At 54.8% G+C, this 276,111-nt stretch overlaps 10 protein-coding genes across 15 annotated transcripts in view; 5 read left to right on the top strand and 5 right to left on the bottom strand.

Annotated features, from left to right (window-relative positions):
- PFKFB2 (6-phosphofructo-2-kinase/fructose-2,6-biphosphatase 2) overlaps positions 1–15,437 on the bottom strand; it is a 23,604-nt gene extending 8,167 nt beyond the window's left edge. For 2 of the 4 annotated variants that reach the window (XM_064173883.1, XM_064173884.1), the window contains exons 1-14: positions 15,325–15,437; positions 12,746–12,871; positions 12,543–12,639; positions 10,784–10,850; positions 10,580–10,654; positions 10,395–10,451; positions 9,833–9,957; positions 8,878–9,085; positions 8,511–8,657; positions 7,468–7,572; positions 6,035–6,164; positions 4,702–4,764; positions 3,759–3,832; positions 1,807–1,998 (exon numbers count right to left, since the gene is read on the bottom strand). In XM_064173883.1, the coding sequence (XP_064029953.1) occupies positions 1,807–1,998; positions 3,759–3,832; positions 4,702–4,764; positions 6,035–6,164; positions 7,468–7,572; positions 8,511–8,657; positions 8,878–9,085; positions 9,833–9,957; positions 10,395–10,451; positions 10,580–10,654; positions 10,784–10,850; positions 12,543–12,639; positions 12,746–12,871; positions 15,325–15,400 (1,542 nt within the window). In that variant the 5' untranslated portion in view covers positions 15,401–15,437. The remainder of the gene's footprint in view (positions 1–1,806; positions 1,999–3,758; positions 3,833–4,701; positions 4,765–6,034; positions 6,165–7,467; positions 7,573–8,510; positions 8,658–8,877; positions 9,086–9,832; positions 9,958–10,394; positions 10,452–10,579; positions 10,655–10,783; positions 10,851–12,542; positions 12,640–12,745; positions 12,872–15,324) is intronic. The other 2 variants (XM_064173885.1, XM_064173886.1) reach the window with 1 other exon arrangement.
- Positions 15,438–15,613: 176 nt separating this feature from the next.
- On the top strand, positions 15,614–18,293 carry YOD1 (YOD1 deubiquitinase). The gene is made up of 2 exons (XM_064173891.1): positions 15,614–15,851; positions 16,915–18,293. Exons 1-2 carry the CDS (start codon positions 15,644–15,646, stop codon positions 17,619–17,621), a joined length of 915 nt encoding a protein of 304 aa, XP_064029961.1. The 5' UTR covers positions 15,614–15,643; the 3' UTR covers positions 17,622–18,293.
- A 14,369-nt stretch (positions 18,294–32,662) lies between these two features.
- Positions 32,663–39,432, top strand: C39H1orf116 (chromosome 39 C1orf116 homolog). Its single transcript, XM_064173897.1, has 3 exons — positions 32,663–32,758; positions 35,304–35,481; positions 36,151–39,432. The coding sequence occupies exons 1-3, from the start codon at positions 32,672–32,674 to the stop codon at positions 37,374–37,376; spliced, it is 1,491 nt and encodes a 496-aa protein (XP_064029967.1). The 5' UTR covers positions 32,663–32,671; the 3' UTR covers positions 37,377–39,432.
- Positions 39,433–63,144: 23,712 nt separating this feature from the next.
- On the top strand, positions 63,145–82,911 carry LOC135191347 (polymeric immunoglobulin receptor-like). Its single transcript, XM_064173569.1, has 11 exons — positions 63,145–63,252; positions 72,914–73,009; positions 73,259–73,591; positions 75,496–75,825; positions 76,534–76,857; positions 78,195–78,509; positions 79,184–79,316; positions 80,143–80,261; positions 80,852–80,977; positions 81,091–81,149; positions 82,063–82,911. The coding sequence occupies exons 2-11, from the start codon at positions 72,928–72,930 to the stop codon at positions 82,192–82,194; spliced, it is 1,953 nt and encodes a 650-aa protein (XP_064029639.1). The 5' UTR covers positions 63,145–63,252; positions 72,914–72,927; the 3' UTR covers positions 82,195–82,911.
- A 4,676-nt stretch (positions 82,912–87,587) lies between these two features.
- LOC135191346 (interleukin-20-like) lies at positions 87,588–90,499 on the bottom strand. Its single transcript, XM_064173568.1, has 5 exons — positions 90,341–90,499; positions 90,141–90,206; positions 89,193–89,345; positions 87,764–87,838; positions 87,588–87,674 (listed from the first exon to the last, which is right to left on the bottom strand). Exons 1-5 carry the CDS (start codon positions 90,497–90,499, stop codon positions 87,588–87,590), a joined length of 540 nt encoding a protein of 179 aa, XP_064029638.1.
- Positions 90,500–117,434: 26,935 nt separating this feature from the next.
- On the top strand, positions 117,435–121,563 carry IL10 (interleukin 10). Its single transcript, XM_064173896.1, has 5 exons — positions 117,435–117,593; positions 118,920–118,982; positions 119,304–119,456; positions 120,383–120,448; positions 121,394–121,563. Exons 1-5 carry the CDS (start codon positions 117,435–117,437, stop codon positions 121,484–121,486), a joined length of 534 nt encoding a protein of 177 aa, XP_064029966.1. The 3' UTR covers positions 121,487–121,563.
- A 15,385-nt stretch (positions 121,564–136,948) lies between these two features.
- On the bottom strand, positions 136,949–179,173 carry MAPKAPK2 (MAPK activated protein kinase 2). Its single transcript, XM_064173890.1, has 10 exons — positions 178,681–179,173; positions 146,681–146,820; positions 143,352–143,416; positions 142,464–142,543; positions 142,226–142,352; positions 140,668–140,743; positions 140,329–140,453; positions 139,658–139,743; positions 138,783–138,863; positions 136,949–137,414 (listed from the first exon to the last, which is right to left on the bottom strand). The coding sequence occupies exons 1-10, from the start codon at positions 178,936–178,938 to the stop codon at positions 137,271–137,273; spliced, it is 1,182 nt and encodes a 393-aa protein (XP_064029960.1). The 5' UTR covers positions 178,939–179,173; the 3' UTR covers positions 136,949–137,270.
- Positions 179,174–202,016: 22,843 nt separating this feature from the next.
- DYRK3 (dual specificity tyrosine phosphorylation regulated kinase 3) lies at positions 202,017–212,421 on the bottom strand. 2 transcript variants are annotated; one of them, XM_064173882.1, is made up of 3 exons: positions 212,258–212,421; positions 210,829–210,940; positions 202,017–204,299 (listed from the first exon to the last, which is right to left on the bottom strand). In XM_064173882.1, the coding sequence occupies exons 1-3, from the start codon at positions 212,320–212,322 to the stop codon at positions 202,731–202,733; spliced, it is 1,746 nt and encodes a 581-aa protein (XP_064029952.1). In that variant the 5' UTR covers positions 212,323–212,421; the 3' UTR covers positions 202,017–202,730. The 2 variants fall into 2 exon arrangements, with proteins under 2 accessions (XP_064029952.1, XP_064029951.1); XM_064173881.1 differs by having other exon boundaries at positions 210,829–210,944; positions 212,258–212,406.
- Positions 212,422–212,903: 482 nt separating this feature from the next.
- EIF2D (eukaryotic translation initiation factor 2D) lies at positions 212,904–229,664 on the top strand. Its single transcript, XM_064173879.1, has 15 exons — positions 212,904–213,059; positions 216,288–216,478; positions 217,083–217,166; positions 220,197–220,287; positions 221,198–221,305; positions 222,410–222,681; positions 222,864–222,981; positions 223,743–223,788; positions 224,875–224,978; positions 227,175–227,333; positions 228,014–228,103; positions 228,219–228,314; positions 228,868–228,988; positions 229,134–229,308; positions 229,410–229,664. The coding sequence occupies exons 1-15, from the start codon at positions 213,004–213,006 to the stop codon at positions 229,478–229,480; spliced, it is 1,782 nt and encodes a 593-aa protein (XP_064029949.1). The 5' UTR covers positions 212,904–213,003; the 3' UTR covers positions 229,481–229,664.
- Positions 229,665–230,797: 1,133 nt separating this feature from the next.
- Positions 230,798–271,612, bottom strand: RASSF5 (Ras association domain family member 5). Of its 2 annotated transcripts, XM_064173893.1 has the most exons (6): positions 271,249–271,612; positions 255,256–255,374; positions 239,071–239,184; positions 237,123–237,420; positions 235,621–235,736; positions 230,798–234,747 (listed from the first exon to the last, which is right to left on the bottom strand). In XM_064173893.1, the coding sequence occupies exons 1-6, from the start codon at positions 271,574–271,576 to the stop codon at positions 234,595–234,597; spliced, it is 1,128 nt and encodes a 375-aa protein (XP_064029963.1). In that variant the 5' UTR covers positions 271,577–271,612; the 3' UTR covers positions 230,798–234,594. The 2 variants fall into 2 exon arrangements, with proteins under 2 accessions (XP_064029963.1, XP_064029962.1); XM_064173892.1 differs by lacking the exons at positions 255,256–255,374; positions 271,249–271,612 and adding an exon at positions 248,262–248,565.
- Positions 271,613–276,111: the final 4,499 nt, after the last annotated feature.

Below are 276,111 nucleotides of genomic sequence, written 5' to 3'. Positions count from 1 at the left end.
CCAGAAGCCAGGCAGGTTGTGGCTTCTCCCTTCCTGGAGGTGTTCAAGGCCAGGTTGGATGAGGCCTTGAGCAACCTGTGCTAGCAGGAGGTGTCCTTGCCCATGGCAGGGGGTTGGAACTGGATGGTCTTTAGGGTCCCTTCCAACCCAACCCATTCTGTGACTCTATGAAGTGCTCCTTCCCCCCAGAGCTGCCAGCACTTCACCAGCACAATCACAGAGGGTACAACTGTAAAGAGGGAGCAGTCAGAGTGGGGATCCCCACCCTGAGGCTGCCCAGCTCAAGACCCTCCACCACAAACCAAGCTGTTGGGCAGGCAGAGTCCTCTCCAACTTCACACAGAACTGCCATGGGCCAAAGCCATCACACATTGCAAAGCTTTGTCTGGGCCAGATCCCACTGGAGCCCTGGGATTCTGGGGCTGCCCAAGCCTCCTGCTTACATCTAGGATGGAAAACACCAGCACTGTTCACCTGCATCACCTCTGCCCTCTGGCCACTTGGCTGAGAGGGAGGGAGGAGAACAAGAAACCAGGCTCACTGAAGAGCTTGGGAAGCATCAACCTCTACTGCACCTAAATCAATTTTTAAACCACTGTGGTAGTTTTTTCTGCATGAAGGGCCCAGCCAAAACCTCTTCAAAGCCTCCTTCACCTTCTCTCTGCTCCATGTGATGGGCAGCAGCATGCAGCCTGGCACAAAAGGCTCCAAATGGAGCAGGGAAACCACTTCAAATGAGGAAAGCAACAAGCAGGGCTTTGCATCCACCACTGACGAGGACCTACAGTGCTTTTAAAGCCACAAGAAACCCCAAGTTGCTTTGAGCACCCAAAGAACCCAAACTTCATTCAAGAAGCTGCTGATGTTGGGATCTGGAGGGAAATGGGCACCAAGGGGAAGGTGGACACAAAGCTTTCACTCTGGGGCTAGAGCAACACTTGGCTGGAGCACGAAATGAGGACCAAGAGGGTATTTGTGAGGCTTTCTGATCAGGTTGTTTTGCCACAAAGCAAGACACTGCCCAGAATTAACCACCCTGCCAAGGCTCTTCTGCACTGATGGGAGCTGACTGGGTGGAGCCTGGTTTTGAAAGCCTCTGACACCACAGTTCCAAGTCTCACAGGCTGACTTCTGAAGCTTTTGGTGGGGATTTTTGTGTTGGCTTTAAGGGATCCAGAAAGGACCCAGAATGATTTTCATGCAGCATCAGAGCTGGTGGTCAACTCTCTGAGAGGGGCTTTCATATTTCAGAGAGGACCAACTGACAGCCATGAGGGATCACAGGAGGTCAGGGGTTGGAAAGGACCCAAAGAGATCATTGAGTCCAACCTTCCTGCCAGAGCAGGACCACACAATCTAGCTCAGGGCACACAGCAACACATCCAGACAGGCCTGGAAAGGCTCCACACAAGGAGACTCCACAACCTCTCTGGGCAGCCTGTGCCAGGCTCTGGGACCCTTCCAGGCAAGAAGTTCCCCCTTGTGCTGAGCTGGAACCTCCTGTGCTGCATCCACTGCTCTTTGTGCTATCCCAGGGAGCAGTGAGCAGAGCCTGTCCCCCCCTTCCTGATCCACAGCCCTCAGAGAGTTATAAACATTAAATCCCCTCTCAGTCCTCTCTTCTCCAGACTGAGCAGCCCCAGGGCCCTCAGCCTCTCCTCACCAGGCAGTGCTCCAGTCCCCTCCTCACCCTCATAGCCCTCCCTTGGACTCTCTCCAGCAGATCCCTGTCCCTCATCAACTGGGGAGCCCAAACCTCAATACGATACAGATGACGAGGATGGGGAGCAAAAGGGAAGGTACCACCTGGACACCAACTTGCAGCTGTGGCTGGTCAGCTCCATCTTGAGCTTCCAGGGATGGGAAAGATCCCAGCAGGTCAAGAGGTTTGCTCCCCAGGCTGTAATGCCGTGGGCGCTTAACCACGTCCACGCTGGCCCGCGGCGTGAAGCTGTTCCTCCTCATCCTTACAGGGCTTTGGCTGGTGGCAAGCTTGCTCTAATCCCAGGCAGAGAGTTATCACAAGGAATGAAAAGGGGAACCACAGCTGAAAACACCATGGCACAGCAGCAGAGACCTCTGGCATCCCCACCCACAGCACCCCCACACACGCACAAAGCTCCTGGCAGCCAGAGTTTGGCAAAGCCAGCATCACTCTGTGCCACCAGCATCACTCTGTGCCACCAGCATCACTCTGTGCCACCAAGACCTGCACCAATGGTGGGAAATGAGCAGCTCTGCTGGCAAATCTGGCTCAGAGGCCACTGAAAAGTAGTCAATTTTAGCACTCTGACTTCCCATGGGGATTCTTCTGCTTTTTTCTGGTTGGTTTTTGTTTTGTTCCTTCTTTCATTATTTTCTTCCCCCCCCTCCCCCATATCTAATGAGGGGGAAAACAAATAGGCAGATAGAAAACTTTTCCCCTTCTTTGTGTTTCTTCTCCTCCAAAGCAGCTGCACTGCCCAAGTAAACCAAAGAACAACAGCAACATCCTCTGACTTCTCCTGAGTGGGCAGCAAGGATTTCATCACAGAGCTGCAAAGCAACAAATGCTCAGACTGGAAACCACCAGCATGGCACAGGTGCCCCCCAAAATCTTGCCAGATAGGCTCAGTTTAAGCATTTAGCAGCCAGATGGAGTTAGCTCCACAAACCTCCCAGACACTGATGCAGGTTTCTGGTTTCTCCAGCCCTTGTTTCTAATCCCTCAGCATGGGGATGCCTCTGTGCTGGGACAAAATAAACATCCATAGCCCACCCAATCTGCTCTGGTGAAAGGCAGCCAAGAAGAGGCAGCTAAATGTACCAAAAGGACTTCAAAACAGGATGCATTTGATTTCCTGTGAGCTGGCACAGCAGAGCTGGTTTGTGACCTTTAATTGGGACAGCTAATTATAGGCAAGGGGCATGAAGCATTTGACAGAGCAGTCCCTCTGCAAAGCAGTGATGCAATAAGGTGAGCAGCATCTTCCACAGCTCCAGCCCATGGCTCTGTGCTTTGCTGAGCAAGCCCAGAGGGCCCTGCTGTAAGTGAAGTAATAAGAGAGGCAGGATTCTCATCAATGAAGCCAACACAGAGCCTGAAGTGCTTCCACTGCTGTTATAAGAGGATTCCCCATGCAAGGGAGGTAAAAGCTGGAGCCATCCCCTCCTTGCTCTGCTGTGCACTCAAATTCAGGACCCACCACAGTTTTGCTTTGCACCAAATGCTCCTCAAACACAGGAGAAATGTAGAGAGGTGAGGGGGAAATGAATTTCCCACTCCTCACAGCCCTCCCCCCACGAGAAGCCACCTGAAGCTCCCAGCCCAACACAATTTGCAGCTTCAGCAAGAGGAAACCTCCTCAAAAGAGGATGAGAAGTTTCACTTTAAACCTCTTGGCCACTCCTTGAAACAATCACAACGAATGCAAACAACAAAATGCTTCACTGAGAGCTGAGCAGGAGACCTGGGATTGAATCATTCCCCTCCCAAATTTGGCCACTTCTCCTTCCTACAGGCTCTGAAAGTATCTCCCCCACAGCCAGCCTGGGAAACACACTAATAAAGTTCAATCTGTTCTTAATTCTGCTTTGGGAGACTCTTTCTGCAGGAAGTTTTTTTGTGGTGGTTAAAAGAAGCAGCTTTTTATGGCAGGAATTTAGAAGTTTTTTTCCCCTTTTAGTTTCTTTTTTTGTTCTTTTGAGCAAGGGGAGGGGGAAAAAAAAACCAACACCAAACCCAAACAACAAACTCAGAGCTGAGCAGCAAAACTTACAGAGTTGAGAGAGGGTTTGTCCCTGTGGGTGTTCACTGCTTCCACATTCAGGGTTATTGTCTCCACTTTACAACCTTTAGCCAAAACACAGAGAGGAGTTTGGATGAGAGAAGGCAATTTGTGAAATCAAACTACCTGAAAAGCTAATAAAAGATTGAAAGCAGCATGGAAAGAGGAGGAGGGAGGGGGAAATATGTGGTGGTGGTTTTACTTGGTGAAAAGAGCTTCTGTAAAGTAATTAAGGACATAATAAAGGAGCTGGAGCTAAGAGGGGGAGCTGCTCACTCCCATTTACAGCACTTTCAGCTCACAGGCTTTGACCTTCAGTGTCAAGCTCTGTGTTAGGCCTAATACAAACCACTGATTGCATCTCAAACCTAAACCCAAAGTTGGAGGCAAAACAGGAGAAAACAGGACAGAAAAGCTTCAGCAAGGGAAAAAAACAACCCCCACTTGATTACAAGAGAGGCCATGAGGTAACCACCCTACCACCACCACCTACCCATCTTTCCTCCCACTGTCCCCCCAGAAACTCTCCAGAATCTTTTTCATGTTAAAAGCAGCCACTTTTGGCACCATGGTAAGGTTAAAAGGCCACCTTCTATTTAGCATGGGGCAGAAAAAGCCACTTTTGGCACCATGGTAAGGTTAAAAGGCCACCTTCTATTTAGCATGGGGCAGAAAAAGCCACTTTTGGCACCATGGTAAGGTTAAAAGGCCACCTTCTATTTAGCATGGTGCAGAAAAAGCCACTTTTGGCACCATGGTAAGCTTAAAAAGCCACCTTCTATTCAGCATGGGGCAGAAAAAGCCACTTTTGGCACCAGGGTGAGTTAAAAAAGGCCACCAGAAGCTTTCCCAGCACATTTGGTTGCTGCCACACACAGACACAAATTTACCCATCAGGTTTCCACAGAAACCAGGAAACTAATCCAGTCCTTACCATAGGCAACAGGTGTGAGCTTCAGAATGGTGTGGAGGGGACAGCGCAGGTAGGGCAGCTCATCTAGGGCAGAAGCAGGAGTTACTGTGGGAGGGACTGAGAGCTCCATCACCTACCCCCACCCTGTCCCCTAGGCACTGGGTGGGAAGTTCCCACAGCAGCAAATATTGGACACCAACAGCCCAGGTGCTTTGTGCCCATCTGTGTGGTGCTGCAGCACCTCCCTCCAGTCCTCAGGCACCCTCCTCAGCACTGCAGCAGCAGGACAGGGCTGAGCCAAACATCTGGGACAGACTTTGTAAGGAGAAAGAAAAGAAGGGAGAGAGCAAAGAGAAGGAGGGGGAAGGAAGGGAGGGAGAGAGCAAAGAGAAGGAGGGGGAAGGAAGGGAGGGAGAGAGCAAAGAGAAGGAGGGGGAAGGAAGGGAGGGAGAGAGCAAAGAGAAGGAGGGGGAAGGAAGAGAGGGAGAGAGGAAAGAGAAGAAGAGGGGAAAGGAAGGGAGGGAGAGATTAAAAAGAAGAGGGGAAAGGAAGAGAGAAAAAAGGGAGTGGGAGGGGAAGAAAGAAAAAGGAACGGGGAAAAGAAAAAAGGGCTCAAGAAGGGACCCTAGAGCAGCCTCCCAACTAAAAGGGTCTCTAAGAAAAGTGGTGACAGACTTTTGAGCAGGGCCTGTTGTGACAAGGGGTGCTGGATTTAAACCAGAGAGATGCAGACTGCATAGAAGAAAGAATTTTATGCTGCTGAGGGTGCTGAGAACCTGTCCCAGGCTGCCCAGGAAGGAAGGAGATGCCCCATCCCTGCCACCATTGCAGGTGAGGTTGTCTGGGGCCCTCAGCAAGCTGCTCTGGTTGCACATGTCCCTGCTGACTGCAGGGGGTTGCACTGGGTGGGCTTTAAAGATCCCTTCCCACCCAAAGCAGTCTCATATTCAGTGGTTTCCAACACAGGGCCAGCAGGAGAACCCCCTGCAGCAGCACACAGGTGGGAAAGCATCACAGTGAGAGCTTCCCTCAGCTGCTCCTCACCACACCTGTGCTGTAGCCTCACTGCCAACCCTTCCCCTTCATCAGAAAACATTTTGCTCTCTACTAAAAACCAATCCCCTAGAGATGATCTAAATATCAGCGCTGGAAACTGCTCCAGAAGTCACCTCCATGGTTCTCTGAGAGCTTCCTGCACAGCTCCAGGTACCATTGGCATGCAACAGTTAAAGGCTTAACTTTCAGGGTGAAACCAAAAGCAGCATTTAGAAGCCAACCCTCCCAAAAAAAAAAAGCTCTGTGAAGGAAGCAGTGAGGTGAACCCAGCCCCCAGCATCATGCATTTGCTATGTACCTGCATTCTTGTCAAGAAAATAAGCCAACAGGCACCTCATAACTGCCTGGTGGGAGATAACCAGGACGTTGCCTTGCCTCTCCAGCTCCATAATTACTGGCTCCAAGCGTTGGACCAAGTCCTGGTAGGACTGGAGACAAGAAAACAGGATTGTTATATTTCTATAGATATATATATTGTGAGCAGAAAAGCTGAAAGCAGAAGTAGTGATGAATGCAACTTCACAGGCAGGAAACCATCAGTCCTAAAAACATCAAACTGCAGGAGTTTGGGATGAGCCAGGAAAGACAGAAAAAGCAGCAAGCAGCAGCAGGTGAAATTTGAGGTCAGGAAGCCTCAGAGGAGAGGAGGATTCAGGTGGCTGGAGGCTCTTAAGGGTTGCAGTTAAGAACAACAAATAAAGCAGGCAATTATGCAGCTGAATGAGGCTGTGAAGTAAAAGCAGAGATGACTCCATACCCCACCCACACTCCTTTTCCTTCCAGGATGGTTTTTCACAGGGATAAATCAAGCCTGGGACAAACAAATGGGATGCAGAAGTCCTTGGTGTGGGAGGGGAGCATCAAGGGGCTCAAGTAACTGAACTCAAGGTAGCATCTACACACCACAAGGAAGGAATGGATCATAGGATGGGTTGGGTTGGATCTGCAAGATCATCCAATTCCAACCCCCTGCCATAGGCAAGGACACCTCCCACTAGAACAGGTTGCTCAAGGCCTCATCTAACATAGCCTTGAACACCTCCAGGGAGTGGACATCCACAACCTCCCTGGGCAACCTGTGCCAGTGTCTCCCCAGCCTCACTGTGAAGAATTTCCTCATCTCCAGTCTAAATCTCCCCTCCTGAAGCTTCAAATCTTAAGAGGTCTTTTACAGCCTTCATGATTTTATGATTCTAAACATGGAAAGAAGTTCTTCCTACTCTCCAGTCTCCCTTCTTCCAGCTCAAATCCACTTCTCTTTGTTCTGTCACTCCTGGCCTCTGGAAAAAGTCCCTCCTCAGCTTTCCTGTAGCCTCCTTCAGGTACTGGAAACCAATAAAACCTTTCCTCTAAATGACTGCTGGGGATGCTACTGCTTCCAGTTCCTCAATCTAAGCTGGAATGGCTTAGCTTGGAAGGGAGCTCAAGAGACCTGCTAGTTCCAACCCCCCACCATGGGCAGGGACACCTTCCACTAGACTCAGCTAGTCAAGGCCTCATCCAACATGGCCTTGAACACCTCCAGGGAGGAGGCATCCACAACCTGTTCCAGAGTCTCACCACCCTCATACTGAAGAGCTTCCTAAGATCCAGTCTAAACCTTCCCTCCCTCAGCTTAAAACCAGAGAGAGCAGGCAAAGGGAGTGAAACTAAGTCAGTGCCTCAATTCTGCCCAGATGTCTTTGGCTTATCCATGTTCCATCTTCTTGTTATCCCCTCAAGAGTCCTCACCTCCCCTCCAGGATAGCGGTAAAGGTACTTCTCCTGATCCCTCAAGGCAAACTCATCTGGGAACTTGGCTTCAATCTCTGCATAGGTCATTTCTTCACAGACCCCCTGAGGAAAGAAGACCTGGTTACACCACACGTGGCTTCCACACAGCCACAACAGGGCAAGGAGGAGAAAAGAACCAAGAGGTTGAGATCTGCAACTCCTTTAGGGGGTGAAGACTGTAGGGAGCCCAACCTAGCACCCAGTCCTGCCCAGCCAACCACACCATGGCACTAAGTGCCCCAGCCAGGCTTGGCTTCAACACCTCCAGCCACAGCCACTCCACCACCTCCCTGGGCAGCCCATCCCAGTGCCAATCACTCTCTCTGCCAACAACTTCCTCCTCACATCCAGCCTAGACCTGCCCTGGCACAGCTTGAGGCTGTGTCCCCTTCTTCTGTTGCTGGCTGCCTGGCAGCAGAGCCCAACCCCACCTGGCTACAGCCTCCCTGCAGGCAGCTGCAGGCAGCAATCAGCTCTGCCCTGAGCCTCCTCTGCTGCAGGCTGCACCCCCCCAGCTCCCTCAGCCTCTCCTCACAGGGCTCTGCTCCAGGCCCCTCCCCAGCCTTGCTGCCCTTCTCCAAACATCTCTCTGCAATTCAGGAGCCCAGAACTGGACACAGCACTCCAGGGGTGGCCTGAGCAGTGCTGAGCACAGGGGCAGGAGAACCTCCCTTGTCCTGCTGCCCACACTGCTCCTGAGCCAGCCCAGGATGCCATTGGCTCTGCTGCCCACCTGGGCACACTACTGCCTCCTCTTCAGCTCCTCTCTACCATCTGTTCCTGATCACCATTCTAAGACTCCCCTCCTGAACCTTCACAATCTTAAAAGATCTTTTCCAACCTTGATGATTTCATGATTCTAAACATGGCTGCAACTCCTGGGGTCAGGGGTTTGTAACAGGAGCACAGGAAAGCAGTCAGCTTTTACAGTGATGAATTTGACTTTAAACCATCATCATCTACGTAGGCAAGCTGAAGGCTTCAAGCAGCATTTCACTCACAGCATCAATCTCATTGAGAATCTTCCACTGCTCATAGGTGACCCCCAGGGACTCAGCTGTCTGGATTGTCCTCTTCAGCTGACTCGTCCACACCTTCAGATCAACAATGTCCTGCTCCTCAATGAACTTCTTCAGTGCCTGAGCAAACTGGGGAGGAGGGCAAAACCAACAAACACCAAACAAAACCAGGGGAGGCTTAGGAGGAAGCAGGAGCTCCTTTTAAAAGCATCATTTAGAAGGGCTGTGGCTGTCAGGGCAAGGTCCAGCTGCCAGCCCTGGCAGGAGCCGGGATGCAGAGCCCGGTTTTAACCCTGGGCACACCAAGACTTCACTGACAGCAGCCCAGGCAGTGCTGGCAGACACATACCTGCTTCCCACGTGGTGACAGGCCAGAGTCCCCACCAATCTTGCCAACAAGGTTATAGTCACTCTCACCATGTCGGCAAAGGTAGATGGTACGTGGCTGGACATGAATGTTCATTAGGTAATAGACGATTTTACTCTGGATGTAATCCTGGACTCTGTTTACTAGGAACCGTTGTCCCACATTGATCACTTTAATGAAGGAAAGATCTCTGGAGTCAACATAAGATAAGAAGACCCAGAGGGCTGGTTTTTAGCAGTGAAGCACGGGCAGCCGTGGGGGTCACCTAGCAACCTAGCCTCTAGCACAGGCGGCAGCACTACCGCTGGGATGCTCCAGGGGGATAATCGGTGGATAGGTTTAAAGGAGGAGCTGCCGCGTTACAGACTCACGGATGGGGGCTGGAAGGGAACACTCAAAGGTCATCTTGTCAGCCCTTGAGAGCAGGCTGCCCAGGGTCACATCAAGTTTGGTCTTGAATGTCTCCTCCACCGCATCCCTGGGCAACCTGATGCAGTGTTTCACAGCTCTCACTGTGCAGAACTTCCTCCTGCTGTCCAGTCTAAATCTCCTCTGCTCTGGGTTCAAACCCTAACCCTAACCCTATCCCCACAGGCCCTTCCAAACAGTCTCTCCCCTGACATCCTGTAGGTCCCCTTCACCTATTGAAATGAAGCTCTAAGGTCTCTCCCTTAAGCTTTCTCCTTTCCAGACTGCACAGCCCCAATTCTTTCAGCCTGTCTTCACAGGAGAGGTGCTTCAGCCCTCTGATCATCTTCATTCATTACACTGCAGTACACTAGAGAAAAATCCTTTCCAATCACTTGGGATCCGAGGACACCACCTTCCAACAAGCCTCTGTGCTCTGGGAGAGCAGAGGCTTGTTACAGCATCCTGAGCCCCAGAACAGCACAGCTCACACAGGCAGAGGTGGAATGCACCCCAGAGCTTTGCTTACTTGTCATACACATCGGGATCAAGAGGCTGGTAAGTGACCTTGTAGCACTCTATCCTCTTCAGGAAATCATCCATCACGTTCTCCCTGTTTCTCTCTGGGTAGTCAGGGCTGGAAACCTTCACCTCCTGCACAACAGACAACGTTGCTTTGTGAGAGTTAAGCAAACTCACCAGGGAGCAAAAAGCCCAAGGCTGAATGAGGCTATTCTTCTCCTTTCAAAGAAACAGACAGTCTTTAAAGCTGCCCTGTGGAAAAAGCTGCTCCTGGAGAGGAAACAAAGGGCGGCTCCGAAGTGCTTGGCCCTGTGACAGACACAGCTGGCTCACCCTGAGCTCTCCCCCCCATGTCTTCCCCTCCACTTCAAGGTCACACAGTTCTCAGCTTCACTTCCACCACCTCCTCACATCACTGACTGCAGCCTGAGCTTTTATAAACCTGCAAATCTCAGCTGCTTCTACTCGAGAGGAAACCTAAGAGCACTGTAAGCTATTGCAGCTGATGACCTTGCAGCAAGCACTTGAGCTCCCAGCGAGCAGCTGAGCCTGGCAAAGGCAGCACGCACCAGGATATTGGCAGCAATGACCTCTGGATCGTCACACACAGACTCCACGAAGAACACCTGGGGGAGAAGGCAGCACAGGGTCAAAACTCCAGAGCTGCCACCCCACAGAGCAGCAGTGTCCCCTCTTGGGATGTCACCCTTGAGGGGCAGCAAGTCCAGCTACAAACTGAATGCAGGAGCACTACCTTGAATGCATTCTCTTTAGCAAAGCTCAAGATCAGGTCCCGTCTTTCTCGAGTGGTGTTGGTCGCATCAAACACCTGCCAGAGAATTAACAAGCAGCCAGGAGAGAATTTAAGGACTGAGACTGCAATCAGGTCCCCAAACAACCCCAGGCAGCTTGCAGCTATTCAGATGTAAAACCGTGTGTAAGGCCAGGGATGTCTTACAGCTATTTGCCCACACTCCTCCAGCAGGTAAGACTTCACATCCTGTAGAGCCACCAAGGCACAGCGCCTGCAGGAGAGAAAAGGCTGTTGTCAGGGGTGATGTAAGCAGACAACAAGGGCTTGTGAGCCACCAGAGAGAGCTTTAAACACCTTCTGTCTCTGCTCATGGAGCACCCACGCCTGCATCTTTCCAAGAAGCTCTGCAGGGCATCTGTACTCTTCCCACTTCTGGAGTGGAGTGGCCTGGGCTCCCAGTTCAAGAGAGACTGTGAGGACTGGAGAGAGTCCAGTAAGGGCTATGAAAATGCTGAGGGGCTTGGAGGATCCTCTCTGTGAGGAGGAAAGGCTGAGAGCTCTGGGGCTGTTCATAGGATCACAGGATGTTAGGGGTTGGAAGGGACCCAAAGAGATCACCGAGTCCAACCCCCCTGCCAGAGCAGGACAATACAATCTAACACAGATCACACAGGAACACATCCAGACAGGCCTGGAAAGGCTCCAGAGAAGGAGACTGCACAACCTCTCTGGGGAGCCTGTGGGAAGAGCAGCCTGAGAGAGTATCTGACTGATGCACAAAAAGAGGGTACAAAAAAGGTAATGAGGATGGGGCTGGGCTCTCCTCAGTGGTGCCCAGCAACAGGCACAAACTGGATCCCAGGAGATTACCCATCAATGCAAGGAGAAAACTCTTTGCTGTGAGGGTGCCCTGAAGTAGGCTGCCCAGGGAGGTTGTGGAGTCTCCTCTGGAGACTTTCCAAACCCCCCTGGCTGTTGTGATCCTGGGCAAGCTGTTGTGGGTGCCCCTGCTTCGGCAGGGAGGTTGGAGTGGATGCTCTGCAGAGCTCTATTCCACCCCCATGCTGTGATTCTGTGTACATCTATAAGCTGCTTCATCACTGGATGCTCACAGCCCCTGCACTTCATCACCCTGAAGACAAGTGCCAGATCTCCCAGGCACAGCCCCTCAGGCAGGATCCCTGCAGGGCTTCCTTACCACCTCCCTGGTTTCTTGGGTCTTAAAACATCCTTTTAGAACGACAGAATCAGTCAGGCTTGGAAGGGACCCCAAGGATCATAGAATCATAAAATCATAGAATCAGCCAGGTTGGAAGAGACCTCCAAGATCACCCTGTCCAACCTAGCACCCAGCCCTAACCAATCAGCCAGACCATGGCACTAAGTGCCTCATCCAGTCTTTTCTTGAAGACCCCCAGGGACAGTGCCTCCACCACCTCCCAGGGCAGCCCATTCCAATGCCAATCACTCTCTCTGTGAAGAACTTCTTCCTAACATCCAGCCTAGACCTACCCTGGCACAACTTGAGACTGTGTCCCCTTGTTCTATTGCTGGTTACCTGGGAGAAGAGGCCACCCCCTACCTGACTACAATGCCCCTTCAGGTAGTTGTAGACAGTAATAAGATCACCCCTGAGCCTCCTCTTCTCCAGGCTAAACAGGCCCAGCTCCCTCAACCTCTCCTCATAGGATTTGTGCTCCAGGCCCCTCACCAGCTTTGTTGCCCTTCTCTGGACACGTTCCAGCACCTCAACATCTTTCTTGAATTGAGGGGCCCAGAACTGGACACAGTACTCAAGATCATCTAGTTCCAACCTCCTGCCATGGGCAGGGACACCCTACCCTAGATCAGGCTGGCCAGAGGCAGCGTTCTGTGCTCCTCAAAACCAGAGCTTGCCAAGACTCAGGTCTTGGCAAGACCAGACCACCCTGGATCAGTTCATCCCCCCTCAGCAGCAACTCACTTGCGGATTTCCATGGCTTCTTTGTTGTCATGCCTGAAGAACTCATAGGACTTGTAAGACTTGACAGCTTCCCGGCGATACACTCCTAAATTAAACACTTGGCAGACAAAAAGAGGGGCACATGAGACAGATGACATCTCCCAGCCACATCTGGCTGCACTCTGAGCAGCCTGGGGCCAGCCAGTGCCTGCACACACACACACCTTTGGTGGGTACCCCAATCCAGTTGAGGTAGCGGGTGAGCTTCTTGGACACATAGGTCTTGCCCCGGGCAGGGAGCCCAATCATCACAATCAGCGTTGGGGAGTTGGTCATGTAGGAGGCCCATGCTGCAAAAGAAGAAACACAGCCCCAGAGGCATCAGCAGCACCAAAGGGCAGCTGGCAGCAAAGAGCGAGCCCCAAGCCAAAGCCACGCCGACAGGACAAGGGGCAATGGGTGGAAGTTGAGGCACAGGAGGTTCCCTGGGAACCTGAAGCACTTTTTTGGCCCCTGGGAACTTGAGGCACTTTTTTGCCTCTGGGAACCTGAGGCAGCTTTTTGCCCCCCTGGGAACCCGAGGCAGCTTTTTGCCCCCCTGGGAACCCGAGGCAGCTTTTTTGCCCCCCTGGGAACCCGAGGCAGCTTTTTGCCCCCCTGGGAACCCGAGGCAGCTTTTTGCCCCCCTGGGAACCCGAGGCAGCTTTTTGCCCCCCTGGGAGCCCGAGGCAGCTTTTTGCCCCCCTGGGAGCCCGAGGCAGCTTTTTGCCCCCACTGGGAGCCCGAGGCAGCTTTTTGCCCCCACTGGGAGCCCGAGGCAGCTTTTTGCCCCCCTGGGAACCCGAGGCAGCTTTTTGCCCCCCTGGGAGCCCGAGGCAGCTTTTTGCCCCCCTGGGAGCCCGAGGCAGCTTTTTGCCCCCCTGGGAACCCGAGGCAGCTTTTTGCCCCCCTGGGAGCCCGAGGCAGCTTTTTGCCCCCCTGGGAACCCGAGGCAGCTTTTTGCCCCCCTGGGAACCCGAGGCAGCTTTTTGCCCCCCGGGAACCCGAGGCAGCTTTTTTGCCCCCCTGGGAGCCCGAGGCAGCTTTTTTGCCCCTGTGAACCTGAGGGAGATTTTTGCCCCTGTGAGGGTGACAGAGCACTGGCACAGGCTGCCCAAGGGAGCTGTGGAGTCTCCATCTCTGGAGATACTCAAGACCTGTCTGCATGTGTTCTTGTGTTATCTGCTCTGGCAGGGGGATGGACCAGGTGAGCCTTCCAGGTCCCTTCCAGCCCCTGACATTCTAGGATCCTATGCTCCATGCCTCCTTTTCCTAAATGGGGAGATGGACAGCAGGCATCCCATAAAAAGGTGTCTAGGGAGAGCTTACTGCAGCCTTTCAGGACTTAAAGGAGGTCTCTAAGAAAGGTAGGGACAAATCTTTTAGCAAAGGTCTGATGGGACAAGGCAAAGGGTGATGGTTTTAAGCTATAAGAGGGAGATTCAGACTAAATTGGTTAGTCTGGAGAAAAGGAGGCTGAGGAGAGACTTTCTAGGCTCTCTTTAACTCCCTTGAAAGGAGGGTGGAGTGAAGTGGGGGTTGGGGTGTTCCTAGTATCAAGTGAGAAATGGAGAGAAAGTGGCCTCAAGTTGCACCAGGGGAGGTTTGGATATTAAGAACCACTTCTTTGCTGCAAGAGTGGTCAGGCATAGGAACAGACTGCCCAGGCACCTGGCAGGGTCACTCTCCCTAGAGGTGTTTACAATAAACCTGTGGACATGGCACTTGGGGATGTGGTTTAGTGGCCATGGTGGTGTTGGGTTGATGTCTGGACTTGATCTTAAGGATCTTTTCCAGCCCAGATGTTTCTACATTTCTAGACAGAAGTAATGCTTTATGCTGAGGGTCATAAGACCCTGCCCCATGTTGCCCACAGAGGTTGGGGATGCCCCATCCCTGGCACCACTGAAGGTCAGGACAGTGGGTGGTGAATTTCAACTAAGAGAGGAGCATTTAGACTGGATACAAGAAAAGAACTCTTTATGCTGATAGTGGTGAGACCCTGCCCGAGGTTGCCCAGAGAGATGGAAGATGCCCATCCCGGGCACCGTTGCAGGTCAGGCTGGAGCTCTGAGCAACCTGCCCTAGCTGCTAGATGTCTCTATGACTGCAGAGGGGATGGACTGGGGGAGCTTTGAAGGTGCCTTCCCACCCAAGGCAGGCTGTGACCCATGCTAACGGGCTCGTTGCCGTGTCCTCGCAACCGTCAGCCTGGGGCCGGGCGCTCCGCGGTCTCCCGGGCGCTAGTTAATGGTGCGGAGCAGCTCCGCTGTGCCTAATGGGGCTGGCACTCAGCTGTCAGCCTGGGCAACATTTGCCGCCCGGGCCCGAGCTGCCAAGGGCATCGGAAAGATGCTTTTAACAAAACGGTCACGTTCTCCCCGCCAGCTGCCAGAGCACCGCGGGAACCGGGAGGGGAGCGGCAGGCTTGGGGGTGGAAAGATCCCGGTTTGGGAACAACCAGCGCGCCCCGGAGTTCGAAATAGGAGACGGGTAAGGGATGCAGGGCGCCGGGCAGCCGGAAAAAGCGGCGGGAAGGGCTCGTCGGGGCCGGTCCCGGTCGTCAAGGGCATAGAGGCGGATACAGAGACGGGGGAACAGCAGCAGGGCGGTCCCGCACGGGATGAACGCGTTCAACGGTTCACGCCTGTTCCAAGCGGCACAAGCAGCAACCCCCCCCCCCCCCGACAACAGGCATACGTTAAATACAGCAGACACCCATCTCCCACCTCTCCCCTCCTCCTCCCAGGTCGGGGTTACTCACAGCACTGCTTGTCGCCGCCGCGCAGGGCCCCGGCCCTACCCCGCGGGGGGCCGCCGTGCCGGGGCTGCGCCGCCATGGCCGCGGACTGCCGCGCCACATGCAAATCATATGCAGATCACACGGGGAGGGGCCGCATGCAAATGAACGCCGGGCGCCATGACGTCAGCCACTCTCCTCTACCCCCCCTCGCCGCTGCCGGCGCGCTGATTGGCTGCAACCCAGCCAATGGCGGAGGGCAGCGGGCGTCTCGCGAGAGTGGGCGGGAGCGGCAGCGGCTCCCGGTCGGTGGCGGCGGCGGCGCGGGGCGGCCCCGCCGAGGATGCTGCGGCTGCGCTGCAAGGCCCGGAGCGGCACCCAGCCGCTGCCCGGCCTCACCGCCCACTCTCGCCTCCGCGACATGCAGGCCACCCTGGCTGCCCTCACTGGCGTCCCCGCCGCGGCTCAGCGCCTCCTCTTGGGTTTCCCGCCGCGGAGCCTGGACCTTAGCGACGGTGAAAGGAGGCTCGGTGACCTCGGGATCCACTCGGGTGAGGGCCGGGCGGGAGCCGTGAGTCTGCGCCTTTTGGGGGTGGGGACTGGCGCCGGCGCTTTATGGCTTCTGCCGGTGCGCCGGCTGCAATTAAGTTAATTAGAAGAGGCTGCGGCCCAGCACGCCCCTCGGTGGCGGCGGCCGGGCCGGTTCTTCCTGCTGCGGGCAGCTGTCAACACCCGGCTCGGGAGCACTGCCTGCTCGCCAGGAGCGCCGGTGGTGGTTTTGCTGCGTCCCGGGGGGTCCGGAGACTAAAGGCCGGGGCTGACGGGAGGCAGGGACTGGTGACACTCGAGGTGAGTACACGGGAACCCAGCGCTCGGCCAGCGAGGTGCCACCGGCGGCTGTGGCTCTTTGCCGCCAGGATATTCATAGAGTCAGGCAGGTTGGCAGAGAGCTCCAAGCTCAGCCAGCCCAACCTAGCACCCAGCCCTAGCCAGTCAACCAGACCATGGCACCGAGTGCCTCATCCAGGCTTTTCTTGAGGACCTCCAGGGACGGTGCCTCCACCACCTCCCTGGGCAGCCCATTCCAGTGCCAATCACTCTCTCTGCCAACAACTTCCTCCTAACATCCAGCCTAGACCTGCCCTGGCACAACTTGAGACTGTGTCCCCTTGTTCTATTGCTGGTTGCCTGGGAGAAGAGCCCACCCCCACCTGGCTACAGCCTCCCTGCAGGTAGTTGTAGACCGCAATGAGGTCACCCCTGAGCCTCCTCTGCTGCAGGCTGCACCCCCCCAGCTCCCTCAGCCTCTCCTCATAGGGTTTGTATTCCAGGCCCCTCACCAGCTTTGTTGCCCTTCTCTGGACAGCTTCCAGCACCTCAGCATCTCTCTTGAATTGAGTGGCCCAGAACTGGACACAGCACTCCAGGTGTGGCCTGAGCAGTGCTGCTGGGGGCTGGGCGAGATGACCTTTGAAGGTCCCTTCCACCCTAGGGCGTTCTGTGGTTGTAGGGAAGCAGGCAGCACATCCACGTGGCTCTGTGCTGGGGGCAGCAGCATCTCTATAGGCCCATCTGCGCCTTCCCCTCACTGCTCCCTCCTCCTGTGTTTGACAGGCGACACTCTCATCGTTGAAGAGGACACTTCCAACCCCAAGCCTGACTCGCCTGTAGTTGCCAAGAGAACCATGTCTCACTCGCTGAGGGAAGCTGTGCCTGTGCTGGCCAGGAGGGTTGTTCCAGCAGACAACTCCTGCCTCTTCACCAGCATCTACTACGTGGTGGAGGGAGGCGTGTACGACCCGGGCTGCCCTCCGGAGATGCGCAGCCTCATCGCCCAGATCGTGGCCAGCGATCCCGAGGCTTACTGCGAGGCGGTCCTAGGGAAAACAAACAGGGAATACTGTGACTGGATCCGAAAGGAGGAGACTTGGGGAGGAGCCATCGAGGTGTCCATCTTATCCAAGTTTTACCAGTGTGAGATCTGTGTGGTGGACACGCAGACGGTCCGCATCGACCGCTTCGGGGAGGACGCTGGCTACAGCAAGAGAGTCCTCTTGATTTACGATGGGATTCATTATGATCCACTCGAGAGGAAGATCCCTGGCACGGACGTTCCTCCCCAGACCATTTTCTCTACCGCTGATGACGTTGTTCTTGCACAAGCCCTGGAGCTGGCTGATGAAGCCAGGAGGAAGAGGCAGTTCACCGACGTGAATCACTTCACGCTGAGGTGCATGGTGTGCCAGAAGGGATTGACTGGACAAGTGGAAGCCAGAGAACATGCCAAGGAGACTGGACACACCAACTTTGGAGAGGTGTGACGCCTGCATGAGGATGGTTGCATCGACTACCTCACCAATCCAGGATGAAATCCTGGGTTTCCTGATAAAGCTCTATGTAATCCTCTGAAATTCCATTCACAAAGCTTGAAAAGCAAATGGAAAGGGTGGCCCAGGCACACACAGGTTTGGTATGGTTAAGCACTCTGCTGATGGATCTGGAATAGGAATCTTCTGGCATGGTGATCTCTAGGTACTCGGGGCAGGTGGTTTGTGCTGGCAGCTAAAAGCTGATTGCTGAAAGAACCTTCTCTTTGTGTGCATCATCTGAGCAGACTCACAGCCCTCGGCTTGTTCAACACTAGCTTCGAATCCAGCCTCTGTAACCTGCTGAATTATTCCCTCCGTGTTCTGCTTTCAGGGTGATTAAGACAAGCTAAGGGTTTGGGAAACTCAGCATTACTTATCCTGCAAGTTAGACTCTGCTCATTTGATGGCACAGGAAGAGTGTCTCCAAAGCTGCCCTGTTAGCATCAGGAGTAGACTTTTGTGTTGTTTGTGTGAAGTCCTGGCTTTAGAGAAAGAAATGGCCTCTAAGCTTTAAGGTTAGCCTTCAAATAACTAAGTAGGTGGTTAAGTGTTGAATAAAGTCATTAATCCTCTGTAGGTAGTTTTTTTTTAGTTGCTTGAAAGAATAACTTATCAACCCCCCCCCACCCCAGGTGTGTTTACACTGCATCAGCACATTGGCATGTGTCTTGAAATACTTCGGGTTCTTCTTCATCGTGGTGTCTGAAATTCTGAGCGAGGGAGGGAGGAAGAAGAGTAAGCCTGCAAATGACTTCGTTTGCATGTTTGAAATGCCTTTAAGCAGATTTGGGTAGAGCTGCTCTCTGGGGCAGCTCTCTCGGAGTGACTAAGCTCAACCAGATTCCAGACACCGTCAATTAGCACTTTAATAGGTGTAGTTCTCAACTCTTTCCTGATAACAAAAGGGTCGACCTGTTTGAAGAGGGACACCCAGAAGGGAAGGCTTCGAAGTTTTCTTCATCTGCTTTCTGCCTTAACGCGTTTTGATTTGTCACCAGTGACTGTTCAGTGGCAAGGCTCTTAATTCTGATAATGAAAGGTGCTGTTGAAGTTTCAAGACAAAAGAAGCTGCCTGAGCTGCTCTGCTTCTCCTGCTGTTTGCTATCAGGGAAGTTGAAACCGGTTTATAGTATCTCTTACCTCACGGTGGGGTTGTGAGGCTTGAGGAGAAGTGCTTTTGAGGTGCTGAAAAGGTGCATATTACTGAAGGGGATTTGTCTTCGTTTTGTTCTCTTTGAAATGCCTGCAACACACACTTCTTTTAGTGCATTTTAGACTAGTTTTTAGCCTACCACGTTGCTGTTACACTTTTGAGTCACCTTCCTCACACTCTGCTAGGGAGCAAAACAAAAAAGCTGAGTCTGAGGCAGAAAGAAATCCACTTCCCAAGTGGAACCTTTAAAGGATTTCCTCTGTTCTGGCTTAAAGAAAACCAAAATACCCACAGCAAACCCACTTCTTTCACTGAAGTTCTCAGCAGAGGCTCCCTGAAGAAATACAGGAGGGATCTTCTCAAGGAAGGAACATCATTACCTAAGTGCTTTGCTGAATCGAGACTTGAAGTATAAGGAACAGAATCACTGAGAGCACTGTGGACCAGGTTTCTTTGGAATTCAGTATTAAACCAGACATGAGCACTGTTGGGAGTTTCCTCTAGAGCCACTTAGCTCCCAAAGTCTTAAAACCTGCTTTGCTTTTAGCCTGTCATTAAAAGGGGGCAAAAAAAGAAGCCCTCACCAAACCCCAACATTAAAAGCAACCCTCTAGAAGCTGATGCTTAGAAGCCTAAGGAAACAGCTCAAAGGAACTTGAAGATTACACTGTGCTGGAACTACTTGAGATGAAACAGTGGCTGGGAGTGAAATCAAGACAACTGTGGTGCTCTCAGCTTTCACCACTGAAGAGGTTATAAAGCACCTCAAGACAGGGGAGTTGATCCTCACCCTTTGCCAGCTGTAAAATGGACATAAAAACCTACCTCAGGAGAAGGGGTATGAAGTGACTGAGTTTGGGGGGGGGTGGGGGATGGCTTTGAGAGAACTATTTATTGTCTGCCATGTTTTGCAAATGCCTTGGTTTTGGGGAGCAACACTTAGCTTTTAGCTTTGGATCCTGGATGGAGTTCTGGAAGTGTTTAAAAGGAAAGAGAAAGCATTTTTTAGGAGGGATTTCTCCATTGCAGTGTTGTTCAAATGAGGTTTTTTGAGCCCCAGAGTGTTTAGCTTTGCTGTGTCAGGTTTGCATAGGAAATGGACTAACAGAGAATGGGTTCTGTTGGAGGGAGATTGTGGCTGTAATCACTGCTTGGTGTTTTCTTTTGTTGCCTAGGAACAATAAAAAACTCTTTGGTTAAAAACTCTCGACTGAACTGCTCTGGTAGCCCCTCCTGGGAAGGGGCTGCTGCTGGAAATGCCCCCCCTGGAAAGGGGCTGCTGCTGTGGTGTCCCCATGGGAAGAGGCTGCTGCTGGAAATGCTCCCCCTGGGAAGGGGCTGCTGCTGTGGTGTCCCCATGGGAAGAGGCTGCTGCTGGAAATGCCCACCCCTGGGAAGGGGCTGCTGCAGTGGTGCCCCCTTGGGAGAGGGGCTGCTGCTCTGGGGACCCCCCCTGACCAACTACCAAAGGACAAAGAACTTTTGATGCTGACCTTGAGTCAAAAAGACCCAACAATGTGATTCTCCTAACATCTGCCAACCAAACCTGCTCAGATTAAGAGATGGAGACATTTCAAGTACAACTCCCTTATTTTAAAGGTTGGGAGGAGGTTAATGCCTCTTGGCAGGGGGTTGTGATTTATTACCAACCCTTAACTATCCACCAAAACAGCCTCTTGCTACCAGTCCATTGGCTTGGGGTGTTGTGGGCCAGGCTGAGGCACTGGTAAGGAAGTGTCACCTGTCCAAACCAGTCCCAAAGGCCCTTAAGATATAGATTATGCCCTTGGCATTAGTTTTATTCCTATCTGAATGTAAAGTAAGCATTAAATTCCTTGCTGAATGAGTGACCTGTGGGCTGGAGGTGCTAAATGGCCTCTGGAAAAGAAAATTGCTGCCTTGGGGATGTGCTTGATGGGAAGAGCTGGTTACTGGGGTGGGAAAAGCTGGCTACTGGGGATTGTTTGACCAACCTCTGCAGTTCAGTGCCAAACTCTGGTTTCCTGGTGCCACTCTGCCCCTTTCACCAGCACTAAATTCCTTCTTTCCCAAAAGAAAAGCCAAGAGCTCTGCAGACACAGAATGGCTCAAGTTGGAAAGGACCTCAGAGATCATCTGCTCCAACCTCCCTGCCATGGGAGGGAGCTGCTCAAGGCCTCATCCAACCTGGCCAATATTCCAACCTAAGCCATGCTGGGTTAAGAACTGGCTGGTGAATGGTGCCACATTCAGTTGGCAGCTGGCACTAGTGGTGTGCCCCAGGGATCAGTGCTGGGCCCAGGCCTGTTTTATATCTTCACTGATGATGTGGTTGAGGGGATTGAGTGCTCCAGCAGTGAGTTTGCAGAGAACACCAAGTTGGGAGAGCATGAGTGGGTCTGTTAGAGGGCAGGAGGGGTCTGCAGAGGGACCTGGACAGGCTGAACAGATGGGTGCAGTCCTGTGCCATGAGTGTCAACAAGTCTAATTGCCAGGTTCTGCACTTTGGCCACAACAACCCCAAGCAGTGCCACAGGCTGGGGACAGAGTGGCTGAGAGCAGCCAGGCAGAGAGGGAGCTGGGAGTGCTGGCAGAGAGGAGCTGCAGAGGAGGCAGCAGTGCCCAGGTGGGCAGCAGAGCCAATGGCATCCTGGGCTGGCTCAGGAGCAGTGTGGGCAGCAGGACAAGGGAGGTTCTTGTGCCCCTGTGCTCAGCACTGCTCAGGCCACCCCTGGAGTGCTGTGTCCAGTTCTGGGCTCCTGAATTGCAGAGAGCTGTTGAGGTGCTGGAAGGTGTTTGGAGAAAGGCAGCAAGGCTGGGGAGGGGCCTGGAGCAGAGCCCTGTGAGGAGAGGCTGAGGGAGCTGGGGGGGTGCAGCCTACAGCAGAGGAGGCTCAGGGCAGAGCTCATTGCTGCCTGCAGCTGCCTGCAGGGAGGCTGTAGCCAGGTGGGGTTGGGCTCTGCTGCCAGGCAGGCAGGGACAGAAGAAGGGGACGCAGCCTCAAGCTGTGCCAGGGCAGGTCTAGGCTGGATGTTGTTAGGAAGTTGTTGTCAGAGAGAGTGATTGGCACTGGAATGGGCTGCCCAGGGAGGTGGTGGAGTGGCTGTGGCTGGAGGTGTTGCAGCCAAGCCTGGCTGGGGCACTTAGTGCCATGGTGTGGTTGGTTGGGCAGGGCTGGGTGCTAGGTTGGGCTGGCTGAGCTTGGAGCTCTCTTCCAACCTGCTTGATTCTATGATTTCCATACCTATTTTGCTCCCAAGCAGCATCATCTATTTTCCCTTCTTGACTTCTGAGCAGGAGAAAGGGGCAGGTACAAATGAAGAAAGCACAGAATTTCCTCTCCTGATAGCTTCAAACACAGAACTCCAACTCCAGATGGAGGTCTGGAGACCTCAGACTGACACACAAACTGCTGAAGCATCTGCACCAGGCAGATTTTGCTGCCCACAGCACAAAGAGCATCAGAGAATGATTCTGGCTCCTCTTTTGCACAAACCCACCCCGGGGTAAGCCTTAGAAACCTCTCCCTGGCAAGGAAACTCCTTAATAAGAGGAGCAAAAACAGTTTTCACCTTGCCATTTGGAAAATTACAGCTCCTTAATGGTACAAATTAACTGTCTGGCTGTGGTTGAACTGGAGCTGTGCACCCAGCTGCAAACCTGCCAGGGGGTTCTGCTCTGCTCAGGGCTGGGCAGAAGAGAAGGACTTGAAACTGGTTGAAATCAATGCTGTTTGCTTTGGGGTTTTTTGCCTCCACTGCTCTGAGTCTGCTTTCTGGAGCAGAGAATACAATAGGAGAAGAAATAAAATTGGGTTGTTCAAGATTGGATTGTCCTTGTCCAGTGTTTTTAGTTCAAGCCTTTGGGGGAAGTGAGAGAGGCCCAGAGCAGGGCCAGGAGGATGCTCAGAGGCTGCAGCAGCTCTGCTGTGAGCACAGCCTGAAAGAGTTGGGGCTGTGCAGGCTGGAGCAGAGGAGGCTCCCAGGGGACCTTCTTGTGGCCTGCCAGGATCTGAAGTGGGCTACAAAAAAAGCTGGGGAGGGACTTCTGGGGCTGTGAGGGAGTGTCAGGAGTGGGGGGGATGGAGCAAAGCTGGAGGTGGGGAGAGTGAGGCTGGAGGTGAGGAGGAAGTTGTTGAGCAGGAGAGTGGTGAGAGGCTGGAATGGGTTGCCCAGGGAGGGGGTTGAGGCCCCATGGCTGGAGGTGTTTGAGGCCAGGCTGGCTGAGGCTGTGTGCAGCCTGCTCTAGGGTAGGGTGTCCCTGGGCATGGCAGGGGGGTTGGGACTGGCTGCTCCTTGTGCTCCCTTCCAACCCTGATTCTGTGATTCTATCACTGTCAAAAGCCTCTCCTCAGCTCTCCTGTAGCCTGTTCAGGTACTGGAGGGCTGTCCTGAGGTCTCCCTGGAGGCTTCTCCAGGCTGAATGGACCCAACTCCCTGTCTGTCCTCACAGCAGCCGTGCTTCATTCCTCTGATCATCTTCACATCCTCCTCTGGACCCTCTCCAGGAGTTCCATGATATTTTTGTGTGGCAGAGCTCCAGCTCTGGACACAGTCCTGCAGGTGGGGTCTCACTAGAGCAGAGCAGAGGGACAGAATCCCCTCCTTTAACCTGCTGGCCACTCTGCTTTTGCTGCAGCCCAGTGAGTAACTGTGCCTCCAGCCCCCACATCTGCACTTCACTCAGTGAAGATCATTGGCTTAGCCACAGAGGACTTCTTCCTAATCATAGAATGGTTTAGGCTGGAAGAGACCTCAGAGATCATCTAACTCCAACCTCCCTGCTCTTAGATCCCCTCTATTCTGCAAAGCAGAGACAACAGATGGAGTTCCCTCCCCAGTTCCCAGGCAGACAAAGAGTTAATCATGTCTCTCAGTCTGTAATGGCAGCTCCCCACCACCCAGCCTTTGGCATCATCCACCTGCACACACAATTTGGCCAAAGGAAAGTGCTCAACAGTCCCACAGAGGCAAACAAACATCCCTGCATGAGCAGGCACCTTATCAGCAGTGCCTTTTGGATGAGTTTCCTCCGGGGCCAGGGCTGAATCATTTGTCTCCTTCTGTTTATGGACAGGGTGAGGCATGGCAGGTCTGTGAGAGATGCCAAAGTCCTTTCACAGCTTTCTGTAGTTTTCTCTGCAGCATTTGGCTGCTGGCATATGCTTCATGCCACAGATATGAAGTCACACTTCGTGTTGGGTTGGAGCTATTTCTATTTGATGGAGGAAGAGGAACAAAGAAAGAAGAGGTTGTTCCCAGGCAGCTGATTCAGAGAGGCTCAAAACTTCTCCTAATGGATCATGACATCTACCTGACCTAGGCAGAGCCCTGCAGGCAGCAAGCTCTTTGAGAGGGGAAGCAAGAGCAGGCTGAGAGGGGAGCTCAGTGGTGTTTATGACTATCTGAAGGGTGGAGGGCAACAGGAAGGGGTCAGGCTCTTGTCAGTGGTGTCCTCTGACAGGATGAGAAGCAATGCACAGAGTCATAGAAGCAACAAGATTGGAAGAGACCTCCAAGCTCATTCAGTTTGAGTAAGAGGTGGCTTTGGAAGAGCAATAGCCTTGATTCTTTGTGTTTGGATAGCTCTAGAGTCCTAGAATCAAGCAGGTTGGCAGAGAGCTCCAAGCTCAGCCAGCCCAACCTAGCACCCAGCCCTGCCCAACCAACCACACCATGGCACTAAGTGCCCCAGCCAGGCTTGGCTGCAACACCTCCAGCCACAGCCACTCCACCACCTCCCTGGGCAGCCCATTCCAATGCCAATCACTCTCTCTGACAACAACTTCCTCCTCACATCCAGCCTAGACCTGCCCTGGCACAGCTTGAGGCTGTGTCCCCTTCTTCTGTTGCTGGCTGCCTGGCAGCAGAGCCCAACCCCACCTGGCTACAGCCTCCCTGCAGGCAGCTGCAGGCAGCAATGAGCTCTGCCCTGAGCCTCCTCTGCTGCAGGCTGCACCCCCCCAGCTCCCTCAGCCTCTCCTCACAGGGCTGTGCTCCAGGCCCCTCCCCAGCCTTGCTGCCCTTCTCTCAACACCTTCCAGCACCTCAACATCTCTCTACAATGAAGGAGCCCAGAACTGGACACAGCACTGCAGGGGTGGCCTGAGCAGTGCTGAGCACAGGGGCAGAAGAACCTCCCTTGTCCTGCTGCCCACACTGCTCCTGAGCCAGCCCAGGATGCCATTGGCTCTGCTGCCCACCTGGGCACTGCTGCCTCCTCTGCAGCTCCTCTCTCCCAGCACCCCCAGCTCCCTCTCTGCCTGGCTGCTCTCAGCCACTCTGGCCCCAGCCTGTGGCACTGCTTGGGGTTGTTGTGGCCAAAGTGTAGAACCCTGCACTTGGCTTCTTCAATCTCATCCCATTGGCCTCTGCCCATACACTGGAACCCAGGAAGCTCCACCTCAACCTTAGGACAAGCTTTTGCTGTGAGGGTACTGGAGCCCTGGAGCAGACTGCCCAAAGAAGTTGTGGAGTCTCCTCTGCAGGCTTTCAAGACCCACCTGGATGTGTTCCTGTGTGACCTGCCCTAGGTCATCCTGCTTTGACAGGAGGATTGGACTCCACAGGTCCCTTCCAACCCCTGCCTGGATGATTTTATTCTGTTTAAGTCCTTGTGCTGCTGTCACAAAGCTCTCATTTGCCCTCTCCTGGAGGACATCCCTGTCCTGTCCTCATTCTCACTGCCTTTGAACATGCAATAAAATAATACCTCTGGGTGTAACTCCCTCCCTCTCTTAATGCCAGCTCAGCTCTAAAGCACAGCTTGACTTAAACCAGCATGAACCTGACCCTGTTTGCTGCACCAGCCAGCACAACCCCAGCCAACCCTTCCACAAGCACCCAAAGCCTCACTCACCAGCTGCCACAAAGCTTGGGCAGCATCTTGGGCTGCTGCTGCAATGCTCCCAACGTGCCACATTCCCATCTCTTCACTTCTGCTGCAGGCCAGCAGAGCTGGCTGGGAGCTCCCAGGAGCTGCTGCTTCTGCTGATTTGCTCTTCAGGCCACATGTTCCCTTTTGTAACAGCTCCCAGCTGGGGCTCAACAACCTCTCCACTTCCTGGCTCATCTGCTTGCTCTCCATCCTAGCATGGCTTTAAATAACTGGTGTTTCCACTTCCCTGTTCTGGGTGACAAGGAACATGTTGCAACACAGCCTTTTGCTTCATAATCATCATCATCATCATCAAAATAATCCTTGAAGCATGCAAATGTGAATGGCTCTGGTGGCTGCTGCAAGTCTGCTGCAGGATTTCTACAGGGAGAGGGGGAGGGGGGGAGGAGGAGCACCTTGCCCAGCAGATTAAAGTCTTTGGTGGAGGGCAGCAGTGTTTGCCAGAGAGAAAACTCTGCTTTTGACAGGAAAAAGCCAAAGTTTGGGCAATTAGAGGTTCACAGATTGCACCAGGTTGGAGGGCACCCTCAAAGGTCATCTTGTCCAACCCCCCCTGCTCTCAGCAGGGCCACCCACAACTAGTAACAGGTCACTGCAGCTCTTCCAGCTGCTTCTGCAGCATCACCTGGGCAGATTTGGGTGCTGGGGGTGTGTGCTGGTGTCACCCTGTGCTGGAGATGGCACAATGAGGCTTTTCTTTCCATTTCTCCTGCAGAAAGGCAGCAGAGGAGGAGGTCCCCTCCTCAGAGGGGGGATGCTGCTGATGGAAATGCCCCAGCAGCAGTTTTGGAGGTGGTGGTGTCAGGGAGGAGGGTGGTGAGGTGGAGTGTGAGGGGTGTCTAGGGGACTTTTAGCTTTAGCCAGGCTCTGGGACTCAACCTCCTTCATGCCCAGCATTAGAGAGGTCAGGACTGACCCTGCAGAGGGGCTCGATGCCTGCAGGGACTGAAGGCAGGACTGACCCTGCAGAGGGGCTCGATGCCTGCAGGGACTGAGGGCAGGACTGACCCTGCAGAGGGGCTCGATGCCTGCAGGGACTGAGGGCAGGACTGACCCTGCAGAGGGGCTCGATGCCTGCAGGGACTGAGGGCAGGACTGACCCTGCAGAGGGGCTCGATGCCTGCAGGGACTGAGGGCAGGACTGGCCCTGCAGAGGGGCTCGATGCCTGCAGGGACTGAGGGCAGGACTGACCCTGCAGAGGGGCTCGATGCCTGCAGGGACTGAGGGCAGGACTGGCCCTGCAGAGGGGCTCGATGCCTGCAGGGACTGAGGGCAGGACTGACCCTGCAGAGGGGCTCGATGCCTGCAGGGACTGAGGGCAGGACTGGCCCTGCAGAGGGGCTCGATGCCTGCAGGGACTGAGGGCAGGACTGACCCTGCAGAGGGGCTCGATGCCTGCAGGGACTGAGGGCAGGACTGACCCTGCAGAGGGGCTCGATGCCTGCAGGGACTGAGGGCAGGACTGGCCCTGCAGAGGGGCTCGATGCCTGCAGGGACTGAGGGCAGGACTGACCCTGCAGAGGGGCTCGATGCCTGCAGGGACTGAGGGCAGGACTGGCCCTGCAGAGGGGCTCGATGCCTGCAGGGACTGAGGGCAGGACTGACCCTGCAGAGGGGCTCGACGCCTGCAGGGACCGATGGCATGAGGGCTGAAGGGGAGCTGCAGCTGGGCAGGAGGCACAGAACAAGCCCCAGAGCTGCACACAACCCCCTCCTCCAGCACATAAATAAGCTTAGAGATGAAGCTTCCCTTTCCAAACGGCTTTGCCCCTCTCTCATCTTCCCAAGCATCTCCTCACAGCACAGAGCAGCAGGTGGCAAACTTGTGGTGTCTGGGAAAGCTTCGGTGAGCTGCAAGCATCTACCTGCTCCAGCACCTACCTGTCTTTAGAGCCTGTGTGGAGGGCCCTCACCCCTCCAACCGCCTGGTAAAGCTCTCGTGGGGGAATGCCTTCAGCAGCACAGGCTGCAAACACCCAGCCAAGGGTTTAATTAGTGTGTAGGAAGGTGCTTGGGTCAGGGCTGCGCGCTGGGCTGCTGCGGCTGTCAGCGAGCAGCTATGTGGCAGAACAGGATGTTGGATTAAGGAGTCTCCAGCGAAACCCGTGCTGAGGACATCAAGAGAACACCAGCAGCCAAGCAGGGAAGTGAGTGAGCTGGGTGGTACCGGGCAGAGCCACCCGCAGCCTCCCCGGGCATAGAGCGCTCGGTGCCCGCCTCTGCCCGCACCTCTGCCTGCGCCGCGCTGCCTCGGAGCAAAGCTGCTCTGGCATGAAGGGACCTGGCTGATTGGGCTCAGAACACGAAGGCGTTTTTAAGGGCTTTGGCTGTGCTGTGCCCCCCCCAGCCTGGAGCAAAGGTGCCTGGCATGGGGGCGAGATGAATTTCTTCGCCCCCGGTGCTGCAGGCGAAGGGCTGGGGGCTCTGCTGTGAGCAGTGCCCATCTGCCAGCCAGCCCTGCAGCCTTATCTCTGCTGGGGGAGGTGAGTTAATGTGTAACTCAGCTCTGTTTGGTTAGCCCAGGAAGGCAAAGAAGTCCTGGGATAGGCACGGCCAGGACGAGGATCTGGGCAGCGCAGAAGGACAGACAGCCTGGTAAAAAAACAATCGGGGGGGGGGGGGGAAAGGACGAACCTCTGAGCCTGCTGCTGCTCTGCTGCTGGGGCTGAGGGGCTCTGCTCGGGTGGCACCTGGGGCTGTGGGTTACCTGTGGGCTTATGGAGGTGCTTTGCTTGGGGGGGGTCGGTTGAAGCGTGGTGGAGGTGGCAGCGGGGGCCAGGCGGTGGGAGGAAAGCTGGGGAGAGCTCAGCAGCTGCTGGCAGGGAAAGAGCTGAAGAAGTTTCCTTCTCTGGAGACTTTCATAACCTGCCTGGATGTGCTTTTGTGGGGCCTGCCCTAGGTGATCCTGCTCTGGCAGGGCAGGGAGGTGGGGGGGGGGGTTGGACTGGATGATCTCCAGAGGTCCCTTCCAACCCTACCATTCTGTGATCGTGTGCAGGGCTGTAGCTGTGCTGAGGGCAGCAAACAGCCCAGGCAGCTGCTGAGTGCACTTGCTTGACTTGTTTGAACAGGAGGAATGATAGATCTGCCACCACCACCATCTCCTCTCACCCCGAGGTGGGATCCCTCCTGCTGCAGAGCAGGAGCTGCTGGGGTGGTGCCTGTAGATTCACAGCTGCTGTTGAAAGCGACCTTTAAAGATCACCTCCTTATGCTTTGCTTTGTGTTTTGAGCTGGTCAGGATTGAAACCCTTGGCTGGGCAGCTGTAAAGCAGAGGAGGTTTGGCTGCTCTGCTTCAGCCAGCAGAAAACGCTGAGGTGCTTCACCAGTGCTGCGGGGACAGAGCCCTGGTGGTAGGACCTGGCTTAAAGGAAAGCAGCCTCTTGATATAAAGCAATTAGTATTAATTGCTACTCAGCAGCTCTTTGATGTTTGAGGGCTTGGTGAGCTTCGTGAAGGACAGTTAGAGCAGCTGGCAGGAGAGCTGTGTCCACTGGGCTGTTCTTTGGGATAAAACTCAGGGTGGCTTATTTAGGTGACTCTGCTTTAGCCTGGATGGGACTCGATCTCCTTTCAACCCCTACCATTCAGTGAGGCTGTGAGAAAACTGCCTTCTGCTAAATGCACTTTTAGGAGGGGGAGGAAGACAAATAGCAGTGACTAAAACCCCACACAACAGCTTTTCAAGTGCTGCAGCTCTTCATTTCCTTGCTCAACCCTGGCCGAGCTGCTGTGGTTATCACCCAGCAAAAGGAAGGAGCTGTAGAATCTCCCTGAATCATGCAACCCAAGGGTGGGGGTGTTCAGCACTCATTTTTACCCCTTTCCTGGTTTGGATGAGTGTGTTAGGGCCTTAATAGCATCAGAGGACTGGTGGGTAGGAAAAATGAACTTCTTGTTTCTGTGCAGATCCTTTCCAGAGCCTGACAAGGTCTGGGCTGAACTTTGCCTCCCCCTGAGCTGGTGCTTGAAGAGTGCCAAAGCCTTGGCAGCTGCTTTCTTTCTGCTGTCTGAACGATAGTAAATGGGGTTTTGGGTGACCCCAACACATGAAGGGCAGGGAACTATTGGAGAGGGTCCAGAGGAGGCCACAAAGATGATCAGAGGACTGGAGAACCTCCCTGATGGGGACAGGGTGAGGGAGTTGGGACTGTTCAGCCTGGAGAAGAGAAGGCTCCAGGGAGACCTTAGAGTAGCCTGCCAGTACCCAAAGGGGGCTACAGGAGAGCTGGGGAGGGACTTTTGACAAGGACTTGGAGTGACAGGATGAGGGACAATGGCTTTGAGCTGGAAGAGACTGCAGATGAGGAAGAAATTCTTTCCAGTGAGGATGGGGAGACACTGGCACAGGTTGCCCAGGCAGGTTGTGGATGCCTCTTCCCAGGAGGTCTTCAAAGCCAGTTTGGGTGGGACCTTGAGCAACCTGGGCTGGTGGAAGGTGTCCCTGTCCAGGGCAGGGGGGTGGAACTGGAGGATCTTCAAGGTCCCTTCCAACCCACTCCATGATTCTATGATTTCTTCCTCCTCCAGAAACCAGCTCTGCTCACCCAGGGTCTGCCTGACACATCAGACACCAGCTGCAGGCATCAAGTTTGAGCCAAGCCAGACTTATGCTCCCTCGGGAGGGTTTTGCTCTCAGATGCATGCAGCAGAGTGGGAGGCAGTGAGGAGCATTGCAGCAGTCCACAGCAGCCACTTGCTGCTTGTAAACAGATTCAGACTGCAACTATTTGGGTGCTGCAATAAAACTGCACAGCTTGCAGAAGCCTAAAACCCTCAAACTCAGATCCTGTCCCTGCTTCCCAACAGCTCTGCTTCTAAGTGCTATCAACAACTACCTGCAGGGAGGCTGTAGCCAGGTGGGGTTGGGCTCTGCTGCCAGGCAAGCAGCACCAGAAGAAGGGGACACAGCCTCAAGCTGTGCCAGGGCAGGTCTAGGCTGGATGTGAGGAGGAAGTTGTTGTCAGAGAGAGTGATTGGCACTGGAATGGGCTACCCAGGGAGGTGGTGGAGTGTCTGTGGCTGGAGGTGTTGCAGCCAAGCCTGGCTGGGGCACTTAGTGCCATGGGCTGGTTGGTTGGGCAGGGCTGGGTGCTAGGTTGGGCTGGCTGAGCTTGGAGCTCTCTTCCAACCTGCTTGATTCTATGCTTCTGAAGCTATCCAAACACAAAGAATCAAGGCTATTGCTCTTCCAAAGCCACCTCTTACTCCAACCTCATTTCAGCAGCAAATAGTGGAAAGCTGAGACCAAAACATTCAAGTCCACCTGCATGGAAGGATTGGATCTGGCAGGCTGTGGGTGTGGAAATCTGATGGTTTTGGGTTTGGTGCCATATTCCAAAGACAAAGGAATTCTTTCAGGCTCTAACCCTCTGAACAAGCAGCCAGTTCTGCTCACTTATCACCAGATCTAATTCCCTGAGCCTGCTACAAGAGGGGAAAAAAAGCAGCAGCAGTGTATTGCTGTGCCATGGGCAGGTTACAGCACAAAGAGCTCCTCTGTCTTCAGAGGAGCAAATCCTCTTGTGTGGCTCCGTGTGGTGTGGGAGGGGGTGGTTGTTTTGCTGCTCTCCCCAGCCCAGCTCTCTGCTGCAGAATGGGTGCTGAGCAGGGAGGAAACACCTAATTGGTGGTGTCAGTGAATTTTGGAAGCTTAATGCTTTGCATCCAGAAGTAATTAAGTTTGGAGGCTGCTCAGCCTCTCCCTGCAGGCAGCAGAGAGCTCTCCCCAGCCATACACTTTGTGGCTGTACCTGGTCCCTGGTGGCAGGTTCTTTGCCACCCAACCACCCTCATGTTTGTAGAATCCCAGCATGGTGGGGTTGGAAGGCACCTCTGGAGATCATCCAGACCAGGGGTCACCCACAGCAGGTTGCCCAGGATCACCATGGCCAGGTGGGGATGGAATCCCTGCAGAGAAGGAGACTCCACGACCTCTCTGGGCAGCCTGCTGCAGGGCAAAGGATTTTCTCCTCCTGTTCAGGTGGAACCTCCTGGGTTGCAATTTGTGGCCACTGTACATTGTCCTTGCACTGGGCACCGCTGAGAAGAGCCCAGCTCCATCCTCATGCCCTGCACCCTTTAGATCTTCACATGCATTGATCAGATCCCCCCTGGGGCTGCTCTTCTCCAGGCTCAACAGCCTCAAGGCTCTCAGCCTTTCCTCCTTAGTGAGGCCCCTCAGGCTCTTTGCTGACGTTAGGGGTGCAGGATGCATCCAGATGAGCACCTCGGGGTGCATTGCCAGGAGCAGAAGGCAATGCTGGGGTGGCAGCAGACACAGCAAATCGCTGCAGCCCATGCACAGCCCCCAGCACTGCCCTGCTCTGTTCCAGCTCTGCCAGGCGTGTGCCCAAGCACACCCAGGCGTGCCCCAAAGCTACAGGGGCACCTCCCCATGGCCATGAAACCTCTGTGGCCCCCGAGGAAGGGTGGCAGAGGAAGCTGGTTGCCAGGAGGAAGCTCCTGGCAGAGCAAGGCTGTGACTAAACAGCAGCATTTCGGGTTCAGCAGTTCGAGAGCACTCGAGCTGCATAGCTGGCAGGGGTGGGGGCGGCAGAGAGGAGAGGTCCTGTGACTCGGTGCTGGGCTGGGGCTCGCATTTCTGGGACGAGGTTATTGGTGCTGAGCTCTGAGGCTTGAGCTTGGCTCACAGCTTTAACCCTTTTGCTGAGGAACCAACCTCTGAGCTGCTTAGATAACCTCCAACATGAGCTGGCCATGGCTGGGCAGCCCAGAGAGCTATTTCCAGTTCTTCTAGAGCAGACTTCAGTTCCAAGGATGCTTTAAAAAACTCCAGCAAGCCTGCAGACAGCAGCCTAAGGTGGAGCAAGTTTGCATCCATCCAGCAGCTTCCCAGGGTGCCTGACCCAGCATCATCTGGGGAAGGGTCTCTCAGCTTCACACCTCTTCTGTCTTCTCCTTCAGCTGGGATATTGCCCCCCACGCAGGACCCCGTGGCAGGCTGTGATATGCCCAAGAAGGAGCTGGGGATGGCTGGCTGCAACTCTGGCAGCTGTGACAGCATGGTCAGCACAGCTTCCAACCACTCACAGCGTGTAAGTAACCCTGGGGTACCTGGGCTGGGCAGGGCAGGGGCTCCACTCAACCCTCTTGGCAGGTGAGGGAGGAGTTGGGGGAGACCTCTGCTTGAATCTGCTTCTCACCAGTGCTGTGGAAGCACCTGGAGGCCTTCAGACATCACCATGCAGTGCAAGCACAAGGGGCTTGGAGCATCCTGAGCTAGTGGGAGGTGTCCCTGGGCATGGCAGGGGGTTGGAATTGGCTGATCTTTAAGGCTATTCTATGAGTTTCTGCTCCAGAGCACTCCCAGACTTTCCATCCTGCCACATTTGTGGCACCAACCAGGAGCCTTTGCTCCTGCAAGTTAGAGCCATAGAATGAGGCAGGGCTGGAAGGGACCACAAGGAGCAGCCAGTTCCAACCCCCCTGCCATGCCCAGGGACACCCTACCCTAGAGCAGGCTGCACACAGCCTCAGCCAGCCTGGCCTCAAACACCTCCAGCCATGGGGCCTCAACCACCTCCCTGGGCAACCCATTCCAGCCTCTCACCACTCTCCTGCTCAGCAACTTCCTCTTCTCATCCAGTCTGAATCTAATGAAAGCTTCTGTCTCTGTCTGAAAGCTGCTGGGGTGGGAGAGGGGAGAGATCAGCACAGTGAGGTGAAAAGCCATAGGTGGACTTCACATCTCTGCCCCAGGTGGCAGATCTGACTCTCCCCACCTCCAGCTTTGCTCCATTCCCCCCACTCCTGCCACTCCCTCACAGCCTCAAAAGTCCCTCCCCAGCTTTTCTGGAGCCCCCTTCAGATCCTGGCAGGCCACAAGAAGGTCACCTGGGAGCCTCCTCTGCTCCAGCCTGCACAGCCCCAATTCTTTCAGGCTGTGCTCACAGCAGAGCTGCTGCAGCCTCTGAGCATCCTCCTGGCCCTGCTCTGGACACTCTCCAGCATCTCCACAGCCCTCTTGTCCCAGGGGCTCCAGAGCTGGATGCAGTACTCCAGGTGGGGTCTCAGCAAAGCAGAGCAGAGCAGAGGGGGAGAATCCCCTCCCTGGCCCTGCTGGTCACACTTCTGCTGCTGCAGTTCTCTGGGAATCGACACCAAAAGCCCAGGGGCTGCTGAGTTGCCTGAAGATGCAGAAGCAGATAGTGAAGGCACTGGGCAGGAGCAGCCCAGGCAGTTCCTCAGTGAGAGAGGTGAGACCAGTTAGATAACTGGGGTCAGACAGGCTCCAGCAAGGGTGACTACATCTGGAGTAGACAACAGCCATGCTCCTCCTGGCTGGCAGGAGATTGATTCCCTAGTTAAGGCAGAGGTGAGCTGGGAGCATGGGTGCAGGGCTGTCATTTTTCACTCTCTGCCCATTAGAGCTTGTTTGTGTCCCAACACTGATGCCAAGATTGATGGACTAATTACATCCTGTCTGCCTTGGGAACATAATTGATGTGTTTGAGTGCCACACTCAATCCTGAATGGATTTTCCATTTCCAAACCCTCTGAGGTTTCTTAGGGGTGGAAAACTGGTTGCACTGTCTCATGGTATAAGATCTGGCTAGATGCCTTCCTGCAAAACAACTCCACCTTGGGACAGCTTCTCCTCCATGCTTGTTGATCTGATGCACATTCCATGTGTGCTCCATGTTCTGTCACACATCACCCTGCAAATGGGCACCTCCACAGCAACCACAGCCCACGAGACTTGGAAACACAACCAAAAGTGGGAGGTGTTCCTGCCCATGGCAGGGGAGTTGGAACTGGATGATCTTCGAGGTCCCTTCCAACCCAAATCATAAGAAGCTCAACAGGAGCCAGAAATGTGCTCTTGCAGCCCAGAAAGCCAAGCAGAGCCTGGGCTGCAGCAAGAGCAGTGTGGGCAGCAGGGCAAGGGAAGTGATCCTGCCCCTCTGCTGCACACTGGTGAGGCCCCACCTGGAGTACTGCATCCAGCTCTGGAGCCCCTGGGACAAGAGGGCTGTGGAGATACTGGAGAGTGTCCAGAGCAGGGCCAGGAGGATGCTGAGAGGGCTGCAGCAGCTCTGCTGTGAGCACAGACTGAAAGAGTTGGGGCTGTGCAGGCTGGAGCAGAGGAGGCTCCCAGGGGACCTTCTTGTGGCCTGCCAGGATCTTAAGAGGGCTACAAGAAAGCTGGGGAGGGACTTTCAGGGCTGTCAGGTAGTGACAGGATTGAGGGGAATGGAACAAAGCTGGAAATGGGGAGACTCAGACTGGATGTTAGGAACAAGTTCTTCACTATGAGAGTGGTGAGAGCCTGGAATGGGTTGCCCAGGGAGGAAGTGGAAGCCTCATCCCTGGAGGTGTTTAAGGCCAGGCTGGCTGAGGCTGTGGACAGCCTGCTCTAGGGTAGGGTGTCCCTGCCTGTAGCAGGGGGGTTGGAACTGGCTGATCCCTGTGGTCCCTACCAACCCTGACTGATTCTGTAAGTCTATGATTCTAAGTACCAGTTTTTGAGGAGCCACTGCCCAAGTCTCATGGCCAGGAGCTGTCCTGGACTTTCTTTCAACAGCCAAGACCATGCAGAAGAATAACACCCCTCTGTCTCCTTCCTGTGCTGCCTTTCAGAGTGATAACAGCTATGACTACTTGTCTGTGGAAGAGAAAGAGTGTTTGATGTTCCTAGAAGAAACCATTGGCTCACTGGATGCAGAAGCAGACAGTGGAGTCTCCACTGATGAGACTGACTACGTGGAGCCCTCCGAGCTGCCTGGGATGTGGCGTAAGAGAGATTCCAGTGCCCAGGGTAAGCTGGCAAGATGTGCTCCAGCCCTTGGTGGCAAAGGGACTTTCCTGGGGGGATTCATTGGCTTGGCAGCATTGATGAAGAGCTCAACAGGAGCCTGCAGTGTGAGTGCAGCTCAGACAGCAACCCTGTGCTGGGCTGCAGCAAGAGCAAGGTGGGCACAGGGCAAGGGAGGGGATTGTGCCCCTTGGCTCTGCTCTCCTCACACCCCACCTGCAGTCCTGGATGCAGTTCTGGAGCCCCCAGCACAAGCAGGACATGGAACTGGTGGAGCCAGTCCAGAGGAGGCCACCAAGATGCTCAGAGAGCTGCAGCAGCTCTGCTCTGAGGACAGGCTGAGAGACTTGGGGCTCTGCAGGCTGGAGAAGAGAAAAGGCTTGGAGGAGACCTTGGAGTGGCCTTGCAGGATCTGAAGGGGGGGCTGGGGAAGGACTATTGACAAGATCTTGTGATGACAGGAGCTCAAGTCCAACCTAACACCTAATTAACTAACCCATGGCACTAAGTGCCTCATCCAGACTCCATTTAAAGCCCTCCAGGGATTGTGACTCCACCACCTCCCCAGGCAGCCCATTCCAATGCCAACCACTCTTGGTTTGCAAACAGGAAGGTGTCCTGTGCCCACCTGCAGAGCAATCCATGGCTTCTCCTCTCTCTCTTTTTGCCTAGATTTGGAAAACGGGGCCCCTCTTCCCCCTGTAGGTCACAAACACGCAGCTGATCAGAGAAGCAGTAAGAACATCTCTGCCTCCTCCAGCCCAGCTGCAGCAGCAGCTCCAAGCCCAGCTCACCGCAGCCTTCCAAGGAGCATCGCTGTAGCAAACGGAGCTTCTGACAGCCAAGCGACTGTGCACACGGTGGAGGAGGAGGCAGTGCCAGGGGAGAAAGCTTCCCAGGTGGCCAAGGAGGACAGGCTCGACCAAGCCAACACAAGGAGCCAGCTGAAGTCCCTGGGGACTTTGATTATCCAACCCCCAGCTCCCTTCCAGGATGAGCTGGTGAGCCACGAGTGGTCCCGGACCAGTCGCTCGGGTGCCAAGAGGGAAACAGCCACAGAGACCAAGAGCTGGACTGCCTGGGGCCAGGCAGAGAAAGCCACATCAGAAGCAGCTCCTCAGGACCACGATGCCAAGCGTGGGCCTCCAACTGCCCCCAAGCCACGCAAACTGCCACCTAACATCGTCCTGAAGACCAGCAGACCCAGCTCAGTGCCGCTGGCTGCAGAGCCCAGCCAGAGGACCAAAGCAGCTCCTCCACCCGCGGCCACCTCTCAGCCCAGCCCTGCTGCTGATGCTGCTGCTGCTGACAAGCTGAACTCGGGGCACCTGGACCCCAAGGACAGGGAGAAAGCCCATCGGGAGGCACTGCAGAAGCTTGGGCTGTCACAGGACGGGAGGGAGCCCAGCAGCCACCTCCAGCCTAACCCCCAGCCCCCCACCCATCCCCATCCCAGGGAGATGCCCTTCCCCAGCGCTGGGGAGCCAGAGGCAGGCTGTGGGGCAGCAGAGAGGTCGGTGCCAGGCGTCCGACAGATGACCTTCAAATCCAACACCCTGGAGCGCTCCGGCGTGGGGCTGAGCAGCTACATGGCCAGCACCAAGGAGCAGAACGCCAAGACCAGCAGCTCCTTGGGCAAGATGTCCTTCATCGAGCGGCTCGCCCCCAGCTTCCTCCGCAGCAGCCGGCCCCGGCCGGTGTCGCTGGGAGCGGGGAAGGACTTCGCGGCTCTGAAGGAGCAGGCGGAGCAGGAGAAGAGCAGCAAGCGGCGATCCCATCCTCTGCAGAGCTTCCCCAGGCCGCCTCGCTCCTGCGTCAGCGTCAAGATCTCCCCCAAGGGCTCGACCGACGAGAACCGGCGAGAGGCGCTGAAGAAGCTCGGTCTGCTGAAGGAGTAGCTCGGGAGGCCGGGGAGGGGGCTGCTGCCAAAGGACCTGCTCCTACCCCACCGCCTTCGCTGGCCGCCCCTGGACAGCGCAGCCCTCGGCGGCTTCTGCAGCCACCTCCCGCCCCAGCGCCTCGGGAAGGCATCTCCGAGAGGCAGTCGGAGCTCGGAGCAGGCTGGGTACCACCGGGAGCAGGTACTCTGCAGGCAGCGAGCGGGGAGGAGCTGTTCGGCACTCAGCTGGCGGCTGGGGGACGTTCTCCTGCGAGGTCCTTCATGCATCTGGGGGTTCATCTCAAGAGGGAAGCTGCGGGCTTGGGGCTTGGGCTTACTTTAAAAGGGTTCTCCTTGCGGGTGAAGCCTCTCCGGGGAGGACTGCAGGACTCTGCTGCTCCTTTACTGTTTGATGGTTTGGTTTTGTTAATTTCATCAATGCTTCTGAGGCCTCAGCACTCTGCAAACGCCTCCTAAAGAGCCACCACTGCCACAAACTCTCAGCCCAGGGGGCTCAGCAATGCTCTCTCACGCATGGATGTGGGTCCAGGAGCCATGCAAGGCCTGGGTGGCTGCACAGACATCCCACTGCCTCCTCACCAAGACTGCTCTCTCACCCAGCCCCAACAACTTGGATATTCCACTTGGAAGGTGCACAACCATCCACGGTCACCCTGGTGGGACAGTTCAGCATCCACAAACCAAGTGCTGGTGGCAGAAGCAGAAGTGCTGCCCGAAACAAGAGAGGTGGGGGTTGGAGTCATCATTTCATTCCCTCTCAAAGTCTTCCTGCAGCTTTTTAGCCTCAGGTGATGCTGCCAAGGTTTGTGCTGCACCTTCCCTGGCAAAGGTGGTTTGGGTCTGTCTCTAATCAACTTGTCTGTGAGCAGAAAATGCTGGTGAGGACAGATCTGGGTTGGAGTCAAAGCTCTGGTAGAGCTAATTAATGAATCTGAATCTTCAGCACGTCTTGACTGCAACCCAGTGTGGCTCAGACAGCAGCCAAACATTGCAAATGACAGAAGGGTTTGGCTTGGAAGGGACTTTAAAGATCATCCAGCTCCAGCCCCCCTGCTGTGGGGGCATCTAAATGATGAGGTTTGAACCAGAGGCTTGGGCTTCCTGCCACCCAGGGTCCACACAAGGTGGGATGAGGTAAAATCCAGTAGGATTGGGGTCATGGGGGCAGGTACCCCTGGAGAATTAGACAAACACTGGATGAGGTGGTTGAATCCCTGTCCCTAGAGGTGTCTAGAAGCCATTTAGGTGTGGTGCTGAGGGACATGGTTTGGTCCCAGCCTTGGTGGAGTTAAGAGAATGATTGGACTTGAGGATAAGCTGAGGGAAGCTGGGACTGTTCAGCCTGGAGAAGAGAAGGCTCCAGGGAGACCTTAGAGCTGCTTTGCAGTAGCTGAAGGGATCCTACAGGAAGGCTGCAGAGGGACTTTTCCTATGGGTGTCTAGAGACAGGATGAGAGGTTTGAAGCTGAGACAGAGCAGGGTCAGACTGGAGCTGAGGAAGAAGTTCTTCCATGGAGGGTGGTGAGGCTCTGGAACAGGTTACCCTGGGAGGTTGTGGCTGCCTCCTCCCTAGGGGTATTCAAAGCCAGGTTGGATGAGACCTTGAGCAGCTGAGTCCAGTTGAGAGGTGTCCCTGCCCTCAGTGGGGAGGTTGGAGCAGATGATCTCTGAGGTCCCTTCCAACCTGAGCCATTCTGTGATCTTAAAGGTCTTTTCCAATCCAACCAACCACACAGATGCAAAAGCCTTCCACTGCGCTGCCAAACTGGGATGGCTGAGATGGGACCTGCCACTGCTCCAGTCAATTCCTTCCACCCTGCACCATCTCCTGGGGCTGTGGGACACCTCCCACAGCAGCAAGTTAGCTGGGAAGCTGCACTGACAGCTTAGCTTGAAAGGATCCTTTTATTCCTTTCACCAAATAAACATAGAGATAAATAAACTGTTCCTGCAGTTCTGGCTTTCAGTGCTGGACATCCAGAGAGCCTCTGCCCTTGCCCCTTCAGTGTTTGACATCCAGAGAGCCTCTGCCCTTGCTCCTTCAGTGCTGGACATCCAGAGAGCCTCTGCCCTTGCCCCTTCAGTGTTTGACATCCAGAGAGCCTCTGCCCTTGCTCCTTCAGTGTTTGGCATCCAGAGAGCCTCTGCCCTTGCTCCTTCAGTGTTTGGCATCCAGAGAGCCTCTGCCCTTGCTCCTTCAGTGCTGGACATCCAGAGAGCCTCTGCCCTTGCCCTTTCAGTGCTGGACATCCAGAGAGCCTCTGCCCTTGCTCCTTCAGTGCTGGACATCCAGAGAGCCTCTGCCCTTGCCCTTTCAGTGCTGCACACCCAGAGAGCCTCTGCCCTTGCCCCTTCAGTGTTTGACATCCAGAGAGCCTCTGCCCTTGCTCCTTCAGTGTTTGGCATCCAGAGAGCCTCTGCCCTTGCTCCTTCAGTGTTGGACATCCAGAGAGCCTCTGCCCTTGCCCCTTCAGTGTTTGGCATCCAGAGAGCCTCTGCCCTTGCCCTTTCAGTGCTGGACATCCAGAGAGCCTCTGCCCTTGCCCCTTCAGTGTTTGGCATCCAGAGAGCCTCTGCCCTTGCCCTTTCAGTGCTGGACATCCAGAGAGCCTCTGCCCTTGCTCCTTCAGTGCTGCACATCCAGAGAGCCTCTGCCCTTGCTCCTTCAGTGTTTGGCATCCAGAGAGCCTCTGCCCTTGCTCCTAACAGGCAATTTAATTTCAGAGCTTTCTTTAGCAAGAGGAGCTGACCCAGGGAGTTAATTGCATTAAACAATTTACTGCTGTTAATTAACTGCTTGCAGCATTAAGTCACACTCAACAGCTCTCATCGCTGACCTTGCAGCACAATCAGCTTCTCAGGGCAGTGCTGGGAATACTGAATAGGTTCATACTCACCAAACCCAGGCCTGAGCTTCTTGTTCCTCTCCCAACAAGCAGCAGCAGAGCTTTGGGTTTGCAAGAAAGGAGGAGAGGGCATCCTGCTGCAAAAGCTGCATCACATCAGGTGACATAATGAGAAGAAATAGCCTCAGGCTGCACCAGGAGAGGTTCAGGCTGGATATGAGGAAAAAAAAAATCATCTTAGCTGCAAGAGTGGTCAGGGATTGGAAGAGGCTGCCCAGGGAGGTGGTGGAGTCCCCATCCCTGGAGGGGTTCAAGCAACCTGTGGCCAAGGCATTTGAGGACATGGTTTAGTGGTCATGAAGGCGTTGGGTTGTTGGTTGGACTTAAGAGGGCTTTTCCCACCTTGATACTCTGAGTTTTCACAACCCCCCACGTAACCAAGGTGTGCACAAGGGGAGGGGATCCTGCTGCCCACAGGAAGAATCCCAGGAATGCCAGAAAATGATGCCTGATTAGCTACACTTCATGAAAGCAGCTTGTTTGGAGTTAAGCAATTAACTAATTTAGGCTGGGGCTGGCCAGCAGTAACACAAAGCTGAACACCAAGGAGGAAACTAGAAGCAGCCACATGGGACCAACAGCTCAGCAGACTCCACAGGTACCTTGGATCCAGCAGGGAAAAGGAGACTGGGAAGTTATGAACTTCCCCAGCCCGAGCCCAGCTCCTCCTCCTGCACTGCTGCAGCCATGCAAGGGATGTGCAGTGAGACAGAGCAGGCAGCAGCATGGTGCTGGAATCAGCAGTGGGTAAAAAGGGGTGGTTGGAGGAGAGGAACATAGGGATGCAGACACATCATTAAGCCACTGCAAGAGCTGACCCCTGCACTCAGAGCCTCACCTTTCATCTTCCTCTCCCCTGTCGTTTATCCTGGGCTTCTGCTGCCTTTAAACTCAAGCATTTGCACTTGAAGGTCCACAGCCTGGGGAGCTCAGCGCTGGGTGGGAACCTCTCCTGCTGCCTGCCTGCACATCAGGCTGGTTGGATGCCAGGTCCCAGGGGCAGCCCCAGGTCTTCCTCTTTCTGTTTGCAGGAGGGAGCAGGGAAGCAGCCTCAGCAGCCGTTCTGAACAGCAGACTTTGTCACCGTGAAGCAGCTCTGTTGCAGGCATCAGCAGGCACCTTGGGGCTGGTGTCCCACAGCAGGTCAGGGGGGTGGCTTGGCTGCTGCTGGCCCAACATGTCTGCAGCTGGAGAACAAACCCAGGCTGTGAGACCCAAAATCCTGCTGGAGTCACTGTGGGAGAGCACTGGGGGATACCTGAGGGGGTTTAAACCAGATCCCAGCAGAGTCTGGGCCATGACTGGTAGCTGAGGCTCTGACCTCTCCCTGCTCATGTGCAGATGGAGTGATGGACCCTCTCCAACACCAACTGCCCTGGTCTGAAAGAGGAATAAGTTACCCCTATTTAGAGGAGCATTGGATCCCTCTCTGCTGCCCAGAGAGCTGGTGAAGTCCTCATCCCTGGAGGGGTTCAAGAACCCCTGTCCATGGCACTTGAGGACATGGTTTAGTGGCCGTGGTGGTTTGGGTTGATGGTTGGACCTGATGATCCCCCTTAGATTCAGCTCTGCCAAAGACAATCTGCCTCCACCCAAGATATTTTGCCACCTCACTGCTCTTCAGATCATCTCGGGCTGTGCCTGGCCTGACTGGCTCCTCTCAGAGCTCATCCCCCAGCAGTGGCTGCCTTTGATCTCTGCCTGCTGAGGCAGCAGGTTCCCTGCTAAAGCACAGCCTGCCTGGTGTGGGTGGCCTGACCACTCTTTCAGTAGAGAAATTCTTCCCAACATCCAACCTAAACCACTCCTGGTGCAGCTTGAGACCATTTCTTCCTGCCCTAGCCCTTGTCACCTCCGAGAAGAGCCCAGCACCCTCCCTGGCTCCAACCTCCTTTCAGGGAGCTGTAGAGAGCAATGAGGTCTCCCCTCAAGCCTCCTTTTCTCCAGACTAAACAACCCCAGGTCCCTCAGCTGAGCTGCTCCTCACCAGCCCTGCTCTCCACACCCTTCACCAGGTTCCTTACCCTTCTCTGGACGTGCTCCAGAGCAATTTTCCAGCTGTGGCCTGGGGGCTGCTGAGTGTCCTCCTGCTCATGGATGCAGCACAAGCAAACCTCAGGCTGCTGCTTTCACTCTTGAGCTACAAGGCAGGAGGTCCAACCTGCTGCAGGGGCAAACTCAGCATCTCTGAAGAGGAGAGCAGCTTTATGAGTCGGGTTTGGGGGCAGATGTGAGGAGCAGAGGTGGTGGATGGAGCTGGGAAGATGCCTGCGGCTCCCTGTGGATAGGCAGAGGGCTCCTCGCTGGCTCCATTCCCTTCTCAGAACCTTCGTCCTTCCTTCGGCACCCTCCTCTCTGTGGGTCCTTCAAGAGAGCAGCAGATCAGAGTCACCACCTCCAGGATGCGCTGCCGACAAGAGGCTGCGACATCGACACGGGGTGGCAGTGCGGCTCTGGGGACAGAGAGCTGGCAGCGGGGACGCTGGGCACGGGAAGGGGAAGAGTCATGGAATCAAGCAGGTTGGAAGAGAGCTCCAAGCTCAGCCAGCCCAACCTAGCACCCAGCCCTGCCCAACCAACCAGACCATGGCACTAAGTGCCCCAGCCAGGCTTGGCTGCAACACCTCCAGCCACAGCCACTCCACCACCTCCCTGGGCAGCCCATTCCAGTGCCAATCACTCTGGGAAGAAGGATGGGGAGGGTGATGCTGAGGGGGTAGAAAGGCTGCAAGGGTGATGCTGAGGAGCCACTACCACCCTGGGAGCCCGGAGCTGCACAGGAGGTGCTACTGGGAGCATGAGGAGGTTGCTCACCTCGAATTCAGTGGGGTCAGACATTCCACACACACACCCCCCCCCCCCCCCGCCCCCAACCACAAGGCAGAGAATGGATAATGCCCAGGGATGGTCTTGCCCCTCCGAGCACGGCTCCAGCTCAGAACTGCACGCAGGGGCAAGGCACATCTGGCAGTGCTTGCCTATGGGAGGGGGCTGCAGCTGTCCCACTGCCGAGGTCAGGAGAAGATCTGGGGGGCGGCGGGGGGGGGGGGGGGAGGAGAGCAGAGAGGGCAGGGGAAGAGCAGAGAAGGGAAGGGACGAGGAGAGAAGAGGGAGAGAGCAAGGGAGGGGAAAGTGCTGGAGGGGGAGAAGAGTGGAGGGGGGAAGAGCTGGGAGGGAAAGAGGCAGGGGGGTTGGTAAGAGCTGAGGAGATGAAAGAGCTGGGGAGAGGAAAGAGCTGGGGAGAGGAAAGAGCTGGGGAGAGGAAAGAGCTGGGGAGAGGAAAGAGATGGGGAGAGGAAAGAGATGGGGAGAGGAAAGAGATGGGGAGAGGAAAGAGATGGGGAGAGGAAAGAGATGGGGAGAGGAAAGAGATGGGGAGAGGAAAGAGATGGGGAGAGGAAAGAGATGGGGAGAGGAAAGAGATGGGGAGAGGAAAGAGATGGGGAGAGGAAAGAGATGGGGAGAGGAAAGAGATGGGGAGAGGAAAGAGATGGGGGGGGGGAAGCTGAGAGGGGAAAGAGCTGGGGAGGGGAGAGAGGCAGGGGGAGAGCAGAGGAGATGGGGCAAGAGCTGGGCCGGGGGGGGGGGGGGGGGGGGGGGGGGAAGAGCAGAGGAGGGGGTAAAGCCAACTGTGCCTTGCAGAAGTGGCACCAGGTCTGGTTCTCCTTTGGGACCTTGCCTGCAACTCTGCACCTCCGAGTGCTGAGGGAAGGAGCTGCACCCTGCCCCATCAGCTTCCTCCACGCCATCAGCTTCCTCCTTCCCATCAGCTTCTCCTTCAACACCTCCCAGAGGAAGGTTTGTCAGGGGTTCCAGACTGACCATTTCTAGCCACACCTGCAGCACAGAGAAGTGGCACTGAGCAGTCCCAGGGGCTTCCCCACCATCATTTCTAATGCTAATACAAGAGCAATTCTACTGCTTTGCTACTGGCAATAAATGTGCTCAGAGGGATTAATTCTGCTGAAGCCTGATCAATATTGGGTAGTTTATTGCACAGATCCGATGCAAATCAGCAACAATTGCTGCCATATAAGTGATGGTTTGATGCTAAAAGCAAACAGAACTGCTCTACAGAGGGTTATCTGCATCCAAAGAGATTCCAAAGTGCTTCAGTGGTTGGCTTACACAAACATAACCTCCCTTGGAAGTCTGCCTGCACACAAGGAGGGCACAAGCAGGACCTTTGGACCATCACACCCTAAGGTCAGAACTAAGTCATTTCTGTCACCTCTCCTATGAGCACTCTAAACCAAAAGCCACTTCTCACATGGTGACTGTGAGCCTGCAACCCCTGGGGATATGCAGAAGGTTGGGACCAGCCCAGGCCAGTGTCAGAAGCAGTTTTTGTCCAATCAATCCTTTTTTTGGAGGGGGGAAGGAAAACTCAAACCAAAGTCCTTCACACTAACACAACTGCTACTGCTCTGCCATGGGACTAGAAGCTGCATTTGTTGGGCAAGCAGCACTTGGACCAGTCTGGCATCACCACCTGCTTCATCCTTTTACAACACAATTGGAAGCAGAAGCCATCTTCTTGTGTCTTCCTTGCAGTGAGGGTGAGGAGACACTGGCACAGGTTGCCCAGAGGATGTCCCCTCCCTGAAGGTGTTCAAAGCCAGGTTGGATGAGGCCTTGGAGCAACCTGGGTTAATGGGAGGTGTCTCTGCCCATGGCATGGATGAGCTTGAAGGTCCCTTCCAACCCAACCCATTCTGTGAGCCTATGAATCCATGCAGCATATGGGGAGGGGACCAAAGAGAGGTGTGAGCTACCCTCAGACCACAAAAGTTTGAGGGAACAGAGCCAAAGTTCTCCCTTGATGTGCAGTTCTGCCTGGAAGTGGCTCACAGCAGAGAGCATTTTACTGCTCACCTCCCAAAACAGTCACTTTGTGCCCAGCTCTGCTGCTTGGCTGTAGGGCAGGGGAATTCCTCTCAGCCTCCTGCAATTTCTGCTCCTGGCCTCTTCACCTTTTCTTCTTCCCCTTTCCATGATGTCACTCACATCACTGAGTGGCTAAAAATGCTCAATTTGGGGGTTCCATGCTCAGTACCTTGGTGGCTCCTCTGCTGTTCCTGGCAGGGTTTTGACCACCTCCAATTTGCTCTGACTTCAGAACATTTTTAGTGCCTCCACTTCTCCACTCTGGCCACCCATATACTCAGAAAGCATTAAGCATGGAGAGCTGAGCAAAGACCAACTGAACTGCAAGCTGCAAACAAAAGCCCAACTCAGTTTAATAAGCCAAATCCCACCTGGAAGCAGGAGAAAATTCCCAGCAAGAGAAGCATCACAACCTGAGGTAAGTGACCCTCACTTTGGCCTCAAATTACTCCTGGGACTATAAAGGCCAATGGCATCCTGGGGTGTATCAATAAGAGTGTGGCCACCAGGTTGGAGGTTCCCTTTCCTCTCTACTCTGTCCTGGGGAAGCCACAACTGGAGGACTGGGTCAGGTTTTGGGGTCTCCAGTTCAAGGACAGGGAGTTACTGGACAGCAAGGGGCTACAAAGATGCTGAGGGGACTGCAACATCTCTGTGGTGAGGAAAGGCTGAGAAAATTTGGGCTGGTTAGGCTGGAGGAGAGAAGACTGAGGAAGAGTCTGATCAGTGCTGATCAATACTTACAGGGTGGTTGGCAGGAGGATGAGGCCAGGCTTTGTTCAGTGGTGCCCAGGGACAGGACGAGGGCTAACAAGCACAAACTTGAACACACCTGGAGTGCTGTGTCCAGTGCTGAGCTCCTGAATTGCAGAGAGCTGTTGAGGTGCTGGAAGGTGTTTGGAGAAGGGCAGCAAGGCTGGGGAGGGGCCTGGAGCACAGCCCTGTGAGGAGAGGCTGAGGGAGCTGGGGGGGTGCAGCCTGCAGCAGAGGAGGCTCAGGGCAGAGCTCATTGCTGCCTGCAGCTGCCTGCAGGGAGGCTGTAGCCAGGTGGGGTTGGGCTCTGCTGCCAGGCAGCCAGGGACAGAAGAAGGGGACACAGCCTCAAGCTGTGCCAGGGCAGGTCTAGGCTGGATGTTGTTAGGAAGTTGTTGTCAGAGAGAGTGATTGGCACTGGAATGGGCTGCCCAGGGAGGTAGTGGAGTGGCTGTGGCTGGAGGTGTTGCAGCCAAGCCTGGCTGGGGCACTTAGTGCCATGGTCTGGTTGGTTGGGCAGGGCTGGGTGCTAGGTTGGGCTGGCTGAGCTTGGAGCTCTCTTCCTACCTGCTTGGTTCTATGATAGGAACTTCCATCTAAACATGAGGAGGAACTTCTTGAATTTAAGGGGGATGGAGCCTTGGAGCAGGTTGCCCAGAGAAGTTGTGGAGTCTCCTCTGGACATATTCAAACCCACCTGGATGTTTCCTGTGTGACCTTCTCTGGGTGTCCCTGCCAAGGCAGGGGGGTTGGACTCTATCTGCAGAGGAGATGTTTGAAAGACCTCTGGGTGTGGTGCTGAGGGACATGGTGGCTCAGCAGCAGTTGTGAGTTGTGAACTTTAGGTGAGCATTTGGACTGGATGATCTCAAAGGTCTCTTCCAACCTCAACACTTCTCTGCTGTTGTACATGGGTTAAAAAAGGAGAGGAACCTTTCTGCAGAGGATGCTGTGCCAGCTGCACCACCACAGCACTGAAACAGGAACAGATCATTTCTGCTGTCCCACCCCACATTTCTGACCAGAGAAGACCTGGATGGGTGCTGAGTTGGCATTTCAGAGCTGGGGCAGATGCATATTGTCCTCCCCCTCACAGGACATAGAAGGCACAGCAAGGGGTGGGTGCAAGCCTGAGCCCATCTCCCACTCCTCTGCAGGAGGGTGGGCAAGAAGTGGGCTCCTGTGAGCATCCAGCTCACAATGCTCCTGGCAGGACTCAGACCTGCACCCTGGCAAGCAGGAATAGACAATATAGGTGACTCTAGTTGGGGGGGGGGAAGTGTGAACTAGATGACCTAAATGATGCCAATACCTGAAGGGGGCTACAGGAGAGCTGGGGAGGGGCTTTTGACAAGGGCTTGGAGTGATAGAATGAAGAGCAATGGCTTTGAGCTGGAAGAGGAGAGATTGAGACTGCAGACCAGCAAGGAAATTCTTTCCAGTGAGGGTGGGGAGACACTGGAACAGGTCACCCAGGGGGTGCCTCCTCCCTGGAGGCATTCAGGGCCAGGCTGGAAGAGGCTTTGAGCAACCTGGGCTAGTGGGAAGTGTCCCTGCCCATGGCAGGGGGGTTGGAATTGGCTGCTCTTGCCAATCCCTTCTAAACCAGACCATTCTAGGATTTCATGACCTTCAGAGGTCCTTTCCAACCCCCACCACGCTGGGGTTGTGTGACAAAGGCTCCCTAAGGCATCAAGCCTCTGTCACTTCCTTGTTCAGATTTCCTGCTTACCTTGAAGTCATTCCAAATAGCCACCAAGCATTCCAATAAACCATGTGATTTCCCCCAGCTCTGGAGGGCAGTGGGGGTGAGCCCAACCTCAGACAAAGAGCTTCAGTAGGAGACCCTTCAGGATAAAGCCTTACAGGGATCAACTGCCAAGGTTTAACTGGCACAGGGAAAGGATTCCTACCTGAAAAGCAGTCAGAGCCAGGTGGGAGTCAGTCTCTTCCCCAAGGAACAAGTGGCAGAGTGAGAGGAAATGGCCTCAAGTTGCACCAGAGAAGGTTCAGGTTGGAACCTCCCAAGGAGGTGGTGGAGTTACCATCCCTGGAGGTCTTCAGGAAGAGACTGGATGAGGCACTTGGTGCCATGGTCTGGTTGACTGGATAGGACTGGGGGATAGGTTGGACTGGATGATCTTGGAGGTCTCTTCCAACCTGGTTGATTCTATGATTCTAAATGGACATCAGAAGAAACTTCTTCCCTTGAAAGGGTTCTCAAACACTGGAGCAGGCTGCCCAGGCAGGTGGTTGAATCTCCATCCCTGGAGGTGTTTCAAAGCTATAGAGATGTGGTGCTGAGCACATCAGAGCAGTCTGGGTGGCAGGCTGGATGTTAGGAGAAGTTCTTGCCAGGGAGAGTGACTGTCACTGCCCAGGGAGGTGGTGGAGTCATCATCCCTGGAGGTGTTGAAGCCAAGCCTGGCTGGGACACTTAGTGCCATGGTGTGGTTGGTTGGGCAGGGCTGGGTGCTAGGTTGGGCTGGCTGAGCTTGGAGCTCTCTTCCAACCTGCCTGATTCTATGATTCTATCCCAACCACAACCCTTCTCTTCTGTTTCATAGAGACCAGCAAAGCTCAGTGTCCAAGGTGAGACCTGTGGAGTTGCTGACTTCAGGCTGGCCATGGTGCTCCTCCTTCTCTTAGCAGCTTTGCTGCAAGGTGAGTCACCAAGAAACCAACTCTGCAGCCTCTTAGTGCTGCTGAGAGCAGGCAAAGATCCCACTGGGACCACTGCCTCAACCTTAAATCCTCACTGGGGACACTGGGCCCCACCAGCTGAAAAATGGAACTGATCAAAGCTCCCTGCCCACTCCAAGTCTGCAGAGAGCTGGCAAGGGCATGGGCAAGCTGGGAAGGAGCTGGTGATGTCCAGAGGTCCCTTCAACACCTACCATTCTGTGACTCTCTCTCTCTCCCCACTGCTTGGTGCTGCAGACACACTTCTGCTGGAGCAATCTGCAGGGGGAAGAAAGTGGTCAGCAGATGCAGAGCTTGCAAATGCCAAAGGCTGCTCTTAGATGTTGGTTGCAAATTGCTGCCCTGGACAGGGCTGCCAGGGTTGATTTGTGTTGCCAAGGGGCTCCTTATCTGTGCTGTAGCTGTGCCCTGTTTGTTGACTACTGCTCTAGACAGGGCTGTCAGGGTTGATTTGAGGTGTCAAAGGGCTCCCTGCCTGTGCTGTGGCACAGGGAAATGGCTGTGCCCTGTTTGTTAACTGCTGTCCTGAACAGGGCTGCCAGGATTGATTTGAGGTGCCAAAGGGCTCCCTGCTGTGCTGTGGCACAGGGCAGTGGCTCTGCAGCACCAGCTACCCTCAGGTGGAGAATGTGGCACTCAAGGAAGGGGACACATCCTATCCAAAGCCAACTCTGAATTTCCTCAGGCAGATGTCCCACAAGTGGATGGGGCACTTAGTGCCATGGTCTGGTTGATTGGCCAGGGCTGGGTGCCAGATTGGGCTGGATGAGCTTGGAGCTCTCTTCTAACCTGCTTGATTCTCTAAGTGCCACTCCTAATCACATCCCTGACTCAAAGGAGCTGTGCAGGTGCTTCCCAGGTGCTTGTCTCTGAGTAACCAGCAGTGTCTGTTTCTTCCTTCCTCCCCCAAAAGGACCAGTTTCCAGCACCTTGTATGGGCCCAGCTCTTTGGCAGGTGAGGTTGGAGGGTCTGTCACCCACCAGTGCTTCTACTCTACCACCCCAGCCAACAGGCACGACAGAAAGTACTGGTGTAAGGTAGGCAGAGGTGGAGTTTGCTCCACCATCATTTCCACCACTGGCTACACCTCCAAAGACCACCAGGGCCGAGTGTCCCTGCAGGACATCCCCCAGAATGGGACCTTCATGGTGACCATGGCAAAGCTGGCACAGAGTGACGCAGGGATCTACAGATGTGGCATTGGCAGCACCAACAGAGACCTGTTTGCCTACCTGAACCTCACTGTTTCAGCAGGTAAGGTGGTGGCAGGGGACAAGGGAGGCTGCTGGCTCACAAGGGGTGGCATCAGCACACAGCAGGCACAGCAGCTTTTCCTACCCTACCAGGATGGTTAAGGGACATGAGGAGGAATTTTTCCCCCTGTGAGGGTGACAGAGCCCTGGCACAGGCTGCCCAGGAGGGCTGTGGAGTCTCCCTCTCTGGAGAGATTCAAAACTCACCTGGATGTGTTCCTGTGTGATCTGCTCTGGATGCTCCTGCTCTGGCAGGGAGGTTGAGTTGGATGAGCTTTGGAGGTCACTTCCAGTTCCTGACACTGTGATGTGGACATCCCTCCTGTGAGGAAAGACTGAGAGCCCTGGGGCTGTTTAGTCTGGAGAAGAGAAGGCTGGGAGGGGATCTCTAAGCATCTGAGGGGTGGGGGTGAAGGTGCCAGATCCTTTCTCGGGGGTTGCCCAGTAACAGGACAAGGAACAACAGGTCCAAGCGGGAACTCAAGAAGTTCCACCTCAACAGGAGGAAAAACTTCTTTGGTGTGAGGGTGCTGCAGCCCTGCAGCAGGCTGCCCAGAGAGGTTGTGGAGTCTCCTTCTCTGCAGAGATTCTAGTCCCACCTGGACATATTCCTGTGTGACCTGCCCTAGGTGGAGCCAGCAGGCAGGGGGATTGGAGTCAATGATCTCCAGAGGTCCCTTCCAACCTCTACCCTGTGCTATTAACCAGACATTTACAACCCTGGGGTGTAGAAGTGCCCTGATTTTGGTCCAGTGAAGTGTTCCTGGCCCTAACTGGGAGTTGCATGCTGGATAACCACAGAACCATAGGGGTTGGAAGGGACCTCTGAAGATCATGCAAGCAGCAACAGAAGAAGGGGACACAGTCTGAAGCTGTGCCAGGGCAGGTCTAGGCTGGATGTTGTTAGGAAGTTGTTGGCAGAGAGAGTGATTGACACTAGAATGGGCTGCCCAGGGAGGTGGTGGAGTGGCTGTGGCTGGAGGTGTTGAAGCCAAGCCTGGCTGGGGCACTTAGTGCCATGGTGTGGTTGGTTGGGCAGGGCTGGGTGCTAGGTTGGGCTGGCTGAGCTTGGAGGTCCCTTCCAACCTGCTTGACTCTATCATCTCTCCATGCTGTCTCCCTACAGATGCTGTCACAGTGGGGACAACCCAGCTTGTACAGGGAGAGCTCCATGGCTCTGTCATGGTCCTGTGCTCACCTGGGGACACCCAAATCAGCCAGAAGAGGTTCTGGTGCAAAGTGGTCAGGGCCAGCTGCCTCCTCTTAGCCGACTCCGATGGCTACGTGGCAAAGAGTCACCAAGGACGAGTCTCCATCACCCCTCAGGACAGCTCTGGAGCTTCCAAAATCCTGATGAATGACTTAAAAAAGGATGACTCTGGGCTGTACAGGTGTGGGACAGGAAGACTGGGCAGCTGGGGCAGCCCACAGTTGGTGGCTCTGCAGGTGACCACAGGTAGGCTGGGGAGCTGAGTGTGCTGCAAGGGTTCCTCACAGAGCTGGGTAAGGATCATGGAATGCTAACCCTGCCCTCTCCAAACTGCAGCCTCCACCCTTCCCAGGAGACCAAAGTTCCTCACTGGCACAGTGGGAGGCTCAGTGCCCATCAAGTGCCACCATGATCTCAAGGGGAGCTACGAGAAGAAGTATTTGTGCAGGTGGAAAGCAGGGAGATGCTCTCTGCTCCTGGACCTGGATGGGTTTGTGGAGGAGTCCTACAGAGGCAGAGCACAAATAGGCAGCAGTGACCAGGAACCTGGGACCTACACGGTGGTGCTGAGCCAGCTGAGAGAGGAGGATGCAGGATGGTACTGGTGTGGGGCTAGAAACAGGCACACAGAGCACACAGCCCCACTGAAGCTGTTCATCCAGAAGGGTAGGTGATGGAGTGGCTGAGATCAATCTTCCCTCCCTCTTCCCCCTTTCCTCCTCCCTCCCACTCCCCCCTTCCTCCTGTCTCTCTCACTCCTCCCTTCCTCCCCCCTCTCTCTCTCACACCCTTTCCCTCTCTCCCTCACTCCCTTTCCCTCCCCCCTCCTCCTCTCTCCCCCTCTCTTTCTCTCTCCCCCCCCTTCTCTCTCTCTCTCTCCCCCCTTCCTTCACTCTCCATCTCCCTCCCTCCTTCACTTTTTCATTCCCTCCTCCTCCCTCTCTCCCTTTCTCCCCCTTCCCTCCCACTCCCCTCCCCACTCTCTCTCCCCCCATGTCACTCTTCCCTCTATACCTTCAGAGAATCCTTAAGGTTGAAAAAGACCTCTAAGGTCATCAGCCCAACCACCAACCCAGCACTGCCATGGGCACTCAGCCATGCCCTGAAGCACCACAGTCATGGGCACAAAGAGAGTAGTTCCCTCTGTGCAGAAGCACAGAGTCAGAGATGCAGAGAAGGGCTTTGTTTGGAAGAGACCTTAGAGATCATCTCCTCCAACCTTCCCACCTAGCCCAGGTTGCTTAAGGCCTCATCCAACCTGACCTTGAGCACCTCCAGGGAGGAGACATCCACAGCCTGCCTGGGCAACCTATTCCAGAGTCTCACCACCCTCTTGCTGAAGAACTTCTTCCTCCCATCCAGTCTATCTCTGCTCTGCCTCAGCTGCTCTCTGTAAGACAAAAGAAAATAGAATTGCCTGGCTTTGGCTCATGTCCTGCTGATTTTTGCTGCCAAGGTGATGCCAGAATCACAGAATTAACCAGGTTAGAAAAGACCTCCAGGATCATCGAGTCCAACCTAGCACCTAACCCTCCTAACTAACTAACCCATGGCATTAAGTGTCTCATGCAGCCTCCTTTTAAACACCTCCAGGGATGGGGACTCCACCACCTCCCTGGGCAGCCCATTCCAATGCCAATCACTCTCTCTGACAACAACTTCTTCCTCACATCCAGCCTGAACCTGCCCTGCCACAGCTCCAGGCTGTGTCCCCTTCTTCTGTCCCTGGCTGCCTGGCAGCAGAGCCCAACCCCACCTGGCTACAATGTCCCTTCAGGTAGTTGTAGAGAGCAATGAGCTCTGCCCTGAGCCTCCTCTGCTGCAGGCTGCACCCCCCCAGCTCCCTCAGCCTCTCCTCCCAGGGCTGTGCTCCAGGCCCCTCCCCAGCTTTGTTGTACCTCTCCCAGTTTGCCTCCACACGTGGATGGTTATTGAAGCCTCCAAATCATTCTCTCCCTAGAAACCTCCTCACAACATCCAGCAACATCCACTCTTGGGAAAGCCACTTCAGCAAGTCCTGCCACCTCCAGCACAGCCACAGAGAGGAGCACCACAAGCCTGACCCACACAGCAGGCACCACCACTGGCAGCACCAGCACCCTGCTGCCCACTGCCTCCTCCAGCAGCTACGGAACCTTCCCAGGAGAGAGCTATGACAAGAGGTCAGTTCATGGCCATGCTGCTTCTTGGCACTCAGAGCCATGTGTGATGGTTTGGGTGTTACCTGCCCTCCCCCCCCCCACTTTGGAAATCACCCAGACTAGACTCAGCTGCCTCTGGAAATTGAATGGAGCTCATATTTACAGCTTAGCTCAATACATAAGCAGATAGTTACAGCATGTACAGTTATAGACAGCAATAGACAAGGTAAAAGGCAATCCAGAAGCACAACAGCCCTCCCAGAAACCTGAGTCCCCAGGAGGGGCTCCCAACTGCCCTTCCACTCTCTCCCACCCCTCTCAACCTTACCCCAGTCCCAAGGAAGAGTGGAGACTCAGCCAGGGGGTTAGGGAGCAAAGTGGATTAGCCAGAGAGAGGCAGAGAGGCTGGAGAGAGAAGTGCAGCTCAGAGCTCCCAGGCAGAAGACAACTCCCTTATCTATGATTGGATTCTTGTTCTTACACTTCTCAGCAAGCCTATGAGTGAAGTAGACATCAGCACTGTTATCTAATCCCTCTCACCAAAACATTCTAGCTAGCTTCAAACTAGCACACCATGGAATGAGGCACTGGGCTGGAAGGGACCTCTAGAGCTCATCTTGTCCAACCCTCTGCAGTCAGCAGGGACATCCCTAATAGCTCAGGGTGCTCAGAGCCACATCAAGCCTGACCTCAGATGTCTCCAGGGATGAGGTCTCCACCACCTCCCTGCAGAACCCTCACTGTAGAGAACTTCTTCCTAATGTCCAACCTAAATCTGTCCTGCTCTAGTCTAATGCCATTGTCTCTCATCCTGGCACTCCCAGCCCTTATCAGAAGTCCCTCTCCAGCTCTCCTGTAGCCCACTTCAGGTCCTGGAGGGCTGCTCTGAGGTCTCCCTGGAGCCTTCTCCACTCCTGGTTGAACAGCTCCAATTCTTGTCCACAACCCTCAACCCTCTGATCATCCTTGTGGCCTCATCTGGACTCACTCCAACAGGTCCTCATCCAGAGGGTTGAGGGCTCCAGAGCTGGCCACAGCACTCCAGGTGAAGTCTCACCAGTGCAGAGTGGCAGAATCACCTCTCTCTATCTGCTGCCTTCTGACCTCTCTTCCTCATCTCCCAGGACCCTGCAGAGGCTCTGCAGAGTTAAAACACCAACAAGAGACCTCAGAGAGGCAGAAGACAAGGTTAGCTCCTGTCTAGTTGTGGCATGGATCTTTGAACTTGCCTTTAAACCTCTCCTGCAGCTCAGCTGCCAGAGTCAATAGCTGTGCTCCTGTCTGTTTTCCTTGCCCCAGCATGGAGACAGGACGTTAGGAAACATCAGGCTTGAGCAACGATGCTGGTGAATCAGTAGCTGCCACACACTGCCCTGCACACAGCAGCCCAGCCCCTGCAGGCAGCCAGTGCCCAGGGTGGGGTTTGGCTGCTCTTAGGTTAAATCAAAGCCACAGGATCATAATAAAGTGGTAGGGGTCAGAAGGGATCTTTGGAGATCATCTAGTTCACCTCCACCCCTGCCAAAGCAGGTCCACCCAGGACAGGCCACAGGAATGCATCCAGGTGGGTTTTGAAAGTCTCCAGAGGAGGAGACTCCACAACCTCTCTGGGCAGCCCCAGGGCCCTCAGCCTCACCTCATCAGCCATGCCCTCCAGTCCCCTCATCATCCTCATAGCCTTCTGCTGGACCCTCTCCAGCAGATCCCTATCCTCCTTAAACTGGGGAGCCCAAAACTGAACACAGCATTCAGTATGAAGTCTCAGCAGGGCAGAGGGGGAGGAGAACCTCCCTTGATCTGCTGGACACTCTGCCTAATACAGCCCAGGACCCCATTGGCCTTCTTGGCCACCAGGGCACATTGCTGTGCCATGAATTAGCCACCAGCACCCCCAGCTCCCTCTCCTTGGGGCTGCTCTCCAGCAGTCACCTCCCAGCCTGTCCTGGTGGAGTTTATTATCCCTTCCCAGATGCAGGACTCTGCACTTGTCCTTGTTGAACTCCACCTGGCTGCTCTGTGCCCAGCTCTCCAGTCTGTCCTTCTTGGGCACCAGGGCACACTGCCAGAATGCTGTGGGCTGTTCTGGCCAGCAACTGCTCCCCAGTACTACTGCTGGAGGTGTTCAAGAAAAGAGTGGATGAGACATTTAGTGCCAGGGTCCAGTTGATTGGTTAGGGGAGGATAGGTTGGGCTGGATGAGCTTGGAGGTCTCTTCCCACCTGCTTGATCCTATGAGCCCACAGCAAGCCCTGAGGCTGACCCCAGTTCAAGTTGTTCTCCCACTGAATTTACCTTCAGTGCTTCCTGCTACACAGGATCCAAGCAGCTCCTACACCTCCCACCCAGCCATGGCCACCATCCAGCACCCAATGAAGTGATTTGCATAGCTGGTGCAGACACATCAGATACTGCTGCTGATAAACCACCAGGTCAGCTGAGCCACTTCAACCTCCTGAGCTCTCCCCTGCTGTGCACCTCGGAGCCCACATCTACCCCAGGCACTCCCAATTCCCCATCCTGGCCATCCTCAGCCTCTCTCAGGCTGTGCCTTCCTCTCACCCTACCAAAAAGAGGAGGGCAGAGCATGCCACCAGTCACAGACCCTTACACTTGAATAAGGGCTCAGATTTTGCACCATTCCTGGGTGGAATTGGGGTAGCCAAGGAGCCAGCACATAGAGTCAGAGAATGGTTTAGGTTGGAAGGGAGCTCAAAGCTCAGCCAGTTCCAACCCCCTGCCATAGGCAGGGACACCTCCCACTAGAACAGGTTGCTCAAGGCCTCATCCAACCTGGTCCTGAACACCTTCAGGGAGGTTGTGGAGCACAGAAGCACAGAATGTGATCTTTGATCACCTTGGGTGCTTCTGTGCTCCACAACCTCCCTGGGCAACCTGTGCCAGGGTCTCACCACCCTCAACCTGTGCCAGGGTCTCACCACCCTCAACCTGTGCCAGGGTCTCACCACCCTCACTGCAAACAACTTCTTCCTAACATCCACTTTCAATCTCCTCTCTGCCACCTCAAACCCATTCCTCCTCCTCCTGTCATTACAAGCCCTTGTCAATAGTCCCTCCCCAGCCCTCCTCTAGCTCTCTTCAGATCCTGCAAGGCCACTCCAAGGTCTCCTCCAAGCCTTCTCTTCTCCAGGCTGCAAAGCCTCAACTCTTTCAGCCTGTCCTCAGAGCAGAGCTGCTGCAGCCCTCTGAGAATCTTGGTGGCCTCCTCTGCACTGGCTCCAACACTTCCATGTCTTGCTTGTGCTGGGGGCTCCAGAACTGTTCACAGTGGCATTGAGCAAGAAGGCAGAACACAGGCAGCCTCTAGCAGCATGAGAGCTATGAGAAGGTGCAAGGAGAGAGCATGAACCTTGTCAATTTGTGTGGTGAAAACAGGTCCTGCTCCTTCTGTGGAGGGAGTCACTCTGCCAGCAGCATGAACCCCAGAAGGTAGAGCAGAGGGAGCTATAGAACTGCTTCATGAACCAAGCTCCAGATGAAATGATTGCATCTCTGTTGACTCCTTGGATTCTAGTCAGAGGTCATAACTCCTTTAACACTCTTGAGTGTAAAACAACCTGCAGGAACTTCAGCCACCCCCTAGCTGAATCAAACCCCTACCTAATTCTGATGGTTCATCTTTGCAGGTCCTCAGATGAGGCCCATCTGCTCCCAGTGGTGTTACTAGCCTTCATGTTACTGATTCTCATCACTGTCCCTTTCCTTATCCTAGTCAAACTAAAGCTGCAGAAGAAGACAGGTGAGTTGGGCAGACAACACCTTTTGGCTTGTTGGTTCTGTTTTGCAATGGCTTTGCCTGTTCTCTTCCAAGAGCTGCAGCCTGTGCCCTGCAGACCTCCATCTCTGCAATGGAACCTCTGCAACCACTCTGCAATGGCTTTGCCTGTTCACTCCCAAGAGCTGTAACCCAACCCCTGCAGATGTCCATCTCTGGGGACTCTGCAATGGCTTTGCCTGTTCACTCCCAAGAGCTGTAACCCAACCCCTGCAGATGTCCATCTCTGGGGACTCTGCAATGGCTTTGCCTGTTCACTCCCAAGAGCTGGAGCCTGTTCCCTGCAGACCTCCATCTCTGGGGACTCTGCAACCACTCTGCAATGGCTTTGCCTGTTCACTCCCAAGAGCTGCAACCCAACCCCTGCAGACCTCCATCTCTGGGGACTTTGCAACCACTCTGCAGTAGCTTTGCCTGTTCAGCTCCAAGAGCTGCAGCCTGTTTGGGAAGAGCTGCATCAATGTTTGTAAAGATGTGCAGGTGAGTGGCAGAGGCTGGGGCCAGGCTCTGCTGGGTGATGCCCAATGCCAGCACAAGGGGCAGTGGTGGAAGCTGAGGCAGAGGAAGCTCCATGGAAACATGAGGAGGAATTTTTACCCTGTGAGGGTGACAGAGCCTGGCACAGGCTGCCCAGGGGGGCTGTGGTTTCTTCCTCTTTGGAGATATTCAAACCCCACCTGGCTGTGTTCCTGTGTGATCTGCTCTGGGTGCTCCTGCTCTGGCAGGGAGCTTGGAGTGGCTGAGCTTTGGAGGTCACTTCCAGACCCTGCCATTCTATGGTTATCCACCACTACTTCAAAGTCCTTCTCCACCGAGCTGCTTCCCAGCAGATCAATCCCTAACCAGAATTGCTGGGGTTGCTCTTCTGCTGCCAAACCACTGCCTTTAGCCCTTACCAAGAAATCTTGAGCTGTGGAACTCAAAAAGAGTCTTGGCTAAAATGTATTAAGTACATAGAGGATTTATGATAGGGTTGCTTACTCATCCAGACCACCTTATTGCTCTTCCTGCTTGCCACAAAGCCTGATTGCTCCTGGCCTCTTGCAACGTTCAACAGTAGTCCTCCTTGCTCACTCTGTTGTAATCATCATTTTTTGTCTGTGTGTCCTCTCCTACTTGTGCAGGATAATCTCTGCTACCCTTGGAAGACTCAAAATGACCAACTTCTGCCTAAGAGTCTTTGTCTTCTGGCAAAGCATAAGCTCAAAGGGTCTGTCTTGGAGTAAATAGTCTTTGGAGAAGCTCTTCTAGAGAAGAGAAGTTTTCCCCTCTCATCCTATCACAAAAAACACCACCCACACCAAAACCAAACCCAAAACCCAAAAGAACTTTTCCAGGTGACTGATGAAGAGCTCAAGGAGATCCTCCCTTTGCATCAAAGCTAGGTTTGACCTGCAGAAGCATTTATTCCATCAAAGCTAGGTTTGGCCTGAAGAAGCATCTGTTCTATCAAAGCTAGAAGGTCTGGCCTGAAGAAGCATCTATCCATCAAAGCAAGGTTTGGCCTGCAGAAGCATCTGTTCTATCAAAGCTAGGTTTGGCCTGCAGAAGCATTTATTCCATCAAAGCTAGGTTTGGCCTGCAGAAGCATTTATTCCATCAAAGCTAGGTTTGGCCTGCAGAAGCATCTGTTCCATCAAAGCTAGAAGGTTTGTCCTGCAGAAGCATCTGTTCTATCACAGCTAGAAGGTTTGTCCTGCAGAAGCATCTGTTCTATCAAAGCTAGAAGGTTTGTCCTGCAGAAGCATCTGTTCCATCAAAGCTAGAAGGTTTTCCTTGCAGAAGTAGCTATTCCATCAAAGCTAGAAGGTTTTCCTTGCAGAAGTAGCTATTCCATCAAAGCTAGAAGGTTTTCCTTGCAGAAGTAGCTATTCCATCAAAGCTAGAAGGTTTGCCCTGCAGAAGCATCTGTTCCATCAAAGCTAGAAGGTTTGCCCTGCAGAAGTATCTATTCCATCAAAGCTAGAAGGTTTGCCCTGCAGAAGCATCTGTTCCATCAAAGCTAGAAGGTTTGCCCTGCAGAAGCATTTGTTCTATCAAAGCTAGAAGGTTTGGCCTGCAGAAGCATCTATTCCATCAAAGCTAGAAGGTTTGCCCTGCAGAAGTATCTATTCCATCAAAGCTAGAAGGTTTGGCCTGCAGAAGCATCTGTTCCATCACAGCTAGAAGGTTTGTCCTGCAGAAGCATCTATTTCATTTATATATAACCACAGAACTGGATTTCAGTTGGAAGAGACTTCTAAGATCATCAGGTCCAACCATCAACCCATGGCTACTAAGCCATATCCCCAGGTGCCACAGCAAAACACTTCTTGAGCACCTCCAGGGATGCTGACTCCACCACCTCCTTGGGCAGCCTGTTCCAATCCCTGGCTACTCTTGCAGTCAAGATTTCCCCCCTCTCCTCATCTCCAGCCTCAGCCTCCCCTTGGCACAATTTCAGGCCATTTCCACCTCTTTCTATCACTTGATACTAGGGAGAAGAAGCCAACCCCCCCACATTTAACTGCAGAGTGCTCAGCACCTCCTGCTGCTCACTGCCCCCTGCCCAGCACTCAAGTGTCCTGCATCAAGAGCTCAATCCCCACAGGCTGCACAAGTGCCACTTGCTAGGAGAGAGACTAAAATGATGCATCTGCAACCAAGCTGTTGGTGTGCAACTGAGTGGCTGTGGCAGGGGCTGAGCATCCCAAGGGGAAGGCAAAGCTAGGGAGGAGATGTGGGAAGGAAGGACCTGGAAAGATGAGCTTATAAATCCTTAAAGGGTGGGTGTCAGGAGGGTAGAAGCACAGAATGGTTTAAGTTGGAAAGGAGCTCAAATCTCTGCCACTTCCAACCCCCTGCCATAGGCAGGGACACCTCCCACTAGAACAGGTTGCTCAAAGCCTCATCCAACCTGGTCCTGAACACCTCCCTGGGTGACCTGTGCCAGTGTCTCACCACCCTCAACCTGTGCCAGTCTCTCACCACCCTCACTGCAAACAACTTCTTCCTAACATCCACTCTGCTACTTCAAACCCATTCCTCCTCCTCCTCTCATCACAAGCCCTTGTCAATAGTCCCTCCCCAGCCCTCCTGGAGCCCTCTTCAGATCCTGCAAGGCCACCCCAAGGTCTCCTCCAAGCCTTCTCTTCTCCAGGCTGCAAAGCCCCAACTCTCTCAGCCTGTCCTCAGAGCAGAGCTGCTGCAGCTCTCTGAGCATCTTTGTAGGGTCAGGATTTTCCCAGTGCTGCCCAGTGACAGGAGCAGTGGTAATGGGCACAGACTTGGACACCTAAACATGAGGAACTGATTCACTTGGAGAGTGGTGGAGCACTGGAGGAGGCTGCCCAGAGGATTAGTGGAGTCTCCACTACTGGAATCATTCCAAACTCACCTGGATGCTATCCTGTGCAACCTGCTCCAAGTGACCCTGCTCTGAGATTGGGCTTGGACTGGATGATCTTCAGGGGGCACCTCCTAACTCCTTCCATTCTGTGATTCTGACCCCCATGGCTGCAGGTTTACTGCATGCAAGGCAAAAAGAAAACCAAACCCACCAAACCCAAGAGGATTTTCATCTCCATTAGGTCTCTTTGCACAAACCACACCTGCCTTCAGGCTATTAAAGACACCAAGCACTCAAGTGCAGCTTTTCCCCTCACACCTCATCCTCAGAACTATCCCCACCTTCAAAGATCAAACTATTTCAGCCCAAAGCCAAGCCACAGTTAGCTCTGGTTTGTGTGGTTATCAAATGCAACCTAGATTAGATGCTTGCTTCTGCTGCAAAGTGAGCTTTGGGCTGAGGGAATCAGAAAGTAAATCAAGCAGACAAGCTCAAGGTTGGTTGTTTGCTGGAGGTGCCAAAGTGCTTTGGAACCTGAGAGTTGGCAGGAAGATGCTTCCTCCTCTGATAAGTAAATATATATATGGGAGAGTAGATTTCACCTTTATGGCTTCTGGTAAAAGCAGACAGTGCTTTGGGCAAAGAAACTCTTCATCCACCCTGGGCTGTTCTTCCTCAGGACCCCAGAGTTGGGTTCTGCCAGGGCTTCCTCTGCCCACAGCCATGACACCTTCCTCCTGGCTCACCCCTTGTGAGCCCAGGGCTGCTCAGAACACATCTCCATGCACACTGTGGGGTTGAGACAAAGCAAGAGGGAAACCAAGGTGCTGGCATGCAAAGGAGAGGTGCTTGGGGAAGTGGGAGATGTAGGAAAGCCAACACACCTCTGCCCACCGTGCCTAAGCAGCTGCAGTCAGACTCATAGAAGCAGTCAGGGTTGGAAGGGAGCACAAGGAGCAGCCAGTTCCAACCCCCTGCCATGCCCAGGGACACCCTACCCTAGAGCAGGCTGCACACAGCCTCAGCCAGCCTGGCCTCAAACACCTCCAGCCATGGGGCCTCAACCCCCTCCCTGGGCAACCCATTCCAGCCTCTCACCACTCTCCTGCTCAACAACTTCCTCCTCACCTCCAGCTTCACTCTCCCCACCTCCACCTTTGCTCCATTCCCCCCACTCCTGCCACTCCCTCACAGCCTCAAAAGTCCCTCCCCAGCTTTTTTGGAGCCCCCTTCAGATCCTGGCAGGCCACAAGAAGGTCACCTGGGAGCCTCCTCTGCTCCAGCCTGCACAGCCCCAACTCTTTCAGGCTGTGCTCACAGCAGAGCTGCTGCAGCCTCTCAGCATCCTCCTGGCCCTGCTCTGGACACTCTCCAGCATCTCCACAGCCCTCTTGTCCCAGGGGCTCCAGAGCTGGATGCAGGACTCCAGGTGGGGTCTCAGCAGAGCACCACAGAGGGGCAGAATCCCCTCCCTGGCCCTGCTGGCCACACTGCTGCTGCTGCAGCCCAGGCTCTGCTTGGCTTTCTGGGCTGCAAGTGCACACTGCTGGCTCCTGCTGAGCTTCTCCTCCAGCAGCACCCCCAGGTCCCTCTGCTCAGGGCTGCTCTCCAGCCTGGCACTGCCCAGCCTAGATTTGTGCTTGGCATTGCCTCGACCCAGCTGCAGGACCTTGCCCTTGGTCTTGAACCTCCTGAGGTTGGCTTGTGCCCACCTCTGCAGCCTCTCCAGGTCCCTCTGGCTGGCATCTCTGCCCTCCAGCCTGGCTGCTGCACCACACAGCTTGGTGTGGGCAGCAAACTTGCTGAGAGTTCACTCAGTGCCACTGTCCATGGCACCATGTCACACTCCAGGAATAAAAGGCTCCACACAAGGAGACTCCACAACCTCTCTGGGCAGCCTGTGCCAGGGCTCTGGGACCCTTACAGCAAAGAAGTTCCCCCTTGTGTTGAACTGCAACCTCCTGTGCTGCAGCTTCCATCCACTGCTGCTTGTCCTATCCCAGGGAGCAGTGAGCAGAGCCTGTCCCCCCCTCCTGACCCCCAGCCCTCAGAGAGTTATAAACAATGATCAAATCCCCTCTCAGTCTTCTCCTCTCCAGACCAAGCAGCCTCAGGTCCCTCAGCCTCTCCTCCTCAGGCAGTGCACCAGTCCCCTCATCATCCTCATAGCCCTCCCTTGGACCCTCTCCAGCAGATCCCTGTCCCTCTGCAACTGGGGAGCCCAAACCTGAAGGCAGTAGTCAAGATGAGGTCTCAGCAGGTCAGAGTAGAGGCGGAGGAGAACCTCCCTGGATCTGCTGGGCACACAAAAGTGATGTTGCCAACAAAGAGGAGGGGCCTGGCTGGACCTTTACCTACTCAGACCCCCCTGAAGTTCAGCAGTGTCTTTGGCATCTTCAAGCCACTGTCCCCCTGCTGCCCTCTTTCTCTGGGTGCAAGCAGAAAGCTGTCCCCAGGATCTCCTGCTCCCAGCAAAGCAGAAGCCCTCCCATGGATCTGGCCTCACAGATGTGCCCTGGAGCCTGTCCTGTTGCCCACTCTTGAGGTGGCAGTTGTGCAATGTGTAACCAGCAGGTAAATAACAGCAGGCTGCTCCAAGTGCCAGCAGAGCTGGGCATTGGCTGCCCTGCTCTCACGTGGGGCTGTGCTCACCTGCCAGGACTTCTGGATGCTATTCCTTTAAGGCACAACAGGTGGAAATCCAGGGCTAGAGGTACCAGGAGTATTTAACACAGCCTGGCACTGCCACAGCCCGTGTCCAGCTGCAGCAGGAGGCAGGACACCCACAGCAGGTCCCACCTGCTTGGATCACTGGCCACCAAGACACCAAACAGAGGAGAGGTGAAGGCTCCAGGAGAAAGCAAGAAGTCCAAGAGAGCCTGCAGAAGCAACGTGGGGTGTAAGTAGAGCTTCTTCCTTGTCTCTCTGAACTGCAACAGCTTCTCTGCTGCCTCTTGGAGATGGGGAAGGAGAAGGATACAAGCACTGAGACACTGCTAAGGATTCTTCCTCACCTTCCTCCTGAAGGCCACCAGCAGGGAGTGATTGTGCAGCTCTGGCTGGTGGGAGAAGCTGATTGCTTCTGGACGGTGGTCAGGAGCCTAGGATCAGGTTGATGAGGTTTATGTTTTCTTCTCTGCTGTCAGTTTTTAGCCTTCCCTTTATGGAAAGAAGAAAAGAAAAGTTAATTATCATCACATTTGCATTGAGTTTTAATAGAGGAAGTTACTGCCCAAGGTAAGGGTTGGTCATCTGCAGTGGTGCAGTTCAACCTGTGGTCACTACAGTCTTGAGACACAGCTTGGAGGTAGCTGCTGGGAAGCAGATTTTGAGACTTGAGAAGAGAGTTGGTTTGGTGATGTCCTAAGGGAGCTCTGAAGAATCATCCCCACCTTGGTGCATTCAGAAGAGCTCCTGAGGCAGCAGTGAAGGAGGTGTGCTGATGTGCATGAAGTGTGGGCAGCAGGACAGGGGAGGTTCTTCTGCCCCTGTGCTCAGCACTGCTCAGGCAACACCTTCAGTGCTGTGTCCAGTTCTGGGCTCCTCCATTCGAGAGAGATGTTGAGGTGCTGGAAGGTGTTTGGAGAAGGGCAGCAAGGCTGGGGAGGGGCCTGGAGCACAGCCCTGTGAGGAGAGGCTGAGGGAGCTGGGGGGGTGCAGCCTGCAGCAGAGGAGGCTCAGGGCAGAGCTCATTGCTGCCTGCAGCTGCCTGCAGGGAGGCTGTAGCCAGGTGGGGTTGGGCTCTGCTGCCAGGCAGCCAGGGACAGAAGAAGGGGACACAGCCTCAAGCTGTGCCAGGGCAGGTTCATGCTGGGCGTTAGGAAGCTGTCGATGATGCGGCTGCAGCCTTTCTCCCTCCACTTGCACCAGTACTTCAGTGAGGAGCTTCTGAGGGGTGCATAGTGGCACTCAAAGGTGGCTGAGCTTCCTTTGACACCAATTATCGTGGGCTTGCCTTGAGGGACATTGGTTCCTGCAGACAGAAGTGAAAGGAGAGTGATTGGCATTGGAATGGGCTGCCCAGGGAGGTGGTGGAGTGGCTGTGGCTGGAGGTGTTGCAGCCAAGCCTGGCTGGGGCACTTAGTGCCATGGTGTGGTTGGTTGGGCAGGGCTGGGTGCTAGGTTGGGCTGGCTGAGCTTGGAGCTCTCTTCCAACCTGCTTCATTCTATGATGCCCTACAAGTGGAGGGAGAGAGCTGACAGACTCCTGTCACATCAGACCAGCAGTGAGGGCATGAGGTGCACAGAAAGGTGCTGGAGTCTCCATCCCTGGAGACATTCAAAGCCCACATGGATGCATTCCTCTGTAACCTTCTCTAGGTGAACCTGCTTTGGCAAGGGGGTTGGACTCAATCTCCAGAGGTTCTTTCCAACCTCTACCATTCTGTGATTCTCCACACCCAAATTGTCACCCTGCACACGAGTTAGCAGCAGTCATGGCAGCATTGGCTAATGGTTGGACTCAGTGAACTTAAGATTCGTGGAATGGTTTGGGGTGGGAGGGACATTGAAGATCAGCCAGTTCCAACTCCCCTTGCCATGGGCAGGGACACCTCCCACTAGAGCAGGTTGCTCAAGGCCTCCTCCAACCTGGTCCTGAGCACCTCCAGGGAGGTTGTGGAGCACAGAAGCACCCAATGTGATCTTTGATCCCATTCTGTGCTTCTGTGCTCCACAACCTCCCTGGGTAACCTGTGCCAGTGTCTCACCACCCTCACTGCAAACAACTTCTTCCTAACATCCACTCTGCTGCTTCAAACCCATTCCTCCTCCTCCTCTCATTACAAGCCATTGTCAATAGTCCCTCCCCAGCCCTCCTGGAGCCCTCTTCAGATCCTGCAAGGCCACTCCAAGGTCTCCTCCAAGCCTTCTCTTCTCCAGGCTGCAAAACTCAAATTCTCTCAGCCTGTCCTCAGAGCAGAGCTGCTGCAGCTCTCTGAGCATCTTTGTAGGGTCAGGATTTTCCCAGTGCTGTCCAGTGACAGGAGCAGTGGTAATGGGCACAGACTTGGACACCTAAACATGAGGAACTGTGTTGCTCAGTCTGACTTTGAACACCTCCAGGGAAGGAGCATCCACAACTTCCTTGGGTTACCTGTGCCAGTTTCTCACCACCTTCAGGCTAAGGAGTTTCTCCTTAATCTCCAGTCCAAATCTGCCCTCCTCAGGCTCAAATCCATTCCCTCTCATCCCATCACTATCTTAAAGATCTTTTGCAGCCTAAACAACTCTGTCATTCTCTATGGGACTCTTAACACCTTCCAGTGATGCCACCCCTGAAGAGCCATCATGCTGCTGTTAGCAGTACACACCCTGATGCTACCTGCCCATGCAGCAGCTAACACTGGACAGGTTGTGCAGTGCTCTTGGGTGGTTGGAAGTTCCTGCTCCTTGCAGGATGAAGAGCATTAAGGCAGAACAGTTTGGTAGTGGTGAAGTTGGTTTCACTTTCCAGCCCAAGACAGGAGAAACAAAAAGAAAGGAACCAGTGAGCCATGACACTGGGAGCTGAAAGGCAGCAAATCAGGTCACAAGGCAGTTATGGGATAGATGACAGCTTAAAGGAAGAGAAAAGGACAACCTCAGCAGGGATTTCAGTCACTGCCATCAGGGACAGCTGATTCTTCTTTTTTCATCTGCCTTCCAGAATCAAAGAGTGGTCTGGGTAGGAAAGGACCTCCAAAGCTCAGCCAGTCCAACCCCTTGCACTCAGCAGGGACATCCTCCACTAGAGCAGCTTGCTCACAGCCTTGTCCAGCTCAGGCTGGGATGGGGTCTCAACCCTGGGCAACCTGTTGCAGTGTTCCAGCACCCTCACAGTGCAGAACTTGTTCCTCACACCCAGTCTCAATCTGCTCTGTTCTCGTTTCAAACCATTGCTTTTATCCTGTCCCTGCAGGCCTTTGCAAACAGTCATAGAATCATAGAATCAGCCAGAGCTGGATGGGACCCCAAGCATCATCTAGTTCCAACCCCCTGCCATGGGCAGGGACACTCTACCCTAGAACAGGATGCCCACAGTCCCTCTGCTGCCTTCTTGTAGCCCCCTTCAGGTACTGGAAGAACTTCCTCCTTGTGTCCACAGGCTCAGAGGATGTCAGGGGTTGGAAGGGACCCAAAGAGCTCATCAAGTCCAACCCCCCTGCCACAGCAGGACCACACAATCTAGCTCAGGGCACACAGGAACACATCCAGACAGGCCTGGAGAGGCTGCAGAGGAGACTCCACAACCTCTCTGGGCAGCCTGTGATAGTGCTCTGGGACCCTTACAACCTAATTCTACCCTGCACTAGTTTAAAGCCATTGCCTCTCATCCTGTCCCTCCCAACCCTTATCAAAAGTCCCTCCCCAGCTCTCCTGTAGCCCACTTCAGGTCCTGGCAGACTTCTCTAAGGTCTCCTCCTGCAGCCTTCTCTTCTCCAGGCTGAAGAATAACTGCTGGGACAGGGTTCAGCTGGTGTTTGATGAATATCCTTAGCTGGGAGGGTCACAAATGCTGCAGAAATTCCAGCTTTTAGGAAACTGAGAAGCTCCAATCAGATCTTCCCACCAGTTTCTGCTCACTGCATCACCCAACCAGCACCTCCTGGTTAATCTCTTGCCACATTGTAAAGGAGGCTTTGTTTTGGAACAGGAAAGGTTTTCTTTCTGGCTGTTTAGGTCAGTTTGGTCATTTATCTTTCAGTTGATTGCTCCTTCCTAACTTCATGAAAATGAAGTGGATTGGTGGTTTTTCCCCTTCCCACTACAGCAATCCAAGCTCACAGTGAGGCCATGGTCTTGATGGGTAGGGTAAAGATGTAGACAGTCCCAGTCTTGTGCACAAAGTCACAGAAGCACAGAAACATCCAAGTTGGCAAAGTTCCTCAGGATCACCAAGGCCAACCTAGAACCCTACTCTACAACCTTCACCTTAAACCATAGCCCTGGAGTCCTTCTTCTAGGCACAGATCTTCAGCACATCCATAAATCACAAAGCATTGTGGATACCTTCTCCCTGGAGGTGTTCCAGGCCAGGCTGGATGAAGCCTTGAGCAACCTGGGCTGGTGGGAGATGTCCCTGGCTATGGCAGGGGGTGGGAATTGGACGAGCTTTAAGGTCCCTTCCAACCCAAGCCACTGTATGAAGCAAATGTGCCCCTCCTCCTCCTCCCAGTGCAACCCCTGCTGCTGCTGCTCAGCCTGACTCTACACTTCCCATCTCTAGAGCTTCCATATGGGGCCAAGGGAGGTTGTTTTAAAAGGATTTAAAGGAGGGGAGGTGGTGAAAAGAATCATAGAATCAAGCAGGTTGGAAGAGACCTCCAAGCTCATCCAGCCCAACCTAGCACCCAGCCCTGTCCAGTCATCTAGACAATGGCTCCAGGGAATCCTGCCTCGTTCTACCTGTTGTTATTTCCATAACAGGAAATGTTCTACAGGACAAAAAGTGCTCCTGAGCTGCAGTTACAAACACAGCAGCTCAATCTCTGTGTCTCTTTGATCCCACGGCATGGCCTTGACACTGGTCATTGTTAAGAGCACTGGTTAATAGCTAATGGGTTGCACTGGGCTGATCCCTGCTGGCAAGCAGCAGCAGGAGTGTAGGTAGCTACCCCAGGGCTCAGCCTTTGCAGCTGAGTCAGCAGAATTTGAGAACTGATCTCTGGGATCTCAGACCCAACAAGAGCAGCTGCTTGCTTAGGTTTGTATAACTCAGGGAAGACAGGTTCTGAGCTCATAGGATCAAGTAGGTTGGAAGAGAGCTCCAAGCTCAGCCAGCCCAGCACCCAGCCCTGCCCAACCAACCACACCATGGCACTAAGTGCCCCAGCCAGGCTTGGCAAGAACACCTCCATCCACAGCCACTCCACCACCTCCCTGGGCAGCCCATTCCAATGCCAATCACTCTCTCTGACAACAATTTCCTCCTCACATCCAGCCTAGACCTGCCCTGGCACAACTTGAGACTGTCCCTTCTTCAAATCATCTTAAATGTGAAGATCACAGGATCATGGAACAGGTTGGGTTGGAATGGACCTCAACAATCATCCAGTTCCAGCCACTGCCATGGGCAGGTTCACCTCTCACCAGCTCAGCTTGTTCAAGGCCTCATCCATCCAACTTGGCCTTGAAGACCTCCAGGGAGGGAATATCCACAACCTCCCTGGGCAGCCCATTCCACTGTCTCCCCACCCTCCCTGTAAAGAATTTCTTCCTCATCTCCAGTCTACATCTCCCTTCCTCGAGCTCCAACCCATCCCCTCTCATCCTATCACTACAAGCTCCAACCCATCCCCTCTCATCCTATCACTACAAGCTCCAACCCACCCCCTCTCATCCTATCACTACAAGCTCCAACCCACCCCCTCTCATCCTATCACTACAAGCTCCAACCCATCCCCTCTCATCCTATCACTACAAGCTCCAACCCACCCCCTCTCATCCTATCACTACAAGCTCCAACCCATCCCCTCTCATCCTATCACTACAAACTCCAACCCATCCCCTCTCATCCTATCACTACAAGCCCTTGCAAAAAAAGGTTCTTCACAGACTCACCCAGCTTCACAGCCACCCTTGGTGGGGTTTCAGCAGCTCTTTCCAAGCTCATGATCACAAACATGACAACTCAAGGTGAGCATAGGAGTGAGGGGCCAGGAGAAAACCAGTTCCATTTCCTTGGCAGTGCCTGGATTGCAGCATGCACCAGGCTGAAAGGGACCTCAGCTCATCCATTTTAAGGCAGATCACAACTAAGCATCTGGGTTTATTAGTGTTAATCTCACTAATGATTAGCCCACCCTGGGCTGGTTTGGGGGCAGATAACTCTTTGAAATCCCACTTGCTTTGTACACATAACCCAGCAGCAACTGCAAAAAGCCAGAGGGCACCAAGCCACCCAGCCTGGCAGAGCCTCCCTGCCAGGACAATGCCATTGCCTTGATCTTGGTGGCATTGGTGTCCTGAGCTTGAGCCATGAGTGAAGAGCTCATAGACTCATAGAATCACCCAGGTTGGAAGAGACCTCCAAGATCATCCACTCCATGCAACCTCTTTCCTCCCCAGGTTAGCTGACATGCTGGGTTTGTGCTCTAAATGCTCCAAACCCTGTTGCACTGGGAGAGGGAAGAGAGAGAAGCTGACAGCTTGGAGGATGCAAAATCAAAGCCAAACACCACACTCACTCCCTCCTCCCCCCAAAAAGCCCCAAACCCAGCAAAGCCTAAAATATCCCAAACAGCTCCAGCTCACCCCTGGGCACCATCCAGGGGACCACTGTTGCAACAGGGACTTTGCAAACACCAACCACACATAGCTGTGCAGCTAGGAGGTCTCCCCCTCAGCAAGAGGAGCAGAGAACACCACAAGGGTTTAACCTCTGCCCCCCTTCACCTGTCAAAGCTTCCTTAACTAAGCACACACAAAAAAAAAAGACCCCAACAAGTCCACAAGAGCTTCCTGGGGGGGATAGCTGTGTTCTCTCCTTGCCTGCCACCCAGAGCAGTCCATTGCCCTGCCTTGCAGGCAGTTTTCCCCTGGGTGTTTAATCCATCAGGTCTTAGACAGCAGCTTGCACAGACACAGCAGGGACCAGGGTAAAAGCACTGCAGACCAACAGAACTTTTCCTTCCCAGCTACTCTGGAGGCACCACTCATGACATTCCCCTCTGGTTTCACACCTGTTTGACTCTAGCCTAGCCCCCTGCAAACCTCTGCTGTTCCATCTCCCTGCTCCTCTTGGCTCCCCTTCCACCTGCAGAACCCTGAACACGGATCACATCTCCAGCCACTTACTTGCACTCCCTTTCAGCTCAGCAGCTTTGCTCTTCCCTGGAGGTCTAGACCTTGTGCTCTGCCTAGGGACAGCAAATCCAGCAGCAAATGTCCTTCAGAAGCAAGAAGCAACCAGAGCTCCTCCACCAATGCCCTGATGAAGCTCTCCTCCAGCAGCTCCAACAGCTGTTGCTCGTTGCAGAGTGGTCAGCAAAGCTCATCTGAAGCATTTCTGTGGGTGAGGAAGTGTCACTGCCTGGGTGGCAGGAGCAGAGAGGGGGTTTCCAGCCATCCAGCTGCCTGGATCAGCATGGAAACACAGCACAGGAGTTTATGTAACTGGTGGCTGTGCTTGCTCAGACTTGCTCTGCACAGGACTTTTCTCCATTCATTGAGTGGGGGAAGGTTTTAACAGCATCTGAAAGGCATCTGGCCTCAAGCTGCACCAGAGGAGGTTGAGATGGGATAGTAGAAGAAAGTCATTCAGTGAAAGGGTTCTCCAAGGCTGGAACAGGCTGCCCAAGGAGGTGATTGAATCCCCTTCTCTGGAGGGGTTTAAAAGCCACAGAGATGTGGTGCTGAGCACCATGGGTTAGCAACAGCCTTGGTAGAGTTAGAGAATGGTTGGACTGGATGATCTGAAGGGACTTTTCGAACCAAAATGATTCTGTGGTTCTCCAAGAGGATTAGAGACAACTCAGACTGCAGATGTTGGTCCTGCAAGCAGGCAGGAATCATTGGCCTTGTGTGGAAGCAAAGTGTCCTCAGAGAGAGATGCAAACATTCTCCCCTGCTCCAGCAGGCACATAAGGACCCTGATGCCACCACTCTCACACATCTCTCTGGACACAGCTTTCTCTTTGTATCAAAAGAGAGGCCTTGGAAGGTCCTCCCAACCTGCCAAAGTGATGATCACAGAGTCACAGAATTAACCAGGTTGGAAAAGACCTCTTAAGATTATTGAGTCCAACCTATCACCTAAGCCTCCTAACTGGGGGAATGGAGCAAAGCTGGAGGTGAGGAGGAAGTTGTTGAGCAGGAGAGTGGTGAGAGGCTGGAATGAGTTGCCCAGGGAGGGGGTTGAGGCCCCATGGCTGGAGGTGTTTGAGGCCAGGCTGGCTGAGGCTGTGTGCAGCCTGCTCTAGGGTAGGGTGTCCCTGGGCATGGCAGGAGGGTTGGAACTGCCTGCTCCTTGTGCTCCCTTCCAACCCTGACTGATTCTATGGTTCTATAATTCACTAACCCCTGGCACCAAGTGCCTCATGCAGCCTCCTTTTAATCACCTCCAGGGATGGGCACTCCACCACATCCCCAGGCAGCCCATTCCCATGCCAATCACTCTTTCCACGAAGAACCTCTCCTCACATCTAACTCTGAAGCAGCCAATTGCTGTGAGGAGGAATCAGACCAAGAGAAGACTCTACTTTTGCCAAGGAAGGCAAAGCTGAGCTGGGATCCTGCTTGCTTGGCAGACTTATGGGTGGAAGGTAGCAAAGTGACCCTAGGTCAGAGGACCTACTACAAGCAAGGGGCAAACCTCAAGGCCCTTTTTGTGCCTTATTGTTTGCTCTCTGCAGAATGTGAGATGTTTGTCTTGCTGGCTCCTTCTGGGATGTGTATGAAAGAGCATTTTATTCATGCTCAGTCAGTTAATGATTAGCCCTGGACAAGTGGCCAGTGAGCAATCAGAAGCCACAATAGAAGGAAGGAAGCACAACAGAGCCTCTTTTCATCTCCACAAGGAAATAAATCCTTTTGTTCTCTCCACTGGGAATTACCCATCATGAATTTGTCACTTGGCACCCTGAAATCAAGTCCCTCTGAGTGGTTCTAAAGGCATTTCTTGGCACCTATCAACTCTGGAACTTGGAATAGGCAGGTGGGTCAACAACCACCTTTGGGAAACTCACACTGCCACCCCCATCCCTCCCCTGCAGTGGCCAACAACAGCCTGCAGGTCAGGCCAAAGACAATAGTTGAGTGAATAAAGAGCTTTGGCTTCCTCCAAGCCATCACTCAGCTCAAAGGTCAGAAATATTCATCCTGAAGTCTTTGGTACACATCCCAAGAGATTCAAAGTTTGGTTTGGTGTTCTGGAGCCCATTCCAATGCCAATCACTCTCTCTGACAACAACTTCCTAACAACATCCAGCCTAGACCTGCCCTGCCACAGCTTCAGGCTGTGTCCTCTTCTTTTGCTGGGTGCCTGGCAGCAGAGCCCAACCCCACCTGGCTACAGCCTCCCTGCAGGCAGCTGCAGGCAGCAATGAGCTCTGCCCTGAGCCTCCTCTGCTGCAGGCTGCACCCCCCCAGCTCCCTCAGCCTCTCCTCCCAGGGCTCTGCTCCAGGCCCCTCCCCAGCCTTGCTGCCCTTCTCCAAACAGCTTCCAGCACCTCAATAGCTCTCTTGAACTGAGGAGCCCAGAACTGGACACAGTACTCAAGGTGCACAGCACCACTCTTGTGCACAGCACCACTCTTGCCTGCCCAAGGGACACTCTGCTCTGATGGACACGTTGGTGGCTTGCAAGCATTGCACCAGCTGAGGTTGTCAGAGCAACAACTCCTCTCATATCCTGGAGGGGAAGGTTGGGATGAGGCCCATGGGTAGCCATGATGCTGTGGAGCAGCACAGGCAAGAATAGTTACCTCTTTCCCATGCAGTCCCTGACAGAAGTGATGAAATCCTGCCTTTCTCTCTAGCTCAGTTAACCCACAGCCCTCATTTCCTGCAGGCACGAGGATGATGAGCTGGTCATCACCATTTTGCAAGTGATTATCCTCCAACTTGTGTGTCTCTTTCAGGGAATGCATGAAAAATGACCCTAGTGGTGTCCATCCTCCTCCTCATCCTCCTCCCAGCCCAGGCTGCAAGCAGCAGACACCTCCCCAAGTCAGCAAGTAAGTGGAACCTCTCTGGGGCACAGCTGCTGTGGGTAGCCCAAGACCAGAGATGGCATTTTTAGGGGGGAAGCAGGGTTCAGGGAGTGTCTCTCCTTCATCAGTGCCCCTCACTGTCACAGGGGACCTTGTGGGGCTGCACAGGGCTGGGGCCACACATGCTCTGCTGCACCCCAACCTTCTTCTGCAGCCCCTTCAGGCCCTGTAGCACAACTGACACTTAACAGCCAACCTGTTTTCCTCTTGCAGTCTCAAGCCCTGTGTTTGGACCATGGCAGGTCTATGGTCTGCTCAATGGCTCAGTCACCATCACCTGCTTCTACCCCCCCACCAGTGTCAACAGGCACGACAGAAAGTACTGGTGCAGGGAGGCAGCCAGCAGCTGCAGGACTGTTGTCTCCACCAGCGGCTATGTTGCTGCAAGCTACCAAGGCAGAGCCTCCATCACTGACTACCCTGAGTCCAAACACTTCCAGATCACCATCTCTGGGCTCACAGAGGCAGATGCAGGCACCTACCTGTGTGGTATTGGCATCAACGGCCGAGGCTTGTCCCACAAAGTCAGCCTGGATGTTTCTGAAGGTAACTACACACTCAAGGCTCCTTGCAGTGCCATCAGCTCCCTGGAGCTTCCTTGCTTCAAGGCTGCACAGGGAGTCTGCCCAATGTCACAGAGTCACAGCCACAGGCAGGCTGGCAAAGCCCCTCAGGAGCACCAAGGCCAACCTAAAACCCTCCTCTACAACATTCACCTTAAACCACAGCCCCAAGCACCACATCCAAACCACCCTGAAGCACAGCCAAGCTGCCTGACTCCACCACCTCCTTGGGCAGCTCATTCCACTCCCTCACCACTCTTCTTCATGAAAAACTTCTTCCTAATGTCTAATCTAAACCTCCCCAGCCTCAGCTTGAGGCCATTCCCCCTTCTTCTGTCTCCAATTCCCTGTGAGTAGAACCCAGCAGCAGCCTCTCCACAACATCCCTTCAGGTAGCTGTAGACAGAGCTGAAGATGCCTACGAGCTCAAGATGCTCTCACCAGAACAATTCCATGCTTTTAAAACCCAGAGTTCATTTCCCCATGTGCTCTCACTGGATGAATTTTTGGACCCAAACCCTGGCATAATAAAACCCAATTTAATGAACCTCAGCTCACAAACCTTGCTTAGGAGCCTCAGACTTTTCTCAGCCATCAAACTTAGGCAGATGCAATCGCATCACTCCCATGTACCCTCCAACTCATGGCTGAGGACAAGCCAAGCCATGTAATTAAGTAAGCAAGCCAAGCCTGGGGACAATTTCACGTGGACATGGCATGAGGGACAAGGTCCAGGGTGCAGATCATGATGCAAACTCACAGCATGAGCCCTGGAAGAAGGTTGTGGCACAAAGTCTGCTCTAGAGTGGGTGATGATACAACACAGAGACATGAGTGAGCTGGGGAGGTCATGGAACACAATCACAGAATCATTAAGGTTGAAAAGACCCAAATCAGGCAGGCTGTGCTTTAGCAGGGAACCTCCTGCCTCAGCAGGCAGAGATCAAAGGCAGCCACTGCTGGGGGATGAGCTCTGAGAGGAGCCAGTCAGGCCAGACACAGCCTGAGATGATCTGAAGAGCAATGAGGTGGCAAAATATCTTGGGTGGAGGCAGATTGTCTTTGGCAGAGCTGAATCTAAGGGGCAATGGACAAGCCCTCTAAAGCCATCCAGTCCAACTAGCAACCCACCACCACAGCCACTAAATCGTATCCCCAAGTGCCATGGCCACAGGTTTCTTGAGCACCTCCAAGGATGGGGACTCCACCACCTCCCCGGGCAGCCTGCTCCCATTCTCCTCTGCTCATAAGGTTCATAGAATCCTAGAATGGCTTCAGCTGGAAGGGACTTTGAAGATCATCTAGATCCAATCCCCCTACCAGAGGAAGGACACCTCCCAATCCCTGACCACTCTCACAGCAAAGAAACTTTTCCTCATCTCCAACCCTCCCCTGGCACAGTTTCAGACCATTTCTTCTCCTTATAATCCCAACTCTCACAGGTGGTTAACCACCACCGAACCTCCCTGGCTTCTTTTTGACTGGTTTCAGCTGATTTACTGTTTCATTAGGATTGAATCATAGAATCAACCAGGTTGGAAGAGACCTCCAAGACCACTTGATACTAAAGAGAAGAGTCCAACCCTGACCTCACTCCAGTCTCCTTTCAGGCAGCTGTAGAGAGCAATGAGGTCTCCCCTAAGCCTCCTCTTCCCTAGACTAAACACCCCCAGCTCCCTCTGCTGCTCCTCCCCAGCCCTGTTCTCCAGACCCTTCCCCAGCTTTGTTACTCTTCTCTGGACCTGCTCCAACCCCTCAGTGTCTTTCTTGGAGTGAGTTGCCCCAAACTGAACCCAGTCCTCAAGCTCCAAGAAGCACCAGATCCTTGCACCCTCTCCGTTGTGGACGGAGCAGGCAGCAGACTCTGACAGCTCTCTCTATGCACAGGACCACATGTACCTGAGGGTGCTGAGCTCTTCTATGTGGAGCTGCACAGCACTGTGTCCATGACCTGTAGCTTTGGGAAGGAGTCTGCAAACGAGAGGAAGTTCTTGTGCAAGCTGGACAAAAGTGGCTGCCACAACATCATCGACACCTACGGGAACGTCCATGAGGACTACACAGGCAGGATCCTGCTGAGCAACGAGGAGACCCCAGGCTCATTCAGCATCATGATCACCCAGATGGGCTGGCAGGATGCTGGCTTCTACCTCTGTGGGTATGGAGCCTATGGGACAAGTGGAGAAACGAAGGAGCTGGATGTGCATGTCTATGAGAGTGAGTAAGCTTTTCCCAGTGGGCTTGGTCCTTCACACAATCACAGAGCTGCCCAGGTTGGAAAGGCTCTCCAAGATCATGGAGTCCTGTTCACAGAATGGCAGGGGCTGGAAGGGACCTCCAAAGCTCAGCCAGTCCAACCCCCCTGCCAGAGCAGGATCACCCAGGAACACATCCAGGTGGGTTTTGGATCTCTCCAGAGAGGGAGACTCCACAACTGCCCTGGGCAGCCTGTGCCATGCTCTGTCACCCTCACAGTTGTTGACCCAACACTGCCAAGTTCTTGACTAAACCACAGTTCCCAGCACAACATCTCCAAAACCCTCAGATAGCTCCAGGGATGGTGACTCCACCACTTCCCTGGGCAGCCTGTTCCAGTTCCTTACCACTCTTGCTCCAGGGATGGTGACTCCACCACCTCCCTGGTCAGCCTGTTCCAGTCGCTGACCACTCTCTCCATGAACAACTTTTCCTAATGTCCAATCTAAACCTCCCCAGACTCAGCTTGCTCATAGAATCAGCCAGGTTGGAAGAGAGCTTCAAGCTCAGCCAGCCCAACCTAGCACCCAGCCCTGCCCAACCAACCACACCATGGCACTAAGTGCCCCAGCCAGGCTTGGCTGCAACACCTCCAGCCACAGCCACTCCACCACCTCCCTGGGCAGCCCATTCCAATGCCAATCACTCTCCTTTCACTTCTGTCTGCAGGAACCAATGTCCCTCAAGGCAAGCCCACGATAATTGGTGTCAAAGGAAGCTCAGCCACCTTTGAGTGCCACTATGCACCCCTCAGAAGCTCCTCACTGAAGTACTGGTGCAAGTGGAGGGAGAAGGGCTGCAGCCGCATCATCGACAGCTCTGGGTTTGTGTCACCCCTCTATGAAGGAAGAGTCACCATGGTCAACAACCCAGAGAACAAGACCTTCACTGTCATCCTCAACCAGCTGAAGGACAGTGACAAAGGCTACTACTGGTGCATGACAGAGGAGGAGAAGGAGCAGCAATCATCAACCGAGCTGAAGGTCATAGAGGGTACGAGCTCATCTGTTGGCACTTCTCTGCCACCCCCTGGGAGCAGATCTGCCACTTGGGCAAGAGATGTGAAGTCCACCTGTGACTTTTTAACCTCACTGTGCTGATCTCTCCCCCCTCCCATCCCAGTAGCTTTCAGCCAGAGGTGGAAGGTTTCAGTAGATGCAGAGTGGAGGCGAGGAGGAAGTTGTTGAGCAGGAGAGTGGTGAGAGGCTGGAATGGGTTGCCCAGGGAGGTGGTTGAGGCCCCATGGCTGGAGGTGTTTGAGGCCAGGCTGGCTGAGGCTGTGTACAGCCTGCTCTAGGGTAGGGTGTCCCTGGGCATGGCAGGGGGGTTGGAACTGGCTCATCTTTGTGGTCCCTTCCAACCCTGACTGATTCTATGATTCTAAGGCTTCAGTTTTACAGGGAAGCCTTCACGACAGCTTCACACTCAAGTGGTTCTTAAGCCTTGCTAAACCTCTCCCCAGCTTCCACCCAAAGATGCACAGAGAATTGTTTTGGTTGGAAAAGTCCTCTAAGATCATCCAGTCCAACCATCAACCCAACACCTCCATGCCCACCAAACCACATCCCCAGGTGCCACTTCCACACATCTCTTGAACATCTCTAGGATGGTGACTGTGCCACCTACCTGGACAAACTCTTCCAATGCCAGACAATAGACTGGGTTGGAAGTGATCTAAAAGATCATCTAGTTCCAGCCTTCCTACTAGCCCAGGGACCTTAAAGTTCATCTAGTTCCAGCCTTCCTACTAGCCCAGGGACCTTAAAGATCATCTAGTTCCAGACTCCCTACTAGCCCAGGGACCTTAAAGATCATCTAGTTCCAGCCTCCCTACTAGCCCAGGGACCTTAAAGATCATCTAGTTCCAGACTCCCTACTAGCCCAGGGACCTTAAAGATCATCTAGTTCCAGCCTTCCTACTAGCCCAGGGACCTTAAAGATCATCTAGTTCCAGACACTTCCCACCAGCCCAGGTTGCTCAAGGCTTCATCCAACCTGCCCTTGAACACCTCCAAGGAGGGTGCATCCACAACCTCCCTGGGCAACCTCCACCCTCACTGAAAAGGATTTCTCTCTAATCTCCAGTCTAACTCTGCCCTCATCAAGCTTCAGTCCATTCCCTCTCATCCTATCACTAAAGCCCTTCTAAAGAGCCCCTCCCCAGCTCTCCTGCAGCCCCTCTAAGTACTGGAAGGCTGACCTAAGGTCTCCCCAAAGCCCCAGCCTCAACAGCCCCAACTCTCCCAGCCTTTCCCCATGATGAAGGTGCTCCAACCTGCTGCTCATCTTCATGGCCTTCCTCAGCCTTGACCTTCTGCATACCCTTGCAGGAGAGCCTGGATTGCAGGGCCAGAAGGACGTGGAGGCACGAGTGGGCTCCCCAGTGGATCTGACCTGCTCCTACCCCTGCAAGTACTACTCCTACCAGAAGTACTGGTGCAAGTGGAGCAGCACCAACTGCACCCCTGTGCCTGCTTCTGACCAGAGGCAGCCGGGGCCAGACGTGAGCTGCGACGCCGACAACAGGACCCTCACCCTGAGCTTCGAGTCGGTGACAAAGGCAGACCAGGGCTGGTACTGGTGTGGAGTGACACACAACGGCCTCCTGGGGGAGACCATGGCCGTGTACCTGGCTGTGGCTGAAGGTGAGCCCCAGGGCAGCTGCACACAGGCACTTCTCCTGCTCCCCAGGGCTGCGCATCCTGCTGGGAGCAAAGCCCTCTGCCTTGCCACTAGGCTGCAGCACCTCGAAGGAGAAGAGCTCTCAGCTTCCCAGGTCTCCCCGATGGTGCCTGCCTTACAGACTGGTTTGGTTGGCAATGCCCTCTAAGATCAGTGAGTCCACCCAACACCTCCATGCCCACCAAACCGTGTCCCCAGGTGCCACTTCCACACGTTTATTGAATGCCTCCAGGGATGGTGACTGTGTCACCTCTCTGGACAACCTCTTCCAATGCCTAATCATAGACTGGTTAGGGTTGGAAGGGACCTTAAAGATTATCCAGTTCCAGACCCCCTGCCATGGGCAGGGACACCTTCCACTAGCCCAAGTTGCTCAAGGCTTCATCCAACGTGGCCTTGAAGACCTCCAAGGAAAGGGCATCCACAGCCTCCCTGGGCAACCTCCACCCTCACTGGAAAGAACTTCTTTCTAGTCTCCAGTCTAAGCCTGCCCTCACCAAGCCATCATCTTGAACATCTCCAGGGATGGTGCCCAGCCAGAACCCACCACAGTTCCTCAAACACCCAACCACTTTCTGGGGCCCTATCTCCACGCTGCTGCTCACACAACTAACCAACCACTCTTCTTCTCTGGGAGGTACAGGGCAGAGTGATGGCCACAACCAGGACATTGAGAAGGCTGATGCCCCCAGCCCTGCTGAGACTGGTGGCAGTCCCCAGGGAAGAGCCTTCAGTGATGCTGGGGAGCAAAGTGCAGCTGGCTCAGAAAGGTTTGTTCTCTCCAATCCTCTGTCCTGTCTCATTTTCCTGGGGCTGTGACCCCCCCACCCCCTCCTTGTCAGCACTGTGTTTGCAGCCTGCCTGTGGGGCTTAGCAGCAGGAAGATTCTTGTCCCTAAAGAGCTTAAAAACATCAGAAGAGGAAAATGTTACAGGAAAAGGCAAAATGGTTTGGAATTCCTCTAGCTCAAGGATAAACCAGTCCCAGAAGGGGATGGCTAACAGTGTGGGCAGCAGGACAAGGGAGGCTCTTCTGGCCCTGTGCTCAGCACTGCTCAGGCAACACCTTCAGTGCTGTGTCCAGTTGTGGGCTCCTCCATTGCAGAGAGATGTTGAGGTGCTGGAAGCTGTTTGGAGAAGGGCAGCAAGGCTGGGGAGGGGCCTGGAGCACAGCCCTGTGAGGAGAGGCTGAGGGAGCTGGGGGGGTGCAGCCTGCAGCAGCAGAGGAGGCTCAGGGCAGAGCTCATTGCTGTCTGCAGCTGCCTGCAGGGAGGCTGTAGCCAGGTGGGGTTGGGCTCTGCTGCCAGGCAGCCAGGGACAGAAGAAGGGGACACAGCCTGAAGCTGTGTCAGGGCAGGTTCAGGCTGGATGTTGTTAGGAAGTTGTTGTCAGAGAGAGTGATTGGCACTGGAATGGGCTGCCCAGGGAGGTGGTGGAGTGGCTGGAGGTATTTCAGGGTGGTTTGGATGTGGTATTTGGGGCTATGGTTTAAGGTGAATGTTGTAGAGTAGGGCTCTAGGTTGGCCTTGGTTATCCTGAGGGGCTTTGCCAACCTGCATGTTGCTGGGTGATTCTGTGATCCTCCTCTCCATTCTAGCCCTGACCAAAGCCAAGGTTCCAGCACTCTTGTGTTAAGCCTGAGCCTTACTGGTGCAGTGCTCCTGGTCCTGGTGACAGCTTTTGCTGTCTTCAAATACAGGCAGCTGAAGAGATCTGGTGAGTCCTTTCCCAGTCCCTCCAGCGAGGTCAGCAACCAAGCCTAGCTGAGAGGCATTCCTGCCCATGGCAGGGAGGTTGGAGTAGATGATCTCTAAGGTCCCTTCCCACCTAAGCCATTCTATGAAGAGAATCCCAGAATGATTATCACAGTCATTCAGGTTGGGAAAGACCTTTAAGATCATCAAGTCCAACCACAACCCAGCTACCATGGCAACCTGCTGAAGATACCCTCTCATGCATGCCACAGTCTCTGCTGCTCCCCTAGTGCCCACCAAGGGACCCTTTTTTCTCCCATTGCCTCTGTCCATGTGGCTCCAATGCTCAGTGTAGAGGGCATCTGGGTCAAGGCAGAGGCCACCCCCTCCATGGCTCAGGCAGAGGCCATTCCTCCATCCCTCCCTGGCCTCAGGCAGAGGCCATTCCTTCCTCCCTCCCTGGCCTCAGGCAGAGGCCATTCCTCCCTCCCTCCCTGGGCTTTGCATGTGACATGACAGAAGAGGCTCAGATGTGCTTGCACCAGCTCCAACCAATTGTGTGGAGCCTTTATCCCAGAAGCTGTTTCCCATATTTCTCCTCCCTCTTCCCAGAGCTGGTGTCTGTTGGAAGCTACAGGACCAACATCAGCATGTCAGACTTTGAGAGTGTGAAGGGCTATGGAGCAAGCAACAATGCCTGTGTGAAGGAGAACGAGGAGACCCAGATGGGAGGGGATGGTGAGTTGCTGCCACCTGGGCTGGGGAGAGGTTTGCAGAAGGACCCTGCAAAAACCCACACCTTGCCCACCAGTGGTGCCCACACCCTGAGGCTTCCCCTTCTCTCCCTGCAGAGTTCATCACCACTGAGGCCACCCCAGAAAGTGCTGCTGAAACAAAGAAGGCAAAAAGGGTAAGAAGGCAGGAGACAGCTCACTGACCTGGGAGGTAGCACCACAGCTCTCCAGCTTCTGCCAAAGCAGCTACCTTCTCCCAGGGGGCTTATTTATACCCAGGTGATCTCCATCCATGGGACCTTGTTTGTACCCAGGTGTTTGCCATCCATGGGGCTTTGATTGTACCCAGGTGTTTGCCATCCATGGGGCTTTATGCTCTCCATCCATGGGGCTTTGATTGTACCCAGGTGCTCCCCATCCATGGGGCTTTATGCTCCCCATCCATGGGGCTTTGTTTGTCCCCAGATGCTCCCCATCCATGGGGCTTTATGCTCCCCATCCATGGGGCTTTGTTTGTCCCCAGATGCTCCCCATCCATGGGGCTTTATTTGCACTCAAATGTTCTGACACAAAGTCAGTCCCAGGTGGTGTCAGGAGGGGTAGGTTGTTACTATAGATATGAAATAGTGAGACAAGCACACAGCCAGAAGGCAGAGTGCATCTCACCTCCCATCCTTACCCCTGTATGGGTACTGGTTCAGGGAGCTAGAGGTGTGTGAGGAGGTCTCTGTCATTCCAAGGGCTGTGGACCTGTCTTCTCCTTGCTTTCATCTGTCTTCCTCCACCCCTTGTTTTGGCTGGAGAAGACCTCTGAGACCATCGGGTCCAACCACCAGCCCAGCACTCCCATGGCCACCAAACCATGTGCCCCAGGCCCACAGGTTTCTTGAACTCCTCCAGGGATAGTGACTGCAGCACACTCCTGGGCAGCTAATGCCCTCTCATCAGCACCAGCATGACCTCCTGGACTGTCCCACTTGACCAGTCTGTCCCTACCACCCCAGCAAGCTCACAAAACCCTACCCTTTCCCCTCCACATGCTACTGTCCACCCCAGACTACCTAACAGTGTCCTTCTGTCCTTCCCTAGAGCTCCAAGGAGGATGCTGACCTCGCCTACTCCACCTACCTCCTCACCTCTGGCACCATCACTCAAGTTGACCCCATGGGGCACAGCACTACCCCAGAGGTGCCCCCTCCAACTTGGCAGGGTCAGATCTGAAGGCAGAGGAGCAAGAAGGATGACAACAGCTGGGACTGGGCTCTGTCTGGAGGGTCAGAGCAAACCCTCAGCAAGCAGCACTCTTTATTGCTACCACAATTTGCTATAGCTTGACCTTGATCATTTTTTTCTTGCTTCCATTCAGCTTTGAGCAGTGATTTAGGAGGAATTGGCTGATGCCAAACGGGGCAGCTGGGCTGAGTGAGCAGGTTGGACTGGGAAATGGCAGGAGCTTGAGGGGCTGAAGCCACCCACCAGTGCCCTTCCAACTGGGGTTGCTCTCAGAGGCCAGGAGGCACATTGCAGAAAGGTAATTTTCCTTTGAAGGCAACTGCAAACCCTCTAGGACAGCCTCTTGCTTTTGATTCCTCTAAGTTTCCCCCTCCAGAAGACCATACCTATGGACCAGGCATGGCCTGGAGGAGTTCTGTGCACAAGCAATAAAGACCATCACTGGCTTCAGCAGAGCAGGGGACTCACAGGCCATGGGAGGGCATGGGGAAGAGGCCACCTAAAGAGGGACCCTCAGGGTGTATTTGTAGGGGAAGGGGGGGGGGGTGTTTCTCCCCCTTTTCACTGCAGCAGTGGAACATCAGGTCTGGTCTTGCAAACAGCAGAGGATGGGAGGAGAAACCTCTGAGTGATGGGGAGAAACAGGCAAAGGTTTGAGTGATGTTAGACATCTGCATCCCAGCGTGGCATTAATTAGTCTGACAACCTCTTAGCAACCCCTGTAGCTTATTAGGCAACAGGCCCCAGTGCTGGCTGGCACTGGGTCATTTTGCATAGCACAGACCAGATTGCCCAGAGCAGCTGCACCACCACCCTCCCCTTTCTGACCTGGAGATGGAACAACTGAGCCCAATTCCTGCTCCTCTGCCACAAGCCACCCTGCTGAGGGTGGCCTTGGAACCCCACCCTGAGCTTAATAAACCTGAGCACACATCACTCTCATCATTTTCCCTGGCTGACTTCACATTCTTCCAAGTGGAAATGAGGATGGCTGTAATTAAATGTTGTCCCTGGGGCTCGTTTTGCAGAGTGGGGGAAACAGTTTACTGCTGGGTGCATTTCCAAGCAGCAGCTCTCAGGCAGGCAGAGACTCATCAGAGAATCATCACAGAATCAAGCAGGTTGGAAGAGAGCTCCAAGCTCAGCCAGCCCAACCTAGCACCCAGCCCCAACCAACCAACCACACCATGGCACTAAGTGCCCCAGCCAGGCTTGGCTTCAACACCTCCAGCCACAGCCACTCCATCACCTCCCTGGGCAGCCCATTCCAGTGCCAATCACTCTCTCTGCCAACAACTTCCTAACAACATCCAGCCTAGACCTGCCCTGGCACAGCTTGAGCCTCTGTCCCCTTCTTCTGTCCCTGGCTGCCTGGCAGCAGAGCCCAACCCCACCTGGCTACAGCCTCCCTGCAGGCAGCTGCAGACAGCAATGAGCTCTGCTCTGAGCCTCCTCTGCTGCAGGCTGCACCTCCCCAGCTCCCTCAGCCTCTCCTCACAGGGCTGTGCTCCAGGCCCCTCCCCAGCCTTGCTGCCCTTCTCCAAATACCTTCCAGCACCTCAGCATCTCTCTTGCATTGAGGAGCCCACAATTGGACACAACACTCAAGGTGGGGACAGAAAGCTGAGGACTCTGCTGGCAAAGTGATGCAGGAAGCAGTAGGGATGAAGAATGAGGGAGGAATCAGAGAAGCAATGCTCCGTGAATGCCAGGAAGGGGATAAGCTGATGCCACACCAGGAGGGGGATGAGCTGCTGCCAGCCTGGCAAAGAGAGGGGCTGTGCAGGTGCCTACCAGGACCAGAGCTGGCCAGGAGGGAAGAGGTAGAAGCTGCACAGAGAAACCCAAATTCCTGAGCCTGTGTTGGTTAGGTGCAGCCCTGAGAGCAAATCATCAAATGCAGAGGATGAGGAGCATCCCCTTGACAACAGGGTGGGAAGGGGGTTGGATACCAGGAAGGGTGTGGAGGGGCCAGGGCAGGTTTGTGCCTGCCTCAAGTTGCTGGAAGTGAATGAATGATTCTGGTGCAATAGGAAAGGCGTGAGCTTGGGAAGTGTCCCTGGGAGGGAGCAGTCACAAAGCTGCAGGAGAACTCGAAGGTTTGGCAATTTCTGAGAGGAGAAAACCCCTTCTGCTCTCCCTTTGCAAATGCTCTTCCTCTCCAGCTGCCTGCTGGCAGCCTTCCCTCAGCTCAGCTCCTCCTGCCGCTGCTCTGGGAGCAGCAGGAATCAGCCTGGATCCCGAGAGAGGTGCAGGGGCCAAGAAACGTGGTGGGCTGAGCACCCTGCCAGCTGCCCTGCTCTGCAGTGGGTGGGAAGGTGTAAACCTGGTTTGACACGAGAGCCATAAAACATGCACGGGCTGAGGCATGCAACCCTCCCACCAGGCTCTGAGATCAAGGACAGACAGCAGAGGAGATTCATGGAACCATAGAATCAAGCAGGGTGGAAGAGAGCTCCAAGCTCAAAGAGCCCAACCTAGCACCCAGCCCTGCCCAACCAACCACACCATGGCACTAAGTGCCCCAGCCAGGCTTGGCTGCAACACCTCCAGCCACAGCCACTCCACCACCTCCCTGGGCAGCCCATTCCAGTGCCAATCACTCTCTCTGACAACAACTTCCTCCTCACATCCAGCCTCAAAATGGTCTCAGGGACAAGCTGGGGGCTTGAGCAGCTTGGGTTAGGGGGAGGTGTCCCTGCCCATGGCAGGGGGGTTGGAACTGGAGGTTCAACATGGATAAGTGCAGAGTCCTGCACCTGGAGAGGAATAATAAACTGCACCAGAACAGGTTGGGAGGTGACTGCTGGAGAGCAGCCCTGGAAGTGCTGGGGGAGAATATCCATGGTGCAGCAATGTGCCCTGGTGGCCAAGAGGGCCAATGGGATCCTGTGGGGGTGGGGGGGGTTCAGAAGAATGTGTCCAGCTGATCAAGGGAGGTTCTCCTCTGCTCTGCTGAGACCTCATCTTGAGTACTGCCTTCAGGTTTGGGCTCCTCACTTTAAGAGGAACAGGGATCTGCTGGAGAGGGTCCAAGAGAGGGCTATAAGGATGATGAGGGGACTGGAGCACTGCCTGAGGGGGAGAGGCTGAGGGACCTGGGGCTGCTCAGTCTGTAAAGAGAAGACTTAGAGGGGATTGAATCAATGTCTATCAATATCTGGGGGCTGGGGGTTAGGAGGGGGAGACAGACTCTGCTCACTGCTCCCTGGGATAGGACAAGCAGCAGTGGATGGAAGCTGCAGCACAGGAGGTTGCAGCTCAACACAAGGGGGAACTTCTTGCCTGGAAGGGTCCCAGAGCCCTGGCACAGGCTGCCCAGAGAGGTTGTGGAGTCTCCTTGTGTGGAGCCTTTCCAGGCCTGTCTGGATGTGTTCCTGTGTGCCCTGAGCTAGATTGTGTGGTCCTGCTCTGGCAGGGGGCTTGAACTGGATGATCTCTTTGGGTCCTTTCCAACCCCTAACATCCTGTGAGCTTTAAAGATCCCTTCCAACCCAAAGCATTCTTGGACTCTGTGATTTAGTATCAGCCAGGTAAAAGCTTCATTCTCCCAGGCACTGGGATGAGCACATCACCAGGAGGGCCAGCAGCTGCTACCAAAGGGCAGGCTGGTGAGTTTGGCCACTTTCACCATCAAGAAACACCAAACCCTTCAGAAGGTTGACACATGGAGCCAAGACACTTTTCAGTGGGGTTTATTTACAGTCATTGCAGCAGATTTCCAGCAGCCTCACTACTGTCAGTAGATTGCACAACACACAGAGGAACCTTTTCTCTCTTCACCAAGCACACATCCTGCACAGACCTTTTTTGGCTTTGGGTTTTGGTCTTTATTCTTTTACTGATAAGGCAGAAAATGTCATCCAGAAAGGAAACACAGACCTCTAAGTTCTGACACACCTGCTGGGACCTAATCTTGGAAGCTGTTCCCAGGCCCTGCACCTTGGCTCAGCCAGGACAATCATCATCAGCAGCCTCATGAGCCCCAGTCCAGCCTTTGGAGCACTGATCTGCAGCATTGACTACAGCAGAGTCTTCCATGGACACTCAGGGAGATAGAGGTGATGGTACCAAACTAGGAGAAGTGGCATCCAGATCAAGCTGTGCTACCACTCAATGAGAGCTGGGCAGGTTGAAGAGTTGAGCCTCATGAAGCTCAACAAGGGCAAGTGGAGGGTCCTGCACCTGGGGGGGAAGAAACCCCTGCACCAGGATGGGTTAGGGGGGACCAGCTGGGAATCAGCTCTGCAGAGGAGGACCTGGGAGTGCTGGGAGAAAAGTTCATCATGAGCCAGCAAAGTGTCCTCATGGGCAAGAAGACCACTGGTGGTTTAGCCTGGAGAAGAGGAGGCTCAGGGCAGAGCTCATTGCTGCCTGCAGCTGCCTGCAGGGAGGCTGTAGCCAGGTGGGGTTGGGCTCTGCTGCCAGGCACCCAGCAACAGAAGAAGGGGACACAGCCTGAAGCTGTGCCAGGGCAGGTCTAGGCTGGATGTGAGGAGGAAGTTGTTGTCAGAGAGAGTGATTGGCATTGGAATGGGCTGCCCAGGGAGGTGGTGGAGTGGCTGTGGCTGGAGGTGTTGAAGCCAAGCCTGGCTGGGGCACTTAGTGCCATGGTGTGGTTGGTTGGGCAGGGCTGGGTGCTAGGTTGGGCTGGCTGAGCTTGGAGCTCTCTGCCAACCTGCTTGGTTCTATGATTCTATGACAAGTTGGACTCCATGATCTTAGAGATCTTTTCCAACCTGCTTAGTTCTGTGTGATTCTGTGGCCCCTTAGAGAGCAACCTGTGACAGAAGCTAGCAAAGCAAGTGCAGAAGTGACCTAGCTCCATAGTAGAATCACAGAATGGGTTAGGTTGGAAGGGACCTCAAGGATCAGCCACTTTCAACCCCCTGCCATAGGCAGGGACACCTCCCACTAGAACAGGTTGCTCAAGGCCTCATCCAAACTGGTCCTGAACATCTCCAGGGAGGTTGTGGAGCACAGAAGCACCCAATGTCCCTGGACAACCTGTGCCAATCTCTCACCACCCTCACTGCAAACAACTTCTTCCTAACATCCACTTTCAATCTCCCCTCTGCCACTTCAAACCCATTCCTCTTCCTCCTGTTATTACAAGCCCTTGCCACTACTCCCTCCCCAGCCCTCCTGGAGCCCCCTTCAGATCCTGCAAGGCCACTCCAAGGTCTCTTCAAATCCTTCTCTTCTCCAGGCTAGTGCAAGAGTCACCAATGTACCTGGCTAGCAGAGCCACTCCTGGCTAGCAGAGCCTCTCCATGCCTGGCTGACCACAGCTGCAGTGTGTGAGGGACTGCAGAGGGTGAGGCCATCCTTGCACTGCAGTGGTCCCAGCAGCTCCCTCAGCCCTGTCCATTGGTGGTTCCTTAACGCCTTCTGCTCTCTTTCTCCATCCAGTCCAGCAGGATGTCCAACTCACCCAGGGATTTCATGGCTGCTGCTGTGACATTCAGCTGAAATGAAATGAAGGGGACAAGTTGTGAGCAAAAAGCAGTGAGCACAACCCCAAGGAAAGAGGAGCTGAAGTCCAGTCCCAACTTACCTCCTCGTAGTTCCCAAGGACCTGCTTCAGTTTCTCTGTGGATTCCTGGCCACACACACACTTGTTCTGCTCCTGCTGGAAAGGTAAGAGAGGACTCATTGGAGAGAAGAAGGCTTCAGGGAGACCTCAGAGTAGCCTTTCAGTGCCTGAAGGGGCTCCAGCAGAGCAGGGGAGGGACTTTTGACAAGGGCTTGTGGTGACAGGATGAGAGGGAATGGCTTTGAGCTGGAAGAGGGCAGATTGAGGCTGGAGATTAGGAAGAAATTCTTGAGAGTGAGGGTGGGGAGACACTGGCACAGGTTGCCCAAGGAGGTTGTGGATGCTTCCTCCCTGGAGGTGTTCAAGAACAGGTTGGATGAAGTCCTGAGCAGCCTGGGCTGGTGGAAAGTGTCTCTGCCCATGGCAGGAAGGTTGGAATTGGATGATCTTGAAGGTCTCTTCCCCCCCTAAACCACTCTATGAATCCTGAACTCATTGAGTCCAACCATTGGCCAACACTACCATGACTGCTGCTCCCCAGAGGTGTTCAAGACCAGGTTGGGTGAAGTCCTGAGCAGCCTGGGCTGGTGGGAGATGTCCCTGCCCGTGGCAATAAGGTTGGAATTGGATGATCTTGAAGGTCTCTTCCAACCCCAATCATTCCATGGTTCTAGGACTAGTTTGGGAGGTTCCTGTGTGAAAAGGAATGGTCTCTTTCCAGTGGTGCTGGAAGTTGCTGTCTAGGCTGAGACCCTCTTAAAGTGTGGGAAAGGCTGCAGGTCCTGCAAGTAGACTGGGGCCAAGAACAGCTCAGCTTGACAGAATCAGGGAGCTTTCAGGGCTAGAAGGGACCTGAAGGATCATCCAGCTCCAACCTCCTGCCATGGGCAGGGCCACCTCACACTAGGGTAGGTTGCTTTGATCACATTGGGTGCTTCTGTGCTCCACAACCTCCCTGGGCAACCTGTGCCAGTGTCTCCCCACCCTCAACCTGTGCCAGTGTCCCACTACCTTCAACCTGTGCCAGTGTCTCACCACTCTCAACCTGTGCCATTGTCCCACTACCTTCAACCTGTGCCAGTGTCTCCCCACCCTCAACCTGTGCCAGTGTCTCACTACCTTCAACCTGTGCCAGTGCCTCACCACCCTCAACCTGTGCCAGTGTCTCCCCACCCTCAACCTGTGCCAGTGTCCCACTACCTTCAACCTGTGCCAGTGTCTCCCCACCCTCAACCTGTGCCAGTCTCTCACCATCCTCACTGCAAACAACTTCTTCCTAACATCCACTGTCAAGTTCCCCTCTGCCCCATCAAACCCATTCCTCCTCCTCCTCTCATTATAAGCCCTTGTCAGTAGTCCCTCCCCAGCCCTTCAGATCCTGGTCGAGGAGACCTTGTAGTAAGCCAATATTCAACCCAGAAAGTGAAGTGCAGCCACAGTCCAGACTTACACACTGCTGGAGGCTCCTCCTCAGGCTGAGGAAGGAGTTGGCTATGCTGCTGATCTTGCGGTTGACGTAGGAATCCTCTGTCCTGCAGTGCCTGAAGACCTTGTCCACATAGAAGTTGAAGAGCTGGTGGCTGACACAGCATCTGTCTGAAGACTGAAGGAATGCTTGTCTGAAAAGAGCTTCCAAAGGGCTTGAAAGCTGGAGCCATCAACCAACCCTTCTAGGGTGGTCATTGCAAGCTCTCCTTCAAGGTCAGGCTTGGTCATAGAAGCAGAGAATGGTTTAAGTTGGAAGGGAGCTCAAAGCTCAGCCACTGCCAACCTCCTGCCATAGGCAGGGACACCTCCCACTAGAACAGGTTGCTCAAGGCCTCCTCCAACCTGGTCCTGAACATCTCCAGGGATCTGCTGGAGAGGGCTATGGGGGTGATGAGGGGACTGGAGCACTGCCTGAGGAGGAGAGGCTGAGGGACCTGGAGCTGCTTAGTCTGGAGAAGAGAAGACTGAGAGGGGATTGAATTAATGTTTATAACTCTCTGAGGGCTGGGGGTCAGGAGGGGGGGACAGGCTCTGCTCACTGCTCCCTGGCACAGGACAAGCAGCAGTGGGTGGAAGCTGCAGCACAGGAGGTTGCAGCTCAACATAAGAGGCAACTTCTTGCCTGGAAGGGTCCCAGAGCCCTGGCTCAGGCTGCCCAGAGAGGCTGTGGAGTCTCCTTGTGTGGAGCCTTTCCAGGCCTGTCTGGATGTGTTGCTGTGTGCCCTGAGCTGGATTATGTGGTCCTGCTCTGTCAGGAAGGTTGGACTCAATGTCCTATGAAGGTCCCTTCCAACCCCTGGCATCCTGTGGTCTTGTGATCTGTGCCCCTGTGAAATGCTAAGGGTGGGAAGGGACCTCTGGAGGTTCTCTAGTCCAGGATGCTGGCTGGAGGCATGATAAGCACACCTACCTTAACCTTGTGAAGAGAATGGGGGTAAGACAAGATGCTGAGGGTTCTGATGGGGTCTCTGGCTTGCTGCACAGGGGAAAACAAAGAGAAAGATGATGTTGGACTTGCTGGCTCCAGATGAGCTGCAGGAGCAGCCAGCTAAAGCCAGCAGCCAGCTAAAGAGCTTGTTCAGGTCCACAGGAGCCCAGAGCCATACTTACAATGTTGGCTTTAATTGTGTTGAACCCAGACCTGATCTCACTTATGCTCATGGAAACTCTGCAGGGCCCAAAGTGGAAGATTTTGTTCCCAACTGTTGCCATCAAATTCAAGCAGCAAACCATGGAGAGGAGGCAGAGGAACAAATGGGATCCCTTCATGCTGCCTCGAGGTGCAAATGCAGCCAGATCCCTGCCCCAGAAAGACAACACTGCCTTGAAATGCTTCCTCAGGAGCTGATCTTGGATGCTTCTGGAAATGGTCAGATTGATTTATTCAGCACTTGTAGATGTACACATGCAGTTAAAATGCCTACTCTGAGCAGCAGCTCTGCCCCAGCTCTATTTTCACTCCCCTTGTGCAAGAGAATAAACCCAAATGTTTAACCAAATATTTAGCAGAAGATAAATCAAACCCAACCCAAACCCAAATCAAACCCAACCCAAGCCCAAATCAAACCCAACCCAAGCCCAAATCAAACCTTCATGGAATAATAGAAGCAAGCAGATGGGAAGAGACCTCCAGGCTCATCCAGCTCAACCCAGCACCCAGCCCTGGCCAATCAACCAGACCAAATCTAATCCCACATCAAACTGAACCCCAATTCAAACTAAACACCAAATCAAATTGAACCCCAAACCTAAATTGAATCCCAAATCGAATCCCACATCAAACTGAATCCCAATTCAAACTGAAGCCCCAATCAAATTGAACCCCAAACCCAAATGAAACTGAAGCCTGAATCAAACTGAACCCCAAATCAAACTGAATCCCACATCAAATTGAACCCCAAATCAAACTGAAGCCTGAATCAAACTGAGCCCCAAACCAAATTGAACCCCAAATCCAATTAAACCCCAAATCAAACTAAACCCCAAATCAAATGGAACCCCAAACCCAAATTGAATCCCAAATCAAATCCCAATTCAAACTGAACCCCAAATCAAATTGAATCCTAAACCCAAATTGAATCCCAAATCAAACTGAATCCCAACCCCAATTGAACCCCAAATCAAATTGAAGCCCAAATCAAACTGAACCCCAAATCCAAATTGAATCCCAAATCAGATCCCAAATCAAACTGAAACCCAAATCAAACTAAACCCCAAATCAAATTGAATCCCAAACCCAAATTGAATCCCAAATCAAACTGAAGCCCAAATCAAATTGAACCCCAAACCCAAATTGAATCCCAAATCAGATCCCAAATCAAACTGAAGCCCAAATCAAACTAAACCCCAAATCAAATTGAACCCCAAACCCAAACTGAATCCCAAATCAAACTGAAGCCCAAATCAAACTGAAGCCCAAATCATATTGAACCCCAAATCATATTGAACCCCAAATCATATTGAACCCCAAACCCAAACTGAATCCCAAATCAAACTGAAGCCCAAATCAAATTGAACCCCAAACCCAAACTGAAGCCCAAATCATATTGAACCCCAAATCAAATTGAATCCCAAACCCAAACTGAATCCCAAATCAAACTGAAGCCCAAACCAAAGTGAACCCCAAACCCTCCCCAAATGAAGCCAAGTAGATGCCAAAAGCTCCCAAAAGAAGTGAGAAAGAAAGAGCAAGGCAGTAAAATGCCCCTAAAAGGCTGCATGGAAATGAAGACATTTTTCACCAGCAAAAATGATTAGAGGCAAACTGAAGCCCCCAGAGCTGAAGCAGCAGGAGATAACTGCAGCTGAAAGAGGCAGATCCCAACATTTGACCCTTCAGATCTATCCAGCTTCAAGTGCAAGTGCTGAAAATGAAAGTTATTAATGAAACACATAAATAAATCACAAGAGGAGAAGGAAATAACAGCACCAAGCTGACCTCAGTGGTTTACCTGCTGCTTTGAGATGGGTTCCCCTTGCGCCGCCGCCGTCTGACCTGCAGAGCTCCCAGGAGCGTGGTTTTTATCCAGGTATTGGGAGGAAATAACTCCTGGCTTCACTTTTGGGATTTTTCTTGCTTTTCCCAGCACCTATTTCCCTCTCTAATTGATTGAATTAATGAGGGAGTGAAAGGGACCAGCTCCTTCACTCCCAGGTGTTTCCCAAACCCACGGAGGCGGGAAGGAGTCTTGGCATCGCTGCAGCATTTTGCATCCGGGAAGAAGGACACGACCCAAAGGAGGGACCATTGTGGGGGTTCCATCCTCCAAAGGCCAAGCTCAAGGGCTTCCCCAGCATGAAGTCACACTGTCAAAGCCTTCTGGAAAAGGGCTGGTCCCAGCTCATCAGGAAGGTGTTGGGATATGGGAAGCTGTGTGGCATCGCCCCGCTGAGACGCCGGCGGTCCGAAGAGCCCAGGGCTTGGGGCAGTAGGATGGGATGGGTTAGCAGGAGTAGAGGGACTGAGGAGCTTAGCAAGACTGGCCTGGTACATGGGACCTTCACCTGTGGGTTATGAAGAGCTCTGCACACAGGCTTGCTCCTCAGGCAGGTGGACAGTTGTCTCCAGCAGCACCTCCCTGGTGTTTGGAGCCTGGAAATGGAGTGGCACAGGAGGGCAGGGCTTTGGGATGCCATCTGTCAGGAGGAGTCACTGAGTTCTCAGGAGCACAAATGACTTGGGTGATCAGTAGGGGACAGTCCAGGAGGACAGAAGCACCACTCAAACCTTTAAACCCCACCAGCCCAGTGGCAGCAGGGATGTTTTGCCCTCACCCAGCAAAGGCTGTGCAAAGTCTGTGGTTATCCTGCCACAAGCAACAGCTGCTGAGCAACACTGATGCAGCCAAAGTCCTCCAGCAGCCCAGACGTGTTCTCATACTGATGTTCCTGATCCAGACTGTCTCCAGGGAGCCAGAGTTTGCCATCTGGGCTATGCTGTCATGTGGATGTGCAAAGCCCAGGCTGGCTCACCGTGCTCTGAGGCTGCTTGGGTTGTTTCTGTGGCCCCTATGGAAGGGTCTACAAACAGACAGAAAAAGAGCAGGTGAAAAGACTTTTTGGACTGTTTATACCCAGGGTGGGGAAGGTCAAATAGACTCAGAGGGTATGGATGTGGCAAAGAGACTTTTCTGATCCCATAGGCAAGCTGTGGAGCAGCCAGGGTGCCCTGGTGGGAGCAGCAAGCTGAGTGATGTGGGTACAGCTTGTGTGCCACTGCCTGTGGGCCAGGGCTGTGCTCACAGCTTTGATGGGTGAGTAATTTATTGATAACCAAGCTGCAACTTGAGCAGCTCTCCGTTATCAGGGGAGGGCTAGGCAAATGCATCTTATGCCCAGGCTAGTCAGAGGATTGCACACCCAACATTGCTGAAACCACCCCAAATGCACCCAACCTGCCTCCTTCATCCCACAGGGAAACAGCCAAAAGGCAGGTCCAAAGCTGCAGCAGGTCACAGTGACCTTCAGGGAGGCATTGGAGGGCTTCTCAGCAGCATCAAGTTGTCTTTCTCTGTCTTCCTCTCCCACTTGCCAGCTGCTGCTGCTGCTAGCTCCAAGTTTTTGCTTGGAGCAGAGGAAGTGGCCCCAGCAGCATTCCCAGGAGGCTGGTGCACACCCAGGCTGGGGGAGGAAAGGAGGGAAGAGGCAAGGAGCTGTTACTTAACTATGTAAATTGCAGCTGAGAAGAAGGGATTTCTTTTTGGGGGCTGCTTTGGGTTTGTTTTCTTCCCTTTTGGTAACTGCTGCCCAAGACAGGTCAGTCAGATGCCAAGAGGCATGAAGCACTCAAGGGCTGCAACTTACCAACCAGGCTGATGGAGGAAAGGTGCTGGAGTGATGCAGGAATGGGAGTGCAATGTTGTATTGTGAGGATGTTCCACTCCAGACCTCTTCATAGTCCTGGGTGAGCATCCCTTGACCTGCTTCCATACTGCCAATGGCCATCTGCAAAGCAGAGGCAACAGAGTAACCCTCATCCAAGGGCAAGGAGGAGAATAATGGCATCAGAGCAGGCAGACAACCCAGACATCTTCTTATCTAAGGGTTCTAAGTGTGTGTGCAGTGGTGGCCACTGCTGGCCCTGGGGGAGGGCTGAAACCATCTCATCAGAACAGATGTGATGGCATCAGCAGGGATCCTGGACCAGCTCCTGATAGAAGCCAATCACTCAGGCTTGGCTTTCCCCTGGCAGCCTGCCCGAGGGAGGCTCTCACCTACCTGCCAGCTACAGCAACATGAAAATATCCTCCACAAAACAAGAGTGCTCTGGGAAGGAAGAGGAAAAGGAGAAGCAGGGATTTCTGAGCTGCAGCAGCGTGCAGATGACCTCAGAGAGTGAAATGGGAACTGACTGCCCCAGGCACTCTCACAACAGTTAAACCTTTCCTGTTCTGCAGCACTTGGGAGCCTGCTGGATGCAAGGAAAGGGTCCTCTCTCCGGGAAGCCTTCCAGACAACTCCCAGCTCCCAGAGGAAGACTCCTCCCTTGGGGTTTTATGGGAGATGTGTTGTGAAAGGGCACAGCAAGAGGGCTGACAAGCCAACAGCTCCTGAGCAGAGGCAGCAGGGAAAGCTGTTAGCCAGATGCCACCAGGCAGAGGAACTCCAAACCAAGGTCTGTGGATCACTTGTAGTTGAGAAATCGTTTGCACAGCCTCCCTGGTGAGCAGCACAGCTCCTGCACCTCTCACGCCTGCAGTGCCACAACTCACAGAGGCACAAAAGGGGCTGGGCAAAGAGAAGGTCCCTGCTGAGACCTCATCTTCAATACTGTGTTCAGTTTTGGGCTCCCCAGTTGAAGAGGGACAGGGATCTGCTGGAGAGAGTCCCACAGAGGGCTATGAGGATGATGAGGGGATTGGAGGGCATGGCTGATGAGGAGAGGCTGAGGGCCCCGGAGCTGCTCAGTCTGGAGAAATGAAGACTGAGAGGGGCTTGGATCAATGTTTATAAGTGTCTGAAGGCTGCCAGGAGGGGGGGGACAGGCTCTGCTCACTGCTCCCTGGGATAGAGCAAGCAGCAGTGGATGGAAGCTGCAGCACAGGAGGTTGCAGCTCAACACAAGGGGGAACTTCTTTGCTGGAAGGGTCCCAGAGCCCTGGCACAGGCTGCCCAGAGAGGTTGAGGAGTCTCCTTGTGTGGAGCCTTTCCAGGCCTGTCTGGATGTGTTCCTCTGTGATCTGTGTTAGATAGGATTGTCCTGCTCTGTCAGGGGGCTTGGACTGGATGATCTCCTTGGGTTCCTTCCAACCCCTAACATCCTGTGATCATCTGATCCTGGGTAAGCAACCCTTGGAACAGCCTCCTGAATCACTCCAGCTCTCATGAAGCTCTGACCACAGTCAGGACTGATGCATAGAAGGTTAGGGCTTGGGAGGGACTTTCTCTTGCCAGGGAAGTGGCCACATCCCCAGCAGCGGCAGCAGCAGCACGCAAAGCTGGCATCAGTGCCATGGCAACAGAAACATCTCAACAACAGCAGAAAGCACCAGGCTGCAGCAGACACAGGGCTTGTTGAAATGACTAACAGAGCAGACGTTCCTGGAGAGCCCAGGACCATGACAGGAGATGAGACACCCACTCACCAACAGCCTCTTGCATCAAGGAAAGTCAGCAGCAGCTCCCAGCCCTGTTCCATCACTGGGGCTGAAGAGTCATGACCTGTGCATGCCACTTACATGCAACCTCACTAAGTTTGCTGACCACACCAAGCTGGGTGGTGCAGCAGTCAGGCTGGAGGGCAGGGATGCCAGCCAGAGGGACCTGACAGGCTGGAGAGGTGGGCACAAGCCAACCTCATCAGGTTCAACAAGACCAAGGACAAGGTCCTGAGGCTGGGTCGAGGCAATGCCAAGCACAAATCCAGGCTGGGCAGTGCCAGGCTGGAGAGCAGCCCTGAGGAGAGGGACTTGGGGGTGCTGCTGGAGGAGAAGCTCAACAGGAGCCAGCAGTGTGCACTTGCAGCCCAGAAAGCCAAGCAGAGCCTGGGCTGCAGCAGCACAAGTGCGGCCAGCAGGGCCAGGGAGGGGATTCTCCCCCTCTGCTCTGCTCTGCTGAGACCCCACCTGGAGTCCTGCATCCAGCTCTGGAGCCCCTGGGACAGGAGGGCTGTGGAGATACTGGAGAGTGTCCAGAGCAGGGCCAGGAGGATGCTGAGAGGGCTGCAGCAGCTCTGCTGTGAGCACAGCCTGAAAGAGTTGGGGCTGTGCAGGCTGGAGCAGAGGAGGCTCCCAGGGGACCTTCTTGTGGCCTGCCAGGATCTGAAAGGGGCTCAAAAACAGCTGGGGAGGGACTTCTGAGGCTGTGAGGGAGTGTCAGGAGTGGGGGGAAGGGAGCAAAGCTGGAGGTGAGGAGAGTGAGGCTGGAGGTGAGGAGGAAGTTGTTGAGCAGGAGAGTGGTGAGAGGCTGGAATGGGTTGCCCAGGGAGGTGGTTGAGGCCCCATGGCTGGAGGTGTTTGAGGCCAGGCTGGCTGAGGCTGTGTGCAGCCTGCTCTAGGGTAGGGTGTCCCTGGGCATGGCAGGGGGGTTGGAGCTGGCTGCTCCTTGTGCTCCCTTCCAACCCTGACTGCTTCTATGATTCTACATACCAGGAGTCATCAGTGTCCTGCTCTCTGTGACCCACTGCTGACCCAGCTGGAGGCACTTCAAACATCCCAAAGCTTCTTTGCTTTATCCTAAAACACAATGAAATCCCTTTCCAGAATAAAAAACCCCAACAAAACCAAACCCAGGCCAAATGAAATCAATCAAATGTGGTCTAAAGGAGCCAGACTGTCAAAAACTGACCACAGGCAGTAGATTTCCAGTAAAGGGTTTCAGAGTGATAAGGAACCAGTTTCAATAGCACATTTCAAAGTAGTTTCGTGTGATAAGGAGAGCTGCTGATACTTCACAGCCCATTTCTGGTTTGCCATTCTTTGTCATCACTCCCAGTTCACAGCAGCTTTTAGGTGAACCAGAGCTGCAGATGTGAGGCTGATAATGGCTTGGAGGTAGATGCCCAGCGTGGGAAACCATGAGTGACAGAAATGCCTCCAGTAATTGTGATCAAAGAAAGCTAATCAAGGCTTACTAATGAAGTGCACTATCTGCCATATGCAGATGAGCAATACCTGAGCTTAGGAACTCTTCCTGATATCATAGAATGGCCTGGTTGAATGATCCCAGGCTCACAGGATGTCAGAGGTTGGAAGGGATGCAAAGAGATCATCGAGTCCAACCCCCCCTGCCTGAGCAGGGCCATCCACCCAGATCACCCTACCCTAGAGCAGGCTGCACACAGCCTCAGCCAGCCTGGCCTCAAACACCTCCAGCCATGGGGCCTCAACCCCCTCTCTGGGCAACCCATTCCAGCCTCTCACCACTCTCTTGATCAACAACTTCCTCCTCATGTCCCCTTCTTGGGGCTTTTAGCCTGGAGACGAAAAGGCTGAGAGGGGATCCAAACAATGCTGATCAGTACTGAAAGGGTGACTGGCAGGAGGATGGAGCCAGGCTTTGTTCAGTGGTATCCAGTGATAGAACAAGAAACAACGAGCACAGACTGGAAGATTCCTGGCTCAGAGGATGTCAGGGATTGGAAGGGACCCAAAGAGATCATCCAGTCCAATACCCCTGCCAGAGCAGGACCACACAATCCAGCTCAGGGCACACAGCAACACATCACATGATGAGGGGACTGGAGCACTGCCTGAGGAGGAGAGGCTGAGGGACCTGAGGATGCTTAGGTTGGAGAAGAGAAGCCTGAGAGGGGATTTAATCAATATCTGTAACTATCTGAGGGCTGGGGGTCAGGAGGGGGGCACAGGCTCTGCTCACTGCTCCCTGGCATAGGACAAGCAGCAGTGGATGGAAGCTGCAGCACAGGAGGTTGCAGCTCAGCACAAGGGGGAACTTCTTGCCTGGAAGGGTCCCAGAGCCCTGGCACAGGCTGCCCAGAGAGGTTGTGGAGTCTCCTTGTGTGGAGCCTTTCCAGGCCTGTCTGGATGTGTTGCTGTGTGCCCTGAGCTGCATTGTGTGGTCCTGCTGTGGCAGGGGGGTTGGACTGGATGATCTCTCTGAGTCCCTTCCAACCCCTAATATCCTGTGAGCCTGTGGTAGCTGGATGCTGATGGGAGAATTGACCACAGCAGTGGAGCTGCAGCTCTGAGCTGCTCTTAGCACCTAAACCAAATCAGAGGTTTAATTGCCAAGCAATCTCCTGGAGTTCCAACCCAGAGCCCACTTCAAACCTCATTTGAAGGAGAAGCTTGAAGTCCCGGGAGGTGTCCCCCACCTCATCATCACAGAGTGACAGGGGTTGGAAGGGACCTCTGGAGATGATCCACTCCAACCTTCCTGCTCAAGCAAGGGCACCCACAGCAGCTTGCCCAGGATCACAATGCCCAGGAAGGGTTTGGAATCCCTGCAGAGGAGACAACTCCACAACCTCTCTGGGCAGCCTGCTGCAGGGCTCCAGCACCCTCACACCAAACAAACTTCTCCTTACATCAAATGTGGAGCTTCCTAGGTTCAAATTTTCACTCTTTCCATTGCCTTCTGCACCAAAGTGCTTTGCTTTTTAATGTGATTGTGGCTTCCAGCCACCCCAAACCTGGCTGCTCCTCTCCTTCCTAGCGAGCCCAGCTCATCACCAGCAGGCTCCGAGCTGCAGCTCTTCAGCCCAGTGGCTCCCTCAGCCCCAGCTCTGCACTGCTGCTGCTGACAAAAGTGAAAAAAGAACTGTTTTTCTCAGTAAACTCCAGCAATGAGTCAGAAAAGGCTGCGTGAGGAGCTCTGGTGATAGGTGTGGTACATCTTGTGCCCTCTTCTTGGTCACGTTTCTAACCATAACCACTTGAAGAGCTTTGCAAATCAAACCCTGGGGACTGCCTTTTAGAGAGCAAGCAGCTGAAGCAGGGCTCAGCTTCAAGGAAGGCAACTCTCACTCAGCCAAGCTCAAGAGGTTCTTCAAAGCCAAGGGAATTAAACTCAGGTTGCTCACCAGGATCTCTTCCCAAGCAGTTCATGTTGCATAGGGAATCTCAACTTGTTGGCAGGCAGCAAAGGGGAAGGGATCTGGGGGTTGTAGTTGGTGGGAAGTTGAGTGTGAGCCAGCAATGTGCTCTGGTGGCCAGGAGGGGCAATGCCATTCTGGGGTGGATTAGAAGGGCTGTGGTTAGGAGGTCGAGAGAGGTTCTCCTGCCCCTCTGCTCTTCAGGTAGTTGCAAACAGCAATGAGGGCACTCCTGAGCCTCCTCTTCTCCAGGCTAAATAACCCCCAGCTCCCTCAGCCTCTCCTCAAAGGTGAGGTCACATTTGGACTACTGTGTCCAGTTCTGTTTCCTTCCCCCAGTTCAAGAGACTGCTCGAGAGAGTCCAGCACAGAGCCACAAAGATGCTGCAGGGAATAGAACAGCTCTGTTAGGAGAAGAGCCTGAGGGAGCTGGGGCTGGGAGCTTGGAGCAGAGGAGCTGAGAGGTGACCTCAGCAATGGCTATAAAGATGTGCAGGTGAGTGGCAGAGGCTGGGGCCAGGCTCTGCTGGGGGATGCCCAATGCCAGCACCAGGGGCAGTGGTGGAAGCTGAGGCAGAGGAGGCTCCATGGAAACATGAGGAGGAATTTCTTCCCTGTGAGGGTGACAGAGCCTGGCACAGGCTGCCCAGGGGGGCTGTGGAGTCTCCCTCTCTGGACATATTCAAAACCCACCTGGATGTGTTTCTGTGTGATCTGCTCTGGGTGCTCCTTCTCTGGCAGGACAGTTGGACTGGATGAGCTTTGGAGTTATGACCTGTCCTTGTATGCAGCTCCTTTCCTAGTGCTGGGTGGCTTTGGCAGAGCATCTCCTAACCTGAGATACCATCTGAAGCATCCTGACTTGGGGCATCACCCATCACTGCCCCCTGGGGCTATTCCTGCTGTCTCCTCTGCCTGCAACTCACTTCAGGAAGTCCCCAGGTGCAGAGTGAGGGACAGAGCCAGCTACCCAAGGGAGCATCACCAGCTTGGTGTGGGCAGCCTCAGGCTCATGCCATCCTCACTGAATCATAGAATCATAGAATCAACCAGGTTGGAAGAGACCTCCAAGCTCAGCCAGTCCAACCTAGCACCCAGCCCTATCCAGTCAACCAGTCCATGGCACTAAATGCCTTATCCATTCTTTTCTTGAACACCTCCAGGGATGGTGCCTCCACCACCTCCCTGGGCCGCCCATTCCAATGCCAATCACTCTCTCTGACAACAACTTCCTCCTCACATCCAGCCTAGACCTGCCCTGGCACAACTTGAGACTGTGTCCCCTTCTTCTGTTGCTGGTTACCTGGGAGAAGAGGCCACCCCCACCTGGCTACAGCCTCCCTGCAGGTAGTTGTAGACAGTAATAAGATCACCCCTGAGCCTCCTCTGCTGCAGGCTGCACCCCCCCAGCTCCCTCAGCCTCTCCTCATAGGGTTTGTGCTCCAGGCCATTCCCCAGCTTTGTTGCCCTTCTCTGGACACCTTCCAGCACCTCAACAGCTCTCTGCAATTCAGGAGCCCAGAACTGGACACAGCATTCAAGGTGTGGCCTGAGCAGTGCTGAGCACAGGGGCAGAAGAACCTCCCTTGTCCTGCTGCCCACACTGCTCCTGAGCCAGCCCAGGATGCCATTGGCTCTGCTGCCCACCTGGGCACTGCTGCCTCCTCTTCAGCTACTCTCTATCAGTACCCCCATGTCCCTTTCCTCCTGGCTGCTCTCAGCCACTCAGTCCCCAGCCTATCCTCACTGGTGGTCCTCATTTGCATCATGGCTGGCTCCTGGGTGTGGAGGGCTGCATGGCACAGGATAATGCCACCACTTCAGCTACCCCTTTCACAGAGCAGCTGTGGCACTCATCTCCCTGAGTCACCCACGGCAGCGCCAGGGCCAGGCCAAGATTGCACCCAAAGAAGGTAAAATGCACAATTTTGAAGTGTCCTTTTTTGGGTTTTGGTTTGTTTTGTTTTTTTCTTTCTTCTTTGCCTTTTTGGCCTCTTTTTCTTTTTCATTTCCTCTCTCAAAATCACCTTTGTGGAAGAGGAAAAACGTGGGGGAGGATCTCCCCCACCAACCTCTCTCTTCTGCAGAAACCCATTCATTTAGTCACCAGGTCTGAGGTGGGGGTGTTGAAGGTTAGATGATGGCTTGCCCTGCTTGGAGAGACTCTGAACTCATATTTTTGGCTATCACCAATGAAATCTCCCCCAAGGGGAAGTGAATCTATTTTTTTTTTGGATGGGGGGGGGCTTTTTTTGTTTGTCACACTTTAAAGAGCAGCTCCTGCAAGCTTCTCTCCAGCACTTGGGTCTCAGTAGGCACAGCTGTGGCCAAAGTTCTTCTGCAAAGTGGATCTCTAGAAAGTCACAAGTCCAGCCAGAGTGCCCAAAACTGAGCAAGGACACAAGCTCTGTGTGAAGCTTCTTCTCTCAAAGGCAGCAGTGGATTCCCCTACACTGGTCTGCTTTAAGACTCAGCTTGCCAGGATGTGGGGACCAGCTCCTTTCAACTCCAAATCCCCTAGAATCACACAAACATCCAGGTTGGAAATGTCTCTCAGAGTCACCAAGGCCAACCCAGAGCCCTACTCTGCACCATTCACCTTAAACCACAGCCCCAAGCACCACATCCAAACCACCCTGAAACACAGCCAGGCTGGGGGACTCCAGCACCTCCCTGGGCAGCTCATTCCACTCCCTCACCACTCTTCTCCATTAAAAACTTCTTCCTAATGTGCAATCTAAACCTGCCCAGCCTCAGCTTGAGGCCATTCCCCCTTCTCCTGTCTCCAATTCCCTGTGAGCAGAGCCCAGCAGCAGCCTCTCCACGGTAGCTGTAGACAGAGCTGAAGATGCCTACGAGCTCAAGATGCTCTCACCAAAACAATTCCATGCTTTTAAACCCCAGATTTCATTTCCCCAGCATTGAGGCCTCCCCTCAGCCAAGATGTTCCTTGGAGGTCCCTTCTAACCTGGCATTGACTCTGTGATGCCAAGGAGGGTGTCCCTGCCCACGACAGGGAGGTTGGAACTGGAAGCTCCTTGCGGTCCCTTCCAACCCTGACTGATTCTATGCCTCTAAGGAGCATCCCAAAGCTGTTCAACACATTCCTGCTACATTCAGGAACTGGCTGGAGAATCAAATTGCTTCTGGGACATTTTCACACCCCTCCCCCCCAAAAAAAAACCCCCAACCAACCTGCAGGAGGAGTTACCTGAGAGGTTTAGCAGCTGCTGCTTGGGGACATTTCAGTGATCACCTGAGGTTTCCCAGTCAGTGGATTTCAATGGCTTAGTTTTCCCTTCATTATTTTTCCCCTCCAGCATGGAAAGAAAATTGCCTATCTCAGCAAAAAGAACAACAACCCAAATGAGGTAGAGTTGCCTGAATGCTCTGTCCTGGGTTGAAGATGAAGAGCAGCACCCATGGGAGGAGGATGTAAAGAGAAACACCCACGCTGAGGTTTGCACCCATCTCCAAACGTGCTTGCAGCTGAAAAGGTCTCCAAGCTAACAAGGAGGTCAACCATGGGCTTCATGAATGAGGCTTTGACAGTTTCCAGGAGGTTTCAGAAGGGTTTGGTTTCTCTCTTTGATGTGGGCACCTGACACATGAGCAATTTGGGCTTCTCTAAGCAAGCACCAAGCCGACGTACAGAAAACGCTGAGGCAGGGTAGAGGTCGAAGCTGCTGTGGTGGCCTGGGAGGTTGTAGAGTGCTGGGAGGACAAAGAGTTCACAGAGAAATGAAACCTTCTTGGAAGGGCTTTCTGAAGAAGAGGGCTTTGATCAGCAAATGTGAGAGGAGGGGGGAAAAAAAAAAAGGCTCTGGGCCACTCAAACTTCCACTTTCAGAAGCCACAAGAAGCCCCTGTGAACATCTGCCCTGCTGCACTCAGGTTTGTTTACTATGGGTTGTATTTACTATGGGTTGTATTTACTATGGGTTGCAGCTTTCCCTGCCCTCCTCTCCCCACACATACAACTTGCATTCAACACAACCAGAATTTGCATCCCCAGACACACCTTGGTGCTTCATCTCTCCCTGGAGCCCTGGGCAGCTCCTGTGGGCACTGGGAACAGGATGCACAGAGAGGTTGTGGAGCCTCCTTCTCTGGAGGCTCTCAAAAGCTGCCTGGATGACTGCTTCAGGTGATCCTATTCTAGCAGGGAGGCTGCACTCAGTCTTTTGAGGTCCCCTGGCATTGATTCTGAGGGTTGTAGAATCACAGAATGTATCAGTGCTGTGCTCAGCACTGCTCAGGCCACCCCTTCAGTGCTGTGTCCAGTTCTGGGCTCCTCCATTCAAGAGAGATGCTGAGGTGCTGGAAGGTGTTTGGAGAAGGGCAACAAGGCTGGGGAGGGGCCTGGAGCACAGCCCTGTGAGGAGAGGCTGAGGGAGCTGGGGGGGGTGCAGCCTGCAGCAGAGGAGGCTCAGGACAGAGCTCATTGCTGTCTGCAGCTGCCTGCAGGGAAGCTGTAGCCAGGTGGGGTTGGGCTCTGCTGCCAGGCAGCCAGGGACAGAAGAAGGGGACACAGCCTGAAGCTGTGCCAGGGCAGGTCTAGGCTGGATGTTGTTAGGAAGTTGTTGTCAGAGAGAGTGATTGGCACTGGAATGGGCTGCCCAGGGAGGTGGTTGAGTAGCCATCACTGGAGGTGTTGCAGCCAAGCCTGGCTGGGGCACTTAGTGCCATGGTGTGGTTGGTTGGGCAGGGCTGGGTGCTAGGTTGGGCTGGCTGAGCTTGGAGGTCCCTTCCAACCTGCTTGATTCTATGATTCTAGGGTGGAAGGGACCCTCAAAGGACATCTTGTCCAATGCCCTGCAGTGAGCAATTGCATCTTCAACTAGGTCAGTTTGACCTTGATTGTCTCTAGGGATGGGGTTTCCACCATCAATCTGGGCAACTTGTTCCAGTGCTCCACCTTACCACAAAGAACTTCCTCCTGATGTTATTATGCTGTTGACCAACCCAGTTTGCAGCTTGGAGTTTGGGCAAGCTAAGAGAGACATGAGGCAGGGAACCAAAAAAGAGACAAAAGATAAATTGGCCAAAACTGAAGAAAATAACCCACTTGTTGTCTTTCAGTGGTGCCCAACGACAGGAAAAGAGGTACAGGGCACAAACAACAACCCAGGAGGTGCCATCTGAACGAGTTGGGTGTGAGGGTGCTGGAGCCCTGCAGTAGGCTGCTCAGAGAGGTTGTAGAGTCTCCTTCTCTGCAGAGCTTCCAACCCTCCCTGGCCATTGTGATCCTGGGCAAGCTGCTGTGGGTGCTCCTGCTTGAGCAGGGGGGGTTTGATTCCAGAGGTCCCCTCCAACCCCTAGCACTCTGTGATTCTATGCTGCAGAGCTGGCTGTGCCACCAGCACCTAGGCTTGCCCAGGAGAGTGAAATGTGGTGGTGATGAGCACGAAAAGACACCTAATAGAGGAGAAACCGAGGGCTGGCTGCTATCAGTTCCCCTTCTTAATGATCTGGGGAGCAAATGAATCACTCCAGGAGGCAGGCAGAGCTGTCATCGATTCAGCTTTCACCCAAACTGAAAGCCAAGTGTCAGTAAATGAGCTGAGGCTGCTGCACACAGCCCAGCGCCCCAGCACGGGTTTCGGTTTTGGCTGCCTTGGCTCCCTGTTGACTCCAGCCTCGAACCAGTCTTGATTTCACAACCATTAGGGGCCAAAGCTGGTCCCATTGGGCTCCCTACTTCAAGTAGGACAGGGAACTGCTAGAGAGGGTACAGCAAAGGGCTGGGAAGATCACAGAATCACAGCACCATGCAGGCTGGCAAAGCCCCTCAGGAGCACCAAGGCCAACCCAGAGCCCTACTCTGCACCATTCACCTTAAACCACAGCCCCAAGCACCACATCCAAACCACCCTGAAACACAGCCAGGCTGGGGCACTCCAGCACCTCCCTGGGCAGCTCATTCCACTCCCTCACCACTCTTCTCCATGAAAAACTTCTTCCTAATGTCCAATCTAAACCTGCCCAGCCTCAGCTTGAGGCCATTCCCCCTTCTTCTGCCTCCAATTCCCTGTGAGCAGAGCCCAGCAGCAGCCTCTCCACACTGTCCCTTCAGGTAGCTGTAGACAGCAATGAGCTCTGCCCTCAGCCTCCTCTTCCTCACACTACCCATCCTCAGATCCCTCAGTCAGTCCTCATAAGATTTATTCTCCAGGCCCTTCCCCAGCTTCATTGCCCTCCTCTGAACCTGCTCCAGCACCTCCACATCTCTCTTGTATAGAATCACAGAATCAGTCAGGGTTGGAAGGGAGCACAAGGAGCAGACAGTTCCAACCCCCCTGCTACAGGCAGGGACACCCTACCCTAGAGCAGGCTGCACACAGCCTCAGCCAGCCTGGCCTCAAACACCTCCAGCCATGGGGCCTCAACCCCCTCCCTGGGCAACCCATTCCAGCCTCTCACCACTCTCCTGCTCAACAACTTCCTCCTCACCTCCAGACATTGTGATGATCAGGGGACCACAGCATCTCTCTTGTGAGGAAAGGCTGAAGGACTTGGGGCTTTTGGCCTGCAGAAGAGAAGGCTGAGGGAGATCCAAACAATGCTGATCAATACCTGAAAGGGTGACTGGCAGGAGGGAGAAGAAAGGCTTTGTTCAGTGGTGTCCAGTGATAGAACAAGAAGTTATGGGCACAGACTGGAAGATCCCAGGCTCAGAGGATGTCAGAGGTTGGAAGGGACCCAAAGAGATCATCCAGTCCAACCCCCTGCCACAGCAGGACCACACAATCCAGCTCAGGGCACACAGCAACACATCCAGACAGGCCTGGAAAGGCTCCACACAAGAAGACTCCACAACCTCTCTGGGCAGCCTGTGCCAGGGCTCTGGGACCCTTCCAGGCAAGAAGTTCCCCCTTGTGCTGAGCTGCAACCTCCTGTGCTGCAGCTTCCATCCACTGCTGCTTGTCCTATCCCAGGGAGCAGTGAGCAGAGCCTGTGCCCCCCTCCTGACCCCCAGCCCTCAGAGTTACAGACATTTATTAGATCCCCTCTGAGGGGATCCCTTCTCCAGACTGAGCAGCCCCAGGGCCCTCAGCCTCTCCTCATCAGCCATGCCCTCCACTCCCTTCATCATCCTCCTAGCCCTCCTCTGGACCCTCTCCAGCAGATCCCTGTCCCTCTTCACCTGGGGAGCCCAAAGCTGCAAGCAGCACCCCAGATTGGGTCTCACCAGGATAGGAAGTCCCATCTGAACACACACACACTTCTTTCGTCTGAGGGAGGCAGAGCACTGGAGCAGGCTGCCCAGGGAGGTGATGGAGTCTCCATCTCTGGAGTCATTCAAAGGCACCACCAGGGCTGTGGCATCTACAGCTGACATCTGGTGCCAGCCTCTCCTAGGGAACTGCCCTTCTCTCCTTTCCTAACAGGCAGGAAGTAGCCAGCAGAGGAAGTTCTCTTCAGATCTTTTTTTCCCCCTTCTCCTTCTTCCTTCTTTTGCTGAACACCATGTTCAGGGAAAGGGGCTTTCCACCATCCACAGTCTTCTCCCACTTCCTAGTTCCAGCCCTTAAAAGCTACATGGACCAACCCATGTCTCAGAGAGCCTCCAGGCATGGGGACTGCCACCTCCTCCCTGGGCAGCCTGTTCCAGTCCCTGACCACTCTTGCAGCAAAGAAATTGTTCCTAATCTCCAACCTAATCCTCCCCTGGTGCAATCTGAGGCCATTTCCTCTGGTTCTGTCACCTGATACTAAAATGAGCCCAACCCCCACCTCACTCTAACCTCCTGTCAGGGATCTGTAGAGAGCAATGAGGTCTCCCTTCAGTCTCCTTTTGTCTACACTAAACAACTCCCCCAGGTCTTTCAGCTGCTCCTTCCCAGCCCTGTTCTCCAGACCCTTGCCCAGCTTTGTTGTGCTTCTCTGGACACACTCCAGCAGCTCAATATTTGCTGACCTATGCTGCTTTCATGAACCAAGTTCATGCTTTTCCTTGGGTCTCTGCCATTAAGACATAGAATCAAGCAGGTTGGAAGAGAGCTCCAAGCTCAGCCAGCCCAGCCTAGCACCCAGCCCTGCCCAACCAACCACACCATGGCACTAAGTGCCCCAGCCAGGCTTGGCTGCAACACCTCCAGCCACAGCCACTCCACCACCTCCCTGGGCAGCCCATTCCAGTGCCAATCACTCTCTCTGACAACAACTTCCTCCTCACATCCAGCCTGGACCTGCCCTGGCACAACTTGAGGCTGTGTCCCCTTCTTCTGTTGCTGGTTGCCTGGCAGCAGAGCCCAACCCCAGCTGCTCTCCTAGGAGAAGCAGCCAAGCTCTCTTTCTCTACAAGAAGATAACACAGCAGTGGGGAGGGAGGGATCTGCACACAAGTTGCTGGGAAGCAATAACAAAACATTTAAAGCCCTCTGACAGATCTGAAGAGCAGTTCTGAAGGATCAGCTGTTAATCAAAGGGAATCTCTGCTGATGGAGGTGAACTCAAGCTAGGATTATTCATCCTCCCCCAGCTTGTGGCACAGAAATTCCTCGAGCTCAGGCCAATTCAACAGAAGGTTTCTCTGAATGGGCAGCAGAGTCAGCAGCAGCCTCTGGGTTGCTTGTTCTGGGAATTCACATTTCACAGAATCCCAGCATGATAAGGGTTTGAAGTGACCTCTGGAGATCATCCATCCCACTGCTCGAGTAGGGGCACCCACAGCAGCTTGCCCAAAACGACCATGGCCAGGTGGGGTTGGAATCTCTACAGAGAGGGAGACTCCACATCCTCTCTGGGCAGCCTGCTGCAGGGCTCCAGCACCCTCACACTCAACAAGTTTCTCCTTGTATTGAGGTGGAGCTTCCTGAGTTCCAGTTTGTGCCCTTTGTCCCTTGTCCTGTCACTGGGCACCACTGGCAAGACTTTGGACTCATCCTTTCACCCCCAACCTTTGTCTCTTGCTGAGCATTGTTCAGATCCCCTCTGGGGCTGCTCTTCTGCAGGCTCTCAGCCTTTGCTCCTCACAGGGATGCTCCAGGCCCCCTCAGCATCCTCATAGCATCTGTCAGACTCAATCCATGTCTCACTTGGACTGAGGACCCTAGAACTGGACACAATACTTCAGATGTGACCTCTCCAGGACAGAGTGAAGGGAAATAAGAACCTCCCTTGAGCTGCTGGCCACACTCTTCATACAACCCAGGACACCATTGACCACAAGGCCACATCAGTCTCTCTTTGTGGTAGATTAACACACCAGTGCAGGGATCCTGCTCTTCAGAGCAGCTCAACAAGGGCCAGAGTGTTAGCAGAGAAAAGATCTGGGAGCAGAAAGCAACAATGGAGTCAAGTGGGAAACCCCCCAGCAGCGGCAGCAGCGGCAGCAGGGAGCTGCAGCATCCCTCGGGGCGGCAGGGCTGAGCCAGGGTCACGCTGGGCAGGGCTGGTGCATGGCACATGCTGTGCTGGGGGGGTGGAAGAGAAAACCCAGGATTTCTCAAACCAAGACAACTGGTTTCTGTCTTATGACCACTCCTAACCACAGGCAGGTTGTATTGGTGCTGTCAGCCAAGGGGCTGGGTGCCAAATCGTGGTCATGTTCTCCAGTCAAGACCCATCTGGATGTGTTCCTGGGTGAGTTGCTCTAAGGGATCCTGCTTAGGCAAGGGGTGGGGGGGGGTTGGACTGGATGAGCTTTGGAGGTCCCTTCCACCCCCTGGCATTCTGTGATGGTAGGCAGTGGTGGAAGCTGAGGCATTGGAAGTTCCATGGAAACATGAAGAGGATTTTTTACCCTGTGAGGGTGACAGAGCCCTGGTACAGGCTGCCCAGGGGAGCTTTGGAGTGAAGACTCTTGAATATCTTTGAATATCTCTCTGGAGATATTCAAAACCCACCTGGATGTGTTCCTGTGTGATCTGCTCTGGGTGCTCCTGCTCTGGCATGGGGGGGCTGGACTGGATGAGCTTTCAAGGTCCCTTCCAGCCCCTGCAATTCTGTGATCACAGAATCAAGCAGGCTGGAAGAGAGCTCCAAGCTCATCCAACCCAACCTAGCACCCAGCCCTGCCCAACCAACCAGACCATGGCACTAAGTGCCCCAGCCAGGCTTGGCTTCAACACCTCTAGGCACAGCCACTCCACCACCTCCCTGGGCAGCCCATTCCAGTGCCAATCACTCTCTCTGACAACAACTTCCTCCTAACATCCAGCCTAGACCTGCCCTGGCACAGCTATCATAAAACTGGTTTGGCTGGAAAACACCTCCAGGATCATCCAGTCCAACCAGCAAACCCAACACCACTGTGGCCACTACACCATGTCCCCAGGGGCTTGACCCCATGCTGATTCCAGCCTGTCCCAATGCCTGCCCACTCTTGCAGGAAAGAATTTATCTGGTTTATTGCTAATATTCAGTCCAGTATTGCCAATATTCCATCCAGAACTCCCTCCCAATCCTTCCCATTCCAGGATGCTATCCACACACCTCAGTCACACCATAGCCAGGATCCTTGGGACAAACCCTTCCACATAGCACACCATGAATCATAGAAACAAGTAGGTTGGAAGAGACCTCCAAGACCATCCAGGCCAATCTATCACCAAAGAGACCTCCAAGACCATCCAGGCCAACCTATTACCAAGGAGACCTCCAAGACCATCCAGGCCAACCTATCACTGAAGAGACCTCCAAGATCATCCAGGCCAACCTATCACCTAACCCTGCCCAATCAACCAGACCATGGCTCAGTTTTCCAGATTGCATGAGGTTGGAAGGGATCCTTAAAGGTTTCTTATCCAACCCCCTGCAGAAACAGCACCTTCACAGAATCACAAAGTCAAGCAGGTTGGAAAGGACTTTGAGATGATTAAGTCCAACCTAGTACCAAATGTTATCTTACCAGCTAAACCATAGCACCAAGTGCCACATCCAGGCTCTTTTTAAACACCTCCAGGAGCAGGGACTCCACCACCTCCCTGGGCAGCCCATTCCAATGCCAATCACTCTTTCTGCCAACAACTTCTTCCTAATACTCAGCCTAAACCTCCCCTGGCACAGCTCAAGACTGTGTCACCTCGTTCTGGCACCGATTGCTGAGCACTGCTGCCAAAGGTGTTGCTCTTAGCAGCTTGGGGAGGAAAAGTGCTTTTGGGCAACAATTTCTTTCCTGGAATGACCTTCCTGGAATGATCTAGGAAAGCTGTTTCCTAAAGGTTCAGCAAAGCAAAGATTTCATGAGATTGGAAGGGATCCTCAAAGGTTATCTTCTTCAACTGCCTGCAGGAACATCACCTTGCTGAGCACTGCAGCTGAGGGTGCTGCTCTTAGCAGCTTGTGGGGGGAAAGTGGCTTTGGGGTAGCAGGATTTCCTCCCTGGAATGACCTTCTTGGCATCTATAAAAGGTTGGAAAAGACCCTCCAAGGTCATCTTGTCCAACTGTCTTCAGGAGCATCACCTTGCTGAGCACTGCAGCTGAAGGTGCATCACTTAGCAGCTTGGGTAGGGGGGAAAGTGGCTTTTAGGTACCACACTTTCCTTCCTGGAATGACCTTCCTGACATCTAGGAAAGCTCTTTCCTAAAGGTTCAGCAAAGCAAAGATTTCATGGGGTTGGAAGGGACCCTCCAAGGTCATCTTGTCCAACTATCTGCAGGAACATCACCTTGCTGAGCACTGCAGCTGAAGGTGCTGCTCTTAGCAAGCAGACTGGGGGGGGGGGGAAGTGTTGGGTAACAGGAATTCCTTCCTGGAATGACCTTCCTGGCATCTAGAAAAGATTGGAAAAGACCCTCCAAGGTCATCTTGTCCAACTCCCTATCACCTTGCTGAGCACTGCAGCTGAAGGTGTTGCTCTTAGCAGCTTGGGTAGGGGAAAGTCGGGTAACAGGAGTTCCTTCCTGGAATGACCTTCTTGGCATCTAGGAAAGCTGTTTCCTAAAGGTTGAGCAAAACCTCCCACGTTGGCCTGGACACTCTTTAGGAAAAGGTGTTTTATTCATTCATGTACCAGCTTGGCAGCCCTGCAGACTCAGCTGCTGTGCACAGCAAGAGTGAGTCAGAGCGAAACTGCACCGTCAAGATCTCTGACGCGGGGAAGGAAACGCAGGTAAACATTGGGGAGGGACATCCGTGAGCAGGCCCAGAGTTTCCTTTGTGGAATGGACACTTTATGCTTATAGCAACAAGCAAAAGAAAGGAAAAAACCCCACCCCCAGCCCCCAGAGCAGCCAGGTTCCAAAACAGGGAGGAGGGAATTACACAAGACCGAGAACCACCTGACGTGCGCTGCCTGCCGCTGCTGAAATGACTTCATGGAGAGCCACAGCTTGCTCAAAATAAGACTGGGCTGGAAATGAGGGCTCAGCTCCTCAGCTGCAAGGAAGAAGGGCTCCCAGTGGCCTGATGATGATGGAGGATGTTACAGTGTGGCCAGAAACCCTTTCACAGAGTCACAGCAAGATGCAGGTTGGCAAAGCCCTTCAGGAGCGCCAAAGCCAACCTAGAGCCCTGCTCTGCAACATTCACCTTCAACCATCTTCCTAAACACCACATCCAAACCACCCCTAAACACAGCCAGGCTGGGTTTCTCCACCATCTCCCTGGGCAGCTCACCACTCTCTCCACAAAAAGCCTTTTCCTAAAGTCCAATCTAAACCTCCCCAGCCTCAGCTTGAGGCCATTCCCCCTTCTTCTGTCTCCAATTCCCTTTGAGCAGAGCCCAGCAGCAGCCTCTCCACAAAGAGGCTTTGCTTTGCATCCCAACAAAATAGAATCATAGAATGGTTTCAGCTGGAAAAGACCTCTAAGGTGATCAAGACCTGCCTCTAGCCTAAGATTACCATGAGAACAGGGCTGGTGAGGAGTATCTGAGGGACCAGGGGTTATTTAATCTGGAGTAGATGAGGCTGAGGGGAGACCTAATTGGTCTCCACAAATCTCTTAAAGGAGGCTGAAATCAGGTGGAGCTGAACCTCTTCTCCCTAGTATCAAATGATAGAATATGAGGAAATGGCCTCAGGTTGCACCAGAGGAGGTTTAGGTTGGACAGGAGGAATCATTTCTTCCCCAGCAGCCTTGGAAGAGGCTTCCCAGGAAAGAAACTGATTCACTATCCCTAGAGGGACTGAAAAGCTGTGAAGCTGTGGTGCTGAGGAATATGATTTAGTAGTGACCTGGCAGTGCTGAGCTAATGGTTGGACTTGAGGTCATTAAAAGGTCTTTTCCTTCCAAGTACAGAGAAGCTGTTGGGATCCTACCAGTGAAAATGGGTTGAGCTTAAAACTCTTGAGTTCTGAACCCTCCTGCTAACTCTTCTCCTTTCTCACAGCTTCTGCCTTAGAGCAGGGGATCACCAAAGAGATGACAAAAGGCTGTGATTCAGTTGGAGCAGTGATTCACCAGGAGGAGGCTTCCTCATCTCCTCTGGAAGGGGCAACACCACCAAGAAAAGGACAACAAATCAGGTCACAAAACCCCACAGTGCCTCCGCCTCAGACCCATCAGTTACTAATGGTCCATCCCCTTTACTCACACAGACAAGCACCAAACATTCCCCTCCTGGGCTCCTAAACACAAAATTCCCAAACTCTGAACATGTGGCAACGACAACAGAGAACCACAGAATCACTGAGGTTGGGAAAGAGAGGAGTCACCATAGAGTCATAGAATCAGGCAGGTTGGCAGAGAGCTCCAAGCTCAGCCAGCCCAACCTAGCACCCAGCCCTGCCCAACCAACCACACCATGGCACTAAGTGCCCCAGCCAGGCTTGGCTGCAACACCTCCAGCCACAGCCACTCCACCACCTCCCTGGGCAGCCCATTCCAGTGCCAATCACTCTCTCTGCCAACAACTTCCTCCTCACATCCAGCCTCGACCTGCCCTGGCACAGCTTGAGGCTGTGTCCCCTTCTTCTGTTGCTGGCTGCCTGGCAGCAGAGCCCAACCCCACCTGGCTACAGCCTCCCTGCAGGCAGCTGCAGGCAGCAATGAGCTCTGCCCTGAGCCTCCTCTGCTGCAGGCTGCACCCCCCCAGCTCCCTCAACCTCTCCTCACAGGGCTGTGCTCCAGGCCCCTCCCCAGCCTTGCTGCCCTTCTCCAAACACCTTCCAGCACCTCAACAGCTCTCTGCAATTCAGGAGCTCAGAACTGGACACAGCACTCCAGGGGTGGCCTGAGCAGTGCTGAGCACAGGGGCCAGAAGAACCTCCCTTGTCCTGCTGCCCACACTGCTCCTGAGCCAGCCCAGGATGCCATTGGCTCTGCTGCTCACCTGGGCACTGCTGCCTGTTCTTCAGCTCCTCTCTGCCAGCACTCCCAGCTCCCTCTCTGCCTGGCTACTCTCAGCCACTCTGTCCCCAGCCTGTAGCTTAGGACTGGCAATTAAAAAGAAGCAATGGATTGAAACCAGCAGAGAGAAGATTGAAAGTGGATGTTGGGAAGAAGCTCTTTGCAGTGAGGGTGGTGAGACACTGGCACAGGTTCCCCAGGGAGGTTGTGGAGCACAGAAGCACCCAATGTGACCTCCCTGGAGGTGTTCAGGACCAGGTTGGATGAGACCTTGAGCAACCTGTTCTAGTGGGAGGTGTCTCTGCCTATGGCAGGGGGTTGGAACTGGCTGAGCTTTGAGCTCCCTTCCAACCCAAACCACTCTATGAATCTATGCAGAATAACATGGAAGCTCTGAAAGCAAACCCTCTGCTAGCAGGCACTCCAGGTTCATCTCCACTTCCTCTTTCTTGGAGAACAGGCTCCTAGATTTGTCAGTGAAACCTTTATCCCAAGGAAGCAGGGTGGGGGCTGTGCTCATGTAGAGAGCAACCATGAAAGGGAGGGCAGCGGAAGGTGAGAGACGTCAGAGGGATTATCTCCAGCTCTGAGGAGGTCATTTTATCAGGGCTGGGACAAGAACTCTCTGTCACTACAGCTACACCCTGCTCATAGAACCAGCACTGGGCTCCTCTTCATTTCCAGGAAACAAAATAGGATGAAAAAAGCCAGAAATGGGAATGCTCCTTAATGCTTCCACAGTTGAACGCCACACACTGATGTTCACTTGTCCAGTTCTGGGCCTCCTCCCCTCCCCAGTTCAAGAGGGACATAGAACTGCTGGAGAGAGTCCAACACAGAGCCACAAAGATGATAAAGGGAATGGAACAGCTCTGTTAGGAGGAGAGCCTGAGGGAGCTGGGGCTGGGAGCTTGGAGCAGAGGAGCTGAGAGGTGACCTCAGCAATGGTTATGAATGCAGATGAGTGGCAGAGGCTGGAGCCAGGCTCTGCTGGGGGATGCCCAATGCCAGCACAAGGGGCAGTGGTGGAAGCTGAGGCAGAGGAAGCTCCATGCAAACATGAGGAGGAATTTCTTCCCTGTGAGGGTGCCAGAGCCTGGCACAGGCTGCCCAGGGGGGCTGTGGAGTCTCCTCCTCTGGAGATATTCAAAACCCACCTGGATGTGTTCCTGTGTGATCTGCTCTGGGTGCTCCTTCTCTGGCAGGACAGTTGGACTGGATGAGCTTTGGAGCTGTGACCTGTCCTTGTATGCAGCTCCTTTCCAAGTGCTGGGTGGCTTTGGGAGAGCATCTCCTACCTTGAGATGACATCTGAAGCATCCTGACTTAGGGCATCATCCATCATTGCCCTTTCAGATAGTGGCTTCCGTGGCACAGACCTTGATAAGCAGCCAGGCATCATGCAGCAGCCTGCAAGGAGCAGAACAAAGCATCCCAACCAGCCTGGGCTCTGCCACCTCATCCCATCCTACCTGAAGAGAGGTTGGAGCAAAATGAGTGTTAATTTCTTCTCCCTAGTTTCAAGTGATAGGATAAAAGGCCTCAGGTTGCACCAGGGGAGGTCTAGACTGGATGTTAAGATAAATTTCCTGACTGCAAGAGTGGTCAGGGATTGGAACAGGCTGCCCAGGGAGGTGGTGAAGCATATTTGCAGGCCAGCATTATAGAATCATAGAACTGTCAGAGTTGGAAGGGATCTCAAGGACCAGCTAGCTTCAACCCCTCTGCCATGGGCAGGCACACCTCACACTAGAACAGGTTGCTTAGAGCTACATCCAGCCTGGCCTTAAAAACTTCCAGGGATGAGGCTTCCACCACCTCCCTGGGCAACCTGTGCCAGTCTCTTACTACCCTCATGGTGAAGAGCTTCTTCCTAACGTTCAATCTGAATCCAATCTGGGCAGCCTGTGCCAGTGCTCTGGGACCCTTCCAGGAAAGAAGCCCCCCTTTGTGTTGAGCTGGAACCTCCTGTGCTGCAGCTTCCATCCAGTGCTCCTTCTCCTGTCCCAGGAAGCAAGTGGTGAAGGAATTCTTCCTAACATCCAATCTGAACCTCTCCACTTCTAGAACTGCTCCATTCCCTCCAATCCTATCCCTACCTGACAGCCTAAAAACTCCCTCCCCAGCTTTCTTGTAGCCCCCTTCAGATTCTGGAAGCCCACAACAAGATCTCATCAGAGCCTCCTCCTCTCTGGAAGAGCTGTGGAGGGGCCACTGGATTTGTGCAGGCTCATTAAAAGTGATGCTGCTAAATCATGCATCCTAAGGGCAGGTTTGATAGGAGCTTTGTGATGGTTTGGGTGTTCCCTGCCTCCCCCTACACTTAAGAAAAGCACCCAGACTAGACTCAGCTACTGGGAGTTTGAATGAAGCTTTATACTTTCAGCTTAGCACAAGATACAAGCAGGTGTTTTCAGTCTCTGGTGTACTGGTGGATAGTAGCAGGACATGAGCCAGCAGTGTGCCCAGGTGGGCAGCAGAGCCAATGGCATCCTGGGCTGGCTCAGGAGCAGTGTGGGCAGCAGGACAAGGGAGGTTCTTGTGCCCCTGTGCTCAGCACTGCTCAGGCCACCCCTGCAGTGCTGTGTCCAGTTCTGGGCTCCTCAGTTCAAGAGAGATGTTGAGGTGCTGGAAGGTGTTTGGAGAAGGGCATCAAGGCTGGGGAGGGGCCTGGAGCACAGCCCTGTGAGGAGAGGCTGAGGGAGCTGGGGGGGTGCAGCCTGCAGCAGAGGAGGCTCAGGGCAGAGCTCATTGCTGTCTGCAGGGAGGCTGTAGCCAGGTGGGGTTGGGCTCTGCTGCCAGGCAGCCAGCAACAGAAGAAGGGGACACAGCCTCAAGCTGTGCCAGGGCAGGTCTAGGCTGGATGTTGTTAGGAAGTTGTTGGCAGAGAGAGTGATTGGCACTGGAATGGGCTGCCCAGGGAGGTGGTGGAGTGGCTGTGGCTGGAGGTGTTGCAGCCAAGCCTGGCTGGGGCACTTAGTGCCATGGTGTGGTTGGTTGGGCAGGGCTGGGTGCTAGGTTGGGCTGGCTGAGCTTGGAGCTCTCTTCCAACCTGCCTGATTCTATGGTTCTGCAGCTATAGACAGCAATATACAAGTTCAAGGTAACACAGAAACACAACAGCCCCCCCAGAAACCTGACTCCCCAGGAGGGGCTCTCAACCACCCTTCCACCTTCTCCCACCCCTCTACCTTACCCCAGACTTTGCCTTACACCCAAGGTGAGTTTGGAGGGTTGGCCAGGGGGGTTAGGAAGCAGAAGGATTAGTCACACAAACAGCAGGTTATGTTAGAGAGAGAAGTTCATCCCAAAGCCCAGAGAGAGACTCCCTCATCTATATCTATGTTCTTATCCATCTCAGCAAGCCTAGGAGTGCAGCAACCATCCCCACTGCTTCCTTTTCACAGCCTAGCATCTCATTCTCCTCACCAAAACATTGTAGCTAGCTTCAAACTAGCACAAGATCTACAAACAGAAGCCCCCCTCCCCCAATTTTATGCCTCCCCCTCTCACAAGGCATTCACCTCCAGCTAAAAAGCAGCTGTAAGAATGCAGAAGCAACCTGACACAGCACCTTGGCTTCTTTGCACTCTCGTTTGGAGCTTTCCTCTCCAGCCACAGTTAAATTTACAAGAAGCAAGCAAAGAGAAAGAGGAAAAAAAAAAAGAAGAAAAGAGGAAAAAAAAAATTGCAGAGCCTAAGCACAAAAAGATTTGATGGGGTGTGAGGAGAGGAGGGGGGTCACAAGAGAACAGGAAACCAAGTTGACGGGAAACCCAAGTGACATTTGGGTTTAATGAATGACTTAAAACCCCAATATTGCTCGCCAGGAAATGGGGAGAGGAAATGGAGAGATGTTTTGAGAGTATAAATGAGGGGCTCCATCAAGGTGAAGGCTGCAGAACCCTCCTGAGATAGGCAGCTGAGGGCTGAGCCAAGAGGAGAGCAAAGCAAACCCCTTCCGAGACCATGCCAAGCTGCCCAGCCCTGCTCCTGCTGCTCCTGGCTGCCAGTGCCCTGCCTGCCAGGGGCTCAGCTGCTGAGCCCAGCTGCCTCTACTTCTCTGACCTCCTGCCTGCAAGGCTCAAAGAGCTGAGGAGCAAATTTGAGGAAATCAAAGACTATTTTGTAAGTAGAAGCCTGCTGCTCTCTCCTCCTGCTTCTGCTTCTTTTGCAAAGCTCAGGGATTTGGAGCAGGGGGAAGCAGAGCTTCCTCCCGGCTGCAAGGATCTGCTCCTGTGCTGTGTTTGAGGGTGAGCAAGAGCAGCTCAGTTTCACTGCTGGCTGAGAGACAACCTGCAGAGCTGCTTCTTCCTAGTTTGAGTCTCAGTGTGCTCAAGAGATTTCACAAGCAGCCTTTCTAGCCAGACTTCCCCCTTAATGCTGCAGAGCAGATGGTTCTCTGGGGTCAGAGGAAGGGAATTGTCCCTTCCTCAGGGCAGCAGGTCCAGCTTGCTGAAGTCAGTGCTGGATGAAAAGGGAAATTTCTCCTCCTTTTTTCATTTTTCATTTGCTCCAGGCTATTTTTGTTGTTCTTTTCGTTCACAGCCTGCCCGTGGTGATGTCTGCCTGGGGCAGTGCTGCAGCTGCACTTGCTGGGGCAGCTATAAAAGGTCACTTGCTCTGCGTGGCAGCTCAGTGGGATCCTTGAGGCTGCTGGAAGCAAGCAGGAGGTATACCCAGAGCCTTTGTCATTGCATCTGTGCTGACAGAGATGGTTGGTGACATCTTTGTCACTCTTTTAAGTTGATGCCCTGGTGGTGAAGCAGCCAAACAAGATCATTCTCCAGATTCCATCCCAACCTCCAACGTCACAGCTTGGGATCCAAAGAACACCACCAAGACTCTGGGTTCAAAGCTTGCTGTCAGCCTCCCAGTTGGTGTTGGGAAGGAATAAATTCAGCCACTCTGGAAGGAAAACTTTTTAAGCACCTTTGGGTGCTGCCAGCTCACCAGGCTGCAGCTCTTTGGTCTTCCAGAGCTGATGGTGCATCAGAAGCACCATGAGAACAAAGGTCATCTGCAGGGAGATTTAAACCCTCCTGCCCCTGAGGAGCCCAGGGGCAGCCAGTCTGGGGTGGATTCCTCACTTCCAGAGCCTCTCTGCTGAGCAGTGAGGGTTGCATCAGCACTCACACAAATGCCCTCCCCAGCTGAAGCAAGCCTGCAGCACTGGGAGGAGTTTCCACATCCACAAAGTCGCTGGTGCTGGAGATTGTGACTTCTCTATCTGACTGCCTCGACCCAAGGGTGGCTGCACAACAAGGCTGTGGACCAAAAGACTGGGGACACCTGTGCCTGGTGTCACTGCCCTGAGCACAACAGTGTGTGCTGGGTGTCCTTTGCCTACCCACCAGGCAGCCCAAAGAAGCCAAAGGATGGTGTGGGGAGGCAAAGGGGAAAGCAGTCCTGGCTGCCTCTCCAAGCTCTCCTTTCTCTTGCATCCTTCTACAGCAATCCAAAGATGATGAACTCAGCATCCAGCTGCTCAGCTCTGAACTGCTGGACGACTTCAAGGTAAGGATTATCATTTCCTTCAGAGTCCCTTCTTCATCCCTTGGCCAGTGCTTTGCAATCCAAGAAGCAGATTGGAACCTGGGACCTTTCCTAGTGTGCCACAAGGGTGGCTCCCACCCTAGCACTCCAGCTGCAGCCAGTGGTCCTGACACGCCACCAGTGCTCCTGACACCCCACCAGTGCTCCTGACACCCCACCAGTGCTCCTGACACCCCACCAGTGCGCTCTGACCACCACCACTATGATTCTGATTTTGAAGAAGACCCCCACACATGAGTGCTGGTGGCCAAACCCCACCATGGTTACCTCCTCTCACCACAGGGCACCTTTGGCTGCCAGTCAGTGTCGGAGATGATGAGGTTCTACATGGAAGAGGTCCTGCCCAGTGCCATGAGGACCAGCACAGACCATCAGAAGAGCGTGGGAGACCTGGGCAACCTGCTGCTGAGCCTGAAGATGACAATGAGACGTTGTGTGAGTGGGGCTCAGCATCCTGGTGGGGATGAATCCAGTGCTGTGGTGAAGCAGGACCAGTCCCAGAGAAGCTGCAAGGCTGGGAGAGGGTGTGCCAGGGAACAGGACCAGGCTGGGAGAGGGTGTGCCAGGGAACAGGACCAGGCTGGGAGAGAGTATGCCAGGGAACAGGACCATGGATGTTGGGATGGTGCAGAGGAGCAGGGCTCTGGGCTGGCAGAGGCTGGCAGACCCCATGAGGATGGTGTTTCATAGGATCCCAGCATGGTGGGGACTGGAAGCAGACTCTGGAGGCCATCCAGTCCAACCCCTCTGTTCAAGTAGGGGCACCCACAGCAGCTTGGCCAGGATCACAATGGCCAGGGGGGGTTGGAAGCTCTGCAGAGGAGACTCCACAGCCTCTGTGGGCAGCCTGTTCTCTTAACCCTCCAGGCTTCCATTGGTTAAATAATGATGATTCTGGGGCTCTGGTCAGGAGCATCACTTATTTGCAGGCATTTCCACCCAACAGAGTTTAGATGAAGAAATAAGGAAGAGGAAGTTGGAGTGTCCAACACTTACCTAGGTGCTGGAGCAGCCTGGCTTTGTGATGAACACACAGAGCTGGTGTGGTTCTGACCCCCACCTAAGCCAGACAGGATGAACCCTGCCCCAGGCAGAGAGCACCGTGGGGCTGCCCTCACCTGGGACCAGCAACAAGGGCCACAGGGCTGGGAAAAGGCACAGGGTCCATTCTCAAGCCATGCTGAGCTTCTTTCCACAGTCCATGGTGCAAAGCAGCTGCAGTTGCTGCCCTCCATGGGCACGGGGGAGGTGGAGTCCAGAGGTGCAGCAACGAGAAGGGGCAGGAGGAGGGGAGAGCCACTGCTGCACACCCCGGGGAGGAAACTGCTGTGGTTGAAGCTGTTGGTCTTGTCCCTTTGCAGCACAGATTCTTCACGTGTGAGAAGAGGAGCAAGACCATAAGGCACATCAAGGAGACCTTCGATAAGGTAAGGTTGCTGCTCATGCGGCTGGCTGGGGCTGGGAAGCCCAGGGCAAGGCTGTGGATCTTGCTGCTGCTTTCAACTTAGGACAGAGGAGAGGGAGTGCAAAACACTCTTCAGTGATATAAATACCTGAGGGCAGAGCAATCCAGAGAGTGCTGCTTGCAGGAGCAGCTGGTGGGGCAGGCAGAGAAGCTGGAGATGTTGCTGGGAGGAGAGCACAGAGTCAGAGAATCATGGAGCTGCTTTAGAGATCTTTTCCAGGCAAGGTCCTTGATTCCATCTGCCAGCCCAAAATCCCTCTTACATTACATAGATACCTCAGGCTGAGAAATCCAGAGAGTGATGCTTGCAGGAGCAGCTGCTGGGTTGGGCAGAGAAGCTGCAGGTGTTGCTGGAAGGAGAATGTAGAGTCCTAGGATCATGGAATCAGAGAATGGTTTCAGTTGGAAAGCTCTGAGGTCATCCAGTCCAACCAGCAACCCAACACCAGCATGGCCACTAAACCATGTCACCAAGTGCCATGGCCATAGGTTTCTTGGCCCCCTGCAAGGATGATGACTCCACCACCTCCCTGGGCAGCCTGTGCCAATGCTTGACCACTCTTCCAGGCAGTTGTTGCTAATGGCCAACCTAAACCTCCCCTGGGCACAACTTCAGAGCTTTAAAGCTCACCCAGCCCAACCCTCCTGCATTCTGCAGGTTGCTCAGAGCCTTAAACAACCTGACCTGGAATAGTTGCAGGGATGGGGCAGCTCCTACCTCTCTGAGCAACCTGCTCAGCAGCTACACACCACAGACATCTGCAACTAGAGCAGGTTGCTCAGAGCTCCAAACAACCTGACCTGGGATAGTTGCAGGGATGGGGCAGCTCCTATCTCTCTGAGCAACCTGTTCAGCAGCTACACACCACAGATATCAGCTTAAGGGGTTCTTGGTTTTCACTTGCAGATGAGTGAGAATGGAATCTACAAAGCCATGGGAGAGTTTGACATCTTCATCGACTACATTGAAGAGTATTTGATGATGAAGAGCAAGAAGTGAAGACAGCAATGGGTCTGCACCTTCCCCACCAAACCCTGCTGGGCTTTTGGCCATCACTTCAGGCTGGAAGAGCACAGAAGAGGTTTAAGTTATTTTTAGGGTTCAGGTCAATACCTTCCAGTTTTGTTTTGTTTTTGTTTTTGTTTTTTGGGGGGGGGTTTGAAGCAACTGAGTTAGGATATTTATTACTTCTGATACCTCAGTGTTGATGTTTACAAGGCTCTGAAGCCAAAGGGTGGTGAGCTCTTAGATATCCTATTTATTGTTCTATGCTCTACTACTGTTTCTGGCAGTGTTATTTTATTCTTAGCTTCAAAACACCCAAGGCAGCATCCCCCAGGGTGAGCAGAGGACAATCTCACTGAGCACAGGAGCAATTCCAGCTCTGAGTCCAGCAAAGTTGAATGTGCAGCAAGTGGGAGCTCTCCTCACCTCCTCTCCCTTTATTTATTTATGCAGCCCGATGTCTTTAGGCAGAATCCTGCCAAGGGCTCTGGTTCTGCAGCTGGAATTAGGCTGAAATGCTCAGGGTTATTGCCAGGGGCTTGCACTGAGCTAAATAATCACCATAGGTATAAACAGGGGCAGTTGTGAGCCCTCTGGGGGAAAGGCAGGGTGGAGAAATGGGAGGAGGGGAAAGGAAGCAAAGAGAGAGGAAAAATATGGGGGCAAAGAGAGGAAAAATAAGGAGGCAAAGAGAGAGGGGGGAAAGGCAAAGAGAGAGGAACAATAAGGGGGCAAAGAGAGAGGGGGGGAAAGAGGCAAAGAGAGGGGGAAGAGGCAAAGAGAGGGGGGAGAAAAGAGGCAAAGAGAGGAGAGGGGAAAGAGGCAAAGAGAGGAGAGGGGAAAGAGGCAAAGAGAGGAGAGGGGAAAGAGGCAAAGAGAGGAGAGGGGAAAGAGGCAAAGAGAGGAGAGGGGAAAGAGGCAAAGAGAGGAGAGGGGAAAGAGGCAGAGAGGAGGGAGGAAAGAGGCAAAGAGAGAGGGGGGGAAGAGGCAAAGAGAGGAGGGGGGGAAAGAGGCAAAGAGATGAGAGGGGAAAGAGGCAGAGAGGAGGGAGGAAAGAGGCAAAGAGAGAGGGGGGGAAGAGGCAAAGAGAGGAGGGGGGGAAAGAGGCAAAGAGAGGAGGGGGAAAGAGGCAAAGAGAGGAGGGGGGAAAGAGGCAGAGAGAGGAGGGGGGAAAGAGGCAGAGAGAGGAGGGGGGGAAAGAGGCAAAGAGATGAGAGGGGAAAGAGGCAGAGAGGAGGGAGGAAAGAGGCAAAGAGAGAGGGGGGGAAGAGGCAAAGAGAGGAGGGGGGGGAAAGAGGCAAAGAGAGGAGGGGGGAAAGAGGCAAAGAGAGGAGGGGGGAAGGAGGGAAAACAGAGGCAAAGAGGGAAAGGAGAAGGAAGAGAAGGACTTACACTGCCTTGAGCACCACCAATCCTGCCACAGCAACAGCTCAGTTCCCCTGCAGCCTTCTGCCTATTAGTCCAGCTGAAAGGAAAGCAAAGAAACAGCTTTAGGAATGAAATGTTTGGTTCTAATAGAACTTCAAGTCGAATGTTGGCTTCCAGAGCTGCTGGGTTGGACCTCTGTGCACTTTGAGGAGTTCCTCTGAACTGGTTTCCAGTCTTTGACTTCATTTTACTGGGTGTTCTCTTGGGTGTTTCTTAGTTGGTGGGTGTTTGGTTGTGGTTTTTTTTCCCCTTTTAGAAGCCAGAGGCTATTTAATTCACCACCATTTTAAGGTGGGTTTGGGTAATTTGCACCCAGCACTGACCCTTGCTGGGGTTGTGCTCATCTCTAACCCAGCACATCAGGAGCCAGGAGGGTAGCTTTGGTGGTTGGGTTTGGGGCTCTCCTTCCTCCTGCCCCAGTCTCCTGCCCTCTCCCATGAGTGCCACAGGACACTGAGCCAGAGGAAACTGCCACAACCCAGATTGACTTCTAATATTTAGAAGCAATAGGGCACCAAGATGATGAAACACTCTGAGTCTGTCGTTTGCTTTGGGAGTTATGACTGAAAAAGAGCCTATTTATACTTGGGTTAGTCTGTCTTGATGTTCCTGGTGACAGAAAAGACATCCCCACCTGCCAGCTTGCCTGCCTGGGAGCTGGTGGTGCCAAAGTGAGGGCAGCCCTGAAGCAGGATTGCTGCTCTGTGGGTTGCTCCTTCAGCTGAAAGCAGCCAAGTGGCATCAGCACAAAGCCAAACAACTTCAATTCAACACCCAAACAGGATGTGCTGAGCTCCTGTGGAGCCAACTCTGTGTTCTTTGCACTAAAACCTTCAATTTCAGTGTTGCAGGAGAAGCAAGGACAACCCTGGAGCCACAGAGCATCAGTGGCACCACTTTGGGCACGCTGGGTGTAGGTGGGGGGAACCTTGGCCACAGCTCCTGTCACTGTGGGACCTTTTGCATGTTTTTATCTGCATGAAAAGAGAAAAAGAACCCTTTTATTTTTGCTAATAAAGACCTCCCAAAGGAATGAAGCCTCCCTTTCTTCTTGCAAGGGCAGGAAATCAGGCCCCAGTGCATAGATGCTGTGCCAGTTGTTGGCCCCCAGTGGCTTCCACGCTGGGCAGGGATCCAGGAGGAGAAGCTGGATGGAGAGCAGCCCTGAGGAGAGGATTTGGGGGTGCTGCTAGAGGAGAAGCTCAACAGGAGCCAGCAGTGTGCACTTGCAGCCCAGAAAGCCAAGCAGAGCCTGGGCTGCAGCAGCAGCAGTGTGGCCAGCAGGGCCAGGGAGGGGATTCTCCCCCTCTGCTCTGCTGAGATCCCACCTGCAGTAGTGCATCCAGCTCTGGAGCCCCTGGGACAAGAGGGCTGTGGAGATGCTGGAGAGTGTCCAGAGCAGGGCCAGGAGGATGCTGAGAGGCTGCAGCAGCTCTGCTGTGAGGCCAGGCTGAGAGAGTTGAGGCTCTGCAGCCTGGAGAAGAGAAGGCTTGGAGGAGACCGTGGAGTGGCCTTGCAGGATCTGAAGGGGGCTCCAGGACGGCTGGGGAGTGACTATTGACAAGGGCTTGTAATGAGAGGAATGGGCTGCCCAGGGAGGTGGTGGAGTGGCTGTGGCTGGAGGTGTTGCAGCCAAGCCTGGCTGGGGCACTTAGTGCCATGGGCTGGTTGGTTGGGCAGGGCTGGGTGCTAGGTTGTGCTGGCTGAGCTTGGAGCTCTCTTCCAACCTGCCTGATTCTATGATGATTCCTTCTTTTAGTACCAAACCATCACTCCTTAATCTGTCCCCAAAGGTCCTGTTAAACAGCCTGTCCCCTTTCTGATCAATCCCTTCCACTGGACACCCCCAGACCCTTGTCAGCAGCTTGAGGCAGGAGTCCAAGGACTTCATGAGCCCAAGTGGCAGCCAGGCTGTGCCCTGCACGGTGCAAAGGGCAGCGTCAGCTCGGCTGTGGTGAGGTTTTCAGTAAAGCTCAGTCACTCTGGTTAAAGTCACCACAGGAAGGAAGCAGTTGGGATGCCTCCAGCTGCACGGAGCCCAAAGGCTTCCAGTTACCTGATGCTACAGGAGAGGTTTGACTCAGCAGAAAAGAGAGGCAGAGAGAGTCAGCAGTCTGGAGGGGACAGCTGCCAGCTCGCAGGGACAGGAGCGTGGGAGCAGAGCTGGCATCGTGAGGAGGTGCAGCTTCTCCAGTAGGGAGAGGGAGGTTCTCTTGCTCCTCTGCTCTGCTCTGCCCTGCTGAGGCTACAGCTGAAGTACTGTGTTCAGTTCTGCCCCCCCCCCCCCCCCCCCCAATTCAAGAGAGACACAGAACTGCAGCACAGAGCCACAAGGATGCTGAAGGGAATGGAACAGCTCTGTTAGGAGCAGAGCCTGAGGGAGCTGGGGCTGGGAGCTTGGAGCAGAGCAGCTGAGAGGTGACCTCAGCAATGGCTATAAAGATGTGCAGGTGAGTGGCAGAGGCTGGGGCCAGGCTCTGCTGGGGGATGCCCAATGCCAGCACAAGGGGCAGTGGTGGAAGCTGAGGCAGAGGAAGCTCCATGCAAACATGAGGAGGAATTCTTTTCCTGTGAGGGTGGCAGAGCCTGGCACAGGCTGCCCAGGGGGGCTGTGGAGTCTCCCTCTCTGGACATATTCAAAACCCACCTGGCTGTGTTCTGTGTGATCTGTATAGGAAGGTGATGCTGCTCTGGCAGGGGGGTTGGACTGGACGAGCTATGGAGGCCCCTTCCAGCCCCTGGCATTCTGTGATTCTCTCCTCCAACATGGGGTTAGGAACTGAAGGGACTGCAGAAGGGTGCTGAAAGGTCCCACAGGAGGAGAAAGAAGAGCCTAGGCACTTTAGTGCTGGGGCACCATGCCAGCCACACGCAGAGAAGGCTGTGCCACTTGTCACCAAAACAGGGGGACAGCAGCATCATGCCACAGAGCTGCTGGGCAAGCACACAGAGACATCTCTGACTTAGAAGTTTCAGGAAGAGAGTTTGGGAAATCCCATCTGGGCAACCAAAGGCAGCATCTCCCATGGAGAAATGACACTGCCAGTGGAGGAGCAATCACCACGATTCATGCCTGGCCATGCTCTCAAGCAGCCTTTTCCTACAGCCTTGACCACAGCAGTCCCTGCCAGCATGAGCTGCTCTAAAAGAGCCAAAAATGAGGCCAAAAAGTCCCCAAACAGCAGCCTGTGAGTTCCCTGGCACTGCTACAACTCATCCCTCCGACTCAGGTTGGAAAAGATCTTCAAGATCATAGAACCATAGAATCAAGCAGGTTGGAAGAGACCTCCAAGATCATCCAGTCCAACCTATCCCCCAGCCCTAACCAATCAACCAGACCATGGCACTAAGTGCCTCAGCCAGTCTTTGCTTGAAGACCCTCAGGGACAGTGCCTCCACCACCTCCCTGGGCAGCCCATTCCAATGCCAATCACTCTCTCTGTGAAGAACTTCTTCCTAACATCCAGCCTAGACCTACCCTGGCACAACTTGAGACTGTGTCCCCTTGTTCATCAAGTCCAACCATTAACCTTACTGCACCAAGGCCACCACTGAGCCAAGCTTCACATCTACACAGCTTCAAAGCACACCCAGAGATGGTGACTTCACCCATCAAGTAGATGCACAGCACCAGCATCACCCTGCTCCCTGCACCTCATGTTTGACACCTGCTGCACCCTACAGCTCTGCAAGACCTCCTTGGGTCCCAATGTGAGAGAAACATCAACATACAAAACAAAGCCTGGATGAGGCACTTAGTGCCATGGTCTGGTTGGTTGGGCAGGGCTGGGTGCTAGGTTGGGCTGGCTGAGCTTGGAGCTCTCTGCCAACCTGCTTGGTTCTATGATAGACTCATTAAGGGTGTAAGAGGCCTCTAAGATCATCCAGTCCAACCACCAACCCAACACCACCATGGCCCAAAGGGACAGGGACACCTCCAGGGACAGGGACTCCACCACCTCCTTGGGCAACCAGATTCTCTGCTGTGCTGGATGCCACCACAGAATAAGAGCTCAGGAGCATCCTCCCCTCTGCAAAACCAAACAGCAGAGTGCTCCCTGCACACGGAACACTGGAGGCTGGAAGAGACCCCTGGAGATCATCTAATCCAAACCCCACCCCTGCCGACTTTCCTGATGCCAGTTGTGGCTGGATCTGTTATTTCATCCTCCCTGCTGGCACCACCCAGCCCCAGGCTGGTGCCTCTCTGTGCCCTAGATTTGAGCAGCATGTGACCGAAATTGGGGCTTTTGTCACGAAAGAGCTCAGGCAGAGCAGCAAAAACAGAGTGGCAGTGCCCAGATGGGCGCTCACCTTACCAAAGGGGTGCAGGGGGAAGTGGGCACAGCCCTGGTTTTGCAGATTACCACTTTCTTATCTCACCCAGGTGGTGAGAGCCTGACTAATACCAGCCACGGGGTTACTAAAGCCAGGAGCACGATGCAGGCAGTGCCTCCATGGCCCCTGCTGAGCTTTCAGTGCTTGGAGGCCCTGTTTCTGGGAAGGGTTCATCTCCATCTCCCTGGGCCAGCAGCCCATGGACCTAGCAGGACATGACCCTGAGCACCCTTCAAGCCTGGGCACTCCACACAGCCTGTGTTGGGTCTTCCAGCAAGCAAAATCTAAGCTTCCAACATGATCTGCTTTAGGTGACCCTGCTGTGGCAGGAGGGTTGAACTCAGCCTTCTGAGGTCCCTTCTAAGCCCTGTCCTTCTGTGCTTCATCTCTGGTCTGACTCTGGGGCTGTCAGGACATTTGGGAGCCAAGAGGCAATGGGAGTGGTGAGGACAGCTGGGAGCCAACAGGCAGTGGAGGGCAGCTGGGAGCCAACAGGCAGTGGAGGGCAGCTGGGAGCCAACAGGCAGTGGGGGCTGTGGGGGGACAGCTGGGAGCCAACAGGCAGTGGGGGGACAGCTGGGAGCCAACAGGCAGTGGGGGGACAGCTGGGAGCCAACAGGCAGTGGGGGCTGTGTGTAATTCTGGGGACAACAGGGAGCTGACAAGCAAAGGAGGCTGTGCGGGCAGCTGGGAGCCGGCAGGCAGCGGAGGCTGTGCGGGGAGCTGGGGGCCGGCAGGCAGCGGAGGCTGTGCGGGCAGCTGGGAGCTGGCAGGCAGCGGAGGCTGTGCGGGCAGCTGGGGGCCGGCAGGCAGCGGAGGCTGTGCGGGCAGCTGGTGCGGAGCCCGGGGGCTGTGCGGGCAGCTGGTGCGGAGCCCCGGGGCTGTGCGGGCAGCTGGTGCGGAGCCCGGGGGCTGTGCGGGCAGCTGGTGCGGAGCCCGGGGGCTGTGCGGGCAGCTGGTGCGGAGCCCGGAGGCTGTGCGGGCAGCTGGTGCGGAGCCCGGGGGCTGTGCGGGCAGCTGGTGCGGAGCCCGGGGGCTGTGCGGGCAGCTGGTGCGGAGCCCGGGGGCTGTGCGGGCAGCTGGTGCGGAGCCCGGGGGCTGGCTGGCAGCAGGCTGCCTGCTTTCAGCAGAGCTCCTTTCCCATGGAGGGCGCTGAGCGGTGCCGCAGCCGAGCCCCCGGCGTGCCCCAGCCGCAGGCGCTGCTGCCAGCCAGGGCTCGGCTCGCAGCCGGTTTCGCAATGACTGGGCACTGGTTACCCGCAGCATGGCAGAGCCCCGCGGCAGCCTGCCGGGGCAGCCACCGACCGGGAAGGGCAGCCACCGGCCGTCCTCTTTGAACTAAATCCTGAGGCTGTGGCAAGGATTCAGCTCCTGAGAGCAAACCTCACAGAACTAACCAGAGACCTCCAGGATCCTCCGAGTCCAGCCTGGCACCTGACCCTTCTGATTAACTGACCCATGGCACCAAGTGCCTCATGCAGCCTCCTTTTAAACACCTGCAGGAATGAGGACTCCACCACCTGCCTGGGCAGCCCATTCCAATGCCAATCACTCTTGCTATGAAGAACTTCCTCCTAACATCCAGCCTGAACCTGCCCTGGCACAGCTTGAGGCTGTGTCCCCTTCTTCTGTCCCTGGCTGCCTGGCAGCAGAGCCCAACCCCACCTGGCTACAGCCTCCCTGCAGGCAGCTGCAGGCAGCAATCAGCTCTGCCCTGAGCCTCCTCTGCTGCAGGCTGCACCCCCCCAGCTCCCTCAGCCTCTCCTCATAGGGCTGTGCTCCAGGCCTCTCCCCAGCCTTGCTGCCCTTCTCCAAACACCTTCCAGCACCTCAACATCTCTCTGCAATGCAGGAGCCCAGAACAGGACACTGCACTGCAGGGGTGGCCTGAGCAGTGCTGAGCACAGGGGCACAAGAACCTCCCTTGTCCTGCTGCCCACACTGCTCCTGAGCCAGCCCAGGATGCCATTGCCTCTGCTGCCCACCTGGGCACTGCTGCCTCCTCTGCAGCTCCTCTCTCCCAGCTCCCTCTCAGCCTGGCTGCTCTCAGCCACTCTGGCCCCAGCCTGTAGCTGCATGGGGCTGTTGTGGCCAAAACACAGAGCCTGGCACTTGGCCTTTGTAAAGCTCATGGGGTTGGACTGCACCCATCTATCCAGCCTGTCCCTCAGCACCTGTCCCAGCAGGAGGATGAGGATGTGAGGGCCACAGAGTTCTGCAAAGCCTGGGAGGTTTGGGGGTCCTATCCCTGTCCCAGTCCATAGGAGAGAGCAGGGTGCAGGTGCCCTGACTCACTCTTGGGGCTGTTAGATGAGGATGCAGAAGAAAGAAGGGAATTTGTTGGCCTGGTTCCTACCCCTGCCAGCTCTTCAGATGCTTATATCAGAGCACTTCCCTCAGCTTTCAAGTGGAAGAGGAGGTGAAGATTCCAGTCCACATTATAGAAGGAAAAACCTCTGTTGGAAGGGGCTGGAATTCAGTGGATTAACCCAACCAGTTCTCATTTTCCACCACTGCCTCCTGTGTTCTGTTGCCTTTGGCAGCTTGGCAGAGTCTCTCCACCATTTCATCATGCCCTGAAGCAACAGAAGAGTCTCCTTTGCTCCACAGCAGGGAGCTAGACTGCAAGGTTCCTTTCTTGGCAGTAGTGCCTCTTTTTTGTTTTCTTTTCCTTTCCCTGAGCTGAAACTTCACTTCCTGAATCTTTTGTAACACCAAACCCAGCTGCTGTGACCCTGCACCACCCTCTCCATCACCTGCTTCCAGCTTTCACTGCTTTCCAGAGCAGCAAGGAACAGCTTTGCCCTTCCTGCTTGGAAACCTCCCTGGTAACATATTCCAGGGTTTTACCACCCTCATACTCAAGAACTTCCCCAGCTCCAGTCCAACCCTGCTCTCTCTCAGCTTCAAACCATTCCCCCTTGGCCTATCTCTTGACACTCTCATGCAAAGTCTCTCTGCAGCCTTCCTACAGGATCCCTTCAGCTCTTGGCAGGCAGCTCTAAGGTCCCCTTGGAGCCTTCTCCTCTCCAGGCTGCACACCCCCAGCTCCCTCAGCCTGTGCTCACAGCAGAGATGCTCCAGCCCTTGGCTCACCTTGGACCCCCTCCAACACCTCTGCGTCCCTCTTGTGATGTCTTTATGATTTCAGACCATCAAGCTGTAGATGAGCTGTAGCCCATCCCAAGCTCCAGAGCAGGAATTCCTGACAATCCCCCTGAGCTACCTGATCCCAGTTCCTAGACAACCCCAACCATAGTCTAATTTTCCCACAGAAAGCTTTGCTGTGTTAAATTGTCCATCTCACCACCTGCTATACCCAGAGTACAGCCTAGGACAGAAACACAACCTCCACCAAAGCCTGCTTAGCCAACAGAAGGCCACAGTTAGCTTCCACTGGGTTTAGAGCAGGTCTGCAAGCCTCAAGTGGCTGACACATCTACTCTCAGTCATAACCCTTGTCAGTAGAAAACTGAGGGCACCAGCAGAACACCAAGCACACACCCACCCCAGCTCAGCACTCCTCAGTCTCAATTGCACAATGTCCCTTCCTGTTCCACACATCCCTTATGGCCCTCAAGGACAGCTCGTCCTTCTGGGACTGTCCAGGGTTGACCAACACTGTGGGAGAGCAGCAAACCTCTGCTGAAGCCACATCGAGGAGGAGATGGAGGGGGAGGGAAGGGGAAGGGGGAGAAGAGAAGGAGGAGGGAAGGGGAAGGGGGAGAAGAGAAGGAGGAGGGAAGGGGAAGGGGGAGAAGAGAAGGAGGAGGGAAGGGGAAGGGGGAGAAGAGAAGGAGGAGGGAAGGGGAAGGGGGAGAAGAGAAGGAGGAGGGAAGGGGAAGGGGGAGAAGAGAAGGAGGAGGGGAAGGTGAAGGAGAAGGTGAAGGAGAAGGAGGAGGGGAAGGTGAAGGAGAAGGAGGAGGGGAAGGAGAAGGGGAAGGTGAAGGAGAAGGTGAAGGAGAAGGTGAAGGAGAAGGTGAAGGAGAAGGTGAAGGAGAAGGTGAAGGAGAAGGTGAAGGAGAAGGTGAAGGAGAAGGTGAAGGAGAAGGTGAAGGAGAAGGTGAAGGAGAAGGTGAAGGAGAAGGTGAAGGAGAAGGTGAAGGAGAAGGTGAAGGAGAAGGTGAAGGAGAAGGTGAAGGAGAAGGTGATGGAGAAGGTGAAGGAGAAGGTGAAGGAGAAGGTGAAGGAGAAGGTGAAGGAGAAGGTGAAGGAGAAGGTGAAGGAGAAGGTGAAGGAGAAGGTGAAGGAGAAGGTGAAGGAGAAGGTGGAGCATCATCATCACCTCTTTAGGCCTTGCCTCCATCTTTGCAAGAGCAGCAGCTCCTTCTGGCGTTGACAGCCTGGGAAGCAGAGACCTTCATGATTCATCTCTCAGGTGGCAGCAAAGGCAGCAGATGTGGCTGGAGCTGAGCCAGGCTCTAGGTCAGAACCAATCCCCTCCGTAGTGAGACATCTTTCTTTTTCTTTCTCAGTTTTCCTTAGCAGGAAGTTTGCTGCTAAAGCTAAGCAGGTGAGGTGAGGGGGAGGGAGAGAGTTTTATTTTCCCACTGACTGCTTAAAACCCTCTAAAAGTGCTGCGGTGAACCTTTGAGATCATCCCTCAGAGTCAGCAGCTCACACCTCCAGCCCCTTCTTTTTGGGCTAAGTGTTGAGCAGCAATGTCACAGCAGGTAGGAAGGTGGACTAGGTGGTGGATGAGGGTGTTCAAAGGTTGTATTGCAGCCAAAAGTCATGGTGAATTCTCCAGCTTCAGCTCCAAAACAAGAGGTGACTCAAACGAAGTCAGCGTCACAGGAGCGAGGGCAAAGGCAATGGTTCCACTACAGCTCAGGGGAAGAGGCAATGAGGTCATAACCTTGCCACAAGTCATCACCTAGCAAGAAGTTTTACAGTAGGAGGGTGGTGAGACACTGGAACAGGTTGCACAGGAGGTTGTGGCTGCCTCCTCCCTGGAGGTGTTGATGATCAGGCTGGATGAAGTCTTGAGCAGCTGAGTCTGGTTCACAGAATCAAACAGGCTGGAAGAGAGCTCCAAGCTCAGCCAGCCCAACCTAGCACCCAGCCCTGCCCAACCAACCACACCATGGCACTAAGTGCCCCAGCCAGGCTTGGCTGCAACACCTCCAGCCACAGCCACTCCACCACCTCCCTGGGCAGCCCATTCCAGTGCCAATCACTCTCTCTGACAACAACTTCCTAACAACATCCAGCCTAGACCTGCCCTGGCACAGCTTGAGGCTGTGTCCTCTTCTTCTGTTGCTGGCTGCCTGGCAGCAGAGCCCAACCCCACCTGGCTACAGCCTCCCTGCAGGCAGCTGCAGGCAGCAATCAGCTCTGCCCTGAGCCTCCTCTTCTGCAGGCTGCACCCCCCCAGCTCCCTCAGCCTCTCCTCACAGGGCTGTGCTCCAGGCCCCTCCCCAGCCTTGCTGCCCTTCTCCAAACACCTTCCAGCACCTCAGCATCTCTCTGCAATGGAGGAGCCCAGAACTGGACACAGCACTGCAGGGGTGGCCTGAGCAGTGCTGAGCACAGGGACAGAAGAACCTCCCTTGTCCTGCTGCCCACACTGCTCCTGAGCCAGCCCAGGATGCCATTGGCTCTCCTGGCAGTTGAGAGCTGTGCCTACCCATGGTGGGGAGGTTGGAGGAGATAAGCTCTGAAGTCCTTTCCAACCTGAGCCATTCTGTGATTCTAGAGTAACCCAACCATGTAAAAGAGCAATGCAGACCTTGAATGAGGTTCAGAGGCAAGTCCTGGATGCTGGAATCCTTAGGAGGAAGCTGCATGCTGCTTTTGGCATCTGACTTGGCATCTTCTGTCTCTACAGATACAAAACAGCCTTCAAAGTCCACATTCTGTGCTTCTGTGCTCCACAACCTCCCTGGAGATGTTGAAGGCCAGGTTGGATGAGGCCTTGAGCAACCTGTTTTAGTGGGAGGTGTCCCTGCCTATGGCAGGGGGTTGGAACTGGCTGAGCTTTGAGCTCCCTTCCAACCTAACCCATTCTGTGATTCATTGTAAGCCAAGCACAGGTCAGGATGAAGCAGGTGGCATCAGCACCAGCAGACAGAGCTTTAAAAGGTCCCTTCCCACCCAAGACCTTCTATGATTCTGTGATCTGAGGGTTCAGACATAACCTGAGTGAGGTCCTAACCCTCCACCAAAGCACTGCAGAGTCTGGGGTACCTGCCTGGTGGCAGGTTGGGAGTGCATCATAAATCCAAGCTTCTTTTACAGCCCCCCCAGCCCTGCCCAGAGCATCCCCACAGTGCTGCTGCCCAATAGAGGCACAGAAATGCAGACTGGTTGGGGTTAGAAAGGATCCTCTAAGGCAGAAAAGTGATAGTTTGGAATCAAACAACTCATCAGGACCTACCTGAGCCCTCCCACTGCTTCTGCACCCACAGGTGGAGGAGGAGGAAGAGGAAGGTGAAAAAGGTACCTGGGCAACTCACCACTTTCTCCTCTCCTGCAGACACTGGTAGGAGCAGCAGCTCTCAGCAGGCACACAGCAGTGCCCAGGGGTGCCAGCACAGAGGTGACAGAGGGGAGCAGGTGGCAGCCCCAGCTCCCAAGGACCTGTGTGCCCCAGCGCCCACAGCCACGATGCTGGATGCAGAGGTCCCTCTGCTGGCACCCAGGTGCAGCACCCACAGCCACACCCCACGGCCTGTGTCCCACGTCCCCAAAGCCCCAGTCCAGGCAGGGGCACACAAGTGGTGGAGAAGCCATCTGCAGCAGCTGGGACAGACAGAGCCACAAGACCCTGAGCCACTGTCCCCAAGCAAGTGACCAAAATGCTGCACCCCCAGGGAAGATGCAGTGCCTGCAGAAGTGTGGCCACAAGGTCAAGGGAGGTTCTCCTCCCCCTCCCCTCTGCCCAAGTGATGCCATGGCTGGAAAACTGGGTCCAGCTCTGGGAACCCCAGTTCAAAAGAGACAAGGAAGTGCTGGGGAGAGTCCAGCAGAGGTTACAAAGCTGCTGAGGGAGCATCTCTGTGAAGAAACAAAGGCTGAGAGTCCTGGGGGGTGAGAGCCTGGGAAGAGCAGCCTGGGAGGGGATCTGAGCAATGCTCAGCAAGAGCTAAAGGGTGGGGGGCAAGAGGAGGGGGCTGGGCTCTTGTCAGCAGTGCCCAGTGACAGAACAAGGGGCAGTGGGCACAGACTGGAAGCCAGGAGGTTCCACTTGAACTTAAGGAGAAACTCTTTAGGTGTGAGGGTGCTGGAGCTCTGCAGCAGGCTGCCCAGAGAGGTTGTGGAGTCTCCATCTCTGCAGAGATCTCAACCCTACCTGGTCATTGTGCTCCTGGGTAAGCTGCTGTGAGTGCAAGGGGTCTGGAGTGGATGATCTCCAGAGGTCCCTTCCAACCCTTCCCACTCTGGGATTCTCCAAGTTCAGCCTCTTCGGTGGGGTGGGTGTTGAAAAGGCAACATGAACAAAGGTACACAGCCTCAAATTGTGCCAGAGGAGGTATTCCAGAGAGATGCTGAGGTGCTGGAAGGTGTCTGGAGAAGGGCAGCAAGGCTGGGGAGGGGCCTGGAGCACAGCCCTGTGAGGAGAGGTTGAGGGAGCTGGGGGGGTGCAGCCTGCAGCAGAGGAGGCTCAGGGCAGAGCTCATTGCTGTCTGCAGCTGCCTGCAGGGAGGCTGTAGCCAGGTGGGGTTGGGCTCTGCTGCCAGGCAGCCAGCAACAGAAGAAGGGGACACAGCCTCAAGCTGTGCCAGGGCAGGTCTAGGCTGGATGTTGTTAGGAAGTTGTTGTCAGAGAGAGTGATTGGCACTGGAATGGGCTGCCCAGGGAGGTGGTGGAGTGGCTGTGGCTGGAGGTGTTGCAGCCAAGCCTGGCTGGGGCACTTAGTGCCATGGTGTGGTTGGTTGGGCAGGGCTGGGTGCTAGGTTGGGCTGGCTGAGCTTGGAGCTCTCTTCCAGCCTGCTTGATTCTATGAAGCCATCAGGAAAGCAGCTGCCCAGCTTGGAGCATTGAGTTGCTTCTTCACAGCCACACAAGCAAGGAAGAGAGACCTGGGGTGAGGCATTAGGTGTCTTTAATCCAAAAGGACTGAAGAGCAGACCAGGAAGATTAGTATAAGCCAACAGAGACACACACACACACACACACAGAGAGAAAAAACAAAAAGAAGGAAAAAATAAACCCAAATCAAATGAAAACCAACACAACAAATAAGGAAAAAATAAAAACAAAAGGATAAAAAAAAATACTTTTGAGAAACCAAATTAAAATCTCCATACAGTGGCTGAAAAGTTCACCTAAAAACTAAACATTGCCTTTAAAAAAAACCAAAACAACAGCACAAAATAAAAGAACAACAACCAACAACAATCTGCTTCTGTTGTGTTTTCTTTCCCCCCCCCTCAAAGCCTTTGAAGGCAGAGAAACATTTGTGTGACAAATAATAATAATAACATCAATAATTATTCATTAACTCCTGGACTAAAGGCTTGGGAGAAGCCATCCTGCTCCCAGCAGGAGGGGAAAAAAATCACTCCCAGCCCTTCTGGGAGCTGCTGGCAGGAGCCACAGAAAGGCTCAGCAAGAGAATCCCTTCCCCTGCCCAGCTCCATTTAGGGAGGGGGCAGCACTGCCACAGTGGGGGACTCACTGGAGCCACAGTGGGGGACTGGAGCCACAGTGTGGGGGGGACTGGAGCCACAGTGTGGGGGGGACTGGAGCCACAGTGTGGGGGGGACTGGAGCCACAGTGTGGGGGGGACTGGAGCCACAGTGTGGGGGGGACTGGAGCCACAGTGTGGGGGGGGGCACTGCAGCCACAGTGGGAGGGGGGGCACTGCAGCCACAGTGGGGGGGGGGGACTCACTGCAGCCACAGTCGGGGACTCACTGCAGCCACAGTGGGGGACTCACTGCAGCCACAGTGTGGCCACATTCCACAGCCCCATGCCACCTCTACCCCCTCCCCCCCCAATGCCACCCACTTGTCCCCACAGACTCCCCCACCCCAGGACAGCATCTCCCCAGTGCTGAGGGTTACAAGGATGGGTGAAGCTATCAGGAGGGATTGCTGGGGGTGAGGAGGCAGGGAGGAGGGCACTGACATCTCCTGTTCACTACCCACCCCCCCAAGCACGTCCCTCCTGAGGTCAGAACTGGATTCCAGGCACAGGGAAGAGGGCTGCAGTGGCCAGGAGCAGCTCCATGCCCAGGGACAGGACACACACCCCACGCACAGACAGACAGACAAAACAGCCACACAGACACTGCTCACCGGGGCCAAGTGGAGGCTTCCAATTCAGGGAGGGCTTCAAAAGGGCTTTTTTGGCTACTATGCTTGAAAAGCAGCAGTTTCCTTCCCTTCCCCCCTACTCCTTTCCCCACCACACACAGCAGGGGTAGGGAGAAGGCAGCTCCTTGACCCCCCCCAACCCTAAAGCTCACCCTTAGGCAGCACCCCCCCAAAACTAACTCCCCCATCACCAACCCCTTACCCCTTGCCTGCCCTTTCAGCTCTTACAGTAGTTATGAACCCCCCCCCAAAGATGTATCTGTTAGATCCACCCTCAAAAGATCACCACAGGAACTTCCATCTCTCTTTGGGAATGAAATAAAAAAACCATCAACCCCCTCCCCCCCCCAAAAAAAAATAAAACAACCAAAATTGCTTCAAGAAAAGGAAAAAACCCCCCCCAAAAAAAAAACAACCCACCAGAAAATAACAATCCCTTTGTTTTTTGGTGGCATTCACCTATAAAACACCAACCCCACCCTACTGAGGGGGGGGGGTTTCTTCTGCTCCAGAAAGGTGGGAAATAAACACACAGCTGAGGAGCTTCAAAAGCCCTCGACTAGGCTGGTAGAAATGTCTGAATTCCAAGCCCTGGCTGCAAGAGTCTCTCTTTTTGGCTTGGGTTTTTGTCCTCTGGGTTTTTGTTTTTCCTTAAAAAATATATTTATCTCTATAGAGTTATTGCTTTTGTCTTCTTCCTCCTCCTCCTCCTCCTCCTCCTTCTCTCTCTTTCTCCTCCAGGGCTGTCCTCAGTGAGGCAGAGCAGCAGGCTCGGGGGGGTTTGCTTTCTTCCTCCTCTTCATCAGCAAAGGGTTGGAGGAATCTTCGATTTTCTTGATCTTGATCTGTTCGTAGTCCACTCTCATGGTGGCCAAGGCGCTTGTCATCTCCTCCTGTAGGGGCAGCAGGGGGAGTCAGCAGATCCCTTCTCCCAGCCCAGGATTCCCAGGGCATTCATTTTTCCCAGCCTCATCTCAAGAGCAGAGCTCCCCAGCAGCTGGGAGCAAACTCCAGCATGGATTTAGTGTCCCATTGCCTCTTTTTCCCCAGCCTCGACCCAAGCACAGATCTTCCTCAGCAGCTGGGAACCAATTCCAGCAGGCATTGAGTGTCCTACCACCTACTTTCCCAGCCTCGTCCCAAGAACAGATCTTCCTCAGCAGCTGGGAACCAATTCTAGCAGGCATTGAGTGTCCTACCACCCATTTTTCCAGCCTCATCCCAAGCACAGATCTTCCTCAGCAGCTGGGAACCAATTCCAGCAGGGATTGAGTGTCCCACCACCTACTTTCCCAGCCTCATCCCAAGAACAGATCTTCCTCAGCAGCTGGGAACCAATTCCAGCAGGCATTGAGTGTCCCACCACCTACTTTCCCAGCCTCATCCCAAGCACAGATCTTCCTCAGCAGCTGGGAACCAATTCCAGCAGGCATTGAGTGCCCCACCACCTACTTTCCCAGCCTCATCCCAAGCACAGATCTTCCCCAGCAGCTGGGAGCAAACTCCAGTATGGATTTAGTGTCCCATCACCTATTTTTTCCCAGCCTCAACCCAAGCATAGATCTTCCCCAGCAGCTGGGAACCAATTCCAGCAGGGATTGAGTGTCCCACCACTTCCTTGCCCAGCCTCATCCCAAGCACACATCTTCCCCAGCAGCTGGGAGCAAACTCCAGCAGGGATTGAGTGTCCTACCACCCATTTTACCAGCCTCATCCTAAATGCACATCTACCCAGCAGCTGGGAGAACAAATCCAGTGGGGACTGAGTGTCCTACCTCTCGTTTTTCCAGCTTCATTTCAAGAACAGATGTTCCCCAGCAGCTGGGAACCAATTCCAGCAGGGACTGAGTATCCTACCACCCATTTTTCCAGCCTCAACCCAAGCATACATCTCCCAGCAGATGAGAACAAACTCCAGCAGGGATTGAGTGTCCTACCACCTGTTTTTCCAGCCTCATCCCAAGAACAGATCTCCTCAGCAGCTGGGAACAAATCCAGTGAGAATTGAGTGTCCTACCACCCGTTTTTCCAGCCTTAACCCAAGCACAGATGTCTCCAGCAGCTAGGAACAAATCCAGCAAGGATTTTGTCTCCCAGACCCATTTTTCCAGCCTCATCCCAAGCACAGATCTCCCTAGCAGCTGGGATGTTCACACCAAGCCCAAACTAGCTCAGTTGACAAAGAGAGAGCAGAAGAGGACAGTCCTCAGATGGTCCCCGGGGCACAGAGTGTTGCAGGCAGCAACAGAGAGAGGCTTCACCTTCACATCCTCCCACAGATCCTTCTCCTCCTTCAGCACACGGCTGGTGTGCAGTGGGGTCTGGGGCACCTGCATGGATTGCTGCAGGGAACAGAGGAGCCTGAGGTGGGAGCCACCCACAGCCCAGCTCATCTCCATCCCCACCTCTCCATCCTCCCCTCCCTCCATCTCCATCCCCAATCCCACCTCCAGCCCTCTGCCCCCAACCCCACCTCTCCATCCCCCCATCACTCTATCTCCACTCCCAACCTCACCTCTCCATCCCCCCATCCCTCTCTCCATCTCCATTCCCAATCCTACCTCCATCCCTCCATCTCCACCTCTCCATCCCCCTATCCTTTCCTCCATCTCTATTCCCAACCCCACTTCTCCATCCCTCCATCCCCAAACCCACCTCTCCATCCCCCCATCCCTCCCTCCATCTCCATCCTCTCCTCCCTCCCTCCATCTTCATCCCCAACCCCACCTCTCCATCCCCCCATCCCTCCCCTCCCTCCGTCTCCATTCCCAACCCCACCTCTCCATCCCTCCATCCCTCCTCTCCCTCCATCTCCATTCCCAACCCCACCTCTCCATCCCTCCATCCCTCCCCTCCCTCCATCTTCATCCCCAACCCCACCTCTCCATCCCCCCATCCCTCCCTCCCTCTTCATCCCCAACCCCACTTCTCCATCCCCTATCCCTCCCTCATCCCTTCCTCCTGCCATCCATCCCTCCTCTTCCCCCTCTCCCCTTCCTTTTCTCCCTCCCCCCACTCCTCCCTCCCACTCATCCCCCCCATCCCAGCAGCCCACCCCTCCCTCCATCCCCCCATCCCTTCCCATTCCCCATCACTCACCCCTCCCACCCCCATCCCTCCATGCCCCCAGCCTCACCATGATCCAGGGGTGGTTCATGAACTCCGTTATGGTCATGCGCTGGGTGGGGTCAGTCTTCAGCAGGTTTCGGATCAGCTGCTTCACTGCAAGGGTTTGTGCAGGGCTGGGCATTAGCAGGTGCCAGTGGGGCCCCTGCCCAGGCTTCACCCTCAGCCAGTGGCACCCAAAAAGCCTGCACACACCTCCCAGCCCCTCTGTGCCACAGCCCTCACACCTTGCTCATGCCCTTTGGCAAAAGCCTCTTGAGCTAAGCGGTGAAGATGCTCCTGCCATGACAGGCAGGACAAGGGAAGTGACTCTGCCCCTCTGCATCCAACTCTGGGGCCCCCAGCATGAAAAGGACATGGAACTGTTTGAAAGGGTCCAGAGGAGGTCACAAAGATGATCTGAGGACTGCAGCACCTCCCATATGGGGACAGAGAGTTGGGGCTCTTCAGCCTGGAGAAGAGAAGGCTCCAGAGAGACCTTAGAGCAGCCCTCCAGGGTCTGAAGGGGGCTACAGGAGAGCTGGGGAGGGAGTTTGGATAAGGATTGGGAGCAACAGGATGAGAGGCAATGGCTTTGAGCTGGGAGAGGGGAAACTGAGACTGGAGATTAGGAAGCAATTTGTTAGAGTGAGGGTGGGGAGACCTCAGCCTGGGTACAAGCCAGCCTGGGGCTGTGCTTACCTTCCTCTGACACTTCTGACCACTCAGGATTGGGAAACTCATACTGGCCCATCCGGATCCGCTTCTTCATGCCAGGGGAGATGGCCAGGCCGTGGTTGGAGTAGAAAGGGGGGTACCCACACAGCCTGCACCAGGAGAAAGGGGCAGAGAGTCAACCACTGCCCCAAACACCTCTCCAGCAGCACCCACGGGGCAGTGCAGCTGGCAACAGTTCAGCCCTGCCAGCCCTCAGCTGGCAACAGCTCTGCAAACCTGCAAGCCCCAAAGATGCATCTCCCCCCTGCCTCCCAGCACCAACTCCTGCCCTCAGCAGGATGGAGAAGGAGCTGTTGGACTTACAGGATGTACATGATGACACCAAGGGACCACATGTCACAGGACTTGTCGTACTTCTCTGGGCCCAGCACCTCTGGGGCTGGTAAAGAGAGAAACAAACTCCTGAGTCCAAGTGAAGATACAGAGCCAGGCAAGAGGGGTCTGAGCAGCCCACCGAGCTGCCAAAGAGCTGCAGAAGACCTCCAGGAGGTCTCAGCAGCCCTGCTCAGGGCAGTGGAAGTGCTGCTGTGTGGGGTGCACCATGGGCACATTCTGTGGTCAAGCAGGCAGCAGTGGCAAGAGTGGTGCAGGATGATGCCACCTCACAGCACAACACAAAGGAAGCTGCAGCGTGGGCATGGGACATAGCCAGTGCAGAGAGGGGCAATGAAGATGGTGAAGGGTCTGGAGAACAGGACTGGTGAGGAAACTGGAGGTGTTTGGTCTGGAGAAGAGGAGGCTGAGAGGAGACCTCATGGCTCTCCAGTTTCGTGTTCACACTCTCCTCTTCCTGTCACCTCCTGTGAGGACAGGCTGAGAGAGTTGGAGTTGCTCCAGGCTGCTCCTGTTAGCAGCCTTCCAATATCTGAAGGAGCTACAGCAGAGCTAGAGAGGAACTTTTATAAAGGACCTGTGTTGCCAGGCCAAGGGACAGTGACCTGAAACTAGAGCAGGGGCCATCTGGATTGCACATTAGGAAGAAGTTCTTTACTCTGAGAGTGGTGAGACACTGGAAGAGGTTTTCCAAAGATGCCTCATCCCTGGAAGTGTTTAAGACCAGGCTGAGATGAGGCCTTGAGCACCCTGGGCTAGTGGGAGGTGTCCCTGCCCACAGCAAGGGGGTTGGAACTGGATGATTTTGATGGTCATAGAATCACAGCACCATGCAGGCTGGCAAAGCCTCTCAGGAGCACCAAGGCCAACCTAGAACCCTACTCTACTACATTCATCTGAAACCACAGCCCCAAGCACCACATCCAAACCACCCTGAAACACAGCCAGGCTGGGGGACTCCAGCACCTCCCTGGGCAGCTCATCCCAGCCCCTGACCACTCTCTCCAAGAAAAACTTTTTCATAGTGTCCAATCTAAACCTCCCCAGCCTCAGCTTGAGGCCATTCCCCCTTCTTCTGTCTTCTATTCTCTGTGAGCAGAGCCCAGCAGCAGCCTCTCCACAGTGTCCCTTCAGGTAGCTGCAGACAGCAATGAGCTCTGCTCTCAGCCTCCTCTTCCTCACACTACCCATCCTCAGCTCCCTCAGTCACTCCTCCTAAGATTTATTCTCCAGGCCTTTCCCCAGCTTCATTGCCCTCCTCTGGACCTGCTCCAGCACCTCCACATCTCTCTTGAGTAGAATCCTATGAGCAGAGCCCAGCAGCAGCCTCTCCACACTGTCCCTTCAGGTAGCTGCAGACAGCAATGAGGTCTGCCCTCAGCCTCCTCTTCTTCAAACTAAACAGCCCCCAGGTCCCTTCTAACTCAAGCCACTCTATGATGGCCACCATCCAAACTACCCAGGGCACCATCCAAACCTCTCCAGCTCTGCAAACCTGCAAGCCCAAGCCCCCTCCAACCCCACTTACCCACGTAGTAGGGGGTGTAGCACGGAGTAGCCAAGGAGTTGTGTGTGGTGGTCTCTTTAGCGAAGCCAAAGTCGGTGAGTTTGAGCACAGCATTTGGCCTTTTGGAGGTGTACAGGAGGTTTTCTGGCTGTGGAAAGAGGAGGGAAGGAGGAGTGAGCAGAAGAGCTGCAGCAGCCTTGGCACTGCCAGGGGGCCAGGCAGGGCTCAGGGCTGGCAGGGTGGGGGTGCGGTGCGGTACCTTCACGTCCCGGTGCGCGATGTTGATCGAGTGCAGGTACTGGATGGCTTCCCCAATGCTCTTCATGATCTCTGAAGCCTCTGAAGCAGAGAGAAAGAAATAACCCCAACCCTCAGAAGCCTTCAGGGGCAAGTTACAACCAGCAGCACGCCCTGGGCTACTTCACAAAGCAGGGAGCCACAGAACCTGGCTGAGGCCAAAGAGTTTCCTCTACCTGAAGCCCTCCCTTTCCAAGCAGAGCCTTCCCCCTCCAAACCAGCACCATGCCCAGGTCAGGAGCCTTCAGGAGACAGCAGAGAAACTCCCAGGAGAAGGAATGGGGCAGGACTATAGAATCACAGAATGTCAGGGGCTAGAAGGGACCTCCAAAGATCATCTGGTCCAGCCCCCCTGCCAGAGCAGGATCACCCAAAGCAGATGTAGCCCTTGACTCCGATATCAACTGCTTCACATACCCCAAAGAAGGGCTTGGTTTGGGGCTGGGAGGCTGACACAGCCTCCAGCACTGCTGGAACCCCAAATCTGCATGGAAACCACCTGGGAAAGCTTTGCCTGTAGGACAGGAAGCCAAGGGGACAATGGGCTCAGGGGCTGGGCTTTGCAGCTGCTTTTCCTGGCCACAGGAGCAGAGGGGATGAGATTAACAGAATCTGTGAGAACCTCAACCCTGGACTTCAGCTCCTGAAGGTCACTGGAGACAGATTGGGTGTGGGGGCAGCTGAGAAAACATTCCTTAACCCTGCTCTCAAGTGAGCATGGAAAACAGGACCACTCACACTCCCCACTCCCCGAGGGCAAAACCCTACTGAGGGTTCAGAAGAGTGACTGAGGGGATGAGATGGACCAGAGACACTCCAAAAGCTGCCCAGGTGCCTATTGGCTCCATACCTCGTTCTGTGAAGGCCTGGTCTCCCCTGTCCTGAATGCGGCTGAAGAGCTCCCCACCATCCAAGCTGGAAGAGAAGCAGCTGGGGTCAGACACTGCCACATCCTAGAATGGGTTAGGTTGGAAGGGAGCTCAAAGCTCAGCCAGTTCCAAGCCCTCTGCCATAGGCAGGGACACCTCCCACTAGAACAGGTTGCTCAAGGACTCATACAACCTGGTCCTGAACACCTCCCTGGGCAACCTGTGCCAGTGTCTCACCACCTTCAACTTGTGCCAGGGTCTCACCACCTTCAACCTGTGCCAGGGTCTCACCACCCTCAACCTGTGCCAGGGTCTCACCACCCTCAACCTGTGCCAGGGTCTCACCACCCTCACTGCAAACAACTTCTTCCTCACATCCACTTTCAATCGCCCCTCTGCCACTTCAAACCCATTCCTCCTCCTCCTCTCATTCCCAGACCTTGTCAATAGTCCCTCCCCAGCCCTCTTGTAGTCCCCTTCAGATCCTGCAAAGCCATTTCAAGGTCTCCTCCAAGCCTTCTCTTCTCCAGGCTGCACAGCCCCAACTCTCTCAGCCTGTGCTCACAGCAGAGCTGCTGCAGCCCTCTCAGCATCTTGGTGGCCTCCTCTGCACTGCCTCCAACACTTCCATGTCCTGCTTGTGCTGGGGGCTCCAGAACTGCCCCCAGGACTGCAGGTGGGGTGTGAGGAGAGCAGAGCCAAGGGGCAGGATCCCCTCCCTTGCCCTGTGCCCACACTGCTCTTGCTGCAGCCCAGCACAGGGTTGTGTCTGGGCTGCACTCACACTGCAGGCTCCTGTTGAGCTTTGCATCACCAGCACGTGCAGGACCCAAACCTCTGCTGCTCAGCCACAAGCTGCACAAGCTCAGCAAGAAACAAATCCCTGCTCCATCCAAGCCCTCAGGTTGGCCTTTCTGGGCACAGGCTGTTGCAGAGCCTCCTCCTTCCAGAAATGAGCAGGGCAGAGGCTTGGTGCAGGTGATGGAGCTGTTGGGTTGGAGCGGACGTGGTCTCCCCAGCAAGCCACAGGAACACATTTACAGTAAAGACAACAATTGTGGCTTGAAGGTGGTGAGAAGGCTCCTGGCACAGCTGACCTCGTTTAGGTGACAACCCAACCCCCTGCAGAAGTGCTGAGCTAAGAGCAAGGCACGGGTAAAGTGTCAGCAGCACCAAGATGGGTTCAGCCATGGGGTGGGGGAGGCAGAGCCAGAACCTTGGGCAAGCTCTCACCTAAGGTGTTGGAGAAGGAGCATGGCAACCTTGGTATGGTTCCATCTCCAGGTACCTTAAAGGAAAACTCAGCTCCCAGAGAGATCAGGAAGGAGATTAGGGACACTTCTCCACGGGAACAGGGCTAGCAACACTTCCTGTCCCTGCCTTATCTAACTCCAGCAGAAGTGGCTTCTGGCTTTCCCAGCACAGAGAGCATCTCCTGCCAGCAGCCCTGACATTTGCTGGACACCTGCAATAGACACAGCTCCAGCCACACCAGGAGACAAACCACACTCGTGCTGCAAGCCAGATGCTACCTTGTGCTGGGCAAAGCATCCCTCAGCCAGCCAGGACCTGTGGCAGGGACCCCCCACAGCCCTGGGGACTCATTTCCCACCATTCACCTCCTGCTCTCTTCCCATACCAGCAGAGGCACCAACAAACCTCTCCCACCCCCAGCTGCCCAGCGTCCTGCTGTGGTTCTCAGGAGCCTCCTCCCATGCAGGAGCTGCAGCCTGCCCCAGGAGCTGCTCGTGGTGCTCCTCACACTCACTGCCCCCACCCCAAGGCAACTCAACCTACTTGCCAGAGGAGAGGTTTTGGCAAGGAAACTGCAAGCAAATCACAGCTGCGGTTGGGATGTGGTTTCAAGACTTTCCCCTTCATTCCTCCTCCTCCCCAGGTCATAGCAAACCTCTACCCAACCCAGAGCCACTCCACTGCTGCTGCAAGAGGTGCAGTGACCTTGGCAGATGTGCCACCTTGGTTTGGCTGTGTGCTGCCTCCTGGACCCCACCACAGGCCGCTGGGGGATGCCAGGAACCTGCTGCTTGCCCCACCCCGCCCCACACACACTTTCAACATCCAAGGTGAGTTTGGTTATGATCAGTCTGCAGCAGGAACCACAGGGCCTGAAGCCTCCCAACAGCCCAGAGAGTTCTCAGAATGACTCACAGCCAGCACAGCTCCCATCCCAATGCTGCAGCACCTCCCCCAGGGCATGCCCCACAGCAGCATCCCATTGCTGCAGCACATCCCTCACAGCATCTCCATGGGGTCCTAGCACCACAGCAGCACCACAGGAAGGTGTTCACCCCCTCTTGGCATCCTCCCATGGGGGCAGCATCACACAAGGTTCATCTGGTCCAACCTTTCTAGGTGATGGTACAGCTGAAATGAGCCAGCCCAGCACCTGGCAAGCTGAGCCTTGGCATTGCCCAGGGTAGGGGAAATGCAGAATCAGTCAGGGTTGGAAGAGACCACAAGGATCAGCCAATTCCAACCCCACTGCCATGGGCAGGGACACCTCACTACATCAGGCTGGCCACAGCCTCGGCCAGGCTGACCTTAAACACCTCTAAGGATGAGGCTTCCATCACCTTCCTGGGCAACCCCTGCCAGGCTCTCACCACCTTCATGCTGAACAACTTCTTCCCAGCATCCAGTCTGAGTCTCCCCATTTCCAGCTTTGCTCCATTCCCCCCAGTCCTATCACTCCCTGACAGCCTCAAAAGTCCCTCCCCAGCTTTCTTGTGACCCCCTTCAGATACTGAAAGGCCACAAGAAGGTCACCTCAGAGCCTTCATCACTACCTGACATCCTCAAAAGGCCCTCCCCAGCTTTCTTGTAGCCCCCTTCAGATACTGAAAGGCCACAAGAAGGTCACCTCAGAGCCTTCATCGCTACCTGACATCCTCAAAAGGCCCTCCCCAGCTTTCTTGTAGCCCCCTTCAGACACTGAATGGCCACAAGAAGGTCACCTCAGAGCCTTCATCGCTACCTGACATCCTCAAAAGGCCCTCCCCAGCTTTCTTGTAAGCCCCCTTCAGATACTGAAAGGCCACAACAAAGTCACCTCAGATCCTTCCCTCCAGCCTGCACAGCCCCAACTCCCTCAGTCTCTCCTCACAGCAGAGCAGCTCCAGCCCTCTGCTCATCCTCACAGTCCTTCTCTGGACACCTTCCAGCACCTCCACATCCCTCTTGTCTCAGGGGCTCCAGAACTGGAACGCAGCACTCCACTACTGCCCCTAAGAGCTGATTCCAACCTCTGCCTGTTCTCATGGGGTGAGCAAACCCCAGAGCAAGGACTCACCACTCCATGACGATGAGCAGACACTTCCTGCCCTGGTAGAGGTTCTCGTAGACGTCCATGATGCGGACGATGTGCGCACACTGCGACGCCCTCCAGTGCAGCTCCACCTCCCGCCGTGCCTTGGGGCAGTCCTGCAGCATCTGAGAGAGAAGGCAGAGCCCATCAGTCCCCCCCAGCCTCCTAAAGAATCATAGAAGGGTTTAGGTTGGAAAGGAGCTCAAAGCTCAGCCAGGTCCAACCACCCCTCCCACCCCCGACATAGGCAGGGACACCTCCCACTAGAAGAGGTTGCTCAAGGACTCATCCAACCTGGTCCTGAACACCTCCAGGGAGGTTGTGGAGCACAGAAGCACCCAATGTGATCTTTGATCACATTGGGTGCTTCTGTGCTCCACAACCTCCCTGGGCAGCCTGTGCCAGTGTCTCACCACCCTCACTGCAAACAACTTCTTCCTAACATCCTCTCGAACACCTCCAGGGACACATTGGGTGCTTCTGTACTCCACAACCTCCCTGGGCAACCTGTGGCAGTGGGAGGGAGCATCCACAACCTCCCTGGGCAGCAGGTCAAGGAAGGTTCTCTTCTGCCTCGGCTGTGCCCTGTTCAAGCCACTGTGCCAGTGTCTCACCACCCTCAACCTGTGCCAGGGTCTCACCACCCTCAACCTGTGCCAGGGTCTCACCACCCTCACTGCAAACAACTTCTTCCTAACATCCACTTTCAACCTCCCCTCTGTCACTTCAAACCCATTCCTCCTCCTCCTCTCATTACAAGCTCTTATCAATAGTCCCTCCCCAGCCCTCTTGTAGCCACCTTCAGATCCTGCAAGGCCACTCCAAGATCTTCTCCAAGCCTTCACTTCTCCAGGCTGCAGAGCCCCAACTCTCTCAGTCTGTCCTCAGAGCACAGCTGCTGCAGCCCTCTGAGCATCTTGGTGGCCTCCTCTGGACTGGCTCCAACATTCTGCGCTTCTGTGCTCCAGAACCTCCCTGGGCAGCCTGTGCCAATCTCTCTCCCCACCCTCAACCTGTGCCAGTCTCTCACCACCCTCACTGCAAACAACTTCTTCCTAACATCCACTTTCAATCTCCCCTCTGCCAGTTTCAACTCATTCCTCCTCCTCCTGGCATTACAAGAAGCCAGGCTGTGGCACCTCACTGGCACAGCACCCACCCAGGAAGGATGCTGGGGCAAAGGCCAAGCGTGGCTGCTCTGTGGCTGGCAGCCAGATGAGCTCCAGCACGCCCTGAGCAGTGCCTCCATCCCCATCTAGTGGGAAGAGAGTGAAGCCAACCTGCCCTCATAACCTTCTGGACCTTCCTTCCTCGGCTAGAAAAAGCTTATCCCAGCTGCCTGCCATCTCCATACCCTCTGAGATGCCTCCTCAGTGCCCATCTACTCCGTGCCACCAGCCAGACAGCCTTTCTGCTGCATTTATGAGCACACTTGTGCCTCAAGCACTGCACCCCTGGGTGCCACCAAGCCTCCTTTCTTCCCTCTTTGCAGCCCCCCAGCAGCACTTCCCACCCACAACCAACCTGAGACTGGCAAGACTCCCTGCTAGTGGGCACAGAATGACCCTCACCACAGCTCCAGAGACCACCAGCACCCAGCCACAGGTGCCTGGGGAGAGGACAGAGCAAAGAGAAGCTCTTTAAGGGGACCCTGGCTCTACCCACAAGCAACTCTCAGTTGCCAGCTGCAGGAAGGATTTGCTCCTCTGCCACAGACTATTAATTACCAGGTTTGGCAGGATAAACAACCAGCCTTAATCATTACAGCCCTAAATATAGAGCAACAAACATGGCCAGCTTGAGCCAAGTGCATTTTCCTTCCTGTCTCCAACAGCTCCTGGGGTTAGGAGCAGCAAAAAACATCCTGGAGCAGGGATGCACCTTAGTGCAGCAGCGAGCAGGAGCTCTGCACCAAGGTGCAGCCCTGCTCTAGGGAAAGAACAGAATGGTTTGGGTTGGAAGGGACCTGGAAGATCATTTAGTTCCAAGCCCCCTGCCAGGAGCAGGGACACCTCCCACCAGCACAGCTTGCTCAATGCTTCAGCCAGCCTGGCCTTGAACACCTCCAGCCATGGGACCTCAACCACCTCCCTGAGCAACCCATTCCAGCCTCTCACCACTCTCCTGCTCAACAACTTCCTCCTCACCTCCAGCCTCACTCTCCCCACCTCCAGCTCTGCTCCATTTCCCCCAGTCCTTATAAGACCCTTTAAGGGGACTTATCCAACCCCCACCCCCTCCAGTGAGCAGAGATATCCTTAACTAGATTAAGGGAGATGCTGAAATGCTGGAAGGTGTTTGGAGAAGGGCAGCAAGGCTGGGGAGGAGCCTGGAGCACAGCCCTGTGAGGAGAGGCTGAGGGAGCTGGGGGGGTGCAGCCTGCAGCAGAGGAGGCTCAGGGCAGAGCTCATTGCTGCCTGCAGGGAGGCTGTAGCCAGGTGGGGTTGGGCTCTGCTGCCAGGCAGCCAGCAACAGAAGAAGGGGACACAGCCTGAAGCTGTGCCAGGGCAGGTCTAGGCTGGGTGTGAGGAGGAAGTTGTTGTCAGAGAGAGTGATTGGCACTGGAATGGGCTGCCCAGGGAGGTGGTGGAGTGGCCGTGGCTGGAGGTGTTGCAGCCAAGCCTGGCTGGGGCACTTAGTGCCATGGTCTGGTTGGTTGGGCAGGGCTGGGTGCTAGGTTGGGCTGGCTGAGCTTGGAGCTCTCTTCCAACCTGCTTGATTCTATGACAAGCAAGCTCAGCTCCAGCTGCACAAGGCAGGGAAAGAGGCTGGCAGCTAAAAACAACAACAAGAAGTGAGCTATTTCCAGCTGAGCTCTGAAGAGCCTGGCATGGGGAACCAGGATGCTGGAGAGAAATTAAAAAAGAGAGGGAATAAAAGGAAACAAATCCCCAAAACACCAAACAACCCCCCCCAGGTTGTGATGACATGCTGGGAAAATTGAGCAGCAGGAAGCAGACAGCTCACCCCCTTCTGCAGCAGACAAACAGGAGATGGGCAGAAACTCAGATCCCATTTGGAGAGGTCAATCTGAGAGCTTTTGAAAGCAGCTTAATTGTGTTGCTAACAAAGCAAGAGGCAGCAGCTTCCATTACCTGCCCCAGCACAGCCCTGACGTTGGGCTTTTGTGCTCAGCCACCTGCAGACCAGCCAACAGCTGCCCCACTGCTCTCCAAACACCCCAGCTGCCATCCATCTCCCTCTGCTCCCCTGCTCAGCCTGGGATGGATTGGGGATGGAGAGGTCCTCACCCAGCTGGGAGAGAGGCAGATTAAACCTCATTAAGAGAAGGATTTGGTCTGTTTAGGAAACGACCCTGGCAGCAGGTGACAGTGGAGTGATGGAGAGCTGAAGGCCAGGTGCACTGAGGAGGCATGGCCAAGGTCATCATGGCAGCAGCAGGGCCATGGTGATGTCTAAGCCATGGCTGAAACAACCCACAGGCCTCACCCACTGCACCCACACAACCTCCAGCCTGCCCCTTGGCACATGGCACCAGCTCCCTGTGCCTCAGGGATGTGCTGACCTGCTCTGGGCAGGGTGAGGGCAGTGGTGCCACCAGTTTCTCCTCCTCAAGAGGACAATGACTTTCCCTCCTGCTCCCTGCTCCACTCCTCAGCCACACTCAGGAGTGAAACCACCAGTGGGTGATGTCCTGGTGTGTCAGAGGTCGTTCCAGTCATAGGAGCTCTACACTGAAGATGCCTGGGGGTGTGTGGTAGCACTGCCCAGATGCCCAGTTCAGCTCTGGTACCCAGGGCAGGCTATGGCAGCAAAAGGATTTGCATCTCTTGGCTTGCAGCAAGGAGGTTGAGAGGGGGAAGCACTTCTGTGTTTCCTTGAGGTTCACAGGGGTTAACTTGCCCCCATTCCACCTCAGCTGTGGGTACCAGCGTGGGGGCACTCCCAGCCCCCACGAGATTTTGCAAGCACAGCAATCCAGAGTGCAAGCAGAGAGTTAACCCTTCACAGAGGGCAGGTGGCAGCAGATGGTGCCTCCAGCAGACAACTGGCACACTGGAAGTCAAGATGAGGAGGAATTTCTTCCCTTTGAGGGTGGTGGAGCACTGGAGCAGGCTGTCCAGAGAGGCTGTGGAGTCTCCTTCTCTGAAGACATTCAAAACCTGCCTGGACATTTCCATGTGTGACCTGACCTAGGTGAAGCTGCTCTGGCATAGGGCATATCATAGAATCAGGGCACACAGAATCAGGCAGGGTTGGAAGGGACCACAAGGAGCAGACAGTGCCAACCCCCCTGCCATGCCCAGGGACACCCTACCCTAGAGCAGGCTGCACACAGCCTCAGCCAGCCTGGCCTCAAACACCTCCAGGGATGAGGCTTCCACCACCCCCTTGGGCAACCCTTTCCAGCCTCTCACCACCCTCACACTGAAGAGCTTCTTCCTGACATCCAGGCTGAACCTCCCCATTTCCAGCTTTGTTCCGTTCCCCCTAGGTCCCTTCCAACCCCTACCATTCTGTAACAGCCTTGCTGGAACCTTCCACAGCTGCTCTCAGATCAGCTTTTCCATCTCTGTTACCTCCTGTTCCCCTTCCAAGAGACAGCTCCATGGATTTCCAGCTCTCCATCCTGGGTGGGCAGCATGGCACTGCCTGCTCACTCTGCTCACCCTCTCAGCCCAAGCACTGCAGCAGGCAGTAACCAGATCCCTGAGTTACACAAGTGTCCCTGGGACAAGGGCTAAGGGCAGAGCTGTGGGGGTGGCTCAGCCACCTCCTTGGAGGCAAAACCAGGTTTCAGCTGGAAAAGACCTCTAAGATCACTGATCTCACCCATCATGCCCAAAGAAGTCTCAATCATTCCCCCCCTCAGGGTGGTTAGGTGCTTTAGGTGGCAACTTTGCAGGTCTCCAAACCTCTCATCTCCTTCAACACCATGCAAGGGACGAGCAGGAGAGCTGTGCCCCTTCCCCCCCCCCAGAGCCCTGCACTGTCCCATCTCCACTTCCTACTGGAGCATCTGCCCAGAGGCAAGGGCCAGTCCAGCCTCACAGCCGTTGGAGAGGGAACTCAGCTTTCAGCTCTCAGAGCAGCAGTTTGACACCCCCCAGGTTTCAGCAGACAGCATTTGGTGCCATCCTGTGCCTTGGCTCAGCCCAGATCCCCCTGGAGCCATCACAGGCTGGGAGAGAAATTAGTCACCAAGGCTAAACACTCTCATTAGCTTCACTGGAACCCTCCAGCTGAAGCTGAGGGCTCTGAAGTTGTTCTCATCAACTCAGCCCAGCCTCTACCTACTTGGAACCCCCTCAAACCCCTGCAGCAAAGGCTCCTCCTGAGCTCCCGCAGCAGCTTTGGGCTTTTCACCACCTTGGAAAGACAAACTCTGGCAGCAGCTCCTGAAACACAACAGCTCAGGGGGGGGTGGCACCCACCCAGCAAATCCAACCCCCAGTGAGCTCCCCCTGCAGTGCAAGAAGTGAGGCTGAGAAACGAGAGGACTTCAACCAGTTCCTGCCATCACCCAACCCAAGCTTCAGCTCAAAGACAAAGGCTGGGGTCTCATCCTGCTTGCTCAGCACCACATTGAGTCGAACCACAGAAGGGTTGGGGTGCCAAGAGACCTCCTAATGTCATCCAGTCCAACCCCCAACCTTCTCACACTGAGCACAGTGAAGGTGAGAGGGTGCAAGGAAGGCACTGGAGCAAACGTGGGGGCTGGAGTCACCCCAGGTCACATTCCCTTGCCCGTGCACGTCCTCAGGCACCACTGATTCAGCCTCACCACCTCCTCCTGGGATGATGTACTATGAATCATGGTGGGTGTGCAAAGGAAGCTCCCTCCTTCTCCTCCTCCTCTAATGGCAGGGCAGAAGGTCCCAAACAGCACCATCCTACTGCTGCCCACCATGGGGACCACCAGAGCCTCAAACTGCTGCCATGGAGGAGACCACTCTGTGCTGACCCAGCAGCCTGCAAAGCCAAACTCACCTGCCCTGGGCCATGTCCAGGAGAAAGGAGGCTCAGGCAGAGAGCAGCACATCAAACTCTTCATCCTCCAGGGCTGCTCCTCTTGGTTCTGGCTCCACACTCAGCCCAGGCTCTCCAGCTGCTCTTGCAGGCAGGATAGTTTTGTTTCCTTGGGTATTTTGATCACAGCTGATTCACCTCAGTGCCACACACACACCCCACCTACCCTCCCCAGTGCCAAGCAAGCACTTCAACAAGCACCCCCTGCAACGGGACCCACAGCACCTCCAGGAGCTCTCCCCTCAGGACCTGCCTACACCAGGAGGGTTAAAATAAACTCCTCTCAAGTTGCAATAAAAATAACCCTAGGCTGCAGGAAGGCAGGTGGTCATCCTCCAAACCAGCTTCCCCCCCTGGAATGGGTTTCCCAGAGAAGCTGTGGATGCCTCACATCCCTGGAACTGCTTCAGACCAGGCTGGATGAGGCTTTGAACAAGCTGATCTAGTGGGAGGTGTTCCACAGCAAGGGGTGGGTTGGAACTGGATGATCTGATGAGCAGCTCTGCTCTGAGGCCAGGCTGAGAGAGTTGAGGCTCTGCAGCCTGGAGAAGAGAAGGCTTGGGGGGGGGGACCTTATAGTGGCCTTCCAGTGTCTGAAGGGGGCTACAGGAAGGCTGGGGAGGGACTATTGACAGGGGCTTGTGATGACAGGAGAAGGAGGAATGGGTTTGAAGTGGCAGAGGGGAGATTGAAAGTGGATGTTAGGGAGAAGTTGTTTGCAGTGAGGGTGAGGAGACACTGGCACAGGTTGAGGGTGGTGAGACACTGGCACAGGTTGAGGGTGGTGAGACCCTGGCACAGGTTGCCCAGGGAGGTTGTGGAGCACAGAAGCACCCAATGTGATCTTTGATCACATTGGGTGCTTCTGTGCTCCACAACCTCCCTGAAGGTGTTCAAGGCCAGGCTGGCTGAAGCCTTGAGTGACTTGCTCTAGGGAGAGGTGTCCCTGCTTATGGGGACTGGATGATCTTTGAAGTCCCTTCCAACCTAAACCATTCTGTGATTCTATCCACCACACCCAGAAGCACTCAGAGCTGTTGAGACTTTCCTGGGCCAGGAACCATTTCTGCTCTGTCCAGGCACGCAGAGCCCCAAAGGGTCCCTCCCTGAAGAGGTTTAAGCCCCAACAGAGCAGCTGAAAGCCTCATCCTCATGTTTTGCCCTTGGAAAGGCAGAGAGGAAAGGTGGCTTGTCTGGAAGAGGAGCTGCACATGGGGCCCACAAGAGAAGAAAGAAGTTTGCCCTTGAATGTCTGCAGGGATGGAGCCTCCACTGCCTCTGTGGACAACCTGTTCCAGTATTTCACCACCCCTCACTGTGAAGAATTTCCTCCTAGTGTTCAACTTAAATCTCCTCTGCTCCAGTTGAAAGATGTATTTGAGATCTCAGGGGCTGATGCCCCTTTGTTTGCTGGGTGGACACTTTTCCCTCACCAACCAGCCCCAGGAGCTTGGTTGGAAGATGGAAGAGAGACAAGAACTAAACTTGTAGCTCTGCCTTGGTAAAATGACCAAACCAGGATCTATCCAAGGAAAGATAGGATGCACAGGATGAGGAGATGGCTTTAAGGTGGAAAAGTGGAGAATGAGACTGGAGATTAGGAAGAAATTCTATCCACTGAAAGGGGGAGACACTGGCACAGGTTACCCAAGGAGGCTGTGGATGCTCCCTTCATGGAGGTGGCAACTGGGGGTAGTGGGAGGTGTCCCTGCCCATAGCAAGGGGTTGGAGCTAGAGGATCTTTAAGGTCCCTTCCATTCTATGAATGTAGGAACATGGCCCAGGCTGCAGCACCAGGATGACTCCAGGAGGGTAGCTGCTGCTCCTCCAAGCCTCAGAGTTTGCAAGGCAAGATGCTGCCACCCTTGTGGAGTGCCAGCAGCACCCAGGTGGATGCTGAAGCTTAGGCTGGGGCAGGAGCACAGCCAGCTCCGTGCACCAAAGGCTCCTGTCCAGATTCAGAGCAACGTGGAGAGGTTGGAAAAGAGAAAACTAAAGCCAGTGAGAGAGAATCCTTCAGAGGAGAGCTGCAAAGAGGGAGTGAGCCTGGAGATGCAATTCAAAGTGACACACACACACACGCTTGAGCTGCTCAGCTGCCTTCTCCAAGCCTGAACTGTGGAAGCACTGGGAGGGAGACCTGGAGCCAGAGCAGAGAGCACAGGGAAAGGCTTCCCACCACACTCAGCCAGGCATGAAGGGGCAGCGTGTGAGGAGCCAGCTGCACCCTCCCCCCAGAAGCAGCCTCCCTACTGATGCAGGATAATGCCTCTGCTCCTGAGGGCTGCTTCGTAGCAGGGCCGAGGGACAGAGGTGGAAGGGAGGAGGGATGGAGGTGGCTGTTGCACAACGCTGGCACAAGGAGACTCCTGCACTGGGGCCCCACTTGCCTGCCCACAAGCACTGCACAGCCTTCTGTGCCCTGCCAGCTCCCAGGCCACCAGCGCTGCAGGGGTCTGTGCCCACCAAGGGACGTCAGGACCCTCACCCCACAGTGGGTCCATGCCCACCAAGGGATGCTCAGGACCCTCACGCCACAGTGGGTCCATGCCCACCAAGGGATGCTCAGGACCCTCACGCCACAGTGGGTCCATGCCCACCAAGGGATGCTCAGGACCCTCACGCCACAGTGGGTCCATGCCCACCAAGGGATGCTCAGGACCCTCACCCCACAGTGGGTCCATGCCCACCAAGAGATGCTCAGGACCCTCACCCCACAGTGGGTCCATGCCCACCAAGAGATGCTCAGGACCCTCACGCCACAGTGGGTCCATGCCCACCACGGGATGCTCAGGACCCCCACCCCACATCCCCCCCTTCCCCAGGGCATCTGCTGAGCAGTTCCTCACCCCACTCTCCCCTGTGACAGATGCAGCAGCTATTCAGCCTTTTCAGGCTGCAACAAAAGCCTCTCCAGCACACAAAGGAGAGGAGAAGAAGAGAGGCCCTGGCTTAACCAAGAGCCACCTGCCAGGGGCCCGTGCCCCCACCCTGCAATTGGGGTGCTGCCCCCAGCCAGCCCTGCAGAACCCATTTCCCTCCAGCAAAAATCATCTTGGCATTTTGGTGTCAAGGGGATGAAGCTCTCAAGTGGGTACCCTGGATGCCAAGGGAAGGGGGGACCAAGAGAAGGGCTACCAGCACATTGGGGACAAAGAGGGAGCTGGTGGGGGGGAGCTGCAAAGTTCATGGGGGAAACTCAGAGCAGGTAAATGGCACCAAGGCAGCAGCACAAAGCATTGCTGGTGACTCATGGCACCAGCAGCAGGTTGGAGCTGGAGCTTGGGGAGAGAAATAAATAGTTACAGCCTCATTCCTCCAAGGAAAAAACCAATGTAGGTCCCCATCCATCCCCAGGGTTTTGGGTTGGGATTGTCCTCTTCTCCCCACACATCAGCAGTGATGGTTTAGGGTGATGCTCCTCTCCCCAGCAGCCAAGACCTCAGCCCAGGCCTTAGCCATGGTTAGCAAGGTCACCATGTCCTGCGAGGAAGAAGAGCATCCCAGGGAGCAGACCTGCCTGCAGCCATGGAGCCACCACCCCAGGCAAGACCTCCTGTGAATCCTACATGGAGGAAAAAAGGGGGTGCCATGGGGAAAGTACTCCAGCCCAGCCTGTCCCTTCCTCTTGGCAGCCAAGAGGTCACTTCCCATGAGAAGCCACCACCACCCCAGGCTGGGAGGTCTGAGTGGGGAAGGGCACAGCTGCTGTGGGGTGACAGAGACCCAGAGACCCCTTCTGTGCAAACCAAACCCCCACATCCCCCCCTACAGCCCCTGCTCTGAGGACATGCTGCAGCATTTGATCCACACAACACAGAGAGAGAAGAAGGAGAAGGAAGCCCAGGAGGGGCAACTGCCCTCAAGTGACAGCTGTGGGCAGAGGACCTGTTCCACAACACCAACCCTTTGGTGCCAGCTCCTCCTTCCAACCCCTCCCCGGGTTTCCTGCTGGGGGAAGAGGAGAGCTCCCATTTGTGCTTTTATGACGGGAAGTGGCTGATAGCTGCAGGCCTGATTAACACAGAGGTAAACACCACTATCAGTCATTAACTCACCACTGACCTGTGGCCTTTGCACTCCCCTCCCGCAGGCACAGCTGGAAAAACCCCTTATCACCACCCTGGCATCCTCCCCAAGCCAGCACTGCTGCTGCTGCCACCTCCACCAGCCCTCTGCAGCATGGTTGGGACATCCCCTTGCACCTGAAGGCAAATTCAGCCTCCTCCATGCAGCCCACAGACAGCTCCAGGCACCCAAAGCTGCTCCATCAGCCTCACACCAACACCGGGGACCACCCTGCCCAACCTCATCATTGCCTCCAAGCCCATCCCTTGGAGGGATTCCCCACACCTACATAGCATCATAGGGTCAGGCAGGTTGGAAGAGAGCTCCAAGCTCAGCCAGCCCAACCTAGCACCCAGCCCTGCCCAACCAACCACACCATGGCACTAAGTGCCCCAGCCAGGCTTGGCTGCAACACCTCCAGCCACAGCCACTCCACCACCTCCCTGGGCAGCCCATTCCAGTGCCAATCACTCTCTCTGACAACAACTTCCTCCTCACATCCAGCCTAGACCTGCCCTGGCACAGCTTCAGGCTGTGCCCCCTTGTTCTGGCCCTGAGTGCCTGGCAGCAGAGCCCAACCCCACCTGGCTACAGCCTCCCTGCAGGCAGCAATGAGCTCTGCCCTGAGCCTCCTCTGCTGCAGGCTGCACCCCCCCAGCTCCCTCAGCCTCTCCTCACAGGGCTGTGCTCCAGGCCCCTCCCCAGCCTTGCTGCCCTTCTCCAAACACCTTCCAGCACCTCAACATCTCTGCAATGGAGGAGCCCAGAACTGGACACAGCACTCCAGGGGTGGCCTGAGCAGTGCTGAGCACAGGGGCAGGAGAACCTCCCTTGTCCTGCTGCCCACACTGCTCCTGAGCCAGCCCAGGATGCCATTGGCTCTGCTGCCCACCTGGGCACTGCTGCCTGCTCTGCAGCTCCTCTCTGCCAGCACCCCCAGCTCCCTCTCTGCCTGGCTGCTCTCAGCCCCTCTGGCCCCAGCCTGTAGTGCTGCTTGGGGTTGTTGTGGCCAAAGTGTAGAACCCTGCCCTTGGCCTTGTTCAATCTCATCCCAGAACTGCTGTCTATTTTTAGACACAGGATCACTTGGCTTGGGAAAGACCTTTAAGATCACTGAGTCCAACTGAACCTGCCCACCCATTCCTCACATGTAAGCTGGAAGGGATTTAAGGGAGGGGCTCAGACTGCCCAGACCCTCCCCTGCAGGAGCCACAAACACCCAAATGCTTCCTGGCAGCTTCTGGCCTCCTGCAAGGCACATAAAGGGAGTTTCTTGGAGCTTAACCCAGGGGCAGGACCCACCTGAGGCCAGATGAGTGGCTGCCACCCCTGTCCCAGCCCAGTGATCCTCCAGCCCAGACCTTAGAGCAGTACAAATAAACATATTTAAAGAAAGGAGGGGGAGAAATCAAAGCCAAAGCCACACTGAAGGTCAATCACCCTGGAAGCATCACTCAGCCTGCTGCTGGAACCAGTGCAGCCTCAGGACATGCTTCCTCCACCAGTGCCAGGCCTGAGGAGGGATTCATTTACGCACCCTGGAAGCTGGGTGATGACAGCACAATTTGCATCCTTCTGTCCTTCCCTCAGCTCTTTGTTCAACAGTTTCTCCCTCCTCGTGGGCTTGGGCAATGACCTTCCTGGGAGGAAAGCAGGGATGCACAGCCCAGCTCTACCTTCTCCAGGTGATACCCTAAGGGCTGCAGCAGAGAGCATCCCACCAGCACCCCCTATACAATACCCGAGAGGCAGCCAGTTAGTGCCAGGGTAAGGGGTTGGCATCAGGCTCCTGAATGGGCAATGTGCAGCAGGCACAATGTGCAGAGTGGTCTGGATGGTTCTGGGCTCCCCAGTTCAAGAGGGACAGGGGATACTGGAGAGAGTCCAATGAAGCTGCTGAGGGGGCCTGGAGCATCTCTGTGAGGAGCAAGGGCTGAGAGCCTGCAGAAGAGCAGACCCAAAGAGCATCTGAGCAATAATCAGCAAGAGCTAAAGGCCAAGAGGATGGGTCTGAGCTCTTGTCAGTGGTGCCCAGGGCCAGCACAAGGGACAGTAGACACAAAATGAAACCAGGAGGCTCCATCTGAACAGAAGCAGCTTTGGTGTGAGGGTGCTGGAGGGCTGGAGCAGGCTGCCCAGAGACATTTGATGGAGTCTCCTTCCCTGCAGAGCTTCCAATCCCCTCCTGGCCATCATGATGCTGGGCAAGCTGCTGTGGGTGCCCTGCTTTAGGCAGGGGGGGTGGAGGGGATGATCTCCAGCACTGCCTCCCAAGCCTCCCCCAGGCTGCTGGGCTGCGCAGGGTGGCAGAGCTGCAGCCTGGTGACACAGGCAGCTCCCGCCCTGGGTGGCCTCTCTTTGTTGGCAGCTGCTTCGTTGTGTGCAGGGAAGGCCAGGCCAGGAGTGACACGGGGGGGGGAGGGTGCATGTGGTGGTGGGGGTGAGGATTTCATAACCTGCCTTTGTCTGCACAGGCGCTCAGCGAGCCTGGGGCCCCACGGCCACCCAGCAGCCTCCTGCCAGGGCTGCTCCCTGCACCTCCCATCAGCAGGCACAGAACCTCCTGGGATGCCAGCTGCACCTCTGGGAGCATGGAAACGCTGCCCTGGGTGGGAAGGGACCTCTAATGCTCATCCAGCCACAGGCCCAAGGGAGGTCAGGGGTTGGAAGGGACCCAAAGAGATCATCCAGTCCAACCTCCCTGCCACAGCAGGACCACACAATGCAGCTCAGGGCACACAGCAACACATCCAGACAGGCCTGGAAAGGCTCCACACAAGGAGACTCCACAACCTCTCTGGGCAGCCTGTGCCAGGGCTCTGGGACCCTTCCAGGCAAGAAGTTCCCCCTTGTGTTGAGCTGCAACCTCCTGTGCTGCAGCTTCCATCCACTGCTCCTTGTCCTATCCCAGGGAGCAGTGAGCAGAGCCTGTCCCCCCCTCCCAGCCCCCAGCCCTCAGATAGTTACAGACATTGATTAAATCTCCTCTCAGTCTTCTCTTCTCCAGACTAAGCAGCCCCAGGGCCCTCAGCTTCTCCTCAGGCAGTGCTCCCATCATCATCCTCATAACTCTCTCCAGCAGATCCCTGCCCCTCTTCACCTGGGGAGCCCAAAACTGAACACAGTACCCAAGATAAGGTCCAACCTCCCTGCAGTCCCCAGGGACATCTGCAACTCTGAGCAGCTTGCTCACAGCCCCTATCAGCCTGACCTGCAATGGCCCCAGGGCTGGGGCAGCTCTCAGGGCACCCTGGGCTGGGCTCTCACCACCCTCACCGTCAAAAATTCCTCCCTTCTCTCCAATCTGAATCTGCCTCTTTGAGTTCAAACCATCTCCCCTCGCCCTGTCCCATCAAGCCCTGCACAGAAGTTTGTCCCCAGCTCTCTTACAGACCCTCTTTAAGTACTGAAAGGTCACCACAAGGTCTCCCTTGAAGCCTTCTCCTGCAGCCAACCCTCCAGCAGCTGTAGGGCAGGGAGAGAGGCTGCTTGCAGCTGCCCCCCAGCAAAGCATGTAATGAGAAGGGATGCAAACGAAGAGGGAATGATTGCACCCCACAGGGGTCATTAGGAGCTGTTCAATGCCAAACCTCACTCACTACCTTCTCTCTCCTCCACCATCTTCCCCCCAACCCCCCCCAGGCTGAGCTGCTCACCCAGACCCTGGGTTGCTTGTGGCTTTCACCCCAGTGATGCTGTCCCTGCACGCCAGGCTGCTCCCCTTCTGCTCCTCCACTCACCACATGGCTGCTGCACAGCTCCAGCATCACAGGGGGTGGAAGGGACCTCCACAGCTCATGGAATCCAACTGCCCTGCCAGAGCAGGACCATAAACTCTAGCTCAGGTCACACAGGAACACATCCAGATGGGTCCTGAAAGTCTCCAGAGAAGGAGACTCCCCAACCTCTCTGGGCAGGCTGTAAGCACCTAACAGGACCTGCAAAGAGCTGCTGGGATCAGCTGTTTGCAACCAACCCAAGCAACACTCCAGACCCAACCCTGCTGGCCACAGACTGGTATCACCTGGAAGGGCCCTGGGGAGAACATCTAATCACAGGATGGCAGAGGTTGGAAGGACCTCTGGAGATCACCCAGCCCAGCACCCCTGCCAAGGCCACTACTAAAGCAGGGTCACCCAGAGCAGCCTGCCCAGGATCAGAGTGTCCAGAGAGGTCTGGAATCTCTCCAGAGATGGAGGCACCACAACCTCTCTGAGCAGCCTGCTCCAGGGCTGCAGCACCCTCAAGGTAGAGAAGCTCCTCCTCGATGTTCCAATGGCTGCTTGCACATCCTCTTGGCTGCAGTGCCAGGAAGCACTTCAGGGCGACCCTGGACCTTGAAGCAATGCCAGGAAGAGCTGCAAGCCTCCCACCGCCCCCCCACAAGCTAAAGCAGGCTGCCCTTCCTCCCCCAGCCCCCTCTCTGCCCTTCCTCCCCCGGCCCTCCCTCCCCTCCTCTCTACCCTCCCTCTCCCTGCCCTTCCTCCCCCATCCCCCTCTCCCTCTCCCCTCCCAGCCCCCTCACCCCCTCTCCCTCTCTCTGCCCTCCCAACCCCCACTCCCCCTCTCTCTACCCTCCCAGCCCCCTCACCTCCTCTCCCTCTCTCTGCCCTCCCTCCCCCAGCCCCCCTCTCTCTCTCTGCCCTCCCTCCCTCTGCCCCTTCTCCCTCTCTCTGCCCTCCCCCAGCCCCCTCTCCCTCTCTCTGCCCTCCCCCAGCCCCCTCTCCCTCTCTCTGCCCTCCCTCCCCCAGTCCCCTCTCCCTCTCTCTGCCCTCCCTCCCCCAGCCCCCCTCTCCCTCTCTCTGCCCTCCCTCCCCCAGTCCCCTCTCCCTCTCTCTGCCCTCCCTCCCCCAGTCCCCTCTCCCTCTCTCTGCCCTCCCTCCCCCAGCCCCCCTCTCCCTCTCTCTGCCCTCCCTCCCCCAGTCCCCTCTCCCTCTCTCTGCCCTCCCTCCCCCAGCCCCCTCTCTCTCTCTCTGCCCTCTCTTTCTCTCTGCCCTCTCCAGCAGCCATCCTGAGGCTGTTTCAGCAGGGAGGAAGACACAGTTGTGCTTCTATTTCTGCCAAGCCCTTCTCTGCATCCTGCTGGCACCTCATTAAAGCTCTCAGGACTCAGTGGCTATTCTTAGTTCCCCGCAGGCTTTCGGCAGCCCCAAGAGCTTCCCTGGCACCTGTTGGCAGCAGCCACATGGTCCCACAGCCCAAATGGAGCCCAGCCCAGCAGCAGCCCATTCAGCACCTCAAAAACACCTCAGCCACCAAGCCTGTGAACCTCAGAGAACGACTGAATGGTTTGGGTTGGAAAAGCCTTCTGAGATGATCCAGTCCAACCTTCAACCCAACCCCACCGTGGCCACCAAACCCTGGCCCCAAGTGCCATGCCCACAGGTTTCTTGAACCCCTCCAGGGATGGGGACTCCACCACCTCCCTGAGCAGCCTCTTCCAGTCCCTGAGCACCTTTTCAGGAAGGAAATTTTTCCTCATCTCCAACCTAAACCTCCCCTGGTGCAACTCGAGGCCATTTGCTCATCTGACACAAGGGAGGAGAGCCCAACCCCCACCTCACTGCAACCTCCTTTCAGGGAGCTGTAGGGAGCAAAGAGGTCTCACTTCAGCCTCTCTTTCTCCAGATTAAACACCCCCAAGTCCCCCAGCTGCTCCTCCAGATCCTTACCCAGCTCCATTGCCCTTCTCTGGACATGCTCAGGGACCACAACACTGCTTAGGTTGGAAGAGACCTGTAAGAGCATCGATCCCAACCATCAACACTGATGAGTCCTGGGTGCAGGCATCTCCAAAAGCAGCATCAGAGAGGAGAACCTTCAACCCCTGGGCATTAAACACCAGGGAAAGGTCCTGCTCAGCAGCAAACAGCACAGAGCAAAGGGTCACAGAATCACAGAATCAGTCAGGGTTGGAAGGGACCACAAGGAGCAGACAGTGCCAACCCCCCTGCCATGCCCAGGGACACCCTACCCTAGAGCAGGCTGCACACAGCCTCAGCCAGCCTGGCCTCAAACACCTCCAGGGATGAGGCTTCCATCACCTCCTTGGGCAGCCCAGTCCAGGCTCTCACCACTCTCACACTGAAGAACTTCTTCCTGACATCCAGGCAGAACCTCCCCATTTCCAGCTTTGTTCCATTCCCCCTAGGTCCCTTCCAACCCCTACCATTCTGTAACAGCCTCGCTGGAACCTTCCACAGCTGCTCTCAGATCAGCTTTTCCATCTCTGTTACCTCCTGTTCCCCTTCCAAGAGAAAGCTCCATGGATTTCCAGCTCTCCATCCTGGGTGGGCAGCATGGCACTGCCTGCTCACTCTGCTCACCCTCTCAGCCCAAGCACTGCAGCAGGCAGTAACCAGATCCCATAGAATGGAATTGTAGAATCAGGCAGGGCTGGAAGGGAGCACAAGGAGCAGCCAGTGCCAACCTCACTGCCATGCCCAGGGACACCCTACCCTAGAGCAGGCTGCACACAGCCTCAGCCAGCCTGGCCTCAAACACCTCCAGCCATGGGGCCTCAACCCCCTCCCTGGGCAACCCATTCCAGCCTCTCACCACTCTCCTGCTCAACGACTGAAAGGCTCAACGAGTCAGGTTCACTGCTCTGATGACTTCCAGGAGATAACTTCCTGGCAAGCCCATCCCAGCACCGCTGCAGAGCTGCTTGTGCAAGACCCACCCAGGTTTTCTTCACAGCCTGCCCAGCACAACAGGGCAGAGAGGTTGTGAAATGGCTGAAGAGGAAGAAAGAGGCTGGAGGACATGGAGCTGGCCAGAGGAGGCTGTTTCAGGTGATGATGGCACCCACAGCCTGGCTACATCCCAAGCCAGCAGCTAAGGGAGCTGCGAGGGCCAGCACTGGTGGTGCCAGCCTGCTGGCGCTGCGGGCACAGCCCCTGCCCGCTGATGCTGTGGGCACAGCCCCCGCCTGCTGATGCTGTGGGCACAGCCCCTGCCTCTTTGCTAACCCAAGTGGAAATGGAAGAAAGCTGTTCTTAAACGTTCACAGAACTCTAGAATGGTTTGGGTTTGCCTTCAGGATTGTCCAGCTCCAAGCACCCTGCTATGGGCAGGGTCACCTCCAACTACACATTGAGAGTCCTGTGCTGCTGTGACACAGGCTCAGCATGGGCCAGCAAGAGGGGCACTGATGTCCCTTAGCATCTCCACAACTTCTCAATGGCTGGGACTTGATCTCAAAGGTCTTTTCCAACTGAAATACTTCTGTGATTCATGTCTCAGATCCTCTGAGGTCAGGGGGGGACCTACCAGCACTCAGGGGCTCATGGCCCTTAGTCCTTTCCTGAGGTCATGAAGGAAAGGTGGAGTTAATGCAACCATAAAACCTCCACACCCCAACAGAAGAAGGGGACACAGCCTCAAGATGTGCCAGGGCAGGTCCAGGCTGGATGTTAGGAGGAAGTTGTTGGCAGAGAGTGATTAGCACTGGAATGGGCTGCCCAGGGAGGTGGTGGAGTGGCTGTGGCTGGAGGTGTTGCAGCCAAGCCTGGCTGGGGCACTTAGTGCCATGGTGTGGTTGGTTGGGCAGGGCTGGGTTCTAGGTTGGGCTGGCTGAGCTTGGAGCTCTCTTCCAACCTGCTTGATTCTATGACATCTGCCATGACCCTGAATCTCATGGAGACATGCAAAGCCAGGCTTGATGGGGGTCTGAAGAACCTGAGCTAGTTGGAGATGTTCCTGCTCACTGCAGGAGTTTGCACAAGATGAGCTTTAAAGGTCTCTTCCAACCCAGTGCATTCTATGATCTTCTAGGACCAGCAAAGCTGGAGAGGTGGAGCTCAGAAGGGGCAACCAGGGGAGCTGGCTAGAGTCAGGGACACATGAAGCAAGGCAGCAAAGCTAATCACGATGCTCAAGGACATGAGTCCATCCCTCCAGCCATCCCAAACCCATCAGCCAGAGTGGGTAAGGATATCTAGCAAGAGCACAGTCCCAGCCTGGCTGGGTGCCCCAGGAACATTCAGATCTGGGGTTGCATTTTGAACTTTATCTCTGGTTTAGGCTGCAGCTCCCTGGCCAGCCAGGCACAAAATCACATGGGGCCCTGACGCCAGCAGCTCAAATAACCTCATTACCTCTGAGGCCAAATGCTGTGCCAGCTGCAGAGTGCCCCAGCCAGCATCTTCACCTGCCCTTGGTCACAGCAGAGCTACCAACCAACCCAACAGCCTCACTCCTGGGAGGATGCCATCCTCCTCCCCAGCAGCATCTGGCAGGGCTGGTGGACAAGCAGCTCCCCAGGAGCCAGCAATATGCTCTGATGGCCAAGAAGGCCAAAGGTCTCCTGGGTGTGTGAAGAAGAGTGTGGTCAGCAGGTCAAAGCAGGTTCTTCTTTCCCTCTACTCTGCTCTGGTGAAGTCACATCTGGAGTATTGTGTCTGGTGCTGTGGCACCAGAGACAGGAAACCACTGGAGAGAATCCAGAGGCTACAGAGCTGCTGAGGGACCTGGAGCAGCTCTGTCAGGAGCAAAGGCTGAGAGCCTGCAGAAGAGCAGCCCCAGAGGGGAGCTGAGCAATGCTCAGCAACAGCTAAAGGCTGAGGGGCAAGAGGATGAGGCTGGGCTCTTGTCAGTGCTGCTCAGGGACAGGACAAGGGGCAATGGGCACAAACTGGAACCAGGAGGTTCCATCTGAACAGGAGAAGAAAGTGCTTTGGTGTGAGGGTGCTGGAGGCCTGGAGCAGGCTGCCCAGAGAGGTTGTGCAGTCTCCTACTACAGAGACTTTGAAAACCCATCTGGAGACATTCCTGTGCAACCTGACCTAGGCAAACCTTCCTCAGCAGTGGGGCTGGACTGGATGATCTCCAAGTCCCTTCCATCCCCTGCTTTTCAGACCAAAGAGACCCACAGCTGAGCTCTAGGTGCTGCAAGATGTGCTCAGAGAGGCCCCACACTGCTACCCCATCCTGTATCCCCCTCCAAACAGCAGTTCCCATCCCACCACAGGACACTTAATGTCTCTTAGCATCTCCAACAAAACTCAGTGGCTGGGACTGGATGATCTGAAAGGTCTTTTCCAACTGCAGCAATTCTGGGATTCATGTCTCAGGTCCTCTGAGGTCAGGGTGGGGATTTACCAGCACTCAGGGGCTCATAGCCTTTAGTCCTCTCCTAAGGCCACAAAGGTGGAGTTAATGCAACCATTAAACCTGAGGGATGCTCTAATCCCCACCTCGAAATGGGAAGATTTTCAAAGGCTGAGAACTCTGAAATGACTCAGCCAGGAGGCACAAAGGCACAGCAGCTTGAAAGGCTCTTAGAGCTCTCTGCATCCAGAGCAGCTCCTGCCTGTCCTGCCCTAACCCCATCCAACCCCCTCCGTGGAGGAAGAAGGCAGAGAGAGCAGAGAGCCTTCCCCAAAAGGAGCCTCCAGGCATGGGTCACACACACACAGTCCCCGTGCCAGCCTCAGCTGGAAGGAGCCCATGTTCCACCATCCTAAAGCCAGGAGAGATGAAGGGCATCCAGGGGAGGGGATGGGACCCACTCAGCAGTGGGATGTGGGTCTCAGGGGCTTTTAAAGCTCAATGCAAATACTGCCACCAGAGAACACAGAACCATTAAGGTTGGAGACCTCCAAGACCATCAAGTCCCAACCTTCCACCCACACTGGTCTTGATCCAGGCCAGGATGCCCACTTGGGCACACACTGGCTACTCATCACCTACTCTTCACACCCCCAGGTCCTTCTCCACTCCCCAGCCACTGCCTTCCAAGTCTGTAATGCTGCATGAGGTTGTTGTGGCCCAACAATCAGGTCAGAGAATCAAGCAGGTTGGAAGAGAGCTCCAAGCTCAGCCAGCCCAACCTAGCACCCAGCCCTGCCCAACCAACCACACCATGGCACTAAGTGCCCCAGCCAGGCTTGGCTGCAACACCTCCAGCCACAGCCACTCCACCACCTCCCTGGGCAGCCCATTCCAATGCCAATCACTCTCTCTGACAACAACTTCCTAACAACATCCAGCCTGAACCTCCCCTGGCACAGCTTGAGGCTGTGTCCCCTTGTTCTGTTGCTGGCTGCCTGGCAGCAGAGCCCAACCCCACCTGGCTACAGCCTCCCTGCAGGCAGCTGCAGGCAGCAATGAGCTCTGCCCTGAGCCTCCTCTGCTGCAGGCTGCACCCCCCCAGCTCCCTCAGCCTCTCCTCACAGGGCTCTGCTCCAGGCCCCTCCCCAGCTCATCAGGTGAGGTTGGATATAAAGATCCAATCACTGAGATCATCCTCAGGTTGGGTATGCTCAACATCCCTGGGCTATGCTGCAACTGACTCAGCATGACTGGTGAGACACTGGCACAGGTTGCCCAGGGAGGTTATGGATGCCCTCTCCCTGGAGGTGTTCAAGGCCAGGTTGGAGGAAGCCTTGAGCAGCCTGGGCTGGTGGATTGGAGCAGAGGACCTTCAAGGTCCCTTCCAACCCATTCTATGACTTCTGTAGCAAATGTGCTTCCTGCTCATGCATCCCAACCATGCAACCAGTACAGGCTGGGAGGTGATCTGCTGGAGAGCAGCCCTGTGGAGAGGGACCTGGGAGTGCTGGTGGAGAACAGATTGGATGAGGCTTTGAGCAACATGAGCTAGTGGGAGGTGTCCCTGCCCAAGGCACGGGGGCTGGAATTAAATGAGCACTAAGTTCCTTTCCAACACAAACCATTCTGTGATGATCCTACAAACTGCCCCAGCTCCAAAGAGCTCTCCTGGGCAGCAATGCTCCTGTGCCAGCCTTTGAAGCTGGATCACCCTGATCTTAAAACCCACTCCCCAAAGCCAGCCTGTGAGCTCAACACACCTTGAAGACCCTCTCCCAGCTCTGCTGCCTTCAATCCCTGCCCATAGAGGGCAGAGGAGCTGAACAGCACTGGGCAGAGCTGAGGCTGCCCGTGGGGCACCAGGCAAGGGCTGCCTGGATGAGGCTTTGAGCAACCTGAGCTAGTGGGAGGTGTCCCTGCCCAAGGCATGGGGGCTGGAATTGAGTGAGCACTAAGTTCCTTTCCAACTCAAACCATTCTGTGATGATCCTACAAACTGCCCCAGCTCCAAAGAGCTCTCCTGGGCAGCACTGCTCCTGTGCCAGCCTTTGAAGCTGGATCACCCTGATCTTAAAACCCACTCCCCAAGGCCAGCCTGTGAGCTCAACACACCATGAAGACCCTCTCCCAGCTCTGCTGCCTTCAACCCCTGCCCATAGAGGGCAGAGGAGCTGAACAGCACTGGGCAGAGCTGAGGCTGCCCATGGGGCACCAGGCAAGGGCTGGGAGGCCACAGGAGCTGGCTGGTGCTGGGCTGCATCAACCACCCTGGACTGCTGCAGACAGCCCCAGCGAGGCGAGGGGAGGCACAGAGTTATTCTTGGAAACCAGGAGGTGAGGTCATGCTGCCTGAATGCTGCAACTTGAGGCCAGACACACGGGGCCAGTTGTGCTTGGAGAGCAGCCTGGCTCCTGCCGCGGGCAGCCGCTGGCAGCGAGCGGCACCGGAGGGTTTCCGAGCGGTGCTGGGAGCCTTCCTCCTGTGGTTCTCAGCAGCCTGGGAGCAAACCCCAGCAAAGGGATGGGTTTCAAAGAGCATCAGAGACTGACTCTGCTGCAAGGCTCTCAGACCTGCCCCAGCGTGGTGGCATTTGAGGATCAGAAGGTGGCAGATGCTAAGCTTGAGAGCGTTAGCAGCAGGGATGGCCAAATGGGAGGGTTGGAGCAGCTCTGCTCTGAGGACAGGCTGAGAGAGTTGGGGCTGTGCAGCCTGGAAAGGAGACCTTGGAGTGGCCTTGCAGGATCTGAAGAGGGCTACAGGAGGGCTGGGGAGGGACTATTGACAAGGGCTTGTGATGACAGGAGGAGGAGGAATGGGTTGGAAGTGGCAGAGGGGAGACTGAAAGTGGATGTTAGGAAGAAGTTGTTTGCAGTGAGGGTGGTGAGACACTGGCACAGGTTGCCCAGGGAGGTTGTGGAGCACAGAAGCACCCAATGTGATCAAAGATCACATTGGGTGCTTCTGTGCTCCACAACCTCCCTGGAGATGTTGAAGTCCAGGTTGGATGAGGCCTTGAACAACCTGTTCTAGTGGGAGGTGTCCCTGTCTATGGCAGGGGGGGTTGGAGCTGGCTGAGCTTTGAGCTCCCTTCCAACCTCAACCACTCTATAAACAACAGCTGCCAACCCAACCACTCCTCTGGATGCTTCCCATGCATCCTGCAAGCCCTGCAGCACCCATCAGAGGTTCATCCATCCTTAAGGGGTGAGATAACCTTCAAGGGTGCCTTTCAACCCACTGCATTCTACAATGATTCTATGATCCCATCACATCCTGAAGGTTCTGGGAAGACAGAAGTGATAGAACCAGAGAGAATGACCTCAAGTTGCCCCAGGGGAAGTTTAAGGTTGGACATTAGAAGAAACTTCTTCACTGAAAGGGTTCTCAGTGGTTGGAATAAGCTCCCTAGGGGGGATGGTTGAGTCCCCATCCCTGGAGGTGTTTAAAAGCCACAGAGATGTGGTGCTGAGGGCCATGGTTTAGCCCCAGCCTTGGCAGAGTTAGCCAACAGTTGGCCTGAATGATCCTGAAGGGCTTTTCCATCCCAAATGATGCTGTGATTCTTAGTCACCATCTCAGGCATCTTTCAGGCACCCCAGGTGGGAAATTTCTGGAGTTTTCCTCTCTGCCATCTACTCATGGTCCAGGAAAACCCATTGGGAGACCTGGCTCTGCCTGCACAGCTTCCATTTACACTTCACAAGCTGCTTTAGGTGTTCTGGAAGAGGCAGCATGTGCCCAGCAGAGCTCAGTGCCTGCTCACTGCCCAGAGGCAGAGCCAGGCTGCCAGCACCTCCAGCCAAGCTCTGTCCTACAGAGGCATTTCTACATCTCAGGCTTTCCCACCACGAGTGCTGGCAGATGGCAGAGACCTTGCCTAGGGCCAGCAGGGGCTCAGTGTGAAGGACAGAATAATGCTTCTGTTCAGCTTCACTTGGCTAATAAAAGCCACACAGACTCATCTGCAGCACCTCCTCCATCCCTCAGCTTTCTGGGCTGCATGGCTGAGCAAAAGGCAGGAGGTGAAGGTGGCCAAGCCCTCCCAAAGTGCTGGGCTAGGGGATTAGAGGAGGGCAGCCCTCTGGTCTCATCCACCCTTACATTGTCTTTCCTCAACCCCTTGGGTTGGAAACAACATCCCTGAGTGAACATTTCTGGGGAGAAACAATGACAGTGCTGTTCCCAAGAGGAGTTGGGACCAGATGAGCCTAGAATCAAGGAGCAACAGGTTCCAGCTGGAACCCAGGAGATTCCACCTCAACATGAGGAGAAGCTTCTTTGGTGTGAGGAGGCTGGAGCCCTGGAGCAGGCTGCCCACAGAGGCTGTGGCTTGGACTTGATGATCTCCAGAGGTCCTTCCAACCCCTAGCACTCTGTGATTCTGTAATCATAGAAGTGTTGAGGTGGGAAGAGACCTTGGAGGTCATCAAGACCTTGGAGATCATCAAGACAGCCTGCTCACCCAGAGCTCACAGTCCCACCACTTCTAAGGCACCTCCACTAACCCCCATCCCTCAGCACCACACAGAATGGTTTAGGCTGGAAGGGACCTCAAGGATCATCCAGTTCCAACCCCCTGTCACAGGCAGGGACATTTCCCACTAGAACAGGTTGCTCAAGGCCTCATCAATGTGGCTTTTAAACACCCCCAGTGATGGTAACTCCACCACCTCCCTGGGCAGTCTGTGCTGATGCCTGAGAACCTCTTCTAGGGAGAAATACCTCCTAAGATCCAACCTGAACCTCCCCTGGCACAGCTTGAGGCCATTTCCTCTTGTCCCATCACCTGCTGTGTGTGAGAAGGGACCAACCAACCTGGTGCTCAGTGATGAACTCACAATCACAGGAGCTGCATTGTGGTCCTGTGGGACAGTGAAGGATTCATCCCAGAGCAAGCAGCTCAGCTCCTACACCCAGCACTGCTTCTGACAGGCTGCAAGCCCTCCAGGAAATCACTGCCTCTCAGCTCTCCATCTCCTTCTGCAAGGCCTCTGCCTGATGACCTCTGATTATTCTTAAGAGGAAGAGCCCCACCACTTCCTGAGCCTGTGCTGAAGTGAAAACCCAGCCCTTGCTCCCAGGCTGTTGTCAGCCCCTCTCAGCCAGAGCTCTGACTCCTCAAGAACATGCAAGGTATTGAAGAGCAGCTTAGGGCAAATCCCAACTCATAGAATCACAGAATGTCAGGGGCTGGAAGGGACCTCCAAAGATCATCTGGTCCAGCCCCCCTGCCAGAGGAGGATCACCCAGAGCAGATCACACAGGAATGCATCCAGAAGGTTCTTGACTATCTCCAGAGAGGGAGGCTCCACAACCCCCCTGGGCAGCCTGTGCAAGGGCTCTGCCACCCTCACAGGGAAAAAATTCCTCCTCAGGTTCACATGGAAACTGCTGTGCCTCAACTTCCACTCACTGCCCCTTGTCCTGGCACTGGGCATCACCCAGCAGAGCCTGGCTCCAGCCTCCTGGCACTCACCTGCACATATTCATAACCATTAATGAGGTCACCTCTTAAGTTTTCTCCTCTCCAAGCTAAAAAGCTCCAGCTCAAATGGTTAAAACAAACTCAGCATCCCCCCTCCAGTTTGCAGACTCCTTTGGTCAATGAGATAATAAACCACTGCCTTGGAAAAGTCCCAGTGATGTCACTACACTTCCCACAGCTTCTCAACCATGGTTTGCCCCAGAAGACCACAGCAAAGTCATTTCTAGTGATGGAAAATACATGGCAGAGTTCATCAACATGAAATCCCTCCACTGAGCAAGGAGCAGAGAAGTCCAGCAGACACCCAAGTGAGTTCTTTCCCCATGAGTGTGAGCCCAGCATCTTCATCTACCTCATCATTTTGGTTTCCAGCTGGATATTCTGGAGGACAAAGCATTTGGAGGGTACAGGCTGGGGCCAGAGTGGCTGAGAGCAGCCAGGCAGAGAGGGATCTGGGGGTACTGGGAGAGAGGAGCTGAAGAGGAGGCAGCAGTGCCCAGGTGGGCAGCAGAGCCAATGGCATCCTGGGCTGGCTCAGGAGCAGTGTGGGCAGCAGGACAAGGGAGCTGCTTCTGGCCCTGTGCTCAGCATTCCTCAGGCCATCCCTGGAGTGCTGTGTCCAGTTCTGGGCTCCTGAGTTGCAGAGAGATGCTGAGGTGCTGGAAGGTGTTTGGAGAAGGGCAGCAAGGCTGGGGAGGGGCCTGGAGCACAGCCCTGAGAGGAGAGGCTGAGGGAGCTGGGGGGGTGCAGCCTGCAGCAGAGGAGGCTCAGGGCAGAGCTCATTGCTGCCTGCAGCTGCCTGCAGGGAGGCTGTAGCCAGGTGGGGTTGGGCTCTGCTGCCAGGCAGCCAGGGACAGAACAAGGGGACACAGCCTGGAGCTGTGCCAGGGCAGGTCGAGGCTGGATGTGAGGAGGAAGTTGTTGTCAGAGAGAGTGATTGGCACTGGAATGGGCTGCCCAGGGAGGTGGTGGAGTGGCTGTGGCTGGAGGTGTTGCAGCCAAGCCTGGCTGGGGCACTTAGTGCCATGGTGTGGTTGGTTGGGCAGGGCTGGGTGCTAGGTTGGGCTGGCTGAGCTTGGAGCTCTCTTCCAACCTGCTTGAATCTATGATTTCAGCTGAAGCTGCAGGAAGCCATAGGAAATGAGGCTCTCTGCTCCTCTGCCCACCTCACTGTGACAGCAGAAGGCCACCAGCTACACAAAGATGCTCATCTACAGAGCTGCTGGGCTCTGCTGCTGTCAGCTCTGAGACACCTGCCCTGTTGCCACAACAGGCACCTCAGAATAACAACAAACCAGTGAAGTACTCCTGGCCTCCTTCCTCCTCCTCCTCCAGAGGAAGCATTGCTCACAGGTTATGGGATGAGAGCAATGCAGAGAGTGCTTCACAAGTGCCTTGGAGCACCAAGGATGCTCCAGCAAAAAAAAAGGCTGCCAGACAAGGGGGAATCTGCAATCAGCCTCCATGGTCCTGGGAAGGCTTTTTCAGCTCTTCCAAACCTCCTTCAATCCAGGTATGGATTTCCTGCTTTGGAGCTGGGGTTAGGAGTGAAGGTTGATCATCTTAGGTGCATTAACAAGAGTGTGAGCAGCAGGTTGAGGAAGGTCAATCTCCTACTCTGTTCTGTCCACATCTGGAGCTCTGTGTCCAGTTCAGGTCTCTCCAGTTCAGGGAGGACAGGGAGAGATTAGAGAGTGTCCAATAGAGAGTAGAAGGAGGATGAAGGGACTGCAACATCTGTCTGCTGATGAAAGGCTGAGAGACCTGGAGCTGTTTAGCCTGGGGAAGAGAAGACTGAGAGGAGGTCTTATTAATGTTCCTAACTATCTGAAGGCTGAGGGGCAAGAAGGGGCCAGGCTCTTTTCAGTGGAACCCAGGAGGCTGCACCTCAACATGAGGAAAAACTTCTTTGGTGTGAGGATGCTGAAGCCCTGGAGCAGGCTGCCCACAGAGGTTGTGGAGTCTCCTTCTCTGGAGACTTTCAGGAGCCATCTGGATGAGCTCCTGTGTGACCTTCCCTAGAATCAACCAGGTTGGAAGAGACCCCCAAGCTCATCCAGTCCAACCTAGCCCTATCCAATCAACCAGACCATGGCACCAATGATTTGTTTTAGAGGAAGCCTGCTCCTGGAAGAGCTCCACCAGGTGATGTGTACAACAGAGAAAAGACCTCCCCATCACTGCCCCCAACCCTCCAGCCTGCCCTTCCTGCCATTTGCTTGCCAAACCAAGACAGCCAACCAGCAGCCTAAAATCTGGCCTGAAGATCAGTCTTGAAGGTGGAATTTGCAGAGGTGGACCTTGCTCCCAGCCCCACCATCACAGCCTGCCTCACTAACACCAACAGCCTGACCACAGTGAACAAGCCAGGTCAGCAGCGACCTACATACAGCAGCCTGTACCCAAATTACAAGCCTAATTTCACCTAGCAATAAATCAGACCAAGGCACAAAGAAGAAAGGGATAAGAAACAACCCAGATCTCCCATTTCAGCCCCACTCATCAGCTCTCCACCAAGCTGATGTTCCCACCTCGAGGTAAATCACTAGGTTAGGTCACAAGGTGACAGGGATCATCAGTGCTCTGCTTCCCAAGGGATAATACAGGCTTGATGGGGCTCTGAGCACACTGTTCTAGCTGGGAATGCCCCTGCTCACTGCAGAGGGGTTGGATTAGATGAGCTTTAAAGCTCCCTTCCCAAACAATGCCTTCTGTGATGCCACACTTCAGGTATTGCTCAGTACAACAAATTGCTTAATGAAATAAAATGAGGGGTGGGGAAGGTGCAGAGGAGACAATGTGCAAAGGGAAAGAAAGAAACCACAAACCCAAAGGAATATCTCCTGCTGTCACCCACACAGCAAATCAAAGCACCACCCATTAACTCCCAGACAGCACCAGGTTGTTTAATGATGTGGTTCTGCCACGGGTGATTGCACTGGTAGGAGGAGAACATTGGCTGCTGGAACATCAACTCCAAGCTCAAATGCTCCTGGAGCACTGAAAAGTTCTCTTAAAGCAAAGTGAGTCTTAGCAAAAACTCAACCTAAGCAGAGAAGGGCAGCAAGGCTGGGGAGGGGCCTGGAGCACAGCCCTGGGAGGAGAGGCTGAGGGAGCTGGGGGGGTGCAGCCTGCAGCAGAGGAGGCTCAGGGCAGAGCTCATTGCTGCCTGCAGCTGCCTGCAGGGAGGCTGTAGCCAGGTGGGGTTGGGCTCTGCTGCCAGGCAGCCAGCAACAGAAGAAGGGGACACAGCCTCAAGCTGTGCCAGGGCAGGTCTAGGCTGGATGTTGTTAGGAAGTTGTTGTCAGAGAGAGTGATTGGCACTGGAATGGGCTGCCCAGGGAGGTGGTGGAGTGGCTGTGGCTGGAGGTGTTGCAGCCAAGCCTGGCTGGGGCACTTAGTGCCATGGTCTGGTTGGTTGGGCAGGGCTGGGTGCTAGGTTGGGCTGCTTCATTCTATGATTCCAACCTGAATCACACAATGTCAGGGGTTGGAAGGGACCTCTAGAGATCATCAAGGCTAACCTCACCTGTTAGTATGGGAGAGAATTGATGGATCAGGATCCAAGAGGAAGCACAACACAACCAGGAGACACCACCAACATTAGGGAAAGACACAACTCTAGGATCATAGAATGGTGAAGGTTGAAGGGACCTCCAGAGATCACCCAGTCCAACCTCTCTGCTAAAGTAGGGGCACCCACAGCGGACTGCCAGAATCACAACATCCAGGTGGGGTTGGAATCTCTCCAGAGAAGGAGACTCCACAACCTCTCTGGACAGCCTGCTCCAGGGCTTCAACACCCTGGCACCAAACAAGTTTCTCCTTAAGAAACTGTTTTGGTTGGAAAAGACCTTGAAGATCATCAAGCCCAGCCATGAATCATTTCCCTTCAGCAGAGGGGATCACATTCTCAGAGCAGATTTTGGGCTAGTAAAATGTGGAGAGCAACTTCCCAACGTGAAAGGGGTTTGCTGCACAAGCAAAGCAGGCAGCAGAGAGAGATTTCAGCTGCAGCTTCTGGCAATGGGCCATCAGGATTCTTTTAAGCATCATCTGAAAGACGACAACTCGATGCAATCACTTGTGCAGATCCTGCTTTAGGTCATCTTTCCACACTGATGCAGCCCATGAGTAATCCGGATCCAAATACCTCTCAGCAGGTCCTTATCCTGGCTGTGCTCCACAGCAGGGGATGACTTCAGCAAGCATCATGTCTAGAGCAATTGGCCCCACCAAATTTGGGCTCAGCAGTTCAGTCCAAATACCACAACCAAACCAACCAAGCCCTCAGCTCGGGCTGACTGAGGCAAGCTGGGTACACAGCAGCTCATCCACGACCCAAACTCTCAGCGTGGCAGTTGGGAAGGTGCAGGAGGCATCACTTACAGCAGCAGCTGTGCTGCTCTTTGAAGGGCCAGAGACACGTCCAGCCACTCAGCTGAACTCTCCTCTTCCCTGCAGGGACATGTGAAGAGGCCAGGGTAGGGGACAGAGGGAAGGCAAGCAACCCTTTTCCAAACAAGGGATCCAGTGTTGGATGTATCTGACCCTACAAGAGCCATGCAGATGCTCTGCACCACCCTCCTACATCACCACACCAAGTCCTGGGCTCCCAGAGGCTTTTTGATGAGGCCAAGGAATGACCAAATCAGCAAACCATAGAATGGCAGGGGCTGGAAGGGACCTCTGGAGATCATCTAGTCCAGCCTCCTGCTAAGGCAGGTTTGTGATGCTGGGCAATGGTAGGGGCTGGAAGGGATCTCTGGAGATCATCTAGTCCAGCCTCCTGCTAAGGCAGGTTTGTGATGCTGGACAATGGTAGGGGCTGGGAGGGACCTCTAGAGACCATCTAGTCCAGCCTACTGCTAAGGCAGGTTTGTGATGCTGGACAATGGTAGGGGCTGGGAGGGACCTCTAGAGACCATCTAGTCCAGCCTACTGCTAAGGCAGGTTTGTGATGCTGGACAATGGTAGGGGCTGGGAGGGACCTCTGGAGACCATCTAGTCCAGCCTACTGCTAAGGCAGGTTTGAGATCCTGGGGAAGCTGATCTAGCCAATCTCCAGGGTGGAAGCTCTCCTAAGGAGGAGTCCCCACAACCTCTCTGGGCAGCCTGCTCCAGGGCTCCAGCACCCTCACACCAAGGAAGCTTCTCCTTAAGTTCACGTGAAGCTTCGTGGGTTCCCACTGCCTCTTCTCCTACCACTGCAAAGAGCCCAGCTCCATCCTCACCACCCTGTAGGTGTTTATATGCAGCCAACACAACTCATGGTAGTAAATTCTGACCCTACTGCACTACACTTGGGAAGGGGCAGGGGGACAGCACCAAGCCCAGGCTCAAGCCCTAGTCATCCTACCCACAGACACACAGAAAGGTTTTGGCTGGAAATGACCTTCAAGATCACGCTGGAGCAAAGAGGAACCACCAAGCCCCTTGGTCTCCTCTGCCATCCTTCCCCTTTCAGGGCTGCAAAAGGGAAGTGCTGGAATCAACGCTTCAAACACGTGAGTCAGCTGCAGGAGCGAGGAGCAGCTCCGTCTGTCAAAACAGAACAGGATTTCACCAGCTCCCAACCCAAGGAGATGACAACATGTGTCATCTTGGAGCACAACACAGTGCTGCTCAAGAGAAACGTGCTGTGCTTCTGCAGGAGAAGCCAAACCTCAGCTGAACCCCTCCACCGCAGGCCTTCAGCATCACTCCTTGCTGACTCCACCACCCCCATGCCCCCAAAAGCCTTTGGTCATTCATAGAAGCATAGAATCAACCAGGTTGGAAGAGACCTCCAAGATCATCCAGTCCAACCTAGCACCCAGCCCTAACCAATCAACCAGACCATGGCACTAAGTGCCTCATCCAGGCTTTTCTTGAAGACCCCCAGGGACGGTGCCTCCACCACCTCCCTGGGCAGCCCATTCCAATGCCAATCACTCTCTCTGTGAAGAACTTCTTCCTAACATCCAGCCTATACCTACCCTGGCACAACTTGAGACTGTGTCCCCTTGTTCTATTGCTGGTTGCCTGGGAGAAGAGGCCACCCCCCACCTGGCTACAATGCCCCTTCAGGTAGTTGCAGACAGTAATAAATTCACTTGTTCAGGTTAAGAATCTCAGCTCCACCAGATTCATAGAGCCATAGCATGGTCTAGGCTGGAAGGGACCTTAGAGATCAGCCAGTTCCAAACCCACTGCCACAGGCAGGGACACCTCCCACTAGCCCAGGTTGCTCCAAGCCTCATCCAGCCTGGCCCTGAACACCTCCAGGGAGGAGGCAGCCACAACCTCCCTGTTCCAGCACTCCATCACCCTCACTGTAAAGAGCACTAAGGGCAGACAATCCTAAAAACCAGAGGTGGGGGTGAGGGCTTTAGGTGGGGCTCTTTCAGCCTCCCCAGCTCTCAGGGTAACACTGAAGGTTTGAACAGCTCATGTGTGGGCGCAAATTGCAGCGGCGCTCCAGAACACGACGCTCCCACCCAGCAGACCGCCTGTGCCCGCCTCACCCCACGGTGGGAATCCATCCCAGCTTCCCAGAGTCCCTCCAGAGCCCCTTTGCTCAACAACCTCAGCGCAAAAGGAAAACAAACAAGGGAGAAGCAGGGGAAAGCCATCCCATCACCTGCTGCCTGCTAAAGCAAACACACCTGAGGTGCTGCTGCTGCTTGCCTTTCAAAGAGCGGCAAGTTAGGGACAAGGGATAAACACGATGGCACCAAAACGTGTCCCCTGATGGAAGTGGGGGTGACAACAGCCGCCTGGTACCACAGGTTGTGCTGCTCCGCTCATCGTCACCCTTCCCCTCGGCACCCCGCGTCCTTCGGCACAGCCGTTCCCCACCATCAAACGGGGGGCACCCAGCCAGCCCCCGGCATCACCCGGCACGGCGAACCCCACGTTTCCAGGTGCCAACTCGATAGGGTGACCCTAGCCGGACCGAGGGCTCCTCTCCTCTCCGGAACCCCCCAGACCAAGGCACCGAGACGTCCTTTCGATGCGTTTCCCACGGGAAAAGACACCTCAGGGTGCTCTTAACCGGCACAAAACGCCACCGGAGCCCGGCGGCACCGACGGGCAGCAACCGGCTCCATTGTCCCCGGTAGTCCCGCTGTCGCTGCCCGTTTTACCGTGCCCGTCCTCTCCACCACCACCCCCCCCCCCCCCCCCCCCACCAGTTCTCCTCCTCCTCCTTCTCTTCTCGGGACTCCCCCACCCCACAGCAGACATCTTCCATCACTGTCGGCCAGTGGCTCCTCCTGCCCCTTCCGCGGCCCGACAGCGGGGCGGGGGCAGCCCGGAGCCGCCCGTCCGGTCCCCGGGTTCCCCCTTTTCCTTTATCCCGGCCAGCTCCGGCGGTGCGGAGCAGCCTCCAGCCTCGCTTCTCACCTTGAGAGCGAACTTCTCGCCGCTCTTCTTACTGAAGATCTCCAAAACTTTGCCGTTGATTCCCAGCCCCAACACTTGCGTGGTGACCTTGTAGTCGTCCGTGATGGCATTCTTCCGGATCTGCAGGCCTCCCTTCACCGGGAACGGCAGCAGCGGCGGCCCGTGGGGGGGAGCGGCAGGCGGCGGAGGCGGCGGCGGAGGCTGCGGAGGCGGCGGGTTGGGGAAACCTGCGGGCGGCGGAGGGGCCCCGGAGAGCATGGCGGAACTAAGCGGGCTCCGGGACTGGGGAGCGCTGGCGGAGTCCCCTCGGCAGCCGGATGGGGCTGGGAGAGGATCGGGGAGCGCTGGAGGTCGGGGGGGTTAAAGCAGCAGCAGCAGCAGAGCCGCCGCCGCCTCCCCCCGCCGGTGCGCCCCAGCCCCGCGAAGAGCAATCGGTCCGCTCCGGTGCGGCGGCTCCGGCGGCTCCACCTCCTCCTCTTCTTCCTCCTCCTCCGCCCGGCCCGGCTCTGATGTCAGCCCCGGCCGACGGGGGAGGGACGGGGCGGGGCGGGCACCGGGCCTGCGCCCGATGGGACAACGGGAGGGGACGGGGGTGGGGGAGGCTGGCGCCGCCGCTTCGTTGGTGGGAGTGGGTTGGGGGTTCCGTCGCTCCTCGTCGGGATGTGTAGGCAGTCTCGGGGCGTGAAAGCGGCTGCGGGATCCCGGCGGGGAGAAGGGGAGTAGAGGTGAGTCGCGGGGCTCAGCTGCCTGCTCCCCCCTCCTCCCCACCTCCTCTCCCATCAGTTCTCCAGCTGTGGGCTACGACAGATCGTGAGGTTCCCAGTCGTTACCAGTGACACCCAGCTGGAGCCTTCGTAGCGTTCCTGAAGCATCTTCGAGGTGGCAAAAGCTCGGAGGAGGCACTGACAGCTGGTGGCCCAGTGCCTCGTTCTTCGGCTGGAACCAGGACGGTGAGAGATGGAGCAGAGAGCAGCCGGGCAAAGGCAGGGGAGGAGAAACCAGCCCCAAAAGACTGATGGCCATCCTGCCTGGGCTCCCTTAGCCCGGAGTCCAGTAAAGACACTGGTGAGGCCAAGGGAGAAGGGATCCGTGCCGAGGGGCAGCGTGCCAAGGAGCTTCCCAGCATCCAGCAGAATCCAAGGAACATTTCATCAGCTGGTGCTCAGCAGGAAATCGAGACACTGTCTTTATGGACACGAACAGCACAGCCTGCTTGTCACCAGTAATCTCAGTTTTCTACGTGAGGAACATGGAGCTTTGGATATTTATCCCTCCCTTCCCCAGCTGTCCACAAAAAGCTGGGAAGAGATGAAGGAAGAGATGAAGAAACGTGCCCAAAGTCACACCAAGAGCAAAGTGCAGAGCCTGGAGCCATCTGCTGGGGCCCAGCCACCACCCTTGGGCAGCTGGTACATGTCCAACCATGTGCACCAGTCCCCACTGTGTGGCACAGCCACAGGACAGCAAAGGGACAAGTCCCACTCCTAAGCCCTGTGGATCCAGCAGCTGTGTCTATGGGACCCCAGCCCCAAGCCACACATGGGCTCCAGGCTCTCTGTGAAGCACAAAGAGCTCTGGAAACCCCTTTGAGATGTGGAGGGGTTTGGTCTGAGCCTGCCATCTCCACCTGCACTGATGTCAGCAGCTGCACTGCTGCCACAAGGAGTGGGACTTCCCTCTTCTATGTGCCACTAAAGGAAAGCAAAAGGAAATTGGCTGGAAAGAGAAAGAGGAGGAGGAGAGAAGACACCAGGCCCACAGCACACAGGGCCCACAGCACACAGGACCCACAGCAAGCAGCTGCCACCAGAAGCAAGCAGAATCCAGAGGCTGAAAGAAGCAGAAGAGCAGGAGGAGAGGAGGCAGGACATAACCTCTGCTGGTCTCTTCGCACCGCAGTAGGAGTCATCGGGTCCGTGTTTGCCACCCTGGCACCTTCTGTGACCAACAGCATCCTCTTGGATTATTCAGGCAAGCCAATAAAGCTTCCTGCCACCCTGCCAAAAAGCCACCTCACCCTTCTGAAGGGCAATTTGGAAGCAGTGACTGATGGCTGGGGGGGGAGGGGGGGAAGCTGCGGATCCAGCTAATCAAAGCAGATGATTAGCAGCAGGAGACGAGTGCCTGTCAGGAGGTGGCAGTGATAGTCGCCAGATGGGAGAGTGAGTAAACCTACACCAGGAGCTGGCAGCTTTATGAGTACAACTCTTGTCGAGCTGCTGGTGCCTCTCCTTGCAGCTCCCAAGTTTCCCAGTGAATCCCAACCAGCAGTGGGAGGCCTTCGCCAGCTCCCAGAGCATCGTGGTGGAAGCGTTTGCAGCAAGAAGATTTCCTGCTGGGAAAGTGGATTAGTTCTGGGACTTGCAGCATCTCCCAGCATCTGGTTGTGTGTCCTTCATCCCAGTTAGAGAGACAGGGAACTGCTGGAGAGAGTCTGAGGGGAGGTTGTAGCCAGGGGGAAGTTGCTCTCTTCTCTCAGGTGGCCAGCACCAGAATGAGAGGACACAGCCTCAAGCTGTGCCAGGGGAGATTTAGGCTGGAGATGAGGAGAAAGTTCTTCCCTGAGAGAGTCATTGGACACTGGAATGGGCTGCCCGGGGAGGTGGTGGAGTCGCCGTCCCTGGAGCTGTTCAAGGCAGGACTGGACGTGGCACTTGGTGCCATGGTCTGGCCTTGAGCTCTGTGGTAAAGGGTTGGACTTGATGATCTGTGAGGTCTCTTCCAACCTTGGTGATACTGTGTGAGTCCAATGGGGGGCTACAAAGATTCTGAGGGGCATGGAGCATCTCTGAGGAGCAAAGGCTGAGAGCTTTGGGGCTGGTGAGCCTGGAGAAGAGCAGCCCCAAGGGAGATCTGAGCAATGCTCAGCAAGAGCCAAAGAGTGGGAGGCAAAAGGATGGGGCTGGGCTCTTGTCAGTGGTGCCCAGTGGCAGGACAAGGGGCAGTGGGCACAAACTGGAACCCAGGAGGTTCCATCTGCGCAAGAGAAGTTTCTTAGGTGTTGAGGGTGGTGGAGCCCTGCAGAGAGAGGCTGTGGAGTCTCCTTCTCTGCAGACATTCCAACCTCCCCCCCTGGCCGTTGTGCTCCTGGGCAAGCTGCTGTGGGTGCCTCTGCTTTAGCAGGGGGGGAGAGGCTGGACTGGATAATCGCCAGAGGTTCCCTTCCAACCCCCACCACACTGGAAATAACCCACGGGGCAATAGTTAGCTCCCACGGACCCTGTCAGAACAGGTCACAGCCTCTTCCCAGCTGCCAGCAGCTCTCGGGGGGTGGTGGTTCTCAGCACTCCCCCTACGCACATCCAGGCAAAGGAGCCTCGGATCCCAAATGTCTTTTTCTGCAGGGAGGAATCCGGGCAAAGGGAAGCGTTTGACCCATTTCGCTCCCCCCCCGCCCAGTTTCCGCTGCTTTCATTCCTGTTTGCTTTGTAACCCGAGCGGAGCCGAACCCCTCCCGTCGGGGCGCAGCGTCCTGCCTTTTCCCATGGACATCTCCGCGATTCCTCATCCCAGGAGGAGCCTCCGACCTGTCCCCAGCAAAAAGATGCCGGCTACGAGAAGCTCTGTGTGTGTCCCCCCCAAAAAACACCAGGAGAGCAGCGGACCCCGGTCTGCAACGTTAGATCTGTTTCCATCTGCCTTGCAGCCTGGGGCGGTGGAGTGACCCCCCCCGGGGCTGGGAGTGACACTAGGGCTGGGGGAAGGGGGGATTCTGCCCATCGCAGAGGGCACCCAGCTCGTTGCAAACCTCGTCGCTCCGACACGCATCCCGGTGCCACCACGAGATGGCCCCCGGTCCCCGCTCAGCCCCGGACAGCCCCGGGGAGGGGAGGGGGTTGGCGGCAGCCGCTGCTCCCCAAGCTGCCTTCCCACCCCCATGGGACCCCTCATGGTGAGGAGTGACTTGCGACGGGTGTGGGCTGCAGGATGGAGTCTCCCCAGGAGTCTAGTTTGGGGGTCCTCATCCTTTCACAGCCTCCTCCAGATGTGACTCTGACTCATGGTGCCTTTAGAAGAGACCCATCAGGGTGGGCTGCTGGCTGGTTGCTTTCCCCAGGGTCTCCCCCCACGTAGGATCAGAGGAGGTCTCGGTGGTGTGAGCCATCCCCGTTCATCCCTTCCCACGACAGCTCTCAGCACTGCTAGGAAGGATGCCAAGGCCCTGATTTATTGCTGAGGACCTGCCAGGCACTCTGCAGCCCGTGGAGGCACTGAGGTGAGCAGCACCCAGCTGCTGGCACAACTTCTTCACAGCAAAACCTCCCTCCCGAGGCTGCAGGCAGGCTGGAATCTGGCTACTCCTATTCCCAGGTTCCACATTAACCCATTAAAGTCTGGCCCAGGAGCCCTGACAGGTCCATCTCACACAACCATGGAACTGGAGAAGAGAAGCCTGGAGGAGGCTCAGGGCAGAGCTCATTGCTGTCTGCAGCTCCCTGCAGGGAGACTGTGGCCAGGTGGGGTTGGGCTCTGCTGCCAGGCAAGCAGCATCAGAAGAAGGGGACACAGCCTCAAGCTGTGGCAGGGCAGGTCTAGGCTGGATGTGAGGAGGAAGTTGTTGTCAGAGAGAGTGATTGGCACTGGAATGGGCTGCCCAGGGAGGTGGTGGAGTGGCTGTGGCTGGAGGTGTTGCAGCCAAGCCTGGCTGGGGCACTTAGTGCCATGCTCTGGTTGGTTGGGCAGGGCTGGGTGCTAGGTTGTGCTGGCTGAGCTTGGAGCTCTCTGCCAACCTGCCTGATTCTATGATTCCATTCTATTCCATTCTAAAAAGCAGCATCCAGCAGCAGATGGAGGTGACACAAGTGGCTGATCTGCCAGCACTCTTTCCCTGGCCCATCACAGACTTAGCTTGTCCTTTGATTGGAGCAGAGGCCCCAAGAGAAACAGGCCATGAAGAACTGCAAGGCTGTTGCATCCTGTTCTCCTCCCTGGCTATGAGCAGCAGGCTGCTGACAATCTGACATGGAATTGTTTCAGTTGGAAAAGACCTCTGAGATCACAGAGTCCAAGTGATAAATAATTAATGATAATGCCCTGAGATAATCCTGCTTGCTTGTAGGACAGGGGCAACAGACTGAAAAGATATTGTTAATCCCCAGCCCCAGCTAATAGTGGCATTGAGAAAGCCACAGGAGGCTTGGAGTGCTGGGAGGGAGCACTGGAGGCAGAGCACTCCAAGGGTTTTTCCATGCAAAGGGAGCACAGTGTAGCTCTGTGCTGGAGAGGAGATCTGGTGGGATGTGGGGAGCTGCCATCCTGCTGAGCTCTCCTCCCCAGGCAGCCAGCCCAGCAGTCTGGGTTGCTCTGCTCCTCCAGGAGCTTGGCACCCACCAGCTGCTCTGCTCTCCCAGGAAGGGGCTGCGTGGCAGGGCTTGGAGCCTTGTGCTTGGTGTGGGAGTCTATTTATAAAGCACTGTGGGATCCTTTAGGATGAAAGGAGCTATTAGAAGCTGGATTTACTACCTAAAAAGCAACCAGGAGTTTTCTCCACCCTTCACTTGCTTGTCTGCAGGCATGCATTTAGATGGAGACCTTCTCTCCTAACCCTGCCAGAGCAGGGGATGTTGCTGGCTGGGAAAAACCAGTCCCTTGCCAAGGATATTCCTTTCTGTGGCAGAAGAGGGAGAAATGCCCCTTGGCACATGGTGGGGAGAGGTGGCAGGTCCAGGGCTGAGCTTCCCCTGGGCAGATTAGCACCCGGCAGGCTCCAGCGTTGCTCGCATACCCGAGCAGGACATCTCCCCACACCCTCCCCACTGGACATACTTGAGCTGACACACAGAGCCCATAGCTGCAAGAAAGACATGCCAGGAGATATGGGGCAGGATTAGATGTGTCCCACTCAGGGCTATGAGGATTTGATTTGCCTCTTCCCTGCACACAGCACGGGGAGGACACACAGCCTGTGGTCGCTGGACTCTGGACCAGCCTCAGCGAGACCCTGGGGCAGAGCACTGCAGCATCATTGACCCAGCAGTGGTCACTTGCAGCCCAGAGGCCAACCATATCCTGGGCTTCAATCAACAACAGTGTGACCAGAAGGGTGAGAGAAGTGATTCTGCCCCTCTGCTCTGCAGCACTGCATCCAGCTCTGGGGCCCTCAACACTAGAAGGACATGGAACTGTTGGAGAGGGTCCAGAGGAGGCCATGAAGATGGCAGAAGTCTGGAGAACCTCCTCCATGGGAACAGGCTGAGAGGGTTGGGACTCTTCAGCCTGAAGAAGAGAAGGCTCCAGGGAGACCTTAGAGCAGCCTTCTAGTTGTGAAGGGGGCTCCAGGAGAACTGGAGAGAGATTCTTGACAAGGGCTTGCAGTGCTAGGATGAGGGCTGATGGCTTTGAGCTGGAAGAGGGAGATTTAGAGTGGAGATGCAGAATAAATTCTTTCCAGTGAGGGTGGGGAGACACTGGCACAGGTTGGCCAGGGAAGCTGTGGATGTCCCCTCCCTGGAGGTGTTCAAGGCCAGGTTGGATGAGGCCTTGGGCAACCTGTGCTGGTGGGAATTGTCCCTGGCCATGGTGGGGGGTTAGAACTGGAGGATCTTGAAGGTCCCTTCCAACCCCAAACCATTCTGTGCTTGTATGATCCCACACATGCCCACCTTGGGCAGCATTCCACCAGCTCAGGGAGCATTCAGCCTAAGGAAAGAGCAGATGAAACACACACACAAAGCTCCCAGCACTGTTCCCCACCCTCCTTTGTGCTGCTTTTCTCAACACAGGGGGATTTTTCCCACTTGGAAACTCTAACCTGACTCATTGCCCACAAGATGATACCAAATGCACTTCCTTAATTCCCAGTCACAAACCCCACTACTCAGACCTACAGAAATAGCTACCTTCTGAAAGGATTTGCCTTTTAAAGGGCCATGCTCCAACCAACAAGCACAACCACAGATCCCACAGGAGGGAAAGCTCAGCTTGCAGGCAAATATTAGCTCTTGCCCAAAGCACATAGAATCATAGAAGCAGTCAGGGTTGGAAGGGACCACAAGGATCAGTTCCAGCCCCCCTGCCATGCCCAGGGACACCCTACCCTAGAGCAGGCTGCACACAGCCTCAGCCAGCCTGGCCTCAAACACCTCCAGCCATGGGGCCTCAACCACCTCCCTGGGCAACCCATTCCAGCCTCTCACCACTCTCCTGCTCAACAACTTCCTCCTCACCTCCAGCCTCACTCTCCCCACCTCCAGCTTTGCTCCATTCCCCCCACTCCTGTCACTCCCTGACAGCCTCAAAAGTCCCTCCCCAGCTTTTTTGGAGCCCCCTTCAGATCCTGGCAGGCCACAAGAAGGTCACCTGGGAGCCTGCTCTGCTGCAGCCTGCACAGCCCCAACTCTTTCAGTCTGTGCTCACAGCAGAGCTGCTGCAGCCCTGAACAGGTGGTCCCAGCAGCTCCATGGCCTGGGAGCAAGGAGACATCAGCAGCTCATGTCTCACCCTCACATCACTCTAATACCAGGTTTGGTTTACTTATTTGCTAAGACAATCCACAGCAAAGCCACTGAGGAAAGGGGCTCAGTGTGGGATAGGATCAGAGGAGATGCACTGAAGCTTGAGGAGGGCAGATTGAGACTGGAGATTAGGAAGAAATTCTTGACAGTGAGGGTTGGGAGAGACTGGCAGAGGTTGCCCAGGGAGGCTGTGGATGCTCCCTCCCTGGAGGTGCTCAAGGCCAGGCTGGATGAGGCCTTGAGCCAGCTGAGCTAGTGAGAGATGCCCCTGGCAGAGGGTTGGAGCTGGATGAGCTTGGAGGTCCCTTCCAACCCATTCTATGAACTGGAGTCCCTTGATTCAAAAGGGACCCCTCTGTGCTATGGATCCCATCAGAGAGGCACCAAATCCCCTGCAGCTCCTAGACCCACAGAGAGGCACAGTGGTCCCTGGGAGTCTCCAGTCAGATGTGTCTCAGTTGGAGCAGGCTGCCCAGGGGAGTTGTGGAGTCTCCCTCTCTGGAGAGGATCCAAAACCTGCCTGGATGTGTTCCTGTGTGATCTGGTCTAGGTGATGCTGCTCTGGCAGGGGGCTTGGACTGGCTGAGCTTTGGGAGTCCCTTCCAGCCCCTGCCACTCTGTGGCTGTGTGTGTAGGGCAGGGCAGGCTGGGTGAGAGGAGGGGCAGCAGAGCCTGCCTCATGCCTCTGCACCATTCATGGCTAGGTGCAGTCGACCAGGCAGCTCTGGAGCAGAGATAAGGAGCCCGGAGGCTTCTCTGTGAGTGTGAAATAAGTTGGATGAACTTCAGCAGACCCAGCTCCTTGTCAGCAAGAGGGGGTGTTGGAGAGGGTCAGGCTCTTAAAGGCAGAAGGGACCATGCACTCCTGCATTTTGGTGGCACACAGACCCCTCACAGGGAGCCAGCTGCAGACATTTGGGATCTGGAAAGATTATCAGGGGCCAGACACCAAGGAATAAGCTAAAGCAGACCCAAAAATGAACCAACAGCCCCCCCCAGCATTGCCCCAGCCTAAGCCAAAGGTGGGTGAAGCACAGAAGGACAAGCTGCAGCACCACACAGAGACACAGAGAGGAGCTCAGAGGTACCAGTGGGAAGGGATCAAAGTGCAGCACCGAGCAGAAAGGGGCCCAGCATGGGCACAAGGCCAGGGGAACAGCAGCACACAGGAGTGACAAGCAGTGGGCAGGGGCAAAGGGACTTGTTTCCAACCCAAGCATCCCAAGGCACACTGCCCCTGGACAGCAGCTCGCCCCATGCTGTGGAGGGAGGATGGGGTTGAGATCCTGGAGTGGGTGCAGGAGAGAGGTTGTGCCACCAGCTGAGCCCAAGCTGGCAAAGCCCCCAGGAGCCCCAGATGTGTCTCCTCTCTGTGCCACCTCCCAGGGCACTTCCATCTGCTGGCATCCACACACAACCCAAATCCCCACCAGCCTGCCAGCAGGGAGGAGGCATTTGTGTGATGAGATTGTGGAGATTAGCTCCATTAGCATAAGCAGCTCCTGAGCTGGCTCTAATCCAGAGGGACATATGCAGCCCATGTGCCACCACTTGTAGCCTTCCCTGGACTGACCTGAAGGCCCCACAGGAGCTGGAGGAGATGATTTTCACCAGCGTCAAGGTGGCAGCAGAGATCCCCCACGGATGCTCCCAGTTCAGCTCAGCCCCTGCTAACGGAGTGGGCAGGCTGGGATGGTTCCTTCTGCTCTCACAGCTGCCTCTCAGCCTGGTGGCTGCTCCAACATGAACATGAGGTCACAGAATCACTCCACAACCTCTCTGGGCAGCCTGCTGCAGGGCTCCAGCACCCTCAAAGCAAAGGAGTTTTTAACTCCTGTTGAGGTGGAACTTCTTGAGTTCTAGTTTGTACCTGTTGTTCCTTGTCCTGTTACTGGGCACCCCCCAGAAAGAGCCTGGCACCTTCACCCTCACCTCTCAGCTATTTATAGGTCCCCTCTCAGCCTTCTCCAGACTAAACAGCCCCAGGACTCTCAGTCTTTCCTCACAGGAGGGATGTCCAAGTCATACAATCACAGAATGTGAAGTGACCTCCAAAGCTCATCCAACTCAACCTCCCTGCCAGAGCAGGATCACCCAAAGCAGATCACACAGGAACACATCCAGGTGGGTTTTGAATCACCTCCAGAGAGGGAGACTCCACAACCCACCCTGGGCATCCTATTCCAGGGTTCTGTCACCCAAGGTTCAGGTCTCTGGGGCAGAGTTTGGCCTCTGTGTTTTTCTGGTGCATCCTCTCCAGGTGCTTTGTGCAGCAAACAAAGGCAGTGCTGGGGAGAAGAAACCTAAACCTACTTCCCACACAGGAAAGGGGAAAGGGAGAGACAGGTTGGGGAGTCTCCTTCTCTGGAGACTTTCAGGACCCACCTGGATGCCTTCCTGTGTGACCCTGCTTGGGCAGAGGGGTTGGACTGGATGACCTCCAGAGGTCCCTTCCAACTCCCACCATTCTGTGATGGAAAGGGAAAGCAGCCCCTGAGAGGAAAACACAACCACTGTGAACTCCTGCACCTGAGGAGGAGGTGGATGAGAGAAGCTGTGAGTGATGCCTCAGCAGAGTGGCCAACGAGCTGCTCAGGCTGAGGGTCAGCACTGCTGTGAGGAGCTGCTGCCAGCTGGGGGGCAGGGACCCCCACAGCCCCCGATTTGTGCAGGGTCAGGGGTTGGGTGGGCAATGCAAGAGCCTGGGTGGGCTCACCTTGAGCTTCACACCCTCCCCAGCCCAATCACAGAATTAACCTCTGAGAGCATCCAGTCCAAGCTAGCACCTAACACCTCCTGATTCACTGACCCTTGGCACTAAGGGCTTCATGCAGCCTGCTCTTAAACACCTCCTGGCATGGGGACTCCAGCACCTCCCCAGCCCCATTCCAGTGCCAATCTCTCTTGCTGGGAAGAGCTTCTTCAGTCCTCACCTGGGAACATCTCTCCTCTGGAGAAAGCCTGCAAGACCTGGGGCTGTTCAGCTTGCAGGAGGCTGAGGGGGGAATCTTAAAACATCTAAGGGGTGTGTGTGAGGAAGATGAAGGCAGAGTCTTCTCAGTGCTCCCCAGCGACAGGACAAGGGGCAAAGGGCACAAACTGGGACACAGGATGCTCCATCCAGTAATGAGAAGGAACTTCTTTACCTCTGCTGTGAGCACAGACTGAAAGAGTTGGGGCTGTGCAGGCTGGAGCAGAGGAGGCTCCCAGGTGACCTCCTTGTGGCTAGAGAGGGACTTTTTAGGCTGTTAGGAAGTGACAGGATTAAGGGAAATGGAGCAAAGCTGGAGGTGGGGAGAGTCAGACTGGATGAGAAGAGGAAGTTGTTGAGCAGGAGAGTGGTGAGAGGCTGGAATGGGTTGCCCAGGGAGGGGGTTGAGGCCCCATGGCTGGAGGTGTTTGAGGCCAGGCTGGCTGAGGCTGTGTGCAGCCTGCTCTAGGGTAGGGTGTCCCTGGGCATGGCAGGGGGGTTGGAACTGGCTGCTCCTTGTGGTCTCTTCCAGCCCTGACTGATTCTGTGATTCTATGAACCAGCAATGGAAGAAGAGGACACAGCCTGAAGTTGTGCCAGGGCAGGTCTAGGCTGGATGTCAGGAGGAAGTTGTTGGCAGAGAGAGTGATTGGCATTGGAATGGGCTGCCCAGGGAGGTGGTGGAGTGGCTGTGGCTGGAGGTGTTGCAGCCAAGCCTGGCTGGGGCACTTAGTGCCATGGTGTGGTTGGTTGGGCAGGGCTGGGTGCTAGGTTGGGCTGGCTGAGCTTGGAGCTCTCTTCCAACCTGCTTCATTCTATGATTCTATTCTACTTTAAGAGGGGACAGAGCACTGGAGCAAGCTGCTCAGAGAGGTGCTGGAGTCTCCCACCTCTAGAGTCATTCCAGACCAGTCTGGATGTGCTCCTGGGTGATATTCTTTAGCTGAACCTGCCTTGGCACAGAGCTTAGATTTGATGATCTCCAGAGGTCCCTTTCAACCCCTACCCTGCTGATTCCCATGCGAGCCCTGGTGGCAGCAGGGTGCTGACAGGGCCTTATCTGGACTTGTGCTGTGCATGGTGGAAAAAACACTTGGGCCACCAAGCAACAGGCTAAAAGTGCCCAGGGGGGAGAGAGGGCAAGCAGCTGCTGGGGGCCGTGCTGGGAAGGGCTTTGCTCCCGAAGCGCCGCATCCGCCCCGGCGTGCTTAACCCAACAACAAGAGATTACATTGCAGCAGGCTGGGAGCAGGCATGTGGGGTGAGCCAGAAATAAAACTGTTTGGCTAGCAACTGAGAAAACAGCAACAGCAGCTAGGTGAGCTGCAGCTCCCTCTCCTTTCCAGATTCTTTTTGGAGCCAGAAATGTTCCTGTATCTAATAGAAGGGTAAAAGGGCTTGAGCTGGAAGTGCACCTTCAAGATCATCATGGGGTCATAGGATCAGGCAGGTTAGAAGAGAGCTCCAAGCTCAGCCAGTCCAACCTAGCACCCAGCCCTGCCCAACCGACCAGACCATGGCACTAAGTGCCCCAGCCAGGCTTGGCTGCAACACCTCCAGCCACAGCCACTCCACCACCTCCCTGGGCAGCCCATTCCAATGCCAATCACTCTCTCTGCCAGGAACTTCCTCCTAACATCCAGCCTAGACCTGGACCACACAATCCAGCTCAGGGCACACAGCAACACATCCAGATAGGCCTGGAAAGGCTCCACACAAGGAGACTCCACAACCTCTCTGGGCAGCCTGTGCCAGGGCAAGAAGTTGCCCCTTGTGCTGAGCTGCAACCTCCTGTGCTGCAGCTTCCATCCACTGCTCCTTGTGCTATCCCAGGGAGCAGTGAGCAGGGCCTGTGCCCCACTCCTGACCCCCAGCCCTCAGATAGTTATGAACATTGATTCAATCCCCTCTGAGTCTTCTCTTCTCCAGACTAAGCAGCCCCAGGGCCCTCAGCCTCTCCTCCTCAGGCACTGCTCCAGTCCCCTCATCATCCTCGTAGCCCTCCCTTGGACTCTCTCCAGCAGATCCCTGTCCCTCCTCAACTGGGGAGCCCAAAACCAATTGCAGTTCAGGGCTCAGTCATCTCAGAGGTCTTTCCCCACCTTACTGATTCCATGAAGCAGCAGGCAACAAAGCAGCAAAGCTCTCCAGGCACCTGCAGAAGGCCAAGCCTGGAGGCAACAGCCACAGAGCTGCAGGAGCCCTGGAGGCTGCACATCTCCAGCCTCCTTCTGCCCCATGTCAGACAGGAGCTGGCAGCATCAAGCCCAGACTCTGCCAAAGCCTCATTACTGCCTGAGCTCCACAGGGGACAAGAGCAATGAAGGGAATTGTGCAGGGGATCTAGAGGGGATCTACAGCCTCAGATAAAAACCATCCCTCTGTGCCGTGCTGATGGCTCTGGGAGCAGAGACCTTCTGGTGTGAATTACTTGCCTGACCTTTCCTGGCTGCTGCCTTCACGGCAGGCTGCCCACACCTCCAGAGCCAGCTCGTTCATGCCATCCATCAGCAGCACCTGCTGGGCAGCCTGCCAGCTCGGGCCATTAACATTCCTGCTGCTGCTGGCACCCAGAGTGGTGGCAGAGGCACAGGCAGGCAGGGAAGATGCTCCTGCATCACAGCCCTGCACCAGGAGGAAACCTTGGAGATCATCAAAGTCCATCCACTCACCTGCAGCTCCCAAGCCCAGCACTGCTTCTAAGCCACCAGCACCACTAACCCACAGCCCTCAGCACCACATCCACACAGCTTTTAAATCCCTCTGGGGGGGGAGGACACTGCACCAGCTCCCTGGGCAGCCTGTGTCAGTGCCCAAGAACCTTTGCTGGGAGGAAACTGTTCTCACTATCTAACCTGAAGCTCCCTAGACACAACTTGAGACCATCCCCTCTTGTCCTGTCATGTACCCTCACCTCACTCCATCCTCCTCTGAAGTAGTTGTAGAGGTCTCCTCTCAGCCTCCTCTTCATGGCAGGGAAGTTGGAACTGGAGGATCTTTAAGGTCCCTTCCAACCCAACCCATTCTGATTCAAATCTTTTACTGGAAGATATGCCAGATTCCCTCAGTTGTTCCTCACAAAACCTGTGTTTGAGACCCTTCACCAGCTTGATTGCTCTTCCTTGGACCTGCTCCAGCCTCTCAATCTCCTTCTTGGAGTGAGTGGCCCAAAACTGAACCCAGTATTCGAGGTGTTGCCCCACCAGTACCAAGCAGAAGGACACAATCACATCCCAAGACCTGCTGGCCACACTGGTCTTGATCCAGGCCAGAATGCCCACTTGGGCACACACTGGCTACTCTTCAGCTACTCTTCACACCCCCAGGTCCTTCTCCACTCCCCAGCCACTGCCTTCCAAGCCTGTAATGCTGCATGAGGGTGTTGTGGCCCAACAATCAGGTCAGAGAATGAAGCAGGTTGGAAGAGAGCTCCAAGCTCAGCCAGCCCAACCTAGCACCCAGCCCTGCCCAACCAACCACACCATGGCACTAAGTGCCCCAGCCAGGCTTGGTTGCAACACCTCCAGCCACAGCCACTCCACCACCTCCCTGGGCAGCCCATTCCAATGCCAATCACTCTCTCTGACAACAACTTCCTCCTCACATCCAGCCTAGACCTGCCCTGGCACAGCTTGAGGCTGTGTCCCCTTCTTCTGTTGCTGGCTGCCTGGCAGCAGAGCCCAACCCCACCTGGCTACAGCCTCCCTGCAGGCAGCTGCAGGCAGCAATGAGCTCTGCCCTGAGCCTCCTCTGCTGCAGACTGCACCTCCCCAGCTCCCTCAGCCTCTCCTCACAGGGCTGTGCTCCAGGCCCCTCCCCAGCCTTGCTGCCCTTCTCCAAACACCTTCCAGCACCTCAACATCTCTCTGCAGTTGAGGTCTCTGCCATCCTACCTACAGTCCCCTTACCCTGGAGAAGTTCTCCCTGATGGCCTCTCTGCTGCTTGCACAGCCAAATACCAGAGCTTCCGAGCTGGCAGGGGGAATGCAAATCCTTACATGGTTCCTCTCCTCAGAGAGAGGCTGGGGCTGCCTCCCTGTCATCTTTAGAAAGCTCCTCTCAGCACTTAAGTATGGGCAGACTTAATTCAGGCAACGACTCCATCCCTGCAGACAAAGCAAACAAGCTGGAGCACACTTCAGGGAAGAGGGAGGGAAAAGCTGTGGAGTGCTCCTGCTGGTGACCCCATCCCCCCCTGCAATCCTGCTCTGATCCCATCCCCCTGCAACCCAGCTCTGATCCCAACCCCTCCTTCAACTCCTTATAAGTTCAGGCTTCACAGAAGCCTTGGGGCACAGCTGTCTGCTGCTGCAGACTGCTGTCAAGTAGAGCCATAGAATGAAGCTGGTTCGAAGAGAGCTCCAAGCTCCTCCAGCCCAACCTAGCACCCAGCCCTGCCCAACCAACCAGACCATGGCACTGAGTGCCCCAGCCAGGCTTGGCTGCAACACCTCCAGGGGCAGCTCCAGGGACATACATCCCTGCTTGTTTATTGTGTCTGCAGAAACACCCAGGGTAAGATAGAGGAGAGACAAAAGGAGAACATTCCCTGTGTGCCAAACCTGCTTTGGTCCAAGGATTCGTGTGGAGAGAAGCAAATCTGCAGGGGAAAAGAGATTTCAGAGCAGCTGAGCTCCTGAAAGGCGTTTGGGAAGCCTGTTAGGCTAATTTGACAAGAGGAAGGAAAACAAAGCCAACGCTGCCTACCACTCATTCATCATCTGTGCAGCCAAAAAAATGAGTTTCTAAAAACGATTCAATGGAACTGAGCTTCTAAAAAGGATTCAGTGAGTCACAGGGAGGCTGGCACCAGCTGGGAGGAAACCTCATTATGGGTAGAATTCACCTTTATGGTCTGCACAGCCCTGAGGCACACAAAGCCTCCTGTCTGCATAGAATCAAGCAGGGTGGAAGAGAGCTCCAAGCTCAGCCAGCCCAACCTAGCACCCAGCCCTGCCCAACCAACCAGACCATGGCACTAAGTGCCCCAGCCAGGCTTGGCTTCAACACCTCCAGCCACAGCCACTCCACCACCTCCCTGGGCAGCCCATTCCAGTGCCAATCACTCTCTCTGACAACAACTTCCTAACAACATCCAGCCTAGACCTGCCCTGGCACAGCTTCAGGCTGTGTCCCCTTCTTCTGTCCCTGGGTGCCTGGCAGCAGAGCCCAACCCCACCTGGCTACAGCCTCCCTGCAGGCAGCTGCAGACAGCAATGAGCTCTGCCCTGAGCCTCCTCTGCTGCAGGCTGCACCCCCCCAGCTCCCTCAGCCTCTCCTCACAGGGCTGTGCTCCAGGCCCCTCCCCAGCCTTGCTGCCCTTCTCCAAACACCTTCCAGCACCTCAACATCTCTCTGCAATGGAGGATCCCAGAACTGGACACAGCACTGCAGGTGAGGCCTGAGCAGTGCTGAGCACAGGGCCACAAGAACCTCCCTTGTCCTGCTGCCCACACTGCTCCTGAGCCAGCCCAGGATGCCATTGGCTCTGCTGCCCACCTGGGCACACCCTTGTGAATCTTTGATCACATTGGGTGATTCTGTCCTCCACAACCTCCCTGGAGGTGTTCAAGGCCAGGTTGGATGAATCCTTGAGCAACCTGTTCTGGTGGGAGATGTTCCTGCCTGTGGCAGGGCCTTGAGTTCCCTTCCAATCTAAGCCATTGTATGATTCAACAGAGCTCTGAGCAACCTGATACAGAGGATGCTGCTGCTGACTGCAGGCTGCTAAGCTTTGGAGGTCCTCTCCAACCCAAACCATTCTATGGTTCTATCAAAAGCACTAAGCACAGCAGGCAGAGCAGGTCCCATCCCTGCAGGCTCCACACAGCCCTGCAAAGCTGCTACAGAAACAAAGCCATTCAGAGAGCCCTCCAGATGCCTGCATGCAGAGATTTTGTTCCTCCTTCAGGCTGTAAACTTCCTCTCAGTGCAACGTTTACCATTCACCTGTGTTAAAACTGGGAGCCCTGCAGGGGTTTTGGGTTTGGTTTCAGGATGTAAACTTCCTTTCAGCCACTATTTGGCATCCAGCTGCAGTAGAAGTGGGAAAGAAAACCACCCCACAGGCCAACCAACCTTCCCTCAGTGCTGTCTGCATGTGCCATGTGCTGTCTAATCACACAGCTCCTGGCCAGAGAGCTTTTTACTGCAGCATGATTTCACCTTCCAACTATTCCAATGTCCACTCATGTACAGTAGGTTCCCCATTTATAGGTTTCTAATAAAAGCAAATCTTCCTTAAGTGGCTATTACTGGGATTTTCTCCTGTCAGCCAAGGGCTAAGGAGGATTCTGGGCTTTAAAAAGCTCTCTGGTGGGCTGAGTTGGAAAGTGACAACTGAAGGATGTCACAGCAAAGCTTTCCTATGTTCTAATTCCAGCAGCTGTAAGGGGAAGGTTGATCAGATCAGAGCATTCAGCACGTTCAGCAGAGCCACACTGAGATCATCTGCTCACAGCCAGGCTGGAAAGGTTCTGCTCTCCTCTAGGTAGGCAGGATCATGGCATTTTTGTTTGTTGTTGGAAAAGACCTCCAAAATCCCAGGCTCACAGGATGTCAGGGGTTGGAAGGGACCCAAAGAGGTCATTGAGTCCAATCATACCAGAGTCCAGTCCAGTGCCAGAGCAGGACCACACAATGCAGCTCAGGGCACACAGCAACACATCCAGACAGGCCTGGAAAGGCTCCACACAAGGAGACTCCACAACCTCTCTGGGCAGCCTGTGCCAGGGCTCTGGGACCCTTCCAGGCAAGAAGTTGCCCCTTGTGTTGAGCTGGAACCTCCTGTGCTGCAGCTTCCATCCACTGCTGCTTGTCCTATCCCAGGGAGCAGTGAGCAGAGCCTGTGCCCCACTCCTGACCCCCAGCCCTCGGAGAGTTACAGACATTGATTAAATCTCTCAGTCTTCTCTTCTCCAGACTAAGCAGCCCCAGGTCCCTCAGCCTCTCCTCCTCAGGCAGTGCTCCTGTCCCCTCATCCTTGTAGCCCCCTGTGGGATTCTCCCGAGCAGATTCCTGTCTCTCTTCATCTGGGGAGCCCAAAACTGAGCACAGAGGATCACTGAGTCCAGTCACACAATCATGGAATTGTTCTGGTTGGAAAAGCCCTCTAAAATCATCCAGTCCAACCATCAACCCAGCCCCACCGTGGCCACTAAACCACGTCCCCAAGGGTCACATCTGTATGCATTTTGAACTCCTCCAGGGATGGGGACTCCACCACCTCCCTGGGCAGCCTGTGCCAATCTTTGACCACTCTTACAGCCCAGAAATTGTTCCTGATCTCCAACCTAACTCTGCCCTGGCACAATTTCAGGCTGTTTCCTCTCTTTCTATCACCTGATACTAGGGAGAAGAGACCAACCTCCACCTCACTCCTCCTTTTTCAGGTAGCTGTGGAGAGCAAGGAGGTCTCCCTTCACATCTGGCAGCAGGATGTGAGGTTGCAGCACCTGGAAAGAATTCCAAGTGGCATTTAGGAAACCAAGGACTTTCAGGAGACTTGCAGAGCCTGCTGCTATAGAAAAAACAGAGTGTGTTTATTTCCTTTTGAACCAAAATTACAAGCTGAGGAAAGCCCTGGTGGGGTACATTGAGATACATCCTTGGAGACTGACTTATTGCCAGAGTGTTCCTCCACAGAGTCAGAGCCACATGCACTATAGACCTTCACCCTCTTCCACCTCATCACAATACTTAGGATTAAAAAGGCTCTCCTGGCAATTCTGTCAATGCTGGCACTCACCTGTAGGCTTCTGCAGTGTGCAAGGAGCCCTGAAGAGGGATTTGGTAGCACCAAGCTGGTAAAAATCATAAGGCACAGTCCCAGGCATAAGGAACAGGAAGGATTTGTTAGCAACAGAGCCTTACTGACCTCCTCAGCCTGTGTCTGAAGTCTCTGCACCCAGGACAACGTTCACCTGTCCACAGAATGGTCGAGGTTGGAAGGGATGTCTGGAGCTCATCTGGTCCAGCTCATCTGTTCACACATGGCAGGCTCACAGGATGTTAGGGGTTGGAAGGGACCCAAGGAGATCATCCAGTCCAACCCCCCTGCCAGAGCAGGACAATACTACCACAGATCACACAGGAACACATCCAGACAGGCCTGGAAAGGCTCCAGAGAAGGAGACTCCACAACCTCTCTGGGAAGAAGACAGTTCCAGCAGAGACTCCCAGAGCCAATTGTTCAGGACCATCCTCAAGGTGGGAGACTGATAGGCAGTGCTTGCTGAGCCTCCAGACTGTTCTGGGGAGCCCAAGAGTTGGTACCTCCTGGTGGGAGGTCTCCAACTCCTCTGATGGCAGTTTAGAAGCCACAAAGGGCTGCTGGGTGTGCAGGGTGATGCTTTCACAGGATCAGGGAATGGGCTGGGTTGGAAGGGGCCTGAAAGATAACTACTTCCAACTCCTCTGTTATGAACAGGGACACTTCCCACTAGCCCAGGTTGCTCAAGGTCTCATCCCTGGCCATGAACAGCTCCAGGGAGGGGGCATCCACAACCTCCCTGGGCAACCTGTGCCAGTGTCTCCCTACTCTCACTGGAATTTCTTCTTATTCTACAGTCTCAATCTCCCTTCTCCCAGCTCAGAGCCATTCCTCCTTATCCTGTCACTCCCAGCCCTTGTCACAAGTCCCTCCCCAGCTCTTCTGTAGCCCACTTCAGGCAGTGGAAGGCTGCTTTAAGGTCTCCCTGGAGCTTTCTCATCTACAGGCTGAACAAACCCCCAACTCTCTCAGCCTGTCCCAATAGGGGAGGCTCTCCAGCCCTCTGCCCATCTTCATGCCCTCCTCTGGACCCTGTCCAGCAGTTCCCCAAACTCTTCTCAAATTAACATGAAGAATTAATCAAGTGGTGCCTGTGATAAGCTCCAAGCATAAAAATCCACCAGGTCCAGCCTGCAAGCTCTGAGCACTCACCACAGGCCAAAGCTTCCAGCTTGCTTCAGTGGAAGTCTTCCAGCAGAGCTGGACTTTGGGCTGGGTACTGCAGAGAGTGCTACAGATCTTTCCACAGCATTTTGGTTCTCCACTTTTCCCAGCAGCATTCAACTTTGGCAGGCAGGGGATTTGTAGCAATGGTTTCAGCAGAGGTCTCTGGGTGCAGAATCAGCCTTTTGCTTGTCTGGCCAGGATTAGGAAGACATTGCTGAGATCATCATGTGGACATTTCACAGCCAAAGCAGCTATTAAACAAGGGGTGGAGGGTGGTGGAGGGGGGAAAGGCAAGCAAGAGAGAAGAGCTGCAGTCTGCAGTGAGTATCCCTTTAGAAAGGACCCTCTGGGAAAGACAAGCAAGAGCAAGGGCTGCAGTCTGCAGTGAGTATCCCTTTAGAAAGGACCCCCTGGGATAGACAAGCAAGAGAGAAGAGCTGCAGTCTGCAGTGAGTATCCCTTTAGAAAGGACCCTCTGGAAAAGACAAGCAAGAGCTGCAGTCTGCACTGAGTATCCCTCTAGAAAGGACCCCTTGAGGAAGACAAGCAAGAGCTGCAGTCTGCACTGAGTATCCCTTTGGAAAGGACCTCTTGGGGAAAACAAGCAAGAGAGAAGAGCTGCAGTCTGCAGTGAGTATCCCTTTGGAAATGACCCCTTGGGGAAAACAAGCAAGAGAGAAGAGCTGCAGTCTGCAGTGAGTATCCCTTTGGAAAGGACCCTCTGGAAAAGACAAGCAAGAGGCAAGAGCTGCAGTCTGCACTGAGTATCCCTCTAGAAAGGATCCCTTGAGGAAGACAAGCAAGAGCTGCAGTCTGCAGTGAGTATCCCTTTGGAAAGGACTCCCTGGCTTGGTTTTGGAGGTAGTTTTGCAGAGGGTCTCTCTCTACTCAAACTTGCTGCTGGAAATGTTTGCAGCTGCATGAAAGCCCCAAACAAGTCACAAGGTAGAATCCTTCTAAGAGTTGAAGGATTTCAGACCCAACAACACACTCAACCCTGCCACAGCAGTCACCTTCACATGGGAAAGACAAAGGGCAATGGGGACTAATTCACAGGCTCACAGGATGTCAGGGGTTGGAAGGGACCCAAAGAGATCATCCAGTCCAACCCCCCTGCCACAGCAGGACCACACAATCTAGCTCAGGGCACACAGGAACACATCCAGACAGGCCTGGAAAGGCTCCACACAAGGAGACTCCACAACCTCTCTGGGCAGCCTGTGCCAGGGCTCTGGGACCCTTCCAGGCAAGAAGTTGCCCCTTGTGTTGAGCTGGAACCTCCTGTGCTGCAGCTTCCATCCACTGCTCCTTGTCCTATCCCAGGGAGCAGTGAGCAGAGCCTGTGGCCCTCTCCTCCTGACCCCCATCCCTCAGAGAGTTAGAAACATTGATTAGATCTCCTCTCAGTCTTCTCTTCTCCAGACTAAGCAGCCCCAGATCCCTCAGCCTCTCCTCATCAGGCAGTGCTTCAGTCACATAATCATCCTCCTGGCCCTGGGGAGATTCCAGTTGGACTCTCCTGGAAAGATTCCAGTTGGACTCTTCCAACCTGCTTGATTCTATGATTGCAGAAGAAAATGCTTCCCCATGAGAATAGTCAGAGGTTGGGATCACCTCCCAAGGGCAGCAGTGGATTTCCCTACACTGGGCAGCTTTATGATTCAACTAGGCAGGGTGCTGGGCCAGCCCATTTCAACTCCACCATCACCTAGAAAGGTTGGACCAGATGATCCTTGGAGTCTCTTCCAACCTGGCATTCTGGAATTCTCCCACAACAGTCACCTTCAAGCTCTCCAGTTAGTCTGCTGTCCAGTGAGCTGAGAATTCACAGCTCCAGATCCTGTTCAAGCTGGATGGGAAGGAGATAAACACCCCCAAACCTCTAGTGAGGAGCATGTGGCATGCAGAGGAGCTCGAGAAGCAGGTGACTGTTGTGAAATGAGCTTGAAATTGAGCAGCTTGCTCCAATAACATCTTTGATCACATTGGGTGCTTCTGTGCTTCACAACCTCCCTGGACAACCTGTGCCAGTGTCTCACCACCCTCAACCTGGGCCAGAGTCTCACCACCTTCACTGCAAAGAGCTTCTTCCTAATATTCACTTTCAATCTCCCCTCTGCCACTTCAGACCCATTCCTCTCCTCTAAGCCTTCTCCTCTCCAGGCTGCACAGCCCCAACTCTCTCAGCCTGTGCTCACAGCAGAGCTGCTGCAGCCCTCTCAGAGAAAGATTTTGGCTTCTGAAAACCTGCCACCTGTATTAATTCTACTCCAAATCAGTGGTGTCTTCTACTCCAAATCAATACTACCTTCTGCCACTCAACCCCCCAAATCCACTTTCCTAACTCTCCATTCAACTAAAACTTGACTCAGCCCAGCAGAATAAAACCACTCCAGCCACGTGTTCCTCTGAAGTGAACCATGAACATCCCAGCCAGGCTGGGGTGACTTAGAGCTGCAGGGCTGAAGGCTTGGCTGTTATTTTCATGTCATTGAATTCACACTTGGAGAACAAAAGAAGTCAGAGAAGCTCCACACACAACCACCTCAGCTTAAACGAGTCCTGCAAAGTTTGGAGCTTTGGCTCTGTCTTTCTGACTGCTTCCACAAGCCTCCTCCACCCAGCAGTCCACCAGTGCTGTAATTACACAGAGCAGAGGAGAAAATGCAGCCCCAGCCCTGCTCAGAGGAGAGTCCTGCACTGAAAATCATCCTGTTCCTGCGCTGAAAATCTCCTTGTGTTACACATTCAAAGCCTGCAACAGAGGAAAAACTCACTGAATTTAAAACTTTCTACTCAGAAAGGCTCTAAATTGGCTTCAAAGATGGTGCTCAGGCACCTGGCAAGAGATCAGATGCTTCTGTGAATGGACTCGAGCCATGTGGCTGCAAAAAGCAACCACCACAGAGAGTCGTGCTGCTGTCACTACAGGTCACATCACCTTCTAGTGCTCTTGGAAGATAAAGCAGGAGGGAAATGCAAGCTATACATCACAAGAATGAGAAAACATAGGCATGGCTCTCTCCAAGACCTGAAGGAAGACCACAAGAAACAAAGCAAATCTTCTCACAACCTGTTTGGGTTTGGATCCATCTTCACGATCTTCCCTGACCCACTATCAGATGTGTGGCTCTGTTTGCCCCTCCTCATTTTCCACTTACACACTCCTGGACCTTAAAACACTCTGAGAGGGGTGGGTGGGTGGCATCTTTGCTTTTCATTCCACAGCTCCTCACTGGGATTCTCTCTACACACAAAAGGGGATTTACAAACTGCCCAGAATCATAGAATCAAGCAGGTTGGAAGAGAGCTCCAAGCTCAGCCAGCCCAACCTAGCACCCAGCCCTGCCCAACCAACCAGACCATGGCACTAAGTGCCCCAGCCAGGCTTGGCTGCAACACCTCCAGCCACAGCCACTCCACCACCTCCCTGGGCAGCCCATTCCAGTGCCAATCACTCTCTCTGACAACAACTTCCTCCTCACACCCAGCCTAGACCTGCCCTGGTACAGCTTCAGGCTGTGTCCCCTTCTTCTGTCCCTGGCTGCCTGGCAGCAGAGCCCAACCCCACCTGGCTACAGCCTCCCTGCAGGCAGCTGCAGGCAGCAATGAGCTCTGTCCTGAGCCTCCTCTGCTGCAGGCTGCACCCCCCCAGCTCCCTCAGCCTCTCCTCACAGGGCTGTGCTCCAGGCCCCTCACCAGCTTCATTGCCCTAAATCTCTCTCATGCCTATAAACAAGAATCTCAACAACATCTCTGGAGCAACACTTTGAGTTCAGTGATTTTGTATGGGGAACACACCAAAACCCAACAAACCCCACACAGACCCTGGGTAGAATCTGAGCTCCAGAAAGCTGTAAAATTGATTCATTTGCTCTCAACAAATTGGCTGATGCTTGTGATGGGACCAAGGCTTGAGCCTGAACCTTTCCTTCCCAGCTTTCTGTTGATTTTTAGGGGCAACCACAGGTGCTCAGGAGTTAACAGTTTTATTTGGATGTATTCCGTGTTTCAAGGCATTTCTGTGCTCTTTTGGAGGAGGGAAACAAAATGCTCAGATGATAAAATTCCCACACCAAGTTCTTTTGGTGCCTACAACTCACAGCTCTGTTAAAAAACCAGAAATCTCAGTCAGGATAGTGAGGGGAAAAGCAGCACAGAGAAAGAAAAGCCTTCAAAGAGGAGTCAGCCATTTGCAAGTTCCTAAAGCATCACACAAACCCCTTTGTGCTTTTGATCAGAGATGTTAAAACTCTCCCCCAGAATAAAAACCAAACCACCCAAAGAGCTCAGTTGGAGATAACTGAAAATAGGGGTTTTAAAATCCATTTCCTTGCTGGCTCAAGCAAAAGGCTCTGTGGAACCATCCTGCTAGGGAATGGTTTGATTTCTAGAACAGCATGAACTAGCACATCTGCCAAACTGTCACCTTACTCCACAGCTGAGCTGACCTTACTCACTGGTGTAACAACACACCACACATCCAGAGCGAGACAGCTGCCTCCAAGTTAGCCCTTGAAAAGGTGAACCTTTTGACCAACCTTTTTGGTTCAGTTTTGAGATTCAACATTTAGCCTCTAATTAAAAAGCCAACCCATTAAAAAACCTTCTGCATCTCCCCTCCTTTTCCCACCTGCTTAACAATTAAAATCCAGCTGTGCCTTTCTGGCAACAACAAAGCTTTTTACTAGCTGACCAGTTTGGGCAGCACAGTACAGAGAGGTATGCTGCTGTTGGAGTCAGAGGCTAGGTTTGCCCTTAGCTTGTTGGCCACCCCAACTACAGGAGGCAGCTTGGATCCTATCCCTGGGAAGGAGCTGGTGTAGCTGGAAAGGCGTTTGCTGGAGGGTTTGTCGGCGCCGGGGGGCTTGGGAGTCCGTTTGCAAATCCAAGGGTGCCTTAAAGCTTGAGCCGGGGTCATGCGGGTGGCAGGATCCCAGCTGAGACACTCCTTTAAGAACTCTGTGAAGAGAGGGTCGTCACAGCCTTTCAGAGCTGTCCCCCAGTCTTTGTGCCCTGGAGCACCTCGGATTTTCCCCCGGCGGGAGCGGCTACCCATGAGGGTCACTCTGCCGTCCGCCTGCGTGGTGGCAGTGCAGTAGCGAGGGTGACCCTTGGAGTTGATGAAGTTCTTGGCTCGTTTAGATTGATCCAAAAGCTTTTGAGGAGGCATCCCAAGGAGTTCCATCATACAAGCCAGCTGGTCTGCCTCATCCTCACCAGGAAAAAGAGGGTATCCAGTCAATAGCTCCACCAGAATGCAGCCGAAGCTCCACATGTCTATGGGCATCCCATAGCGGCTCCCCAGGATGACCTCTGGCGCCCGATAGAAACGAGACTGAATGTATGTGTAGACCCTTTGGTGCTCAAAGCAGCTGGACCCAAAATCTATCACCTTGATTCCACTCCTCCCTTGCTGTTTGAGGAGGATATTTTCTGGTTTCAAGTCACAGTGGATGATTTTGTTTCTATAAAGGGCGTCCAAGCACTGCAGTATGGAGTGAGCAAACTTACGGACCAGCTGGATACTGAAACCCTGAAACTTGTTTCTTTTAATCAGCTCATACAGATTCATACTCAAGAGTTCAAAGGTCATACAGATGTGGTTTCGAAAGGTGAAGCTTTCCAGCATGTGGATAACATTCATGCTCCCTGTTTTATCCTGCTTCTTCAGATGCTCCAGGATCCGGATCTCTTCCGCTGCTTGCCGGTGGAACCGCTTCTCGTTGCGAACCATCTTTAAGGCTAAGTGTTGGTGGAGTTTGTGATCGTAAACTTTAGCAACTTGGCCAAAACTGCCTTTGCCAATGATTTTGAGCACTTCATACCTGTAAGCAAGGTGGTCATGGGGCACGTGAATGTAGCTGCCTTGGTCATCATCATAACCTCCGTTGTTGGGTCCCCCGATTACTCCTTGCCTCTTCTTTGCAGCTGCACCCACAAAGTATATCTCAGAGAAGTTAAATATCTCTTGCTGTTCATAAGCAGATAATTGGTGCTTGTACTGCTTGACAGCTTGCTCTGGAGCTTGGGAAATGGCTTTGTGTGCTTTGGAGGAACCACCACCTTTACAAGTGCTTATGCTCTCTAGACTTTTATCCTTGGCCAGGGAAGGAAGAGCTCTTTCCGACACTGTAATTCCTGCAGGCTGGAGAGTGCTGCTCCTTCTGTTGCCAGAGTCCTCAAACAACTGCTCCACTTTGACCTGACTTCCAGCCAAAGAGTGATCCTTCATTGCAAGCTTGTTGCTAGAAACCTACAGATGGGGAAAAAAGAATATAGTAATAATGACTAGGGGAAAAAAAAAGCTTCAGTTGATCTTTTAAAAGCACAGACCTGGATTAAAACCAACCCCACATCAACCAAACCCAGCAGCAGCAATACAAGATGCTGGATCTGAACTAACTCCAGCGAGAAGCAGAGTTAAGAGAAGGGTCTAAAAAGCTCTGAAACAAGGCCTGGCACAAATGGAGGGCAGAAGGGCTCTGCAGTGGGACCCTGACCACCTGGACAGATGGGCAGAGTCCAATGGGATGGTGTTCAATAGCTCCAAGTGCAGGGTGCTGCACTTTGGCCACAGCAACCCCATGCAGAGATACAGGCTGGGGTCGGAGTGGCTGAGAGCAGCCAGACAGAGAGGGATCTGGGGGTGCTGATTGATACCCACCTGAACATGAGCCAGCAGTGTGCCCAGGTGGCCAAGAGAGCCAGTGGCATCCTGGCCTGCATCAGGAATGGTGTGGCCAGCAGGAGCAGGGAGGTCATTCTGCCCCTGTACTCTGCACTGGTTAGACCACACCTTGAGTGCTGTGTTCAGTTCTGGGCCCCCCAGTTTAGGAGGGACATTGAGATGCTTGAGCGTGTCCAGAGAAGGGCAACGAGGCTGGGGAGAGGCCTTGAGCACAGCCCTACGAGGAGAGGCTGAGGGAGCTGGGATTGGTTAGCCTGGAGAAGAGGAGGCTCAGGGGTGACCTTATTGCTGTCTACAACTACCTGAGGGGAGGTTGTGGCCAGGAGGAGGTTGCTCTCTTCTCTCAGGTGGCCAGCACCAGAACGAGAGGACACAGCCTCAGGCTGTGCCAGGGGAGATTTAGGCTGGAGGTGAGGAGAAAGTTCTTCCCTGAGAGAGTCATTGGACACTGGAATGGGCTGCCCGGGGAGGTGGTGGAGTCGCCGTCCCTGGAGCTGTTCAAGGCAGGACTGGACGTGGCACTTGGTGCCATGGTCTGGCCTTGAGCTCTGTGGTAAAGGGTTGGACTTGATGATCTGTGAGGTCTCTTCCAACCTTGGTGATGCTGTGATACTGTGAAATGTGGTGTGTTTTTAAGCCCACAAAGGGTAAAGGCCAGGCAGGCAAGCCCTCACCCAAGGACACAATACCTATCTCCACCAGCATGCACACAGTCAGCAAACAGCCGGGGCAACAGCTATGTTTAGCTTTTAACGTGGGTGCAGCAAACACAGCCCAGGACAGATGCAACTTGCACCTGTCTGAAACATGCAACACAACAGGAACGTGCTGCAAAGTGTGAGGAATACTGCAAGTGGGCCAAAGGGTGACAAAGAAATGACAGCAGGGGACACAGAATGGCTTGAGTTGGAAAGGATAGAATAGTAGAATGGTTTAGGTTGGAAGGATCCACAAAACTCAGCCAGTTCCAACCTCCCTACCATAGGCAGGGACAGCTCCCACTAGAAGAGGTTGCTCAAGGCCTCATCCAACCTGGCCTTGAACATCTCCAGGGAGGTTGTGGAGCGCAGAAGCACCCAATGTGATCAAAGATCTGTGCTTCTGTGCTCCACAACCTCCCTGGGCAGCCTGTGCCAGTGTCTCACCACCCTCATTGCAAACAACTTCTTCCTAACATCCACTTTCAATCTCCCCTCTGCCACTTCAAACCCATTCCTTCTCCTCCTGTCATCACAAGACCTTGTCAATAGTCCCTCCCCAGCCCTCCTGTAGCCCCCTTCAGATCCTGCAAGGCCACTCCAAGGTCTCCTCCAAGCCTTCTCTTCTTCAGCCTGCACAGCCCCAACTCTCTCAGCCTGTGCTCAGAGCAGAGCTGCTGCAGCCCTCTCAGCATCTTGGTGGCCTCCTCTGCACTGGCTCCAACACTTCCATGTCCTGCCTGTGTTGGGGGCTCCAGAACAGTACGAAGTACTCCAAGATCTTACAGAGCATCTGGTCTAACCCCTCCACCTAGGGCAGAGACATCTTCCACTAGCCCAGGTTGCTCACAGCCTCATCTAGCCTGGTCGGAAACACTTCCAGGGATGAGATGACCACAACATCTCTGAGCAACCTGTTCCAGTGTCTCACCACCCTCAAAATAAAGAGTTTCTTCCTGATACCCAATCCAAAATCTCCCCTGCTCTCATTTCACAGGCTCACAGGATGTTAGGGGTTGGAAGGGACCCAAGGAGATCATCCAGTCCAACCCCCCTGCCAGAGCAGGCCAATCCTACCACAGATCACAGAGTAACACATCCAGACAGGCGCATTCAGACCATTGGCCCTTGCCCTATCACCAGAGGCCTTTAGACCAAGTCCCTCTCCCACATAAAGCTGGTGTAGCCAAGCCGAACGAGGAGCAAAAGGATGACAGTGCAAGACAAGAGAATCCATGCTTAAAAAGGAGGATGTTTTAAGTGGAAAATGCCACCCTAACCTCAGCTGCCTTGGAAATCACAAGAGATGCACAACTATCTTGAAACCAGACTTGGCAGCTCTGAGTAATCCAGAAGATCTCTTACTCCAACTCAGCAGACAGTAGCCTGCAACCACTGCCTCTGCCTGCCATCTGTTCCAATATTTACATCTGAAACGAAGGGGTGGAAGGTGAGGGAAGCACTCCCAAACCTTTCAGGCTTGTCATTTGTACCATTTAGTAAGCACTCAACTCCCTGGAGTTCGGTTTCTTACTACAGCAGCAGTTACTCCCCTTCCCTACTCACTGCTCCACGCTGACAGGCAGCAGAGAGGTGTTGTCTTACCCTGTGCCACACTGAAGGAGCCATGACTTGGAGCAGCAACATCTGTTTTCCATTTCATCCTTTCATCTAAAAATAAAGATTTGAGGCACATGCCAAACCCAATCCCTGAAAAACCAAAATAACTTCACAGGAATCAAACCAAAGAGGGGGGTGGGGGGGAACAAATACATCTATAAAAATAAACCTGCAGACCCACAGCAGTAAAACCAAATTCCTTTTTAGTTACAGCCAATCTGACATCTCGATGCAGGCAGTAAATAAGGGAAGTGAACATTCTCATCCAGACCCAACTACATGTGTCTCTGTTAAAAGATCACAGAATCGAGCAGGTTGGAAGAGAGCTCCAAGCTCAGCCAGCCCAACCTAGCACCCAGCCCTGCCCAACCAACCAGACCATGGCACTAAGTGCCCCAGCCAGGCTTGGCTGCAACACCTCCAGCCACAGCCACTCCACCACCTCCCTGGGCAGCCCATTCCAGTGCCAATCACTCTCTCTGACAACAACTTCCTAACAAGATCCAGCCTAGACCTGCCCTGGCACAGCTTGAGCCTCTGTCCCCTTGTTCTGTTGCTGCTTGCCTGGCAGCAGAGCCCAACCCCATCTTGCCACAGCCTCCCTGCAGGCAGCTGCAGGCAGCAATGAGCTCTGCCCTGAGCCTCCTCTGCTGCAGGCTGCACACCCCCAGCTCCCTCAGCCTCTCCTCCCAGGGCTGTGCTCCAGGCCCCTCCCCAGCCTTGCTGCCCTTCTCTAAACACCTTCCAGCACCTCAACATCTCTCTGCAACTCAGGAGTCCAGAACCGGACACAGCACTCCAGGGGTGGCCTGAGCAGTGCTGAGCACAGGGGCAGAAGAACCTCCCTTGTCCTGCTGCCCACACTGCTCCTGAGCCAGCCCAGGATGCCATTGGCTCTGCTGCCCACCTGGGCACTGCTGCCTCCTCTTCAGCTCCTCTCTCCCAGCACCCCCAGCTCCCTCTCTGCCTGGCTGCTCTCAGCCACTCTGGCCCCAGCCTGGAGTGCTGCTTGGGGTTGTTGTGGCCAAAGTGTAGAACCCTGCACTTGGCCATGTTCAATCTCATCCCACTGGCCTCTGCCAACCCATCCAGCCTGGCCTGGTCCCTCTGCAGGGCAAAGAAGAGAGTTCTCTTTGTTGATGCTGCCTGGAAATGTTAGGTTTTGTCCCTGCTCCACCAAAAAAAGAAGGGCATTTCCTGCAGAAGTCTCACTCCTTATCAATGCTGAACAGGAGCCATCAGATATATCCTGTTGAGTTCCACTCCTCTCTGTCCTATCGACCCCAAAATGCAGCTTGGCTTAAGGGAAACGCCTTTCCAGAAGGTCTTAACTAAAAGAAAACCCAAAGCCCAGCCCTGCTGACTTGGAATCAACACCTTTTTTTTCCTCCCTTTCTGGCTGAACCTCTGAGATAACAGCAAGAAGCTTTTAGAACTGAGCCCAGCAGCGAGTTTACAAACAGAGACCACAAGCACAGAACAAGGTTCACACTTTGTTTGTTTGCTGAAGTTATCCAGAGAGGGCAGGAGGAGGTGGGGAGAGAAAAGCAAACCAAAACCAAGCCTGTCCTAGAGTCCAGCTCTTCTTCTGCCCTTTGCAGTCAAACCTCAGTGTTTTTCCTATGTGAGTTGCCATTGTATGCACGACAGAAGCAGCTCTTCTATGGCAGTGATTCAGAACAGCCACAGCTGCCCCTCTGCCAGCAGCCACCCTGCCTCAGTCTGTCTTAGAAAAGGCTCTCCAGGGCAGCCCTCTCTAGCTGGAGGAATTAATTATCCACTCATACTTGCTGGGTTTAGCCAACATTCTCTACCTTTGAAATGCCTAAATAAACAAGGAATTAATGATTCCATTTATCCTGGAGCTATTTCTTAATGAAGAACCAACTCTTTTTTGGATCTCAGACCTGACTCCACAACCAGGATTCAATGTTGGTCCTTCGAGGACTACCAAAATCCTTTGCTAACATAATGATGAGACAGAGATCAACCTCAAACCTGAACTCCAACAAGCTACATGTGAAGTCAGATGACTTCTGGGCTACATCAGCTTGCTTTCAACAGCTTTCTTTTACAGATCACAGGCTGCAGAGGTTTTGTTTTAGTGATAAAAGTGCTCTCAGCAGCCAAGAAATTATGAGGCTGATGACACAAGTGGCACCACGTGGAGGATTTTCACTTACTCCCCAAACTTCACTGGAACTGAGGAGGAAACACTTAGCTCCTACACAAGTGGGTTGTGCAGCAAAAGCACTGCAGTCGTTTGCTAAATGCTGATTTAAACTCAATTGTCCTGCAGGCAGAGATATTTATGTTCTCTTATAGCTGAGATGAAAAAAAGGCACAGCTGCAGACATCAGAACTCTTTAGCTCTCAACATCACACTGTAGCACAAAAAACTTGCAAGGAGGAACCCAAATATCCCTTAATCCCAGACACTTTCTCATTAAACTGAGCATCCTTTTCATCCTTGCATGCTTCATCTCAGTTCCTGCTCACAAGCCACGACTGAGGTGGTAGCTTTTGATGTGTCATCATGCCAAAACCAGGCACTTTCTAAGCCTTAATTTTGCTTCAAGAAGTCAACAGGTTTGATGGAGCAAATGCAGGTGAAGCACACACCAGTGAAACAAAACCTTTGGGGGTTAAATACAAAGAGAACTGGACAGAGCCATCCTTTCTCTTTGGTTACCAAGGACCTAAACACTGCAGTGTAGAAGTCCCCACATCTCTGTGGAAAAGAAAAACAACAACCAAAACCCAACCCCCAACTCTTCCACCTCTGCTGAACAAATCCTCCATTCCTCCTGCTCTCCCCCTCAGTATTGCCCCAAAGGGCAAACACAGCCTGGTGCAACTGAGTTCTCTCACTGAACAGCAGAGCTCACACTAATTGCTCATTAGCTCTTCCAATAATCTCCCACATGGGGATGACTTTTAAACACATCTCACTCAGTGAAATGGCTGTTGGCACTTTTTAGAGTGCAGGGGTGGGGTTTAAACTCAAGCTCCTTCACTTCTGCCAGAATTCAACAGGAGCCAAAACACGTTTAAAAACCATGCCAAGGTCAGAGCACTGTGAGGCTAAACATGACCACCACTGCTGGCTTAAATCAGTTGAAGGAATGATCTCCTGACTCCACATCTCCACTGAGGAAACACAGCCCTTAGGAAGAAGCATCCTAACACCTTCAGCTCCCAAAGAGCTCTTCTGCTAAGCAAAGAGAGTAACAGACAATGGCAAAGTTTGCAGAGGAGAAAGAGACATTTGTTTGGCAGCCATGCAAACCCACACTGCTCCTTCTGCTCTTCTTCAGTCCTTTCCTCTTGGAATTCATAGAATCAACCAGGTTGGAAGAGACCTCCAAGATCATCCAATCTAACCTATCACCCTGCCCTATCCAGCCAACTAGACCATGGCAGTGTTTTCATGAGGGAAACTCAAATGGCAACATGCAAGAGGTAAAGCAAAGCATGTGTGGATGGATGCACACAAAGTGACAGGGCACAGCACTTCAGCCTCCTGTGAACTAACTCTGCTGATTAAAACATGAGCTGAGGACAACAGCAAGGGAGGATTTCTGAGGCTGCCAAGCAAGTTCTGCCCTGAACACAATCCCACATCATGTCTATGCTTGGTAAAAGCAAGGATGTTCATAAGCTACTACAAAGCTGCATCATCCCAATCTGTTGCTTTATTCTCCCCCGGGGAGACATCCAACTCCCCACAGTTGTGTCACACAACACAAGATGAAAACCCAGATTCAAATACTCACATTAGATCTTCCAAGGGCAGGAAGTGCCAAGGGGCTGTGTTCTTCATTTGTAGACTCTTGGTACCTAATCTGATCTATCCTCATATAGGAGTCATATAATCCATCTCCAAACCTGGCTGGAAACATCCCATACACACACACCAGTTAGTCACAACACTTCACTTGGGGAAAGACAAAGGTTGAAATATGTCTCCATCTGCACATTTCAGCCTGCAAATTCATCACTTCTCGTTCACTTATTAATTAACCTTTCCATTTTAACTATCTTTTCATACCACAACTGAGCTTAAAAGCTCTTGAGAAACCTCCCTCTGTGCTATTTTTGATTTAGAGGGTTTTTTTTTGGGGGGGGGGTTTATTTGAATCAACTTTTGCACTGCAAACAGAAACCCTTCAGCAACGTTAACCAGCCCTGCTCCTCCTTTTCCCTTAAGCAGGATAATCCCCAGCTGGGAACGACCACAGAAATCGAGCATTCACTGAAACATTTGATAGGACTATGCCTTAAAGTAGCTTAGCCCTTAAAAAGGATATGGGGAACTACAGCCAACAGGGGAAGGGGGAAAGGGAAGCGGGGGAAGGGGGGAAAGGGAAGCCGGGGAAGGGGGGAAAGGGAAGCCGGGGAAGGGGGGAAAGGGAAGCCGGGGAAGGGGGGAAAGGGAAGCCGGGGAAGGGGGGAAAGGGAAGCCGGGGAAGGGGGGAAAGGGAAGCCGGGGAAGGGGGGAAAGGGAAGCCGGGGAAGGGGGGAAAGGGAAGCCGGGGAAGGGGGGAAAGGGAAGCCGGGGAAGGGGGGAAAGGGAAGCAGGGGAAGGGGGGAAAGGGAAGCAGGGGAAGGGGGGAAAGGGAAGCAGGGGAGGGGGGGAAAGGGAAGCGGGAAGAGGGAAGCAGGGGGGGAAAAGGAAGCGGGAAAAGGGAAGCAGGGGGGAAAAGGAAGCGGGAAAAGGGAAGGGGGGGAAAAGGAAGCGGGAAAAGGGAAGCAGGGGGGAAAGGGAAGCGGGAAAAGGGAAGCAGGGGGGAAAGGGAAGCGGGAAAAGGGAAGCAGGGGGGAAAGGGAAGCGGGAAAAGGGAAGCAGGGGGGAAAGGGAAGCGGGAAAAGGGAAGAGGGGGAAAAGGGAGCCGAGGCCGTGTGGGTTCGCACCGCAAATACTCTCCAAGAACTCACACCCGCAGCGCGTAACGTGCCGGGACTCGCCGCCGTGGCCAACGGGAGAAGCCGAAGCGGGCACTGCCCGAGGCGAGCTCCCCGCTCCCGCTTCGCTCAACCCCGGCTCCCCCCCGGGGCCCACCCCACAGGCCGCGGTCCAGGCTTCTCTCTCCCCTCCCCGCCCCTCCCCAGGACCTCCCGAAGCAGGCCCCGGTGGCCCTCACCAAGCCCGCTCCCACCCGCCGGAACGGGCCCCGCGGCCGCCGCCGCTGCCGCTCGCCTCACCTGCACCGAGGGGAGCCTCCGGTTTCCTGCCCAGCAGCATGGTGACGGGGGGAGACGGCCCCCATCCCCCGCCGGGCCCCGCACCGTCCCCGCTGCCTGCCTGCTTTCCGCCGTCCAGAGCTGCCGTGAGCAGGCTGCGGGCTCCGGTCGGGCTGCGGCCGCCCGCCACTGGCCCGGCCGTTGCCACGGGAACGCTCCCCCCCCCGCCCGCCCCGCACCGGCACGCCCGGCGCCTGCGCAGCGGCGGCAGCGGGAGAGGCTGGAGGAGCGGGGCTGGGCGGCGGGGGTTCGGCGTGTACCGGGGCCGGTACCCGGGGGTGCAGGCGCTTCCAAAAGCGCCGTTACGGTTCCTCACACCGGGTGGGTTTCATTGCCCGATTCTCGCCTCTCTCCCGGGAGACTTCCCCCCCACAGAACAAAGTACAGGCGTTGGGGAAGAGGAAATAGCTCCGTTAGGAGCAAAGTCGCCACTCCCGAGCGCTCCGCGGCCGTGCGGGGGAGGCGGAGGAGCACGGCGGCGGTGACCCCCGCCTCTCGCACCGCGCCGGACCCAAGGGGTGGGTGGTAGGAGCCGGGGGGGAAGCGAACCGGGTCGGACCGGCCCGGGCGGTCTGAGCGAGGCCAGAGGGAGGCGGTTTCCACCCGGACGCTTTTGTAGCGCGGGACGGGCGGCATGGCGGCTGCCGCGGCCTGAGGGGAGCGCGGCGGCGGCGGGGCCGGGGCCGTGGCCGTGGCCAGGGCTCGCCATGTTCTCCAGGGCGTTCCGGGTGAGATCCAACACCGCCATCAAGGGGTCCGATCGGTGAGTGCCGGGCCGGGGCCGGGCCAGAGTCCCTCCGCGGGGCCGAGAGGCTCGGAGGCCGTGCGCTGCCCAGGGGCCTGCTGCGCGGGGCCTGTCCCGCTGCCCCGGGCCTGTCCTGCTGCCCCCTCGGCAGGAGATCGCCGCCGTTCGGTCTCGATCCAACGCAGCAGGAGGCGGCGATGGGCAGCGGCGCTGCGAGTGTGGTCAGCAGGAGCAGGGAGGTCATTCTGCCCCTGTGCTCTGCACTGGTTAGACCTCACCTTGAGTACTGTGCTCAGTTCTGGGCCCCCCAGTTTAGGAGGGACATTGAGATGCTTGAGCGTGTCCAGAGAAGGGCAACGAGGCTGGGGAGAGGCCTTGAGCACAGCCCTACGAGGAGAGGCTGAGGGAGCTGGGATTGGTTAGCCTGGAGAAGAGGAGGCTCAGGGGAGACCTCATTGCTGTCTGCAACTACCTGAGGGGAGGTTGTGGCCAGGAGGAGGTTGCTCTCTTCTCTCAGGTGGCCAGCACCAGAACGAGAGGACACAGCCTCAGGCTGTGCCAGGGGAGATTTAGGCTGGAGGTGAGGAGAAAGTTCTTCCCTGAGAGAGTCATTGGGCACTGGAATGGGCTGCCCGGGGAGGTGGTGGAGTCGCCGTCCCTGGAGCTGTTCAAGGCAGGACTGGACGTGGCACTTGGTGCCATGGTCTGGCCTTGAGCTCTGTGCTAAAGGGTTGGACTTGATGATCTGTGAGGTCTCTTCCAACCTTGGTGATGCTGTGACACTGTGGTACTGTGACACTGTGGTACTGTGACTCGGTTCCCGCAGAGCTGCGGGCGGAGGTTTCGTCGCTCTTCCGCGGGGACCTGTGGCTGCTGTGTCCCTGTGCTGGGGACATCCATGAGCTGCCAGCCCCCGGTGTGAAACGTTCCTTTCGCCTGAGCGGGGCTGCCGTAAGGAACCGAGGCTTAAGTGGGCTGTGTGGAGGCCTGGCTGAGCCTCCTGTTACAGTCTTGAGTGCTGATGCTGGGCTGGGTGGCTGAGCTTCTGGGTTCGCTTGGTGCTTCTGTGGCTGACCACACAAACCTGCCTTGTGCCAGGCACAGTGCCTTAAAAATCATAGAATCATCATAGAATCACAGAATGAAGCAGGCTGGAAGAGAGCTCCAAGCTCAGCCAGCCCAACCTAGCACCCAGTCCTGCCCAACCAACCAGACCATGGCACTCAGTGCCCCAGCCAGGCTTGGCTGCAACACCTCCAGCCACAGCCACTCCACCACCTCCCTGGCAGCCCATTCCAGTGCCAATCACTCTCTCTGACAACAACTTCCTCCTAACATCCAGCCTAGACCTACCCTGGCACAACTTGAGGCTGTGTCCCCTTCTTCTATTGGTGGTTGCCTGGCAGCAGAGCCCAACCCCACCTGGCTACAGCCTCCCTGCAGGCAGCTGCAGACAGCAATGAGCTCTGCCCTGAGCCTCCTCTGCTGCAGGCTGCACACCCCCAGCTCCCTCAGCCTCTCCTCATAGGGTTTGTGTTCCAGGCCCCTTACCAGCTTTGTCTCCCTTCTCTGGACACCTTCCAGCACCTCAGCATCTCTCTTGAATTCAGGAGCCCAGACCTGGACACAGCACTCCAGGTGTGGCCTGAGCAGTGCTGAGCACAGGGGCAGAAGAACCTCCCTTGTCCTGCTGCCCACACTGCTCCTGAGCCAGCCCAGGATGCCATTGGCTCTGCTGCCCACCTGGGCACTGCTGCCTTCTCTGCCAGCACCCCCAGGTCCCTCTCTGCCTGCCTACTCCTAGCCCCTCTGTCCCCAGCCTGTAGTGCTGCTTGGGGTTGTGGCCAAAGTGTAGAACCCTGACCTTGGCCTTGTTAAATCTCACCCCATTGGCCTCTGCCCACCCATGCAGCCTGCCCAGGTCCCTCTGCAGGGCTCTCCTACCTTCCAACAGTGAAAACCGGGAAGAGGGAAATGCAGCTGACACCCTTGCTCCTCCGTGCCAAGCTTGAAGGATCAGCCTGGGCTGAGCAGGTTTGGCACTCCCAGGTTTGTGCTCAGAAGCTTGGAGCAGTAATGAAATCATAGAAGCATTAGGGCTTGAAAAGAGCTCTAAGATCAAGTCCAGCCATCGACCCATGGCCACTAAACCATGTCCCCAAGCACCATGGGCACAGGTTCCCTGAACAGCTCCAGGGATGATGCCTCCACCACCTCCCCAGGCAGCCTGTTCCAATCCCTGACCACTCTTGCAGGAAATAAATTCATCCTAATATCCAACTTAGGCCTGCCCTGGTGCAGCTTGAGGGCATTTCCTCTTGTCCTGCACTTTGTTATCTGGGAGAATAGACCAACGCTGGCCTCAGTTCAGCCTCCTTACAGGGAGCTGTTAGAGAGCAATGAGGTCTCCTCTCAGCCTTCTCTTCGGGCTGAACAACTCTAGCTCCTTCAACCTCTCCTCCTAAGACCCTGTGCTGGGCTGCAGCAAGAGCAGTGTGGGCACAGGGCAAGGGAGGGGATTCTACCCCTTGGCTCTGCTCTCCTCACACCCCACCTGCAGTCCTGGGGGCAGTTCTGGAGCCCCCAGCACAAGCAGGACATGGAAGTGTTGGAGGCAGTGCAGAGGAGGCCACCAAGATGCTGAGAGGGCTGCAGCAGCTCTGGAGAAGAGAAGGCTTGGAGGAGACCTTGGTGTGGCCTGGCAGGATCTGAAGGGGACTACAGGAGGGCTGGGGAGGGACTGTTGACAAGGTCCTGTAATGGCAGGAGGAGGAGGAATGGGTTTGAAGTGGCAGAGGGAAGATTGAAAGTGGATGTTAGGAAGAATTTTGTGCCATGAGGGTGGTGAGACTGGCACAGGTTTCCCAGGGAGGTGTTCAAGGCCAGGTTGGATGAGGCCTTGAGCAACCTGTTCTAGTGGGAGGTGTCCCTGCCTATGGTGTGGGGTTGGAACTGGCTGAGCTTTGAAGTCCCTTCCAACCTAAACCATTCTCTGCTTCTATGAAAGACAGCAACAAGAACTGCAAACAGACATTTGAGGATTAAGATGAGCAGGGCAAACATACTTGGCCCTTTCCTAGCATTCACCCAACACACAACTACCTCATTTATGCACTGGATACAAATTGTCCTCTGTAAAACGTGGGAATCTCATGAGCAGCAAACAAACCAGGGCTTGGGATTGATTTTGAGGGCTGTTTGGTAGCTTTGTAACACAGCTGTGATTGTTTCTTTCCCTCCTCACAGGAGAAAACTCCGAGCTGATGTTGCAGCAGCATTCCCCAGCCTTAGTGCTGACCAACTGACTGAGCTGATTCCAAACAAGGAAGAGCTTAATGTCATCAAAATATACTCACACAAAGGGGAGGCTGTCACTGTTTACACCAATCACAAGAACCCAATCCTGTTTGAGATTGAGAGAGCTCTGTATCCAACAGGTATGGTTAACAACAATGCTAGTAGTAGTAGTAGTAATCCCTTTATGCCTGGCCTCACTACACAGTTTCATCCTACTGGTTTCCTCCCCAGAAGGAACTAAGGATTTTAGGGTGTAAATGGTGCATAATAGGGGTTAGAGGCAGCTCCTGACCTGTGCCTGGCAGCATCCTGCCTGGGTACCACTGTGCAGTGCTCATGCAGGTTTCTGCCCTTGAACACCTCCAGGGAGGGGGCATCCGCAACCTCCCTGGGCAGCCTGTTCCAGTGTCTCCCCACCCTCACTCTGAACAATTTCTTCCTGATCTCCAGTCTAAACCACTCCTCTCCCAGCTTAAAGCCATCCTCCCTCATCCTATCACTACAAGCCCTTGTCAAAAATGCCTCCCTGGCATTTCTGTAGCCCACTTCAGGTACTGGAAGGCTGCTCTAAGGTCTCCCTGAGGCCTTTTCTTCTCCAGGCTGAGCAGCCCAAACTCTCCTGTAGGTAACAGGAGAATGTGTAGCTGAGGTTAGCATTGTACTGCTTAGTCTTAAAGGTGGGAAGAAACAACTGCTTGAGGTTTCTAATGATGCACCTTTCCCTTTGGTTCTGTTTTGGGACAGTGTACACTCTGTGGCTCTACCCAGATCTTCTCCCTGCTTTTTCAACATGGCCTCCTGTGCTCCAGAAACTGGCAGGAGGAGCAGGTAAGAGGATCAGAATCATTTTGTCCCATTGCACTGCAACAAGGAGAGAGGAGCTGAATCATTTTGTCCCATTGCACTGCAAAAAGGAGAGAAGATCAGAATCATTTTGTCCCATTGCACTGCAACAAGGAGAGAGGATCAGAATCATTTTGTCCCATTGCACTGCAACAAGGAGTTGCCTTCAGGGCTTTTTTTTTCTTGGAGGTGTCTTTCCCAGTGGCAAAAATTTAAACTTAAATAGTATAAAGGATAAATCCTCAACAGTTATTCATGGCCATGGCCTAGGAAGGAAAATGAGTGAGTTATGAACAAGTTTGTGAATGAAACAAAGCAGGTTAAGCTGTTTGAGTGCAGTAACCTGTCCTGTGTGGAAGCCTCAGGTTTGGAATTACTATCTCAGGGTGATCAGCAGCTCTGAATTGGAACTCCACTCCCTGTGGCATTGGTCTGTCCTGGCTATAACTTGCCTTGAACAGCCAAGTTCCTCTGCTGTCCTCCTGCTTCCTGCCCATCCAAAGGTGAGCTGCTTTACCCTGAGGATAAGAAATGAGTTTAGACTGGAACCTGCAGTTTTAATCACTCTCAAGTAAACTGTGGATTGTGCAGGTGAGGTTGGATTTGAATTCCTGGTTGTCTGGCTCTACCACCTCATTATGGATCAAGCCTAACAAGGGAGGAGTCTATTTTCTGAAACCTGCTTTGGATGCAGCTCAGACTCTTGAGAATCAGAGCTTTATAAACTTAAAATTGCTGAACTGCTCAACCAGAAAGAGATGAAATTGCAGCCAGTGCAGCCTTAGCCTGTAAATGGAAGTGCACATCTCTTTGCCATCACACAGCAGCTAAAGCAACCCTCAAATCCCTCTGTTTACTTGGTTTGCTTTTGGGGAAATAAAGTGCTTGGTGGACATTTGAGCAAGCCTTGCTGCTGACTTGTAGTAACCTTATTTCTGGGGGGGGGAAAGAAATGTTGCTAGTGGAGGAAGGAGGTTGATGAAAGGAGGCTGCAGGTCATTCATCAACCCTGGCTCCCAGGGTACCTCTGGGTATGATTCAAGGATAAGAGTGGTCACAGAGACTGAGAGGGCCAATGGGATCCTGAGGGGCTTTAAGCAGAGTGTGTCCAGGAGATCAAGGGAGGTTCTCCTCCCCCTCAACTCTGCCCTGGTGAGACTTTATCTTGAATAGTGCCTTCAGTTTTGGGCTGCCTAGTTTAGGAGAGACAGGGATCTGCTGGAGAGAGTCCTAAATAGCACTGTGAGGATGGATAGGGGACTGGAGCACTGCCTGAGGAGGAGAGGCTGAGGGAACTGGGGCTGCTTAGTCTGGAGAAGAGAAGACTGAGAGGAGATTTAATCAATGTTTATAACTATTTGAGGGCTGGGGGTCAGGAGAGGGGGGGACAGGCTCTGCTCACTGCTCCCTGGGCAGGACAAGCAGCAGTGGATGGAAGCTGCAGCACAGGAGGTTCCAGCTCAACACAAGGGGCAACTTCTTGCCTGGAAGGGTCCCAGAGCCCTGGCACAGGCTGCCCAGAGAGGTTGTGGAGTCTCCTTGTGTGGAGCCTTTCCAGGCCTGTCAGGATGTGCTCCTGTGTGCCCTGAGCTAGATTTTGTGGTCCTGCTCTGGCACTGGACTGGGCTCTGGTCTGGTTGGACTGGATGATCTCTGTGGGTCCCTTCCAACCCTTGACATCCTGTGAGCCTGTCTCCTAAATAAGAGGAAAACCCATGAGATTATCCAGTGCTGCAGATGTGGGAGAGAAACAGCAGGTTTAGGAAGCAGCTTTTGGGAGCAGCTTTAGGGAGCAGGTACAAGGAGGAGAAGCAAGGCAGTGCTGTTGGTGATGCAGACACTAGAATGCAGAACTGGTCTTGTCCTCCCTGCTTATTCTCAGCACACACACACAAGTGCTGCCTGCTTTGTCATGCTAAAGTCTTTCTGTGTTTGCTGTCCTCAGAGATGTGGAACCTTGGTTGCAATTGCAGAGCTCATTCTAGATTTGGTGGTAGTAGCTGTGCCAGTGAACGAGAGGGAAAGTGTTGCTGGCTTCCTCAGCGTGCACATTAAATCCACTGCACTGGAACAGCTTGTCCAGGGAAGTTGTGGAATCTCCAACCATGGAAGTGCTCAAAGCCAGGCTGGATAGGGTTTTGAGCAGCCTGGTCTAATGGGAGATGTCCCTGCCTGTGGCAGGAGGGTTGGAACTGGATGAGCTTTAAGATCCCTTCCCTCCCAACCTATGAATCTATGCTGAGGGAAAAAGTGAGATGCCTCCAAAAGCAAACTGTGGCTCACAGGTCAGCCCACGAGACTGCAAGCTCTGGACAGCTACAGCTGCTGTGAGGGAGAGCAGATGCTCTTTGCATCATCTGGTAGTGACCTTGATGCTGTACATGCAGCATGGAAAACTCTCCTTGACTCACAGATGCCTGTCTGTCCATCCCAGCTATGGAAAGCAGAAGGAAGCACACAACAGGGCTCAGTGTTCTGTCCAGATCAGCAAGGAGATGGTTCAGGCTGCTTCTTCAAGCTGAGGAGAGGTCACAGCTGAGTGCAGCTGCTGTGTCACATTAGGGGAGCTAGGTCAGCAGTGGCAAATCTTAGACAATTCTCTCTTCAGCTGCTAGGATAAGCTGCCCTTGGGACAGGGAAGAGTAAATGGGTAGGTCCAGGCAGATGTCCTTGCTCCTTTCTTTGTCGTTAACGAAGAGTAAGAAGCTCAATCCTCTCTGCTGAAAACAAAACTCCCTTTGGAGGTGACAGGGGTGAGGACCTCAGCACACTCAGCTCTTCTGCAGCCTGATGGGATGTGCCCAGCACTCCTATGAAGTGGATCCCTTGCTCCACAGGGTGGTGGAAGCAAGCAGTGCTGCCTTAAAGCAAGAAGCAGAGGCTCCTGTTTTGTCTGACGTGTGCTCGGCTGTTAACAGGCTTGGGGTTTGCTGAGTAACAGGAGGGGCGGGGGTGGGAGGATGTAGTGGCTGAGCCTTTCATTGAGAAATGGATGTGTTTGATTCTCTTCTTCAGATCTGATGCTGCCAGGGGTTGTGGTGCCACCTTCTGGCTTTCCTCAAGTGGAGCAGGGCACACTCTGTGCCGTCACCCTCTTGGGAAACAGGTGGGGAGGATTCTCTTATTCATCTCTTTCCTTAGAACTGAGAAATGAAATGAAGCTGATTCTATACAGCAAGACTCTGGGGCTGTTGAGAAAATCGAAGCAGAGCTGCCCTGAAGCATACAGAGCTGTTGGAGTGAGCTCAGAGAAGGGCCACAAAGGTGATCCAAGGGCTGGAGCACCTCTGCTAAGAGGACAGGCTGAGGGAACTGGGGGTGTTCAGCCTGGAGAAGAGAAGACTCCAGGGGGACCTCAGAGCTACCTTCCAGTACCTGAAAGGATCCTGCAGGAAGGCTGCAGAGGGACTTTCCATAAGAGTGTCTCAAGAGACAGAACCTGAGGGAATGGTTTGAGATTGAGGGAGAAGAGTCTTAGACTGGATCTTCAGTACAAGGGTGGTGAGACTCTGGAATAGGCTGCCCAGGGAGGTTCTGGCTGCCTCCTGCCTGGAAGGTTTGAAGGCCAGGCTGGATGAGGCCTTGAAGCAGCTGAGTCTAATTGAGAGGTATCCCTGCTCATGGTGGGGGGAAGTTGGAGCAGATGACCTCTGAGGTCCCTTCCAAGCTGAGCCATTCTGTGCATCAGCAGAGCTAAAGCTGATTTTCTTTCCCCACCAGCAGTCTCTTGGCAGTGCTCCTGCTTCTTGTAACAGAAGTGAAGAATGTGTCACTGCACAACCTTCAGTGTCACTGCACAACCTTCAGTGTCACAGCTGCAGATCCTTGGGATTCTTTGGAAGTTTTACTTAGGGGAAAGATGAGACAGAAGCAGGAGATCAGTGGCTGCTTTAAAAGCCCCACAGGTTATAAAGAGCAAGGGCACTGGAAAGGCAATTCAGCATGTCACAGTGGCCCAGTCCACATTACAGGTTGTGTTTCTGCTGTGGTGCTCTAACATTCCTTTCTCTTCCCAGAGCTCCAGTAGCTGTTGGAGTTGCCACTATGTCCACTGCAGAGATGCTGGCTGCTGGAATGAAAGGGAGGGGGTTTGCTGTGCTGCATACTCACATGGATCACCTCTGGTGGGTACATTTCCAGGCACTGGGTGAGATGTGTAACAAGTTTCCTGTGTTGAATGAAAGCAAAATGTGAGCCTCACTAGGTTTAGTCTGGCAGGTCCAGACACTGAGCTGTTTGGCTGCAGCTTAGATCTGACTATTGGAGATCTGCCCTGACCTCACTTCCAATCCTGCCTCCAGCTCTGGTGTCCTCAGCATAAGAAGGACACAGAGCTGTTGGAGTGAGTCCAGAGGAGGTCACAAAGATAATCCAAGGGCTGGAGCAGATCTGCTGTGAGAGACTGAGGGAACTGAGGGTGTTCAGCCTGGAGAGCAGAAGACTACAGGAGGACCTTAGAGCTGCCTGCCAGTACTTGAAGAGATCCTACAGGAAGGCTGCAGAGAGACTTTTCCTGAAGGTGTCTAGGAAAGGGACAAGAGGGAATGGTTTAGAAGCTGAGAAAGAAGAGGTTTAGACTGGAGCTGGGGAAGAAGTTCTTGATTAGGAGGGTGGTGAGACTCTGGAATAGGCTGCCCAGGGAGGTTGTGGCTGCCTCCTGCCTGGGGCTGTTCATGGCCAGGTTGGACGAGGCCTTGAGCAGCTGAGTCTAATTGAGAGGTGTCCCTGCCCGTGGTGAGGAGGTTGGAGGAGATGAGCTCTGAGGTCCTTCCAACCTGAGCCTCCATGGTTTTGATGAGCACAGAGTTGTGGCAGAAGCAGATTCCTCTCCTGACATCTATCCACATCTTGGAAATAGGTAGAATTCTTGACTTGATTCATGCCCTTCCACTTGAGTGTATTTATCACAGATCTATCCCACTTAACTCTGATTTCAGACAACCTTATTCTGTGAGAAGTGACCTGCTGAGCTGTGCCAGTCTCAGCCAAACAAATGAGCTGCTCTGCTGCATTTGGCTTGGTAGTCTGCTCAGTTAGAAATGAAGATTGATGGGAGGAAGCAGAGTGTGTGGAGGAAGAGGAGTTAAAAATACATTTTACAGTTTGGAGGATGCAGGAAGAGATCCATGGAGCTGCCAGGGCAATTTCTCAGGGTGACATTTGTTCATTCCATGGGTTTCAAAGCAGCAAGCAGAAAGCCATGTTAATGCCTCTTCTTCCTTTTATAGGGAATATGGTGACAAATCTTATCCTCCTACCTTAGCTCCCTTGGTAACAGACTCTGCTGAGAAGAAGAGCACTGAAGATGAGGAAGAGACAGAAGGGAAAGAGCCTGGCAGCAGCTCCTCTGACCCACTGCAGCACGTGGACGTGGGTGATCTGAGCCTGAAGGAAACACTGATGGGAAAGGAGGAGCTCAGTGAGAAGAGAGCTGCAGAAACAGCTCAAGATGACAGCACAGAGCTTCAGCAGGAGGCTGAGGACAGCAGGACCCCACAAGGTATTTTTGCCTACAAACAAAACCAAACTTGAACCCCTTTGAGTGGCCAAAACCCTGTAGCCGTGAGCTGAGTGACTGCAGGAATAGGAACAGAGACAACTCTGTGTGGTCTGAAAGAGCTGAGGGCTGTGTTCTGAGGGCCAAACCACTCACAGCTGCCTTGTCCTTTTCTTTCCCTGCAGAACAAATGGATGCATTATTCCATCAGTGCTTTTTTCATGCCTTAAAATGCAAAGTGAAGAAGTCAGACCTCCCTCTGCTCACCAGCACTTTTCTCCGCAGCCATATGTTCTCCTGCTGGTATGTGGGAAGAAGATGGGCTTGGGATTTGCAGGCTGGATCTGTTGGCTTTGGAATTGTGGAGATAGTGTGAGAAGTTGAGTGGAGGTTTTGACTCAGAAGTACAATTCAGTCCTTACCTAAGGTTACCTAAGTCTGTGCTCACTTCTTACATCAGATACTTCGATGCAGCCTTCTGGTACCTGAAGTGAGCTACAAGAAGGCTACAGAGAGACTGTTCCCAAAGGCCTGCAGGGACAAGAAGTGGTTTGAGATGAGAGAAGGTTTAGTTTGGATGTGAGGAGCAAGTTCTGTACCATGAGGGTGGAACACTGCAACAGGTTGCTCAGGGAGGTGGGTAAAGCCCCATCCCTGGAGGTATTCAAGGTGAGGCTGGACAAGGCTCTAAGCAACCTGCTCTAGTGGAGGATGTCCCTGCTGACTGTTGGACTGGGTGAGCTTTGGAGGTTCCTTCCAACCCAAATCAGTGTATGGTTGTGCATAAGGTTTGCCCAGACCAGGACATGCCCTCAGCAGCTAACTTAGTTGACTGCTGCTTGCTTTCAGCTTTGCTTAGTCACTTAAATAGCTGTTTGGCAACCCACAGGATCATCAGCACTGCTTTCACTCATCATGTTCTATTTATGGCCTTGTTGGAAGTGATTCTTTGTGTGATTTCTGTTGCTGCTGTTAAGAAACTGGTAGCATAAGCAGCAAGATTTCAGAAGAAATGAAGGGTGACTGACTTCTAACCAAAGAACTTTCCAAAACTCCCTTTGTAGCCCTGCTGGACAGCAACTGGACATCAAGAAATCCAGCTATAAGAAGGTGAGATTTGCCTGGGGGAGGTTAATTTAAGATCCTGAAGGGTTCCTATAGGAAGGCTGCAGAGGGACTTTTCATCAGGATGTCTAGCAGCAGGACAAGGGGGAATGGTTTGAAGCTGAGGGAGAGCAGGATCTAGGCTGGATCTTAAGATTAAGTTCTTGAGTATAAGGGTGGTGAGACTCTGTAATAGGCTGCCCAAGGAGGGTGTGGATGCTTCCTCCCTGGGGGTGTTGAAGATCAGGATGGATGAGGCTATGAGTAGCCAGTAGTTGAGAGGTGACCCTGCTCATGGCAGTAGATAATCTCTGAGAACCTTTCCTACCTAAAGCATTCAGTGATGATTCTCTGATTCCAAGAATAAATGGAAGGAGAAAAGAAGAATGAAGTCAGGAAGTTAGGTTAGTAAAACAATCAGACAAAAACTCTTAGAAGCTGTTCTTGAAAGCCAAGTTCTTATTCTCAGCTCTCTGCTCTTGCAGGATCCTGAGAGAAGAAATCATTGCCCTGAAGGGAGCAGCATAGAACCATAGAATGGTTCAGGTTGGAAAGGACCTCAAGGGTCATGCAGTTCCAACCCCCTGCCATGCAGGGACACTTCCCACTAGAACAGGTCACTCAAGGCCTCACCCATCCTGCTTTGGATGCAGCTCCTCACCCATTTGCTTTGGATGCAGCTCCTGCTGCCTGCCACCGGGCCCTGGGGTAGCTGTTGAAGGGTTCTCATCTTGCTGGACCACTGCAGGCAAAGGCCTTTTCTAAAGCTGTTAATGAACAAGAGACAGGAGACAAAAATCATCCCTCTTGTGAAGATAACAAGCAAAGACAATATGCATTGCCCAAGAGCTTGCAGTAACCCCTGTGAGATGTGCACCACAGAGCAAGCAGTGGCAGAGCTGCAGAGGAAACACTCAGTTGGCATTTTGGAGCCAGAGGTTCTCACTGGTCCTTAGCAGCTGCTGTGTTTAGAGAAGCAAAGGGGTGTGGGGGTTATTTTGAATGAGTTTTTTGTCTGATTCAACAGGTCAGAAATAGGTGGGCAGGAATTCAAACTGCTTGACTGCCATTTCTGATTGTTTCTTCCTCCAGTTCTCTAAATTCCTGCAGTGTATGCAGCAGCAGAAGATCTTACAAGTGAAGGAGCTGAACAAAGGTGTGGAGAGCATCGTGGAAGTGGACTGGAAACATCCAGAGTATGTAGAATTTTGTAGTCCAAAAGGCTTGGTAAGCTCTGACAGGAGGAAGTGTCCTCCCTTGAGGGTAGGAATCCCATCCAGAGGGATCCTGACAGGTTGCAGAAGTGGGTCAGTACCAGCTGCATGAGGTTCAACAAGTCAAAGTTCAATGTCCTGCATTTGGGTCAGGCCAACCTCCAGCACAAATCCAGGCTGGTTGCAGAGCAGGTTGAGAGTAGCTGCTGGAGAAGAGCAGCCTCAGAGGGGATCTGCTCAGTGCTCAGCAAGAGCTAAGGGGCAGGAGTGGCAAGAGGATGGGGCCAGACTCTTCTCAGTGGTGCCCAGTGACAGGACAAGGGACAAAGGGCTCAGACTGGCACCTAGGAGGTTCCATCTGAACAGGAAGAGGAACTTCTTTGGTGTGAGGGTGCTGGAAGCTTGCAGCAGGCTGCCCAGAGGGATTGTGGAGTTTCCTTCTCTGCAGAGCTTCCAAACCCACCTGGATGCATTCTTGTGTGACCTGTTCTAGCTGACCCTGCTCTGGCTCAGTGCTCCTCAGAGTTCTCTTCCAAGCCCTAACATTGTGTGAGTCTATGCTCTGTGTGCTGGATCAAGTCAGCATTCCCTCAGAAGTGAACTAAGTGCAGCAAAAAGCTGCTGCTGGCTAAATACTCCTGAAACCAGGGTCTCAGGGTGTCACACAGGATCAAATCAAGCCCTTGACAAAACCAGGAGCTGTGTTTTCCATTCCACATTGATTCACACAAAGACTCTGAACCTCTCAGGTGCTTACTACCCAATTCCTCTGCTGCTGTCTCTGTCTGTCTAAGGATTAGTAGTTCCATCAAGAACATCCTGCTCCTTCCTCCTGCATATTGGCACATTAGCTCTCACTTGGAATCTCCCAGTGGGCCTTGGGCTCTCTCTTATGTAACATCTCCTTGGCAACTAATGGAGTGGAGAATATTGCTGTAGATAGCAGCAGATCTGATCTTCTGCCTTTGGAAAGGCAGCAGAACTGCTTTGACTCTTTGCATTTACTTTTCTCTCATTAAACTTGGCCTTATCATCAGGAGCCAGGCACACTCACAGCTCATCACTTCTCTTACCTGCCAGCACAGGACCTGCAGCTCTGCTTAATGAAATCCTGGAGTGGCTCAGGTCAGAAGCAGCCTCTGCTAGGGCACAGAGTGGCTCAGGTCAGAGGCAGCCTCTGCTAGGGCACAGAGTGGCTCAGGTTGGAAGGGACCTCACAGCTCATCTGCTCCAACCTCCCCCAGCCCTGGACAGGGACACCTCTCAAGTAGAATTGGCTACTCGAGGCCCCATCCAGCCTGTCCTTCAACACCCCCAAGGAGGAGGCAGCCACCACCTCCTGGGTAGCCTATTCCAGAGTCTCACCACCCTCCCACTTGAAGAACTTCTTCCTCAGCTCCACTCTAACCCTGCTCTGCCTCAGCTTCAAACCATTCCCCCTTGGCCTGTCTCTAGACACCCTCAGGAGAAGTCTCTCTGCAGGCTTCCTGTAGGATCCCTTCAGGTACTGGCAGGCAGCTCTAAGTCCTCCCTGGAATCTTCTCTCCAGGCTGAACACTCTCAGCTCCCTCAGCCTGTCCTCCTATCAGAGGTGCTCCAGCCCTTGGATCATCTTTGTGTCCTCCTCTGGAGTCCAGCAGCTCCTGCACTGATCCAGTTCTTACTCCTCTCTACCAGAACTGTCTTTTATCAGTTAGCACTAAAGGATCATTTCAGCTTTTAAACATCTGCACCACTTGGAGCTGGATTTCATTTAATCCTGGTGTTCCTATGGAACAGGGCAGTGTCCTTTAATTGTGGCAAGGTCTTTAATTAAGACCTAGGAATTCATGGACTAGCTGGAGAAATTGACTTGTCCCCACCACAAAGGGCTTAGCTCAGTGTTGACAAGTGTTTAATGTCACCTGAGTTGAGATGCTGATTGTCTGCATCTTTGAAATGCAGCCAAGGACAGTTCAGTAATTGCAGCTAATGCTTCAAAATGCTCTTCTGTCATCGTGGCCTTTCATCCACAGCCACAGCCACAGTGGAGTGCATTTGGAGGGACTGCTGTGTGCTGCATCACAAACCAGAAAGCTTTTGGCCTGACTCTGCTAGATTTGAGCTTGGGGTGAAAGAAAAATGCTAAGCAGTTTCAATCCCTTGCACTCAACACCCAATGAGTCTCATTTATTTCAGTGTCAGAGCATTTGCAGTGCCTGAGGGATTTGCTTCAGCCTCTGCTGCCCAAGACAGCAAGAGTGAAGACAGAGAACAAGGCTACCATGCTCCTGAAATCATTCCACTTTATGGGGTCTCAACAAGACTGATGCCACTCTTTCAGGAATCTGGACACAAGTAAGCTCCAGGAAAGACCACCACAAACCATTGTCCTGTCAAGAGAGAGTCACAAACCTTTGCTGCTGCCACTTGGTTAGCACAGGGAGGGCCTTGGGATGCTGTCAGCAAAGGTGGTGGGAATCAAGAATGTGTTTGATTGCTTCAGGAAGGGAAGAAAGAGGAGAGGCTGTGCCAGCTGCCTCCAGCAAGTACTCAGACAGCTTCTCCCCCAGCTAAGGAGGTGATAGAGGAAAGATCAGACTTGAGACATTTAGCTTGGATTGTCTTCATTTGCCATCGGATGAGGCCTGTGTTTGACTTGAAAGAGGAGCCCCAGATAAAGAACTCACTTTGTGCCCTGATCTTGTCTGGGTTGATGCAGTTTAGCCAGCTCTCAGTGGCAGCCTTTCCTTAGCTGAGCACTTCTGTGTGAGTTACCCACAGGCCCCTGAAGTCAGGGATGGCATTGGAGTCATCCTCCTCATCCAGGCTCCCAGAACCAAGGCTTTAGAGTCTCTGATTACTGCTGTGAGCCTTTTAGCTGGCATCCAGCAGCTGAGCTGTAACAAGAACTCACTCCCTGGCAGCTAATACTTCAGTATTGAGTGTAGGCAGGGTAATGGCTGTCTTTTGCCTTAGTGCCAGGACCTAACACCTAACTAAAAGCAAGAAGCTGAGAAGTTTTTCTTTCCCTTTAGAAAAGGCAGCATCCTCTCAAGCAGTGAGGTGAGGAACATCATCATTAACTATGTGAAGACCAACGAGTTGGTTGATGAAACAAACAAAAAGTAAGTGAGACCTGGAAGTTGTTCTCTACTTCCACAGGAGGTGTTGAACTAAAGAGGAGGAGCGGGGGAAGGTGACTGCAGTTGTGTGTTCTAACTGCATGGCTCCCTTCTGCAGCTTTGTAAAGGTCAATGCCATCCTCTGTGACTGCCTGCTGGATAAATCAGAACAGGAGGAGATCTCCAACCTCAAGTGGGATGACCTCTTGAGCAGGTGACTCTTTTTCCAGTTTGACACATTCATTGCATGCAGCTCAAAGCCAGGTGGGAGTGCAGCTGGCAAGGAGCTGGTAAGGAAAGGCTAGCCAGAGAGTGGCTCAGGTTGGAAGGGACCTCACAGCTCGTCTGCTCCAACCTCCCCACCGTGGGCAGTGACAGCTCTTAACTAGAACTGGCTGCTCAAGGCATCATCCAACCTGCCCTTAAACACCCCTAGGGAGGAGGCAGCCACAACCTCTCTGGGCAGCCTGTTTCAGAGTCTTCCCCACCCTTGTACTGAAGAACTTCTTCCTCAGCTCCAGTCTCACCCTGCTCTGCCTCACCATCAAACCATTCCCCCTTGGTCTGTCTCTAGACACCCTCATGCAAAGTCCCTCTACAGCCTTCCTGTAGGATCCCTTCAGATCTAGAAGGCAGCTCTAAGGTCCCCCTTGGAGTCTTTTCTTCTCCAGGCTGCACACCCCCAGCTCCCTGCTAGCATCAGAAGAGCAGAGTTCCCAGCAGCATTGCTGTACTCTGCACTAATGAGATGTCTACACTTTGCTCAGGTGCCTTGAAAGGCTCCAGCCCTTACACCAAGTGACATTTTATGGACAAGAACCTATTGTGAGGAAAGGAAACCTTGAGCCCATTGACATAACCATAGCACAGAGGTCATCCAACAAGAAGGTAAACAAAAATGAGAGGAGAACTAAAACTGGGGAAGATTTGAACAGAACCCCAGGGTGCGGGAGCGGCTTTGGCAGCTCCCTGGGCTGAAAGAGACCCAACTCAATGCAGCAGTGATGTTTGCAATGCTTGTTTAAACCTGCAGGTGACAATCATCAAGAACCTTGAGCTGTATGGTTTAGACCCACAGTGTGTGGCCAACATCCTGCAACAAAAAGTCCAAGCCAGTGCCACCATCACCCCAGTGCCAGGTGCGAAGGACAGAGTTCAGGTCCAGATTCAAGGCAACCAAATCCATCATCTGGCCAAGATGCTGCTGGGTAAGTCAGTTCTGGAACTGGGCTGGGAGTGCTTCCAGCAGAGGTTTTTAATCTTTAAGCAGTGAATGTTTAGCTGAAGAGACCTTTTGGTCTTCTTGCAGAAGAATATCAACTACCTCGGAAATACATTCAGGGCCTTGAGAAGGCTCCAAAGCTCAGCCGGAAGAAGTAAGAGGAGAAATCCCCTCTAAGGATGACTCAGAGCTCATTATTTATACAAGGATCATGGCCCTGGGCATTCAGAAGTGACTCCTGGATGTTTACAGCTCTGAGATTCACCCAAATACTAACAGCAACAACACTACTGCTCCAGCTCTTCATTTTTCATACCAATAAAAAGGCTGAACAAGCTCCCAGCCTTGGCCTGTTCCATCGCTTCTCTAGAGGTCCCTCGTGGTACATCCCTCAGGGGGCACAGCTGCTGCATGGGAATTATTCTTCCAGCCACAGTGCTGTGTCCAGTTCTGGGCTCCTCAATTCCAGAGAGTTGTTGAGGTGCTGGAAGGTGTTTGGAGAAGGGCAGCAAGGCTGGGGAGGGGCCTGGAGCAGAGCCCTGTGAGGAGAGGCTGAGGGAGCTGGGGGGGTGCAGCCTGCAGCAGAGGAGGCTCAGGGCAGAGCTCATTGCTGCCTGCAGCTACCTGAAGGGAGGCTGTGGCCAGGTGGGGTTGGGCTCTGCTGCCAGGCAGCCAGGGCCAGAAGAAGGGGACACAGCCTCAAGTTGTGCCAGGGCAGGTCTAGGCTGGATGTTGTTAGGAAGTTCCTGGCAGAGAGAGTGATTGGCACTGGAATGGGCTGCCCAGGGAGGTGGTGGAGTGGCTGTGCCTGGAGGTGTTGCAGCCAAGCCTGGCTGGGGCACTTAGTGCCATGGTGTGGTTGGTTGGGCAGGGCTGGGTGCTAGGTTGGCTGGCTGAGTTTGGAGGTCCCTTCCAAACCAAACCATTCTATGATTCTGTGGTGTTCTGAGTTTCTGCCTGCAGGGGTTTTGGCCTAGTTAGACATTTCTGGTTGCATTTTATAGAATCATAGAATCAGGCAGGTTGGAAGAGAGCTCCAAGCTCAGCCAGAGCTCAGAAGAGCATCCCCAGAGGGGATCTGAGCGATGCTCAGCAAGAGCTAAAGGCTGGGGAGCAAGAGGATGGAGCCAGACTCTTGTCACTGCTGCCCTGTGACAGGACAAGGGACAAAGGGCTCAGACTGGAACCCAGGAGGTTCCATCTGAACAGGAGGAGAAACTTACTTGGCGTGAGGGTGCTGGATCCCTGCAGCAGGCTGTCCAGAGAGGTTGTAGAGTCCCCTTCTCTGCAGAGCTTCCAACCCCACCTGGCCATTTTGCTCCTGGGCAAGCAGCTGTGAGGTGCCCTGCTTCAGCAGGGAGTTGGACTGGCCGATCCCAGGAGTCCCTTCCAACCCTTACCCTGCGGGGATTTTAGACTCAATACACCAAAATCCCATGGGAGGGCGCCAGAAAAAGAAGAAGGAAAAAGCTTCCTTGAATTCCTGACTATTTTATTCCTCTTTTACACTGCCTGCATCTGAACGAGGAGCTTCAGAACCTTGGGGGGGGGAAGGGGGAGAAGAAAAAAACCCCAAACCAACAAGCTGGAAATGAGACCTTTTTTTTTTCCCCCCCTCCCTCCCAAAACGAATCACTAAGGAGTAGTAAAAATAAATTACAGCATTGCAAACCAAAAAATGCATCTCACTTTGCCATAGAAGCTTTGCTGTCCCAGTCCATACACATCATATTTTACATGGCTTACACCAGACCTGGAAAGAAAGAAACTCACAGCAACTAGGGCAAAGACAACAGCACACAAACCAAAGGCACTGCCACTTAAGGAAGGGGCAAATCCTTTTGAGCTCTAGGATTTAGTGAGTTCTTCAAATGCCCCTTACCTGGAAAACAAAACAGACTCCCCCCCCCAGCAAAAGGAACAGTCCTGCCCTTTGGTGGGAGGTTTTCAGCAGCATCGTGGTAATTGCATAAAGCTAAAGACATGCTGGGGGCTGGGGAAGGAGGAGGAGGAGGAGACAGTCACCAGGATCAGTAAAAAAGAACAGCAAGGAAGAAGAAAAAAGGAGAGAGAGTGTGGGGCAAAGAGGGGGGTGACGGGGGGGGAGAGAGGGGCAAAGGGGGGACAGAGAGAGAGAGTGGGGCAAAAAGGGGAGAGAGGGGGGTAAAGGGGGGGAGAGGGAGAGAGGGGAGAGGGAGAGAGGGGCAAAGAGAGAGGACAGGGAGAGAGAGAGTGGGGCAAAGGGGGGGAGAGAGAGAGAGTGGGGCAGAGCGGGGGGAAAGGAGGGCAAAAAGGGGGGGAGAGAGAGGGAGAGAGAAGGGCAAAGAGGGGGGAGAGGAGGGCAAAAAGGGAGAGAGAGGGAGAGAGAGAAGGGCAAAGAGGGGGAAAGGAGGGCAAAAAGAGGGGAGAGAGAGGGAGAGAGAGAAGGGCAAAGAGGGGGGAGAGGAGGGCAAAAAGGGGGGAGAGAGGGAGAGAGAGAAGGGCAAAGAGAGGGGACAGAGAGTGGGGCAAAGAGGGGAGAGAGAGGCAAAGAGAGGGGACAGAGAGAGAGAGAGTGGGACAAAGGGGGAGAGAGGGGGGCAAAGGAGTGGGAAAGAGAGGAGGGCACAGAGGAGAGAGAGATTGGGGCAAAGAGAAAAGCTCTTTACAGCTTTTCTGCAGAAAGACAGAGGGATCCCAAGCAAGCCTCTGGCTCTCCTCAGAACCCATGGCAGTTGGTGGAGGTTTTTTTTTTGCAGTGCTCTTCCTCTCCAGTGAGCAGAAGTTATTTATAGCACAGGAGCAGTGCGATTGAAATCACTTCCCAAGTGCCTGGTGAAGTAATTAGCAGGCTTGGAACTGGACAGACAGCCCCAGAGCGTGGAAACTGCTGCTCTGCTTGGGCTGCTGCCACCTTGGTAAAGGTCATCTGGGTGTAAAGTACAGTACAGGAGGGAGCCCCTTCCTGCCCCGGGTGCCAGAGGCCAGACCCTCCCCTTAGCAAACCCTTTTACACTGCTGAGTAAAGCAGGAGCTGGGATGAAGCCTGCAGTAAAGTGGCACCGACACAAACCCAGGGGCTTTGAGTGCTGCAGTTCCTCTCTGACCAGCAGCAACAAACACACTCCCAAGCACACATCTGGAGGAAAGAAAAGAGAAATCAAGCCCCAAGCAGCCACTTTCAGGAAAGGAACAGAACATTTCCTTGTCCCTCTACACACAGAAGCATCCTCTCACCACAACAGCACCCAGGGGGACAGGACTGAGGAGGTCTCTTGACCAAACCCCTTCCCAAGCAGTCACCTTCAGGAAAGGAACAGAACATTTCCTTGTCCCTCTACACACAGAAGCATCCTCTCAGCACAGCAGCACTCAGTTAGGGGGACAGGACTGAGACCTCTTGACCAAACCCCTTCCCAAGCAGTCACCTTCAGGAAAGGAACAGAACATTTCCTTGTCCCTCTACAGACAGAAGCATCCTGTCAGCACAGCAGCACTCAGTTAGGGGGACAGGACTGAGGAGACCTCTTGACTAAATCCCCTTCCAGCATCCTCAGTAGCCCCAATGCAAAACTTTCCACACTTGAGGCAAAGAACAACTTAAAAAGGCACTGAGGTAAATGTGAGATTCTTCTCCTTTGTCTCTGTGGTAGCTGTTCCCCAGCAGCCTGCTGCCTCCCTTCCCTGTTAACACGGGGGGGGGATCACAGCAGCTTCCAGCAAGCCCCCCCAAAGGGCCACACTTCTCCATCAAGCTAACATGAAACCCTTCCACCTGCTCCTGTCAAGGTTCTGGTTTCTCCTTAGGCTTTTTGGGGTGTCCTGTGTAAACAGAGGGAAGACTGAGCCTGGCTGTGTGCAGTGTGCTCGGTACAAAGCACTCAGAGGAAGCCTGGGGACCACTCTCTCTCAGCATGGCACCCCTGGAGCAGTGGCATGGGGCAGCAGCAAGGCCAGGGGCTCTGGTGGGAGTTAGGGCAGTAACTGATGCTCCAGCTGGAGGATTTTCCTGAAGGCTGCACAGTGTGCACTGGAGATGGTTGGAGCCCTGAGAGAGGGGGAGAGGCAGAGACCTGCTGTCCTCTCCTAGCTCCACACAGAGAGCAAAACCTGGTAACCTCCTTGGGCATGCCAGGCAGAGCACCCATTGAGAGGAGGGAGGGCAGCAGAACACAGAGTGGCACAGGGAGGGGAGAGGGAGCACAGCAGCAGAAGTGGCACCTAAAAGCACCTGGGGCTAATGGTTCCCTTACTCATCCTGCCCCTAAGGCTTCCCCCACACAGGCAACCTGTGCTCTTGGTGCTACCTCCACAGCCTGGCCCTGACTGGAGCTCTTCTCCCTCAGTGCCAGATCTGTCCAGAGCTAAACATCAGTCTGATTTGTGAAAGGGCTGTTGAGTAGTCCCTGGGTTAGCCTGGTGGGTAGCTATTGCTAAACACTCACTATGGAACCAGCAGCCTGGGGTCCCACCAGCAGCCTGGGGTGCCACCAGCAGCCTGGGGTCCCACCAGCAGCTTCAGTCTTTTCAACCAGAATCTCTTTAACACACAAAGTCCCAATCCCTACAGAGTGAAACCCCCTGGCCAGACCCTGGCTGACCAAGCTCAGCACCAGGGCTGGGGCTGGCTTAGGTCACTTCTGTTTGCAAAACTTGGCAGTCAAACACAACCAAAACCGGATGACTTCTCCTGGAATGACTCCTGCCACATCTCAGTGACACTTAACTAAGACTGCTTTGGGTGTTGCAGCTGCCTTGCTGCCATCACTTGACATTTCCCTGCCTTACCTAAGCCCTGAACAACACAGGGCCAGCTGCAACACCCACATGGCTTGCTGCAACCACCTCCTCTATTTGGTCTGTGGCTTCCTGTGCTCTACTTAAGAAACAAGAAGCAAGAAGACTCCCAGCACCTCAAAACAAGGGCAAAGCAAGCTGCTGGGAGGGCTGTGAGCAGCAAGTGGCACCCTGCCCAGGAGATGTCCCTGGGGGCTCTCACACCAAGCATTTTCCACCAAGCTTCCCCATCTGGTGGTGGAGTGGAGCAGTGACCCAGCAGCTGCCTTGGGTTTGTTGGCAGGCATGGTTTGATCCAGGCCTCCTGTTCTTGGGCTGGCTCCTGGCCTGGCTTAAGAGGTTTCAGAAGAAGAGGAGAATGCAGCCTGGGTGCTGTGAGCCAGTCCTTAATGGGAGGATGAAGAGGGAGAGTGACTTCTGTGAGTTGTCCTGAGAAGTGTCTTTTCAGTTTAAAACCAGTCTCTAGCTTAGTCTGCTGCCCAGGGCCTCCCAGAGGTTATCCAGGCTTGCCTCCAGCTTCTTTCAAGGTCTGTTGCAGTCTCTGTTTAAACTTCTCATACTTCTTTTGCACCTGCTGGATTTTGTCCTTTTCTTCTTTGTCCAGAATCATCAGGAAGTTCTGTAGCTCAGGGATGGAGAATGCATCCCACTGCAAAAAGAGCAGACACAGAAGGGAAGTAAAGGTTGAACTTGATCATCTCAGAGGTCTTTTCCAGCCAGGTTAATGCTGTGATTCTGGAAAGCAGCACAGACCCTTCCCCTGACTGCTTCCCTCCTGGGTTTGTTTCCTCCTCAATCTGAAGAGGAACAGTAATAAACCCCCCCCAATATTTAAACACCCCGGGGATTCAAGGTGAAACTCAAGGGTGGCCTCTGGGCAGCCTGACCTAGCTGGAGGTGTCCCTGTTGAGTGCAGGGCTGCTGGAGGATCACAGACTGACAGAGCTAACCAGCTTGGAAAAGCCCTTGGACATCATTGAGTCCAACCTAGCACCTTCTAACTAACCCATGGCACTAAGTGCCTCATGCAGCCTCCTCTTAACACCTCCAGGGATGGGCACTCCACCTCCTCCCTGGGCAGCCCATTCCAGTGCCAATCACTCTCTCTGCCAACAACATCCTCCTCACATCCAGCCTAGACCTGCCCTGGCACAGCTTGAGGCTGTGTCCCCTTCTTCTGTCCCTGGCTGCCTGGCAGCAGAGCCCAACCCCACCTGGCTACAGCCTCCCTGCAGGGAGCTGCAGGCAGCAATGAGCTCTGCCCTGAGCCTCCTCTTCCTCAGGCTTTTTGAAGGGCCCTTTCAACCAACCCAGTGCAACCTGTGATTGTCTCAAGTGCCTTCAGGTGGTCACTGAAGTCTGGAGAGCAGCTGGGGTCGCTCCTGCCACTTCAGAAGGCAAGCCCAGCCCCGCCAGAGGCAAAGAGCTTTAGTGTGGCACCACTTCTGCCTCTGCTGTGCACCTCCCAGCTCTGCCACCTGCACTGCAAACGTGGAACCAAGGCAAGGAGTCCCCAACACACCTCAACTTCCCCTGTTTCATTTTCCTTCAGCACGAAGCTGAGCACGTCGGTGTCGGGGCCAGCCAGCAGGCGCAGGTACAGAGGGTACTCGGTGAGAGGAAGCTTCTGGAAGAGCACTGCAAGAGGACACAGGCATCAACAGGGAGGTCTTGGCTTGCCAGGGCAGAGGAAAGCTCAGGAAAGCAACTGGAGCATGCAAAAGCAGCTCCTTCTGCTCAGGATCATGGTGGGAGCACCTAACACAGATCCACAACAACCCCTGTAGGGTCTTAAGTGGCTTTGAACCCCTTCTAGGCACTATAGAATCAGCCAGGGCTGGAAGGGACCACAAGGATCAGCCAGTTCCAGCCCCACAGCCATGCTCAGGGACACCTCACACTAGAGCAGGCTGTCTCAAACCTCATCCAGCCTGGACTTAAACACCTCCAGGGATGAGGCTTCCACCACCTCCCTGGGCTACCCATTCCAGGCTCTCACTACTCTCATGCTGAAGAACATTGCCCATGCTGTGAGGGTGCTGGAGCCCTGGGGCAGGCTGCCCACAGGGGTTGTGGAGTCTCTTTCTCTGGAGGCTTTCAAGACCTGCCTGGATGCATTCCTGTGTGACCTGCCCTAGGTGATCCTGCTCTGGCAGGCAGTTTGGAGTGGATGCTCTTCAGAGGTCCCTTCCAACCCCTACCATTCTATGACAAAGTTAAGCAGCATCACCTCATGTGGCCAACTGAAACCCAGACACTGCCTCCTGACCCACCACTGAGTCCTAGAATCATAGAGTCAAGCAGGTTGGAAGTGACCTCCAAGCTCAGCCAGCCCAACCTAGCACCCAGCCCTGCCCAACCAACCACACCATGGCACTAAGTGCCCCAGCCAGGCTTGGCTGCAACACCTCCAGCCACAGCCACTCCACCACCTCCCTGGGCAGCCCATTCCAGTGCCAATCACTCTCTCTGACAACAACTTCCTCCTAACATCCAGCCTGAACCTGCCCTGGCACAGCTTGAGGCTGTGTCCCCTTCTTCTGTCCCTGGCTGCCTGGCAGCAGAGCCCAACCCCACCTGGCTACAGCCTCCCTGCAGGCAGCTGCAGGCAGCAATGAGCTCTGCCCTGAGCCTCCTCTGCTGCAGGCTGCACCCCCCCAGCTCCCTCAGCCTCTCCTCACAGGGCTGTGCTCCAGGCCCCTCCCCAGCCTTGCTGCCCTTCTCCAAACACCTTCCAGCACCTCAGCATCTCTCTTGAATGGAGGGGCCCAGAACTGGACACAGCACTCCAGGGGTGGCCTGAGCAGTGCTGAGCACAGGGGCAGGAGAACCTCCCTTGTCCTGCTGCCCACACTGCTCCTGAGCCAGCCCAGGATGCCATTGGCTCTCTTGGCCACCTGGGCACACTGCTGCCTCCTCTGCAGCTCCTCTCTGCCAGCACCCCCAGGATGCTTTGGGTATATTCCTGCAGCACAAAGCCAGGCAGCAGGAGTGCCCAGCTGTGGGGCAGCAGCATGGACTCACCTTGCCCATCCTTCCGCATCTCCTTGAACAGTGCAAACTTCTGGGGGTTATCTACCACCATGAACTTCTTCAGCAGCCCCTGGATCACCTCGCTCACCGTGGTCGTGCTGCTGATGTGGAGCTGCTTGATGGCATCCAGGGGCAAGTAGAAAGAGGTTCTCTTGTCTGTCATGTCAGCCAGGTTCACCTCCTTGAGGGCATCGTAGATGGACTGCGGGCGGATCCCTGCCGGCACCGTCACAGGGCGGCGCAGCTTCAGATGCACCTTAATGAAGCCTGTGTAGGTCCCATCCTCGTTCTGCAGCAAAGGAGAGGGCAGGTCAGGCTCCAGGTAGACTTCTCAGCCCTTTTTCCCCACCTGTCTGCAGAGCTTTGTGGTCTGCAGCCTGCGGGGTGAGTGCAGGAACTTCCCCACTCGCAGTGGGGTTTGAGGGTTTCTTGTCAGTGATGTAAAGAGGCAGCAGCAGCTTGGGGTTAGTCATTGCTGATCTTCTCCTGCTCCTTCCACCTGCTCCTGACTCATCCCTCCCTCATGTCTGGCTGAGCTTGGCTTGCTAAGAACCAGCACTGCTGCACCTCAGCTATGGAAACCATGAGATGGAATTTGGAGCTGCCTCTAAGTGAGGGTTCAAAGACCCTGGGAAGGTCTCTTCTTCATGCATGGTTAGAACTCTGAGGGCTGGGGGTCAGGAGGGGAGGGGGACAGGCTCTGCTCACTGCTCCTTGGGATAGCACAAGGAGCAATGGATGGAAGCTTCCAAATCCACCCTGGGCTTCCAAACCAATCCTGTGTTTCCAAATCCACCCTGGGCTTCCAAATCCACCTTGGGCTTCCAAACCAATCCTGTGTTTCCAAACCCACCCTGGGCTTCCAAATCCACCCTGGGCTTCCAAACCAATCCTGTGTTTCAAGGGGACACAGCCTCAAGTTGTGCCAGGGCAGGTCTAGGCTGGATGTTAGGAGGAAGTTGTTGTCAGAGAGAGTGATTGGCACTGGAATGGGCTGCCCAGGGAGGTGGTGGAGTGGCTGTGGCTGGAGGTGTTGCAGCCAAGCCTGGCTGGGGCACTTAGTGCCATGGTCTGGTTGATTGGCTAGGGCTGGGTGCTAGGTTGGACTGGATGATCTTGGAGCTCTCTTCCAACCTGCTTGATTCTATGACACCCTGGGCTTCCAAATCCACCTTGGGCTTCCAAACCAACCCTGAGCTTTCTAATTCACCTTGGGCTTTTAAACCCACTCTGGGCTTCTACACCAATCCTGTGCTTCCAATCCCACCCTGTCCTTCCAAACCGACCCTGAGCTTTCAAACCCACCTTGGGCTTTTAAACCCACTCTGGGCTTCCACACCAATCCTGTGCTTCCAATCCCACTCTGTCCTTCCAAACCTACCCTGTGCTTCCAAACCCACCTTGTCCTTCCAAACCCACCCTGGGCTTCCATATCCACCTTGGGCTTCTAAGCCCACTTTGGGCTTCCAAACCAATCCTGTGCTTCCAAACCCACCTTGTGCTTCCAACCCACCTTGGTCTTCTAAACCCACCCTGGGCTTCTAAACCCACCTTGTCCTTCCAAACCCACCCCGTGCCAGCTGCTGAAGGGCAGCCTCACAGCTCCAGTTCTCTCCTCTGACTCATCCCCCCCTAGCACAGTGTGGGCTCAGCTATTTGTGACAGCTCCTTCACAGCACAGACTGGTCACAGATTCCTGTCCCAGTGATCTCAGACGAGGAAGGATGCAGGCAGGGAAGGGTGAGCTCAAGTGGCAGTGACTAACACTAAGGAGACCCAAGTAGGAGAAAAAGCAGATTGGGTGAGGAAGAAGAGCATCAAAAGCCATCTCCAAGGGCCTCTTGGTGCAGACACCTCCCTGCAGGCTGGCTCATTTGCCAGCCCAGAGGAAGCAGCATCACCCTCTCTGTGCAGGGGGTGAATGCAGCCCAGTACCTACCAGCTTCATCAGCAGGCAGTTGGTCACTTTTGTGTTGTATTTGTCAATCCTCTCTTTGATCTCCTGGAGGGTTGGAGGCTCAGGTTTTTCTTCTTCTACCTTTTGCCTTACATTCTGAAAGCAGAAGGGACAGGTTTTAGCTGCTTGATGAACTGGGTAATGCTGCATCCTCCCCACCTCTGCTTTGCTCCAGAACAAGGAGACTCTGAGCTCACACCAGCAGGACAAGGTGGTCCCCGGGGGCAAGAGGCTGAATGTTCAGCATGGCTCTGCCCCAAACCACCTCTGGACACCATTAGTGTGTGGGACACTGAGGCACAGAGCATCAAAGACATCGAGGTGCAAACCAAGACAGAGAATCCTCCCAAAACCTACTTCCAGAAGGAAGTCACCTGGCACCCAGCAAGCATCTTTCTGCTCAAGTACAGCTGGAAAAAACAAATCTAAATGCCAAGCACAGCTCCAGGCTGGGTGGGGAATGGCTGAGAGCAGCCCTGAGGAAAAGGCCCTGGGGGTCTGGGGTGATGAAAAGCTGAACATGAGCCTGCAGTGTGAGTGCAGCCCAGACACAACCCTGTGCTGGGCTGCAGCAAAAGCAGTGTGGGCAGCAGGGCAAGGGAGGGGATTCTGCCCCCTGGCTCTGCTCTCCTCACACCCCACCTGCAGTCCTGGGGGCAGTTCTGGAGCCCCCAGCACAAGCAGGACATGGAAGTGTTGGAGCCAGTGCAGAGGAGGCCACCAAGATGCTGAGAGGGCTGCAGCAGCTCTGCTGTGAGCACAGGCTGAGAGAGTTGGGGCTGTGCAGCCTGGAGAGGAGAAGGCTTGGAGGAGACCTTGGAGTGGCCTTCCAGGATCTGATGGAGACCTACAGGAGGGCTGGGGAGGGACTATTGACAAGGTCCTGTAATAACAGGATGAGGAGGAATGGGTTTGAAGTGGCAGAGGGGAGATAGAAAGTGGATGTTAGGAAGAAGTTGTTTTGCAGTGAGGGTGCTGAGAGACTGGCACAGGTTGCCCAGGGAGGTTGTGGAGCACAGAAGCACAGAATGTGCTACCTGCACAGAGGCTGCAGCCAGGTGGGGTTGGGCTCTGCTGCCAGGCAAGCAGCAACAGAAGAAGGGGACACAGCCTGAAGCTGTGCCAGGGCAGGTCTAGGCTGGATGTGAGGAGGAAGTTGTTGGCAGAGAGAGTGATTGGCACTGGAATGGGCTGCCCAGGGAGGTGGTGGAGTGGCTGTGGCTGGAGGTGTTGCAGCCAAGCCTGGCTGGGGCACTTAGTGCCATGGTGTGGTTGGTTGGGCAGGGCTGGGTGCTAGGTTGGCCTGGACGAGCTTGGAGCTCTCTTCCAACCTGCTTCATTCTATGATTCCAGCACACCAAAACAAACCAAAACCTGCCCACCAGCAGGACCTGAGCCAGCCCAGCAGCACCAGCACTGCTCTAGAGGAGCTCTGGTAAGGGTGGCTACAGCCTGGGCAGAGCAGTGCTGCTCTGATTAGATCAGCTGCTTCTTGCTCCATTTGCAAGAGTTTCTGGTGCAGAATCTGCAGATCTGAGTGAAGGGAGGAAAAGAGAAGCTCTTAACCATCAACCGTTGCCACATTTCCTGTTGCTCTGGGACAGGATGAGAGAAGCTGTGAGCAAAACAGCAGCTTGGTGACTCTGCCTGCACCAAACCCCAGCAATCACTGCTGCAGATGAGGCTCCCCTGGCTGCAATTGGGGACAGAGTGGTGGTAGCCACCCTTGGGGGTGACCTGGCTGTGTGGCAGCACTCCCTGACGTGCAGGGAGTGACAGGATGCTCTCCCTGGCTGCAGGGGCTTTAGTGCACGGAACCACAGAATCACTTGGCTTGGCAAAGCCCTCGAAGCTCATCCAGCCCAACTATTCCCTAGCTGTACCAAGGCTGGGGCTAAACCATCTCTGTGCCAGCTGCCAAGAGCAGGATGTTCCCCCTGCCTCCATCACACCACCCTCGGGAGCAACTGGAGATGGAGAAAGTGGAGCTGCCAGGATGCTTCCAGCTCCTGCCCTGCTAAACTCCTGATGAGAGCATCACACAGCCATGGATGCCAGGGGTTTGCCACCACTGCCAGCTTGCTGGCACCATCAAACTCAGCAGATGAGGCTTTTACCACCCCCTGTGACACTGCCCTTGGTTGGTGTCTGCAGGGAGATGTAGACACCTGTGGGTTGCACAGGACCCAGCCCAGCCACGCAGCCACAGTGACCTGGCACAGTGAACGTGTCTGTGCCCTCCTGCTGCCCACCGCAGCCTGCTGCCAAGGGGCTCCTCCTCCTCCTCCACAACCTGCACGGCTGTAAAGTGCAGTAACATCGAGGGCAAGAAAGGACCAGAGACTCAGCTGGCACTTGGGCTAATGCTCGGTGAGACAAAGGCTGCCCAGAAGAAGCATCTCAGGCAGAGGCAGCCACACACAATGTCCATGGCCTGGGGCTCAGCCCAGCTTGTTAACCACACCAGCCCCCTCTTTGCAGCCCACCACTCACCTAATGAGCCGTGAGCTCCTGCCAGGCTGCTGTGGGGGAGGTCCAAAGAACAACAAACCCCCACAGGCCATCAGGATTGTGGTGAGAGACTCTCCAAAGGGAGGCTCTAAGGCAATAAAGGTACCAATGAAGTCCCCACGAGAAGAATTTTCTCTCTGTCCCTGTGCAAGGATGCCAGGAGAGACACACTCCAGGTCCTGCTGAAGATCAGCCTTCCCACAGCCCTTCCTCACCTCGCACAGCTCAAGCCACAGCTTTAAAGCCTCTTTGCAGCAGCAAAGGGAGCAGTTCTGCCCCGTGCCAGACCTCTCTGCTGGCAACAGCAGCTCTAGGTGGGACCTAGGAGCCTTCAGGTGCTGTTGCAGCAGCACAGAGGGGACAGTGCCCCCTCCCCACGGCTCCTTGTCCCACCACAGCCCCACTTGGGCACCAAGGAGCTGGTGTGGTGGTTACAGCTTGGCTGCTCAGCTCGGGAGGTGGAAGATCAGAGCTGATGAACCAGACAGGGAAAGGTGCCACGAGTAGCAAGGCTGAAAGTGCACTTCCAGGGGACGCTCCTTGGAGCAAGGGCCAGGTCCCCACAGCCACAAACCAGGCTCAGAGACCCCATCCCTGGGCTCTGCCAGGAGAGCAGTGGATCTCCAGAGAAGGATGGTTGCTGTGTCTCAGAGAGGTTAGAGGCAAGGGAAGATGGGCTCAGGGGTTTGATTGCCATGGAGATCTCACTTAGAAACCGTTTTCCTCCCTACATCCTCACTCAGCAGCCAGAGCTGCGCAGGTCCTCCCAGGGAGCTCCAGCTCAGGGGGGTCTGAGCTGGACAGGACCTCACAGGTCAATAATCAGGTGTCTGTGTGGACAGGGACCAGCACGGTGAGATCCTAGCCTGGACCATCAGGGCTGGGTGGATCAAAGAGGTCTGCAGATCCTCAGAAGCAGAGGTTTGGGAACTGATCACAGCAGAGCAGGTCAAGGACAGGAGCCTGCACTGCTGCCTCAGCTCTGGCTCCTCCTGCATTGCCCTCCAGCACCTGCACCAGTTGCTTGCAAGCCTTGAACAGCAGGACAGGAGCCTGCACTGCTGCTTCAGCTCTGGCTCCTCCTGCATTGTCCTCCAGCCCCTGCACCAGTTGCCTGCAGGCCATGAAGCAGCACAGAGGCTGCACTGCTGCCTCAGCTCTGGCTCCTCCTGCATTGCCCTCCAGCACCTGCACCAGTTACCTGCAAGCCATGAAGCAGCAGAGAGGCTGCACTGCTGCCTCAGCTCTGGCTCCTCCTGCATTGCCCTCCAGCACCTGCACCAGTTGCCTGCAAGCCATGAAGCAGCAGAGAGGCTGCACCTGATGCCCAGCCCATTCTGGGAGCTACCAGGATTCTCCAAGGCTGGATGGGATCTTGGAGATCACCTCCCCCAGCCCCTGCCTGGGCTTTGAGCACCTCCAGGGATGCAGCTCCCATCTCAGGAGCTGCTGCCATGGAGGGCTTGAAGAGAAGGAGAAAACAGAGGAGGCCAAACCCTCCACTGTGGGTCCTCAGACCCCCCCTTGGCCAAGCTCCTGTACCTCCCCACCACCAACCCCCTCCAGAGCCACCTGCTATGGTGGTCTCTGCTGAGCCCCAGAGCCACCTGCAGCTGGTAGCACAACCACACCACAGATGGATGCCACCACAGCCACCTCCACGATGTCACAGCCTCCTTCTCCAGCAGAGAGGAAGGCTTTTGCCTGCTGGGCTACCCCAGCTCAGGTTGTTCTGTGACCCCTAACCCAGGAGCTGATCCCTGCATCCCACCCTGGGTGACAACCACACTCTGGCCCTCTCCTGTTTTCTACTCACAGGCAGGAGCTTGCCCCTTTGTCCTCTAAGGCAGCTCTGCTGGCAGCCACTGATGCAGGACTCAAAGAGCAATTTTGCAGAGGTTTAAGCAATCAAGCCTCAGGCTGGAGCCACTGAAGCCACTCAGCTGAAGAGTCAGGAAAATGCCAACTAAGAGGTGGCTGGAGAGGAGGTCACATCTGAGCTCTAAGATGGCTCTTTGCTACCAAGAACCACGTTGCTGATGGCTCTGCAAGCACAAAAGGAGGACAACATCCCTAGAAAGAAGCTCCTCAGACTCTTCCCCGCTGGGAAAATCATTTCCCTAACCACAGGGATCAAATCCCACTGCATCTGTGTGGATGGCAGGAGGACCTGTGTGTCCCTTTCTGCCACACACACTCCAGAGGGCAGTGACAGCAGGTCAAGGACAGGACCCTGCACTGCTCCCTCAGCTCTGACTCCTCCTGCATTGCCCTCCAGCACCTGTCCTCTGCAGAGGTTGTTTCCTAGGGCTGCTAGGACCCATGTCCTGGTTGGGCTTGGGTTGGAAGGGACCTTAAAGATCATCCAGTTCCAAGGCAGGGGCATATTCCACCAGCCCAGGTTGCTCAAGGTCTCATCCAGCCTGGTCTTGAACAGCTCCAGGGAGGGGACATCCACAACCTCCCTGGGCAACCTGTGCCAGGGTATCACCTCCCCCAGTGAGCAGCCAAAGGCTGGTGGCTGCTGTTGCTGCAGCCCTGACCACACACTGTGCATCCTGGGCTTGGGAATCAATCCTGGGCCTCTAAGGACGGACAAATGTTGCTGTTCCCCCCCCCAAAAAAAACCTCATTTCTGGGTCCAAACTGCTGATTTCTGGCCATGGCCAGGAGCAGCTGCTGCTGCTGCTGCCACCTGCAGCTCTTGCAGGGACAGAAGCAGAAGGTGCCATGTGAAAAAGGGGAAGAGAGTGCAGCAACACCCAAGAGAGATGCCCACCTTGGAGCTGCACCTGTTCCCTGCCCCTCTGCTTTGCTGACTGCTGCCCAGGCACAGGCTTTCCTTGCTGCTCTACATCCACCATGCTTCAGCCTTACCACACCACCACCATCCTCCTCCTTTCTGCCACACTCTAGGGCCAGCCCCAGCCAGAACCAGGCTCCAGCCACAGCCAGGACCAGGCTCCAGCCACAGCCAGGCTCCAGCCACAGCCAGGACCAGGCTCCAGCCCTATCCCTAGCCAGGCTGCAGTCCCAGCCCCAGCCCCAGTCAGGCTCCATCCCCAGCCCCAGCCAGGCTCCATCCCCATCCACAGCCAGGCTCCAGCCCCAGCCCCAGCCAGACTCCAGCCCCAGCCCCAGCCAGGCTCCAGCCCCAGCCCCAGCCAGGCTCCAGCCCCATCCACAGCCAGACCCCAGCCCCAACCAGGCTGCAGCCCCCTGCTCCTTCACAACCTGCAGCACCACAAACCCCCCCCCAGCACACCATCAAGCCCCCCCAAAACCTTCCCCCACTTCCTAAGGCTGGTTTCTACCTCCAGCTGGAGAAAAGCAAGGATCCACCTCCTCACCCAGTCCCATTACACAACATCCTTCGAGCAGCAGTTTCTGTGTGTGGTTGGTTTGTTGGGTTGTGTTCCCCCCCCCCCCTTCTCTCTTTTCATGCACAGGAGCCATTTCCTCCCTCTAACACCAACCCTCCCCCCCCCTCCAAAAAAAGGCTCCATCTTCCCCAGCAGCCTCAAGATCTTCTACCCACAGCAGCCACATCCAGGTGAGGAGCTGGGTGAAAAGGAGCTGCAGCAAGCAGCAGCAGCCCCCCTCGACCCCCTCACTGTGAGGGATTGCTCCTGTGCACAGCCACCCTCAGGCTGCTCTCAGCAGGTAGCTGAGGGTCTGCAGTGCTTTGGCTCAAGAACAGCCACTGAAGCAGCCCAGGATGCAGTGCCCATGGCACTACCACCACGACCTCCAGCCATGAATCACCAGATGACATTTAAGAGGCAGCAGAAGGTGGTGGTTGGTGACAGTGAGAGGGAGCTGCTGGCTAATGGGAATCTCCCTCCTTCAACCCAAGGGAGCATTTGCTTCACAGAAATCAAACTCAAACTGCCCACCCTGGGGAAATTCTCCCTCCACACCCCCCAAACCTCCTCCCAGAGCAATCCCCTGCCCCAGGGAGAACAGCTCAGGTCAGAGAGAACTGAAGCCCCAAAGCACCTTCTGAGGGTTGCAGCTCAGGGTGTGCAGACAGAGCAGAGCTTGGAGGAGCCTCTCTTGGTGCTGAGGCTTCAGCAAGGGAACTTCCACGTGAAAAAAAGCTGCTCCTGGGGTCAAGATCTCATCTCTCAGAGCTCTTGTTCCTGAGTGAAACCCTCACTTCCGCAGCAGAGCCTTTTTGCCTTCTCCTTTTAGGCTCAGCTCTGGTTGGGGCCCCAAAGTTTATGACTTTTGGGGTTGGGTTTTGGTTCTTTTTACATCAGCACTCAAAGGCCATGAAGCAGCTTTGGCAATGTCACTGCCACAGAAATCCCATCCTAGGGTGAAACACTGCCCAGCCAAGCACTCTGCTCCTCTCCTTCTCCAAGGAGGTGCACACAAGCCCCCCCCCCCCCCCCCCCCGAGAAGGGCCAGAGCACAGATTAATTAGGAGTAATTAAGCCCTGTAACTGTCCCACCTCCCCACAGGTGCCATTTTCACCATTGGTGAAGATTTTCTGAGGCCAAACCACAGCTCCCTGGCCTGAATCTGACCCAACAGCAGCTGGCAGCATTGCTGCCTCCCCCCACGCCACCAGCACCACCACCACGAAGCTGAAAAAGCCACGTTTGGAGTCTGCCTCTTCACTGTGGGTCCCCTGGGAAGGGACCAACCTGGCATGCAAAAGGCTGAGACAGAGCTGCAGCAGTGCAGCCCCCCCCTGCATGGGGAGTGGGGAGCTTGGAAGGGGCAGAGAGACCCTCTCTGCCTGCCAGCAGCTCTGCCCTGACTCCAGCAGCAAGCTAATTTTGGCAGCACCTGCAGCCAAACGTGCAGCAAACACCAACCTGTCCCCTAGCTACAACCCCCCAAGCATGCAGCAAACACCAACCTGTCCCCTAACTACAGCCCCCCCAAGCATGCAGCAAACACCAACCTGTCCCCTAGCTACACCCCCCCAAGCATGCAGCAAACACCAACCTGTCCCTAGCTACAGCCCCCCAAGCATGCAGCAAACACCAACCTGTCCCCTAGCTACAGCCCCCCCAAGCATGCAGCAAACACCAACCTGTCCCCCAGCTACAGCCCCCCAAGCATGCAGCAAACACCAACCTGTCCCCTAGCTACAGCCCCCCCAGCAAACACCAACCTGTCCCCTAGCTACAGCCCCCCCAAGCATGCAGCAAACACCAACCTGTCCCCCAGCTACAGCCCCCCAAGCATGCAGCAAACACCAACCTGTCCCTTACCTACACCCCCCCAAGCATGCAGCAAACACCAACCTGTCCCTCACCTACACCCCCCCAAGCATGCAGCAAACACCAACCTGTCCCCTAGCTACAGCCCCCCCAAGCATGCAGCAAACACCAACCTGTCCCCTAGCTACAGCCCCCCAAGCATGCAGCAAACACCAACCTGTCCCCTAGCTACAGCCCCCCCAGCAAACACCAACCTGTCCCCTAGCTACAGCCCCCCCAAGCATGCAGCAAACACCAACCTGTCCCTTACCTACACCCCCCCCAAGCATGCAGCAAACACCAACCTGTCCCTCACCTACACCCCCCCAAGCATGCAGCAAACACCAACCTGTCCCCTAGCTACAGCCCCCCCAAGCATGCAGCAAACACCAACCTGTCCCCCAGCTACAGCCCCCCAAGCATGCAGCAAACACCAACCTGTCCCTTACCTACACCCCCCCAGCATGCAGCAAACACCAACCTGTCCCCCAGCTCCAACCCCCCCAAGCATGCAGCAAACACCAACGTGTCCCCTAGCTCCAACCCCCCCAAGCATGCAGCAGACACCAACCTGTCCCCCAGCTCCAACCCCCCCAAGCACACAGCAAACAACCACCTGTCCCCTAGCTACAGCCCCCCCAAGCATGCAGCAAACACCAACCTGTCCCCTAGCTACAGCCCCCCCAAGCATGCAGCAAACACCAACCTGTCCCCCAGCTCCAACCCCCCCAAGCACACAGCAAACAACCACCTGTCCCCTAGTTCCAAACCCACCAACCATGCAGGAAACACCAACACCTCCCCTAGCTACAACCCCCCCAGGCACAGAGGCAGCACCAACATCTCCTCTCTCCTTACTGCAGCCCCCCCCCCCCAGCACAGAGGTGACACCAACATCTCCCCTCACTGCAGCTCCCCCAAACATTGAGCAAACACCAACATCTCTCCTCTCTTCTCACTGCAGCCCCCTCAGGCACAGAGGTACCACCAGCATCTCCCCTGCCTGCACCCCCCCAAGCACAGAGGTACCACCAGCATCTCCCCTGCCTGCATCCCCCCAAGCACAGAGGTACCACCAGCATCTCCCTGCCTGCACCCCCCAAGCACAGAGGTACCACCAGCATCTCCCCTGCCTGCACCCCCCCAAGCACAGAGGTACCACCAGCATCTCCCCTGCCTGCACCCCCCAAGCACAGAGGTACCACCAGCATCTCCCCTGCCTGCACCCCCCCAAGCACAGAGGTACCACCAGCATCTCCCCTGCCTGCACCCCCCCTGGCACAGAGGTACCACCAGCACCTCCCCTGCCTGCATCCCCCCAAGCACAGAGGTACCACCAGCATCTCCCCTGCCTGCACCCCCCCAGGCACAGAGGTACCACCAGCACCTCCCCTGCCTGCACCCCCCAGGCACAGTCCCTGTCCCCCTGCCTTGGGAGCTGTTACCTTGGCAGGGACCTTGCTCTGCGGGCTCCGGAAGAAGGAGGTTTTGGCTGTGAAAAAGCAATCCTCGAGGTCTTCATCCAAGCTACAGTAGCCGCTGCTCATGCTGCTGCCGCTGGTCAGAAGCAGGAGGCCAAGCGTGCATGGGGGGTTCTGGGGGGCTGGTGACCATCGGTGGTCCCCACTCCAGCTCCCACCCCAGCGGCGAGCCCACGCTCACGTCCCCTGCTCGCCGGCGCTCATCTGCGGCAGCTCCTTCTGCTCATCCTCCAGAGCCAGCCCAGCTCTAGCAGCGCTGGGTAACCCTTCCCTCTCCTCCCCCTCCTCCTCCTCCTCCCACCTCTCTGCGCAGCATGGAAGGGGCAGAGCTGGGAGTCCGCTCCTGCTCCTAGCACCCAGCACCCAGCCTGGCTCCCCAGCAGCCGCCTGGTGCCCCGGGGGTGCCCGTGGCATCACCTCCCCTTCCTCACCTCCCCTTCCTCGCCTCCTCCTTCCTCTTGCACCGCTTCCTCTTGCAAAATTTCTCACCCCTCTGCACGCTGGGGAGGGTGGGGGTGGGGGTTCGAGGTGCTGGGGTCGGCTCTAGGCACTGCCTGGCTACCTCCAGCGCCTCCTTTGCTACCCAAACTATATCCCCGCGGAACGGTGGCTCCCTGCTCCTTCCCTACCGGAGCATCCTGAAGAGCCACATTGCATCGGCTGCCTTAGGGAAGCAAGCCCAGGCTGGACCATGCTGCCCAAAAGGTGGTGGGGAAGGGGGGGGGGGGGAAAGGCTGGTGGGGACCCTCCTCAGGGGTGCTAGAAGCCCTGGTCACCATGCCGGGGTGGGGGTGGGGGCAGTGGGTGCCTCTCTGCTCTACAGCTCGTTTTAGAGCAGCAGGAGAGGTTTCAGCAGCACTGACAGCTCCAATCGCAGCCCAGGAGAAGGCTGATGAGCTCCTTCCTGTCCTGCTGGCAAGAAGCTCTCACTCCAGACCCAGGAAAATGCTGCACTGGCCTCAGAGCAGAGCCTCAGAGCAACACCATCAGCTCTGCTGCCCTCTCCCCCTGCAGAAACCAGCCTGGCACAGACCCAGAGCTGCCTCCTCCATCCTCCTCTCCCTCAAAGCCTCCAGAGCTGCCACCACCCCTCTAACACCCAGCAGCTTTTCAAGCAGCTGTGACCTTCCTCCATAGGGAAGGTCACAACTAGTGCTGGAGTGGGGCAGCACAAGACATCCACTCCCACAGACCATCACCTGCCTTGCGTGGGGGATCCCGAGAGGGACCATGCAGCACATCCTGGCACAGGCTCACCTGGGGTTGTGCTAGATGAACTTAAAGGGTCCCTTCCAAACCAAAGCCTTCTCTGGTTCTAGAAGGAAGGAGTTTTGTATGCTGAGGGTGGTGAGACCTTGGCCCAGTTTGCCCAGAGAGGTGGTAGATGAGATGCCCATCCCTGGAACCTTTCCAGGCCAGGCTGTTTGAGGCACTGAGCAACCTGCTCCAGTTGCAGATATCCCTGCTGACTGCACAGGGGGTGGGCTTGAAAGAATCCAAGGAAGAATAAGGAATTGCAAGAGGTATCACTATGGGCAGGGCAGACCAGAGGCAGAAGGTGGTTTCCATACCTGGGACCAGCCTGGATCTGGAAAGGAAGGACTGGAGAGAACCAAGATGTGATGGGGAAATGTTCACATGGAGAGGGCACTAAGTTCAGCATCTCCCCTGGTTGCAACCCCAGAGCAGACACCAACATCTCCCCTCACTGGGAGATGTTCACATGGAGAGTGCACTGAGTTCAGCATATCCCCTGCCTGCACCCCCTCCAAGCACAGAGGTACCACCAGCATCTCCCCTGCCTGCACCCCCCAAGCACAGAGGTACCACCAGCATCTCCCCTGCCTGCACCCCCCAAGCACAGAGGTACCACCAGCATCTCCCCTGCCTGCACCCCCCAAGCACAGAGGTACCACCAGCATCTCTCCTGCCTGCACCCCCCAGGCACAGAGGTACCACCAATATCTCTCTTCACTGGGAGATGTTCACATGGAGAGTGCACTAAGTTCAGCATCTCCCCTGGTTGCAGCCCCCCAAGCACAGAGCAAACACCAACATCTCTCCTCACTGCACCCCACCCCTGCCCCAAGCACAGAGGTACCACCAGCATCTTCTTTGGCTGCAGCCCCCCCAAGCACATCTCTCCTCACTGGGAGATGGTCACATGGAGAGTGCACTGAAGTTCAACACCAGGAGTGCTTCTCCAGGCCACGCAGGATCAGATCCCCAGAACTCATCCCTAGGTGTGCTGGTGGTGGATGTGCAAAGCCAAACTCATCAGAAAGAACTCACTGCTGAAAGTGATGGCTCAGACAGTACCTGTGGCACTGCTTGCATAGAGCCTGCAGCAGCAGCAGCAAACCATCCTCACCCTGATGCTTCTGGTCTCTCCTTCAACACCCACCAGCCTGGCAGGGTGAGGGCACCCTCATGCCCAGAAGGTTCTTCTGATGTCAATTCCTCCATGCCCTTCCTAAGGCACAGCTCTCCCCATCACCAGGTGCTATTTTCACACCAGAGCAGCAAGCTCGGGGAGCTGGCAGGCAGCAGCCTTGGCTCTTCTCCCCAGCTTGACTACCTCCAGTGGGCCCATCAGCAACTCCCTCCTGTAAGCTGAGGCTGTCACTCACTCCTGCAGGTCACAGAGCTCCTTTGATGGTCCAAGAGTGCTCCCAGATCCTCACACAATCTCCCATCCACGCACAGAAACCTCTTCCCCTCTTGATAGGTTGCAGATGGTGCTTCCTACCCTTCCATCTGCATCTGTTAGCTGAAGGACTTCAACTGCTGCAAGCCTTTGACAGCTCCACACCCCACAGCCAGCAGCATCACCCTCCCCACACCCCGAATAGAAGCCAGGATGCCAATGTAAAGAACTAGGAGGAGGCCACAACATCTGCATCTCAAAGAGGCAAGCAGCCAAGTGGCACACTCACAAAGCAGCTTGGAGGAGTGCAGAACAAATAAGCTATCCTCTTAGCAGCACACGTCCTTCTGCAGAGCACAGAGCTCCTCAGCTTCTCCAGGCTATGTTTAGAAGAGAAAGAGGCTTAAATTGAGCAGAAAGTGAGCGTTGGCACAGGAGGAGTCAGATCCTCATCACAGGCTCAGCCCTGGGTGCTGCAAGCAGCTCTGCGTTGCTCTGTGAGCTTCTCTCCAAGCAGACCTCACTTGCACAGCGTCACAGAAGGGACCTTAGAGGTCACAGAATCATAGTCTGGGTTGGAAGGGATCTTTAGAGGTCATCTTGTCCAACCCCCCCAGCTGATCTCCCTTAGGCCATCTGTTTGATGTCTTCATCTTCTACTTCTCCCATCTTCCACATCCTCTTCTAGCAATGTCTTGGGTTATTATAGGGACTCAAGGAAGGAATGAGGAACACTTCTTAACAAGTAGAACCTTTGGGACTTCCCAAACAGATCATCTACTCCAACCTCCCTGCCACAGGCAGGGAGACCTCTCACCTAGCCCAAGTTGCTCAAGGCCTCATCCAACCTGCCCTTGAACACCTCCAGGGAGGCAGCAGCCACAAACTCTCTGGAGAACCTATTCCAGAGTCTCACCACCTTCATACTGAAGCTCTTTCCCATCGTGGTCCACCTGCCTGAGAGATCAGCTCTGTAATAAACCAACCAAGCAAAACCAACCCCTGCTTGGCCTCAGTGGTTCAACAGCAGCTCCACTTAATGGCTACCTGCACAGCAGCCCCCTGCAGGAGCCACCCACCAGTGACCTGAACCACTCTGCAGGTGGGAAGAGCACAACCAGCCCTGCCCAAACCAAGGGCCAAACTCTTGGTGCTGCTGAGACTTCTCTCAGCTCCAGCAGAATCTGGGTTGCCTCCCAAGGGAGGCTAATCTGAGAGCCAAATGTGATACACTCTGAAGTACTTCAGCTGGATCAAAGCCCAAATTATTACTGCCTGGCACTACATGGAAGCTACTTAACCACCTGATATTTAAGGAGCTGTTTCTCTGGTGCTTCCAGTTTGCTCACAGTTGATCAAGCTGTTTAATGGCATCCAACCACACCAGCTATTAACTTCAAGTTCCTTCAGTTTTCAGTGTGCAGTTCCCTTCCTTCCTCCCCCCACCCCCACCCCTGCTTCCAAGCATAACCAAGCAGCCTCTTAGTGCCTCTCTTGGGGTGCATCAAGAATCACAGAATGGTTTAGGTTGGAGAGGACCTCAAAGCTCAGCCAGTTCAGGGATACCTCCCACTAGAACAGGTTGCTCAAGGTCTCAGCCAAGCTGGCCTTGAACACTTCCAGGGAGGTGTTCAAAGATCACATTGGGTGCTTCTGTGCTCCACAACCTCCCTGGGCAACCTGTGCCAGTGTCTCACCACCCTCAACCTGTGCCAGTGTCTCACCACCCTCCCTGCAAACAACTTCTCCTTAATTTCCATCCTCAGTCTCTCCTCTTCCAGCTCAAACCCATTCCTCCTCATCCTGTCACTCCAAACCCTTATCAGAAGTCCCTCCCCAGCTCTCCTGTTGCCCCCTTCAAGTACTGGAAAGCTCTTTTAAGGTCTCCCTGCAGCCTTCTCATCTCCAGGCTGCAGAGCTCCAACTCTCTCAGTTCTCTGTCTCCCTGATCATCTTCATGGCCTTCATCATCTAGGAGGATGCACAGGAGTGCTGCTGAGTGTCACAGGGGCTAAAAATGAACATGTTGGTGGAACAGGTGAGATGCTGGCACAGGTTGAGGGTGGTGAGACACTGGCACAGGTCACCCAGGGAGGTTGTGGAGCACAGAAGCACCCAATGTGATCAAAGATCACATTGGGTGCTTCTGTGTTCCACAACCTCCCTGGTAGTGTTCAGGACCAGGCTGGATGAGTCCTTGAGCAACCTGCTCTAGTGAGAGGTGTCCCTGCCTATGGCAGGAGGTTGGAGCTGGCTGAGCTTTGAGCTCCCTTCCAACCTAAACCATTCTGTGTTGAGGTTGGAGAGCCAGAATGTCTTCAGCTTGCTTGGCTTGAGTTCCTGCCCATGGGATGGTTGCTTAGCTCTGCTTTAGGAGGGGATTAGAAGCTGGACATCCTGTTCTTGATCACATTGGGTGCTTCTGTGCTCCACAACCTCCCTGGGCAACCTGTGCCAGTGTCTCACCACTCTCAGCCTGTGCCAGTGTGAGGCAGCATCCACAACCTCCCTGGGCAGCAGGTCAAGGAAGGTTCTGTTCTGCCTCTACTGTGCCCTGTTCAAGCCACATCTGGAGTGTTGTGTCCAGTTCTTGGCTCCCCAGTTGAAGAAAGGCAAAGATTTGCTGGAGAGTGGACAGCGAAGGGCTACAAAGATGCTGAGGGGACAAAAACATCTCTGTGAGGAGGAAAGGCTGAGAGAATTGGGGCTGGTTAGCCTGGAGAGAAGACTGAGGAGGGATCTGATCAATGCTGATCAATACTTACAGGGTGGCTGGCAGGAGAATGGGGGCAGGCTTTGTTCAGTGGTGCCCAGGGACAGGACAAGGAGCAATGGGCACAGACTTGAACACAGAGAGCTCCATCTCCACAGGCTGCCCAGAGAGAGGCTGGAGACTCCATCTCTGAATACATCCCAAACCCACCTGGATGTGTTCTTGTATGACCTTCCCTAGGTGACCCTGCCTTGGCAAAGGGTTGGACTGGATGATCTCCAGAGGTCCCTTTCCAACCCCCCCTCCAACCATGCTGGGGTTCTGTGGGGTACTGCCTCTGTTTTCCCTCCATCCTCCTTGTCTGAGCAGCAAAACCTGCTCAGAGAAGACATCAGGAACGTGGAGGTATGCTCCAATCAAGTAGGCTTAGAGATGATTCTCCCCTGATTATCCATTACCCACAAATGATAACAGAGCTTTATGGCAGTGACTTACCCTTGCTCACCCTCCAGCTAGCTCCCCCCTCCCTTCCTGGGTCCTCCCTACCCTTGCAGCCTTTCCCAGCACAGAATCTCTCCAGACAGAGGGTTCAGAAGTGTGACCCCCCCCCAAGCCAGGACCTTGGGCTGGTTTTATGGCTTGCTCTTTGCTGCTGTTATTGGAAAGACTTTTATTCCCTTAGCACAAAATGCCTCCCCCCCCCTCCCCAGGATCACACCAGAGACTTGTCAGAGTGATGAACTGCCACCGAGTGCAGGCTCTCTGCCTCTTATTAGGACCATCAATAACACCTAGCTGGTGCTAGCACCCTGAAGAGGCAGCAAGGCTTCCTGGTTTTCCTACCCATCACCCTTGTCCCACACTGCTGAGGGAAGCCCAAGACCATCCTGGAAAGAATTTACTCTAGAGAAAGGAATTCTCTACAGTGAGGGGGGAGAGATACTGGAACAGGTTGCCCAGGACAGGCTGAGGGAGCTGGGGGGGGGTTCAGCCTGGAGAGGAGAAGACTTTAAGGAGACCTTAGAGCTGCCTGCCAGTGCCTGAAGGGATCCTACAGGAAGGCTGCAGAGAGACTTTTCATTAGGGTGTCTAGAGACAGGCCAAGGTTAATGGTTTGGAGCTGAGGCAGAGCAGGATTAGGCTGGAGCTGAGGAAGGAGTTCTTCAGTACAAGGGTGGGGAAGCTGGCACAGATTGTCCAGGCAGGTTGTGGCTGCCTCCTGCCTGGGGGTTTTCAAAGCCAGGTTGGATGAGCCCTTGAGCAACCTCTGCTAGTTGAGAGGTGTGGCAGGGAGGTCAGAGAATCAGGCAGGTTGGAAGAGAGCTCCAAGCTCAGCCAGCCCAACCTAGCACCCAGCCCTGCCCAACCAACCAGACCATGGCACTGAGTGCCTCATTCAGTCTTTTCTTGAACACCTCCAGAGGAGATGATCTCTGAGACCCCTTCCAACCTAAACCATCCTCTGACTCCATGACCTCTCTGGCAAAACCATCCTCCTGCAAAACCCCTCAGGAAGCAGAAATCAGTCTCTGAAGGAGATGCAGTAGGCCACCATCAGGCTGCTGACCCCACCTAGAGCCCCCCTCCCCCCAGCATACCTGGCTGCAGGGTGGCAGGAGGGTGCCCTCGGGCGAGAGCTGGCTCTGGCACTGGCCTGGATGGCGACAATCCAGCTGGATGAGGCCACGGCACTCCTGGTGGCAGGTGTACCTGCAGTCTGCAGGGGAGAAAGCACAGTCAGGCTCCAGACCCACAGCCTGGCCTCCAGCAGGGGACCAGGCTGCTGATGGAGAGCAGAGCAGTGCTCATGGGCACCAGCGCAGGCAGAGCTGCCACCCAGGCACACATCCCTGGGCTGTTTAGCTGGAGGAAGAGGAGGCTGAGGGGAGACCTCATTGCTCCCTACAGCTACCTGAAAGGATGTTGGGGAGAGGCTGCTGTTTGGCTCTGCTCATAGGGAATTGAATCATAGAATGAAGCAGGCTGGAAGAGAGCTCCAAGCTCAGCCAGCACAACCTAGCACCCAGCCCTGCCCAACCAACCAGACCATGGCACTCAGTGCCCCAGCCAGGCTTGGCTGCAACACCTCCAGCCACAGCCACTCCACCACCTCCCTGGGCAGCCCATTCCAGTGCCAATCACTCTCTCTGCCAACAACTTCCTCCTCACATCCAGCCTGAACCTGCCCTGGCACAGCTTGAGGCTGTGTCCTCTTATTCTGTTGCTGGTTGCAGAGGAGAAGAGCCCAACCCCACCTGGCTACAGCCTCCCTTCAGGTTGTTGTTGGAGGCAGAAGGGGGAATGGCCTCAAGCTGAGGCTGGGCAGGTTTAGATTGGATATTAGGAAAAAGTTTTTCATGGAGAGAGTGGTGAGGGAGTGGAATGAGCTGCCCAGGGAGGTGCTGGAGTCCCCCAGCCTGGCTGTGTTTCAGGGTGGTTTGGATGTGGTGCTTGGGGCTATGGTTTAAGGTGAATGGTGCAGAGTAGGGCTCTGGGTTGGCCTTGGTGCTCCTGAGTGGCTTTGCCAGCCTGCATGGTGCTGTGGTTCTGTGATTCCCTTGGAAGCAGAGAGAGAAACTTCAGGGCAGGGCAGGGCAGGGGCAGGCTGCTGGCACTGGCAGATGCTGCAGCTTTGCCCTCAGGGTATCTGCAGTGGTCAGAAGAACATCATCTGCCTGGGGCTGGTTTGAAAGGAGGAAAAGAGAAGGTGACCTGGGGATCCTGAGGGGCTTTGCCAACCTGGATGTTTCTATGGTTCTGTGATCCCATTGCCAGGCAGTGCCCTGCAGCTGGAGAGAGGTGCCAGAACAACTCATGCAGAGGAAAATTTGCTGCCACAGCCTGTCCCCAGGGAAATCTGCACTCCTTGCTGCAATGCTGTGGCCCAGGCAGTGGCTCTGCTGCCTTTCCCTGACCTGCTGCCATGTGGACACCCAAAGTGAAGTGTATGCTCAAGTGCCCCCAAACCATGGGGTACACAACTGCCCAGCCCTGCTCCTTGGGGGTGGCAGCAGCAGCAGCAGCACAGACTTGGCCACCTCACAAGGAAGGGAGGCTTCAGCTTAGAAGCATTAAGGCTGGGAAACACCTCTAAGGTCATGGAGTGCAGCCTGCAACCTGGGACCACCACAGCCATTCAACCATGCCACTGAGTGCCCTGCCCACGCTTTGCTTGAGCACCTCCAGCAGCAGTGACTGCTCCACCTCCCTGGGCAGCCTGTTCCAGCTGCATGCCCAGCTCTGCAGACAGGCTGTGCCCTCGTTCTGCTCAGGCTCCTGCTCTCCCACAGCCACTTCCATCTACCAGGCACCAGTTAGCACAGCCTGGTGGCTATCAGTCCTCCCAAGCCCTGACTTCTCCTGCCTGCCTGCATCTAGCACCCTCCTGCTGCTTTAAGAAGCCCTTCCAAGCCTTTTAATTGTTAACCTTAGTCCAAACAACATGAGGTTGACTTTTTATGCTCCCCAAATGCCAGGGCGGTCAGCAACCTGAAAAGTAGAGAGTCACAGAAGGTGAGGGGCTGGAAGGGACCTTAGAGATCATCCAGCCCAACCCCCCCTGCCAGAGCAGGACCACCTAGAACAGGTCACACAGGAACACATCCAGGCAGCTTTGGCATCTCTCCAGAGAAGGAGACTCCACAACCTCTCTGGGCAGCCTGCTCCAGGGCTCTGCCACCCTCATAGTGACAAAGTTTGCCCTTCTGCTCCTGTGAAACCTCCTCTGCCCCAGCTAGCACCCACTGCCCCTTGTCCTGCCCTTGGCCATCCCTGAGCAGAGCCTGGCTGCATCCTGCCAGCACTGCCCTGCACATCTTTATCACAGCAGTGAGGGCAGCCCTCAGGCTCCTCTGCTCCAAGCTCCCAGCCCCAGCTCCCTCAGCCTGACCTCACAGAAGGTGTTCCACTGCCTGCTGCAGCTTTGTGACTCTCTGCTGGACTCTGTCAAGCAGTTACCTGAGGTCCTTCTTGAACTGAGGGGCCCAGAACTGGACACAACATTCCAGGTATGGCCTCAGCAGGGCAGGGCAGAGTGGAAGGAGAACCTCAGGAGAACCACAGTCAACCCTGTGCTGGGCTGCAGCAAGAGCAGTGTGGGCAGCAGGGCAAGGGAGGGGATTCTGCCCCTTGGCTCTGCTCTCCTCACACCCCACCTGCAGTCCTGGGGGCAGTTCTGGAGCCCCCAGCACAAGCAAGACATGGAAGTGTTGGAGCCAGTGCAGAGGAGGCCACCAAGATGCTGAGAGGGCTGCAGCAGCTCTGCTCTGAGCACAGGCTGAGAGAGTTGGGGCTGTGCAGGATGGAGAGGAGAAGGCTTGGAGGAGACCTTGGAGTGGCCTGGCAGGATCTGAAGAGGGCTACAGGAGGGCTGGGGAGGGACTATTGATAAGGTCTTGGAATGACAGGATGAGGAGGAATGGGTTTGAAGTGGCAGAGGGGAGACTGAAAGTGGATGTTAGGAAGCTGTTTTCAGTGAGGGTGGTGAGACACTGGCACAGGTTGAGGGTGGTGAAGACACTGGCACAGGTTGCCCAGGGAGGTTGTGGAGCACAGAAGCACCCAAGGTGATCAAAGATCACCTTGGGTGCTTCTGTGCTCCACAACCTCCCTGGAGGTGTTCAGGACCAGGCTGGATGAGTCCTTGAGCAACCTGTTCTAGTGGGAGGTGTCCCTGCCTATGGCAGAGGGGTTGGACCTGGCTGAGCTTTGAGCTCCCTTCCAACCTAAACCATTCTATGATTCTATTCTCTCAGGACCACACACCCCAGACTGCCCTTGGCCTTTTTGGCCACCAGAGCACATTGCTGGCTCATGAGCATCCTTCTGACCACCAGGACCCCCCACGCACGTCCCTCTCCTTTGCATTGCTCTCCAACAGCTCAGTCCCCAACCTACCCTGGTCCATGGGGTTGTTCTTTCCCAGATGCAAGGCTCTACACTTGCCCTCATTGCTATTTCATTCAATAATTAGATCCTAAAAGCAAAGGCAGGAGAAAACACTCCAGAAGAGATGAGATTGAGTGTCCAGCCCTGCCACCCTGCTCTAAACCAGCCAGCTCAGCTTTTAAATACTCCTTTTTTTCCCCCTTTTAGCATTTGAGTCACTGGTTATGAATGCTCAGAGATTGCAGGAAAGCAAAAGAATGTCTCATAGGTGCTCTAGAAGCAGAGATTGCTGCTCAGTGGATTTTAGGATGCCCCTAAAATAAAGAAAAGAAACCAAACAACAACAAGAAGAAGAAAAGAACAAGAGCTGGGAGCTGATGCCTGAGGTGGAACAACATCAATCTCCAGGGGAGAGAAGGGAATCATTTCTCATTTCACATTCATCTGGCACGAGCTGTCTGTCAGCCTCTTATTCCAAGTCAGTTGTCTCAAGTGAGCCCAGGGGAAGGAGAGAGCCTTGCTTTTGGGGGTTAATTAGAGCCAAGCTGCACAGTTATACAGTAATTAAATGTGTGACCTTTAGAGCAACTGGAAGAGCCCTTTGATGGGCAGGGGTGGGGCATGTGCCAAGGCTTTGCTGGAGGGGCCAAGGTGAGGATGCTCCACTTGTAGGTTCAGCAGAACATCTGGTGCCAGCAGAGGCTCTTCTGGAGTTTTAAGATCACAGAATGAAGCAGGTTGGAAGAGAGCTCCAAGCTCAGCCAGCCCAACCTAGCACCCAGCCCTGCCCAACCAACCACACCATGGCACTCAGTGCCCCAGCCAGGCTTGGCTGCAACACCTCCAGCCACAGCCACTCCACCACCTCCCTGGGCAGCCCATTCCAGTGCCAATCACTCTCTCTGACAACAACTTCCTCCAAACATCCAGCCTAGACCTGCCCTGGCACAGCTTCAGGCTGTGTCCCCTTGGTCTGTCCCTGATTGCCTGGCAGCAGAGCCCAACCCCACCTGGCTACAGCCTCCCTTCAGGTAGCTGTAGACAGCAATGAGCCTCTGCCTCCTGCTCCCCCAGGACTTAATATCTGCACCTTGAATACTGAGTTCAGTTTTGGGCATCTCACACTGAGGGCACTGAGATGCTGGAGTTTGTACAGAGAAGGGCAACAAAGCTGGTGAAGGGTCTGGAGAACAGGGCTGGGGAGGAGCAGCTGAGGAAGGTGTTCAGCCTGAAGAAAAGGAGGCTGAGGAGAGACCTCATTGCTCTCTACAGCTCCCTGAGAGGCTGGAATCAGGTGGGGGTTAGGCTCTTCTCCCTAGTCTCATGTGATAGGAAGAGAGGAATTGACCTGGAATTGTGCCAGGGGAGCTTTAGGTTGGAGATCAGGAAGAATTTCTTTCCTGTCAGAGTGATCAGGGATTGGCACAGGCTGCCCAGGGAGGTGGTGGAGTCCTCATCCCTGGAAGGGTGTGTGGCCATGGCACTTGGGGCCAAGGTTTAGTGGCCATGGTGGTGCTGGGCTGATGGCTTGGACTGGATGCTCTTTGAGGTCTCTTCCAACCTCAACAGCTTTGTGATTCTATGCCTGGGAAGGCTGCAGCAGGAACACAGTGAGGGCCCTGAAACAGCCAACAAGGGCCACAGAAATGCCAGCTGCCAGTCACACCTCTGGCTCAGGCCCATTAGGGGCAGGCATTTCTCCAGGGGATTAAAGTATGACACCTCCTTAGTCAGCAGCAGCTACCCGCAGACCTAATCACTCTGCATCCGGCAGCCAGCTAAGCCTGGGAGCCCAGCAGGGCTCTGCGAAGCAGACACGTGGCAGGGCTGCCCAGGGCAGCAGCAGCAGCAGCAGCAGCAGGATGCCTCCACTTGGGCTTGCAGATAGCTCCCGTTCAGCTCCAACAGAGAAACACTTGGAAATGGGCAGGGAAGAGGGGAGAGAAAGAAGGGAGAGAGAGAGGGGAGAGGGGGGAGAGAGGGGAGCGAACGAAGGGAGAGAGAGGGGAGAGGGGGGGGAGAGGGGAGAGAAAGAAGGGAGAGAGAGAGAGGGGAGAGGGGGGAAGAGGGGAGAGAAAGAAGGGAGAGAGAGAGGGGAGAGGGGGGAGAGAGGGGAGAGAAAGAAGGGAGAGAGAGAGGGGGGAGAGAGGGGAGAGAGGGGAGAGAAAGAAAGGTTAGAGAGAGGGGAGAGGGGGGAAGAGGGGAGAGAAAGAAGGGAGAGGGGGGGGGAAAGCAAGGGGGGGAAAGCAAGGGGGGGAAAGCAAGGGGGGGAAAGCAAGGGGGGGAAAGCAAGGGGGGAAAGCAAGGGGGGGGAAAGCAAGGGGGGGAAAGCAAGGGGGGGAAAGCAAGGGGGGGAAAGCAAGGGGGGGAAAGCAAGGGGGGGAAAGCAAGGGGGGGAAAGCAAGGGGGGGAAAGCAAGGGGGGGAAAGCAAGGGGGGGAAAGCAAGGGGGGGAAAGCAAGGGGGGGAAAGCAAGGGGGGGAAAGCAAGGGGGGGAAAGCAAGGGGGGGAAAGCAAGGGGGGGAAAGCAAGGGGGGGAAAGCAAGGGGGGGAAAGCAAGGGGGGGAAAGCAAGGGGGGGAAAGCAAGGGGGGGAAAGCAAGGGGGGGAAAGCAAGGGGGGGAAAGCAAGGGGGGGGAAAGCAAGGGGGGGAAAGCAAGGGGGGGAAAGCAAGGGGGGGAAAGCAAGGGGGGGAAAGCAAGGGGGGGAAAGCAAGGGGGGGAAAGCAAGGGGGGAACTGAGTGGTGAGATTGCAGGGATTCCCCTAAAGCTCCAATTCCTGCTTCATCCAGGACCCTGCCATTCATTTCCAAGAAAAGCAAACCAGCAGATCAGAGAAGCTCCCAAAGCAGGACCGTGGAGAGGCTCAGAGACAACCAAGAAGAAAATGAGTTTTGAAAGTCACGAGAGCCCCTGCAGATGCTTGAGCACTGGAGGTGAACAGTGCAGCAGAATGAGGCTTTCACCCAGCTCTGGAGCCCTTCACCCAGCTCACCAACACCTTTAAATGTGCCCTGCACCTGAAGGTTGATTTTGCAACCTGTGCTGGCTAAGACCAAGGGCTCGGTGGCTCTGCCCTCACTCAGAGGAGATGCCTGATGTCACTTGGGCTAACATCAGGGAGGGCTGCAGGATGTGGCCTTGTGACATCACTGAGAGCTGGTGGGTGCCTCCCCCTGCCACAGGACGAGGTAGGACCCACAGCATCACCACCAGCTCCACCACGCAGACAGCAAACTCAGGGAGGGGGCTTTGCTTTCCTGAGAAGTCTGATCTAGTGTGAGGTGTCCCTGCCTGTGGCAAGAGGGGGCTGGAAATAGATGATCCTTGGGGTCCCTTCCAAGCCTGACAATTAATTCTATGGTTTCTATGATTCTAAGGTCCTTTCTGGACTGCCCCTCCTCCAGCAAGGACCCAGTCCCATCCCTGCCTCAAGTCTGCAGCTCCACCACTGGAGGTCTCAACAGTTTTAAGTCTGAATCAGGTGGGTTTGGGTTTAGTTTGTTTGCAAACACAGCTAAGCCCGAGAGCAGTTTGCTGTCTGTTCAGAGCAGAGCTCCTGGGCACAGTGACCCCTCTGAGAGCTCCCTGCTCCACCACCAGACTTGGAGTGCCCCCCAAGCTGCCAGGCAGAGCCATTACACAGAATCCCAGAGTGGTGGGGTTGGAAGGGACCCCAAAACTGAACACAGTACTCAAGATGAGGTCTCAGCAGGGCAGAGTAGAGGCAGAGGAGAACCTCCCTTGTTCTGCTGGACACACTCTGCTTAATCCCCCCAGGATCCCACTGACCCTGTTGGCCACAAGAGCACATCACCACCAAGCAGCTAGAATCACAGAATCAGTCCAGCTTGGAAAGGACCACCAAGGATCACCCAGTTCCAACCCCCCTGCCACGGGCAGGGACACCCTCCAGCTCCCCCCCCCAGCACACCAGTTCCCATCCCTACCTACCTGTGAGCAGCAAGCCCTCCCTGCTCGGCCTGCCCAGCAGCTGCAGCCCCTCAGCCCAAGCCTTTTTCTGGGGGAAGTGCCTGAACAGTTCGCGAATCCTCTTTGCGAGGAAGCCGAAGCAGCCAGCGGCTCCCTCTCTGCCGTCCCTCATCCCGCCCGGCGCAGACTGAGCGCTCGCCGGGGGCGCAGCTCTTCGCCCCCACGGGCTGCTGCCCAGCACCGCTGCAAGCTAAGGCTGCTCCCACGAGAAGCTTTTCCTCCCACGGCGATAAGAGGCTGACATTGGCCATTGACAACCTGCTGCTCTCCGAGGGGCTGCTTTCGTTGTTAGGGGGTTTGGGGGGGGGGGGGGGGGGGGGGGGAGGTTTGAGTAGCAAGGCAACAGGCAGCTTGCTCCGGGCTTGGGCATCTCTAGGGCTTGTCCTGTTGGCCATGGAAAACTTTCTATTTCTGGGGCTTTTTGCTTGATAAGATAAAAAGAGGCCGACGGAAGAGATTAGGGAGAGAAAGCGCAGGGGCCGGCGGCGCGCCGGGAGGGCTCCCTGCGACCTCCTCCCCGAGAGAGCTGCGTCCGCCCTGCAGCTTTCTAAAGGTCAAAGGGAGGAGGAGGAGGAGGAGGAGGAGGAGAGGAAGAAGTCCAATGTTTAATCAAAGGTTCAATTCGAGGAGCTGAGGAATCGGCGAGGGGCACGGACGAGGAGCACGGCAAAGGGACCGGACGAGGGGCAAGGCGAAGCATGGGCGAGGGGCACGGACGAGGGGCACGGACGAGCATGGGCGAGGAGCACAGACGAGGGGCACGGCAAAGCATGGGCAAGGGGCACGGACGAGGGGCACGGCAAAGCATGGGCGAAAAGCAAGGACGAGGGGCAAGGCGAAGCACGGGCAAGAGGCACGGACGAGGGGCAAGGCGAAGCATGGGCGAGGGGCACTGCCGAGGGGCACGGCAAAGCATGGGCGAGGGGCACGGACGAGGAGCACGGGTGAGGGGCACGGCAAAGCATGGGCGAGGAGCAAGGACGAGAAGCACGGACGAGGGGCACGGCAAAGGGACCGGACGAGGGGCACGGCGAGGGGCAAGGCGAAGCATGGGCGAGGGGCGCAGGCGAGGGGCAAGGACGAGGGGCAAGGCGAAGCATGGGCGAGGGGCACGGCGAAGCATGGGCGAGGAGCACGGGCGAGGAGCAAGGCGAAGCATGGGCGAGGGGCGCAGGCGAGGGGCACGGCGAGGCAGCGACTCACTACCTTTATAGAGTTGATACAGGGCAGCAATGTGCCCTTGTGGCCAAGAGGGCCCATGGGATCCTAGAGGGCATTAAGCAGAGTGTGTCCAGCAGATCAAGGGAGGTTCTCCTCTGCATCTACTCTGCCCTGCTGAGACCTCATCTTGAGTACTGTGTTCAGCTTTGGGCTCCCCAGGTGAAGAGGGACAGGGAGCTGCTGGAGAGGGCTATGGGGGTGATGAGGGGACTGGAGCAGTGCCTGAGGAGGAGAGGCTGAGGGCCCTGGAGCTGCTTAGTCTAGAGAAGAGAAGACTGAGAGAGGATTTAATCAATGTCTATAACCATCTGAGGGCTGAGGGTCAGGAGGGGGGGACAGGCTCTGCTCACTGCTCCCTGGCATAGGACAAGCAGGATCACCTAAAGGTAGTCAAACAGGAACACATCCAGGCAAAATCACAGGCTCAGAGGATGTCAGGGGTTGGAAGGGACCCAAAGAGATCATCCAGTCCAACCTCCCTGCCACAGCAGGACCACACAATCCAGCTCAGGGCACACAGCAACACATCCAGACAGGCCTGGAAAGGCTCCACACAAGGACACTCCACAACCTCTCTGGGCAGCCTGTGCCAGGGCTCTGGGACCCTTCCAGGCAAGAAGTTCCCCCTTGTGTTGAGCTGCAACCTCCTGTGCTGCAGCTTCCATCCACTGCTGCTTGTCCTATCTAAGGGGAGCAAGTGGTGAAGAACTTCTTCCTAACACCCAGTCTGAATCTCCCCACTTCTAGTTTTGCTCCATTCATTCCCAGTCCTATCATAGAATCAACCAGGTTGGAAGAGACCTCCAAGATCATCCAGTCCAACCTATCCCCCAGCCCTCCCATGTTCTCTGTCATAACTACTGACAGGTAAATGGAGGAAAACAATAGTGAGTTTGGAATTTCACTATCTGACATCCTAAAAAGTCTCTCCCCAATTTTTCTGTAGCCCACTTCAGACTCTGGAAGGCCACAAGAAGGTCTCCTCAGAGCCTTCTCTTCTCCAGACTGAACAGCCCCAATTCTCTCAGTCTGTCCTCCCAGCAGAGCTGTTCCAGCCCTCTGAGCATCCTTGTGGCCCTTTTCTGTACACATTCCAGCATCTCCATATCCTTCTTGTCCCAGGGGCTCCAGAAATGGATGCAGTACTCCAGGTGGGGTCTGCAGCAGAGTGGAGCAGAGAGGGGAATCAGCTCTCAGCCTGCTGGCCACACACCAAATGCAGCCCAGGATACAACTGGTTGCAAGGGCACACTGGTAGCTCATGTTGAGCTTCACTGAAGTTAAAGAAGACCTCTAAGGTCAAGTCCAACTATCAAGCCAACACCATCAGGACTCCCAAATCTACTAGGCCAGGAACAAAGGAGGGGAAGAAAAGGGACAGCCCAAAAACTAACCTGCAGAGTAAGAGCTGGAGCCTTGACTGGTGTCTCTCTCCATAAATCCTTCCCAAGGCACCAGACTGGAATGCTGCAAGGAAGGTGCCCCTGGACACCTGGGTGATTCCAGGAGCCTCAGCAGCCTGTGACAGGGCTCTGGGCAGGTCACTGTCCCCCCAAACCCTCCCCTAGGTAGAAGAACACCCTGCCCTGGAGAGCCTCAACAGGCAGGATGCACCTCAGCACCCCACCCTGTCCTCACCTGCCCTCAGCAGCACCTGCCAGGCAAGCACCATCCCAACCTGCCCAAGTCACCTGGGAGCAGGAGAAGCCTCAGGAATCCGTCTGGGCCAGCTCAATAGGACAGGAATGCAAAGCACTGTGGGTGCCATGACCTGATGGCAATTGCTGTTTACAGTGACACAAGCAGAGGCACCACAGGGCATGGGAGGAGAGCAGATGAAAAAGCACCACAGCAGCACGAGCAGAGCTTCATCCCAGCACGGCTGGGCTGGGCTGGGCTGGGCTTTTTAAGAGCCTCCACACCTGCTAAGGAATTCATTATCTTCAGCAAACATCTGCTTGGGAGCCAATAATGTCATGGCTGCAGTTTGCTCTACCAAGTAGAACAAGAAATGGTTTGTGCTTAACCAGCTTCCTCCTTAAGGAAACAGGTCCTGATTTAGCCCTGTGCTTGAGCACAGAATTAACTGCTCCAGGAGGTTCAGAGCAGGGGCACAAACCCAGACTCCTGCTGCATTGCTTCACTCAACCAGGGCCACGTCTCAGGAGCTACAGGTCAAAACCTGACTTCAGGTACAGCTGCTTCTGCCTCCCAGACCATCAGGAGCTGGATGTGCTCTGAGGTTTTCCTCAGGCAGTGCCTCACAACCACCTTCCCAGCAGGGAGTCATGGAGAGCTGGAGTGATTTTCTTGCCAGGAAGCACTTCAGCCAACAGCATCCTATGGTCACCCCATGGTCATCACAGTCAGGGTGCAACTCATCACAGCTCTGCTCTGCTGGGGAGACCACAGCTCCTGTAACCAACTACCTGTGGCCATTCCATGGCCATTCATGGCCATTCCATGTGCAATAGATGCATCTCCCAGGCAGCCAGGGACAGAAGAAGGGGACACAGCCTCAAGTTGTGCCAGGGCAGGTCTAGGCTGGATGTTAGGAGGAAGTTGTTGGCAGAGAGAGTGATTGGCACTGGAATGGGCTGCCCAGGGAGGTGGTGGAGTGGCTGTGGCTGGAGGTGTTGCAGCCAAGCCTGGCTGGGGCACTTAGTGCCATGGTGTGGTTGGTTGGGCAGGGCTGGGTGCTAGGTTGGGCTGGCTGAGCTTGGAGCTCTCTGCCAACCTACCTGATTCTGTGATTCTATGAATGCAAAGAGCAAAACAAAGCAAGCTGAAGGCTTTGAAGCCTCATTAGTCAGCGCTGCCTTCAAATGACTCTGCTCTGCCCCACCAGAACAAACACCAAAGATGCTTCTCTGACAACCTGCCTCACTTCCAACAGCTTCTTTGCTGGAGAAAACTGCTGCCAGCAGGACACATTTACATTCCCACAAGGAAATGGGGAGCTTTGACAGCTGCCAGCAGCACAAAGTCATCTGCACTAGACAGGAGATGCCTCACAACCAGGACTTGAGCTAAAAACTCATTCAGAACCTGTTGGCCTCCTCCAAAGTGCTCCAGAGCCATGGGATTGGTTCAGAACAGGCCAGACCTACCAGATAGCTGAGGAAAGTCACCCAATGTTCCTCACCCTAGGACTGGTCACATCTCTGTCCCTCTTCTTTCCACCCAGCCCCCCATCTGGAGAAGAAAGCATAGAAGGAGAGCACATCCCAGCTGCAGCTCCTAGGATACACCATTGGGATGTCAGGGAATCCAGATGATCTTAGGAGCATCTCCAGTGCAGTTTCCCTTCTCCTCCTTCCTCCCTCCCTCCCTCCCAGCCTGGTTATTTGGGGAGTTTGAGAGGCAGAACTACTCCCACAGCTGCAATAATTCCCCTCTGAAAGGAAAAGGGAAATAAGAGTTATTTAAAGGTTCGTTTGACTCTAACAGTGGAAAAAAATTACCCTGCCAGAGGAGAAGTCCCTGCAAACAACTATTTATAGTGCCTGCACCACCACCACAGCCTGGGAGCTCTTACTTTGGCTCAGGGTTTCACACATCAGCCCCTGGAGAGCTTTGCAGGGTGGCTGAGGAAAGACAAGAGTCCCAACAAAGTTTGTTTTGCTCCAGATAACCAGGGCAGAGCTGCCAGCTGCAGGGAACACATTGGCACTCACTGGGGCTGGAGGGAATTGGTCAGGAGCAGCAGGCAGAAAGCAAAGGTGTACAGCAGAAAACATGTTTAGAGCCAGAGAGTCATGGAAGTGCTGAGGTTGGAAGAGACCAACCACAGGGACCCTCCTCCATCCAGAGGGAGTTGGACAGGCTGCAGAGGTGGGCACAAGACAACCACAGGAGGTTCAACAAGGCCAAGGGCAAGGTCCTGCAGCTGGGTCAGGGCAATGCCAAGCACAAATCCAGGCTGGGCAGTGCCAGGCTGGAGAGCAGCCCTGAGCAGAGGGACTTGGGGGTGCTGCTGGAGGAGAAGCTCAGCAGGAGCCAGCAGTGTGCACTTGCAGCCCAGAAAGCCAAGCAGAGCCTGGGCTGCAGCAGCAGCAGTGTGGCCAGCAGGGCCAGGGAGGGGATTCTCCCCCTCTGCTCTGCTCTGCTCAGACCCCACCTGGAGTGCTGCATCCAGCTCTGGAGCCTCTGGGACAAGAAGGCTGTGGAGATGCTGGAGAGTGTCCAGAGCAGGGCCAGGAGGATGCTCAGAGGCTGCAGCATCTCTGCTGTGAGCACAGACTGCAAGAGTTGGGGCTGTGCAGGCTGGAGCAGAGGAGGCTCCCAGGGGACCTTCTTGTGGCCTGCCAGGGTCTGAAGGGGGCATCCAAAAAAGCTGGGGAGGGACTTTTGAGGCTGTGAGGGAGTGTCAGGAGTGGGGGGAATGGAGCAAAGGTGGAGGTGGGGAGAGTGAGGCTGGAGGTGAGGAGGAAGTTGTTGAGCAGGAGAGTGGTGAGAGGCTGGAATGGGTTGCCCAGGGAGGTGGTTGAGGCCCCATGGCTGGAGGTGTTTGAGGCCAGGCTGGCTGAGGCTGTGTGCAGCCTGCTCTAGGGTAGGGTGTCCCTGGGCATGGCAGGAGGGTTGGAACTGGCTGCTCCTTGTGCTCCCTTCCAACCCTGACTGCTTCTGTGAGACCTTGGAGATCATCAAGTCCAAGCACTCACCCAGAGCTCACAGTCCCACCACTTCTGCTCAGCCACTGCACCACAGCCCTCAGCACTACATCTAAGTGTCCCTTAAATACCTCCAGGGCTGGTGACTCCTCCACTGCCTGTGCAGCCTGTTCCACTGCTCGGCAACCCCTTCTGGGAAAAGAAATCATTTCCAACATCTGACCTGAACCTCCCCTGGTACAACTTCAGGCTGTTTCCTCTTCTCCTCTCATTTGTTGCATGTGAGTAGAGACCTTGCTCCAGCTGTCTTCCAGGGAGCTGTAGACAGCAATGAGGTCTCCTCTCAGCCTCCTTTTCTCCAGACTAAATACCCCCAGTTTGGTTCTCCAGACCCTTCACCACCTCTGTTACACCTCTCTGGAGATGCTCCAGCACCTCAATGTCCTCTTTGGAGTGAGGGCCCCCAAACTGAACACATTTCCATCACCTTCTTTCATCAACACCTCACACAGTGAGTTCCCCAGCCCTGGCACGTTCCCCTGGCACCTTGTGCTGGCCAAGTGACATTTAATTAACAGCAGCCAGTGCTAAAACCTTAACGAGCTGCAGCAGGGCCATATGGTGGGACCATCTCTCCTCATTTCCAAACGGCACCAGGAGGCACCTGCAAGAGCCCTGCTCATGCTATGCAAATCACCACCGGGGATGTTTAATTGATTCCTAATCTAAGGAAAGCCAAGAGGAAGAAGGAGCAGAACAGGCTGAGCAAGGGACTAATTGCCCCAGAGAGGCTGCTGGCACAGCCTGTGCCTGGTATAACCCCTTCACCCCTTCCCAAAAATGCCCCCAGAGCAATGAAAGCTCCTCTGGAGCTGCCAGCTGGGCAGCCAGCCCAGAGCCCACGGGGAGGATATGGCTCTTTCCTTCACCCCAAATAACCACCAGCACCAACTACCTGCCCTCCACGTGGCTGCTGAGGGTATGGGAGGTCCTGCGGGCTCAAACCTGGGGTAGACTGCACTGGCATCAAAAGCTTCTGCCCGAAGCAAGAGGCTCAGCTCACCCCAACCAGCAAATCCTTGGAGCCACTGAAGTCCACATGCAGCCTGCTGCAGGAGACAAGCTGGCAAGGAGCAGGTTTGCTGGCAGCAGCCAGCTCAGCACAGGCTACAGAGTTAACCATGACACAGGCAGGATCCAACCTCCTCTTCCCCAGCACACCACAGCTCCTCGTTTCCCACCCACATCACATCACAGCTGCAACCAACTAGCGTGGGTCACACCTTTGCAAGGAGCATCAGAGCAGAGCCAAAGGGACCCAGAGCACAGAGCCACTGAGTCACCTTGTTTGGCCCCTCTGTGTGCCCTCCCACACGATGCAAAGATTAACCTCTTCTGCGGAGCAGAAGAAGGAGCCCAGGGTGTGTCTGACACGAGGAACAGGCATCCTGAGGAAGATGAGAAGCTCTTTTACCCCGAGTTTGGACAATTCAAGGTGCCTGACAAATGCACTAACTCTAGAAGAATTTACACCTCACCATAAAGCTTCACAAACCAGAATCCCTCCTGCCCACCATGCTCTGCTGATGCCAATCCCTTCACAAGCCCAGTGCTGAGCTGATAATCTCCTCCTTCCTGGAAGAGCTTCATTGCCCAAATCCCTGCACCTGAGCCCGACGCAGAGATGCCTTTGCAAGACCTTGCCACAGTCCCTTCACCCATCCAGTTCCTCGAGTGGGACACTGGGGACCCCCCCAACCCAGAACAGCCCAGCTCAGTGTAGAGCCCTCCCCACGAGAACTGCAGGTTTCCTTCCCCTGCCACTCTAGAACTCACAACTGGGGTCTGGGATCGCAGAGCTGGGGAGAAGAGGAGGGAAAGGAGAGGGACTAGCACCGCTGCGGGGGGAGAAAGGGTGCAGGCAGGAGTGAGTGCAGGCAGGGCTGAGGAACGGGACAAACGGCCCGGGGTGAGGATGTGGCCAGGGACTGGAGTGCAGGACAGAGAGGTGCAGCCACAATACAGGCAGGGTTGCGGGACAGTGAGGGGCAGGCAGGTGTGCGGGACAGGAGCGGGCAGCAGTGCAGGGCAGAAGCACAGGCAGGGTGCAGGAAGGGGGCAAGAGAAGGAGATGCTGGCAGAGGGCAAGGGGGCAGGACAGAGAAACTCAGGCAGGCCGCGGGCAGCAGCGCTCACAGTGGCAGAGGCAGAGGGCAGGAGAGCAGGACAGAGAAATGCAGGCAGGCTGCGGGCACAGTGGCACAGGCAGAGGGCAGGACAGGGAGGCGCAGGCAGGCTGCGGGCACAGTGGCACAGGCAGAGGGCAGGACAGGGAAGCGCAGGCAGGCTGCGGGCAGCAGTGGCACAGGCAGAGGGCAGGACAGGGAAGCGCAGGCAGGCTGCGGGCACAGTGGCACAGGCAGAGGGCAGGACAGGGAAGCGCAGGCAGGCTGTGGGCACAGTGGCAGAAGCAGAGGGCAGGGCAGGGAGGCGCAGGCAGGCTGCGGGCACAGTGGCACGGGCAGAGGGCAGGACAGGGAAGCGCAGGCAGGCTGCGGGCACAGTGGCACAGGCAGAGGGCAGGACAGAGAAACGCAGGCAGGCTGCAGGCACAGTGGCACGGGCAGAGGGCAGGACAGGGAAGCGCAGGCAGGCTGTGGGCACAGTGGCACAGGCAGAGGGCAGGACAGGGAAGCACAGGCAGGCTGCGGGCGCAGTGGCACGGGCAGAGGGCAGGACAGGGAAGCGCAGGCAGGCTGCGGGCAGCAGTGGCACAGGCAGAGGGCAGGACAGGGAGGCGCAGGCAGGCTGCGGGCACAGTGGCACGGGCAGAGGGCAGGACAGGGAGGCGCAGGCAGGCTGCGGGCAGCAGCACTCACAGTCGCAGCGCAGCGCTCGCTCCCGCACCGCCTCTCCGCACAGGTCGCACCAGCCGCGCCGCGGGGGTCGGAAGGCGAAGCTGTGCCCTCGGCCGGGTTCCGCCGCTTCCCGCGGGACCCCGAAGATGCTCCTCACGTCGGGCAGCAGCCGCTGGGCTCCGCCGCGTCGCCGAAGCCGCCGCCGAACCGCTGCCGTCGCTCTAGCCCCGCCGGAGCGGCCGCACATGGGCTCGGGGAGGGGGGAGGCAGCAGTGCCGGACGGCCACCGGTGCATGGAAGCGGGAGCGGAGGGCGGCAGCGGACGGGGGCACAGGACCGGCCACGCCATGGGCTCGCAGCTCCGAGCGGGCGTGGGGCAGCGCAGGCGCCTAGGACCGGCCCCGGGGAGGGGGTGGGGGGGGGCGGGGAGGAGACATGGCGTGGGGGGGTGGGGACCGGGACCGGCTTCCCGGGAGACCCCTCTCGTGGATACCCCTTTCTTCCCACCGAGGACCCACCCTTGGGTCCCCTCCCCGCGAAACCCATCCTGGTTGGACTCCCCGCGCGGTCCTTCTTCGCGGAAACTTTGCTACCCGTGGGCTTTCCCTCTCCGAAATTCCCCCGGGGGACTCCCACCAAACTGCCCCTTCCCTCCCCGCCCAGGACATCTCTCCACGGGGCACTGCCCACGGGAGTTTATCTGCCTGGATGACCCTTCGGGACTGGATCCTACAGCAGAAATCGCAGCCAGGGGCTTCCTCCAGCATCTGCTGCTTGAGCTCTGCCGCATCCCACCCCGAGGTGGGCTTCGTCCTCACGGAGGGTGTCACATCTCGAGTGGGACACTTCTCTGAACCAGGCTGGTGCAAACCCTCTCCTGGCAGAAGGCATCTGCACGGACCAGGCTGTGGGGACAGCTGGAACCAGGGACATTTGCCCACTGCAGTGGCAGCAGGGAGGGAGAGCCAAGGAATTCCTCTCTCCCAGACGAGGCTCCTGCGGCTGTGGGAAAAGTGAAAGTGAAAAAAAAACCTGATGGCCACATTTTGATAGGGCTCCGAGCAGGCTCCAGCTCTTGAGGACACCCATGGCTGGCTGCAACGCTCTGCCCTGGGCTGAGGAGGCTTTGGGGGTGTCTGTCTCAGGTGCTACTTGGTCCCTCTGCCACTCCACCAGTCTGATTATTCAGTGGCTCCCTCCTCCACTGCACTCAAAGCCTGGACATGGCACACGATGCCGAGGTCCCCCCAGCACACCTTCCTCACTGCCTGCAAGAGGCACAGAGTGAGCTACAGCCTTTCTCCCGGGGTCCAGGTGGAGCCCAGCACACAGAGATGGTGACATGGTCACCCCAAGTCATGCACAACATGAGGGACATTGCTGCCTGCAGCTGCCTGCAGGGAGGCTGTGGCCAGGTGGGGTTGGGCTCTGCTGCCAGGCAGCCAGCAACAGAACAAGGGGACACAGCCTCAAGCTGTGCCAGGGCAGGTCTAGGCTGGATGTGAGGAGGAAGTTGTTGGCAGAGAGAGTGATTGGCACTGGAATGGGCTGCCCAGGGAGGTGGTGGAGTGGCTGTGGCTGGAGGTGTTGAAGCCAAGCCTGGCTGGGGCACTTAGTGCCATGGTGTGGTTGGTTGGGCAGGGCTGGGTGCTAGGTTGGGCTGCCTGAGCTTGGATCTCTCTTCCAACCTGCTTGACCCTATGATTCTATGATTCTTTCTAGAATCAGGTGATAGAAGTAGAGGAAATGACCTGAAATTGTGCCAGGGAAGCTTTAGGTTGGAGTTGAAGAAACCTTTCCTGTCTGCAAGAGTGGTCAGGGATTGGAAGAGGCTGTCCAGGGAGGTGGTGGACTCCTCATTGCTGGAGGTGTTCATGAAAGGTGTGGCCATGGCAGTGCTGGATTTGACTCCATGATCTCAGAAGTCTCTTCCAAGCAAAACAATTCCATGCCTCTTGTGACAAGACTTTGCCCAGGCTGTGTGCCAGCCACCTAACCCAGACCACCCCTGCTCTGCAGTCCTGGGTCACACTGGTTTGAAGTCCTTCATTTGGACAGAATCACCTCTGAAACTTCTTTGAGCTGGGTGAAGAGGGGGGGGTTGCAGCACAAGGCTGCATGACTCCTGCCTGCTGGGCTCAGAGGAAGATGAATTTGATGTCTCTCCTGCATTCCTGAGGACAGGATAAGCCAAGGATGTTTAAATCCTTTTCAAGGGTTTTAATCTGAGGCATGGATTAAAAGACTGACTCTGGGTTACAGAAGAGCAGTGCCATAAGCAGTCACTAATTCAAGCTTCACACTAACAGGGCAATAATGCAGCTTGGGCAAATCCAGTTCTGGTCTGTGCTCAGCAGCAAGTTAAACCTTTTGGAAGCTCTTTTCTCTTCCCCATTCAGGTTTCTGAATCACTTTCTGCCAACAGCAGCAGATTTGCTCCTGGGTAAATTCTTCCCCCCACCACCACTGAAAAGTAGGATTCTAGCCTGTCTTCTCCCCAGGCTGTTAATCACCTGCAAGAAAGCAAATGAGCTTCCTGAGGGCAAAGATCTACCTGGCACCTGGCTGGCAACCTGCTAAAACCATTCTGGACATTTGCTTTTCCAATGCCATCCCAGGGCACAGTTTCAGTCCCAGTTCTGCAGGGTCAGAGTGGAGGAGTAAGGCAGAAGAGAATCAGAGAATCATAGAATCAGGCAGGGTGGAAGAGAGCTCCAAGCTCAGCCAGCCCAACCTAGCACCCAGCCCTGCCCAACCAACCACACCATGGCACTCAGTGCCCCAGCCAGGCTTGGCTTCAACACCTCCAGCCACAGCCACTCCACCACCTCCCTGGGCAGCCCATTCCAATGCCAATCACTCTCTCTGCCAACAACTTCCTCCTAACATCCAGCCTAGACCTGCCCTGGCACAGCTTGAGGCTGTGTCCCCTTGGTCTGTCCCTGATTGCCTGGCAGCAGAGCCCAACCCCACCTGGCTATAGCCTCCCTGCAGGCAGCTGCAGACAGCAATGAGCTCTGCCCTGAGCCTCCTCCAGGAGGAGAGGAGGATCTGCTGCAGCTCCCAAGGGCTTTTGTTCCTCTCATCCCCCAGGAAATCCCCAGTGCCTGGAGCCCAGGGTGTGTGTCCAGCCTGACTGCAGCTTGCAGACGACTTCCCCTGGAGATGCTCCAGCAGAGGCTGACATCCCTGATGCTGGGCAACCATCTGCCATGGGTCACCTGTTGGCAGCTGATGTGGCTGTGCCAGGGCTGGCTGGGGATGCTGCAGACTTCAGCTTCTAGTGCCAATATCACCCAGGATGAGACAGAATCCAGGAAGAGGGGGTTGTTGAAGGGACCTCTGGAGGTCATCCAATCCAACCCCCCTGCTAAAGCAGAGGCACCCACAACAGCCTGCCCAGGATCACTGTGGTCGGGTGGGGTTTGGGATCTCTCCAGAGGAGACTCCACAACCTCTTGGGCAGCCTGTTCCAGGGCTCCAGCACCCTCACACCAAACAAATTTCTCCTCCTGTTCAGACAGACCCTCCTGGATTCCAGTGTGAGCCCTTTGTCCCTTGTCCTGTCACTGGGCACCACTGGCAAGTGTCTGTCCTCATCCTCTTGTCCTGTAGCTCTTGCTGAGCATTGCTCAGGAGCTGCTCTTCTCCAGGACCAACAGCCCCAGGGCTCTCAGCCTTTCCTCCTCACAGACATGGTCCAGGACCCCTCAGCATCTCCACATCCTCTGCTGGACTCTCTCTCCTCTCTCTCTCAAACTGGGAAGCCCAGCAAAATGCAGTATCTACCATCACTGCAGGAAGCCTTGGCTCACAGCTGGATGTGAGCTGTGGCAAAGCTGTTATCCTTCTCAACTGCCTCTGCAGGAAGCTCTTTTGGGCCAAGGGTTAAAATATTTCAGGGGGAAATAAACCCTCATTAACATTGGCAGGAAAAATTCCTGTTCCATTTGGATTCCAGGAGCCCTCTTTGCAGCTGCTGTGCTGTGGCAGCTGAAGCATGACAAAGGCTATTAGCAAAAACTCCTCTTTTTTTCCTTTTGGCCAAGAAATAAATTCCCCTTCTGCTGCAGCCAAACAAGTTCCAGGTCAAACTCTCAGCTGGTACAAATCAGGACAGCTCCATTGAATCCAAGGAATTATAGAAGCAGTCAGGGTTGGAAGGGAGCACAAGGAGCAGCCAGTGCCAACCCCCTGCCATGCCCAGGGACACCCTACCCTAGAGCAGGCTGCACACAGCCTCAGCCAGCCTGGCCTCAAACACCTCCAGCCATGGGGCCTCAACCCCCTCCCTGGGCAACCCATTCCAGCCTCTCACCACTCTCCTGCTCAACAACTTCCTCCTCACCTCCAGCCTCACTCTCCCCACCTCCAGCTTTGCTCCATTCCCCCCACTCCTGACACTCCCTCACAGCCTCAAAAGTCCCTCCCCAGCTTTTTTGGAGCCCCCTTCAGATCCTGGCAGGCCACAAGAAGGTCACTTGGGAGCCTCCTCTGCTCCAGCCTGCACAGCCCCAACTCTTTCAGTCTGTGCTCACAGCAGAGCTGCTGCAGCCTCTGAGCATCCTCCTGGCCCTGCTCTGGACACTCTCCAGCATCTCCACAGCCCTCTTGTCCCAGGGGCTCCAGAGCTGGATGCAGGACTCCAGGTGGGGTCTCAGCAGAGCAGAGCAGAGGGGGAGAATCCCCTCCCTGGCCCTGCTGGCCACACTGCTGCTGCAGCCCAGGCTCTGCTTGGCTTTCTGGGCTGCAAGTGCACACTGCTGGCTCCTGCTGAGCTTCTCCTCCAGCAGCACCCCCAAGTCCCTCTGCTCAGGGCTGCTCTCCAGCCTGGCACTGCCCAGCCTGGATTTGTGCTTGGCATTGCCCTGACCCAGCTGCAGG

The sequence above is a fragment of the Pogoniulus pusillus genome, chromosome 39 (genome assembly GCF_015220805.1).
Source record: "Pogoniulus pusillus isolate bPogPus1 chromosome 39, bPogPus1.pri, whole genome shotgun sequence".
NCBI classification, from domain to species: Eukaryota; Metazoa; Chordata; class Aves; order Piciformes; family Lybiidae; genus Pogoniulus; species Pogoniulus pusillus.
This window is presented reverse-complemented; position numbering and strand designations above follow the sequence as displayed.

Coding starts and splice junctions, on each gene's coding strand:
- YOD1 (XM_064173891.1), top strand. CDS start 15,644: ATGCTGCGGCTGCGCTGCAAGGCCCGGAGCGGCACCCAGCCGCTGCCC. Junction 15,852..16,914: donor TGACCTCGGGATCCACTCGG/GTGAGGGCCGGG, acceptor TGTGTTTGACAG/GCGACACTCTCATCGTTGAA.
- C39H1orf116 (XM_064173897.1), top strand. CDS start 32,672: ATGCCCAAGAAGGAGCTGGGGATGGCTGGCTGCAACTCTGGCAGCTGT. Junction 32,759..35,303: donor CTTCCAACCACTCACAGCGT/GTAAGTAACCCT, acceptor GCTGCCTTTCAG/AGTGATAACAGCTATGACTA. Junction 35,482..36,150: donor GAGAGATTCCAGTGCCCAGG/GTAAGCTGGCAA, acceptor CTTTTTGCCTAG/ATTTGGAAAACGGGGCCCCT.
- LOC135191347 (XM_064173569.1), top strand. CDS start 72,928: ATGACCCTAGTGGTGTCCATCCTCCTCCTCATCCTCCTCCCAGCCCAG. Junction 73,592..75,495: donor CAGCCTGGATGTTTCTGAAG/GTAACTACACAC, acceptor CTCTATGCACAG/GACCACATGTACCTGAGGGT. Junction 80,978..81,090: donor GACCCAGATGGGAGGGGATG/GTGAGTTGCTGC, acceptor CTCTCCCTGCAG/AGTTCATCACCACTGAGGCC.
- LOC135191346 (XM_064173568.1), bottom strand. CDS start 90,499: ATGAAGGGATCCCATTTGTTCCTCTGCCTCCTCTCCATGGTTTGCTGC. Junction 89,346..90,140: donor ATTCTCTTCACAAGGTTAAG/GTAGGTGTGCTT, acceptor GCATTCCTTCAG/TCTTCAGACAGATGCTGTGT. Junction 87,839..89,192: donor GGAGGAGCCTCCAGCAGTGT/GTAAGTCTGGAC, acceptor TTACCTTTCCAG/CAGGAGCAGAACAAGTGTGT.
- IL10 (XM_064173896.1), top strand. CDS start 117,435: ATGCCAAGCTGCCCAGCCCTGCTCCTGCTGCTCCTGGCTGCCAGTGCC. Junction 118,983..119,303: donor AACTGCTGGACGACTTCAAG/GTAAGGATTATC, acceptor CTCTCACCACAG/GGCACCTTTGGCTGCCAGTC. Junction 120,449..121,393: donor TCAAGGAGACCTTCGATAAG/GTAAGGTTGCTG, acceptor TTTCACTTGCAG/ATGAGTGAGAATGGAATCTA.
- MAPKAPK2 (XM_064173890.1), bottom strand. CDS start 178,938: ATGCTCTCCGGGGCCCCTCCGCCGCCCGCAGGTTTCCCCAACCCGCCG. Junction 146,821..178,680: donor GCGAGAAGTTCGCTCTCAAG/GTGAGAAGCGAG, acceptor CTTCTCTCTCAG/ATGCTGCAGGACTGCCCCAA. Junction 138,864..139,657: donor TGAACCACCCCTGGATCATG/GTGAGGCTGGGG, acceptor TGTTCCCTGCAG/CAATCCATGCAGGTGCCCCA.
- DYRK3 (XM_064173882.1), bottom strand. CDS start 212,322: ATGGGGGCCGTCTCCCCCCGTCACCATGCTGCTGGGCAGGAAACCGGA. Junction 210,941..212,257: donor GGAGGCTCCCCTCGGTGCAG/GTGAGGCGAGCG, acceptor GTTTCCAGCCAG/GTTTGGAGATGGATTATATG. Junction 204,300..210,828: donor CTGCCCTTGGAAGATCTAAT/GTGAGTATTTGA, acceptor CCCCATCTGTAG/GTTTCTAGCAACAAGCTTGC.
- EIF2D (XM_064173879.1), top strand. CDS start 213,004: ATGTTCTCCAGGGCGTTCCGGGTGAGATCCAACACCGCCATCAAGGGG. Junction 216,479..217,082: donor GAGAGCTCTGTATCCAACAG/GTATGGTTAACA, acceptor GTTTTGGGACAG/TGTACACTCTGTGGCTCTAC. Junction 221,306..222,409: donor ACTCACATGGATCACCTCTG/GTGGGTACATTT, acceptor TTCCTTTTATAG/GGAATATGGTGACAAATCTT.
- RASSF5 (XM_064173893.1), bottom strand. CDS start 271,576: ATGGCGTGGCCGGTCCTGTGCCCCCGTCCGCTGCCGCCCTCCGCTCCC. Junction 255,375..271,248: donor GCGAGCGCTGCGCTGCGACT/GTGAGTGCTGCT, acceptor TCTCCCCTGCAG/ACTGCAGGTACACCTGCCAC. Junction 234,748..235,620: donor ATGAAACAGGGGAAGTTGAG/GTGTGTTGGGGA, acceptor CTCTTTTTGCAG/TGGGATGCATTCTCCATCCC.